The 288358-nt window shown below is 37.7% G+C and overlaps 7 protein-coding genes across 18 annotated transcripts; 4 read left to right on the forward strand and 3 right to left on the reverse strand.

The window, feature by feature from the left end:
- Positions 1-2921: 2921 nt before the first annotated feature.
- On the reverse strand, positions 2922-28756 carry LOC147227896 (C-terminal-binding protein 1). 4 transcript variants are annotated; one of them, XM_086158040.1, is made up of 12 exons: positions 25947-25964; positions 20685-20767; positions 11420-11574; positions 9937-10081; positions 8549-8652; positions 8143-8245; positions 6995-7119; positions 6459-6548; positions 5864-5994; positions 5094-5221; positions 4721-4835; positions 2922-3470 (listed from the first exon to the last, which is right to left on the reverse strand). In XM_086158040.1, the coding sequence occupies exons 2-12, from the start codon at positions 20722-20724 to the stop codon at positions 3275-3277; spliced, it is 1332 nt and encodes a 443-aa protein (XP_086014166.1). In that variant the 5' UTR covers positions 20725-20767; positions 25947-25964; the 3' UTR covers positions 2922-3274. The 4 variants fall into 4 exon arrangements, with proteins under 4 accessions (XP_086014166.1, XP_086014164.1, XP_086014167.1 ...); XM_086158038.1 differs by lacking the exons at positions 20685-20767; positions 25947-25964 and adding an exon at positions 28651-28756; XM_086158041.1 differs by lacking the exon at positions 20685-20767 and having other exon boundaries at positions 25947-26033.
- Positions 28757-31421: 2665 nt separating this feature from the next.
- Positions 31422-40966, forward strand: maea (macrophage erythroblast attacher, E3 ubiquitin ligase). Of its 3 annotated transcripts, none has more exons than XM_086157968.1 (9): positions 31422-31513; positions 34317-34499; positions 35442-35645; positions 35817-35939; positions 36686-36762; positions 36980-37088; positions 38625-38758; positions 39095-39290; positions 39403-40966. In XM_086157968.1, exons 1-9 carry the CDS (start codon positions 31445-31447, stop codon positions 39496-39498), a joined length of 1191 nt encoding a protein of 396 aa, XP_086014094.1. In that variant the 5' UTR covers positions 31422-31444; the 3' UTR covers positions 39499-40966. The 3 variants fall into 3 exon arrangements, with proteins under 3 accessions (XP_086014094.1, XP_086014096.1, XP_086014095.1); XM_086157970.1 differs by lacking the exon at positions 31422-31513 and adding an exon at positions 32440-32533; XM_086157969.1 differs by lacking the exon at positions 31422-31513 and adding an exon at positions 33028-33047.
- A 1371-nt stretch (positions 40967-42337) lies between these two features.
- Positions 42338-46351, forward strand: LOC147227898 (heterogeneous nuclear ribonucleoprotein A0-like). 4 transcript variants are annotated; one of them, XM_086157973.1, is made up of 4 exons: positions 42338-43464; positions 44381-44531; positions 44809-44911; positions 46244-46351. In XM_086157973.1, exon 1 carries the CDS (start codon positions 42409-42411, stop codon positions 43294-43296), a length of 888 nt encoding a protein of 295 aa, XP_086014099.1. In that variant the 5' UTR covers positions 42338-42408; the 3' UTR covers positions 43297-43464; positions 44381-44531; positions 44809-44911; positions 46244-46351. The 4 variants fall into 4 exon arrangements, with proteins under 4 accessions (XP_086014099.1, XP_086014100.1, XP_086014097.1 ...); XM_086157974.1 differs by lacking the exon at positions 46244-46351 and adding an exon at positions 45596-45652; XM_086157971.1 differs by lacking the exon at positions 44381-44531.
- Positions 46352-47573: 1222 nt separating this feature from the next.
- LOC147227899 (heterogeneous nuclear ribonucleoprotein A0-like) lies at positions 47574-49202 on the forward strand. Its single transcript, XM_086158014.1, has one exon. It carries the CDS (start codon positions 47643-47645, stop codon positions 48570-48572), a length of 930 nt encoding a protein of 309 aa, XP_086014140.1. The 5' UTR covers positions 47574-47642; the 3' UTR covers positions 48573-49202.
- A 1568-nt stretch (positions 49203-50770) lies between these two features.
- Positions 50771-66847, forward strand: klhl3 (kelch-like family member 3). The gene is made up of 15 exons (XM_086158015.1): positions 50771-50822; positions 52195-52320; positions 53467-53573; positions 53685-53806; positions 57310-57472; positions 57784-57893; positions 59646-59762; positions 59840-59989; positions 60113-60230; positions 61197-61394; positions 61825-61926; positions 62032-62160; positions 62948-63088; positions 63236-63379; positions 63533-66847. Exons 1-15 carry the CDS (start codon positions 50773-50775, stop codon positions 63559-63561), a joined length of 1806 nt encoding a protein of 601 aa, XP_086014141.1. The 5' UTR covers positions 50771-50772; the 3' UTR covers positions 63562-66847.
- An 11758-nt stretch (positions 66848-78605) lies between these two features.
- On the reverse strand, positions 78606-123329 carry fam13b (family with sequence similarity 13 member B). Of its 4 annotated transcripts, XM_086157964.1 has the most exons (23): positions 123189-123329; positions 121967-122173; positions 118854-119066; positions 117580-117757; positions 116074-116218; positions 108458-108585; positions 97845-97889; positions 92515-92610; positions 91846-91978; positions 90711-90808; positions 89809-89860; positions 89465-89594; positions 88828-88899; positions 87968-88241; positions 87739-87880; positions 87392-87473; positions 86526-86696; positions 85000-85214; positions 84837-84920; positions 84263-84358; positions 82828-83228; positions 81966-82067; positions 78606-81417 (listed from the first exon to the last, which is right to left on the reverse strand). In XM_086157964.1, exons 2-23 carry the CDS (start codon positions 122130-122132, stop codon positions 81294-81296), a joined length of 3147 nt encoding a protein of 1048 aa, XP_086014090.1. In that variant the 5' UTR covers positions 122133-122173; positions 123189-123329; the 3' UTR covers positions 78606-81293. The 4 variants fall into 4 exon arrangements, with proteins under 4 accessions (XP_086014090.1, XP_086014091.1, XP_086014092.1 ...); XM_086157965.1 differs by lacking the exon at positions 88828-88899; XM_086157966.1 differs by lacking the exon at positions 86526-86696.
- Positions 123330-135961: 12632 nt separating this feature from the next.
- Positions 135962-145072, reverse strand: cxcl14 (chemokine (C-X-C motif) ligand 14). The gene is made up of 4 exons (XM_086157975.1): positions 144733-145072; positions 142710-142815; positions 139260-139373; positions 135962-138538 (listed from the first exon to the last, which is right to left on the reverse strand). Exons 1-4 carry the CDS (start codon positions 144794-144796, stop codon positions 138523-138525), a joined length of 300 nt encoding a protein of 99 aa, XP_086014101.1. The 5' UTR covers positions 144797-145072; the 3' UTR covers positions 135962-138522.
- Between the last annotated feature and the right edge of the window lie 143286 nt (positions 145073-288358).

The following is a 288358-nucleotide window of genomic DNA, read 5'->3' on the forward strand; positions in this document are numbered from 1 at the left end:
CTACTCTGCTGCTGGTAGAAGGGGATCCATAAAGCAACTTCACTTAGAAGGCCTTCGAAGATCAGTAATGACTGAACTGTATTCAATATTAAGTATTCTTGTGAAAAAAAAACTTATGTTGGTAAATACATTATTATTCACCAACAGAATATATCTGCATTGTGTGTAAGCACTGTATGTTTTGGGATTGTGACTGGCAAATTGCTTTTATTTTCTACTTTTTGTTTATTCAACCGGCTTAAATATATGGTCTGTAGTTCCATACATTTTTTTGTACATACTGTTTCATTCAGATGGCACTCTTAGTAATGATGCCTTATGGACAGTGCTAGCCACTACCCCTCCACCCAGTGCTGTATTTTCCCATTTTTTCTTCTTTTTTAAGACACAGATACAACCAAGTCACATTGACACAGGCAAGCAGAACACCATATGTACACATAGATAAAGAGGCCACAGCAAGTGGGTAAATGGTATACTTAGGACTTGTCATGAAATGCTAGTGTTGCTAGACTGCACAAATCAGAATCTACCAAAAGTTAACAACAATGACTTATGAAACACTGTAAGATTTCCTTTCCACATCTAAACTCAATCTTCTCGATTATTTGTTGAAGAGCAGAATAGAACAGTCTTTTAAAGTTGTGTGCCAAGTTGTATATAACAAATGTTAAAAACTAGAGGATGGAACAATGATCTGAAATAAGTGCGTTCACGTGCTTCCCAGATTTTTGGAGACAGGAATATTTTTTTTTCGACTTCACTGTTTATATGGATGTCACGTTATACCATAGAAATACCATCAACAATACCAAGATGTGCTGAATTTGCTCCTGAGAGCTTTGCACCTGCAAATTAAGAGCTATTTTTGCAAGTGACATGAAAAAAAAAAAAATGCAACACATGAAATAATGAAAAAAAGGCATCAAAAAATCTTCAACTTCCTCCCACTTGCATGGGTCTCATGAGAAATATCCCCAATTGGGAAAAATATTTTATGAATATTTCCTGACATAAATACACTTTAAGACAGCTGTTTTGTCTGATTTAAAATAAAAGTCTAGTCCAAGACCAAAAAGCTTTCTTGTGAGGATTCAGTTTTGCACAAGAATATGTTAATAGCGTACTACTGAGTCATTTCTTGATAAGCGAGGACGCTGTAACAACTGAGGTGGAAATCCCCTCTGAATTAGCATTTGCTGACACATTTTATTCTTAAATGTTCATCACAAAGAAAAACAACTAATTGCTTGAAATCCCTGGCCCATTTTACAGCCCATCTTGAATATCTTTCTGCAGCACTGTTGCCGAGTTCACATTTTTACGATGCCACACATCAGGTAACCGTTTTTTTGAATAATCTAAGTCGACTGGGACAAAGTGAGGTTTTGGTCTTGGCCTTTAGGAAGGCTCCATGGAAATTCTAAATGGAATGATAACCCTTTCAGACCTGCAGGGAACTGTTTCAATGCTTGTTTTGTGAACATGAACAATAAAGTCTTTTGTTTGCCTTGCAAACTGAAATATTAACAGGATACAGAAGATAAAAGGGGAAACTAGACAAAAGGAAAGCGCTACAGTCGGTTGAGGAAATGCCATTTTTGGTGGTGATTTTATCAACCATTTAATACATGAAGACATTTGAGTACAGGGATATCCCTTACTTCCTTTGTGCAATGGTTATCTCTAAACTGGTACAAACATGGACAGAAGATTGAACCAAGGTCCCAAGAACCCTCAACCAGCAACAAATTGATGGAAAACATGAGTCAGACCAGACAGTCTGGAGATGTTGGACAAGTACGGTACTATCCAACTTCAATCTTAAATTGTTGACTGGACATGGATCAGTGCAAATCAACAATAATCAAGACGGCTCTGACAGAAAGTGGAGAGGTAATTAAAATAAACTTTCAAGGGAGTCTGCAGCCTATTTTAGAAAATCCACAGCTGTAGCTCTGGCACAGCTGCACACACATATTCATCAGTGCTGTGTGTCATTTGTAAACGTTGTTGTGCGGAATTGTTAGTGCTCTGAAACGGTTATTATTATTTGTAACAATGGAGGCACTGGATGAGATATTAAGAGACATTATTAAGATTTTGTAAGACTGTTTTCTTGTCTTTAAGCTGCTACAGTACAGATCCTCAGTGCATTGCATTGTGAAAAACCTTCTTTGTCACTCAGAGCGATTATCCTCACGTTTCTAAATGAACACTGTTGCCCAAGGATGAGCTTGTCCAAGCCAAGCATACCATTTTACCACTTCCCTGTGGCCTTTCCTCCCATAGCCCCCATAATTTGGGTCAAACATTTATACAAGTCCCAAGAGCAAAATTGCATGCCCCTTAAACATAAAAACAAAAGCAAACATTAGACCAACTTAAGCTCTTGCTTAAGTTCTCTCCCTAATGTGGCAGGACAGGAAAAGGCAAGCAGGTAGAAAAACAAAAGCACTGAGTGGCATAAAAAAGGAATCTCCAAAATAAACATAAAAAAAATTATATACCAACTGCGGAAACTTAATTTCCTGAGATGGTGTGCAAAAAGCTGCCTCTTTTTTAAGGGGACTTCTTAATTTGAGAACACAGAATAAAACAGATATTGGATTTTTCAAACCAGTTCGGCTACATACGAGAAAGATCACATAACCCTTGTTTTTGTTGAGAGTGGAATACAATTATCAGAATCTTCTTCCTGCAAATCTAAAAACTGTACAGACAGGTTACATTCATTTCATAACCTACTACATTTGTTTTTATATCAAACTCAGGAGAGGACAACATAAAAGGAGAAAGACATGAAACTTGCCTTTTCAAGTTTGGACACACTAAGGCCTATGACAGGAAATTCGAATGGAGTATTATTTTCTTCCCAATTCAAAAGATACAATTGTTTTGTTTGTTTCTTTCTTTCTTTCTTTTTTCATCTTCTTTTTATTTATTTTTTGTTTCTTTTTCTGGGGAACACTGACTTGACTTCATATGATGGTCAGTCTGGGGATTGTGAGCTCGAAACAGAGGAAACCGTCCTGCTCTCGATTTGAGGATCCAACCGCTTTTCCAAACCTCTTTACCTTCCTCTTCCCCATTTTCTTTCTTGGTGGAGTGTGAATTAGGTTCTGAGGGCCAATTTCCTGTGTTTTTTGCACCAATTGTGTGGGATCTCAACCTACGGATTCGACACTGTGAACCTCTCTGATAGGTTTCACCAGGGAACTTGTAGCCATGACACAACCTCTGGACACCAGACAACACAGTCAAGCCTGCGTGGCTACAGTTGATCATTTGGGTGCTGTTCTCTGTCACTCTCTGGGGGCTTCATTGTGTTCTGTCCTGGCGATGGGGCATGCGGCGGGTGCGTTACAGCGGGTGGGAGGGTGTGTGTGATTGGCACAGCGCTGGGCACGATGCCTTCAACGGGAGGTGGAAGGCCACCGGCTGGCAAGTTGACCACTCCTGGTGGGTACCTGGTAGGGGGGCAGATAGAAGAATAGCCAATAAAGCTGCTAGTAGAAAGTTGCATAAACGTTATTATTCTGAGTCATAAAAAAAATCATTTATGTGTATTCGTCACCAGGATGGCATATTTTGACCTACAAAGCAAATTGTGATATTGAAAACAAGGAACAAATTGCAGTAATAATAGGATAATCAATTAAATAGAGCTTCTGAATTCATGAGAGTCAAGAGATGTATTGTAAGAATGGGATAAGAATGAACATAGCACACCAGTATTCTGGTTTGAAGATGAATTTTATAGGTTTGAACGGTCTTGTATTGTTTTGCCTCATTGTATTTGTGGAATTTTTTATAGCTCTCGGGCATTTGTTACCATTATCTTTGGTTGTTGGGCCCTGATGTTGGAACTCGGCAGCAGAGAGTCTGAGGTTGAGGGCCTCCATGAGAGCTTCCTAACTTCAGTCAATAACATTCACCGTAACGAATACTGCAGTATTAGAATGTTATGCAAGTTGTGTCTTGAATGCATAAACTTAATATATCTTCACCATCACCTCTAACTTTTTATAGTTTAATTTCTGTTATACCTGAGATTGTATTCCTCCAAATAATCTAGATTAGAAATCTAAGTCAGAGATAAGGTTCGTTATTCAGTTTTATTCCCAAACACAGAGATGACATGGCAGTCAGGAGTCAATGGAGTTGTGAGCCTTTTATGCTTGTGTGTCTTTTTGGCCAGGAAATTTTGGCCGCTTTCACCTATAAATTATTCTTTTGGAGTTCTTTTCTATCAAAAGCTTATCACCAGAGATCAGAGTCAAAATCTACCACTCCAATTAGCCCATCAATACACCTTTCAAAAAAAGGTTTAATCTTTGAACCTTCCTGTCAAGTTGACCTCAACATCTTATACAGTGAAGGACTGATGGCTTTCTGTTACAGTATAACAATATATATGGATATATGGATATATATGGATTGCTGCCAATTTAAAAGCAAGTGCTATCTATTATTAGTTTGTGATACAGCTCTACAGTACAAACAGTATGCCTGACACGTCTGACTGAGGACATTTCAGTACTTACTCAAATGTATCACTATGTGTCTTATCATCCTGTGTTGTCTCAATATTATATCTGTAACTAGACATACAGTACTCATCTTACAACTAGGCAGCAGCAATATTCTTAGTATAAGAAAGGATCGTCATTCATATAATAGGAACCTTGGCGGTTTAAGTGTTTCTGTCACTTATTACCTATAAGCCCCATTGAGCTCTGGGTGAACAGTAGCTGAGTCTATTCCTGCCCAGTGGTTGTTCTGAGTGAGAAATTCCTTATTTACACAGTTCTTCAAACTGTCCGGAATACGACCTAAAAAAGAAAAAAATTCAAAAAGTCATACACACACACACACACACAACTAGAGCAACGATAATCGATATTAGCTCTTATTAGTCTGTAATTTAGACTTGAGTTTTACGTCATACATTTCATGAGATGTATTACAGGAATCGGGTAAAGAATGGGAGAATAGTTGATGATCCGTGGCAGCATATCCCCTGGATCATTTTTGCACTAACATCATTTAGTAATGTCTGCTTAGCTCTGTGTGACGAATGTACACGCTACCTGTGACTGCTCTTCGGATCTCCCTTGCTGCCTCCTCTCTCATCTCAAGCGAGGCCTGTTCACTGTACCAGGCAGCGTGTGGGGTGCAGATTAGATTTGGCGCATCCTTCAGCGGACCCTGGCTGAAACTGACACGGGTACATGCATTACAGTCAGACATAACAGCAACAAAACATGAACATGTGAAATCATCTCCAGTATTTATGGATTAATTAATTAATTTATTTATTTATTAATTGTTTCGTTAATTAATTCTTCTACTTTTAATTTCATTTCAGTTTTTATTCTCCCGGTTGTTTTGTAGAAAGTAATCATTGAAATATATTCCAATGTGATTTTAAAAATTCCATAGAAAATGTACATTATGGACTTAGGGTGGGTAAATATCATCCGGTAAAGATACCAAATAATGAAAGGTCGCATAGGTGATGGCATTTCAGATTTCCATTCAGATTAACATTTATTTAATGTACATTAACACTAAGAAATAATTAATACTTTATTAATCCCTTGTGAGGATATTCCTTCTATGCATTTAACCCATTATAGATGAACCCTGAACCCTTAGCTGACTGCCATCTATCAGTGCCAGAGGAGCAGTCAGGGGTTCAGTGTCTTGCTCAACAACACTTCGACACAATACGAGGAGCCGGGAATTAAACCGGGAATGTTCGGTTCTGTGGATGATCGCTCTACCTCCCTAAATTAGAATCCAGTGTACATTGATATGCGATGTCAAAACATGCGTAACAAAGCAGGGAGTGTTTCACCTGAAAGGCTCCGTTTCATGAACGTCCAGAGCAGCTCCCCGTATCCTCCCATCCTTCAGGGCCTGAGCAAGGGCTTTCTCATCCACCAGACCCCCCCTGGCAGTGTTCACCAGAAATGCCCCTTGACGCATCTGGAACACAGATATATGTAGCAAGTGATTCACTTTGATGTACGGCTTTAAGGCTTACTACAGATGCGTGTGTCTGTATGACATACTACTTATGAATAATAAAAAAAAAAAAAAACACATACATTCTTTTGAGGCACAATCTCCCTTTCCTTTCCTTTCCTTTCCTTTGCCAGAAATTTCAGGTGAAAACCAAGCCAAAATAATGAATGCTGTTTGTGAGATATCTCTTTCACATGCTCTCACCAAGCAAGATTAGACATTACTGAGAGCAATGTACTGTAGCGATGACTCACACATACTGCAGAGAACCTCATTCATCTGTACGTCACCAGGCTTCTCAGGGCATTTGCCTTGTTTAATATTGATAGTTGTGTAATGTAGAACAACATAGTTGATGTAGGGGTAAATAAATAATTCAAGTGTGCAAAAGGATGCCTGTGTGTGTATGTGTTTGTGCTTTCCACCTGTTTGATAGTGAAGTCGTTGATCAGATGATGGTTGTGTTCATTCAGACTGCAGTGCAGAGAGACACAGTCAGAGTGGAAGAGCAGATCCTGCAGTTAAACAAAGGCAAATCTTGATAAGATAAATCCCAGTTTTACTTTTTGTTTTAGAGTATACATTCACTCCGACAATAAAACTGTTTTGAAACGCATTCGTACCCAAATCTCAATTTAAATAACTGGAAAATACACCATCACAATCTGATTTTAAGAAAGGCTTGTCATTGATTGGCATCAATGTATTTATTTTCACATTTTTTTTCACTATCACTTGTATTGTTTATGAGTTGTCTTTTAACAAACTGTGAATACAAAGCGAAGCAAAACTCATTTATTGTGGTTTATGGATGACAATATTGCATTTGTGTGTGTGTGTGTGTGTGTGTGTGTGTGTGTGTGTGTGTGTGTGTGTGTGTGTGTGTGTGTGTGTGTGTGTGTGTGTGTGTGTGTGTGTGTGTGCGCGCGCGTGCATGTGCATTTACATGCATGCATACTACCTGTAGTGTGGTGACTCTTTGTAGTCCCAGGGATCTTTCAACGCCATCAGCCAAATATGGATCGTAGAAAATCACATTGAAGCCAAAAGCTTTAGCTCGGAGGGCTACAGCCTGGCCCACCCGCCCTGCGGACAAACAGTCACACATCAACTGACAAGTATCAGAAAATACTGCACATAATTACATACAGTTGACACATAAATACCACAATTTTGAGCATCCTCTTCCCTTTTATGACTGCACTTCTTAATGTCATACTATAGTCACAAGGCTGCAGTCCAGTCCAGTGATTATGACTAAGAGTGTTTCCATTCCGGGCAGAAAGTTTTGCATTCTGCTGCTAGCTAATCTACTTGTATTTGAACTGCAGCATTGCCCTAGGAGGCAAATTGAAATGACCTTAGAACAAAAATATCCAAAATTAAAATAGAAAAGAGAGGGTGGAAAAAGCTGGAGTAAAAATTCCAATGATATGCTTCTGTAGACAACTCAATGAACGATAATAACCACCGCTAATATGCATGTAATAATGAAATGCAATATAAAAATGATTCATGTTACACTCCTCTGCATCCTAACTGCCGACATCTGATAAACCGGACTATAAATGTAAGAGTTACTGTGATTCACATCACTCTTGCAACTGGAGGTTGCCCGGCTCTCATATTTTTTTTTTAACTTAATGGCTGCATTGTGTAACAATCAATTAAGTGCTGTTTTAAAAGAATTAAGCTCAAATTAACTATCAAAATTTTAGTAACCTAACATTATAAGTGACTTCACTAGTTTACATTTTCAAAAATAGTGCAAGTTTGGAGTTTTATAATGGCCATTGCAATGTGTGATCATATTAATTTACTTGTCATGCTGTTCATTGGATGCTCACACAAGTGGTGTTTTTTTTAGCAAATTCAAAAATATCTGAATATCAGAAATTACCACTAAAGGCAAATCAACACATTTTTAACTGATCAGTTTCTATTTTCTTATTTAATCAAGTAAAACAGAACCGGCCAACAAGACTGTAGATGATTTTGTTTTCTATAATATATAATAGAAGACTCAAGATTGGGCTTGGATTTAGGCCACCCCTAGTTAGTACATGACTTCCACACTGACTAAAATTACTATCATATGTTTTTACTCACCAAGCCCTATGAGTCCCAATGTCTCCCCTCGGATCCTCGCAGCTCCAGATGCCACCTCTCTAATCTGTTCTACACTCTGAACCCGCGTGCCTTCCCGGAGAGCCTGACATGAATGAGAATGCCACAAAAATATCCTGAAAACAGATGTTTCTGCACAGTCTTCTCGCTGCTATGTACAAGAGTCACAAATCAAAATCCTTTCAATTGTCAGTATTAATACTAAGAACTGACTTTAAAAATAGAGCAGCAACAATCCCGATCCTAATCAAAAATTATTCAATTCTGCTGGTGCCCTTAGTCCTTTATCAGTGCTATAAGGAATTTTGATAGCTGTGCACCTTATGGAAATGTAATTTAAACCCAGTTTTGTTGAAGTCACTTTTATCTGCCATGCAGGATTACAGACCTGGTGCAACCACGTTGTGCGTCGGTACAAGGTGAGGATGTGACAAAGAGTAGAGTCAGCTGTCTCCTCCACTGAAGCAGCCGGCATATTACATACAGCTATACCTGGTTGACAAGTGCAGATAAGAATTATAAATAGGTTTTTGGCCAAGCGATGAAGGTTGCTTAGGGGGTGACATAGTAGCAAAAAAGAAAAGGTGTCAGCGGTTTGTAATAGGGATGCCAAGTTTTCAATCTCAGAGTGTCTTCAGGGGAAGACGATAAAGGATGGAGCAGCTTTACTGAGTTCATATTTTTAGCAGCTGTTGCAAATTTCGAAAGGGTCAATGCTATCTCCAGAAACATTTTGGAAACAATGGCTGTTTAAATGGAGAATAATCACATTCAAGTTTGAGTTTTATAGATTAGCATGTTAAACTTTTATAATTAGGGGCAGTATAACATTTCACATATTTACATTTAATATGAGAACTTTAGTCACGCAGCTGAATTTGGAATTAACATTTGAAGCACAGAAGCAATTTTCATGGCCTTAACATGCACGTGAAAAACCTGTGCTACTTTCTAGCTTACAACTGAGATCACTGGTATTTTTTGGTTTCAATTTAATTATCAAAATGCCTGTAGGATTTTTGAGAACATTATTTAAACATTGAGGGACCTGAAATTGTACACAAATTAATTAAAATTGTTTTGCGCATAATGTCCACTTTGGATAACAAATTGACATGTACATGGCAGCAAAAACTGTGATATTATACTTTATCTTTCACTGGTGAAAAAAACAGACACATAATATGTGTGAAAAATGCAGTCAGTAATTTCTGATTTGATGTAAAAAAAAAAAAAGCCATGTAAAGTAAGCCAAAAGTATCAAAGGAGGATGGTTCAAATAGGAACTTTTCTGTGATATAAGAATATTTTGCCTTTTTACTATGGTGTGAAAAGGAAGAACTGCGGAGATGTAGACGAGTTCCAATTTAAATTCAGTCCGATTCTTCATCAAAGACTTGGAAAGACTAGCTGAAGCAAAACAAGTCTTTGTCATTTCTAGATCCTTCTGTTCATAAGACAAAAAGAAGAGCAATCAAGGATGTACAGGTGACTTATTCTGGATAATACTGGTACTGATTTTTAAAATAAAAAAAAAATAATATAATATAAATATAATATAATATAAATAATTTAGCTAAAAGCAGACACAAAAACAACTGTGTTCAACTTATTTTTGTTGTGATATATATATATATATCTTTTTGGCATGACGAGACAATGCAACTCCTTTGAGCCCTGTTTGACAACAAGTCAAAATCTGTATTTCTCAACAATGTGGAGGTGTTCTTCACATTTAGAGATAAATAGTAGCTAGGTTCTTTCTTACAGACTCACCTAATTCGCCAGCTGATTTTATGTCAATATTGTCATAGCCACTTCCAATACGGACGATGATGCGCAGAGCTTTAAACTTCTCCAGGTCTTCTCTCATCAAAGTGATGGTGTGGTACATCAGCGCACCTACAGCTTCGTTCAGGACCTAGACACACAATTATTAAAGATGAGGATAAGATACAAATGTCTCTGTGGAGAAATACACAGCGGTTTGACAGAAGTGTGACAGTAAAGACAGTGAGTGTATACTATGTATTTCTGAGTGTATACTGTGTATTTTGAGCTCCATAACCCTCTTTCTATTTGTGCCGTTCAAATGATCTCCATACCCTGATTCGGTATCCAACATCCCTACCTGTATTGAAAAACTGTTTTTTCCTGAACATTACCATGGAACCCAATGTATTATATATTATATATCATTATAACCACTGGAAGCAGGATTGGGTGTCTTTACTAACAAAGCAATTTAATCCACTCAGGATGAATCTTTAGTGCTCAAAATGAAAATAAAGCATTATAACAGAAAACCAGGTGAGGATCCTATAGACCGGGATCAGATGAGCATGTGACAAACAGTTGCCTCTGCTTCACCTTTTTAATTGGCTCTCGGTTAACCATGCGGTCTTTCTCTAACATTGCCAGCCCTCCTGTTCAGGGTTTAAAAAATGACATGCATTTTAATTATAATAAAAAAGGCCCTTTAATTACACAATGAGGTGGCTACTTACTAGAGAGAGAACACAAGCCATAGATAGTGAGCGGGAGAGAGCCATCTGCTTCTCCCACGCTGTTGCCTACTGAGCAAGATCGCAGTGTGTCTGGCAATGTTCCAGAGCCAGACATCTCTCTGCCAGACATACAAACCCATTTAGGGTCTGACCCAAATTTTAATTTCATTGTATGCTTTGCATCTTTTTTCATTACTTTTCCACTTTCAACGTCTTCATTTAAGTTTATTTTTCTTTGTTGCATGAATAACATTAAAGATTTCACAGCTTTAAATCAGCTGTGTTTTGATCTAGTTGATCTTAGCTACTGTCATCCTTTTCAGATTAACTCATTCTTCCGCACCCACAGCCACGTTGGTATTTATAGTAACATTTTAAGGCAGTGTTGGTTAAAAAAAGACAGTATTACCATATTATCATAAGCACCCAGGCATTGAAGAAATACTGCATAAGATGGAATCATTTTCCTATTTTTTTCCTCATCATTAATTAATCTAAATTTTAAAATTTGTCAGATTTTGGCAACCCCTTCAAGATTGTTTGTGTAATACCAACAAAGGTTAAAATGGATACGAAAGGTATTTTCTAAATCACTGTATGGTCCCAGACATTTTGCGCTATTGCGCAGTAAACACCTCCCTTTAAACATTAGAATTGATATTTTTACATCAAGTCTCAAAAATCTGAATGCAAACTAATTCCAATGACCAATACTGTATATATATTTGAGGAAGGCTGTGTTGTTTATTTACCTTCTCATGGATCTCCTGTGTTGACTGAGCATCGCAAAAGGCCACCGTTGCAACATCTTTCAGGATGGGCATCTCCACAGTGCAATCGCGCCCATCCAGCAATGCCACCAGGGGGCGTGGGTGCATGGGCCCATTCATGATAGGTGGTCTGATGCCTGGAAACAAATGCATACAAGTATTAATTGTGATCAGGTTGAAAAAAACGACAATAAGACACAAGCATGGAATGGTTCTGAGAGTCCCTTTCAATCTGTAAATAATCTGCAGGTAAAAGTGTGTTTTTTATTGTTCTTGTTCCTTGTTTGCACACCCTGGTTGACTGCCCATAATTTAAAAAAAAATCTTTTGATATCAGTTGATTTGTCATCTGTAAAATCTTTAAGCAAAGGTATCAACTTGTTCCTGGGCAGAGATTAGATCTGCTTGGGTTCAAAATCCCATCATTTTCCTGTTCCAGAAGGATGCAGTTTCCATGGCAACTGTAATGTTTTCTGTCATAAGAGACAATGTTTCACAAAAGATATTGACTTTATTACTTTGGTTTCTACTGTTCAATTCAACTATTAGAGAAGATGAATGTAAAATAGTGTGGGGGCTAGCCTGTTTGTGATTGTGAAGATCACCTAATCATTGAAAAACAAAACAAAACAGCACAAAATGTTAACCTCATTTGTATTTTATCTGTTTCATTGCTGTCGTCTCAGTTTCCCAATGCAAAAAAATACTGCCTTAAATTAAGCTAGTATGGAGTGTTAGTCTTCAATAACACACTCCTATCTTGGTCTGGAGCCTCTTTACTGACAGTTCATGACAACCTGTATATGATTGCAATTCTATTTCTTACAAGTCAAATGGGATGATGTGATGACATAAATGTTTCATCGCACAAGTGTGGGTTATCATTTTCCTCTATAACACAAATGTGTGGATGCAATTTATTGCTAAGAATATGTACCCATAGGACATTGAACTATATGAAATAATATCATAAATTCCAATCTGAAATGGTGCAAGGTTTGCTATAAATCTGCCATAATTTCGCCTGCCCCAAGGGAAACTGCAATCAACAGCCATGAAACAGTTTTTTTCACATGAAGAAAAATTGCAATTTTGAAGGGTTGAGACCTGAAAATGTAAGAACTTCCACCTTTTCTGTGACAACTAAATGTCCTTTTTTTCTCATAATGTTTTTTTTAATAATAGAGGTACACAATGTATGTTTCATAGATCGAATGAAGAGGATTATGTGCAATGACAAAATGCAGCTGATGTACAGCATAGGGTACTTTGTCAATATTTGAATAGAGTGAGCCTACCCTTCCACCTCTCCACAGAACAAATTATTATTTCAAGTTATGTTGCAAAGCAGATACATGGGACACATTATGTTCAAGTTTAACAAGACACTTTTACAAAATGTTTCTTTCCCGTTGTGATCAGGGTGGAATGCTTAGATTTTTTGGGATTGCCAGGGCATTGCAGGATTGATAATTAAAAACCTCTGACAAACATATTGATAGAGGCCTTAGACATCCAATGGGCAGGATGGAGATTCAAAGAAAAGTCTGAGACACTGGACATATATTGGTCTGTTTGACATTGTGAAGATATGACAGCTGTCTAAATCACTGTGGAGGAAATCAGTGCCAAGTTCTGCCTCTTTCTGCTGAGGCTGACTGTGCCCATCAGTCATTTTGGTCACTTTTGCATTTAAGACCTTCAGCCTGACAAACCAAATAAGCCCATGCCTCTGTCATTTGTCCTAAAATATTTCAAGACCTTCTAAAATTTCCAGACAGATACACAACTGGCACTTTACTTGATAATGTGGCCATTTTTGAAAATAATTCATTGCGTGAAATATAATCAGTCACGGATAAACCATGTGCAGAGGGTAACCGCTGAGCAGCAACCGAGGAATAGTTAGAAGTTCAGTGTCTTGCTCAGTAACAATTTGACAAGATCGAAGGAGCTTTGTAATTGAGCCGCAAACTTTGTTTCCATGACACCTGCTCTTACTACCTGAGCCTCGTCAACCACCACAATAAAAAAAAACAAAACAAAGGAAATTACTCATTTTAACATCCATGTGCTACAGTCTTCATTTTTTTTTTGTACAAAAGCAGATATTGACAAACTTTTTTTTTCAATTCAGTGCATAGATTAAGACAATTTGGAGAGAATATTGTTCAATTGCAATAGCCAGTCACATAAAACATGCTATCATTAAGCTCCCAGCTGAAGACATGACTAGGTGATGTTTGAGCATTCAGGTCATACTTTTTCTATTTTTGATTTGTTTTTGGTACACTTAGCTTAGAGTGTTGTGAGACTTCTGTCAGTGACAAACCTATCTGACATTACATAAAAAAAAATGCGTCCTGCTTTTGCAAGTAATTTCTGCGCTTGAATGGTTCCCAGCCTGGTGCAGGTCTACAGTTTTGTTTCTAGTGTCCTTTGACAGCTCATTGGTCTTGGCTATGGTGGAGTTTGGAGTGTAACCGTTTGAGGTTGTGGACAGGTGTCTTTTATACTGATAACCTGTTCAAACATGAACCATTAATACAGGTAATGTGTGGAGGACTAAGGAGCCTCTTAAAAAATAATTTACAGGTCTGTGAGAGCCAGAAATGTTGCTTGTTTGTAGGTGACCAAATACTTATTTGCAATCATCATTTGCAAATACATGTTTTTAAAATCAGACAATGTGATTTTCTGGATTTTCTTTTTTCTCCCACTCTAATTCCTCTCTTTAAAGGACATGCAGTATTAGAGCACGAAACATGACATTCATAGTGACTTTTTACTTCAATTAATTTATTTGAATTTTCGCTCTTTCAAGGTGTGGGCATGAATTAAACTGAACCATGAAACTGACTGATTTTGAGCCTCTCAACCACCACTTTGTCTTGCCCCTCTTCTATTAATATATGTCTGTATTCTGAACTCTAATGTCAATGCCTGTATCAAATTACTCAGTAAGCTCTCTTACAGTGTTGTAACATTTCCTCATTGTTCTTACAGTAAGCTGCCATACTTTGCTGAAAATACAGCTTGCACTGTGTCTGGACAAAATTGACAAACAATAAACTACCAAATTATCGCACTCAGAAGCAAAGATAGCCCTCTACCTCAATCCTTGTTTGTACTTTCTTCATGTCTGCCTCTTTACATTATAGCATGAAACTTAATCTGGAAGAAGCTGCCCCACCTTGCAGTCATGCCAGGAAGAAGAAATACAAATCCTCCCAGCAGTCTGTTATGTAGCCTTGTAAAACATTAGATTTTGTAATGGGATTTGCCTGGAGGCATTTGAACTCAATACAAAATCAATGATGCATAGCTGAGTAAAAGGTATCCAACACTAGCAAAAGGTGCTCAGGCTTTGTAATAATACTTTAGATGTAATCATGAGGATAACACTTCCATTTAGATGCTCCACCTTGGAACATAAAGGTCTTTGGACAACAGGGTATTTTTTCAACTGGGTAGAGCAGAGATGCCTGAGAACAAAAGGTGATTCAGATATGCAGAGTGCAACCTAAAAGCACATGATTTCTAGCACAAAAAACTGGTCAATCTAGCAGTTTTCCAATAGAGTAATGGTTTAAGCAAGTCAAAGATTCCAGGCATTTCTACAGCTCACGCTTGGTCAGAGTGAGGGAGGAAATAGCTCTCATTCCAGCACCAAGAGTGACCTTGGGAGGACTAGCGCCACTGACTGCTGAGTAGTACTATGACGATAAAATCCTCTTTCATTCTCTCTCCCATACCCCTAAACATAAACACACACATACACACTCTTCTGAACAGCACAAATATAAATCCTCTGTTTGTCTATAAATCCCTGAATTGAACAAAATCAAATAGCCATTATCCCCGTAGCCATAGCCCCTTCAAAGCCTTCACTCTCCTTGACATTGCATTAAGAACTCATTAAAACCTTTATCATCTTAAATACTTGCAGAGTTATATTCATTTTCCAAAGTCTTTAACCTCATCCACTTTGTTCTCATAATATTCACTACACACACTCTTAACCCTCTATAGCCCAGGGGTTGAGACACTGGCGGGAGCTTTCACAGCGCAACCAGGCATCTTGATGGCTGCTCCTTCCTCCTATTAATGGACTTTTCTTTGATTGATCATACAATATAGTAACATCAATAAAATAAGATTAGAGAAGTTTTCTGGCGATATTGATCATTGCAATAATAGCCGTCTTTGTTTTAGTAATTCTGCCTAAGGCAACCATGCAAAATTATATCCATGCAAAATTATATTCTGCAATATGAAAATTACTCGGGTATATTTGTAATCAAAGCAGACCATTTGACTGACACTGATGGGTCTGGAAGAATGAGCCAATGGGAAAGCCCTGCTTCCAAATCCAGCTGTCTTTGACCTGATATTGAGAAACAGCTGGATTTCTGTCTCAGGGGAACTTCACTGTCAATCATGCAAAGATTAGCTACTTTTATTTTTGAATCAAGCATATCCTAAGGAAATATTTGTTTTATAATTGGTAGAAGAAAACAGACAGAATTACAAAGCTTACATTCCACCTATAATTAGTCATTTCATCATTTGCAAGCACATAGCCATCCTGTGACGAAAGAAATGTTCAAGAGCCTGGTATTCAAAAGTCAAAACTAACAAACTACAACATAAATTTAAAAAATGCCGGGGAAAACTTGGAAATAATATTATATTATTATGTTAAAAATAATATAATAATATATTATATTAGAGTCATAGCTTTGAGGGAGATACATGTTCTCCCCATGTCTGTGTTGGTTTCTTCCGGGTGCTCCTGTTTACTCCCACAGTCCAAAATCAAGCAGCATGTTAATTGAAAAAGTTGGGAAAATTGCCCAGATGTGTGAATGAGAGAGTGAATGGTTGTCTCTCTCTAAATGTGGCCATGCAATTGTGCCTTTTGTCCGATGGCAGCATCTCCAGCATCTCCCGTGACCCTAAGTAGAATAAGCGGTCGACAATGGATGGACGGATACAAGAGTAAAGTCAGTTTTGTAAGTTATTCAAACAACAGTAACAAAAAAAAAAACGACAGAAAAGACTATGTCTTTTTCAAGTGGATTTGCCGAGTAACTACATGAGTATACATAGATGTACCCCCACAATATACAAATATACATGTAGTATATACTGTAAATAGATTGATAGATAATCATCATAAACTTATGATTAGATAGATATTATTACCATTGTTGATATAATGTACATATTAGTAATTTAAAGTTATTTTTTCCTCTAGCACATTTCTTTAACAAAATAATAATAGAATAATGTGTGGCATGTAGAATCTTATCATTATTTTATAAAACAAACTGCCAAAAATGCTTCTTACATTCCCCTCGTAGTATTAATAGCCCCTCATGCCATTCACACTTCTGTTCCCTCACATGAAGCAGTGCTCATCTTCTACACACTCTGCTGCTGTTTCATTTTGCCTTTGCCTTTTCATTTCATAAATGAAATACCCTGCCTCTCTTCCTGATTTTATCACACTTCCTCCCCTATTGAGCAGAACTGAAAGCAAACCCCTGGCAGATTGTGGATGCCTTTTTTTACACAGAACAGAGGAGAAGAAAATAGGCAAGCCCTGTCAGCACCTGTAAACATTTTGGCAACCAACAACTAAGGTCTAGCACCAATGATTGATAAGGGTGCTGGCTCTTATGGCATGCAGGAATACAATGGGGTTCAAAAGCCCCTGCATCACTTATTTCCTATGTGCTGATCTCACCATCCCTTCATCTCTTTTTGCCTCATTTTCTTTCTCAATTTCTCATTTCAGTCCCTTCCTCCTGAGGCTTTCCTGAGGTCCCTTGCCATTACTCTTTTTTCTGCTCTGCAATTCCTCATCCAAGCGAAGACACAAGCCATACCTTTACCTTTATATTTAGTCAATAAAGGGAAGTACAAAGTGTTCAGACAGCTTTATGTTGTCTGCAGTCTTTCACTATTTATTATCATCTTTCAGAGCCCCATGTGCTAAATGGAAATAAAACAAGACAGACATGTTCTTTGCCAAAAAGTCAAGCCTTCCTTTGCGAATTTGACAGAAAAATAGGCTCAGATTCAGCTACTTGCATACAGAAATGACCACCTCACAGACACCATTCTCCATCTAACACACAAAAACTGGTTTATACATACACAAACATGGGAGCTAGTTGCAGGTACTGTATCAGCAGGCAGGTTCAGGCTTGTCAGCTTTTTGTTCCCTATGACGCCAGCAGCAGCAAACCCGACAAGGAAACACAACAACTTAGCAGCAGCTTTGGTATATACCAGCAAAAAAGTCAAATACTTCATCTTGGGTTTTAGTTGCATCGTGCCTCCATGAGACACAGATCATGTCTGTTTGTAAATACTGAGTTCTGGTGGATTTTTCTTGCTGACACAATGTAATTTGAGAGCTGATATAATATGAAAGCACTGCTCTCAGCCTTGCTGTGTACTACGGGATAGATCAATAGATCAATGAAGCCATACAATTTTCGGTCAAATTAACATTGACTCAAAGATCAGCAGATCAAAAAAAAAATGTTCACAGCATTGCGTGTAAATATGCAACCTTTTCTTTGATGGGATTATGAAATTATTTCATTTAGATTCAATCATACAGAAAAAATAATTTTTCTCCATAATCATCTATAATCAGTTTATGACTATTTCAAAATGCTAACAAAATACTGGCGTAATCAGTGAATGAAACATGATAAATGCAGTACATTAGAAAAAACATATTTCAGTGAATTATACAATCTCTAAATATCTATTTACTCTTTTTAGACCTTCTAATTGAAACAGAGGCCCTATGTTTATCAAACAATCAAAGCTGTTGATCTTCTGATCTGTAGGTTACATACATACTAGCAATAGCAGCTGTTTCAACTGCAGTGAATACAGATTCGGCACACACTACTGACGTGTAAAACAGAAACAATAATTGTATTGTTTGTAATGTTCTCGTCCAGGCATTGTTCATCTCCCCGTCAGTACAAGGTTCCAATGTCAACCAAACCAAATTCTTTGTTTGAAAATACTCGGTCAATAAAGCTGATTCAGATTCTGAATAATAGGCGCAAGATAGTCCAGAGGCTTTTCCTTGTTGTACATTTATTTCTCTCACTGCCTCCTTGTCTAAATTATTATATATCTTAATTTTATTTATTTTTATTTTACTTCATGTATTTATGTTTATGCACATATATATATACACACACACAAATATTCTTTGAAAAATAGCTAAAAATAGACAAGTTGATAGCAAGATGGATAACCTTTGTGGTTTGTTTTTTGGTGGATGGGTTCGATTTCGACAAGGGGATCTTTTTGTGTGGAGTTTGCTTGCTCTGCATGTGTGTTTTCTCTGGGTTCTCCAATTTTCTACACAGTCCAAAAACATGCAGCAGGTTAATTGGAAGAAAATTGGGAAAATTGCCCCGAATATGTGAGTGAATGATTGTTTGTCTGTTTATGTGGCCCTGTGATTGACAGGTGACCAGTCCATGGTGTACCCCACCTCTCGCCCAATGACAGCTGGGAAGGGCTCCAACATCCCCCACAACCCTGAGTGCAGGATGAGTGGCAGACAATGGATGGATGGTTTTTACCGTTTCAGCTACAACTTCATCTTTTGTGACTCAAGCTTTTTCAGTTTATTATTTGACTCATTGACCAAACTTGATAGAAATCAGCGAATTGCCACATGATTCCCTTGACTTTGTCACTGGCCTCATAAGGGAGCAATACAATGCCACTTGGAGACTTTAACAAGTTCCAAACTAACGCAATTTGATTTTATATTCTCCTTAAAACCTCACTGGAAAAGGCATTAAGGCGTCTTCTACTGAACTTATTTCTTACTGCATCCAATTTTATTTTACAATGTTGTTGGGGTGAGTAGCAAGAGTATCTGAGCAAGTGCTAATCTGAGGATGTGATAAAGGCCTTACATCATATATATATTACATACATACATACATACATACATACACTTACACACACACACACACACACACACATATATATATATATATATATATATATATATGTATATATGCACACATGAATACAAACACACACACAAACATACACACACACACAAACCAATTTCGAAAGACACCCTAAAAATGTTGCACAATCAAAAATGTGTGCTCCAACAGATCTAAAGACCTGATCATAGTGTTGGATTTTAACACCAATAACCCCTCCCCTGAAAAAATAATAATAGCCTTTGTTGCAGTGACCTTGGACAATCAAGCCATAGCACATATATGGAATCTATATTTAAAAGACTCTAAAACTCATGGCTATAACTTTAATCTTTGATGTCATCAAGAACACAGCCCGCAGCGTGTTGATGACATCATAGATTACAATCTCCACACCATTACTGAGTTGTTCTGGTGGAAACAGGTCCACAAATTCACATTCAAACGATGGCAGAGACAGTAATTCAGGTTTTGATCAAATGAGCATTTATTGTTCTTCTCTCTGCTTCTTTCTTCCACCCACCCCTCCCTTATTTCATAGCAGTCCTACCTTCATACCAATATTCTAGAACCGTCTTTTCCAGCCTCTATCATAAGATACATCCATCACCTGTCTGTGAGTGCAGTTCCGATTGCACTGATGTGTGCACTTGTGTGCAAGTTGACCTATGTGTGCATGTTGGTAAGCACATTTATGTGTATAATGTGTGTTTGTGTGCATGTGCATAAGCTCTTCAGCGAAGAGCAAAAGAGGCACAATGAAAGGGAAATATGTGTCATGTCCTTGCTAAACCTCGGAGGAGACAGAGCTATTTTTGCCGTTGCAAATGAGGTGTTCAAGCAGCCTTCAATAACCGATATTTGGTTCCACACACAGACACAGACACAGACATAGACACAGACACAGACACAGACACAGGCATAGAGACACACAAACACACCAAAAAAGAAAAAATGAGCTAAAGAAAATGCAAAGCATTCTTATGAGCTGAGGGACCCTGAGTAAAATGTAAAGAAGGAAAAGATAATATACGTAGAGAATTAAGAAAAGGAGAGCATGAGAGACAGAGAAGGCTGAAGAGAGAGAGCGAGAGAGGGAGGGAGAGAAAAAGATAGAAAGAGAGAGAGAGAGAGAGAGAGGGAGAGAAGGGGGAGGGGGAGAAGGTAAGCAGAATAATGTACATTGAGTTCACATATAAACACAGCTACCACATGAAAGCATAGTCCTAGTAGTTTACCCAGAGGCATGCCTTTGTTGAGGAGATGTGAGCTTCCCATGGTGTTTTCCCCAGCCAGCCAGGACAGAACAGAAACCTAAAATCTTCACACAGCAGACATGAACAGCAATCCAGTCAGCATATGGCGGCTGTGGCCAGCTACCTCGCTTCCCTTAGTCCTTCTCCCAACCCCTTAGTGACAAGCATACACATGTGCTCCCCCTCTTTTCTCTCTCTGTCTCTCCCCTCCCTTCCGTCCCCTTTACTCCCCCGCTCTCTCGTTCACTATCAGTCTTACTCCTCCCTCCTGTTTCTAGCTACCTCCCCCTCTTTCTCACTTTCAGTTAGAGCAAATCTCTCTGTCTTTCTGTCTCTTGCTCTGTCTCTTTTTCACCCACTAAACACACACACACACACACACACAACTATAGAAAATGCAAGTACTGCTTCATTTATGGGAGCAGGAGGGCAAGTGAGTGTGAAAGGGAAGGCGGGAGAGCAGAAGAAAAAGTGTACGTGTGAGAGAGAGGGAGAGAGACAGAGAAACAGAGCAAGCGGGCATTGGGAGGAGTCAACCGCAGTCAAAATTCATCTTTTGTTTCCTGAAAGACGACATGGAGGGTAAGAGAAGAAAAAAACTGTGGCGTTTACAGCAAGAAATGTCAGTCCTTTAATATTTAATAGACTGTGAATAACCCCAAAAGAGTCACTCTGCCAAAATGTCATGATTTTTTTTCTATCAGTGCTCTTTATAAATGTGAAGTACTTTTACAATTATAATGCAGAACTATAAAGAATTTATTTATTTACTGGGAGGGTGGTCTTTATCATTGAAAAATTAAAAATAAGTAAGTGTAATTATAAATGTACAGAATTGCAATTATACTTTGACAAACCAAAATAAAATATTCATCTTAAATTCTTCAGAGTAAACATGCTACATTTGCTTATCAACAATCAAACCACACACACACAGACAAACATGCAGGCACAACCACAAACAAGCACATGCGTAATTCGAAAAACTTCTGTGTTTTCTGTCTAAAATTAGACAACATGACTTAAGTCAGCAAGAAATAATCAGGTAAAACAAACATTACAATGCTGAGAGGAGTAGAATTTCATCTCAAACCTTCCTTGACCTGCTTTATTTCAATCTCAAGTTTCCATATCCACAGATGGTCACTGCAGTAATTAAGCAATTTTAAAAGGGAAAAGGAGTTCATGTGGTCGAACAAGCACTGAATAATTACACATTGAAATAGCATGACAACACTCAAAAGGCTACTTCAAATAGTTCATTTTCAGTTTACAATTCAGATTCCACTACTGCTCACAACTGAGGTCCAGATAAAGAGTCTGGTAAAGATTGATGATGAACTATCGCTATTTCATCTGAATGCTACATTTACTTCTGTGAATCATGAATTATTATTATTATAATTTCAGCTTAATTTTTGACGTAGCATAATAAAGCAAAGAGGCACTTGCATTTTCTTTCGTCCCCTGACTTGAGTGAAGGACAACCTGTTTGGCAGGTTTCAATGACGAAACGGCAGAAATGAAACACAAAAAAATATTTTTCATCCTGGATCAGCAAACACTTGAGCATCTACATCAGGTCGCTCGAAAATACTATATGTTGGAATCATCAGAGAACTCAAGTCAAAACATGATTTGGAGAACCAAGCCTGTGCTTTCATCTCAGATGTGATGCTGTCTTAGATTTGTGAAACTTGATGCTCTGCGTATAAATGCAACTCATAAAATACAAAATGTTCCTCCTTGCTTCTATGGGTCTGTTCTGGTAAATGCATGTAGCATCAGCAGAACCAGACCTTTCTTCAAATGTCACATAATACCAGATTATCAAAGTTTAAATGTTAACCAAATTATGTTTCTAACACCACAGGAATGTCTCATAAAGCATTTCATGAATCAAAAGCTCCTCCTAGCCAGTTGAAGTGTTGTTGAGCAAGACACTAAACCCTTCACTGCTCCCTGGGCACTGCTTAAATGGCTGCCCACTGCTCATGGTTCATCCAGGATGGTTATGCAGAGGATCTTTGTCCACGAGGGATTAATAAAATATTCAAACTTCAAATTCAAAATTACGTTAAAATTAGTCAAATAATCATGTTGCACCATGATAATAAAATTGATGTATATTAACATCAACCACAACTATACTCAGCTATAACCTCTAGTGCTTCACTGAGTTTAACATCAAAGATGATTAGATCACATGCCATTGGTTAAATGTCATATTCAGCTGGTGGGTGTAAAATCAGCGAGTGTCCGAAGCTAAGGAGAACAAGTCTTTGAGTCTGCTGGTCAACTTTGCAATGTCATTATTTTCGCTCTCCTCTACTCCAAACACTTCATTGGCTTTTTTTTAAACTGAATGACAACACAGCCATTATAATCTTCACCGAGAGCCAAAAAAAACTTTAAAATTGTATTTTAATCTTCAGAAATTATCATATTTCTTAGACTATGAGGATTATTTGTACCGACAGCACAGATTGCAATTATGCCTGTTCAAAATAAAAAAAACGTATTAACTCCACAGTGCCAGAAGATATAACAGCTGCTGTGACTGTAGGTGTGTTGATTTGATCTCACATTGTTTACCATAGATAAAGCCACTAAGGGGAAGAAGACATGCCTCAGTAGTTTCCCCGTTTCCCTTAACTACCTTTGAAATACTTTCAATCTCGAGATAGAGCAAGGGAGAAAATCTGATGTTGTTGCATTACCTTTTTGAACATACAGTACTTGACATCTTCACAACCTTTGAGTGTTTTTTACCATAAACTCTGTTTCATTTCCCTCCCAAACATCTAAAGTAAACTTAATGCTTTTCAGCTATCATTGAATAATCAAGAGATGTAATTTTAGGTTATCTTAGGTCAAAGGTTAAGACAAATCATTTAAACTATTCAGCTACTTCCTTCAGAAGTTGCCACAGCAAATCAACCTCTTTCATCTAACCCTAATATCTGTATCCTCTTCTCTCACATCAACTAAGTTTATGTCCGATTTCACCACGTCAATAAATCTTCCTTTGGTCTTCCTCGAGGCCTCCAGCCCAGTAGGTCCAACCTCAGTATCCTTCTGCAAATATGTTGTCTATCCCTCCTCCGTACATGACCGAACCATCTCAGTCTGACTTCTCTGACCTTATCTCACACCTTATCTTATCTCTATAACAGCTAACATGTGCTGTCCCTCTGTCGGACTCATTCCCGATTCTATCCATCCATATCACTCCCAAAGAGAACCTCAACATTTCCATCTCTGCTACCTCCAGATCTGCTTCCTATCCTTTCCCCAATGCCACTGTCTGTAAACCATACAGCATCGCACAAGTCACTTTTCATTCTGGCTGATACTCTTTGATCACCAGCACCCTGATGCTGTTCCAGCCTGCACACTTTTCTCCGCTTGTTCCAAACCTGCCATGTATCTAACGGAAATGTCCACGGCAACTCCGAGTGTAAGTTGTCAAAAGATCCAAAAATATTCATTGTGAGAACTGAAATTAATTTTTCTTTGAAAACACAAAATGCCCAAGCTATTGAGGTATAGCACTTTTTTTTTCTAATAAAAGGTGGTGTAAATTAGCTCCTTCTCTATGATGGGCTTCCAGGAACTTGAATAATGCTAGATGAGCCTTTTTTTTCTTTTAATTCTTTTTTGTTTGTTTATGTTTTTTTTCTTTTTAAATGTTTTTTTTTTTTGGGGGGGGGGGGCTAATTTATTGTTCTTGAAAACAGTGTTTCCATTTACTTCACTCAGAAAGGTGGAAATTGCTGCGTGACTTTCCGGTTAAACTATTATTGTTTGTTGTGGACCAAAAAAATCATAGGCCTCTAAGTGTAGAGTTGAGAGTAATAAGTTGATTTAAAATTTTGGGAGACTTATTCTTTAAAAAATAACATTAGGAATGCAAAAATTAAACACAGTTGGAAACTGTTGCAGCTGCCAACAGGGGGCAACATTACTGCAAATGTGCTGATAGTTTCACTCTTGCCCATGACCTTTGGTAAACTTAACACATCATTTGATTGACCCATTTTCTGAAGGGCAACCCATGTTTGAGCTCTAGTATGTAGAATACAGTCCTGTTTACCAAAGTTTACCACATATCAGGTACACTGCCTGTCTGCTGACTAGCTAAATGGTCCTGGAAAAGTCTTAGATAAATTATATGTCAATCATTCCTTTTTTGACTGATCCTAACATAGTAAAGAGATATTGAATATGGAAAAAATACATTACAATACTTGTTTATCCTTATTCAACTTTGATGTACAGTATGTCATGACATTTGTTTAGGTGTAAGTAATTGATTGTTTCTAAGTAATTGTTAATTTTAAGGATTTTCTGAGGACTACTCAATAATTGGTGCTCAATGAATTTCCCCTCACATTGGTGTCTCAGAGACAAAAATTCTAAAAGAATTTGCCATCCAAACTCAAGAAAAATTGATCAACGATGACTGTCAATGTAGACAATGAAATTGTCTTCCGCGTATTATCACAAGACAAATTTTGATATCTGTAAATTCCCTTGCATCATGTTGGAATCTAATAAATGTTCAAGTAATGACATGCACCTCAGCGGTAATTAAAGGGCTTAATTTGATTTATTGGGAAGATAACAAGCTGCTTTAATTGTGCTTACAAACTACAAACTATTGTGCTTACGAACTACAAAAAATCCAGAAGCATTGGAGATTTCTTTTGTCACTCCATAATCATTGTATTTCTAAGACAAATCTATATTTTTTTTATCTATCATACAAAGCATTGAAAAATTACACTGCAGGCATGGACATGCTGTATTGCTGTATGATAGGGTGCTTGGATCCAGCGTTGGTGCTCCCACTAAACTCACACTGACACCTCGGTGTCAAAGACGTGAGGAAATACAGGCACATTTATCATGATGACAAGGATGACAGAAATTTCATGCCAAACATTTCTCACTTCCTAGTCTCCCAGGGGATGAAAGACATATGAATAAAGAAACATCTATTTAAATAAGGATGGTGAAAGAGAAAGATATTCAGAAAACTCTTAGACACAAAGGAAAAAAACAAGATCAAATACACAACACAATGAATGCCAACTTAGGAATTGTTAGAATATTTGATCTTGCACATTTGGGAAAAAAAAGATGCAGATAGGATTTGTAAGGCAATTTCACTGCTATGCATTGTTGTTATTTAAAGACTACTCGGCTTTTCATTTGTGGAAAATAAACAGTGATACTCACAAAAATTGTATGATCACCAGTTAGAGTCCTTTTTTGTCTTTACCACCCAACACCCTCTGTTCTCCCCTCCTCCATCTCTCCAATCTCCTCCACCCTGTCTCTTTACCTCCTGCTCTTTCATCTTGCTTTCTGTCATCTGCACCCCCACACAAACTCCTAGTTCCTACTTCTTTCACTCCATTTTCCATCCGTATATCCATCCCCCACCCCCTCTAGTCACTGCAGCATGTCTAATGGTTAAACTCCTTTGCAGCAGTTCCATCAAGTGGCAGCAAGGCAAGCAATGGCCCTGTAGGCCTCCCAAACATTTGCCTTATCAAGACTGACAGCCAGCTAGACCTTGGGCTATCACTAGCAAACACAAGCATTCCTTTCATACTGCTATATTTGACTAAACATACCTACACATACTGCCTCACACACAAGAGCAAATTTATATTCACATAACCCCTGGACAACTAAACACATATATGCTATGCTGCAGGTGCAAAGGATGTTAAAATAGCACTACTTTTGATATGTGGAGTTGCATTGCAATGTCATTGACATGCATACTTTGCACAAGCCCTAAATATTCGGAAAAACACGGCATTTAATTTTTGATGGCGGCACATAATGAAGCAAGTAGGAGGAGAAAGGTACTGCAGGCAGGTGGGGTGGAGCACAAAAGTGAAGGACCAGCAAAGGAGATGAACATGTATTTATAAAAGAGGAATTATTCAAGGTTTGAGGGAGAAAGGGATGATAGAAATGGTCTGTAGTGAAAGATCAGATTAGAAAGGAAACCGATGAAGGTGGGAGATTGAAAATGGATCAAAAGTACATTTAGAATTATGTTCAAGCACAACATTTTTCAGTGAAAATAAACTGTAACAGCGCAATTTCAGGAGAAATGTTCTCATGTCTGTATTATATTCCTCCATAGAAAAATTGAGAGACGCTTTTCCTTTTTAATTACCTAATTTTGTAAATATATTATAAGACTGCATCAGGGTGGCACGGTGGCGCAGTGGTTAGTGTGGAGTTTGCATGTTCTATCTGTGTCTGCATGGGTTTCCTCCAGGTTCTCCGGTTTCCCCCCACCGTCCAAAACATCCAGCAGGTTAATTGGAAAAAATTGGGAAAATTGCCCCGAATGACTGAGCGAATGGTTGTCTGTCTCTATATGTGGCCCGGCAATTGACTAGCGACCAGTCCAGGGTGTAACCCGCCTCTTACCCAATGTCAGCTGGGATCGGCTCCAGCATCCCCCGCGTCCTTGAGAGCAGGATAAGCGGTAGATGATGAATGGATGGATGTTTTTTGTTTTCTTTTTTCTTAACAGGTGGCCTGGGGGACCCAGTTTCAATTCTGACAGGGGACCTTTCTCTGTGGAGTTTGCATGTTCTCCTGTGTCTGTGTGGGTTTTTCCCCCAGTACAAAAACATGCAATTTTTATTTGGAAATAAAATTGGGAAAATTGCATTTATGTGTGAATGAGACAATGAATGGGTATGTATCTCTATATGTGTCCCTGTGATTGACACTTAGAGTCTACCCCAGCTATTGTTGTCAGCTGGGATAGGCTCCAGCACCCCCCCCCCTGTGACCATAACTGACAGATCGATGGATGGATGGAGACTTGCTCTTTTTGCTGGATGACCATGTGCTTCTCACATGAGTGTGCGAGACCATTAAATTGGGGCTGAGTAATGTATAAAAAATAGGTATGTATGCATGCATACACTGAATATTGTCTCACTGTGGTATTAAGATTGTTTTTTTTCTGTTTCAAACATTCTTTGTAAATGTCCACATTTTTCACTTTCAAATCAGTGATGCTGTGACTGAGTTAAGAGTCATTAAAAGTATAAAAATAAAAAAAGGCATTACGTTATTCCAAATGACACACGAGACAAATTCTGCTTACTTCTTCAAGTTGGCACAATTTCAGTTTTCATGCCTTCCTCTCTCTCTATCCCCCTCTTGCACTCACGCACAAATACATACATACATTTGAACCAACTTTTCGCCATGTTGTGATTGAACCACTTATTATCCTGACATTACCCTTTCATAAAGCTGCAAAGTTTAAAAAAAAATAGGCAAATTATCCAATTCCGTAATTTCAATTCTGGTACATTCACTGATGGATATTATTAAATCTTTAAATAATAAACTACTTTTAACTGGTCAATGTTCAAATGAGGATTTAAATGTGTGTGTACGTGTGTGTTTGAGCGTGTGTGTGTGTGTGTGTGTGTGTGTGTGTGTGTGTGCATACATATATAATTTTTCTATCAACAAAATATTAGCTGTATCCCCGTTACTGTGTCAATTGTTTAAGGGGAATTATAAAATTAAATTAAACAGCCATTAAAAAGAAAATTGTTGTTCACGGGATTCTTCTCCTGTCACACTATGCACGCACGCAAACAAGTACGAACATTTTTAAGTATGATAACATTCAGACGGTTACGTTGATCAAACTCTCGTAAGTCACACAAGCGTAGTCATTTCAGTCTGACTTGGCATAGAGTTATCTCACTCCTGATTATATGCACAAGCAAGAAACACAGACGCTCTCACATAAACACAACAAACCTCATAGACAAACGCGCGCGCGCGCGCGTATGCACACACGCACACATAGACACACATACACATCTGCACACGCATTACACACAGGAAACACTCGATATGAAGCCAAAAATACACCACAAACCTTGCATCACCTTCCTCTCTGTGTCCAGTGTTCCACTTTGTTCCAAAGCTTGGTGGGGTGGGACATGCATCAAATAATGGTCCAATTGTAAGCGGTTACAGCGTTTGTCAGCCAGTCAGCGCTCGGCAGTGTTGGACAGCAGCCAATGGCAATATGTTCAGCACAGCTGGGGGGAGGTTGTTTTCACAGAGATGAAGATACGGGCTGGGTGTAGCAGGGAGATCGGTTGTGCTTGACTAGTGCGTGGAAATCTTGTGAGGAAAAATCTTGAAAAATCATCTTAAATATCCCCCTTTATTCTGTTTTGAAAATGGATGATGGCTTTTCAAGAAATGATCATGTGTGAAATAAAATATTGTTTTTCCAGGTTTCATGAGAAGTTAATTTTATTTTTAGTATTATTTTTAGCTGTTCTGAATTGTTCCAAGTCATATTAACTCTATTTTCTTCTTGCATATAAATGTAAACTGCTCATAGGGCAAAACCACTTTGCTACTACTACTATTGGAAAACAAGACAGGAATGAAAACTGATCTATTGCAAAGACAAGAGTATGAGAAAATTGATACGGCACAGAAAAGCTTTTACTTTCTCTATTGAAGTCAGAAAGAGGGAGTGGTAATGTAACAGTGCCTCCCATTAGGAAGAGAATATAGATACATACTTAAAAACTGCTTGGAAAAAAATAGAAAAAAGTAAATGATTTAAGAATATTGGCACTAGAGCATGTATAATACACTCATTGTGTGGAATACATAACAAGTTAAATGAGCTTGACTTTACTTGACCTGTTTATTAGTAGAACAAAATGCTGCATAAACACACACAAATATCAAGTGTTCATCAACATGGTTATGACTCATTTTTGTCAAATGAATAGACCACATGTCTGTACAACGAAAAAATTTTTTTTTTTGCGATTGTACCTTACTGCTATTGACAAATCTAGATTGAATGACTAAAAACTAGATAGACTCAGTCAAGTTTGGAGATTTCTTGGTGTTGCTTTTACATGATAATTTAATCGTAACTTGTAAGGTCTATATTGGTCTAATAAGTATTATACAGTGAAAGACATCCACTGATTTAGCCACTGATTTAGTGTTAAACAAAGCTACTTGATTAAATATTTTCGTAACCATAACATCTTATACGAAATGTGAGCGTCGCTATTAATAACAAAACTAATGTTCAAATAGAATTGTATTGTGCTGAACCCAGTTTTTTGTGAATAATCCGCAAAGTGGCCCCCAACAAATCTGAAGTCTGAAACATGCTTACCAATACGGGTTAATGATCTGCTCATCCTGGTAATGTTATAAGATCACACGCATAAGCACAGGTCCAGAGAGATGTTGTGGTTAAAAATTTTGGATGCCAAGACAACATGCTGTCACTGTCTGGTCTTCATGTCCATATTTTTAAGCAAGGTAGGTTACACTGATGAACGCAGAACTCACATTCTATACCAATATACATGTAGAAATACTATAGTCTGGAAAATGTTAAGGATATGATACCGTTCTGTTGTCCATTTTTAACCTTGTTGTTGCCTTTGTCCTTTTAATTGTCTCTTTTATTAAGATTTTTTATTTTAATATACTGTTACTATTGCACTGCTGTGACAAAAGAATTTCTCCTATGGGGATCATTAAGTATTATTGTATCTAAAAAATGAAATTGCAATTAAAAGGTTTGAAACAAAAGATAACTTTAGAGAAAAGAGAATTATTACAATAAACCATTTTTTGGCATGAAATAAAACATCTTTATGCAGATTTTTTTCAACTTTTTTAGTAAGATGAAAGCTGATTTTGTAATGATTAACACTATTGCTTACTTGGACATGTCTCATGGTTTCAGTATTTTTGGTGTGTAAGCAATTAATAAATGTTGAGTACAATAATAGAAATACACCTGCATCACTTCATGATGGATATCTACAACATGATTGTATAAAAACATTTTTACAGTACCACTTACTCAAAGTTAATATCACCATCATGAAAATTAAAGGGAAACAGTTGTCGTTAAACAACAGAATTCCTGCAAAACCCCCTCACCTCAAAAATAGTGTCTGTTTTCAAATTAGTTTAGTTGTCGTTTAAAGTAGTATCAAATGGAAATGTGTAAGTGAGAGTATCCCATTTTTTTTTTTATTTTACAATTTTTATTGGACATATATAGTTTAAACAGACAAAACACATGAACAAGCAAACATGGCTAAATAGAATTGAATGTCAATGATATAAACAGGCATGAGGAAACAAGAACATAAGGACATTCATTTTGTATGCAATCAATTAACTGTAAGAGTAAACATTATTCAAGGCTGGTGAGAAATGTTTAGTTCTAGAAATAAGGGGGGGTTGATAAATTTAAAAAATAAAATGAATAACAAAGAAAAATGGCAAGGGGAATTTAACTCGGTAGATCTAAAGGAATGTCATATGAAGGTAGCTGGTGTGAGAGAGGAAGATACAGAGAATAGGGTTAGATGGAGAAAGTTGACTCGCTGTGGCGACCCCTAACGGGAAGAGCCGAAAGAAGAAGAAGAAGATCTAAAGGAATGTCAGTGATAAAACTGTTTATGTTTTTGGTTTTTGGATTTAAGAGTATCCCAAATTGCTGCTTAGGAAATATATACTGTGCATCACTCCCGAAGAAGGGAATCAAGTGGAGCGCCGTAGAGTCAATTCTGACACCATCCCAGCAGATGGCGGTAGTGAACAGTGAGGCCATTCTGACTCGATAGAAAAAACACAAACAACTACAAGAAAACCACAAAACCAAGATGGCGGTACAAGAGACAGCATCACAACTATCCATGGCTCTCAAAGTCCAAGAATATCCTACACTTAAGGTAAACAGTAATATTAACTCACACAGATCGATAGGGCACCGCTTTCGGTGTTTCCGAAAAAGTACAATATTTTTAAAGTCTTTTGTAAAATGTGAATTGTTGCCCCATTAAATTCGAGAGTCGCGAGCTTGTCAGAGAGGCTAACGTTAGCTTAGCCAGGTAGCTAGTGTCCGACAACTACCTCTCAATCTAAAACACGAGCACACATACACACACACCATGCTGTCCGTGCAAATAGCATCGCTAGTCTTGTTAGCTGTCGGTTGTGTTTTTGCTTTTTTTAAAGTAATTGCATCTTTAAGATTAAACTGTAGTCAAGGGATACAGTTGACAACTGATGTTTAAACCTGTGGTTTTAATGTCACTTCAGTGGTACGGTCATATCTGTCTTACGTAGAAAGTAACGTGACACATATAGCTAACCACACATGTATTTAATGTGGTCATTGGTTTCACAGTCGACAGTATGTGGACGTCAGCGAATTTATCTAGTAACGTCACGCTAGCCCATGCACTTACCCGTTTGGTAACATATTTTGGGAATACAAAGATATTACTGGCTTCTAATAATACATTTATCAATAAACAACTAACTGTTCATCCGACACCATGGCCAGTCGGTTATGATCATCCGCACATGTTGTAGGCCACATCGGTGTGTTAGCTTGCAGTGATTAATAAATAACGATGGAAGTCATGTCGTTCGTCGCAACTGACAAATAGCTGACCAAACACGAACCGTAGAGCATGCTAATCCGAGCTGGTATGAAGGAAGAATCGGTCGAAATCAGTGGTGGGGGGGCGTGCTCTACGATGTCTGACACAGAGGCAGTCTTCACCAAATAGCTGCTGCCTCTACACTTCAAAATGGCCAGCGAGAGAAATCACAGACTGCTGCCGCACACACGCACCCGTTCCTCCATTGTACATAACGTACTGCGACACCACTGCTAAAAGACAGGCTGAAACAAGTCCTGGCTGCTCCCTGGGTTGAGCCATCTCGTCATATAAAACGCGGCCGTGAGTAGTCATATATTGACAGCTTTTCAGTGCTAACTAATGGCATGATGTTACCATGGTTAATATAGCGTAGCGTTAAATGGTACTGGCAACGTGAAAATATCTGTGTTGCTTACTGTGGTATAGGGATGTGTCTATGCCTGAATACTGCAGTAAGGTTGATGGTACGTGATGGGCACCATTTTAAGACTGTAATTGGCATCAAATGGGAATCTACAGCTGGGGCAACGCAGCGTTGATTTCATTGTGAGATGCATAGAATATAATAAAAATGTCAGAGCCACTGAACAGGATCCTAATATGCATATCATAAATAAAAATACAGTATCAGATATTTGTCATTTCTCAGTCAGTATATGCCCTGACAAAGGCAATGCTGCTGTGATTTTTATGTGCACTTTTTATGAGTATAAAATGAAAGGGAATGGCTTTGAGGGCATGGCTGACATCACATTTTTTTGATAGCTATTTACCTGTGTACTGAGAATGCAGACCCATAAGAGACAAATGGCAAGTAAGTATCATCAAGTAAAAGTGGCATTTTCAAATGATTGTTTAAATGAAGTCCATTAGACCCACTCATTATTTGATCAATGTTGCATATTAATACTAATTGGTGAATAAATGATGAGTTGTTTGCAGTTTTTGTTTATGGAAGTCCAAGTAACGTTGTTACCATAAATACATTGATTTTCTTGACTCTGGTTCATTTTATCATTTTGAAAGATAATAGGTCTTTGCATTACCAATTATGACTAAATCACATATTCACGGTACTAAATTAAGGTCACAGGGGTATTGTCTTATGATGAATAATGATGTTATTTCAATGCACATTTTAGTCATCAGGCTGAAGCTTTTTAATGTATTTGACACATCTTCAGAACACTTTGGCATCATCCATCACAGCTGTGCTTCATAATTAAATGGGATTGAATGTATTTGAATATAAGTGGTGGGCCTTTCTAAATTGGAAAAAAAAAGCAAGGAACCATAATCCAAAAATATCAGAGATTAAAATATCTTGCTCATTGATGTACTAATGTTGTCTACAACATTATACTGTTCTTTCTAAACTGAAATATAAATGAGTGGTCTGAAGAGTCCTCTTTCTTCCTGTCTCAATGTAATCCTCACCATCTGGCTGTCATCTGGCCTTTATTACATGAACCTTGTAATTTGTTAGACAAAATTACACAAGAGATGCTTATAAATCTTTGTAACCAGTAACCTAACTGTCATCTTTCTGAACCCCTAAAAGGTGCACTGCGAGGGAGAGGGAGGGAGGGAGAGGGAGAGAGAGGGAGGGAGAGAGAGCGAGAGAGAGCGAGAGAGAGCGAGAGAACGAGAGAGCGAGAGAGAGAGAGAGAGAGAGAGTTTTCAGGGTGCTGTCTCCAGCCATTATCACAGCACTAAAGTATACCCCAAAAGGTTTTGCATTTACCTTTATACTATACAACTCACGTTAAGGGATTCATTTTATTATTATCACCCAGTAAATAACTCTTTTAAGTTATATTAGGAATGATTTAATTAGGGAAACAGCACTCTGTACAAAGTGCTTGATTGGTCTTTTAAAGATTCACAAACTACATATTTAATGCTTTTGAAAACCATAAAATTGTATTCGTAAAAAGTTGCAGATTGTTTTGAAAAGAAATCAATCAGATGTATGACTGAGCAGCCACCATAGAAATATTGGCAATGATTTTGCTGTTTGTAACTGATAGCCCTCCCAGATGTCTCAGAGACAAGTAATTATGTTACATTACTGTCTTTGCAGGTGCCCTATGAGACTCTGAACAAACGGTTCAGAGCAGCTCAGAAGAACATTGACAGGGAGACGAGTCACGTGACAATGGTGGTTGCAGAGCTGGAAAAGACACTTAGCAGTTTTCCAGTAGTCGACTCTGTGGTGTCTCTGCTGGATGGAGTAGTGGAGAAACTCAGCGCCCTGAAGAGAAAGGTTAGAGAGACCATTAGATACACACAGACACATAATTGTTCATGTTTCCTTACAGGTTCACAAAGGGATTTTGCACAAATTTTTGGACAATGACTATTTACATGTTAAAACTCTGAAATCAGCATGTTTTTTTTTAAATGTATTATTTGTGGTATTATTACATCAAAGTTTGCTCTTATCCACACAGCTTTTTTATCATGTTTATTTTTTGAGGATTTCTTTCATATAAGATTTTTAATCCAGTATTTAGTGTCAAATAAATTCAGCTTCATATCAACAACTATATCCATGCCAAAAGAAAAACAATATATATATCAACATGTTTTGCCCCTGTTCACCCAAGGATCTTCAGGTTTCGGGACCTGTGCAACATCATTATTGTTTCCTTAATTAATTATATTTGTTGGTGGTAGTGGTCCGGTCCAAAAAAAGACAGCAATTTTCTTAAATGGCAGGTGAGCGTTTTACCTGTCCAGCAGTTTACCGCAAGTTTTGCTAACATAAAAACCCTGTGAAAATTAGTCACTGAGACTGGACCCATTTGTTAAATAACCTTCAACAAGTATAATTACCTGTGCAGAATGCCTTGGTTGTTATGTGGTTGTCAGGTGTTGGGGTAAATCGGCATGACATACCCACTAGTAGAAGTGGACTACACCATAAAATTGGTGTTTTGTGCCTGACAAATTCAGACATGTTCAAAGATAAATACTTTGAGTTTATTTCCTCAAGATTTACGGCATACTTTTGCATTTAAACATGTTGCTTTTCTTCTCTGATATACAAATAATTTTTACAGCTTTAATTTCACACACTGAAGATCCTGGGTTATAGCATGTATGCATATTTAATGCTAATCATTTAAACTTGTATTTTTGTTACATTTGTAAGTATAATGATTGTGTGCACATATGCGTGTGTGCTTTTGGACGTGTGGTGCAGGCTGCTGAGTCTATACAGGCAGAAGATGAAAGCGCAAAGCTGTGCAAGCGTCGCATTGAGCATTTGAAGGAGCACAGCAGTGATCAGCCAGCCTCAGTCAACCTTTGGAAGAAGAAGCGCATGGATCGCATGATGGTGGAGCATCTTCTGCGTTGTGGATATTACAATACAGCTGTTAAACTGGCCAGACAGAGTGGCATTGAGGTAGCTATACATGTTTCTTATTATATATATATAGATGTATATCAGTTGGTTGGCTTGGATTTTAAATCAAAAAAGGACAAGTTAACCCTTAAGGTACCCTTAAATTAGGCTTCCTTAATGGTGTGTCTATACTTTTCTCTGTTAACACAATTCACACTCTTCTGTTTTTAGGATCTTGTAAATATTGAGATGTTTCTCACAGCCAAGGAGGTGGAAGAATCTCTGGAGAGGCAGGAGACGGCCACTTGTTTAGCCTGGTGCCATGACAATAAGTCCCGTCTCCGCAAGATGAAGGTGATTATGTCAAAGAATCCAATATTGGCCTTATCATTATAAAAACGTTCATTTTGTCTGGTTTGTTTGATTATCTAAAATGTTAATAAGAATAACCTTGTGTGTGAGATGACCCCTTTAAGAATAGACAAATTATTGTGTTTGGGTGCTGTTCTACAATAAGATTCAATTTGATGTGAATGTTGCCAACAGGTTTTTTTCTGATTATGGGATTTCTGTACAATGTCTGTTTTTGGTCACAATACAGTATCACACAGTATATGATTTGTCCATCAATCGTTGAATTTCTTTATTATTTACCATTCAGAAAACCCACAATTCAAATCCAATAATTTTACATGATTATTTTTGTTCTTGAGGTGAGTAATATACATAAAATCAAAAAGAAAACAGTCTGTAAAGTGAATAGCTACACTTTTTCCTCAGCATTTTTGTAGACCTTGAATGGATTATATAACCAATACAGCATGATGTATACAACACTTGTTGGAATGATGTTTGTATCTGGCAGTTGCACTTTCTTAAAACAGTTTATTTTTTTCAGTTATTAAAAAAACAAACAAAACAAAAAATATGCTCAATTGGGTTCAGGTCAGGTGAATGAATGATTGCCAAAGAACAATATCCCAATTTTCTATTTTTTACATTCATTCTTACAACATTCATCAGCTTTTACTGTGGAATTAGAAATACAATTTTGTGACATTGGTGAACAAATAAAATAGCAATTGATGTTTATGTTTCAGAGTTGTCTGGAGTTCAGTCTGCGAATTCAAGAGTTCATTGAGCTTATTCGACAAAATAAACGAATGGATGCAGTCAGGTAATCTTACACATACTAAACAGTACACAAGCAAACAGAAAGAAAGCACTGGACTTCCAGCCTTTCAACATCTCTACAAAGCTGCTATTTAAACAGAGTAACTTGTAGCTTGTTGTAGGAAAACCCTGCACCTTTTTTGATTATTGAGCTGTTTCCCTTAAAGTACAATTCACATCAAGATCACATACTCACCAGTGATTATATGGTCATGTCCTAGACATGCAAGGAAACACTTCAGCCAAGCAGAGGGTGGGCAGTTGGATGAAGTTCGACAGGTGATGGGCATGCTGGCCTTCCCATCAGATACACATATCTCCCCATACAAGGTAATACCTTTTACAAAAAAAAAGACAAAATATCTCATTACAACATGTCTCAAACACCTGTAAACTGTTCTCATGTTATCCATGTAAAAGAAACCTGTCTATTGATGTGCTACTGTTTGACTTTGACAACACTTTTTGGGTTAACTGCTAAACATCTACGCCTCTATTTTTTGGAGGTGTTCAGAACAATTTTACGCGGTAAAGACTGTTCAGATACTACTGTATATCTGAAATCTTGATAATACATTTCAGAATGACATACTCATTTTCTGAACACTAGTATAGCAATATGTGCCTGTAAATGTATATGTATAACATATGCATGTTGCTGGTAAAAATTAATTGAATCAGAGAGAAGTGGTTTCAATATTGTTTCATAAATGTACACCCCCAACTTTCTATATTCCTCCAAAATCGCTCATAAATACTTTGTCTTTCCCAAAATTTTGTTCTCACATTTTATACCATTAGTACAAGCCATAAAGTAATTTGCAAAGACATTCTTTTGTTTATTACAACAACTTTTTAAAATGAACACCTCTTCGTGAAATGTAAAAATGTCTGTTTGCCTCTCTTATAGTTAAAAGTTGTCCCAGGAGTATGTTATCTTTCAGTCATATATTCCAAATAACCTCTTCCTGAAAGCGAAAAACCCCCGTGTTTAGTTAAGTGCAGGTTTTTATCAACACATTCCAAAAAAAAAAAAAAAACTCAATGAATTTGTAAAGTTAGTCTTTGAAAAGTTAATTAATTTCAGTAATTCTTTAAAAAAGTTAAACTTGTTTATTATATAGATTCATTTTACAGGTGGTGATCCAGTATGTGCTTAGTTTTTACTTTTTGCAATTTTGTTGAGTTTGGCCACAGCATATGAACTCCAAATTCAGTACCTCAAAGAATTAGAATATTGGGAAAAATGTCAGAATTGCAAATTCATGATGTCAAACTTTAGACTAGTAAAAAAAGATTTTCGAGTTATGTAGCTTTAAAAAAATGCGACACCGTGATTCTACAATTTTGTATTCTAAAAGTATTTCTGATTCAGATTTTTCACAATACTCTAACTCTATGAGATACAAAATTTGGTTTTCTTTTGATTTAAACCATAATGAAAATATTAACATTCGAATAAATACACGCTTTAAATATATCACTGTAGGTAGTGATCAATATCTGTTTCACTTTTTTAATTTAATCATTGGATAGATTTTCAATTACCTTTGTCAGTTTGATGCACGTGTATGCTTAAACGTCTAATGATGTAACCAATATATCCATGTGTGTAATAAAGTAAATAGAAACTGTTGTGTGTAAATAGGAATGTTAATAACAATAGGCCTGTATTTAAAAAAAATATTTTATGCTGATTTATTTTCCAACAAAGTTAGGGAGTGAGATTCAATCAGTGGTTGCCATAGGAGATGCATTTTTACTTGTGATTACATAATTTAGGACAGCATTACAATTCCAAACACTTTCATGACTAAAAATGAGAGTTTGTCTTTGCTCCCTTTTCTCAATCTCTCATTTTGTCAGGACCTCCTGGATCCTGCCCGCTGGAAGATGCTGATCCAGCAGTTCCGATATGACAACTACAGACTGCACCAGTTGGGAAACAACTCTGTCTTCACTATCACTCTGCAGGCTGGTCTGTCTGCTATCAAGACACCGTATCCTTTCATTTTCTGTTTCTTATTAAGTCCTTTTCCTTGGGGTTTACCTCCTTATGATTCTAGCTATATATCTGTTACGGTATGTGTATTATATTGTGGGCATATATTTAAATCTAGGTCTTTAGCAAGTGACACTTCAACAAGTGTTTTACCTTTCCCTAATAAAAAGAAGAACGCTTATATATAAACTTGAAAGTCTTATAAAGGAGGTGTTTTTTATCATGAAGAAATTCCATGGCTTCAGAAAGGTTTGTAATAATACATTTTATTCAAGGCGCCTTACTTGACACTCAAGGACACATTGCTAAATCCTTAACCTCCATCACCTTCCAGTCAGTGCTACAAGGAAGACGGCACCTCTAAGAACCCAGATTGCCCAGTGTGCAGTAAATCCCTAAACAAGTTGGCCCAGCCACTTCCAATGGCCCACTGTGCCAACTCTAGACTAGTCTGTAAGATCTCTGGTGAGGTCATGAATGAAAACAACCCTCCAATGATGCTGCCTAATGGATATGTGTATGGCTACAATGTAAGTACAACACAAGATAAAAGATAGAAAAGCGGTCTTTGTTCATGTCCGTGACTTAAACAGTGCATGCAGGAAACACTAATAGTCAACTATGATCTTTTATATCTTCCAGTCCCTTCTGTCAATTCGCCAAGATGACAAAGTGGTATGCCCCAGAACCAAAGAAGTTTTCAACTTCTCTCAGGCTGAGAAGGTCTACATCATGTGATCGCTCATTTGACACATTGGTGTTAAGTGATGGAATATGGCCTGTTGTTCATCAGGCCTGCTCAAGAGACCCAGCTGTGGAGCTGTAATTCAGTGCCCTTCCAACCCCCCTCACGATATATCATCAGCTCAAGTTTGCCAGTTTCTCTACATCATTCAAGCACATGAACGTTTGACATTTTCAATATCTTACTTGCCTTCACTTTGAAGAATATAAACAAAGAAAACAACTGGTGGCTTCTAGGTAGATGTTTGATTTTACTACACAAAAAGTAATAATAATAAACTTGTTGAGGTTACCCTGACTATTTCCATTCAGTAGTCGTGTCCCTTTTATTACTAAAATGATGTTGCAGAAGTGTGGTCTCTAATTATTGTTCTATTAACCTTTTTTTTTTTTGTTTTTTGTTTTGTTTTTTTCTCACAAATTTGGCCGTCAGCATTTTTTTCTGGTGAGGTGTGTGGTGGCGACATGAAAGGCTTCTCTTTGTAGTTGACCCTTAATGCGTTCGCGTTTCCTTCCCCCATGACGAGACCCCGATTTGGACTGCAACTGGCTGTGTTTGAACTGTAAATATTAGCTAGGATTTGTTCATCCTTATGTATCTGTCAAGGGGTTTTGGGGGAATGACAAGGAACGTATACCCTCTGAAAATACTGAATGGACTGAGCAAGTATTTTAATGGGTATTAAACGGTAGTTCAGCATAGTTTCTAATTTCTGAGAAATCCATTTTCTCATGATCTTAGTTGCATTACTTTGATGTACTAGCTACCATAATATTTGCACCATATTCAAATATTACACCTATCTCTGATGATGCTTTTTCATTGAACAAACTGTCTTCCTATGTTGCGTATGAGAGCCAGCATTTTCACATCCCTTGTCATTTTCTGAAAGAAATTGGTAACTTACATTAAACGTGGCCTTTTTTGGTTGAAACTTAAATCTAATCATAACTGAAGTTATTAAATATTGCAAATGTTCTTCATTTCATTTTTCCAACATTATCGAGAAAGGCTGCTCCTTTTCAGAATCAGAATACTTTATTGATCCCCAAGGTGGAAATTGCTTTCTGTAGTCCGAAGAACCAATTTGCTGCTAATTTCAAATACCTGAGTGATTTATGTAGTATACATAATACACTAAATAAACATTTAGTGTGGATTCACACTCAAACACAAAAGCATATGCGAATGCACACAAAGCTTCTTTTAGGGAATATGTCCTGATGCAGGGCCACAGCCTTTACTGACTTTCTAGTTGAATATCCTGGCTTTCTTGTACATTGGGCAACAACAAACAACTTATTCTTACACATAAATTAGATGATGTTCTGTCGGTGACGGAACAATGTGTACAAATCAAGGGGCAATGTGAATTAAGCAGAACATTTGCCATCTACAGCTGGTTGTAAAACAAATTCCCTTACAAATGCAGTTCAACAATAAAGATTAGTCTTGTGAAAAGTCATTCCCTTTATTTGTTGTTGAGTGACAAACCAAAAAAATCCCTCATCTGTGCCCATAACTGAGTTTGGACTGTCTTGTGTGTTTGTGTTGGTAGACTAGATGACAGGATTGTTTCATGAGCAATATGCTGCATAAAGATTTTAGTGAACTTTGATATCAGTGTTTCTTTTTGCTGCGTCTCTTGTGCTGTGTGGACTGTAAATCATCATCATTGTTTCCATAAGTGTTTGAAATCGCTGGTTACTCTGCTGACAGTGAAATGGAAGTCCTGTTTTCTGTCACCCCAAACCCTTTTTCTGAGAAGGTGAACAATCAGTAAGGTGTGTTTTAAAATGAGATTGAAAAACATCTATATAATAAGCAGTGATGTTGAGACAGAGGGTTGATGAAAGGAATTGAAACTTTCTATGATATTATATTATGTTATTCACAACATGAAAAAACAAACAAAAAACAATCTTACAACTAAAATGTAAAAGTATTTTTCCTTGTACAAAACCTTAAATGCTTCAATTATGATGATTAATCTTTTGGGGAAAAATCTTCAACGTCAATCCACTTTTATTTCACTCAGTTTTACCTGCTACCAAAAGGTTTTCTAAGTAGTGTGACTGTTCAGAGACACCAACCATGATATATATACGCTTTTAGCACGCTGTTACAGTTACCATTAATAGATATTTCGAATACTAGCTGCTTTTACTCTGACCCATAATTCAAATATATTTCCATTAATATTTGAATGGAAACATTTCAGGTGGAATCACCTGAAAACTATGATTTGTTCTGCTTCAAACTTCTATGTACGCATTGTACAATACATAAAATATTATAAAGTGAATTAACACCTTGTCCCTTTAAGTGGGGCGTACGGACCATCTTTAATATAGAAATTTAGAATCTATATATTTATAAACTCTGACTGAGGTACTTCTTGTTTCAAATGCTTTCTTTTTATTTGGGTCAACGAGTAGCTTCTCCATTAAATGAAAGTGTCATGTCAGTTGGTAAAAATGTTTCCTACGGCGGTTGATGCCTGCGTTGTTGACATGACTCATAAGTCCAAAGGACAACTCAAAGTCTGAAGATCATTTTACGGACAATTACGTCAAAAAGAATTTGATGTCACAAAGGACCAACAAACTTTGAAGGAACACAGTCACCTGTAGAATAATTCAAAAACGGTCAATAGATAGTAAACATAAAAGCGTCAATTTGCAAACTCGTCATTGTGATTTTCATAACATTGAAGGATTGACGCTTTGCTTTCGATATTGTCGAATCAAACTAAATAGCCAACCGGAAGAGGTGTGGCCAAAGTAGAACTTGTCGTCACACGCACGTAGTATAAATACAAGAGCGTCCAATAACGTCCGCCATTTTAAGATTAGTACTCCGCTGGGTTCGTGAGAGTCCAGATAACAAGTAGTTCTTCAAAAATGTCTGACCAGCTTTGTAAACTTTTCGTTGGTGGACTGAATGTGGACACCGACGACGATGGCCTGCGCAAGCATTTCGAGCAATACGGGACGCTGACTGACTGTGTCGTCGTTGTGAACAAGCAGTTGCAGAGATCCCGCTGTTTCGGCTTTGTAACCTACTCTTCACCGCAAGAGGCCGACGCAGCAATGGCGGCCAGGCCGCACACAGTCGACGGCAACTCCGTCGAGGTGAAGTGGGCCGTTGCCCGAGAGGACGCCAACAAGCCCGAAGCCCTCGCAAAGGTGAAGAAAATTTTCGTCGGTGGTCTGAAAGACGACATCGAAGAGGAACACCTGAACAATCATTTCACTCAGTATGGTCAAATAGAGAAGGTGGAGGTCATCTCTGAGAAGGAGACCGGGAAGAAAAGGGGATTCGGCTTTGTTTACTTCACCGAGCACGACGCCGCCGACAAGGCGGTCGTTGTGAAATTCCACACCATCAATGGACACAAAGTGGAGGTGAAGAAAGCTCTCACCAAGCAGGAGATGCAGGCCAGCAGAGCCGGCATCGCGCCGAGAGGCAGGCCGCTTAGAGGCATGAGGGGAAATCAAAATGGCTACGGTGGCAGAGACTACGGCGGAAACTACAACTACGGAAATGGCGGAGGATACAACTGTGGCGGCTACGGAGGGTACGGCGGGCCTTATGGGGGTGGCTATGGAGACCAAGGAAGTGGCTATGGAGGTGGTAATGGCTACAACGAGTTCGGCAGCGGCTATGGCCAGCATTCTTCTGGTTACGGCCCCATGAAAGGGCCCTTCGGAGGTCAGAGAAGCACCGCTCCCTATGCCAGAGGGGGCGGTGGAGGCTACCCCAGGGGGGGCTATGGTGGCGGTTACTAAACGAGACTGCGCCATGCAAAATCTAACTGCCCCACCACAAATCTCCGGCCAAGAATTGGACGACAAATTTCAAATTCGCTTACGGGGCGTCTGCCTTCGGGCCAACCCTGGCAAACATAGACACTGAGACCCCCGTAATCATAATGAAGACCTCAAAAACCCAAACAGGTAGGAAGGCCACTTCCCAGAAAACCTGATTTACACGAGCAGCCGTTGTTGCCGTTCAACTAGGACATTTTCAATACAGAATAAACTTACACTGACCCTTTTTTTATTATACAACGTTACCCGCGCCCGCGACGTGTAGTTGTCGTTTAGAGATGGAATATTTTTTATTTGCGTTCACTCGCTGTTTCAAAAGATCGATGTAGGATTGTTTTGCTATTAATATTTGCATTTTAAGCGATTCCATTAGTTGTTTTTTTGTGTTTGGAGTAAAGTTAGTGTGATTTCATTGTACGAGGGTGAGAAAGCATGTTTTGTGGTCTCCGAATTCATAGCTCTGTCATACTCATCACCACTTTGTATGATTATTTACTTGGGTCATTTCTGAAAGGCGGGGGGAAGATTTTTCCAGGATTCCAGTTTCCTTGTTGCCTCCCCATTACTGTATTCCATACTCCCCTCACGCATAGTTATAGTTTTAAGTTTAAATATTGTTCATTTTCAATTTACTTGTAGCAGTATATATAATGTATATTGTATACTTTCATGTCTGGAGATCAAAATTTACTGTTAAAAAACACCTTGGTATGCATATGTATGTTCATTTTAAATAAAACGTTACACCACTTAGCTTAGTTATTTTATTTAACCAGGATTCCTCAAGTTTATTCACAGGTGTTAGAAGTGATCATCTTGATCTTTAGTTACAACACATCTTATTTCCTTATTATCAGGTGGGTGAAATGCTTACAGAAGTCTACCCACAGCCAATGCATGTAGGCTTTGTAGGGTTTGACCTTGTCTTAAAATGCCTTTTTAGACATTGCTGATAATTTCTTTGCGACTGAATTATTTTTATATATATATCTATGTGGACATGAGGGCTCTGATATTTATCTTTGATTATTCCTACATTTAGGTGCTCTTACTCTTATTCCAGTAGGCTATCCCAGCCAAAATAGCCGTAGCAGTTTGTTTGTAGGCTACATCAGGACCCTGTTGATTACCTGGGGTCGATTGTGATAGGACTCTGAAATATCTCTTTAGGATATCCACATCCAGCAAACTAGGTATGTAAATCAACCTGTCTTTACTCTGTGTTGGTCAACCATGTATCCAATATCTGGTGACATTATTTTAACTTATGCAACCTAAGTTGCGTCTCACATTACATAGCTACTCTTAAACTAAGGGGTGGGGGTTGCTCAATTTGGTATTTAATGGGTGGAAGGGGACCCATATGTTGCTCCACCATTAAATAAATTATTGGATTGAGTGGATTGGTGTCTCCTCTGAGGAATGTAATCTATTCAGACTTTCACCCTTTGTTTCTCCCCTTCCCCTCAGGTTTCTACTGTAAACGTGGGCATGAGGACATAACCCTGAACGTGATGGGGTGTGTGTCTGCACGCCATGCGGGGGACCAGAGATTGTGCATTCTCCTCCTCAGGTGAAGTCAGTTTTCACACAGAACCTACAGTGTGGGTGGCTAAAGACTCCTGATGTGGTTTGACAATAATCCTAGGATTTGTAGGGTTTTGATAACACAGTGCCCCAGTGCGTTGCTAACCCTCCCCTTCTTGACAAAACTAGCAGGTATTATTGTGCATGCTTGTTTACGGTTTCTTATAGATTCCGACAACAGTAGGTGAGCGTAAAGCACTTTGGGCACTGTGGATTTCAAAATACAATAAAGGTTTTTTATTATCATGTGTGGTAATTTTTTGGGGAACCTCTGGGTGTGAATTGACGTAGGTAAGTATTTTTTTCCCCCCCTTGGCTTTTATAGAGGGGTAATTTAATTTCACAAGTGATGTACTATACTGAGAAGTTACTGAAAATATTCCACTGAAGGCTGAAATGGTAACAATCATCAATGCTTGGTTTGGGTTCTATAGACAAAGCTCTTAAGAATCTGTCCAGTGGCAAGTTGAAGTTAAAACAAGTTTCAGACTTTCATCGATTCCCCAGTTAGCAAAAATTAAAAAGGTGTCTGCAAAACAGGAAACCAAATGGGGAGTAATTTATATTTTTCGGACTATGCCATTCAATTAAAGCAATTGTCCAACGTCGAAAATTTGTCATTCACCTACACACATACTAAATCAAATGTATCTGTATATATTTTTTTCAGTCAATGGACCCTCAGAATAATATCCACCCTTCAGTTTGATTAAAAATAATGTCAAAATATGGCCCCTGTTTTCTTCCAATCGAAGTGGGTTTTCAATCACACTGTATGACAGATGGCACCATCAAGTAGACCCATGTGGGAACTAAAATGCAAGCTGCAATGAGGACCATGGCTAGGTAATAAGAATTTTTGTGAAACTGCCCATAATTTCCAGTTGACGTTTACTTAGAACACGAAGATATTTACGCGCAATCATTGATCTATTTCTTTTAGACGGATATATTACTGTGGCTGGTACTTCTCCATTTGTTTTGTAAGGATTTATTTTTCAGGTAACCGCTGGTTGAGGGACCAATATTAATGAAAGAAGTTGTTGCAATAATGCATTTTGAGGAATACCATCATATGTTTTTGTAGCAGGACCAACCCCATATTAAATTTTTCAAAATAGAACTGGTATTGTATGCTATTTGGTATGCGAATGAAGGACCATGAAACTTTAATCAGTGACAAAAAGGTAAGGTAGTACTGTGGTGGGACAGCCAAATCAAAAAAAACAAACAAATGTATTAATATATGGAGACTGAATTATGTCCTCATGGATGAGTTGGTTGTGGGAGAGATAACTCTTTTCTTACCTTTTTGTAGGACTGGTGCTTGAGGATTTCTGATCATCATATAGGAACTCAAACCTGTTAACGATGGCCATGTCTTTTTTATGAACCTACAATAAATCTATATTTTTACTACAATGTACTCGTTGTCGCTTATTTATATTACGGATGATTCATGTCCCCTTGGTGGTATCTGTCAAAAGTTAAATCTACAAAGAAGTTTTTCATTTGTAAGCTGTGGGGGGGAGGGGGTATGCACATGGACAAACAAACCCTGCATGTGTTCCTTTCCTCAAATATTTGATGGAACATGTCAGATCGGATGTGCTGAAGCATTGTCTCCAATTTTTGGAGAATGAAAACCTAGGTGCTAGATGTCTGCATTTTCTTGCATCATTGTGCCCTCAGACACAGATTGTATTGCACTCAGTGCGTTTTAATTTTGAATCTTCTGTCCTTCTAAGGTGCTGGTTTACGTGCTTGTTGATCACTTTGAATATGTCCATGTATTCATCCAGTCTTGAACATCATAACATGGCTTTTTGTATCCATACCGAATTGGAATTCAAATGCTTTTAAGAGATTTGTGAAACTGTCATAAGTATGACCGTGCGGTCAAACAGTTGGGACGGGAATCCAAATTTCTGTGCCCCACTGGCTTCTAAAATCCATCAGCGGCAGTGCTGTGGGCAAAACGAGGCCCGCTGCTTCCTAGATTCCTGGGTCACTTTTTCTTTTTGAATTACGAGAATCCTATTGAGACTGCCAAGGGGGCAAGACAAGAACGAGGTTGAGCCGTTAAAGGGACCGTCCCCACCAACGAATAAAGCGATCGAATTATGGAATTTCAAAACCATACGATTCTCCAGGCGCCGCGACCGTTTACACGCGTAGCAAACACGCACCACAGCAGTTTCTGATGCCTGCTCAAAAGCACCGCTTCCATTAATCTCGGCCAGCGGAAGTCGAATCGACGGACATTTTCTAAGGCTTGATTTGTACAGCCCCTTCAAATTAAACGGAAATAGCATGTCTGCGCCAGCTATTCCTAACGTCAGACCATGCGGGGCGCGTTCCAAGCACAAAGACACCCCACGATTACAACTGCGTTAAGATTAAAAAGTGAAACGAACAGTGAATGGTGCGCAAAGTTAAAGCGTGGTGAAATGAAAGTACAACGATCTTCCCTGAACTAGGGCCGCGAACGTTTCAAATCCCCCCTTTTCGATGGTTGAATTGGAGATCTCCTACCCGCTTTGAAGGCAGCACAAACGTGAATGGCTCACCATCAAATGTGGGTGGTGTTTTTTTCAATTTGACGAATAAGAGACCGCGACGTCTAGGAAAGCAAGCGAGACAAACGGCCCGCCCAGACTCTCTCCATTGAAGAAGAGGTACGGTCACGGCACACCATCCAAGGAAGACATTTCATCATGTCGGCCAAACTTTGCAAGCTTTTTGTGGGAGGACTGAACGTGGAGACGACAAACGATGGCCTCCGCAGTTATTTTGAGCAGTACGGCACGCTCAGCGACTGCGTGGTGGTCATGAACCAGCAGCTGGGACGGTCCCGCTGTTTCGGCTTCATAACCTATTCAACGCCGGAGGAGGCCGACGCAGCAATGGCGGCTAAGCCACATGTCGTTGAAGGCAACAACGTGGAACTGAAAAGGGCCATTGCGAGGGAGGACGCCAACAACCCCGACATAAACGCTAATGTTAAGAAGATTTTCGTCGGCGGTGTGAAAGACCACATCGAAGCGGAAAACTTGACCAATTACTTCTCCCAGTTCGGCGTGGTGGAGAAAGCCGAGATTATATCTGACAAACAGACCGGCAAGAAGAGAGGCTTCGGCTTTGTCTTCTTCGAGGACACGGACTCTGCCACCAAAGCGGTGCTGACTAAATTCCACACCATCGAAGGAAACAAGGTGGAGGTGAAGAAGGCTCTGACCAAGCAGGAGATGTCCAACAGTGTCAGGGGAGGAAGAGGTCGAGGAAGAGGGATGCCAGTCTATGGTGGCGGAAGAGGAGGTGGCGGATACGGGGGTGGTGGCTACGGGGGCGGCGGTTACGGCGGTGGCTACGGCGGCGGCAATTACGGAGGTGGCTATGGATATGGCGGCGGATACAACAACGGGGGAGGTGGAGGATACGGAGGTTACGGAGGATACGACGACTACGACAACCAGGCTGGGGGTGGATACGTTAATGGAGACTTCGGGGAGGGGTATGGACAGCAACACTCCAGCTATGGGCCGATGAAAGGGGGCAACTATTCCTTCAGGAGCGGCGGTCCTTACAGCAGAGGAGGCGGCGGTGGCGGCTACAGCCGGGGTGGCGGATTTGGCGGTGGTTATTAGTTGTAACCCTCGACATTTGAAATAGTACGGGGGACGGAGCCAAACGTGGCCCCGGCGAACTTGAATCTACACGTATAAATCACAAGCCCTGGTGGGGGTGAGGGGTCGGGAGAAGCGCCCATCACCCACGCCGTATGGCCGAATGAATGAAACTGTCCACAAGACCCCAGCTGTTCCGACCCGGACCCCCACCTGTCCTCTTATTCCACACATGGACTTTACTACTAAGATTTGTGAATTATTGAACTATTGTATTTTTTTTTAATGTTGGAAAGACATGTTATGAACCATTTCTAAAACCGATATTACATTAGTCACTGCTTAATTTGTCTTGCAAACCAGTCAAGTGTGTTATTTTTTTGCATCATAAACTCAGGGTTTTAAGTGAAGTTGGTGGCAGTGTCGGGGAGCATGGGACTCGATTGCTTGAGTTTCTTGATCCTGAATACTTTCTTTCCTGAAAAGGTATTTCCCTTGACCACCGTCAAGGATGTTTTGTTAACTGTAAAACTGCTTTTTCCACTTTTTTTCTGTCCCAACACAGGATTTTGTTTAGATTAAAACTATTTGAAATCAATGTTCAGTTCACCCCTATGTTTTATTAAAGTTTTTAATGTTTCTAAAATCAACCGATTTCCGTCTCTCTGCCCATTACTGCATTGCGTTCTAAACATTTCCACAAGGAGTCAGTATCGCCTCACTGCTGCCCTTCCGCCATTTTATCAAGGAAGGGATTTATAGGAAGTCGAAGGATCTGATTGGAGCTAGCATTGGCAGCTAGACCCAAAGTGTGAACCCCTGCTTTAAGTTACTACAAAAATGCACGGATCTTAGTAAGGGAAGGAATTAAATATCGACTCCTGGTATAGCAGGAGAAGTCAAAACAGTGAAACCCAGCTGCTTGATATATCCACATGGTTCAGAAATTTCAATGTAAACCATTTGGCACGCAGGTTTCCCTAACCACGCTGGCTTAATAATGGACAGTCAAGGAATCAGTGAGCCAACTGTTTTATTTTTTTTAATGCTTGTCAAATCTTATGGTGGCAATTGGACAGTTTCTCTCCTTGAAGCTATTTCGCCACATCTGAGCAGCTTCTTAAGTCTGTCTGTGGGGAGTGCTGGGTTTGATCCAAGTTGAAAGGGTTTGTCATGCTAATGAGCGAGTAGTTGTGTCGCCCTTGTTCATTCTCAGTCATTAACATAACAAACCCTTTCAGCTTTGACCAAAACTCCACCCTGAGCCCAAGAGAAACTCCCCAAAGCCTGTCAGCGCTGAAGAAGCCTCTATGATGAGAGGGAAAACATATTCAAGGAGAGGAACTAAGCCCAGTTGCCATGATAACAGTTGACAATGATTGACCGTGACCTGGATGACTGAGTGCCTTCACAGATACTACCATTATTTTATTTTTCCAGAGATTGAAGACAGGCTGATAAATTGGGATAGTTAAACTGTGAATCATGCAATAGATTCTTTGTTGTCACCTTAGATTGAGACTGCAGTTAAAATGAGTCCTCAGCATATACATGTCTTTCTAGACAAAAAGACAACCAAAAACATTCATTTATTCAATATCTATACTGTTTATCTTGCCGTTTATCAGGGTCACAGTGGGACTGGGGCTTATCCCAGCTGTCATTGGTCTCAACCTGTCAAGGTACTCATCCATCATATTTATTTCAGTGCCAGAGATGGTAAGCCTTACAAACAAATCTCACTATTATTTGTCAGTGCTACAAAGTTGAATCTGAAATGAAAATGAATCAAGTTCACCAAGTGATGCATCCGGGGTTTTTAGGTGCCAGCAACCTTCCTGCTGTGCTTTACCCTCCTCTTCCTACAATCCCTCTATTTACTTTTTGTTTTGGAGATCAAATGTATCGATCTCTTATGTCTGCCATGTTTTACTTTGTCAGTTCTGATATTAGGGACAGTACGGAATAATTTCTGATGATATGTTTGCTGTATGTTGGATCCCAGATTAAAGCTGTGGTGTTTATGTCTTTACTGCCATTCCTAAAAAAATAAAAATAAAAAAAGCGATGGGGAGAAGGCGCAAGAGCATCTTTTGCCGCTCTTCAGATCTCTGCTAGGATTTCGAACATGACTGGCTACTTATGTAGTTTTCTGTAATTTAGAGGCAGAGTGACTCGTCTTGGTTATAAACGATCTGTGTGGCCGCTCAGCCCCGCACTCATGCCTGCTGTGGTGCCTGACTTCGTGAGGATGGACGATGTGTCGCTGGGGTAAGTTAACTCAGCGGTAGGGATAATTACTAAGACTGCATTCACGTTGATTCTACGTCTGTTGGACAGTTTCTATCCCAAGTTGATCCCAAAGCCGTAGACATCACCGCTTACGCTCAGAAAGCTTTCTCCCAGCCCACGACTTCAAGCTAGCTTTGTTGATTAGCTTTGGTAAGTTAGCTAGCATCGTTGGGTTCCCAGCTGATTTACTTACGTTGCTGACTTCCCTCAAGTTAACCTGTCGACATCTAGAACATATTGTCGACCGCATACTTTTGAACAGAGAGCTTAATATCGGTGTAGCCCTGAAATTGCTTCTTTTTTTTAAGCAACGAGATAATCTATGATATACGCGAATACTCGATAGCGTCCACAAACGTACATTAGCATCAAAGTGAAATCTCGAGCTGAAGTAGAGCTAAACTTAAAGCACGGGTAAATGCAAAGAACTTTTCATCATTTATTTTTTTTTAATCGACGTGCCGCAAGGATCTGTGCTCTTCCACGTAAAAGCATTTGACTTGTCCTTACGTTATAACTTTATTGTTTCTAAATATTTGACCAATATTGCAGTAATCCCTTGAAACAAATGTATTTTATTATCATTCACTACTTAAGTCTCTATTGACCCCTCACAGGATTTCAGTACAATCTCTGAAATACGGCCGGGATCTACAAAAAGTGTTTTGACACCAATAATACCAAATCAACAGGTTCAGATGTATAAAGATGATGAGCCAAAGGGTTGTTGATATTTGAAAATTAGAATGCACGGAGTTGGTTTTCCAAATGTAAATTATCCATATTTAAATGCTTGACAACTGCTGTCAGAACTGTGGTGGCAGTGACGCTGTATGAAGGTAAATCTAAGGGGGAAATGGTAATGCATAAAAAAAACAAAACAACACCAACAAAATTTTAAATAAATGTCTTAACTGACTCTAGGGGTTTGAATGCACTGTTATGCATCACATTTAAAATGTATAAAACATATTCTAAGATATAGGTAGAATTAACCATTTATTTTTTTGTTATTTTGGAGGTCATAACTGCCAAGCCTAAATTTTAAGCTGAAGTTCATCAGATATTTTTTTTGTTAATTATTCTCCTACTGTTTTTTTATTATTTACACATCTTTGTATTTTTTTTATGAATCTTTTATGTAAGTGTGATCCGCTTTAATCATATTGGTTGATTTAAAAAATAGATAAATAAAAAGCAGGATAAATGCGAATGGAATTAGTTCTTAGTTGTCACAGCCAAAATTTCAAAACAAAATTCAATGACTTTCACTTTTGCAGAATGGTTACTCTCTTATGGTGTCCCATAGAGGTCAACCATAACATCTAACATGCTCATTATGTCTAACCAGTCCGGTGACTCCACCACATCCAAACGACACCACTGAGTCAGCAGAGGACATGGTGAATGGAGGGATGCACACCTACACCAAGACACACATAAGGAAAGCTTTCCAGCTGATGAATGACCTGAGGAGGTGTGCTGCACGTTCTCGTCTTCATGCTGACATGTCACGGAAAACATGGATTTAGTAAACTGGAGTCATCTTTTCAAGAACAATTTGAATTTTCATAACATTAATCATTCTTGGTTGTTTTGGCTTATCCATAATTTCTGCCTGAATTTCAATAATGAACAAATCTGTCAGAGAGTACTGGTAATCAGCTCAATCAGATAAAATGGTAGCAAAACCCTTGTGCTTTCATTGCATGCCCACAGTTTCTTGAGAATCTACAAAAGGAAACCTTTGTGGGAGAAGTATGAGATTTTAGTGTTTGCTGTATGGAGGCTTCTCCGAACCAGAGGTCAGTGTAGCCAGCAGACGTGTTGCATTTCAAGTCTTTTCTGACAGTGCTTCCTCGGTCACACTGCTTTATATGATACCGTACATGCTAGAGCCGGCTGGTATCTCAATATTCCCACGCCCCATTTTTAACTTCAGGTCAAGAAGTTTTCTTATTAGTGCCACAAAGGGTAAAATATGCTATTCGAGCACCATGGAGAGAACAAGCCAATCAAAAAACAAAAAAGTTATATTACAGTAATTATGGGTTATTACAAGCTATTTCTTTAAAGCATTTCCCACTATTATTTTTTTTGAAGTTCTTTGTGATTCTCTGTAGTTCATAATGTCTGCCATAGTATAGATACTACTTTGATATAGACCACAAACTTGATATAATAAAAGTAAATTGTTTGTAAAAATAATCATGAAACATTATCACAAAGAGCAAATAGCAATAGACAATAGCAAATGTACTGTCTGTAACAGATATCAAATATCTGTGTTCTCATACAGCGATGTGTATATATATATAACCTTACGGATGCATTTAGGACATCACATTTTTGATTGACCACCTAGATGCCGGGAGGTCAATGATCAGAGCTCCACACAATGACAGAACTTAAGAGTCATGAACCTCCCCGTTATATTAAAGCTAAGAAGTCAATATGAATATCAAGCAGGTATTTGCAGTAATCGCATAAAATGGCATTAAGGATTTGGATTTTTTTTCCAGTGTCCCCATGCACTTTTTTTTCAGACAATTTATCTAAAATTATGAAGGCAACATGTTATATTAGCTTTATAATACTTTTTCTGTCTCCCATCATCATTCAGTAAAAAAATGCTGTGTGATGTCCAGCTCGTGGCAGGAAGTGTCGAGGTACCAGCTCACAGGGTGGTCTTGGCCTCCTGCAGCCCTTACTTCTGGGCCATGTTCACAGGTGAACTCATGTTGTCCTTTGCTTGTTACATACAAGTTATTCACATATAGTGTGTATGTGCTTTGGGATTTTGATGGTGTGTGTGTTTTTTTTATTTTTTTTATTTTGCAGGTGAAATGAGTGAAAGCAAGGCTCATCAGGTGGTAATCAGAGAGGTGGACGGACACACGCTAAGAAAACTTGTCGATTACATCTATACAGCCGAGATAGAGGTCACAGAGGACAACGTACAGGTGAGGTTGTCTTTAGTACTTAAGAAAGTAGAAGTCGGAGTGGAAAAAGTACTTTATGTTGTCATTTTGTTTTGTTTGTTTATAGTGGCCTTTGTGGTACTTTACTGATGTCTTAGAAGGATTTCAGCAGGCTCATCTTATCTCACATTCCCTTGTATTCAGATTTTTTCTATACTCTATAGTTCTTTTAACTCTTTTTACCTGTTGTTCATTTTAAGGATTTATGTTTTTATAAAGAAAACTGGGAGTTTACTTGAGTGTAGCATTTCAAATCAGTAAATTAGATTTCTGTCAAATGTTTCTGTTCCCACTGTTTAATCCAAAATAGCGTTTTCCTCTGAATAATATATGTAGGTTTGCAGGTCACAAAACCACTAATTAAAATTATTTAGTCCTGTTTGAGCCTTTTTTAAAACAAATCTTAGTGAAGTTTAGTTAACAATCATAATAATAATAAAAAATCAATTATTAAAAGTTAATGTCCAAAAAATATGATTGACAAAGAGCCAACAATATTTAAAATTTACATGAATTTTGTAAGTACAGGCTACATGAAATGTTCATGCAGCAGCTCCAATGTAAAATGAGCTTGTTAAAAGATTGTCAATGTGGCATGGACTGTAAAAAAAAAAAAAAAAAAAAAAAAAAAAGAGAAGAAAACAACATATAATATTTAAATTCTACGTCCTAGGCAGAATTAGAAATAAAGGGACGGCATGATTACTCAATTTACTGTCTGATGATTTTAAAGATGCCATTCTTTTTACCCAAGTTTTTTTTTTTTTTTTTAAACGCATTCACTTGTCATTCATCCTGACTTAATTTTCAGACTGGTCAGAACAAACCCACTTAAGAACCAAATATTTGCCACAAGAAATAGAGGGCCTGGAAATGCTTGGGAGTGCAGCTATGCCATGAAAGGACAGGTTAGGGGTCTTGTTTATAATCATGGCATTGACTCCTGGTAGCTGCATGGCTTCGAGACATGGTTGAATAAACGGTTGATGTTGCAGCCTGGATGCTTCCTCTGATTATTAGGAGAGGAAGTGTACATGGAGAGAGACAGGAAATCCTCCCACTGTTAGCAGTGTGCCTATCTGATTGGCCAGCTTATGAATGTGTAATGTGTTTTTAAACTAGTATCTTGTGTGGTTACTTACTCATTTTTGGTTTCATGCTCTGATAATGAAATTTAAACCCCATGTGCTGCGTTAAGTGTTTTTATTGACTCTTGGATGCAAGTGATTTGTGGTTTAAGAATTGTTTGGATGTTATGCTTTGCTGCTTGCATAAAATTAAGAAGGGCCTGACACTGAGTTGGCAGGAAAGGTGGTCATGGTGCCAAGCTATAGTCTGTTAACAGGACAACCAAAAACAGAAAAGAAGCTCATTTAAAACACTGATGCTGTTGATGTTACAAGTCGTATGTCTGCTGCAGTGTAAATTTACAGGCCGGTTCTTGTTTGTTTCATTGTTAAGACAGATTATTTGGGAGATGAAGTGATTTAAACTGATTTCAGCTTATGTTCATTTCAACCTTTTCAGCGTCTGTAATTGTGGCATAAAGTTGATAACATCTGAGGAAAACCACACTAAACTACTACTAGTACTGCTTTCAAAATCCAATTCCTCGAGTTGCAGGAATGTTTTCAGATTCATGTTTGTGGTGGTGAATGACATTTTTCTGTAAACACAGAAATCAAGTGTCAGTGGTGTTACAGAACACGGGCATTATAAATATTGAATACTTGTAAAAGCGTTCTAATGGTTTTAGATGCTTTTGTAAGTATTTAGATATGTATACAGATTTTCGTTAACTATCAAATACTGTTGTGCTTTATTGATGATAATGGCTATTGCATTTTAGTCATGAATGAGAAGCTCAAGGTGTCTGATTCCGAAACCATAAGGTCACACACACTATAGTACCCATTGCAAATGTTCTTCAACCGGGGGCCACATTACAAAGTCGTTCAGGAAAAGCTGTAGTATAATTGTGTCAGGCCAGAATTTGAACCATGCACTAGTCAAGTTGTTTGTTACAGAAATACACCGTAATACAGAGAGAATGGATAATGTAATGCGTCCACATGCAAGCCTGTGTCAGCCAGTCTTCGCCTAAATTCATTCCTCTGCTTACTACGGTATGTATCTTGGCCTGAGGGGTTTGAAATGCTTTTGTTCTTTGTTTGTTGCATTATTGGCATTCATATCTCACAGACAATGGGTGAGAGAAAAGAATAGAGACAGGGTGAAGACAGTCAGTGGAAGATTACATTAAAAATACTTTGGATTGTTTACATTGGGTATAACGTTTTTTTTTTTTTTTTAAGCTCTAAGGGCTTAAGGAAGTATCCAAAATACAAACAAAAAATTCTGTCATCCATATTTCAAGGAATGCTCTTGAATATTATTACTGTATTGGTAAAAGCAACACTTCTGTCATCTATCTTTCAAAGAAATTAGATTAAATCTTGGGAAGTTTGATAAAATTGTAAATCTAGATAAGACAAGCATTACTATAAGAGAATACAAACTGTGCCTGTTCTAAATCTTAATTAAAAAAAAAAAAAAAACTACAACTTAATTCTGAGCCAAACAAGTAAGTCTCCCAGGTGGACTGATAATGCTTATCTACAACCAACAATGAGGGTTGAATGAAATCATGTGGTATTAACTCACACATTCATAGATACTGATGTGTTTTGCCCAGAATTTCATTTTGTAAATCATGCATCTTGGTTGTTTTGCATACAGTGTCTGTGTGTGTACAAGTTTACATTATGATGATGATATGAGCTCCCTGCTCAATATAATCTGGAACTGCCTCGCCCATCTCCAGCGAGAGTTAATTTTTATGCTTGTCTCCTGGGTTGTGATCCTGGACAAATCCTGTCTATTTTAACTGGTATTAGTAGACAGAAGGTGAATGGGGTACTGTGCAAAGGGGCGACGGTCACACCACACAATTTTGAGGATGAGTAAATGCAGAGTTCAAGAGGCAGACAGAGACTGTCAAATTGATCCGAATTAGTGAAAGTGGTGTGACCTCTCAAAGAGCAACATTGTCATCATTGTTAGCATCACCCAGTCAACATTGCACTTGCCAAATTCACAGTTTCCTGTTGTTCTGATGGCTTCCAACTTAGTTTGGGGTTTAAAAGAATCACAATCCCGCCTTTGATTTAACTGATTTAACCCCTTAAAGATCTAGCAGGGTGCAACAGGGAAGGATTATTAACCACGGGTTTAGAAACCAATGAAATTATACAGTTCCTTTTTTGGAATTTCTCCTTTGAGGAGGATCATCGATTCTTTCACAGTTATAGTTTACCCCAAAATATTAATTCCCTCACTGATAACCTACCATCATTCCAGGAGAAGCTCATTTGATTTTAATTCAACAAAACTCTCGATATTTTCACACCTAATGTCTCTGAAGGTCATGGCATATGATGTTGATGTGGGGGGAAAAAAGGATAAGACAAACCTACTCTTTGCAGGTTCTGCTGCCAGCAGCAAGTCTCCTCCAACTTATGGATGTTCGCCAGGTTTGTTGTGAGTTCCTGCAGTCTCAGCTTCATCCCACCAACTGTCTGGGCATCAGAGCCTTCGCTGACTTGCATACATGTACACAACTTCTCAATCAGGCCCACACATATGCCGGTAAGCTATCTGCCACTCTCAACCATATACTTTTGAGTCACCTGCCCCTCAGTTAATGCTCCAGGATAAGTGGTGGTACTTTTCTGTAATATATTTCTACCTGTTGTGGAAAAAATGATTAAACAAGTAAAAGTTCAGAAACTTTGAAAAGATCATGAATCAGGAATATTGATATATTAGGCCAAATACTTCTTATTATAGCACTGTAAAAACAGTTGCACATGAAAAAATTTCAGCCTGGACTATGTTGCAGGACTTTAAAACCATATATGTGTGCATTGTTAATATTGCAATTCGTCTTGTTCTCTCAGAGCAGCATTTTGCTGATGTGGTACAGGGAGAGGAGTTTCTGGGACTGTCTCTGCAGCAGGTGTGCAACCTAATCTCCAGCGACAAACTCACTGTGTCCACAGAGGAGAAGGTGAGACACAGCTCTTACATAAATATTTTGCTTTTGGGTCAAAATCTGTGGGAGACTTATTTTCATACTGTTATTTCCATCTTCCTCAGCTTAGTACTGCTGTCGTTTTTAAACCAAATCAAAATAAATTGCACCTTAACCATAACTTACTCAGCATAACTTGTTTTCTGTGACAAATTATTTATGATTTTTTGTACTTTTGCACCGTGGGGCTTAGAGTAACACTATTTCAATGCTCAGTACGTGTGAATGTATGGCAGTATTGACAATAAAGTTGACTTTGACTATGACTTTGACATCATCAGCTGATGATACCTAGGGATGCTGAATTTTGGCTAATAACCAGGTCCAACAAGAATCAGTGCATTGTTCCTTTTTAATTAGGATAAAGACTTTTTCATCAATCACTTTTGTCTGCCACCACTTTGAATATATTTGAAATACTGACATCTAAAGCTTGTTAAGGATTCTAATCCCTACCTGCTGGTGGTCCACAGATTGCTGGCCAGTTGATCCTAATAATTCCTCTGCATAACCTTGAAATTAAAAATAACTCCTGTGTGGAATGAGAAACCTATTTTCATAATCCATCTACAACATTCACCACTGTTTAACCGTTTCCTTTGAGATCTTCATTAAATGAAAAGCTCTATCTCAAAAACAAAAACAATGTTACATCGTTGTAACAGCCTATACTAGTTCAAATTCCCAACTAATTGGTGTGTTTCACAATTTCACACCTTGAGAATGTGCCAAGAGTTTTTCCAAATACAAAAATTAAACACAAGTAACCCCTGTTATTAGTGGTCCTAGTTTTACTGTACATTTTCACTAAATCCTAAGATAAATTAAGCTTGTGTTTTTTTTTTTTGTTTTTTTTTTAATCGAGATTAGAAACCCGCATCTCTTGAAGCTTGAATAGGTTTCTTAAGTGGTCTTTCTTCATGGATTATGCTTTTGTCTTTAAGAGAGACTCTTTATTTGCAAGTGAGGGCACGTGTAAACTGATGAATTTGTAGCAGCAGGTTTTAGAGAAGCCTCGACATCACTACCAAACCCTGTTTTTGGTTAGAACAGGGTGTTGGTCAAAGGTATCTCCTTTCTCTCATGCAGATGTCCTCCTTCAAGCGCAGTATCAACAATCTGTGCAGTGTTTTAATGCGTAAGGATACTATTTGACAGCTTAGGCTCTGCCGTTGTCTGAGAGGAAGAAGGTCGTATATTAGGGAGGAGCTTAATCCAGCTCTGATTAATTCACTGTTTCCCTTATCAAGTAAGTGATGCTAATAACTTTCTCATTCCAAATGAGAGTGCGTGAATAGATAAAAATTGTTTAATTTGTTTTCATAAAGCAGATTCTATCCGCAAAAATTATCTGAGCGATTTTTATTCTATTACTTTATTTATTTCCATTGACCAATCATTTAAAATGGGGCAGGGGGAACAGAACAACTCTCTGTAATGTAGTTGCAGGAGTAATGGATTTTTAGCGCCCCCCGTTTATACACCTGACGGAGGCTCTAATGTGTTTGTCTCTACATTCTGTGAGATTAATATTATTTAATCCCACATCAGATTGACACCAAACATTGTTTCAAACAAAGTAATTAATGAGAACAGTTTGAAAAGTTTGTGAAACTGTGAAAATTAGATTATTTTACTGGTCTTTCTTCTCATAGATTGTGAGTTCCTTCATCTGTTGTAGCTTGTTATGTCACAGCTGCCTTACAACGTTCTCCATTCCCTCTCCAGGTGTTTGAGGCCATGATAGCTTGGATAAAGTATGACAAGCCAACTCGTCTGGAGCACATGCCCAAATTGATGGAGCATGTAAGACTCCCACTACTATCCAGAGACTACCTGGTACAGGTAAAAAAATATAAAAAAAAAAAAAATACAATATTACATAAAAAATGAACCCTGTCTGAAAAGTGTTTTTGTTTCAGATCGTGGAGGAAGAAGCCTTGATAAAGAACAACAACACCTGCAAAGACTTTCTTATAGAAGCTATGAAGTATCACCTAATGCCTGCTGACCAGCGGCACCTTATCAAGACAGACAGAACCCGGCCACGAACGCCAATCAGCATCCCAAAGGTCCATAAACACATACACGTTCTTTTACGTACACTTTTCCCAGACTTTTCAAATAAATCCTCTGCACGAACTCTTTTGTCAATCAAAACTGCTTTGATTCATTGGCAAACCCGTGTGTCACAGGTGATGCTAGTGGTGGGAGGTCAGGCTCCTAAAGCCATCCGTAGTGTGGAGTGTTATGACTTCCAGGAAGATCGATGGTACCAAGTGGCTGACCTTCCTTCAAGACGTTGTCGGGCAGGTTAGTTTGATCTGTTAGTTAATCTGTTCCATTTTAGACTGGTTGGTCAATGAGCATGGATGTGAATGAGTCAAGATTCCAGAAGTTAATATTAGTTATATTAAATTATTAACTGAAATAAGGAAAGGGTGCAGGAGCTGCAAAGAGGAGTTTACTTATAGATAGGAGAAGCAATGTGAATCAGAGAGTGAATGGTTGTTTGTCTCTATATATGGCCCTGGGAATCGTCTGGCGACCGGTCCAGGGCCTTCCTCTCGCCCAATGACAGCTGGAATAGGCTCCATTGTCCCGTTGATCCTAAGTGCAGGATAAGCAGAAGATAATAGATGTCTGTTATCTACTGGAGAAGAGACATTTCCGAATAGTTACATACCCAGTGTTTTTTCAAAAACACATTTCAAATAGCATCACTCTGAATTAATTTTTAAGGGACTACATTTCGGTATGTTGAAAACCAGTAGTGCTCTGATCCCTCAAAAGTACCCCAATATCTTGAGCTATGCTGTTACTGTGTATAGTGGCAAAAATTTCATGTCTGGATGAAGACAGTAAGGTCACGTCAAAATGTGTCATCGATCATTTCTGAAAAAAATCATTAGAACCTCCTCCAGCCCCCTTTGCAATGTTGTACAGTTATTTTTCCTCCACAAGCCCATATTAAAACAGCTGTTTCAGTTTTTCATTTGCTGATAACCTTCATCATACATTGCCCTGTTTTGTCAGCAGTTTCAGCATTATAGTTTTGATTCTCAACCCTCACGTATGCATTCAGAGAATGCTGCATAGTTTCCTGTCTTGGATATCTTTGGATTTTTTTATTTTTAAATCCAATAGTCCCCCTTTTACCTTAAAAGCAGATGTCATCTCCTGACAACCTCACCCCTATGAATGACCTAGTCAGTAGTACACAGAGTAGATATCTCTGCAGTAAAGCTGTTTCTTCTTTCCTCCTGCACATTCCTGTAGGTGTTGTTTCCATGGCGGGCCGAGTATTTGCAGTTGGAGGTTTCAACAGTTCATTGCGGGAGAGAACGGTGGATGTGTACGAAGGCGCCCGGGATCAGTGGTGCGCAGTGGCGAGTATGCAGGAAAGACGCAGCACACTGGGAGCTGCTGTGCTAGGCGATTTGTTGTACGCTGTGGGAGGCTTTAATGGAAGCATAGGTATATGTGAACACACACTTAACTATTTCTTAAACACCTGTTGTCAGTGAAGTATAGCGGTCATTTGTTGATGATAAGCATTTTCTATATTTATAACAAGGATTTTTTTTTGTCTCATTGAAGCTCAGGGTTATTATTTTTAAAATTCATTTTAACTTTGATGGATTTTGAGATATGAGAACACTTTGTGGTAACCAGGGATCGAGGTTCTTGGCTAAAGGAGGAAAGCCTTTGGTAAATTTGTGAGCCGAATATCATCTGTTGATGTAGTAGTTCAGAGTATTTTTTTCTGAGGGAACAATTTGTCAGAGCTCCTGACTGTTATTTTTCTTTTCTCTTCCTTCACCTCTAAATATACATTTTCTGTGATGGTCCAGCCCTGTATTTGTTTATTGCTTGTGTCCTCCTCTGCACTGTGTCACTCCTGCAGGTCTATCTACAGTGGAAGCCTACAATCACAAAAACAACGAATGGATCTATGTAGCTTCCATGAACACCCGCCGCAGCAGTGTGGGTGTAGGGGTAGTTGATGGTTGGTCCTCAGAGTTTTATCAAATATTTATTTCCTTTTTTTTAAAGTTTTTAAAGCTCTGTTATGATAATCACACTGACGTATGCTTTTGTGACAACTTTGCAGGGAAGCTTTATGCAGTAGGAGGTTATGATGGAGCGTCTCGTCAGTGTCTCAGCACAGTCGAAGAATATGACCCTGTCACAGATCAGTGGTGTTATGTAGCAGACATGAGCACACGGCGTAGTGGTGCAGGTACACACACATACACACACACGTACATACCGTACATAAGTGTGTGTCTGTATGTATATGTATAGACATAAAACCCACATACTGCATTTTTTTTTACTGTCTTATTTGTTTAAGAGAAACACCATTCGAAATTTGGTAAAACATTACTTTGAGTTCGCAAAAATTTGAAAAAAAATTCCTGAAACAAAATTTCAGGTCATTTGTAAAATTAAAAAAAGAACATGATGAAAAAGGGCCTATTGTGGTGATGGTTTTATGCTTTTTATACCTTCAGAAAATAATCTCAACTGTGTGAGTGTAATATTTGTATTATTCAATTCAGATTGGGGATTTACATAACCATTTGATCAAAAAATGTCTTAGCAAAAATAGTGCAGGCACATTTTGTTTTCATCTCAATTCTGCTCTTTATGCCACTTATGCTTTTCCCAATTCTATTTTGTAATTACCCTTCGGGTAATTGATGTACTACATAATTTAATTTTAGGAAACCACACAGTACATGCTTTCAATTGTTGCAAATGCATGTTATTTCCCTGTGGAAAACCATTACCACCTGGTGGTGCAAGTCTTAACTGCACAGAACTACAGATCTGAACCAGGCTCTCAGTTAGTCTGTATATCATCAGTACTGATCCTATCCTTTATTAAATGTAGAAATCATTAAAACCCTTCATACAACCTTAAGCCACCATTCTGCTGAACAGTGCAAGTGATTTAAATGTACAAATTCAGCAATTAATGTTACAACACTACAATACAATGCTTTTTGTATTTGTGTTTGAAGGTGTGGGGGTCCTAGGAGGTCAACTGTATGCAGCAGGAGGACATGATGGGCCCCTTGTGAGGAAGAGTGTCGAGGTGTATGACCCACAGAACAACACATGGAGACTGGTCTGTGACATGAATATGTGTCGGCGAAATGCAGGTTAGAAAACACATACTGACTTACACTTAAAAGAGCAGTTCCTGTCACCTGACTTCTTATGCATGTTCTTATGAACACAAACATTGGCAAATGCAAGAAATGTATTAACCCAGTCATTTTTTCAATTTGTATTGTTCTCTTGTTAAGGTGTGTGCGCAATAAATGGCCTGCTCTACGTGATTGGAGGAGACGATGGTTCTTGCAATTTGTCCTCTGTAGAATTCTACAACCCAGCCGCTGACATGTGGAGCCTCATTCCCACCAACATGAGCAACGGACGCAGCTACGCAGGTAAGAACAAAACATGGTGTCACACCAAGAAAGTAACTTTGCATTTTACTGAACACAAATTCCTGCATTGAACCTCCTAATGAAGCGGCCGCTCCCTCTCTGTCAATGCCCTTTTGTCTGTTTTGTCTGTCTCACAATGTTTTTTCCCTCCAGGAGTGGCGGTGATTGACAGGCCTGTATGACCACAGGGCTCCAGCAGCGTCAGCATGGATATCTGGATGTTGATGACCAAATGTAGAAAAGTCTTTGGTCCAAACAGTCCCAATGGAAAAGGTGACACAATCAAGGGTGTTTTCGACTATACCCACTGCCTGATATATATGCACTCTAGGTTTCAATAAGAGGTCGGAAAGACCTTGACCTTTAAGGAAATTATTTGCACTGGATGAAAGGGCAGTAGTTACAGGAGAGATATCTTGTAAGAATTGTACCATGAAGAGACTGCTTAAATGCCAAGCACCTAGCAGGCACTCAGTCTGCAAATTTCTCAATCCGGGATATGTCAGCTTGGAGGGAGATGTAACTGCTTCAAAAGATGAGGTTCACTTTCCTTCCTCCTCTGGCGATCTGACTGAGTACTAAAACACCAGCTTACAAAAATAATTCATCCTATTAACCTTTCAAATCAACCAGCTGCAGAAAAGTTACCAACCTAGCTAGGAAATTCACCGAACCATAGCCCTGCCATGTGATCGGCTGTTGCAGACCTGGAGAAGCGCAGTGCAATTTTTAAAATCATCACACTTCCCTGAGTATCTTGTTTGTATGAACATTAGAAAATCAACGGTGTTGTGGGAAACTGAATCAGACTGTGATCCCGACATTCAGCAGCTGCCAAAACAAAGATCATTTTGGTCCAAGAGAGGCTTGGACCCAGAGTGGTGCCTGTAGAAATTTGCTAATCAAGGATCTTATAAGAGATGTCTGTAAACTGTCTTCAGAGGTTCAGAACCACTGCCTCGATGCAATGCAACATGGCAGGACTGGGTTTATTTGTTGTCTCACTACTGATGCCCCGAATGTGCACTGATGGCCCGATGGCCGGCGCGCCACCACTTAGAAACTGGATCATTGATCAGTTCAGCCGAGGTTTCTCACCAGAACATTTAACATCCCTGCAGAATTGCCAATAATTTCAGCGTTAATTAAAACAAAATGTGGCAATGATTAGCATTATGCTAAAGCAAAATGTTTTTATATGCCAGTGAAAAAATGAGTGGATTATTTGGTCAAATGTGTATAAAATGTGTCAAAATGCACTGTAGAAATTCAACTGTATATAGTGTGAGGAACGATGATACAGGTTGGAGATTTTTTGGACCATGGTTCTATAGTCTGTTAATCAATTCACAGTGTCCTCAACCAAATACAATGTTTTGTATGTTTAGCTGATAAATGAAAGGCTCAACCAACATAGAGATCTGTTGGCATTTAAGTCACCTGATAAAAGCAGGATGTCAGAGACTGCAGGTTCTGATGCTGTATTGATATGTATCTAATATTATCATCTTGTTAGACTTTAAAAATGTTGAAATTCAACCATTTTCAACCATTTTTTTACAATTGCGGTTTTTGTCTCAGATTGTAGACCATGATTGTTTATTGCCAAGAGTAACATGGGAGTCACATTTCCAATTTTAAAAAATAAGATGGTAAGAGAATTTGGCCAAGACAAGTGTTATAAAATGAAGTGTAGAACATTTTTTAATAACTTCCAATTATTAAAATGATGCTGCATTTAAAAGAAAAATTCATCTTTATTTTTGGCACAAAAAAGTAGTTTATTATTTCTTATTGATTTAACTGGAATTGTAGATTTTGCTTGTTTTATTGTAATAAAGACCACATTTTTAACAAGCAAGAATGTGTAGATCCAAACGTTCTATATCACAATTCTCACAGGAGGATAAAAACTCCTTACTAGAGTTAGGATATTTAGTCATAGATACTGTTGGATATCTATCAGCAGACTGCATTAGCCAGCCCTGATATGCAAGCAAGACCTATCTTTGCTCATTTAAAAGGACTTCTGAGGTTCTTACATGTAAATCCTCCACTGGGAATGTGACTCTTGATAACATGTATTATACTTTTAACTTAGCGATAAGCATTATATGCACATACATACATGTATGATTTACATATATGCATATATATATGTGTAGATAATACAGATAATATGTATATTCTACATCAGCAATATACATATCTATATGATATACATAATAATGTATATATATATATATATATATGTGTGTGTGTGTACATACAAGCATACACACATATACATGTGTAAATATATATGTATATTACACATACAAGTATATATATATATATATGTATATACACATATGTATGTATGTACTGTATGTGTGATATATACATATATGTACATATGTGTGTGAAATATATGATATATAGATATGTATTTATATACACATGTATGTATATGTGTATATATATTGCTACATATATAGGTATATATGTATGTGTGTCTATATATACATACATGTGTATATAAAAACATACTTATGTATGTAAGTTTATATGTGTGATATATACATATATATATATTTACGTATCTATATATACACACATATATGTATTTATGCATATATATGTGTGGTTTTATATATATATATATATATATATATATATGTGTGTGTGTGTGTGTGTGTATATATAAATATATGCATCTATATGTGTGTATATATGTATACAAATATACATATGTGTGTGTGATATACATATATGATATATATACATATATATATACGTGTATATATATATAGTTATATATAGTTATATATGTATGTATATATTTATATTTTTAAAGACAGTCTCAGTCTTGCAAAAGAGAAAGACCAGTTTTGTACAGGCAGTTGATGTAGATGATTGAATTTTTTTTCCCAATAGCTGCCAAGTTTTATTTGATTTACAAAGGAGAAGGAAAAAATATCATTTCAAGCTTCAAGCACAATCTGCAACTTTGAACAGCACTGTGATGCATATGTGTGTGTGTGTGTGCGCGCGCGTGTGTGTGTGTTTGTATATTTTGGTATCACAATGAAAACCATTACCCTATTGAATGGGGCAATGATTTTCTTGAAAAAAAAAATCAGGAGAAATCGAAGAGTATCCAATAAGATATACAAGGGCTGAAATGTCTTAACTGGCCGAAGTGGGAGGTCATTCCTGGCTTCTGACCACCTCTTCATGGAGATAGTCAACAGATGCAACTGATGGCTCCAGACCTCGCTGGACATCCCAGTGAGATAATCTCTACATTCCCTAATTTCCTTGTCTTCATATTGTTTGGTATTATTTTTCCAGACTCCATAAAGAGCAGATACTGTAAACTTAATGCTTCTTGATGTTGATATATTGCGGGTCACACTTAATGTTAGAATCCATTTCCACGAAAATCTGCAATGTGAAATTAAAAACCAAATGCCACCTAAATGCATCAATATCATGTGTTTGTTTTTCCATTTTTTAACCATTTAACTGGAGGATGACAGCAGGAGTGAAGATAAGTAGTAGCACAGAGAGGACCTTTGATCTTAACTAGATGCAAAAAGGAATTTCCAGCTATCTAATCTATCTAATTAAAATTGAGAACCATTTAATAATTCATTACAGTAACATCTTTAGAGAGTTCTTGTTGATTAAAAGTGTAATATAAAAGAAATATAATACAATCAATTTATAAGTGGCCCCGAAGTTAACTGAAGTCCGAGTGAGAACCAGCATCCTGGTGAGTAGGATAAACATATGTACACAAATCTACATATATATATATACATACATATTTTACACATACATATATATATATATATACATACATACAGGTACAAATCTATAAACATTTAGATACATTCATATTTATATACATTCACATATACATACATATACATACCTTCAAATATTTATACATACATACCTTAATATGTATAGTTATATGTATATATTTTTATCATATATATTTATACATATACGTCTACAAATACATATGTACATAGATATGTATTCATATACACATTCATATATACATATGTATATACATATATAGAAACATACATATATGAATATATATGTACATATATATGTACATGTATATGTGCATATAATACATAAATGTAAAAAATACATTTATAATACATATGTACATATACATACATTAACATATATATGTATATGTACATACATAAATATGTATATACATACATACACATATATACATTTACATGCGTGCATATACACATATATACACATAAATAAATACATACATATTAATGTATGTATATGTGTGTTTATATGTATTATTTATATTTATATGTGTACATATATACATACAAACATACTTATATACATATATATGCATACATATATACAGACTCAGGTGTATATATATATATATGTATTTATGTATATATATATGTATGTATGCATATATATATGTATATAACAATACATATACACATATACATACATGCATTTAAATACCAAACACATAAAAATACAAATAAACACGTATGTATACATTCACATATGCATCTATGTACATGTGTATATGTGTATGTATTTATGTATTTACATATATATGTATATACATATATGCATATATGTATGTATGTATATTAATAATGTATATTATTAATATTTATGTATATGTGGATATGTGTTTGTTTATATATGTAAATGTTTGTATGTATGTTTTTATATAGGTATATATGTATGTGTAAATACAGATATATATGCATGTATATATGTATGTATGTGAGTATGTAAATATGAATGTGTATGTATGTATTTATGTATGTATGTTAATATGTCTGTGTATATATGTATATATATGTATGTATATGGATGTATATATGTTTGTATGGATGGATATGTATGTATGTATATCTGTATGCATCTACCTGTATATAAATGTATATATAAAAACATTCTCATATATATACATACATTCATACGTACATTCCTACATACATGCACTTGCATATGTGCACATGTATATGTGTATGTATATATTTGTGTATGTTTGCATACACCTATATTTATATATATTTATGTATATATGCATTTGTATGTGTATAACTATGAATGTATGCATATATGTATGTATATATGTGTATATATACTTAGGTATGTACAAATAAGTGTGTATATATATATATGTATGTATGTATGCATGTATATAATTAAAATGAATATGTATATATGTATATGTATATATTTATGTATATATTTTATATGTTTATACATGTAAGTATATATGTATGTATATATATTATGTCTGTACATGCATGCATGTATATACGTGTGTATGTGTTTATATGTTTATGTATGTATGAATGTATATATGTATGTAATGTGTTTGTATGCATGTATGTAAATATGCATGTAAATATATATGAATGAATTAAAGTATTTCTATATGTATGTGTTTACATATATGTATTTATGTAATTGTATATGTATGTGAATGTGAGTAAATATATATGTCTATATGTATACTTTTTATTTGTGTTATTTATGTATTTATTTCATAAATAAGTTTATGCAGGTTTATGCAGGTTTATGCAGGAATACAAGTATGAATGTATTATGTATATATTTTTGAGTATGTATGTTTTTGTATGTATCAATGTGTATACATATGTACATGTATATGTATACACTCGTATGTAAAGTTTGTATACGTGTACATATGTATGTGTGTATGTAGGTATGTATATCTGTATATCTATGTTGTAGTATTTATGTTTGTTTGTATGAACGTAGGTGGATATGTATATATATGTGTAAACATGTATGTATGTATATATGTATGCATGTATGTATATATATGTATGTATGTATGTATTTGTATGTATTTATATATGTATTTGTACCTATATATAGGTTTTCATGTATGACTATATATGTGTATGTATACATGTTAATATGAAACATACATAAACATATATGATATGATTTTGCATATATATATATGTATGTCTGTATGAATTTGCATGCATTTTATGTATTTATACATTTTTATTTGTATATGTATGTATCTATTTATGTACACATATGTATCTACATTGTATAAATATGTATGTATATGTAGGTAGTTATATGTATACTTAGGTATTTATATAGAAGTATGTATATGAATGTTTATCTATATGTATGAATGTATGCATGTATCTATGTACATATGTATATTTATGTATTAAAATATATATTTGTAAGAAGGTACATATGTATGTAGGTATGTATAGTTAAGTATGCTTATAAATGTAATGTATATGTATATGTATGTGTAAAATTATAAATGTATGTGTATATATGGTATTGTATGGATGGATGTGTATGTATGTATGTACGTGAGTATGTATGTATGTATGTGAGTGTGTAAATATGTATGTATGGTAAGTAAGTTTATATGTATATGTATATATATGTAATATATGCTTGTATGTATAGAAGTTGTGTCTATATATGTATGTATATATATGTCATTTTTATTTGTATGTATGTATTTTGTATATGTGTATGTATATGCATGTATATATATGCCTGTGTATATGTGGACATGTATGTATAAATTTTTACATATGTATACATAAATATATGAATATGTGTTTATACATGAAGTTTTTATATACGCATACGTATATATTTATGTATGCATGTATGCATGTATGTGTATATATGTATATACATATATGTATATATATATGTATTTGTATGAGTGTTTGTATTTATGTATGTTTTATACATATACTTAAGTATATGAGTATTTTTGTATGTATGGGTATATGTATGTGTTAGTATATGTATGTATGTATTCTTGTATGTATGCATGTAAATACATTTTATATATGCATGTATTTATGCATTATATAAGTGTGTTTGTATATGCATGTTTATGTATATTTATGTTTGTGTATGTACGTATTATTATGTATGTATTTGTTTTTATACGTGTTTATGTTTGTATGTATGGATATATGTATGTGATACTATATGTATATATGTATACATATGTATATATTTACATATGTATGTATGTGTTTGTATATGCCTGTTTATGTATATTTATATGGTTGTGTATGTACATATTATTATGTATTTATTTGTTTTTGTATATGTATGTGTGTATGTATGTATGTATGTATGTTTGTACAAATGTATAAATATGCATATATATGTATATATATGTGTATGTATGTATGTTACATCTGTATGTTTGTATGTGTACATGTGTATATATTTAAATATGTATGTATGTATGTGTCTATGTATTTACATATTTTGTATTTTATACGAAGGTAAGAATAAAAATTTACATGTATGTTTGTATGTGAGCATTTATATGATTATGCAGGTATCTGTATATATGTATATTTATATATGAATGTATATGTATGTATGTATACATGTATGTGTAAATATGTATTTGTATATATGAATGTATATGTATGAGTGTTGAATGAATTTTTTATGTTCATACATATATTTAAGTATATGAGTATGTTTGTATGTATATATGTAGGTTAGTATATGTATGTATGTATGTATCTATGTATATATATAAATGCAATTCATATATGCATGTATTTATACACTATATATGTGTTTATATATTTGTACATATATGTGTATATACATGTAGGTATTTATGTATGCATACGTATATATGTACGCATGTAAGTATGCATGTATGTAAATATATGTATATGTATATATGAATATAAATGTATGAGTGTTTATATTTTATGTTTATACGTGAATTTCAGTATATGAGTATGTTTGTATGTATATATATATGTGTTAGTATAGGTATGTATGTATCAATGTATCTGCAAATACAATATATATGTGCATATATACATATATATATACATATTTAAATATATATGTATATTTATATGTTTGTGTATGTATGTATTATTATGTATCTATTTGTTTTTATATTCGTGTATGTTTGTATGTATGTATATATGTTTGTGTTAGTATATGTATGTTTGTATCTAATTATGTATGCAAATACATTTTATATGTCCATGTATGTATAATTTTATAAGGGTGTTTGTATATGCATGTTTATGTATATTTATATGGTTGTGTATGTACGTATTATTGTGTATGTATTTGTTTTTGTATGTGTCTATGCATGTATGTATTCATGTATGTTTGTACATATGTATGAATATGCATATATATATGTATATGTATGTATGTTACATCTGTATGTTTGTATATATACATGTGTATATATTTCAATATGTATGTATGTATCAATGTCGTCACATATTTTGTATATTATACGGAGTGTGTATGAAAATGTATATGTATGTTTGTATGTAAATATATGATTATGCATATATCTGTATATATGTATATTCATATATGAATGTATATGTATGTATGTATGTATACATGAATTTGTAAATGTAGGTATGTATACATACATTTCTGAATAAATAAGTCTGTACATAAATGTATATGTATATATATGTGTATAGTATGTGTTTATTTATCAAAATAAGTCATCCATACACATGTATAAAGTTACAAACATATGTGTATATTATGTATGTATGTGCATATATATTTACATACATCCATACATACATATAATATATAACCTTCCATATTTACAATATATACATACATACATACATATGTACATAAATCTAAACATTTATACATACATATATACATACTAACACACACATATATAATATATATGTATATATATATATACATACGGATATCTACATACGATATAAGCAAACATATATACATATGTACATAAATATAAATATTCAAACATACATATACATATCTACAAACACACATACATTTTTTCATATATTACATATTTATATACATGTATACAAATATATGCATACATACATATATAGATAGTGACATACTTACATACATACATATTTAACTTTATATATGTATAAAAAATACATATAAATATGTATATTCTTACACACGTACATACATACAAACATATTTACATGTATGAAAATATAGATATACCCATACATTTTACATTGATATACATTCACATATACTGCTCAAAAAAAATAAAGGGAACACTTGAACAATACAATGTAACTCCAAGTCAATCACACTTCTGTGAAATCATAGTGTCCACTCAGGAAGCAACACAGATTCATTTTGATTTGTTTTAGGGACATTACATCAAAGTTGGATCAGCCTGGAGTTTGTTTTTGCACTTTAATTTTGAGTGTGATTCCTAATCCAGACCTCCATGGGTTGATACAATTGATTTCCATTGATCATTTTTGTGTGATTTTGTTGTCAGAATATTCAACTGTGTAAAGAGCAAAGTATTTCATAAGAATATTTCATTCATTTAGATCTCGGATGTGTTTTTTAAGTGTTCCCTTTATTTTTTTGAGCAGTGTATATAGTGACACCTACATATATACATACATTTATACATACTTACAAACATAGAAATATATATACATTCATACACGTATATAAATATAGAAATATTTACCACTACATATATACATACTTACATATATTCATACATATATAAATATAATATGAATAAAATATATAAATAGCTATACTAAATATTTATATACGTGCATACTTATATACATACATATTTAACCTTCGATATGTCATATATACAGACAAACATACATTTGTAAACATACATTACATATAAAAACAAACATAAATACTTATATATTCATACATTACATATTCATATATATACATATAAGCTTACAAACATGTATACATACATGCATAAATATATAAATATATACACATGTATACATAGTTAGATGGAGAAAGTTGACTGGCTGTGGCGACCCCTGACGGGGGTCCAAGGAAGAGGAAGAAGAAGATACATAGTTACATATGCATTAATATATACATACAATGTAAAAACACATATATTATATATTCACATACATACATACATATATAACTTGAAATATATAAATATACAAAATACATATATAAAATAAATAAATAAATACATATACTTACATTTACACATATACATACATACATATATTGATATATATATATATATATATATATACATACATGTCTATATACAAACACAAATATATACATATATACATATGCGTAAACATATATACATAAATACTTACATACAAGCACATAAACACATATTTATACCTTGACATAATTAAATAAAAATATATATACATGCAGAAATACATGTATAAAAAATTACATACAAATGTACTGTAAATCCTTACATACATACATAAATGCATACATATTTATATGTATGAATATATAAAGATATACCCATATATTTTTACGTTGATATACATACACATATATATACATGCATTTATACATACTTACAAAAATAAAAATATATACACTTACATACATACATATATGTATAGACATACATATATAGATACATATGCATAAAATCATATAAATATGTATATACATACATACCTGCATTCTCACATACATACATACATACATATGTCTATATATTAAATAATATATACATGTTTGTATGTATCTATCTATGTATATGTTTGTATTTATTTATGTATATTTTTATTATATATTTATATATATATTTATTCATTGGCATCTATATAAGTATGTGTATATGTTTGTAAATTTTTGTATATGTATGTATAGATATGTACGTATGTATGTATTTACATACATACATATGTATATATATGTGTATGTTTGTAGATATGTATGTATATAAGTATGTATGTGTACGTAAACATGTGTGTATATGTATATTTATATGTTTTCTATATGTATATTTATGTAAATTTATTTGTGCATTCTTGTATGCATATAACTATATATGTATGTATATTGTATGTAGGTAATTGTAATTGTATGTTGATATGTAAGTGTATACATGGATGTATATATGAATAATATGTGTGTATATAATGTGTATGTGTACATATGTAAATATGTACGTAAGTACAAATAAGTATATATGTATAATTTTGTATTTTATGTATATATGTATGTATGTATGTATGTATGTATATATTTTTATGTATGTAAAAATGTATTTAAAAATATATGTATGACTGTATTTACGTTTATATCTATGTTTAAATAGATCTGTAAGTTAGTATAAATATAGACATATAATTGTATGCGCGCAGATGTAAATATATTACAGTACGTTTGTGTATACATATATGTATGTTTGTACATACATGTGTATGTATATATGTCTGTATGTCTGTAAATATATGTTAACATATGGATGTATGCATGTATGTATGTACATGTATGTATGCATGTGTATATAAGTATATTAGAAAATATAAAAATGAATTTCTATATATATTTTAGGTGTATATACATGTGTTTATCGATGTTTTTTCATGTATGTACACAAATATGTATTCATATATGTATCTGTGTATATATGTATGTATGTATGTCTATATGTATGTATATGCATGTGTATATGTTGGAATAAATGTATCTATGTATGTATTTCTCTTGGTATACTTGTATATGCAAGGATTGTATGTATGGATTCATATTTTTGTATATTTATGTATGTTTGTCTGTAGTTATGTATATACAAATGCATGTGTATGTATGATTGTATGTATGTATGTATGTATGTATGTTTGTATGTATGTATGCATGTATGTATGTATGTATGTATGTATGTTTTTAGTGAATATAATATGTATATATATGTATTTATTTGTATGGATGTATGTATGTACATATGTATTTATTAATGTTTATATATATGTATATATATTTATATCTGTGTGTATGTATATCAGTAAGTTGGTATATATATGTGTTTAAATATGTACTGTTTGTATATAGGTATGTATGTATATATATATGTATGTTAATTTATAATATTTATGAAAAATTATGTATGTCACTCTATAAAGGTGTATGTATGCCTATGTGTATTTATATACATGTATATATATGCATATACATGTATTTGTGTATATGAATATGTATGTATGTATGTATGTATATATGTACAATATTTTATGTATGCACATATATATTTATATAAGTGTATTTGTGTAAGTATTTATGTCTAAATAAATATCTGTATGTATATATGTATGTATGAAAGTATGTATGTATGTATGTGTATATGAATGTATTAAATGAAAGCACATTTTACATGGTATATATGTATTTATGTCTATATGTTTTGCATTTATGTATACATATATGTATTTATATATTTGTATCTATGTATATATGTATGAATAAAAGTATGTATGTGAATGCATATGTGTACACATATATGTATTTATGTATGTTAATCTCTATGTATGTACGTATACATGTATGTTTATATATTGACATGTATATGTATGTATGTATGTATGTAAATCTGTACATATAGATATTTGTTCTTTTGTATATTTATGTTTATATGTACATGTGTATTTCAAATTTAAAGTTTGCATATATCTATGCATGTATATATCTATTATGGTATGTTAATACACATATGTGTTGAAATGTATTGTACATGTATATATAAAAGTGTGTATATATTTATATAAGGATTTCATATGAATGTACATAAATGTTTTATAGATGTATATTATTTGTATATGTACGAGTAAATGAATGTGTGGATTTGTATATATATGTATGAATGAATCTGTATGTATACACATGATATGTTTGTTTATATATAAACATGGTTGTATTATGTAAGTATGTATATATGTATTTGTATATATGTACGCATGTATGTATGTTTGTATGCAAATTTAAATCTATATGTATGTTAGTATGTATGTCTATATATAAGTGTATGCCTGTATATATATGTATATATATACATGCATGTATTTATGTCTATATGTATGCAAATCTTTGTATGTTTATTTATGTATGTAGTTATGCTTATAAACATACATATGTGAATATATATATATATATATATATATATATATATATATATAGCTGTATGTCTGTATATTACATTACATTACATTACATTGCATTTGGCAGACGCTTTTATCCAAAGCGACTTACAGTTGAGGACATAGGGACTGCAAATACATTTGCAAATACACGATGCACAGGAAATATAAAGAACAGTAAGCTTGGGTTAGTGAGTTTTTTTTTTTTTTTTGGACAAATATATATATGTTTAGATGTATATACATGTACATATGTATATATGTACGATATATTTGTATTTTATTTAAGTATTTAAATAGGTACCTATACATGTGTGTATATGTATTTGTATGTATGCCTGTACATACACATATGTGTATATATTTGTATTAAATGAATATGTTTATGTATATATGTATAATTTTGTATGTATGTACATATGTATTTATTAATATTTGTATGTATATACGTATGTATGTATATATCCCTTTTAGTATGCATATGTATTTAAATATATCTGTATATATGTATTTATATACGTTTATATAGTATGTATTTATAATTATATAGGTATGTATGTCTGTATATATATGTGAATGTATGTATATAAATGTATGTATATGAAATTATATATATATATATGTATATGTTTTTATATTTATGTATACATATATGTATACGATATAAAAATCCACATAACAATTTTTTTGTAAATGGCACACTATAAATCATCTTGATTTTTCTGTTGTATTTGAATAAATGTAATTTTATATATATGTATGTATGTGTATAAACATGTCTTTGTATATATACATGTATATATATAAAGTTGTAAATGTATGAATTTACGTGAATGTATGTATGTATATACGTGCATATATGTATATATGTTAGTATATATTTATATATTTGTATATACAAAATGTATGTATATATATATATATACATATATATATATATATACATACATTTTTGTATGTATGCTTGTATACCTACACTGACATGTTTATATATAAACATATCTACATACTTACATACAAAATATACATTGATATGCACACATACATAAATATTTACCTAAATATAGATACATACCTGCATGCATTTTTATATATATAATTTATACCATACATTTATATACACATATATATACAATGCATATATATATGTACATATATATGTATGTAATCGTATATAGGAATGTATAAAAAATGTATTTTTATACATGTATATATTTATTTCTGCATGTAAATATTGCATGCAAGTATATATGTATGTATAGACATATATATATATATATACACGTGTAATTGTTAAAAGTATATATTTACATAAATATATTAGATACACATATATACATACATATATATACATATATATATACATATATATATATACATGCATACATCCCTAAACACATATATACACATAAACATACATAACATACACACACACATTTATATATATATATATACCCATACATACATACATATATGTGCATATTCAGATATATGTATATATATTCATACATCCATGTATAAAAAAGTGTATATAAATATATTATACATATATATACACACATGTATATATATATGTATATATATGTGTGTATGTGTGTATATATATATATATATATATATATATATATACACATACATACATACATATATATATATACATACATTTATACATATGATTTTAAGTGACTGGATGAACCCATTGGTCCACTCGATCGATGAACATGATTTTCTATTTTAACAATGTCTTGATTTTTGTGCTCTTCTGTGATGTGAAAGAGGATTCAACACAATGAAATGAACATGGAAGAGAGATAATTTCCTCATCCATCACTTTCGCTTGTTTTTGAATAACCTAGTTTAAAATTTCCGAACTCAAAAACAACAGTCACTGTTTGGGTTTAAATGCCTTAATAATCTGCAATGTGAGATTTTTTGATTTACAAACAAATGACAAAGAAATCGCTACATCAAAGTAATTGTAGCTCGTTATTTGATTTTCAGAATGCCTCAACATTCAAAAACATTCACACAATCAAATCCATAATGATGAGCTGAATTTGCAGGTTCTCCACACAAACTTTTATTATTGCTGCTTCTTGATGGCACAAATAATAGAAACAATACATTGTGTAATTCGTACTATTATGTTCTCTTTGCCATGCAAACTCACTACAGTACTGCCTCTGGATTAGCTTATATTACACAGAGCAACAAAATAAAAACAAGTTGGATTACAAACAGTGCCAGACTAACTTCTACAGCTGTTTCTTTTTTCTTTCTTCCTTTTTTTTAACAATTTGTGAGTAGATACAAAATGATTATTAGGGTCATTATCACACACAAATTAATGGTTCTGATAATAAGAGCACTATTAATTAAAAAAAAAAAACACATTCTCATGGCATCACAAATATAATGAACCAAAGAGGGCGAAACATGAAGTTTAAAATAATTTAGACATTTCTGACATTCATTCCTTCGGGTGTTTTTATATACAGTATATATTTATATTTGTATAGAAGTAGTGCTTGATTTTAGAAATACAAATGAAGATAAAACACAACAGGGCTGCATTCTGTGAATGCTGTGCAAATAAAATCCTCTTATGTTGAAACCTGAAAATGTTTCTGTTGCAACACACACATGCATGCACACTCACACGCACACTGCACCTTTGATCAGTCTCCTCGAGCAGACATCAAACCCCCTGACTTTTACTGTATGCAGCTTCAATTTTGAGCCAGACAACTAGTGATATCGTGTCTGGTGGGAACCAATGGATTCAGTGACTATCTGCCTCTTCTTGAACATTTAACCACTGACCTGCTGCTTTTATCGATTGGAATTGCTCTTAACATAGAACTTCACCCAACAGCACATCGAGTTATCCGAAGCAAACTTTGCTGCAACCTCCTAATACCTGTCTGATATGAGACAGAGGAAGGTAAACCAATCAACTGAACATTCTCTCTTACTTTGTTCTCATTTGACCTGCCAGCAGGAAATGAAGGTGATTCAACCATAGCTGACATGTATCCCAGCTTTACTAAAAGTCCCACATGCCCACATGACATACTGTAGATGCACTGACTGGACCTTCAGCACAGCATATAACCTCAATTTTGTAGAAAATGACAAAAAGGCTCCTCTTCATTTCAAATCAGTGCTAACCGTCTGGATTACCAACCACAGATCAACAGGCTTTCGAAAACTAAAGTCTTGCTGTCGTTCTGGAAACCACCTCATGATGCTGAGAAAATCTCAACTTGTTGTCAACATTCTGAGAAGCAGCAGCTCCCAGGTGGTGTCAGAAGCTCTTATCAAGGGGACATTGTTTGTAATCCCTCAGAATCTTTCACGAAAAAGAGTGAAAAAACAGGAAATGGTCACTTCTAATCTAGCCAAACTGAATCCTGACAGGCACAGTTAAATTCTACCACAATGAAACGTCAGAAATATATATGGGTGGCAAACAAACACTGATTGGTGCCAGAGGCTCATGGGAACAAGGGAGACCCTCACGTGTTGACTGTCTCACTGACAAATATTGCCAAAATAGAACAGGGATTTAAGGAAATGTTGAAAAATAAAAAAAAGGATTATCAGTCCTAAGATGAAGTGATCACACATCTTCAAGGTCACACTAAAGTTAATACATGTTGATTTTTTCCCCCAAAATTTTCCCTTATGATATACAACAAAATATTACTTTTCAGTGGATGAGAGCATGAACAGCAGTGTCTCACAAACATGTATATACTTTTTTCCAAGCCAGAACAGAGAAACTTGATTTTAAACTGGTAAATTCATTTTAAAATCATCACAGGCTTTCACATTTAGGATGTGATGATATAAAATGACACCCTATTGACAATTAGACAATTAACTTGAGCCAATAAGGAGAGGGGGAGATTATGTCTCCTCAAAGTGAGAGAAGGAGTGGCTCTGGGTTACAGCTGAAATGGAGGGATGGCAAAAAGTCTTTAAAAGATCAGTTCTCAAGAGTCCAGATGGAAGGAAGAAAAACACATATGAAGAACAAAGGCCATTAAAAGGAAAGAGTCAGTGTTTATCCTTGGAGACAAAGAAACACGAGAAGTGCTAAAGCCTTTGATAAAGTCTGTAGATGAAGAATTACAGGGTCTTTATGGCTGTTGTGTAAATAAGGATGGGCTGAACCATATGGAGGAAGAGGTGCTGAATTCATGTCAGGGGAGACAAACTGGGAATGTCACTGGATGATATTTGGCTACTTAGTTCTTTTCTGGATCATATCTAACATCTTGTCTGACAAGCCACAAAAATACATACTCTGAAAAACAAATGAATTTGTGATATAACAGCCTGCAGACAGACACATTCAGACAAACACACAGATTACTCAGCATCACAAATGCTGCTGTAGCAAAAAGCTGTTATCATTCCAATGCTTTCATTGTTTTCGTAAAACTTGTTTCCCCTAAAGTTGAGGTTTCACCTCAAGTTTTAACACACATTTCTCTCTTATTGTATTTTTGTGGACCAATATAAATGACTTGGCAGCTAAAAGATCTTTTAACGTATTTGTTGTTTTTACGACTGTTTAGCAAATTTAAAGGACGGGCCTGTTGAGACTTTTTTTTACACACTCAATTTTAGTTGCTAACATGATCCTTGCTCTGTATTTGAAAACTATGTCTATGAGAATGATAGATTTTCTGTCTTGTAAATAAGACTGAGCTTTTCATTAGATTGCCAGTTTTGTTTATTTTAAAAGAACCCTATGGTCCCCTAAAGCAACATTGTGCACCCACAAATGTCTCCCAGGACATGAATGCAGTTTTTTTTTGGGGGGGTCATTCCTAATCCAGATCCTTGACCTCACATTGGGTCTGGTCATGAGATGTGATTGCGTATTATGATATGATCTTTCTTGATGTTGATGGGGGGATGGGTTGGTCGACCAGGGCTGTCTAGATGGATTTAGAGGAATCCTGTTTGCTGATAAGGACTTCCAGGAGGCGGAGTTTAGCCTTGACCCTTTTGTACTCCCTGTACTCCTCCAGCATCGGTACACGATCTTCCTTCTGAACGTTTCTGCAGCCAAGAAGGGAGAGAGAGTTTTTAGTCCAGTGTCCTGACAACATTCCATCCAACGCCGTAAAACATAGGATGTCAGAGAGCAAAGTACTAGGCTGAGATCTTTTCCAGGATCTTGAGTTTGTATTGGCCCAGTTCTATCATTAAAACATCAAAATAAAGTATAAATCTCGAAATTTTAGTGAGTGTGAATAAAATTTCAGAGAAATTAGAAAAAAGTGAGGAAATCTTATAGTACTGGATTAATGTTTTCAAGATAATTAATAATATATAAATATATAAATAAATAATAATTTCAACGTTTAAATATATGATGAAAATTAAAATGCATTATATATTTTCAACTCTTTAAAATTTAAATATGGCCCTTTTAAAAATGGCGCATAGTTGTAAGATAAATACATCATTGAAGTTCCATTAATTGTTGGATTTCTTGGAGATCTGATGAACTATCAGGGGAGTTGGGAAACTCCACACAAATACGAAGAGCCAAAAGGCTCTTAGATGAATTGCTGTCTCTGGTTCTCTGGTTTAAGTCCACCCACCTGCCGTTTTGCTGATAGAACTCTTCCTCGAAGTCTCGAATGGTCTTCCTCAGTTTCTTTTTCTCTGCGCGAGCTTTCCACAGCTGTTCCAGCAGCTCTGGCCTGAAGGATGACAGAGGACAACACGAGACAGACAGTCATACTTCTGGACAAGCACTGAAAGAGGACTCACTTTTTGGCTACTTAGTTGTGCAATATATTTGTACATTTTTGCCTGAAAACAGAGAGATTTTAGTCTAACATTCGTATGATATCAATAATAGGTAAAAATAAATAACTCCTTAATTAAACACTAACAATGCCATTAATAATTTTCTCTGTCAAATGGCCCCATCTAATGGCTGTACCCCATAACGGCGAGAAAAAGGTGGAACGACATCCTGAAATGAGATTGTGACTGAGTTTGCAAATTATCTTTGTTTATCCAGTGACTATGGGACATTAGTTCAATTCTGCCACCTTTTTTTGAAAAGGAAATTGTTTGAAGGTGTTTGAATTAGTTTCAGTTTAATGCATATTTGCCAATCAGCAATGAATATAAAGTTGCTGATGTCTGGCTTACTAGTTCTATTAATTTATTTAATCTTAATTCAGACTCATCAAGGATCAGGACCTGAGAGGAAGAATATTTCAAACTTATTCAGATTAACTCCTCAACAAGATGAGTGTGGATACACAATGTCAGACTTAGAAAAGCGCATAACTCAAAAATGACAAATGTTTTGTCACTGCAATACCTGCTCCACTGCAGCCTGACAACACTTGGAGTAACTGTCTGGCTAAAGTTTTTATTTGCCACTTGTCTGAGGCAACTGCAATTACAATTAAAAAAAAGTGTACGTGTGTGTTTGTGTGTACTAACATGGACGAGGCATTTGAACTGGACAACCGAAGATCCAATGCCAGTCTCCCCGATCCCTCCTCCACTTTGCCCCTCATGGACCCTCCGGTCAGGCTCCTGTTGCCCTGCCTGTCCGTTTGGTTCTGGCTCCTCATCGTCCCGTTGGTCGAGGTCACGAGATCAATGTTCATGATGACCTCCGAGTTCTGCATTTCCCCACCACTGCTTTCACCCTCTTCTTCTTCTTCCTCCTCCTCCTCCTCCTCTTCTTCTTCCTCCTCCTCCTCCTCTTCCCTGTCATCATCTCCTCCTGCTTGCCGCTCCTCCTCCTCCTCCTCTTTGATCTCCTCCCAGAAATGGGCAGTTTCTCCTTCGATGATAGGCTGGAGGGTCTGACTTCGCCTTTTACTGGATGGAGACACCTTGAATAAAAGTGGTAAATTTTAATAGAATTTTTAACAGTCTTTGATAATTTAAAGTGATGTCTGTGCTCATTGACGAGTCAATGTTTTGTATTATTCTGCAGTACTTTTCTAGTGAAATACCATGAGAGTGAAAGATGGCTGGTTCGACATCAAAGATCAACAGATCTATTTAAATTTCTATTTTGCTGAGATAATTTATTTTTATTTTTATTTTTTTTGCTGAGATAATTTTGCTGTGTGCAATAAGCTGCTTGTTGCAACGCAGAGGATGATTGAATTTTCAATGATGGATATAAGTCAGGGAAAGTACTGCCTATTCTTGTATTTCCCACTCGACTCTGCTGGTCAGTTGAACTTCTCAGTCTTAAAACAAATAAAGCCTTGCCACTAATTAACTGAGGCTTTTAGGAGAAGACAAGTGCTTGTACAAGTACTTGTACTTTGTGCTTGCTGATGCTGCAATAATAAGATGGATCCTCCAATTTGATAGGGGGGGAATAAAGGGGGACATGAAGGGAGGTGAGAGTTGTTGGTGGTATCACCCTGTCAGCAACTGATATGGAAAGAGAAGGCTATGAATCTGGAGACATTCCGGAGATAGAAGGCTGTTTTAATTAAATTTCTTATGTGTCAAAACAGAGAGTGGATTCCAGATCTCAGGTTATAAGGACGATAGAACAGAACTAGGGATAAGTTAATTTTCTTTATCTTTAAAACATTCTGATTAGCTTGGTGGTTAAAGCCAATCTAAGGATTCGATGTAGAGTTGTGTGTCTGCATGTCAACCATGGAGATCGAGGCAGTGATTAAATGTCCAAAAACTTGTAGTAGGTTAATCTGAAACCTATAGCCACGCTATGCCCCTGACTACATGATTGATTAATGAATAAATTATTCTAAATTCATTGGGCCCTACTCTGAGTTCTTCATGTTTATACAGCATTGTGATGGAAAGCACTTTATAAATATCTATTATCATTATTATTGTTATGACCTATCTTATGGTGTGTGCGCCTGTGTTGTGTACTCACTGTAACTGGTGTGATGCTAACTCTTGTGAGCATTTGCTTAACCAATCTATAGCGGTCATAGAGGGGCTTCACCACCAGTCGTTCTTCTCTGGTCACCTGGGAACATGAGACCAAAGTTAGAAAACTTTTTGGGAAGTACACCAACAGTTACAAACGTGTGAATTATTTCCTCAAGTAGGAATGTATTCAGATCCAAAAATGAAACCTGAAATCCATTTCACAAGTCAACTGCAAGACTGAAATGACACAGGCTTTAACTAGACGGGATATACATGGAAAACCAGATAGCTTATAAGTGTCAAGTATATGCTACTGTAGTGACACACAACTAAAGATGCCGCATACAAGAGAAGACACAAAGAGGATGACAATAATATGATGGAGAAACAGATACTGGAACACTGTACATTGTAGCATAAACATGCTACAACATGCTTCAATCTCAGCTGGTAAGTGGGTCACATTTGAGCATCCGAAACACCCTGTCTGGCCCACCTGATACAAAAAAAAAACTTTTGCCATGGCCAGATTTCTCAGAAAAACATTCAGCATTAATAAGTAAAATTTGATTTACTGGTCGACCATGCAGGCCTTCATAGTGCAGTAGGTTCTTCTGAAGGACCGTCTTCTCACAGGACAACTGCTCCTTTGTCATTTTCTACAGAAAGTAGGACACGTTATTGACATAAATCTTTCTTGCCTTTTTTTATCACGTCTTCAAGCCAGCAATATCTCACCTTAATGTCATCGGGCCAACCGTCTTCCTGTCTCTTCCCTTTAACCCTGCGCTGGATGAGCTCCAGTGTTTCCTCCCTGGTTGGATGCTGACCCTTGACTTCGCCCGAGGCATCGTGGGCGCCTTGGTCCAGAGTGGAACCAAAGCTCTTGGGAAGTGTGTTGCTCCGAGGACGAGTCTGGGGCCCGAGCTCACTCTCAGCACGGTGTTTAGCATCTGAGGGGCAGGGATAAAGCGAGTAGAGATAAAGTCATGATTGGGTACAAACGAAAGCACAGAGGTAAGAAATGCCTCATTAGAATTATAGAAAGAGATAAAAAGACACATTTGAATGTGAGCCCCCTTTTACACAGCCTTCAAGTCAGGAATTCGGGGCTGGTGTAACACCTCAACATCACAAGAGGCAGTTACAGCACAAGACTGAGGCCTGTGAAAAAGGGATAGCTGGTACAGATCATCTGATTCTGTTATGTCTCATCACACCAACTGTACCGATAAGTTGGAAAGGTGTTTAAAGTCACACTGAGGGGCACTGCCATTATTTATTTTTGAGGAAACAAGCAAAGTGTCATAAATTTGGGCTCCATTTTAGGGGTTGTTTTATAAAGTCTCAGTGTAAAAGTGGCTTCAGGCAAAGTTGGACATGTTTCACAGGTCTGTCATCATGCACAAGTTGAATAGTCACCGTGACGAATGAAAGTCCATCACCATAATAGGAGAAAAAGAGCAAGTATAGACAATACACAGTCCTTATATGGTAACACAACACCTATCAAAAAAAAACAAACAAAAAAAAACAAAAACAGCCTCAAACAATGCAAGCAAAAACCTTTTCCCCCTACCATTTAAAAAAAAACAAATTTTAAAAATAAGGACATTTAAAACCCTGTAAGGAGACAGATGAGAGCATCCCTCTGCCTTTAGGCTGACAGCTTGCAAAAAATATGACAGAAGTAATTGCATTCTGTTGAATCTGTGTAGATTCTCAATCATTCAGGTAATGGACAATCTTCAAATCTGTCAAATCTTATTGTGACAACTGGACTTAGTTTTTCTCCTTGAAGATGTTTCACCTCTTATCCTGGTGGCTTCTTCAGCTCAGAGGCTTCTTCAGTTCTGAACTAAAGAAGCCTCTCAAATAAGAGATGAAACATCTTCGAGGGTAAAAAAAAGTCCATCGTATGCTGTTGTTTCCTAAAAAGCACAAAGGATTTCAGCGTATATATAGAGGATGATATATGATTAAAATAATTTCATCTCAGATATGTGATGAAAATAAAGACACTAAAACTTGGTTTTATGAAATCTTAAACAACTCAAAGCCATGACAAGTCTTTTCATACAGAATGGATGCATTTCCTAAACAGACACCTTAACATTTCTAATCTGACAGTGACTTCTCTGTGCAAACATGCGGTTCCAACAGAAATTTACTAAAATAAGGATGCAAGATGCTCTCACAGTGCCACTAGATTTTGACTTTCAGTAGGGTATGTATTGTCTACTTACTGAGTTTTTAGTACTTACTGAGGTGATACGGTCTAGAGTTCAGGCCTGAGTAGGGGTGGAGTGGGGGGGTAAGTGTGTAATGCGGAGGGGAGCAGATAGAGGAGGAGGAAGGGACATGGTGGCGTCTGTGTGAATGGAGCAAAGCCTGGTGCCTCAGCGTGCTTCTGGGTAAAAGGTGATGCTGGCGTCCTGGTTGGCCGATCGGTCAATCAATCAATCAATCGGTCGTTGGGCGATAAAGGGAGGGAGGAAAGCGGAGAGTGGTTTCTCATGTTATTGCTGCTTTCAATTTTGATTTGAAACAGAGAAATGTTTCGGCCACTGAGTTCTCCAGAAAGGAGAGCTATCACCTCACATGGAGGAGGTAGACTGATATTGTGGGTATTGTTCAGTATGATGAAACAATGCACAGATCGAGGCGGCGCCTCAAAATGTGAAAACCAAGATTTCTCAATACCATCTTTGTTTGTGTTACATTCTGATGGAAATAGGTTTGCATTCTGAAACTATAAGCAGTACAAGAGGTCAAGCTATTGCATAATATTTTCAGGGATTAATCATGAAAAAGTCGTTTGCAGCGTTTAACCATACCGAACTATCCCACAGGTAATGAATGTGGTTCACAAGGACGAGCCAGCACACGGTTGGGTGGGAGCCACGCATGTGAGAGCCATATCAACCCCGGGTATGTGTTTGACTGCTTGTGTGATACAGCAGCGTACATGCAATGTTGTTACAAAGGTCAAAAGGTTAGGGGTGGGGAGGGTCAATGTTACCAGCATGGAATATGATGGCACATACATTCTGACCCCAACACAAACACTCAGACGCAAAAACACATTTAGAGGGAAGACACTTAGAAGGAAAAGAACATGTAATTCTACCTTTGATCTGCCTGCGGATCTTTGTGAGGTCGGTCATCCACTTGAGGACTTTGGGGTTAGCTGCCTTGTCTCCATGAGAGGGCTATAAAGCAGGAGAACAGCGAATATCAATACAAGCTACAATACAAATTGGGCAAATCACAAAAAAAATTTAACATTTAGGACATAAATCTGTGTACAATTTAACTCTTAAATTGTTTTGTTTTTTAAGAACACAAGTTAAGAAACTACCAAGGAAAAAAACACTTCGCTATGAGATTCATGTGCATCTGAGATATACAATGGGACAAAATGTCACTTTGTAATGGAAAAATCTGTCATATATAACTTCGCAATGTCATTCTTACCTTGTAGTTCCTCTCCTTCTCAAACTGCTCTTCAAACTGTTTGATTTTCTTCTTAAGGTGCTGAAGCTTCTTGGTGAGTTGATGGGTCACTGAATCTCCTCCTCTCATTGATTCTTTGGAGCCAAATGATGCTCGTCGTGGTCTGATGTTGCAGAAAATACAAATGTGGTATTAAAATATTAATATTAGGCAATTGTTTACCATACCTTGCAGCAATGCGAGACTTTACCGCTGTGCTTTAGTGGGGGATGTGGCATCTGGGTCCTGTTGGAGAAATCGTTGGGCGCTATGTGCACCAAAGTCAAGGAAACGTCGCGCAAGGAGGTGAGGGTGAGAACGGGAAGAAGACGGGGAGCTGCCCTGTCCTTCCTCCCCGCCTTCCTCCTCCGCATCTTCCTCTAGGGGCAGCAGAGGAAGAGGGACCATGCGACCAGCCAGCGGGGAGAGTTGAGCCTCTCCGCTCTCATTATCATCCTGCCAGGATTTGTAGGCAGGGACGGGATCTGAGAGCGAAAAGAGAGAAAGGGGAGAAATTTAAGAGGGGGGAGTCAGAGAAAGCTGAGGGACGGCTGGGGAGGAAGGAAGAAATGTAATCAATGGCTAATAAGAGCATTGCACAAGTAGTGTTTATTAGGCAGACAGACACTGCCATGGAGGAAACTGTTGAGTCGATAATATTCTTCTTTGGCGCCCTGCTGACTCATGCTAAACCTGATTAATCATATCTTGCCTGTCAGCGCTTTTTATATGAGATGAGTAATGGAAGGAAGGGCAAGAATGAGGAAGAGTCAGAAGGACAGCAAGACAGGAGGGGAAAATCAAGAATCTGACAATTCTCCAATTCAATTCTCCAATTAAAGCTGTGGCAAAAGGGAAGTACTAAGAGGAGTCAAAGAAACAGATTTGCTGTGTCATAAAGGAAAGAAGAGTGTTTTTACATGCAAGAAAACACATCGAATAAGCAGATTTAGATTAAAGCTTTCTTCACAAAACCAGCAAGCGACCAAAAGAAATGACCTAAGAAAAAGAACCAATCAAAGAAAGGATGGCTGGACCGGTGGATGGATGGGTAGATGTCAAACTACTTACCTTGGCCTTCCTTTTGCAGGTGCATACATGAGAAGTCTATGGGAGGGAGGTGGAGATGGGAAGGAGGTGAAGCTGTTTGAATGGAAGGATGAGACGGGAAAGAAGAGCAAGAGAAGGAGGGACAGAAACAGCAGAGAAGATGAGCTGTGAGGTCCATGTGTCAGAATCTCACTCGCAACATTCATTCAGTGGAAGTTCAATCGACTTTTGGGTTTTATCAGCGTTTCCCAACTTGAATGAAAACATTTCTAGGAATGTTTTTGTGGATCTCGACTGTGGAAAACATGTAAAGACATACAAATATGAAGATTGGAAAGATTTCCCTAAACTAAATAAACTGAAATCAGTTCTCTTTTTCTTCCTTCTTTATCCCTCTCTCACAGCATGTATAGAGTGGACAAAAAATAAACAGGCCATATGTCTGGGGGGAAAAACAATAGGAACAAAATGCAGGAAAGCATAGTCTTCACAAATTTTCTCTTGGTCACCATTTGTTGTTGATCCAAAAATAAATCAAATTTAAGTTTATATCAAACAAATCCATGTGATGCTTCTCCTGTAACATAATAACTTAATGTCAAATACAATTCACTTTTGTCAGATATTTATCTGATGCGAGATACAAGGGTTTGAGTACCTTCCCATTGGTTGTCAGGAAAGAGCTGAAGGTGGGAGGCATTGTCACTATTTGATTGGTGTGGTGAAACGAGGTTCCAGTTGGTTTCGCTGGTGTTGGCATTCTGGTCACATCTCAATGAACCCGAGTCCTGGGGGAAACACAAAGACAGACGAGTCAGAGTAAGAAAAACAAGGATGGAGAAACCACATCGTCAGATAAAGAGCTTTTTCAATCGCATGGAGCAGAGAAAAGAACTTGAGATGAGAAAAGGAATAAAAGTGGAAGAGGTAGGCAGAATGTACTTCTAAAAACAACATAAGATACTACTACATTACTATGATATATTATTTTGTAATAATTACACAGCTTATGGTATCAAGTTCCTCCATGGTGTCACAGGGTTGACTGTCCTGCCTGAAGAAACAAGAAATGACAAAATTCAGTTGTGTTACAGTTACAGTTAACAAACAAAACAACATAAACACATCCTTAAATTGCCCAGGTAGAGTTTAAACTCAACTTAAAAGTGTATCCTTTTATTTTCTTTTTTACTAATAATCTATTCAAAAGTACTTAACACCTGCCAGGTCATCTAGCTTTTAACTCCGCTTCAACGCCTCTATTTACAATAACAACTTATTTTATCTATGGACAGTGATTGAACTGATGATTTTTTTTTCCTCCAGATTTTATAAAATGTTTGGAATCCTTAAACATATGTGTGGAAACGCTGAACAGAAGCTGAGAGTAAGTGCTTCTGCTTCCCAAGGCACAAAATCTCTCATTTGTTGCAAACTCTATTTGACGATTGATTGCACAAATATGAGGATTTTATAGGTGTGAAATGCCATACTGACGACAACGCATTAACCATTAACCCGGGGCTGAGGAGGGGTGACAATACGACATGGGTGTAAAACTTTACGAGCATGGACAGTACGTCTCCAGGTGTGTGTGTGTGTGTGGCTCTACTTTAGATGCAGCATAATAATGAATAATGAACTATGACCATGACAGCATGTCAAAGTGATTTGAGAGGTATCAGGTGATTGCAAGGAAACCAACACTAATTTTGTTTTACATGAGACACAAATACTGTTCCACCGTGGGAAGGGAAGGCCAACAGCGGGCTGCAACAATGTTCCCCCATTGCTCAACCTTTGATTCAAATCTAATAACTTGACTCGTCACCTCTCTTGAATGTGTTTTATTCAAGATTACATATGACACTGACACTGGCCTGAAAGCCAGTCAGTTGTCCTACCCGGCAGTGTTGATATTATTCTCAACGTCCCTGACAGCGTCTGCATCTAGGTCCATTCCTGAAGTCGGTTCCGCAGCTGCACCAGAGTCCAACGAATGCTGGAAGAAACCAATACATGAACATGGGATTACGCTGGAGCAGGAAGGAATGAAAGACCAGTGCAAAGGACATATGTAGAAGAAAAAGGTGTGGTATGACCAGGGGAGGCAGGAGATTAACAAGTGGAGGTAGAGTTTCCACCAAAAAGTAAGAAAAGCAAAAGCCAAAAAAAAAAAAAAAAAAAAAAAAAAAAAAAGAAATTGGATTAACAATTTCCTCCAAGTGTCACAAATTTAACTAATAAGTGTAAAAGCTTTTGCTAGACCCTGTAAATAAATACTTCTAAAACAAGCTAACTGACTCACTACTTTCAGTGTCATTACCTCATGATTTGAAGGCAATAATACCAAAACACTGAATGTTTCTGATCCATTTTATCACAGCGTTATTTGTGAAATGTGACCACTGTTGTCTCTATTTGCCACCCCAGTAAAATCCCAGCACTTGTGGGAGTCAGAATAGAACAAAGATGAACTGTTCTGGTAATATCAAACATTCCCTTTAGGAATGAACCAATGCTCTGTGACAGGAAACAGGTCAAGTATGGGAAGTATTCTGTTGTCCTGTCCCACACACACACTGCAGAGACCCAGACCAGTGTATGTGTGTGTTTGTGCGTGTCTCCACTGTGACCAGATTTCAATTTCAAATTCTGTACGAGGGGAAGTGCTGTGTCTTTCCCATTCTAAAGTCAAACTGGAAATGCAACAATGATATCAATGATAATAATAATAGTAATAATAGTAATCATCATCATCCTCCTCACAGCTGTCTCTATCAAGCCTGGGTATGGTTTCCTGAAAGTTTCTTCCAGTCAAAATATAGTGGTTATTCCTGTCAACTCATAAATGAGAAAGAGAAGTTCATAATCTGGATATGACTATTACATAAACATTGCTCTGCAATAACACATTCCATTATGGATCAATAGAAATAAAAGTGCAATACATTTTGTATATCTAGACGGATATTTGAAGCTCAATCATCCATTTGCAGAATGACATTTGAGTTACATGTGTTGGAATGTACCACATACCTGTCTGCCTTTCAGGGTTTGCTGTATGTGCTGCTCTGTAGGTGTGAGCGGGGTCTCCCCATCAACATAGCAGGGGCCGTCCTTCTGGTCGACTTTTTGCTCCTGGTCACCGCTGCAGCCTTGGTCTGGTTCACTACAGAAAAACAAACATATCTTTTTTTTAACTGAAACGAATCATGAAGTAAACTTTGAATCCAATGTATGATTTTACAGATTTTACAACACTATACATCAATAGCCAAAGAGTAGCCTGAAATAAACCTGCCAAATTTAGGATGTTGTTGAAGACGTTTCCTCAGTTTTGAGCGCCCACATATATCTGTAACCTTTGGAGATCTTGTTTCACCTTGGAGGAGACAAACCTACTGACAGCTGCTCAGCTGAACATACACTGTTTGTGTCCTGACATCTCTGTTAAGAAAATGTTTGCTGGTAACCCAACCCACATGACTGCTTATTGCATTTGTGCAATGTTCACTATTGCAAATATGTTTTGAGTAAGTCTACTAATATCACTGTTAACAACTAAGGAATCTCTGTTTCTGTCAGCAATTGCACCAAGGAGCACTTGATTGATGGCAAGGACAATTAAATATGATTTATCCCATGTGAAGTTGAATCTCTTTTTTGCATTTTCAGTTTTAAATATTTTCATATATTAATTCTCACCTTGGGCTGTCATAACTACCGAGGTCTTGTTCGATAGTTGTCTTCAGTTCAAAGAAATGCTGCTCCACTGCAGCCCTAATGGTTTGCTCAATTATCCTGGAAAACAAACAGATAAAAGAAAAAAACAATCATAGACGGTAATCACTGACAGGACGTCCGAACAAAAAACAAAATCCATGAAACAACATTCCCTCATAGGTAACTTCACAAACAGCAATGAAAGGAGCTCACAGACTTTACATCAGCTGTCTTGAATTGGTTTTGCCCATGCTTATTCTGTATTGATGGAACTCCACACAGTAACATGTCCATCACTGGCAATTATAAAATCATTTTTGAATCAAAATGTGTTTGTGGTAACTGAATGCATTAGAATAATTATCAGTTCCGTTCTCAGTTCCAAAGTGACGCAGGAAAACTGAGCCTATTCAAACTGCAGCCAATTTGGTAAATAAATAAGAACATTTGAGTCTATACATTTTGCATGGTTATTGCTAGCACCTTATGTAATGAATCCTTGCCAAATAAAAAATAAATGAGAAAACAGATCTTATTAAACTTTACATGAAATATTACAACATGTTTTTTACAGTGTGTCTGTATTCATACATGCACTATCTAATACCTAAAAAACAATCTAAAGATGCTACTGTATTACCACAACAAGCCAACCTCTAAATTATCTTGTATTTATACAATGCAAATATGCCTTTCTAACCTTTCCCAAAAAACATCTTTATATTTCCCTGTTAAAAAGCTATTGGGTAATCTGTCAAGTGTAGCCACTATCTTCTCTTTATAAGCACAGTACATGTGGCATATTTACATAGTCCCAGAAGCTTGATTAATTGTCTGACCACCATGTAAGGCAGATTTTTATTTCTTAGTCAAGGTTTGGCAGCTCCATGCAATAAGCATTTCATATTTGTAATGAATCAGGTGTTTTGTGGAACGAATTATAATTCAAATTGGTTTTCTTTCCATATTAGGTAATTTAACATGGGGTGATAAACTGTCAACCTGCTCCTGGTATTAAAGGATTAATATTATTCAAGGTGAACCTAAGGACAAGAGAAACAAGGAAAGGAAAGCCTATAAAAGGTAACCACAGCCACCACACTCTGACCATGTGACCATTGATATGTAACCATGGATCTACTAAGATTATAGGTTTAACCATGTTCTTGTCTTCTTGCTTATTCTTGCTATGTTTAGACGGAGGCTGTAGAAAAGTGAGATTAGATCACCAAAAACCCCAGATCAACAGCACTCCTGAGTGGTTATACTGAATTAAGTTTCAAGTACCTATACATCACTCACATTTTTATTATCCATATTTTTTTCTATATAGATAAGGCATCTATCTACCTATAGCATTCTTCAAATCCCCAGTATAAAGGGTTTTCCAAAGGCATATCTGGTCTTTGCCACATGGAAGGAGAAAAAAATCTGAACCATCCGAATTGGGTCAAATGGACTGTGCAGTGTCAAGAGACTCAACGAATTTGGAACTGATTGTAATGAGTAAACATTTTAAATACCTCGTAATACAAGTTGGAGCAAGTGGAGGGAAGTTTTAACTAAGGTGATATGAGTCAAAAATCTGGTTGTTCTCAGAAACCTGGAATTCATCTGCCTTAAGTCAGGTTAACAAGGTTTTACAGTAGGCCCGAAGAGAAAAAAAAAAAAAAAACAACATTGAATTTTCTCTTTGTGTATACAAAATGAGACATATTCTTGATCATAGAAATATGTATGAGGTGATAAGATCATAACTGGACACTTTTAGTTTATTTAGTTTATTTTAGTTTTATATTCTTGGGGGAAAAAAAAATTGATGGTGGATCCCTAAATATTAGTTGTAGGAGGACAAAGAAAAGACTTAACATGATTACAAAGGTTCTTGAGACAAATAATAAGAACCTATGTTTTTGTGGAATAAACTGTACAAGTCCGATAACCACCAGTTTCTTATATTTGCTGAGCGGCGTAAGAGAAAACACAACCGACCCAATATTTTTTCTTTTCGGTGGTTCATGGGGAAGAGCAGAATGAGTTTGTGGAAACATACTAGACTGTTTGATACATATCAGCCGACCCCACACACAGCCATAACTAGCCTATTCATTATTGAAGAATAATCAATAGTGTCTCAACTTCGCTGTGAGGTCAAGGAGTAAAAGCCTAGAGCAATGTCCAAAGTCTGCTTTGTTATTCATGGAAGAGTTGCGATGGTGCTATGAAACCTATAAAAGTCAAATAGGAACTTTCTAGGTTAACACATCCTTAATTATTCCAAAAAATATAGTTCCAACATCTTCTGTTGGAATGAAACCAGGAACCTTCTTGCTATGAGTCTTGAAACACGAACCAACATTTTGAAGAATGTGAAAGAATGTCATCAGTTCATGTATGAGTCCATCAGAGGGACAGAACAGGTTGGGTGTTTTGGAGAAAAGGTCAGAGACGCCAGACTGAGATGGTTTGGTCATGTACAGAGGAGGGATAGTGAATATATTACTAGACGGATGCTGGAATTAGGGCTGCCAGGCAGGAGGTCTAGAGGAAGACCAAAGAGAAGATTTATGAATGTAATGAGAGAGGATATGAAGTTGGTTGGTGTGAGAAAGGAGGATACAGAGACTAGGATTATATGGAGAAGATTCATTTACTGTGCTGACCCCTGAAGGGAAAAGCTGAAGTGAAAAGAAGAAGGAGTAGTCAAAGAATGTTATCAGTGACTAAAATGTCTCAAATTGCCCTGCTTGAAAGTGATCAACTCATAGAAATATCATGTGGATTCACACAACTAAGGATGACAATGGAACATCCCTTTAATGTGGCTACAACTGTTGTGGCCATTTTATCCAAGTGGTATATGTTTGTTACTGCCCGATAATTTTAATCTAAAAAAGGAGAAGCATTCGTAGCACATCCTGGTAACCAAAGTGTGGAAATGATTCACATTGTTGTATGCTGCTAGTTGCAACTTTTTGTACACGTTTATACTGATTTTATATAATTTTTATTGTCTTTATCTTTCTTTCTTTTTTATTATATTGCATATTTTTAGATTTCTTGTGATATTATATATCATACTGCTGCACATTCTTATAAACTACCACTATCTACCTCTTTGCTGCGTGCGAAACGGAAATTTCCCCACTGTGAAATGATTAATATTCTATTCTATAAAATTATACAATCACGCACAAGGTCAGCTATATAACCAATTAATTTATAGTGACTGAATGAGGTGCTAAAGCATGCTTGTGTACAGTACAAGTATAGCTGATTGATGTTTGCTGACTTTTAATTTAGGTTAGCTGTATTTTGCTGGAAGCAGAAATAGCCTCAAATCCAGAATTCTTTTTTCTTTGTAGATTGCTAATGATATGTTGTGTTATAGAGGAAAAAAACAACTGTAATCATCAACAGTCCTCCAATAACTGACACATTTTAAATAATCTAGCACTAAGCGCCCCTGTCAATCACACAGGCAAAACATTTAACCAATGAATGGTTTAACAAGAAACTAAACAAAGAAAAAACTTCTGAGGTAATCATCACCAGACAATGTATATCTTGCCCAATATACAGTATGCCACAGATTGACGGACAATAGCTTTTATTTTTTAATGATTTTCTGTTGCCATTGATTAAAATTATGTTGACCACCGGGGCAACCCTGCTATGTTGTTTCATCTCCTTGTGCTATTGATACAATAAACTGGAGGGGAATACTACTGAATTTAAGTTTTCATGATGTTCTCTGAGGCCCCGGGGTTGTTTTCAGCTGCACGTCTTCAGGTTGCAAACTCAAATTGAGATAAAACATCACAGACAATTTTTGTTTCTGCGGCACGCAGTGAGAAGCCTGACAGTCATGTGATTGCCGACATCCTACCCGTGAAGCCCAAAAAGCACAAAGGCATGCACAGGACTTCACTGCTCGGTTCTCTTTGTTCAACACTTCCAAACTTCTTTTTTCCTGTTAACCCTCCACTGCCTGCCCTTCTAAATATTTATTTTATTTTTGTCTCTTGAGAAAATAGTCTTACGCACCTCATATTTTGGGTTAATTTAGTCATTTGTACTTTCCTCCCTATGAGCATTTCATCATTTGCTAAAAAAAGGACCAATATCTCTGCCTCATGCTGATGGTTTTAAAAGATAAGGTTACCCTGCATTTGCCCAAAAAGCTCATCTTGAGTGCAGGGGGAACAAGTCCTGCATTTCAATTTAGGACAGACTTTATTTAAAAATTCTTATATATGTATATTTAATCAGAAAGTTATATTTAACAGTCATGTATTTGGATCCAGTCCATTCAGACTGTTAAGCAAATGTAGCATTTCTTTTTCAATTCCAAAAGTGAATTTCTATTATTAATTTCTTGTAAATTTGTCAATTGTGAAACATTTCCAGGAGTGTTTTGTGAAGAATCTCAATCCAGTAGGTTTCATTGTTACACTTCTAGTGGAGCAAAAAGCCAAAACTCCATGTGCACAGTTTTCCCAATATGAAAAAAATCAGACAAGTGTCACGGTATGTTGGTTTCAAACAAGAAAAAAAAATAAAAATAAATAAAATTCAATCAAACTAAGCTCTGACTGTGGGACTGCATTTATGCACAGAAAGCCAGAAAAGTGTGACCCAATTTCACAGTGGTGGGTGTTTTCTCTGCATGCTGGTAACATACATACTTACATGCCTTATCAGATACTAAATGATCATTCTATCAAGAAGCACAAGTGTGTGAATCAACACTTTACTGCGTTTCTTGGAAATTGTATGATTGTTTTCTCGTCTGGTTGTTCTGACAATGCATATTAATAACAGTTGGTGGCTTACTCAGTATGTTTATTTCTAAATTTAAGATTTAAAAAATGTAAAGACTTTTCAATTTGTTTCTTAGATAGTCTACTAATTCTAATTCCCATGTCTTTCCTCCCATAGTGCAAAAATAAGCAGCAGGTTAACTGGAAAAATTATGAAAATTGCCCTGCAAATGTGCAAATGAGTGCAAATGAGAGTGACTGGTTGTTTGTCTCTATGTGGCCCAGGGATTGACTGGCAACCATTCAAGGGTGTACCCCACCTCTCGCCCAATGGCAGGTGGTATAGGCTACAACATCCCTCACGACCCTGAGTAGGATAAGGAGTAGACAATGGATAGTTTATCTTTCCTCCAGGTCCAATATTTTAAGGAAGCTTGTCCATGTCCACAGTCATGATTAGGTTCTGCTTTGAACAGTATGCTTTTCAGTGTGGTTTTCTGAAATAATTCCTCTACTGATGATTTGGAGAAAGTGTGTGTCTGGACTTACTCAGCAGAGTCAGCAGGCAGCATGGATATAGGAGAGAGGTGGGAGCTACAGAGAAGAAGAGAAAAGGAAGGCATAATTAGAACATCACATGGGCTAAGACTCCCTTCCTGGACGGACAAAAACTGACCTTGGAAGGAGTATGTGTGGGTGTCTGCCAGCAGGAGTAAAAACACCAAGAACAATGACAATTATGGTAAAATGATGCTCAATACATAAAATACATGCATGATTACACAACGTCTCAGTCAGTGGCACCACTGGAGTTGGGTGAAATGTTATTTTGGCTACAAAGTACAAAACTGGCTGAGCAGATCGAAGATTGTGTTTATGTGAGCAGATATTTCGTATTTGATGTTTCTCTCTAAGTAACAATATGTGCACTTGTGTGCCAATGAAACAGGAAGGAGTCTAATATTTGTCTGTTGATTCAGCAGCCTGTCCTAAAAACATTCACACTGACAGGAATGCCAAGACTCCAGATTTATGTAACACCCGACAGACACAAAGCAAGGTCGTTTAAATTATAGCCAAGTGCAGAGGCCCACTAAATATATATATACATATATATTGTGATATATATATATATATATTGTGATAGTGTGTTGAGTGTGTGTAACTGACTTGGATAGTCAACAAAGAACAGCTGACTGACACACACACACACACACACACACACACACACACACACACACACACACACACACACACACACACACACACACACACACACACACACACACACACACACACACACACACACACACACACACACACACACAAGTAGGATCTCATCGGATATATCTATTCATCCTGAATAATTGATGGCTGACCACAAATGTTTAAGCCTCCATACTTCATATCTTGCCCTCCGATTCTAGTACGCTACTTTCATCACCCTGCCCTATCTGCTGTTGTTCCTCTTTATCATGGCATTTTTCATGCTATATATATAGTCTCCAAGTCCTTTGCAGTGAACTGACCTTAAAAAAATTTAAAGTTTTATGAAAGTATAACCCTGACACTAAATGTGAAGGAAGACCTAGACAAACACAGGTATTGCAGAATGATCAAAAAGCTTTCTAAGTATACAAGTGAAAAATAATGTGATAATGAATTGTGAATACTATCGATTAAAATTCAGGACGGCTTGCTTTTCTCATCTGGTCTTTTCTAGATGATCGACCATACATACTTTGATGTTATTCATTAAATCTCTCCACAAACTCCTTCATTTTACAAATATTTTTGGTTCTGATAATCCATATAAGATTGTAATCTGAACATGTTCTTTATATTGTGTCCACAAACTGCAAACTGCCCTTTCGACAGGGACGGCCTATTTGTAGGCCACTTGCAGCCGTAAGTGCTCCTTCAAACCACTGATAAAATCTGACAGGGGGGTTTTTGGCTGTGCTGCACCCTAAGGGACTAACCCTAACCACTGGGTGGCTACAGTTTGAATAACACATGCTGATAGGGTCTTTGAGGATGTTATACAAGCTTCATGTGCCCAAAGTAGAGATAATGTATGACCTTACATCATTATGCAACCGAGAACCTGTACTAAAAAATAACTGTGGGGGTCTAGGGGTTGCTAATGCACTCCTTGAGCTCCCAAAGCATCCAAGTGGAGCTTTAGATAACCTTTCTGACAACAGAAGGTGCCCAAGGGTTTATAAATGACAATCTTCATAGGGATCTTCTGAAAATATAGCTCCTGTCAAGAGCACAATGAAATAAAGAGAGAATCAAAACCTAACCCCTTGGCCTTAAATCACAATCACTACAATAATCAAGGATGGACGTCAGACGACTGAACTGGCAAATACATCAAATCTTAGAATATCTCTATTTGATAAAGCACAAATATGGAAAGTAGAAAAAACAATCACGAGTCCAGCTTCAGCTTGTACTTAACATAATGAGTTAAAAAAAACTGTGTGACTTTTCTATAGCAATTAAGTCTCATATTTGTGTGTTTATTATATGGGTCAGAATATTGACATTTGTTAATGGGTCTCCATTATTTAACCCGATTGGTAACAAACTGTATAAGTAAGTATCTATTTCTGTTGTAACCTTCAGAAAAGTTGCTTCATGTGCAAAGATGCCAAGAAACCATAGACAGATCAAGGCTCAACTTTCAAAAGTACTCCAAGTAAGTCGGATGAGATCGGCTCCAGTCTCTAGGTTCTGCTGCGGCTGCTGCTGCTTTGGCCAAAGACAGATAAGGCCATAACGACAAATCACAGTCACACTATGTCCTAAATGTCATTTACATGGAGAAATATTTCAAAGTGACAATTTAATGTATACAAATTCTGATTAGATAATACAGTGAATAATTTTCGCTTGAATTGTTTTTAGTTAAAGGACAAAACTAGAAGCTATTGATGTTGTTACACTGTTAACCACTGATAGTAAACTTGATAATAGCTTTGTTTTAATTTATCAGCTCGAAGCTAGGGTCATCTGGTGTGACAACTGGTTGCTGTTCTCGTGCCAGATTCACGCAAATCACATTTTAGATAATCTGCAGTCTGCTAACCAGATCCATCAACATAAGGACAGTGGGTTTATCTCTCAAGGTGGACCAGTACAACCAGAGTTACTGATGCACTTGTGTCTTCATTTTAATTGTAACTTGACCCTGGGTTATGTGAGTACTCATGAGATAACAAATGCCATGACACTAATCCATCTATTTAACAACTTGTGTATTTGCTCAATTTATTTTTTTGGTTTCAGTTAACATTGTCCTATGGTTTCATGCTATTTTAATGGTCCTTCAATCATGGAAATGACGATGGGTTTATAGTGGAGGTTGAAAAGAAAAATATAGAGTTGTAAATATAAATGTTATAATATAGCACCTACAGAGCTGACACAACCTTCTTATATAATCAATCAAATAACAATAGAGTCTACTGTGTGAGTACCTATACTATATATATATATATATATAGAATTGGCTAAATTTGCCGTATTATCGTCTGACTCATTCCCACTGACCTCAGTTTTTAAATGGCACAAATATCTCAGAACTATATCTGATAGTCTGTGGCTAAGAAACTAAATTCAATTTGCAACAGAGAAATTCAGTCCTGTTGGTGAAAATACAGGTCAATGATAGATTTACTTTACTTATGAAAAAGCTTTTGAGTTTGATTAGACAAAAGTGTGAGAATGTGTAAAGTGAGTCTGAGGTTACTTGTAATTCCATCAATGTTTCTTACTCTGCTGTGTCCAAGCTGGAATCTACTGCTGCAGTCAACACACTCACACAAACACACACACACAAAGCAAGCACATACAAACACACGCATGCACACACATAAACCCATCACATAAAAAAGCACCCTTCCCTTCAGTCACTAACCTGATCAGACATACTAACACTGTCCCTTTAATAACTTCTGTCCACATTAAACAACCCTGAAACATTTCATAAATTCACCCTCCCCCAAAAAAAAACACTCAGGGAATCAAAGTATTTATCTTAAATTGCCTCAACACCCCTTCCCACTGCCACTGAAACTGGGTTAAAACAAACCGCAGTTTCAACATAGAGTTGGTCAGAGAAGAGTGTTTGTATACAGAATTTCTGCACAGAAATGACTTGTGTATTTGCTTTCATCAGCTGCTACCTAATGCATGTTCTTTTAATTAATCTCCAGCAACATAGCCTGTGAATAATGAAATATCCTGTCTTGATGACTCAACATACAGACCCTTGTATAGCTTCTCATCCCACCTTCAGTTATTCATATTTGCAAGGTCACAAGGGGCTTGGTACCATATAAGTAGATTCCTATGAAGGATAGACATTGTGAGACAAGAAAGCCTAAAAATGTTTCAATTGACAAAATGTGAGAATTCTGAAAAAAATTAAGAATACCTATCTAAATTTTCTCAAGGAGCAATTATCATTTGTGAATGTAATATTATCATTACCATAACATATTACTACCCTTCAAGCTATTTTTAGGGTGCTAATATAGCCCAATGATATTTGAAACTGTATATTACTGTTGCCATAAATCTGAGAAGGGAAATGTTGAATAGGATTCACAAGAAAATAAATTTGTTTGGATTAACATGCTGAGTGATCTTTTTTTTTTTTTTTAACAACACAGGCAGACTTTTACAACTGAGAAAAAAACCAATCATTAATATTCATTTTGACTGTTTAATTAAAAGCTAATAGATTTCTTGCTATCACAAGATTTCATTTATTTTCTTAAAAATAAAAAATGACAATAAATTTTGACCTACCTCAATAGAGATATTAAAAGCATATTCGAGACAGCTCAAGTTGGCAAAAATGATCAAACACCCATTTGCTTATCCTATCCGTAGTAAATTGCTGACACATTCTCTACCATCCCCCACTTTAGATTGCATAACATAATATCTGCTGTAAAGTAAAACCATATCCCATTTCTCCTCATCTTTTTCTGCTCAGACAGACTTCTTCTTCACTCTATTGTTTTATCTATCCTTGAGAACAAAAGTATGAGGAAAAAACAACAATCCAACTTCATTTCCTGTCATTTGCCCATACATAATTAAAAAAGTGTGAGTGTGCGGTTTAGTTCAATCACTCGACGCTACTCATTTAATGTGCCATTTACATGGTCATGCATTATTGCGTGTGTCCAGTTGTCATTTTTCAGCCATTATCACCCCCATTCAATGCTAAGTCATTCATTTTTCAAGTTACACCACATTTTATAATATATCAAATCATTCACCCATCAGATCACGCATTCCAGCAAGAGAAATGTTACATTACCCCGATGTTTACCTCTGCAGCAGAATGTCACAGGCCATTCTCATTTTTCCAGCTGTACTTAGTCTTTAAAGATGTCTGCCTCTTTCGAAAATGTTTTTTTATTTGGGCAAGAGCTGTTCCAGTGTGAGACTATTATGTAAATAAGGTTGGCTCTGACCGATAGTTTCTTTGTTTTCTCTGCCAGTAGGTGCATGCAGCAGCCTCACATTTAGGTTAAGTCCAGTTTAGTCTTTGTAATTTTCCCTCCTGAATTTCCAGCAGTGAGACAAACTTGACTTGTGACCAATGTCAACACAAATTCTATCTTTTTCTTCTTCTGGCCTGTTAAACACCTGGCACATTTCCGACAGGAGCAGTATCCAGCTGTGAAGCTTGATTCTTTTCTTGTCTTTTCAGCTCTTGTAATTCCACCTTGCGTCTAGTGGCTAGGATATCCCAGTTGAGCACTCTGAGGTGTCATTGTCCGTGCCAATTCCAGCAAGCCTAGAGTCAGGGCACTGCCAGCGTGCATTCTGCAGAGTCCTCTGGGCTACTGTGTGCGTCTGTACTTATTGAATAGTGAGCGAGCCAGTCTTATGGTGCGCACTGTCTGTAAAAGTGCTGCAGTAAACATCCAGTGCTCCGCTCAAATATAAGAGTTTCTGATGTAACCAGGCAACAACCCTGAGAGGACCAACAAGAAGGGAGGGGTGGACGGTAGGAACCAATTAGACAGAGGGAAAGAGTTCTGTGAACCAATCATCGGGCAGAAACTGGGAGGGGATTTAATTTTCTGGTACCTCCTTTGTGAATATAAACTCAGCAGTTCTTAAATCTGGTTCAGTGGCCTTCGAAAAACACGCACATAAGAGCGCGCACACACATTTTACAAATAAACATGAGCACACGCACACACGTACACATACACACACACACACACACACACACACACACACACACACACACACACACACACACACACACACACACACACACACACACACACACACACACACACACACACACACACACACACACACACACACACACAAAATCCTTATCACTTGAAAGGACATCACATACATGTACACACAATATCATGGACCATTATGTAATCATCTTTAAGCTTCTATAATGTTAGTCCTTCATTCAGCCGACTTTTGAACAGATTACAGCACAAATGCATTATTGTCCATAAAGGGATGAAGCAATAATACAGAGTTAGGGTGGGATCAGAGTACAAGCACCTGACTGGTATAATTGTGTTAGGAAATGGGAAAAAAGGAGAGCATAAAAATGCGAGAATGATGATGACATTCTATCTAGATGCAATATCATAGTTCCTCTCTAATATTTGTGGCCATCTTTATCAAGAACTCAAAGTTCACATTAAATGAAAGTAGGTTAGTTCACTTTCGCCTAATAAAATCTGAGTTTATCAACCAGAGCACTTATAATTGGATAGTGTCTTTAGAATCAGACTGGCACAGAGCTTATACCAGCCTTTGCTAAGCACTAGAAAAGAAGGTCAAATGGAAATGAACTTGATCTCATGAAATCTGTACTGAACATTTGACAATGAAGCACAAACCTAACAACAACATAATTTTCTGAAATTATTCCTTGAGAACTGATACAAAGAATATTTACAGTGTGTGATCACGCTAACCTTGGATGATAAGACATTTTAAATGTACACTGCCTTATCTGTTCAAAAAACCATTTCAGCCCATTAAACTGAATTTAAGCATTTCTGGTTCTGCTTCTGCTGACTCCTGTTCCTATCAGTTCCCTGTTTGAATCACAAATGTTTCAGAACTAAAAAGTGAAAAAGAATTGATTCTTAAAAAAACATTCAAACATTTGCTGACAAGTCAGCTACTGATCCAGTGGGCTTCAAAGGTTTGGTTATGGATGGTTTTATGTAGAGTGTGATTAATATAAAGGAATGCAAGGGGTTTAGCAGAGGTATGTGTTCTACCAACAGTCCTTCTGGTTGGATTTGGCAACAGTTCAATGCTGATTTGTCCTTCTTGATCCTGCGACTGGATTTGCCAAACTATTATCTGTTGTGACTTACACAAAGTACAGACATGCTGTAAGCTGTACAGCAACATTTACAAGCGCAATGCAAACAATTATTCTGGTTCTTCTTCTGTGACGGTTTTAGAAACATGAGTGAAGGACCTGATGTGGAGGCTTTTGCTGTACTGTGGGTCAGAGCAAAGCAGTTGAGAATGTGCTATCTAGGTCAGTGAGTATATCAAATTACATATAGTACCCAAAACTGTGCCAAGCTCTGGATGTAAAGTGAGGTGATGGTTACGGTTGGAAATTTAAACAAGTATGTAAAATAATGCAAGAAAGAGGGTCATGTTTAGTTTTTTCTGCTTCGGCTAATCAAAACGTGTTTGTCTGATTCTCTTGACTAACAAAATTATGAAAAAAAAAACCAGACCAAAAAACTAAAACAACAGGAGCTTTGATTTGACAAATAACTACCATCCAACCACTGTATTATACTTCGAAAGAGGAAAGTAACTGACTAACAAGTTGCTCATGACACAATTTATTAAGCTTTGCTCCAGTTAAATAATCATCTGCGGGTGCGCCTAAGCCTCTCTCCGTCAGTTTGCAGGTGTTTTACCAAAAGTGATATGGGTAACACTTCTGTTAATAAAAATGCATAGATGTTCAGATGCAAAGAAATTCAAAACATTTGATGTGTAACATGCAGATGACTGTTTTGCTAAATACCAAGAGGTATGCTTACCTTTGACCTTTTCTAAATAGAACAAATATGACATACAGCACCATTCAAACAAAAATTCCTTAATAGAGTAGGCAGAAAATCAACTGAGCTGCTGCTTTTTCTGTAGAAATCAAGACTTAGTTTTGGAGGCAGTTTGTCTTTATTTTGATACCTGTGAAAAGGTATTTATTCTTTCATAATCTATACTGGTTGTAACAGGAGGTTCATAGGGAGCTTGAGCCAATCTAAGCAAATTGTGGGCAAGAGTTGGGGCTCACACTGGACATGCAAAATAGTCAATCATTTGCACATGTAACAGGAATGGCCGGTTTCACCTCTATCAGACATGGATAGAGGACGTAAAGAAATATTTGAGGTATTAACACGAAGGCAGATTAAAACCTAGACTATGCTGTAAGGTAACGGGGATATCCAATAAATCACTATGCCACCTTGTGACCTGTTAACGGCAAAATACACCTTCTGCACATAGTCATTACTGATGTTCTTAATCTACTTTTACAATCCAGCATTACAAAATGTGCACATTCGAAAAGCAGGAAAATTCTTTAACAGGTACAATATAATCAACTGTGAGCGTGATGGAGAAGAAAGATCATAAGAGAAATACAAGGATTATATATAGATTTTAAATGAGCAAAGGCTGTCAATAACTTCAGGTATAAGAGTTACAGTGCATGTTAGAGAATATTTAATACATAAATGAACTAGTGACACTTAAAAAAATACCTGGTTAAATTGGCATACTTTGCCATACTTTGAACACTATTATCTTTCATACATTCAAGAAGGTTATTATTGTTTCATAAAACTATAGTGTTCCTAAAGCATTGAAATATGAGTATTTCAATTTTTTCTATTTCTTTGATTTATAAGTGGAAAATTAGGAAAATTCAAGCTGTTGCTTTCAAATAGCAGTAGTAAGTTCTTTTTTTTCAATCATTTTTTTATATGGCTCCTTAGAGCAATTTTAAAAGAAAATCTCTGACCTCTTAAATTTATCTAGTCACAATGCCAAAGGCAATGCAGCAGAATACCACCAAAACAACCGGCAATCGAAGCATCACCAAGTTGGTATTCATGTTGAAAAACTCACTGTGGTGCTGCTCTATGGTAGTGGCAAAGATCTTGTTGTCATAGGCACAACAGCATCATTTATTTTCCTGGCTTGTTTTTCACCATAACATCTCAGCCCTTTCCAACACCCTGCCAACGCTTTTCTGCTTGAACAAGTGTCTGTGTCTTAATGGAAAAAAAATCAGCCACAGCAATCTATTTCTTTCAGTGAATAATTAAAATCTGTGGCTATCAGTTAATGTTGGAATGCAATAACATGACATTCAACTCCCAGTGGTGCTAAAGATAACAGCAGTCGGTACATCAACTCCCTGGTAACAAGATGGTCCCATAAATGACTTGGAGTATGAAAAATTAACAATGTGTAGAAGTCAGTGTATCTGAGGTAAAAAAGTAGTTTTGCACAATAAATCTCTGAATTGGTATGCCATTCTTTCCTACCAAGATCTTCTTTTACATAGTGAAAAGCAGCAGTTGCAGAAAATTTGATAAACACATCTTAAAAACTTCTAGTATGAGTTTTAATAACATAATGAAGACAAACTATGTGACTGGGTCAAAAAAACAAAAGTAATTGTCATGTTCGGGGCTTAGTTCCATACATTTAAGAGCTCAGGGTCAGCAAATGGTTTGGTGATATCAACTGTGGACTTCAGGGGCTATAAATACTACAATAATCCTCCAGAACTGACACATAGCTTAGACAAAGCTTAGAGAATGATGGCAGCAGATCAGCCTGATTAATACCAACTGAAACGATCACATGAGACTTAAAGATCAAAACAGTCTAGCCAGGATCGTTTTAAATAAGTTGCGCGCACACGCACACACACACGCACACACACACACACACACCTTTGATCATCATTGCAAACGTGGCAACTATTAAATCTCTAAGACATCAAAGATGTGGATAATCATACAACGATTTTAAATGGATATTGCACACCTATGCACACACGCACAAGCGCACGCAAATCACAGGTTAAATGCTGCGCATTCATTTATATCATGTCATTAATATCATCTTTTATTTTAAATGTACTAAATTGTTTTGTGTTTATCTATGAAGTACATCTTGAAAATTGCCTCTATAAACCTCAATGTTTATTGTACCCGAACCACCTTTGACTGTCAACTCTTATACAGAGTCACTGCACTGAGAGCGACTAAAATGATATTGGGTTTATTTTATCTGCTACGTGAACTGTGAAGGTGTGGAGGCACAGAGTGTGTTTTTTTATGTCAAATTAACTTTAATGAGATCATCAGATCATAAGAATCTGAAGAGAGATCTCAGTGTTTGGGGATTGACCTCTGTTCCCTCAGCATAGAGGGACACTCCTTATCCTGTGTACATGAAGTCACTTATCTGACAGATCTTTCGCTTCTTGTTACAACAACAGAATAACAACAAATTGCACCTATGAATCAAATTAACAGTGGAAAAACAAACTTGCTATGATTTTAAAGGACATGCAGACAACAGGTATGTTCACTCTTGTGATAGCAAGGAAATGCAAAGAGCTGAACATTTATGAAAATGAAAATACAAATGTGTTACTGCATCATCCATAAGCTGCTATAATTGCCTTATGATAAAACAAGTTCCCCGGGTCAATAATGCCACTTCATCTCTTGAAGCCAAGTATCAGTCACAAGTCGTGCTTCGAGGAGCACCTGAGCGAGTATTATGATACAGTGTAATCGAAAATCTTTCTGGCATTCCTGCCAAAGAAAAATGAGTACTTCAATGCACGTTAGACAACATGCCTTCAATTTTGGTATTTTCAATTGCTGATTAGGTTTTGATAAAAGCCACATTTTAGCAGTGATCCCTCCCATGGTATGTGAAATCTTCATGTTGATCTAAGACAAACTGACAGCACACATTTGTCACAGTTCAAACTCTTCATTGAAAATCTTCCCTCAGCTTAACTGATAACCTCTCATGCTGTAAGTGATAGTTATGATAAAATGATGTCTCACCTGGCTGTAGAAATGTCATCAGGATGTTTGTCATGTGTTGAGTCAGATGAGGGAAGGCCCTCCTCCTCGTCCTGGGGCAACTCTTCACATTCGGCTTCACACTTTTCATCATCCAATAGCTCTGTGATCTGTGAACAGAAATAAAAAGGAAATTAATAGGGTCCCTTAACAGCCTCATCCCATTGTCCCCTTCTGAGACACATTGTGTCAGTCATGTTTTCTGGAAATCGCCCTATTTGAGACATTGTTCCATCATTGTGATTTCTTAGCAATGCAACCATTGAGAGCAATCCTGAAAAGCATGCGTTTGAGTCTCAAGCAGAAGATGAAGCTTTGTGGAAGATTGGAGAAAAACAGATAGAAGCTATTTAATTAAATGGCCCTAAGTAAGATAAATGGATGGGTTTTGGGCCCTTACATACTGTAAGGACCACTGGCAATGGAATGAAGCAAATTTCCTTCACTATGTTACAGCGTGTTGCTAAACAAACCAGTTCACTTGTTTCTTTGAACAAGGTCACTGTAAATTTGGTAATATTCAACACTTTCGCTCTTTTACTTATAATATTTTTACTATTTTTTTCTTTTCTCAGCATAACAACATTAGATAATTATAAAACCTCAAGTTTCTTGGAATATCGTGGCCAGGTCAGGAGTTGGTCAATCTTTGAGCCTCTAAAAATGAAGGATAAAAGGTAAAAATGTCTGAATGGGTAATACAATGGGTTCATTTCCCACAGATGGCTTTTCTGTGTGGAGTTTGCATGCTCTCCCATTGTCTGCTTGGGAGGGTTACCAAGTTTCCTCTCACAGTCCAAAAATGTGTGAATGGTTATTCGTCTTTATATGTGGCCCTGCGATTGACTGGTGACTGGACCAGGGTGTTCCCTGCCTCTTGCCCAAGGATGGACAGGATAGGCTCTGACAACTCTAAATGCAGGATAAGTAGTATATTATGAATGGATTGTAATATAATGTTTTTATGAACCCATTGAATATAAGGGGAAATTCAAACTTCTTCCTTGTATACAAAAAATTATTATGGAAATCAAAATGCAATACATTATACAGCTGGCCTTAAACATACAGGCTGTTAAGTTGAAATGGTAATATGATCATGCTAAAATAAATACATTATAAGTACCTACTAAATTCATTACACTATACAGTTATTGGTGGGTCAGCGAAAAGTCATTTACTTATAAGGAAGGGCAGGACATCAGATAATATTTAAGAATATGGAACACTGACATTCATTTCAGAATATTAATTGGTCAATATTAGTGATGTCTTTGAATGATTGTCATTCAGGTCAATGGTATCATGGAGGGGTTTAATTGGTTCAGTACGTATACATTCACAAAAGAAACAGGGTACCAATGAGGCATCTGCATTGTGGAAAAAAAACATTTGACAAAGACAAGATGACCATCTAAATGTGAAGGGATTATGTGACGTGGCTTCTTGGTAAAACCACGCAATTTTAATGCCAAATTAAAAATGATCTTTGCTCATTATTTTTATAGTTTTGTTATGACCTCTAATGTCTTGAGATTCCCAGCTCATTAAAAGGAAGCAGAGGAAAAAGCAATCCTTGAAAGAAATATGTTGATCATGAGTATTCATGTTTGTTTCACAAGATCTAAAGATAGACAGATCAAATGGGTAACACAGTATCACACACATGGAAAGATGAGGATACTCAGTAAGCTAGTCAATGATGACTGACAAACACATGGCAAATAAGGAATATAGACCATTTTTCAATAAATTCCCAGTGAGTCTCTGTCACAGTGACCAGTAAACAAGTAACTCGGAAAGGGCACAAACTCTCTCACATCAAGCATTAAACACCACTACACTTGACTAAATATATATTTATTATATATATGGTGATATTAGCAATTTCTTTAAAAATGAGAACAGCAAGACACAATGATGTCCTATATATCTTCAACATCAACACCGTCTCCCCTGTCAGTTAAATGTCTCTATGGTGTCTCTGTCTCTGCTGTGTCTCTGTGTCTCTGCTCCAAGAGCTCTTATTGGCAGACATAGGAGGATGACTCAGAGGACTCATGTGTGCCTCTTTGTGCGTGTGTGTGTGCGCGCGCATATTAGACTACTTTTGAACTGATTTTATAATTCCACATCATAAATAATTATGACCACAAAGTCGAAACGGTTAGTTAGAGTTCTAGAAAGCCATTGTGATAAGAAAGCAATTGTGTGTTATTTTATGTGTAGCTGAGCAACACATGTGCGTGGTGCAAAATACTAAATTATTAACAAAGTGCTGGAAAAGGGCAAGAAATGATGACTAACAAGGTTGACCTTGAACTCAACTCTCAATGCCCATTTGAACATTAACTACACATTACAGACTGCCTAAATACACTTTCTATATGTCACTTGATATAGGTACTAGTCAAGCAACTTGCAACTTAAGCTGAGTGACATTTGGGGGATTTAATTTATAATCCATAGAAGGACTTCCAGAAAATGTTGTTGCCATTCAAAGAAGACTAGTTACAGTTTACTTCTTACATCAAACATGAATAGAATATCTAATCAGTATTTACTGTTTACTAAAAATAAAGAAATGCCCTGATATGACGCACGCACACACGCATGCGCACGCACGCACGTGCACACGCACGCACGCACACACACGCACACGCACACACACACACACACACACACACACACACACACACACACACACACACACACACACACAGCAATAAGACCTCACCAGAGGTCTTATTGCAGGATAATCTACTGCTTATCCTACACTTAGGGTTTGCAGGGGATTTTGGAGCCGATCCCAAATGCACCAAAAGGCGGGGTACCCCCTATACTGGTCGCCAGTCAATCACAGGGCAAAATATAGAGACAGCCATTCAGTCTCTTATTGGCAATGTATTCCAATTAACCTTAACCGTGCAAAAAACCCCAGGCAAACTCAGTGTGCCTGCAGCCACTTATTTCAAGTATCACCTTCATTTTTTTTTTTAAAATCACCATCTGTTATCTTTGTGTGTGTTGTTATTCAGTTTGCAAACATAAAAACCTATTTGTTTTGTCCCACAATTTAGCATCTGTTGAGAACAGAGAAGAACTCATGGCTTCCTACATATTCAGCGACACACAGGCAGAAAATGTAAGTCATTCCTGGGTACCCACATACAAAGGGCAACCTCTGTATTTCAAATGGTTGTGACCTTGTTACTTTTTTTTACAAATATAATATTTTGATATGTTTCTTCATTAAACATTATTATTACATTTTTGATGTGTTTCTTCATTAAATATTATTATTACATTTTTAAGGATAATTCCCCACATTCAAACAGGTGCTTCAAAAAAAGGAGTCAATTACAATTATGTAACACAGAAGTCAGAGAGGGGCTCACTAAATAAAAAATTCAGGGACCATATCTAGCCAAGCCTTAAAGTGGGTTCTTTTTTTCTGTAGACAGAAACTATTCATGAACGGTTCCATATTCACATGTTACTTCCCCATTGGCTCAGTTTCCAATAGCTACGAGTCAAAACAATTTGGCTCATCTAATACGCAAGATGTATTGTGATTCAGTAGAATAAGGCAACACCATGTTCTTTCTGATGTACTTTCTATGAAAGAAGGGTGAGTCCCATCAGTGAAGTCTTTGTGCCAAGTTAAATTAACACTATGGGCTATCACTGTACTGACTACAGATGACCTTCTCAGTCAAAAACAACCAAAAAAAACTGATATATGTCATCATCTTCCTTATTCATATATCGATATATACTGGAGCTTGGTATGTTGAAATGGGATTACTTACAATCTCTATAATTTCAATAATCTAAGATAAGAATATAGACATAAACAACGACTAAATGATTTGATGATTAAGCTTTTCAGGCACTTATTTGATTAATAGCAAATATTATTACTGACCTATATTACTGTCACGTTTGATTTTTTCCAAGTATACCATAAACTGAACTTGGGTGCCTTGACTATAACATTTTTCACACCATGTACTGAAGGAGGACATGAACTTTGTTAGTAGATGAGGAGGATACAGAGAAAAGAATTAGATGGAAGGGAGCAGCCAAAAGAAAAAGAGGAAAAGGACATGACAATATTGCTAAATATTTGATTGATAAACAAAACTTCAACAATCTTTTTGTGTATTGAAGGAGAAGAAGAAGCAGATATCATAATATATATATATATATATATATATAGAGAGAGAGAGAGAGAGAGAGAGAGAGAGATAGATAGATAATTAATGAAAAAAGAAACAAACCAAACAATATATGGAAAAATAATTATATGTGAAAAGGAAAATTCAAAGAAAACAAGGATTTGATATTTAAAACGAGACCGTTTAGCTTTTCATCACAGTCGGCTTATGTTTACTCCACGCCTAATTTGTTTGTTTTTTTGGTTTTCTTTGTTTTTTTTTCTTTTCCTGTATGTCTGTTTGTTTGATTGATTGATTGATTGATTGATTGATAGATTGAAACGGCCATTTCAAAACAGACACTCAAAATCCTACATATGTAAACTTGAAAATGGTTGCATTGTGAAACTTGCCACTTCCCACTGCTCTAAGTAGAGGTGCCGTAACATCCGACGTAACATCCTTGGCTGGCTTGAGTATGGGTCTTGTGAATGTTTGTCCTCATTCAGATCATGCAAAACCTGCAGTACTTATTTACCCCAACCTAGTGGCAGGGTTGGGAAAAGGCTAAAGAACAGTTCATGACATTTTGGGGAATATTTGAATTTTGTGTTGAAAAGGAGACTTTCGTTTCCTCAATAGTTAGAAGCTATGCGGAGGGATTCACACTCTTTCTACTTCCCACGTACACTATTTTGCTCTGTTTCTTATATAAGACAAATGTTTCTATGCACAGATATTTTGATACCTGTCCCTGTATTTACTTGCCCTTCCAGCATATTTGTGTCCTGGACATATTTTCTTTTCCATGCATCCAATTTCCATCCATCCACCAAGTTTTTGTTTCTCAAATGATATCCACCCATCCATCGTCTGCTGCTTATCCTGCACTCATGGTCGCAGGGGATGCTGGCGTGTGTGTGTGTGTGTGTGTGTGTGTGTGTGTGTGTGTGTGTGTCAACAGGCGGGGCTCCTCTTCATTCTTCTCTTAATGACTAAAGTGTTTTCAATTAACGTAAACTATGTACAACACCAATTTCAGTGAGGAGGTGATCAGACAGCATGGTGCAACGAGCATAGCACATAAGGTTGTTTGACTGCTAAATGTATCTTAGTTGAAAGTAAAAGATGGCTGCCTTACAAAATTCCAAGTCACCAATTAAAAAGGTAGGGCTAAACAAACATCAAAACATAACTGTTCCTGGCTTTTTTTTCCCCCCTTTTACAAGCTTCAATTATTTCAAGAATCATATTCCAGCATGAAAATTCACTGAAAAATCAGAGGCGTATTGTATCTGCCCATATTTATGGCTGCCATCATAATATCATTAAATGTGATGACATGTACTACCGGCCAGACGACATTTAACTGTTCATAAAGATTGCTGTTAAAAAAAAAAAGGAAGAGATTGTTTGGTCAGTTTATCAAGAATTTGTTGTTAAAGATGGTATAACACAAGGTTTAGACTTTAATTGGGTATTTTTATAATTAGAATTTATTATTTTCTCTCTTTTCTAAAATACAGAATAAGTCAAAAAAAGTTATACAAATAAAAAAAAGCCATGGGTATCGCATGAATTATCAATATTTTCAATTTAAAATTAGTATCAACACTAGTTCAGAGTTGCTCAGTGTGTGTAATATTTCTTTAAAATTGCATTTTGTGGTCAACTAAGTTTTGAAAAATTATGAAGAAACCAGTCAGAACGAAACCAAGCTCCACCCAACAAACAGGACATATGGGATCTTATTACTGTCAGTGGTGTGCAATCAGTGACTTTGCATTCTTGACAACGACAACAGAGACAGAGACAATATACAGTTAGGCCCAGAAATATTTGGACAGTGATACAATCTTCATGATTTGGGCTCTGTTTGCCACCACAATGGAATTGAAGTGCAGATTTGGAAGTTTAATTCAGGATATGATAAAACATGTAGGAATTGTAGCACGTAGGGGCTCAAAGTAATTGGACAAATAAACATAACCCTAATTAAAATGTTACTTTTCAATATTTTATTGAGAATCATTTGCAGGCAGGTCTGCCTGAAGTCTGGAACCCGTGGACATCACCAAATACTGGGTTTCCTCATTCATGATGTTTTCCCAGGCATTTACTGCAGTGGTCTTCAGTTGTTGCTTGTTTATGGGTCTTTTTACCTTAAGTTTTGTCTTGAGCAAGTGAAATGCAAGCTGCATTGGATTGAGATCTGGGGATCGACTCGGCAATTGCAGATTATTACATTTCTTTGCTTTAAAAAACTCCTCGATTGCTTTTGCATTATGTTTTGGATCATTGTCTATCTGTACTGTGAAGCTCTGTCCAATCAACTTTGCTGCATTTGGCTGAATCTGAGCAAAAAGTATATCCCTATACACTTTAGAATTCATCTGACTGCTTCTGTCTTTTGTCACATCATCAATCAACACAAGTGACCCAGTGTCATTGGAAGCCATTCATGCCCGTGCCATCACACTGCCTCCACCATATGGGGATGTGGTGTGCTTTGGATCATGAGCTGTTCCAGTTCTTCTCCAAACTTTCTTCTTCCCATCATTCTGGTACAGGTTGATCTGAGTCTCATCTCTCCAAAGGATGCTGCTCCAGAACTGGGCTGGCTTCTTCAGGTGTTTTTTGGCAAAGTGAATTCTGACTTTCTATTTTGAGGCTGATTAATGGTTTGCACATTTTAGTGAATCCTTTGTATTTACTCTCATGAAGTCTTCTCCTCTTCGTAGACTTAGATACTGATACACCTGCTTCCTATAGAGTGTTGTTCACTTGGTGGATATTGGAAAGAGGTTTTTCTTGACCATTGAAAGGATTCTGCGATCATCCAACACTGTTGTATTCAGTGGACGTCCAGGCTTTTTTGAATTCCAAAGCTCACCAGTAAACTCTTTTTTTCTGAGAATGTACCACACTATTGATTTGGGCACTCCTAACATTTCTGCTATCTATCTGAAAGGTTTCTTCTTTTTTTCCAGCTTCAGGATGGTCTGTTTCACCTCCAGTGACAGCTCCCTCAACCGCATATTGTGTGTTCATAGTAACAGCTTCCAAATGCAAACGCCACCCCTGGAATCAACTCCAGACCTTTTAACTGTTTAATTGATGACAGGTTACCGAGGAAAGAGCCCGTGCAGTCTTGTTATTTTTTTTTGCAGCCTTCTGTGTCAATTGTCCAATTACTTTTGGTCCCTTGAAAAAGAGGCGGCTATGTATTAAAAGAGCTGTACTTCCTAAAGCCTTGCTCCAATTTGGATGTGAATACTCTATAAATTACAGCTGAGAGTCTGCACTTTAAGCCATATTGATAATACAATTGTATCCTGAATATGTTTTCGTAAACAGCAAAAATAAGAAAACGTGTGTCACTGTCCAAATATTTCTGGGGCTAACTTATATGTTACATACTAAGAGGATTAGCAGTACCTGATCATTGATGGAGCTATAGTCATTTGTGGTCGAAACATCATCTTCCTCCGAGTCAAAAAGGCCCTCCTGGTTGTCCAACAGTTCTGCCAGGACTCTGCTGACAGACTCTTGGTCCCAAAGGTCCTCCCCGTCTGTTGACAGACTGCAGATGGCAAGTTAGGAGAGTGTGAGACTGGATGTGCAATGATAGTAATAGGTTGTTAAGTGATTACCAACAACTTAATAACTAATTTCAGAATGAGTGCCTGTGTAAAGTTTAGTTTATTTGTGCGTACAAAAGTATACAGACAAAACAACAATGGAAAACTGTGTTTTTCTTTATGGAGAGACTGGTAGACCTTTTCTATTCAGTACAAATGTACTTAAAAATACAAAACAAAAAAAAACAAGGTAACATTTAAGCTTGGCAGAAAAACTGACTGTATGTAATGCATATTTGAATACTGCTTACTCTAAAAGAAATTAGAAGAAGACATTTTGCATTTACCATAACGTTTTTTGTTTTTTTTTAACTGAGCTGCTCTTTGTTGTATAGGCTGTCTGGGGGTGGAGGGGCATCGTATTAATCACATTCAGGGAGGTTCATTGCACCTGTCACTCATGAGCCTTCCATATGAAAAAAAATTGTCTTCAAATGTCAGGCTGGCTGGTATCAATACACACTTAATTCAAAATCATAAATATTCTTTCCTTGTTCACCTACGCATTGTTTATTGATATTTATGTTCTTTCTTTTGTGCTCATTCCTGCTGCTGAGTAACTGCAGTTTCAGTCATGAGATTAATAATGGCTAATATAACTACATTTTTACTAACTTTTTGACCCATTTGACCCAAATACTGTTCCAATGTCTTAGTATAGTACCCCTGTATAGTACCATTTTTTGGGGGGGGGTTACGCACTGTCACACCATTGTTTTACAAGAATATAAAGGGAAAATATTTTTATCCTTCTGAATGGACTAATCTCTGTTCTGTCAATGAAATTTAGGCCAAAGTGTAAATGCTCCATCACTTTTTGTAGCTAAAATGTATCTAAAATCTCACCTATCATTGGCTAATAATGAGATAGCTTATGGACGTTGCTTAAATCATTCCTGAGTTATTAATGATTTATTCTGAGAACATTTGTGTCTGGTCCTGTCAGGGTTGTAGTGATACATGGCAACTCATAAACTTTTTCCCCAACACTGGATCTTGGACTTTGACTTTTAATTGCAAACTAGATGATTTGTTACCTGTTAGTACTGAAGCTTATTAATGAAAGAGTGGAATGGAAGTTTTCTAAGACTCATACACACCCTGTAGATGTAGAGGGAAGTGCAATACAAACAAGGACAGTAATGGTCACAAAATTTGTGGCATTTTACTTCAGGTCATAATCTTAGACCTGACTTTGGTCACACAAATTCTAATTTTTCAAACATCAAAAAAGTCAACACCACCAAACACCTCAGATTGTTCTATAACTGGACCATGCAGTCATGTTATACAAGCATCTTACTGGAAGATATCTGGTCCAAAGACTGCGGCTAGTGCCCCAATACTCCAATTCTCTCGCTGGAGTGAAGCCACGCTGGCAAGGAAGCGGCACAGGAAACGAAGCAGTCCATAGTTCAACAGAGGAAGCTGCTGCAGCAGGTATTTCAAGTTTCTGCAAAGCTCCTCCTCACTGCTGTATTCTGGGTGTGTAAAAAGAGCACAAAAACATAATGATTCACTGAGCAATCTTGATAGGGCATGACTTAATTATTTTAATAACCATCACTGTAATCACAAGAAAAAAAATGTGCTGGTTTAGAATGAGCTATCAATCACCATGAAAAGTGGTTCACTGTCATGTTGCAACGAAGCTCCTTTGGTATCAGGAAATAGAGTCAGTATGTTTGTGGATTACGAAGGCTCTACTGTAAACTAGTCCATCAAACTACTGACCTAATGTACTTTTAATCCTGTTGATCCTTTTTTAAGTTGATGGTGGTGGTTGGGTAGACAAGAAATGGAATTCTGCTATTTATAGCCATTATAAAAGAAGAAACCTAACGGATAATGACCTAGACATATATCCCCACTGTTGACATGAGGATGATAAAAACATGCACCATCGTGATGAAGGGATTAAAGCAGATCAGCTGTGATCATAATGGCAAGAGGAATAAATAGTGGCACTGACTAGTTGTGGTAACAAGACAACATGACAAATATTATTTCAAGTATTAATTTCTTTGCTGGATGTGGTCTGACTTTTAAGGGTGCTGAATAATCTAAATGCTTGAAAAAGCTCTTAATGAGAATTAAGACTGCATCATAATACAACAACACAAGCACCGCTTTGGAGTTTGTAAGCAAAAGAGCATGGACATGCACTTTAGTGACTAATATTACAGTACAACATGCAGTAGGAACACATACATAGTAAAAATTAAATGCATTTGAAACACATTTTTACCGAATATAAAATTTTTCTGCTACCAAATGCTTCAATGAATGTCTCTTCAGATCTTATCCCTATACATTCACTATTTGGAGTACCATATTCTGTAGTGAAACAGTTGAAATATGCCATTCAAAAGTGATCAGGTAAATACACCTATGATCAATTATTACATATTGCACACTTCTTGAGTGCGGATTTTCATTTCGTATTGCTCTTTGATTTCAACTGAACCTGAGCATAAGCAATGCATTTGCAAGATCGGCGAGGTTACAGGTACAGAATAAGTAAAAGCAGAGGAAAAAACAATGATGCTTATTTGTGATTACGTCAAAATCACGCACCTTGGTGTAGTTGTAGCATGTGCCTCTGAATTGCTGCTGGGATAACAGGCTCAGGGAGCTCCTGCAAGAAGAGTCGGAGCAAACTGACCGCAGATGCCAGATCTGCCTCCTTCACAAGCTCAACCTCCTCACCACTGTCATAGCGCTGGCGCAGCCAATCCACACGCTCTGCATTGCCATTGACCAGGAAGAGCCCCTCTAGGTCCAAATGCCCTAATCAAATAAATACAGTCAACAAAAGATGACCATTTAGTTGATGATGCCAAATACAACACTCACATTTTAAGCTTTATGTTTAGAATATGACAATTTAATAGTAAATTTAGTTTGAAAAGCTACTAACCATTTATGGTGATTCTATTAAAAAAAAAAAAAAAATCTCCCTCAATTATCTGTATTTTACAACTGTTAAAATCCATTAGAGAAATAGAAACTTTGACCTGGATCTGTGTTAATGAGTGTGCAGTTGTGGACTCTTCCCTTAGCAGTATGGTAACTAGACACATGATTTGTTTGTCATGCCTGACCCAGTGCACTGTGACTTAAGATATGAAATGATAACATCAGACAATTCCCATCATGCTTAGGCCGGTTTTCTTCATTTGTTGTTTTGTATCAATACTGATATATCTGTTCATCTAGTATGTTAAGTTTATAGATTTGTGTTATATAATGAATTGTGACATCTGCTGTGAAGGAATTGTTTTTGTCCAAAACTAACATGTTTTCTTGAGCTATAAATAAATATGTTAGTATCCACTTCTCTTCTTGTCAGGTTTAATCCAGTCAATTATTCTGAAAGTTTCCAAGATATTCCGAATGGTGCACTTGCTTATCAAAAAAGTAATTGTTAATTAATTAAAGATCTGTAACATAACTTCTTAATATGCAGGATGTTAGGATTGATACACTTGGATCAGAACCTGAATTACTTACTTTCTCTAATTCCAGCAAGTTCTGTAATTTACTGCTAATCCTGCTGCATCCTGTTTTCTAATCATATAAGCCCCAAACTCCTTCAAGTACTGTTTATTTTTCAATGTTTTCTTACTTTAAATGGTGTTTTTCAACACATCTTTTCAATATACTTCTGGTTTAAACCTCAAACATCACACACACTTAAAGAAGAGATTAGGGCCTTTTCACATGCTGAGTAACTTCTGGGCTGTCATCGATGACCTAATTAATGCACCAGAGGGCCAGGAGGATTAGAGACGTTACATAACCTCTTACAGTCAAGTAGGCCTAGGGTCACAAAAATGGCTAGCCTGCTTCACTGACTAATTGAGGGGAAGCTTAGTTCCAGCAGATGAGATAACCCTCACTGACAGAATAGGTTTGTCATGTCAATCTATTTTGTGGCAAAAGAACAGACATAAAAGGGAAGCACTTTCTATCAGTACAATTATTACATACTGAAAATAGGGACCATAGATGTACTGATTAGAAGAATTGCTCCAACTTTTGAATTTGTACATGTGAGCTATAGGACTGGAAAGCTGCAACCAAATTTTGCAGTGGACTAATGACTGAATGTCTCACTTGTAAAAAGTCGCATGGTAACACCAAATTTCAAACAAATCAGTGACATATATCATTGTGACATATATCAGTGACATTACATCACTGAGAATATAACAGGGTAATTACAACTTTCCATCCCTGTTTTCAAGGTTCAAAGCATCATGCCCTTATTGCTAAGCGCTCCTTGTTATAGATATTAACTGTTTCTTGTCTGCTTGGTTCAAGTTGAAATACACTACAGAATTTGTGTCAAAAATATAATGAATCTCAAAAGATAAACACAGGAAAGGACTGTTTGGAAAAAAAACATTATATGAACTTGTTAAATGTTCATAGGTAATCTACTTCAGTCATATTTTATACCCTTAATTTTTAAGAGGAATTGTCTGCATAGCCTGAGGGACCAAGCTGATCTTTCAAGAAAAATGACAAATCATTTTGGTTCTTGCTCCATGGGACATGTTCTGCAGGGGGTAATGGAAAAGACTGAGAGCCAGGTCCCCAAGTAGGCTATTCTACTCTGTTAGGTTCCTCTGTTCTCACAAGCACATTTAGAGTTCATCTTGCTTCATAGACCTGATCTCTGGCTACATACTTTTTCAAATATTTAAGTGCCCGACATTCACAGGGTGTATTTCTATAAGTTGTGCCAATGCAATCAGAATTCACTCAAAGCTCAGAGAAGTGTGAACACTTCTGAGCGGTCCTTTAAGAGCCACAGTTATAAGTCAAAAGCATGTGTTAGTATCCTTTTTAAGGTCACATACCTACATTTTCTCTGAATCTACTCACAATGGGTAGTGACCTATATAAAATGCTAGAATATAAGATCCGAAAGAAGCTTTTCTTTTTGATATTTTAATTCCTCAACTCTCATAACATTCCGTTTTGACAATAAAAATGCCAATAAAACCACAAATTCCTGGTCGGTCAAGGTATCTTTTAATGTTAAATGCCACCATCATAAGGCAAATATTAATGGGTGAGTACCTTTTTCATACCTGGGAGTTAGAGGAGGTTAAATATAGATTACATAGACTGTTAATTTTTCTATATATTTCTCTGAATATTTTCTTTGTTGGTGCAATAAAAGAGGGGAACTGCAACCAGGGATGAACCAGTTAACCAAGAATTAAACATAGAGCAGGAGAGAATGGAACTCAATAATATTGTTTCTGTTTCAGACAGAGTTGAGCAACCAGTGTTGTAAGTGGATATGGATTTGCATGCAATGACTTAAGACTAAATATTGTTTTCACTGTTTATTCAATAAGATTGAGATGGTGTTTCCCCTCAAAGGTGAATGAAAATTCAGCAAGAGTCAGGCCCTTTATATACATTATAAAGTGAAACCCTTCAACCTTGACAGCAGCACTGTAATAACAGATCAAATTGTGTGTGTGTGTGTGTGTAAATATCATTGTCATAAATATCATTGTCAAGAAATATATTTGAGTGAATACTGAATTTGATTTCAATAGAAAAGGATAGTCATGTCTGGTTTAGTAACATATGGATAACATTTTCCAATCATACATGTAGTCATATTTTCAGATGCTTCGATTTCACGTGTTCTGCATATCACTCACCATGTTCCTCAATGTAGTCGACAATGTGTTTCACCAAAGCAGGAACCTCATGGCCACTGATAATGTGTGTTCGTGTTACTTCCTCCAAAGGGACGCCAAAAACCCTTGTGGTGCTGGCTGAACCCCCTCCCTCGTTGCCTGGCAACAGAGACACGCTCTTCCTCATGGCCTCCTCCTCCTCACAACAACCACGCCAAGACCTCACGTCTTCAGAACAAAAAAGTTAAATACAAACAATATGAGAAATTAAGTGAGAAATGAAACTGAACATTTTTTGAATAAAAGCACAAAACATGCCACTAGGTATATGTTCATGTATACCAAGAGAAAAAGACACAATTGACAAGTGAACTCATATATACACAGCAAATTAGATGTGGATGTCAGTGAATTTATGTGTTTGCTATTTAACAACAGGTCTTGCTGACAAACAGCCCAAAACACATTAAAAAGTGACAGTAAAACAAAAATACTAGTACTAGTATTTAAGTTACCAGTACTAGTAACTTGAACAAAGCCATGAACATGACAATGTTCTGCGAGTATGAAATATGTTTATTAATTCCGTAATCCTTAGGCTGTCACAACTAGGTTGCACAAAAGTATACATTGCCATCAATGAGTGCCAAAATCACACAGCATGATTGTTCAATGGGAGAAATAAAGGGCTAGATTTTGACGTCTCCACTTTTATTGCACATCTATTTTTAGCTTGCAAAAACCGAAATTAAAACTGGATTCCACTTTTACTATGGTTTTAATATGGTTTCAAAAGTCACTTAATAGGGGTCAAAATTTCTAGTTCTCATATGAAAATTCTAGTTAATACTTTCCTCTTTATTCTGATGAAGTGCAACCCCAAAACAGACCTCAATCTCTTTTTTGTCTGCATGTTTTGTCACTTCATTCTAAAGTCTACAGTAGAAAAGTTAGGCCATAGCACTAAGTGGTGAAGACAAACATGTCTAATGCTAGAAGGTTGTGGTTAATTTAGCCACACCGTTCTGCCTGCAGACATTGGAAATACAGAGCAGTTTCAATATAGCTTTCAAAGTGTAAAGTCTTGACAAAGCAATAGTGCTACTTTAAAATCAGTATTTGTGACCAGCCATCTCAAAAAGTAAAGCAAAGTTAGAGTATTATGAATCTTCTGTATGTCCATACACAGCATTTTCAGTGCCTTCAGTGGTTAGTCAATGATTGGATCTGGGTGTGGGCTTACCGTGTAGCAGTGAAAGTTTGTCCTGTCCTCTCCTCCCCTAGCCAGTGAACCACTGAACCATCTATGGTTGCTTCAGGTTGTGGCAGAAGATGAGCCGGTAGTTCCTCATTGACGGACCGCTAATCCCTCTTGCAGGATTCCCTTCTAGCTACACTGAAAACAGACAAGGAAGAAATGGAATGAATGAAGATTGGAGACATTTAACCAACAAGACAAAATTGGTGTGAAAGGACATATAGGGAAAGGGTGGAGATAAATGAGGGGGGATAAGAGACTGATTGGTAACATTGGTAAACAGATTTGTAACATGCCACAAATCAACAAACAATTGTGCCAGTTGAGTTACTTTATTTTGCATCAGGTATTTCTAAAATCCTGGTCTATAGTACAATAGTAAATCTTGGATATGCCATGAATGTCAGCTGTCAGCATATAAATATGAATGAAAACAGTAATAACAGCCCTCTAAACATATAGATCACAAGAAAGCAAAACAACAAAGCATTGAAATGTACTGGTGTAACATTCATCACATCAAGACTGCCCAGCAAGGGCACTCTAAAGAGTTTGTTAGTTGTTTGAAATCAAGTTATTACTGTTCATTTGACAGAATTATTTTCAACCCATAAAACAAAACAAAAAAAGGACTGTGATTTTGATCTTTTAATACTTTTCTCAAGTTTGTGAAAACATGAGTATTAGGTAGAACGTATTTTCAGAAACATATTTTGTTAAAATTGTCTTTTGAAATAAATTCCAACTTTAACAAAATAAACTTTTTTCACCAAGTTTCAGTACACCAGGTGTCGAATCTTGATCATTTTTAAGTATTTATTGTACCAGTAGTTTTTTTTAAAACTCAGGTATTGAGATGTGTGCATACATTAGTAGAGAAAACCTGATTTTTTGAAAACTGGACTGGGATGTATCAAAGCTATTATGACATGACTGAAATTACACTTTTCTTGATTAAACTGACATCATAATCAAAATAGATTCAACTTACAAGTGGCTCTGCATTTCTGTTTATAAAGCAGCTAAAATCTATACTGCTGAAACAAATAAATAAAATCAGATGTAAGGAGATGCTGCTGCTGCTCTCTTGTTTGCACATTTTGTGTGCAAATAGGTAATGAAAAGGTTAATTTTCCCTGTTACTATTGTCTGTTTTCATTCTCGTCATTGCATCCAAATTCACCAAAGCCTCCAAACTGAAAAATTGATAGAGAAGATCTCTTGAAACTGTTTCTGTATGACACACAGATGGTCTATGAGGAAAAAGGCAATGTGGTAAAAACAAACATCTATGAATAATTGTATTCTAGAGACAGAAAGATCTAATATAAAAATAAAACAAGAGATTATTAAAGACATAGCAAAATGAGGAGGAGTAGACTACAACGCCATACAGCAATGTTGTTATTTCCAGAAAGTACATGAGTGTGCTCAACACGGTTGACTTTGTATTAGCATATGCATTTTGTGTGGATTAAAAAAAAAAACAACAACCTGTCATTCTAATTACCTACAAAAAAAAAAAAATTATCATAGGAAGGAGGACCCGAAAATAATCTATGGTCATCAGTATTCTTACACAAACCCTGCCAGGCATTTTACTCTGTTCTCAGACAAAGTCTGCTTGGCCTTATAACTCCTCTATTTACCGTACTTATTTCTCCTATCCGCTCATCTTGCATTCTTCAGTTCATTTGTTGCTCGTTACACAGGCAATCTGACAAACTTGAACAGTTGGCATCACCACTTTCTTAAATCCTGATGAGGCAGGAGGATATAATGCTTTTTTTTTTTTAAATTCACTCTGACATGCGGTACCATTTTAAACAACAAAAGAAACACAGATCCTAAATAAGATAAACAAATGAATAAATAAATAAAACTGACACATTCACAGTAGGAACCAAGGTTTCTGTGAAGGTTCTCAGTCATCCAGGTTATGTTGGCAACTGGGCTTAGTTTTTCTTCTTAAAGATGTTTCACCTTCTCATCTAAGAGGCTTCTTCAGTTCTAATAGACTGTTAGTTTCCAGTATATAACTGCAAGGGTTAGTGTTGGAATACTGCAAAATCTAAAAGTGTCTAAAAAATCTTAAGAGTACGTAAGCATTTTACATGTATCAAAATCGGACACAACGTGTTATCATATTGAGCAGAAGAGGATGCAGAATTAAATAATTGCTGCATAATCTAGCCACCCCACCAATGGTAAGTTAAATGAGCCAAAGTGCCTGATGAACAATTGTTGAATGGCTTCAACTGCAACTCCAGCAACAAGACTGGCAGTGATACAGGTAACAGTTTTGATCAAGTAATGGGCTCTGAGCTCTGTTTTTTGTAATAAATTTTTTGCATGACCCTTGGACTATGATTTATTTTCTTAAAGTCTTAACAGCAAAATTTAGGGAAGGATCAGTATGAATAGTATGTATACTATTTCTTGCATAAAACCAAAGATTCCCCGATGGGAATCAATAAAATTTATCTTATCTTATCATTCTTTGAAGGTTTTACCTTAACAAATTAAACAGGGGATTAGGAAGCTTTTCTTGCTGGAATATTGCTGGATTCTAATGGAATTTTTCAGCATCTATGCTTTCCAAAATCAACTGCACTGGCAGCCCAAGTGTCTAAGCCTATTTAAAAGCTAGAGAAAATCCCATTAATAGAGGTGAAATTCTTGTGTTGGGCCAGGGCTTTTACAACTGAAGCAGGAAAATGCCGCTTGCACAGTAACTCTAGCAGGAAGAATTATATCATTGGGTTATTTGATGGCAAACTCTTGCAGGTGAATCCTAGTAAATTCAGGCATGTCAAAAGTCTTTTTTTGTTTTGCCAGTCGTAATTCAGAAATCTGGATCACTACAGTCAAAATACCTAATCCGCACACCATCTTGCAGAAACAAATCTGTGGAAACATGAAACTTGGGAAAATTCATGATTGAAATGACACAATTCAACAAATTAAGTTGGATTGACTTGTACGGGACATAAATTACTGACCTTGAAGTCAACACCTAAATGACAAAACAATATCAATGGGCAATATATTTGATGAAATAATAAAAAAAAGACTAAATACAATGCAGGCCTCCAAAGTTATTTAATCTATTCCGATCATTAAAATGCTTTTTAGTAAAGACTGGGATAGTTAAGTGTTTAATAAATGGCAGGTTACATCATGAAAGTATAAATACAGATCAGTTAAGAATACAGTGCAAACAGTTGATGAGCAACCTTGGAAAACTTGATCTCTGCCAGTTGGTTGAAGGTGACACAAGAGATTAAGGAACTCAATGTTCCCAAACCTGACATGAAAATTGACCTGAAAAAGGCCTCTTGAGAGAGAACTTACTCATTAAAACACAGTGTCAAATGGCACTGTTGGTCTCTTTCTGTCTGGTTATGTGTCTTAATCCCAGATATCAGTCTTAACAAAAATGAGGGACGCTGCTTGAGGGGAATCTACTGAACACTAAAGTAAAAGAGAGACAATGGAAGATAATAACAGTAACTGTTCATGAACATGAGAAAACCAAACCAAACAACAATATCCATTGATTCCATGAAAAAAAACAGTTAATTTTGATGGATTGCTCTTTAAAGGTCTATGCCTGTTTGATACTAAAGTATAATGGTTTTAATTTTGTGATGTTTCATAATTTCTTAAGCATTGTCTTCTGTGGTATGTACATGATAAACATTTGATAATGACACATAAGGCGGATGGTCGTTAAGGTTTTAGGTATCACTACAGTATACACAATCCCTGGGTTTACTTAGTGTGTTTACAGCTGAGGAACTTTGGTTTCTTGTAAGCGCACATCTGCTGTTGAAATCAACATAGTTTTGAGAAAGGCTGAAGGAGAAACTGCAAAAGTATCAAACAATTGTAGAAAAACGTTACAAAAGAATGAGAGGTGAGGTGAGACAGTAAATCTATTTTTTGCCATGGAATCAGCAGCAGCTGCTCAGTATCCTAGCCTAGTTTCACAGCTCCTCCCAGGCTAGCCCTGTCAGTGATGAATTAATAAGCACATCTTGGGGGTGGGGAGCTCTTTAGACCTAGTTGTCTCTTTCTGTGAAAGGAACTCACAGTAATCCTTTTATTTGTTTTGAAAATATGGAGTGCATCAAGAAAAGATACATTCATCATAAAAGCAGACATTGTTCTGAATTAAAAAAAATTCAATCAATAAAGAGGGAGTGCAAAACACAGATAAAATAATTCAGGAGTCTGCAGCCCATGATAAAAGATGCACATCAAATAGCATTTAATTCTAACTCAAAACTCAACTAAAGTGAGGATCTGATTTTTTTCTGAGGAATATTCTAATAAGAATTATGTTTGAAACGATAACGTTTGACAAACACAATCGCATCAATTATGGTAGATTATTGACAATAAATTTGATCATTGTCAAATCTTACTGTGGCAACTGGAGTTTTTCTCCTTGAAGTTATTTCACACTCACCAGAGGCTTCCCTAATTCTGTAATGGGTATACCCATTGAGATCAATGACTTGTTACATTCCAACCTAGAAGAAGGTTGGGATGTAATTTCAAAGAGGGCAGAAGGCTAAAATAAGAAGGTTAATCATATAGTGTCAAGTCTTGTTGAATACAATGTAATGTTCTAAGGTATAGAAAAAAGGTAACAACCTTACATTGGACAAGAGAAAAATGCATGGACCAACTTGCCACTTTAACATTTTCTTGCTGCTTACATTGAAATAAATCATGAGTGCATTGTTCTCCTGACACATGTAAATATATGCAATATTCTGGTGTTACACAACGTGGGCTTGACTTGATAACGCTTCAACAGCTGTTCAGCTTTTCCGTCGTAGCAATCTAAGATAGAAGTCACCTAGCCTTGTTAAAAGACAGCCTCTGCCACTAGCTCAGAGGCTAAAAATTTGACCTGACCATTCTATCTGCATTTCTTTGTTGTATGCCATTTCTGCAATATTTCAATCTGGAATAAGCTCTGAAATAAGTAACATGCAAAAGAATATCCATCACTTGCCTCTCTCGACAACCAATGTCTCAACCAGATAAATTCAGTGAAAGGTGTTAAATGCCTTGACAGTTCCTGCCAAAATGTCAAATTTGAAGATACAAATCATAAGTCAACAAAACATGTGGTAGCTCCACAATACATAACTTCCTATAAAAGTCTATGAATAACTGAAACATTGTTTCATCCTGGGTTTTATTTAAGGGCTTGCTATCTAACTGCCGCTTCCAGAGGAAAGAGGTTCAATTTGGGTCATGTACATCACCCTTCTCTGCCTGCTTTATACAAGGCTGACCTCACTTAATTTGAAATACATTTGTTCAGCAAAAAACACACTTTGGGTGTATATATAGCTGGCAGTTCATTGCTACTAGAAACTTAAGGTGAGTGGGATAGATTTAAATTTTAAATTTCCCAATATATAAGACAGGTGTTAATCAATTATGAATTGATCAATTTCAGCCTACAGCATGCATACCAGTCAAACCATGGTAAGAATTTTGATATTGTGCAGCAGACAATTTTAAACCATCTCAAATCAATCTATTTTAGGTATGGCTTTATAACAAATGACATATGGTGTATGTTGTGAAATATAGGTCTGTGGTATATAAAAAGCACATTATATTATTGTTGCTTGGGTGTGAGCAAAGGCTCAGCACAACTTGCCAGTCACTAGGCCATGCCCTCTTTTGACTCAGAGACATTTAGCTTTATTGATTTAATATCGATCTATATCACCTCTCTCTGTCGTTCTCACATCAATGGAAATTTCCAGAACCACCCCACACTGGAACACCAAGTATGATACAGCCTTTCCTGTTCACAACCAAAATAATTTGCCCTTCTGTTATTGTCAAATAACAGACATGCAAGTGAAAAGACACAAATTCTGGAAGTTATTAAGAAGATTACAAATTAATTTCTATGCCCGTTAACATTATAAATGACTGATGTCATGGTCTTTAGAAATTATTTCTTGAAATGTCTCTTGACATTCAGGCTTCTTCAAATGTCAAGACCACAGTGTAATTATTCAAAGTCAGTATTTGTGGATATATTGATACACGATTTACAATATTTGAAATAAAATATGAAAAGCTTTAGATTTTTTGTTAATTACCAGGAATAGCCCCTATTTATTCCCTAAAGATATCAGAAAGGGCACTGATGGTATAATGTGGAAATCAAGAGAACCAGTCAGTGATGTTAGTGACTGTCAAAACAGAAGAAAGAGCTGATGCAGGATAGTATGAGTCTTGTCATTTCCATCTGTGTGTATGCCTGGGTGTAAACAGTACATCCCAGCACCAGCTGTGATGGTAGGCTCTCAAATGAGCAGAAAAGGAGCGTACAGTAGCAAAGCAAGCTTACAGTGCACTCTGTTACAGGAAGTAACAAGTTAAAGAGAATTTGATGGCATTGCTTAAATAAACAAGTGTTTAAAGGAAAAAATAAACTGAATGTGATAAATCATAAATCTTTCTGTTGCTCATACAAACACACCAAGCAAGGCAAAAGAGAGCCTTGATTTATGGTCAGTAAGGCGTTGGCATGTTCTTGACTTGTTTCTGTTTCAAACTGCTGGTACAATATGAACTGAATATCTATCTACTTCCCTATAAGTGAAAATACAATTTCTATTTATGTTTGCTCTAGTCTTGCTCCCTTTGTATGTGACAACCTTATTGCTGAAAAGTATTAGGGGTTAATCAGAAACACAAGAACAGAAGATGATCCAAGTTATGGCATTGCAGGGGCTATCCTTACTGTGAATTCTGTCAACTTATGCCAAAATTTAAATATCTAAAAAACAGCAACAAATAAGACGGATATGATATTAAAAAGTTGTTAAATTATTATTTCTAAGACACACAAGGAATGGATTTTACCACAACCTGTATGATTGGCGAGATCCAAGATATGTCTATTTTTAAGCATTTATTAAAAGCACAGAACTTAGACAACTTAACTGATTATCCATATCAAATTATAAGTAAACTGTTAAAGGTTTTTAATTACTTCTCTTTCTTAAAACACAATATGCAACGTAAGAACTCACAGATAATTACATCTGTATTTTGCTAGAAATAAATCTTTTATTATGCAAGGAAGGTTTACATGATTCTCAAAAGTTCACTGGAGTTCACTATGGCAGCAAGTTACAAGAACTAACACAATGCCTGTATGAGTATTTGTTCTCTTAGTCCATTATGACTTGGAGATAAATAGTTGAATACTTTATTGTTAAATCTAAATGAAGCTTGAACAGATCAAACTGACATTATGAGACAATTTTTTTATACAGGTATGAACAAGAAAAGGCTGGGATTAATTCTGGTGAATTTCTGGAAATGTGGATTAAGCTTTAAAAGACATTTGGAACACATTTAGTTTAGTTTGGCCCCTGTCCACAGAGTTTAAAACAACCGCTCACTGGCCTGGTAACAACAATCCCACACTGTAGGCAGCTGGTTGAGACTGCAATGACTGTTGTGTTTGTATGTGTTTTCTTCCCATAAAAAAGTATGGGTCATCTTATGTAAATGGTCTTATCTCACACCACAGGAGGTTTGGTAATGAGACATTATTGTTTTTTGCATTAATGAGACAACCCATATATAGAGGTACAGCTTTTTTTCCCCAAAGCATTTACTAGGGAAATACATGGATGTACTTGTATGCATTGCCATCTGCAAAAAATACAAAAAGACGGATAACCAAACTATTTAAGTTTACTTGCTTGACAGGACATACACTGACATGGTTTAGTTCTGAGTGGAAAAAAAACATTTTCTGCAGCTGTGTCTTGCATCTGTAAAACATAGTATGATGTTCACCACAAGGATATGTGTTTCCAAACATTTCAATCCAAATGCTACTTGAAGCCATAGATATACAGTACTGCCACAACAATCCACTTGTGTGGAATGTGTCTTGACACTAAAGGTAAGCTAGATATATGAAGTAGACAACTAGTTTGCACTTGCTGGTGTATTTATACAGTATAGCACAAAAATTATTTTTTTGTGCTTAAGGCAAACAAAGATGTGAAAATAGATTGCTTTATTCCATCGCTTTATAAGCCTCATTGCCATGAACATTTGCTGCATGTAAAGCCTTAAAAAAATCTCTGTTACAGAGGCAACTGAATGCTAATCAATGCAACACTTGACAGAGACCGATAGGTCAACCAGTTTCACAACTCAAGACTTGAAGCAAGGCATTAAAAACCAATCAGATATACCAAAAATGCTAGCTTCTTAAAATATTTTACTTTTGACTTGAAATATGTCCACCGCAACAATAGAAATAGGTCTAAAGTATTTAAAGCTTTGACTACATCCCACATGCTAATGACTGCAGTTTGTGTGTTAATGGGTGTGATAATATCTTTTGAACAAACTCTCATGGCCTGGAAGGACTGTTGGTGATACTTTAATGAGTGAAGTTTGTTCAGCAGAAAAGTGTTTTATTTTGTAATGTTAGTTGTCTCAATATCTGTAACAGTCTTGAAGAGGTATGGATTTTACAATAGAATAGACAATCCCACAATGGGGACATTTCAATACATTTTGAATTTGTTGTTGGAAATGTTGGTTGGAGTCCAGTGAGTAGCAAAATAGAGCCAGTCAAGAGCTGACATCTGTCAGTGGTTAATCAGCCATTAATGCTGTATGTGAAAGCTTTACTGGTACAAGGTAAAATGTGGACTTTCAAAGAGACCAACCTGAGAATTGCCCAATCCAGACAGCACACTGATTGGGATGAAAATCACAGAATTCTCTTTGTGATACTTTCTAAAGTATTCATATGTTACATCATATCATGAATTGCAAAAAACAGCACGGTACTTTTTTAGATTGGTGTAAACAACCTTTTTTTTTGTAAAACAAGTTAAAGGAAACTGAATAGGATAATGTAATCACACTTTAATTCAAGTAAAATTCTCACATCAGCACCGCTGTTATGTTGATCTTTACTCCTGACTGTCTACAGACATATCTGCTTTTACTCTGCTACCTGGTTAAAACGTTCATGACCTATATAGAGAAGAAAAAAAAACAAAAAACAGTGCAAGACTTTGCAGAATAATGTTTATTCTACTACTGCTGCTGAAAGTCACTACCTAAAGGCATATGAATTAAAGGGATACAGACCACGAAACAGAAGGTACTTCACCTGGAATTCTCTCCAAAACATATTTTTGTAGCTGTAAAAATGTATTAAATACCAAATCAAAACAATGTACAGGTATAGTAGACCGTTGTCATTGTCACAAGAATTCCCAGGTGCTAAGGCATTATGTAGTGCATATAGGAGTGCTGTGAGACACATACCTCAGGACTTTTCTGTTAATAAGAATAAAATAATACTATTAAAACCACAAAAGAGAGGTAATTTAGCTTGATGACGTAAAATATTTGTGTTCGGCACAGTTAGGCCTTTCTGCAAAAAAGTTAAGGCTTGCTACTGGTTTTATTTAAATGACCAGGAACCATTTCGTAGATTAAATGTTAATGTCAAACTAATATTAACACTAAATATTGAGCCAATACTGTGCTCGGTAAGTGCTGAAAGCATTTCTTTTCTGACAATCATAGCTAAACTATTAGTGACACAACATGGGATTTGACAATGTAACAGAGACAGAGTATGTTAATTGTTAACATTTTTAAACCAGAGTGTACTGTATATCGGGGTTTGTTTATATTTAGTAAGTAATTATACCTGCAAAAGTGACTGACCTGCTAATGATAACGTTTGCTTGACTATCTTGTCTTTCTATTTCAACCCTGAATGTTCCAGGCTACCTTGCATTTTTTAACTATATTCTGGCACTTCCATCTGTTTCAGAGCCTCTACATTTTGTTGACTGCAGGTTCAGTTCACTTGGCAGCGAAAACTGGCTTATGTAGAAAATAAGATGGGACTTTAGTGTTTAGTACTTTATTACCAGGCAAGCAACCCATGTGTTTTCAGTGTCTGCAAAGGGATGTTACCAGCAATAAAGCAATCATTTGTGTGACAAACTACCATGCATAAATAGGGTGCAAGTATCAATCTTGTAGTATACTATAAACATTAACTTTGTGATGTGAAGTGCATGTTACATTGATGACAGTATTATGATTATATTGTCTGTTACAGAGTTCTATTTAACAGCAGAAAAACTGGCACTGAACAGAGGATTAGCTGTAATAAGAGTTAACCGATTTTGAAAAAGTTGGTCTTAAAAGCAGTAATTTGTTGTTGAGCCAGGTTATAAATGACAATAAATAAAACAATTGCGAAAATTAAACTGATGTCACATAATTACTTCAAGATCATGGGGGTATTATGCACAGCGTCGAGTGATTCCCACACCAGATGGCATCCTTGTCATACAGAACATTCCATACGGGGCCATTCATTATGGTGAGGGAGAAAAAAAGGACTAAGTAGAGGGTGGCATTCGAAATTGAATCACTAAAAAAGTCAGAGAATGAAAACATTATAATAAAACCAGGCAAGGGGATTTTCATTCGCAATAATTAACTATATGATATAAGAAAATAGAGTGCCTGGAATGTAAAGTATATAGAAAAATTTCAATATGTAGGAATTTATGGTATTGTAGCAATACAATAGCAGCAGTACAATAGTTCAATTGCATTTTGCAACTACACTAATGCACTTCAGTTTAGCTTTGTGTACTAGGACTCCTTGTACTGACATATAGACATCTAATTTAGGGCACAGGCACATGCAATTGTGCAATATGCAGATGTTTTACCCTGACAGCTGACATAAATAAAAAGCCATCACATCCAAACTATCAGCTCGGTGAAGTGAGATCAAACACACACACACACACACACACACACACACACACACACACACACACACACACACACACACACACACACACACACACACATCCATAAGGTTGGCTGGCTGGTGATTTAATGACAACCCCTGTGCCAGAACATACCAGAACATTCCAGTATATCTAGATACAATAATCGGGCAAAAGGACATGGAGCAATTGTGCACACTTCCAGCAGTAGCCAGTATGAGAAACGAAACTGTCCACACAAAACCTCGAATCAACAAGCGAACCGAAGGAGCCTCAAAGCTGCGGTGCACAATAACCGTCAAAACCAGGTGATTTTGAATCGCCCATATGATCCCTCACTGTTGTACAGCAAACAGCGGAGAGCAACTAGTATTTCGGCCAACTAACAAGAATTCCAAACGAATGCCATGAGGTCATAGTCAAAAAAGGCTAAGAAGCATTTAGCATGAAAACCTTAAGACAAAAACGCATTTTAATCACAGTTTTACCCCTACTGTGTCTGATAAAACGAACCTTCCTTGGCTGCTAAATGTTAGCCGTTCGCTCCAGACACCCCAAAAAATATTCAAAATGATCAAAATCTTGTCTGATTATAACTATATGCCTTGGAATTAAATATATAGAACATAGCAGAAGCGTGAATAAACTACTCCGATACAGATAAAATTAAACATAGGCACAATACGATAGACAGTTCGCCTAGCTGATTAGCATTAGCCTCTAAGATGCTGAGTGAACCAGAAGAAGAGCTGTTAGCAAGGGAAGCTAATCAGCGGCTCAGAGGTACCTTACCAGGTCAAAACAAACAGGAACGCGGAGCCAGAAGCATTAAATGGTTCGCCGATTTCTGGAGCCGATGTCCGGAGAGAGAGCAAACTGGACGAGCTCAAATTAGACAGTGTAGAAAGAACGTTGGGGTCATCGCAGGAGATAGTCTAGAGATTAATGTGGTCGTTTCTCTCAGATGCCCGTTTGCAGGTCGTTGTTGCTTAGTGAGTCTCTATCTGTAGCTCCCTCCCTCGCTCGCTCACTGCGCGCACACGTACAGACGCACACACGCAAACACACGTACACACACGCACACGCGCACACGCACAGTCAAGGGACGAACCTGCCAAACACTGACCCCGCCTCCTTCACGCAACACAGCGGGAGACGGCAGGGAAATACTGACACCGCCATGCTATACCCTTAAACTACAAAACTAGATATATAGTTATTAGTTACAGTATATTGAAATTCGTGAGAAATAAAACAACGAAACTTACAACCGTTTAAAAATCAAACCTTATGAACTAAAACATATCAACATTACACAATTATACCACTCAGAATATTCGCAGTCATAAAAGACTGAATGGTTTTGAGAGGGTTTTAACTAATCATTTTATAGAATATAATCAATCTTGCACACGAAACTTTAAACTCATATTCTGCCATTGGCCTCGAAAATATCCGAAAGTCATTTTGCTTCAAGTAAAACAAGTGCAATGCATCGGGAGGGATAACTTTCGATTTTGGTACATGTTGGGCTACACGCTGCACAAACATTCAGTAAACCGATACTTCCATCTAGTGGTCATTTTGTATAAAAATTGCTATTCATTATCATAAGCTCTTACAGCCAAAGTAACCGAACGTGAAAATGATCAGTGATTTGTTATCTTCCATGTATACTGTTTGCAATCCTTCAAAAGTCTGCTTAATTTCAATTAGAACAAATTGGGATCTGTTTAACTGTGTAAGTGTGGATCAACAATAGGTGCAACTCCGGTACAGATCTGGATCAAGGTTTGCAAATGGAAACAAGTTTTTGTTTCTTTTGTGAGCTTTTTTTCAGGTTTATGGCATTCACAGTCATCATATGTTAAACTGAAAGATGGAAAGACAAACCCACCATGATCTTTCAACACTTTATTGCTTTATTCGCTGTTTACCCCCAATGGAATGTTTATTGGTGTGTTTTGTTGGACAATCAAAACACCTTCTCCCCCATGTATCTGTAACCACACTATCGGTTACAGATTGCAGAAGAGCTACATTGTGATCATACAATATACATGAAACTATAACGTCTGCAGGTGATATCATTATTACTAACATATAGGCTTTACTGCTTCATTTACAAAATGCTCTTCATATATATTTATTTATAAGATATAAAAAAAAGAGTAATGCACATTCTTCAAAAGATAACGAAAATGTGGAGTTTCGTGTCTTTGTAGAAATAAGTTTGAATTCTGAGTGGCGGCGACAATAAGATACCCCATAGTCAAATTAAAACGTGTATCTAAAGCATAAAAAATAATAACGCATTTGACTATTGGTCCTGTAGGTATGATAGTATTTTTGGGTCATGTGGACTTCGGGACTAGATTGAAATTACTGCTATTAATTTTCTTATGTACATCAATATCTTAATGTTGTTCTTCATGTGGAAAAGGATTAAGCATATTTAGATTATTTAGCCATGACCTCAAAAAGTATAATGTAGTGAGCCTGTACTGTTCATCCTTGTAACAAGAAGACATGTCTTGTGGTATCTTGTGTGATTTACTGTCAATAAATCCTATCAAAAGAGCAAAACACTTATACAATTACGACATATATATCCTATTACTCTGTTTCAAATCTCAAATTTAATCCAGAAATGGAACATTTCAGTTGCTATGGAGGACATGTAAGTTTTCCTATATTCAACACGCACATTGTAGTGTCCAGTTAAATCATTTCAGTGCTGCAACTACTCAAAAAAGCGCTTGATTTGTATTAATCTAAAGCTAAAACATCTCAAGTAACTTGGGGTTTTAAATAAAAGAAGCCTTTATTAGTCACATGGCAGGGAAATTATAAAGCCATTCCTGCTTTAGTCACGTTCCTAAAAGTTTCAACTGTTGAATGCAAAGGTACAGTTTGAACAATAAGAGTATGGGGATTTTCCCCAAAATCTTAAGGAGAAATTTGTTGAAGTAATCAAAGTCCGAGTCAGCTTTGTGGTCAATTTCTCCTCATGTACTAGACATGCATACAGACGAATTGAGAAGATGTTTCTCACTATCCCACGGTGACATGGAATTAACAAAATAATAATAATGTTCCCTCCCCAGCATGATGACGAAGATTACTTCAATTTCTAATTTAAATGCATGCGAAAAAATCTCAAATTCTCTTCGAATACTAATATGTTTGTTTTCAATAAATTATTCAGCTTTTTAAAAAGGATGGTTGATAAGCAATTGTAAAATATGCCGAACACGCAGTTGTTTATTTAATTTTCATGGTCTTCTCCCAAACTTTTGAAGGTTATTGTTTTTGCGATTTTCAAGATTATGTCATCTTATTTTTATGCAACTTTCTTTTCCAATTATTGTAGATATGTAAGATATGTTGTTCTCCTGCAAGCAACTACAGGATCCAATAAGCCCTCTTACCAATGCAATCTGTGCCCATGACTTTAGAGGTTTTATAAAAACACAAAAGAAAAGAAAAAAAAAAGTCAAAAAATAGGGTTGACTGCCATAGAGTATTGTTTTGAACTTTGACATGAGAACCAACGGTTGGTTGTGTTATTTTCAAGGGATTTAAAAAATATAGGCTTTGTGCATCGGTCATACAAATAAACTATTCCATACTTTTAAAGTTTTAAGTCTCTATAGTAACTATACTCATTGTTAAATGGGACGCTTTATACTAAAATGAATGTGCTTGTTTAACACGTGCTTAGCATGATCTTGGTAAATACACACACGCATGAAAACCCACGCATGCACGTATGCATGCACACGCACGCACGCACACACACACACACACACACACACAAACACAGAGAGAGGCAGAAATACTACTTTCCCTATTAAATGTCATCACCCCCTGACTGACTCCCCTCAATGGAGAGAGCAGAAAATTTACTGGGTAACTTTATCATGGTGTTTTGGCTGCAACTTTTTAAACACAGGGGGATAAGATTGTGGTGTTGTACATATACCATACCTGTTATGTTGAATACAGACCTAAGATGATATTAAAAATGTTAAAAACTGTTTTTTTCTTTTTTATCTGAGTTTTCCTATGTCTTCAAAGTCATACATACTCTCTTCTTCCAACAGAGCCCAACAACCAAAAGCAACTGTCCCCTTGTGAATTGACTGAAATCTACATGTGTCTGAACACAGAATGTGGTCTCGTCCACTGTTTATAACTATAGTTGTAATGGAGTAGTGAGTGATTAGGCTGATGGACAACTAAAACAAGCCCACCAGTTCTGATACAATCTATACAGTAGATATTTCATTATGTGCTTGACAGAGCTCAGGCACAGAGGATAGAAGTACAGTTTGAATGCAGATTACATCTTATTCTCCACAAAAAAGTCCTGGTGGTGTTGCAGGGTTGTTTTTTTTTTTCTTTTGTTGCTGTTGTTTTCTTTTCACGTGTCATCCTTATGGTAGGTAGCTGGGGTTTTAGGCTTCATACACCCTGTAGAAAGAAAAAGTAGGAATAGGTTCTGAATAAATGAGAACATAGTTTCAAGATTCACTTCTAAGCAATATTGACTAATTTGATCTACAAACCCCTTCAATCACTTGCAGGCTTTTGTCTATTAATTTAATGATAAAAAATGCCTAACCTTGCATCTGCACATTAGCACATTAGGTAATATTATGTGACATGACTTATACCAGTGGAAATCCTTTTCAGCAATAGATTGACATTTTCTATCTCAACTGGATGTTCTATGGGGTAATCCCATGAACTCTATTCTTCTCAGAGTGGAGAAAAGCCGATAGCCGGAATTTCAACTTCACCGACATATCCAAAAACGACAAGGAAACCATGTAAGACGTTGTTAGGTTGGGTGGGTCATTATTATCGGCTATTAAACGTGTCAATTGTGCTAACAGCCAATACATACACAATGCCAAAATAATGTGACATGATGAGCGGTTGTCCCTGTGTTGTGTCCAAACAGATGAAATTCATATTAAAGTTGGATGATTAATATCCCATATATCAGGTATTAAATATATTGTATGAGATTTGATGTGACACAACAATTAGACGGACAAAAAGTATGAAAGACTGAAAAAAATAACAGTCTACAAAAAAAGACTGTGGTCAAACAAAACAGCACAAAAACCTCGACATCCATACTCCCTCTAAAACAGAATAATGCAAGAATGAGTTGTCAAATTAGTACCTGTGCTTGTCCTTCCAGATGCGGAACCATTTGACCAAATTCTTGGTGCTCTGAAGCTTGGGATGAAGACAGTACTCCTGTCCTTTGAACCGGGATACATTCTCCATCGTGACGCTGGGAAATAGGAGGGAAAAATGTTACAAACAAGGAGTATGTCTTTCATTCTTCAAAAAAAAAACATGAACAAAATCATGGAAATTTGGCACTATCAATGTTTAATTTTAAACATCATAATTTGATTTATCATTAATCCTTTTCGATACTTCTTTGACATGTTGTCAAAATTCCTGTTTGAAGTGTGGAGTTATTTCTTCATAATAGTGACCTTGACCCTTAACCCCAAAATTCAAACTAAATGTGCTCTAATAGACATCTGTTATCAGATTTGAAGAATCGACACAAGGAGCTTCCTGATGTATCCAATTCGCAACATATATACACAGGCAAAGAAGAATCAGTTGGGATTACTTAATATTCTTTTGAAACCAATATCTGGGTTTCAAATCCAAATCCCAATAATTTGAAAACGAAGTTTAATTTGGCTTCACAGTGAATAAAGCAAGAAAGTAGCAAAGCAGCGAGCATACTCAGAGTAAAAGCTATGATAAACTGCATGAGAAGGTCTTGCTTGTGTGGTGTTTTTGGTTGAAAAAGAGAAAATAATAGTAAAGAAAGTATAGAAATTCTGATTGAGAGCTGTGTTATCTGACACAATCCCAGAGCTTGTGTGAATTAAGTCGCAGCATCTCTGATATGAACGTGCTATATATGAATGTTATTCGACCCTGTCCTCGATAACATTTCGGCTGTGAAATGTCCTCTTTCAAACAGCTTACAAAGATTTCCTTGCTTCTTGGCTGCAGAGAAATATTATGCAGCTGCTACTAAAATGTGCCATCTAAGCTCACTGCATCAATTGGCTTGTCTGTAACCCTCTGCTGAGGGCAATGGTGGAGACAGACTGTGTGCATGTGGCACATTCAAGCCAAATGAGAGAAATGTGGGAAAAACACTACCCAAGCCATTGTGCCTGTCCAACCAATGACACACTCAAAGGGGCAGCAAATACTGAATATCAAATGAGTTGAATTGAGGATAAAATATTCACTACTCACTCACTACCTTGCATTAATTAGTAATAAGAATAATGAAGATTTGTGTTTATTTGCAAAACCCCTTTGTAGTTTTTTAATGCTATTGACAACTTGAAATGCACTTTGCGTGCTCTATTTGTCTGACTGTGAGAGCACGAAAAGGCTTTTCATTTCTCCTGGTAGCAATAGTCTCATATCTGCGATAGATGCACCCTGGGTGTTTAGCCATGGCTGTGGAGGGGAATAATTGGGAGCATATAAGCAAAAAAAAACAAGAATGTTTTAGGCCACCCTAGCCTGTGTGTGGTTAGTAGTGGCAGTCCAGAATGCCAAATTGAGTGCTGTAAGCCAAACAGCCACAACAAAGGCCAGAGGGAGCTCTCTCACTCATTTCTCTCCCACTCTTTATTTCTCTAGCTTTCTGGGCCCTGTTAAGGCTCATTTTTCACAGAGCACCAGTGGGTGGTGGTCTACCTCTCCTGCAAATAGAGCAGCCTTTAATAATGGCGGCATGGCTGCACTCTCGAAGAGAAACAAACCCAGGAAAAAGTGGCTTTAGCTGACCCGGAGTAAAAGTAGAAACCCCTATATGTCATGAATTAATCTACCCAAGGTTCTCTGTTGTTGAAAAGTTCTAAAAGGAAAAGCATCAAATATATCTTCAATTCAATGTCTCCAGCTGTGGTTTAGTGTTTTTTGAAGAATAAAGGCAGGGGAAATTTGTTTTGGAGAATTATATGTTTGGAGGTTTGTGATGGGATGTGACAACCAAGTCAGTCCAAGGCTTTCTTCATCCATCATCTGCATCACTGCTGGACACTCAATCAGGTACTGGCCTCACAGCAGTGAAAGCACTCAGCAAATAACAAAGACTCATAAAACCAAGACATAGGGGCTTATCTCTGGATTCATATCCATGGGTGACTGCCCTCATTTAAACCAAATAGACCTCTAATCTTGATTATAAAGACACCATCAAGCTCATGCAAACTAAATCTTATGCCCCAGAGTGCTTTTGTAAGAACAGTTGTTTTCCAAAAACAACGTCTGACAACGGTAGATGAAGAGACAGCAAAGCATCTTCTTATTCAGCATTCCATACATTTGGAGCATGGATTGATTTCTGCTCCATCATCCTGTATTGGTATTATTGTAAGAAATGAATTAGAAATAAACATCACAAACACCACTGCTTTTATCATTTCATCAATCAATTCACATAATTAAATAGATTCATCCTTACTTATTTCAGTAACTTCTGTATCTTTACCTCAAACTCAATCCGTCTCAATAAACTAAGACTAAATACTAACTACTGGTCAGGCTCATTGGTCAACATTTTTTCCGTTTCCATCCATGGTGAATTCTATGTGAATGGGCAACTAACCTGCAGGTGGCAGCAGAGTTTTGTCTTTACATAATGGAACGATGACATAATGTTCAGATTTTTTTTTTTTTTTTGTCCCTTTCACTGTAAGTTTGACATGAAAAGTCCTCACAAAATAGGACATGATCCTCAAGCGATGGAGCAAAAAAGCACAACTCCAAAAAGATCCACTTGATTGCTAATTCATTCATTTCATTGAAGATATATGTGCAGTGTAATGAAATCTATTTCAACAGCCCTAGGTTTTTACTTTTACAAATGTTTTCATATTCACTTTTGTTATCACTGACACCACACAGGAGACTTGAGCAATGTGACACCGAACTTTTGAGTGCAGAGGCCCAATAAAAAGACACAGCTTGTCTACTGAATTCATTGTTAACATTGAAAGCTTGGAGACAATTATATGTTTTCCCGTGTGTGTGGGAAGTAAATTCTGTCAGGTGATACATATTTTCCCTTTAAATTATTACTTTCCTTGGAATAGGTACAACTGTTTGCGATATTTTCTGGATACGGATTTGACAGTACTGGAGGTTTGCTCTTTCTTATCTTATTGACCTTACAATAATAACTCAGGGAGGCCTGAGTTATTATTGTAAGGTCTTTAAATCATCAAGTCATGGCAATTAATTCTTGAAAGACCTTAAGCAAACATGAAAAGATGACTCGCCGGTTATTTTATTACTTTTCCCTCAATTTATTGTAGGATTAGACTTACATAACAAGCAGGTAGTGTCTCGTTATGTCTGGCTTGGAAAGGTTGAGGTGGAATTGTAAAAACAGGCAAGCATGAATACGAGCAGATAGAAGAATCACACCGAGCAACCATCAACTGACACTTTGCAAAAAATGAAGCAAAGGATGAGAGGGATATTGAAGGAAAGGGGAAGAAGTAGTAAGAGAAACGTTTAAGGAGAACAGTCTGTGAGATTGGGACAAAAAAGAGGAAATAAATGTAAGACTCACAATATCATCTTTTCTTGGCAGTAGGGGTGTTTGGGTTTGATCTCCAACTTCTGCACATCCTTGTATCTGATCTTTGGTCCTTTTCTGGTACAGCGGCACTTGTATGCTGTTGGAAAGTCATGAAAGTGTAAAACTTCATATGTCTGTTTCAAAAAGTGCAAGTTTTCCTTCACATTGATGAAATTAAACATAAAGTAGTGGCAAAAGTTACACTAGCCTTGGTAAAGTGGGGAAAGCGTGGTCGAGTGAGAAGCCATTAGTATACTTTGGTTAGTCAAATTTATTTTTACATTTGGCTTTTCCCTCATACATTTATTTAGGCCTATCCCCAGGTCTACAATCTCTGATGTTATCAGGATTTAAAAAAATGTCATGAGCACTGGCTAAATACTTAGTTGAGCAGTTTTAATGTAAATCATCACTTACATTAATTTGTTATGGCCTTCTCTACATGCGCTCTAACAATTTAAATGATAATTGAATAGTCATGATTTCCGTGAGCATTTTGTCAGTTATAGAATAAATGGAGGTAATAGAAAGAAATTGAGGTAATATTAAAACAATAAATTGTCTCCTAACTATGATTAAATGTCAAGTTATACTAATATTCATATTCATAAGGGAAATTATCAGGGTCAGTTTTCAAGCGTATACTCTATAATTTACAGGGCACCTTCACTATGCTCTTTGTTTCCTTTCCCGAATGCCATAAAAATATTATGAGGCAAATATATTTGTGACAAAAATATTTAAAATTTTTGCACATTTTGGGTTAAATAAAATCTTGATTTTGTTACATTGTTCACATCAACTGAAATATTCTCTTATCGGATAATTTGACTTAATGAATAAATGAATTAATAAAAACAACTTAAGTTTACAAAATATGCACATTCTGCTTTCATATCCAAAAAACCCTCTACACATGCACTAGCCTTCGCTAAATGATCTCCTGTTCATGCATTCACCCTTCAAAACTTAACTCAAAAAAAGTGCAATTTAGCACCTGTAATGACAATAAAGTCAAAACACATATTTTAGCTTGATTATACATACAGATGATTGTGAGCAAGTGTAGATAGTCCCAGGGTTTCCTCATCTGTCTACACCTGCCTTACTATTAAATCTGTCACAAGACTTATAGCTGTGCAAACACCACCGTGCACCTACACACCAGACAACAAAGACCAATAAAAATGGGGGAGGTTTTTAGGCTACATATATATATATGCCAGGTACACATAATGTGAGTTTTGGTTGAGGCAAAGGTATCGTTGCTTTATCTTATGACATATCCTGATTTCTTGCTAAGACGCCAATAAAACCAAATGAAAAGAAACAGAAAAACAGTCTGTATTTGTGTAAATACATACTTTCTAACCAAAATAATAGTAGAACTGTCACATACAAACTAATACCAAAATACAACATAATAGCAATTAGTCTTTTCACAAATATGTTCCTCTTCTGGTCATCTCACTGTACTCCTTTCCATCACTGTTTCCCAAATCCCCGTTTTCCTCTAAATGTCCCTCTTAACACAGGCTTTAAAATGTTTCGACCACATATGGTGAGCTTTATTTCTCTTGCCAGACACGCACAGTGAGTGTTGTTAAGGACGGAGAGAGGGGTTTTAATGCCAATTTAAGGCCAGGGTGGAAGAACACATTGCAATGCCAATTGAAGTTGGTGTTCATTTTTATTTTTTATTTTTTTGTTTGTTTTAATATATAATTGGGAAATAGGTTGTGAAATGATCAGAAGATTAACAACAAATTGCATTTTTTTTACCATGTTTTATTTCAAGTGAACAATTGCTGAATAATATATTGTGTGACATATTCAACACCACTTATAGATCTTTGATGAACTATTTTCTTATAACTCTTGTTGAAAAGTAACACATAAAATCAGGGTTCAATTACGACTTTCATGACAGCACTATAACTTCAGAAAAATACAGCACAATGGCTACGAGACAATGTTAAACCACTATCAAAGAATCATAAGGTATTTTGTTTACCTTCTGCACTCAGGAAGTATATGGCCACCAACAACAAAAGCACAACTGCCTTACACCGATGCATGTCTTCAGAAACGATTAAATGAAAAAATCTATTGGTGTAACTCTAAAAATTGATACTTCCAAGCTCCAAAAAAAAAAAAAAAAAAAACAAGAAAAAAAAAAAGAAAAGAAAAACAGCAACAACAACAGCAAAGCAATAAAACAAAACCAAAGTATTTCGAGGATGTGAATAGTATCCACTTGCAGGCAGAAGAGAGGGGACGCGGACTGATCTGCTGTTTGGAGTCCTTTCAGAGCGCTGGTTGTGTAACTTTGGTTCTGAGCGTCCTGGGCGCCCAATGTGAACTTCCAGCCACTCGCTTAGGTCGATCTCTCCCTCGCTTGCTGAGAAGAGGCGGGCAGCAGCTCTTTTAAAAAGATGCCCGCTGCCCCCTTCTCATCAATATGCACGGCCAGGCAGCGAATCAAAACCCTTGTGGTTTGCGACAGTGAGGGGGAAGAACGCAGACAGGGAAGGAGACCAGAGAGGCGCATAACGATCCCACCACAGTCAGCGTGGAGTGACGTCTACTCACTCACATTGCTATCAGGATCTTGTTTATAAATGCCTTAATAAAAATGTAAAAACACATGATGATCACAATAATGACCCAAGAGAAAGTCCAACTCATTCAAGTAATAAATAATCCTATATTATTCCGATGACGCTTTTTTTCTTAGTTCAAAAACTGTTTCTCTCCAAATGTTTGACGGGGCCTCAAGTTCACTTTTCTTACACAACTTTGTTGTCCAAAGAAAAAAAAAAACTGGAAAGAAATTCTAAGAGTGCTACATTCTAAAAGTGTTACTGGACTCCCCTGAAAAAGGTTTTTTGATCTCAATGGGACTTTCCTGATTAAATAAAGGAGGAATAAGAAATAAAAAAATTCTCAAGTAAGTCGTAAAAGCGGTTGTGTTGCAAATATTAAAAGACACTTTTAAACAAAAAAATACAAAAATAGATAAACGTATGAGAAAAAAATACTGAGCAAAATAAAACTATGGGGAGCTGGCACATGTTACCGATAGAGTAATTGCCATAAGCCTTAACTTTTAATATTTTATCGCTGTCTCAGTGTTACAGTTTTTGAATACCATGTGGTGCCTCTGTGTGTGGGGAGTTGGTTCTTGTATGTTGGACCTCAGCCCTGATGTTTGCTGGTATGACAAGGACTAATTAAGTGCTTCCAACAAGCAGAATCCAGACATTGTAAGTGTTTTGAATCATATTTAATTGAATGCCAATTATAGGACTGATATTAATGGCAAAATTCCAAGATCTTAATTACAAGAAATTCTCTGAACAGCAAGGGTGCCAAGTAAAACATGGAGTGTGATTTAAGAGTGTGCAGGAATGTAGTTTAGTGAATTGGCTAGTTAGAAATGCAGTGCATAAGATCATCTTTTTTTCCAACTGGTGAACTTTGTTTCTCCAGAAATGCAGGATGCAACAAACATTTTAATAAAGTTTTTACACCTATCACCCGTGCTGTGATTTTACCAATCATATTACAATATACTTTAGACCAATCCAACCTTCGCTTCCTCTGTGTCTCATTTGAAAGACATACATTTGCAAACATGTCTGTCAGCATTCTCTCTGCATCGATATTGAAAATTAGGGTTAGAGGACCAATGCCAGCAAATATGTGGGAAGACTCCCTCACTCAGAAGGCATTTGAAAATGTTTCAGTTTCCCTACTTCCTGTGCTGCTCTTCCCTATTTTCAAGCCTTGGTGGGTCATAAAAGTGCAGGCTGCACCTGTGAGATGGGAGCTTTTTGAGAGAACCAACTCTTTAATCCCTCTCCCTTTTTTCCTCATTTGTACTTCTTCGATGGTTCAATATCATCTTGATTTGCTCAGCACTATATACAACTCCACTTTATACCAATACATTATGATGCAGTATATGCCATGCATTTTGATTGTTAGTCAACCTGAGTTGATTTTGAAACCTTTCATGTTAAGAAAACAGTCAAATGTGTATCATCTTGCCAAACCTGACTGCTTGAAAACAAACACTCATGAAAAGAAAATGTCATCGGCATCAATGTCTGAGTAAAGTCACTATTTAGTTAATCGTTCTTAAAGGCTTGTCTATGTAATATTACTGCAGTGGCAATGTTAGAATCATCAGACTTGGCATGAATGAATTTCGCACAAATTAGAAAGTATGTAAGTTGCATGCGGTTTGATTTACAATGTGATTATGTTTTTTTAACCATTCTGTTATCAACAATGAGGAGCATGGAGCCACTGAACAAGATCTGCTTGATGTGCTTGAGTACCGAGTGAAAAAATCTTATTGCATTTGAGTTATCACTGGTCTTTGATGCAGTTATTCTCCAAGTCAGTCTTTGTTTTCTGTAACACCCTTTTCCAGTCATTAAGTATTTTTATATTCAGTTCAATTCAAATAATTTGCATTTGTTTGAGGGATATATTTGAAAAAACAGTAAGTTTCACTTGTGCATATGAATAAATGAAGGTATTGTGTCTTGGATGTCATCAGGGCAAACCACTGACTTGTAAAGGATAGCCCTGAGAAGAAGGTCTGACTCCTCCTACCCTGGGGACCTCCGACCACAGAATGAAACAGCATTTATCACCAGCTTGCATCACTGGGGAGTTGTAGATATGTGTCCACAATACCCTAACTTAATATGTCTACTCGCACACATGTGCCAAGAATCTAGTCTATTTACTTAATGGTAAATGGTCTCAAGCACTTTATACCCAATTATATTCAACCATTAACACACACACACTTGCACACGTTGACTGCAGAGCTGCCATGCAATAAGCAAACCAAGCCATCAGGAGCAATGTGGACATGCAGACAGTAGGACCCAGGAATCAGATTGGAAAGACAGCCACTCTGCTAACAAAGCCACAGCCACCCCTCTTTAATGTTATTAAAGTAAGTTACTAATGTCAGTAAAATAACATAACAATCTTGAAATAATATAAAAAGCTTGAAAAACAAATAATCAAAAATATATTTGAAGGATTGGAACCACATGCACAATACAGGTGTGACAAGGACTGATTCAGCTTCTAAGACATGGATCAAGATGTCAAATTGCTAAAAATTAAAGAAATGTTTTTGGTGTATAATAATTGATTAATTCAAATGCTGTCTTTGAAATATCAAACAGCAAGAGGACTCAATCACAATCATGTAAGAATAAGGTTTCTAGAATCAGGTGGCATTTGGAAAAAGATGATCACCCAGACAAGTTGTCCAAAAATATCAAGCACAAGGCGTATAGACAAAGGCTTCCATTGAGAGATAAAGGGAGAGTAAAAGGGAAAGAGAGTAGACGCTGAATAATGGGGAAATTGCAGATAATCGCATGGGGAAATTGCAGATAATTGCAATTGCTCATAACAGTGATATGATTAAAAAGCCTTCACCCTGAAGGAGCTGCAATGAGGTGAACACAACCAGTGTCAGTTGCAAAAGCAGCATACATTTGGATGGTGTACAAAGGGTGTATTTTAGATTTAAATAAATTACTTACATAGAACATAACAAGCAACATTACAGTGTTCCCGCCGACATTTTCTTGTGATTCTTTGCAGCATTGTTTTTGGTTTTCCTTCTCTTGCTTCAGGCAGCTGTTTCACAGAGCGTTTTCGAGGCATCTCTGCCAAGCATTCTGATCATGTCCACCCTCTCAGAAGGGCTGAATCCATCAAATGGAGGACTATGTCCGGTTACACAAACCTGGAATGTTTAGTAAATTACACTCAATTTGTCTTGGAGCTAACCTGTACTCTGTTGGATTTTTGTGAACTTGGCTGCAGCATTTATGCAGCCAGGATCCTCAGTAAAAGCTCTGTCTTTCTCCCAAGGAACCATAACAGAAAATGTATTGCGAATGTTAGTATGTAACCATGTAATTAAAATGTGATAAGGGATAAAAATATAACAGGACAGCAGGTTTGGGAGTAGTGACTGTTGGCAGAAAGTCTGTTTCTCCCAACATTCAGTAACTAAAACACCAAACGGTTGATTCTTCTGTTTAGTGTATAAACTGCTGCTTCAGAAAACGAAGGCTGTTTAAAAACATGTCAGATTGATCTCCACATCCAGACAGGTTGTTTATAAACAATGGTAGAGATAATTTGTACAAGAGATGAACATTTGTAAAGTGATTTTAAGCCATTACTCTGATTTTTACTTGCAAAACCTTGACCTCCTTCTCTGTTTCATAACCAGAAGCACACTCCTTCTGTTTTGTCTTACCTAGTAATTCACAGGAACTCCCATAAAATCATTCTCACGCTTTAGAAATACTTTTATTCCGGAGTAAGTCGAGGTTTGCACAGGAAGGCTGACACATCTTCAATATATACTGCCTTTACAAATCTGACACAAACACAAACACAATGATTTTGTGGCTGGAAATTTTTCAGGCATGAGAACATCAATGATACTGAAACAAACAAGTAGTCGGTTTACCTTTGTCTCATTGATCTGTGTTACTTCACTGATGTGAATATGCTGGGTATGGGGTAATATCCTCTATTGGATACATGCCACTATCTGATTGTGCGAAATCCAATGAACAAACTGCAATTGAAAATCCCAAAGAATAACTGCATGCATTTACGTAGTTAATTCTATCAACTGATGGCCCTTCCATGGTCCATATTGCCCCTGTTTTACAAAGTAAACATTGCACTATTTTTTTTACTGGAACAAAACAAGTTGACTTTATCTGACTGACTCTGGTTGCTTGACCTTTAGGCTCCGCTACAAATGGTCGGAAATATTCCAGTTTTAATTCCATGCTAATTTATTCATGCAATCTTTGGCTTCCCGCCACACTGACCCTGTCTGAAACATGGCATGACTGGTTTGGAAGTGATCCCGATAATTTCTTCTGCCCCAATTTTCTCACTGTAGTCACTGAAAATCCAAAAATATTGAAGTGAAAATGGCATGAGTCTTGTAATTGAGTTCCCCACGTAGTCAAAATGGTGAGTCATCTCAATATTGTTATATTTTTGTTATTTTTCACAGCCCTTGGAAAATATTCCCTTCCGCTCATCATAAAACACTCTAACATCCCACATCTGACAATTCATAGTGTAACTGTCCTTTTTTTTTTAAATGCATGTTTCTTAATGGTTTACCCTTCATGCCTTTCTACTATGTACTTCCTGTCTTTTAGTCGGCTTTGTGTTTGGCTGTGTGGAGAAGATGTAGCCACGCATTGGATTACATCTGATTTACTGCACCTGCTCCAGTCCCCACACCTGCCGTTTATCCGCTCAAGAGTTAATCTAGACAGGTATCATGCCAGGGCACATATATACGTGATGGGAATTGGATTCCCTGAAGGGGGGCGTGCAAATGGATCTCTGCCATACCCTTGTTGAAACAACTATTTTATCTTGGGCATTTTGTCTTTTCCACACAATTCAACAGTGTTAAATCATGAATTTTCTTCATTAATGACGCACAAACATGACGCAGTATTGGCCTGATGTCAGGCAACGCAAATTATTAGGGATTTGTGGATATCCCATTTGTAAAGCTCAACAAATAATTGACACATCTACACGTGGTCTCCCTCTTCTTTGACAGTCGAAAAGCAGTTACAGAGGTACACTTCTTCCAGCAGTCAGCCAGGGTCATGTGGGCTGTGCCATCAAAACATTTGCAATATGCATACTACCAAACTATACACTAAATATCACATAAGTAAGTCAAGAAAAACAGAAAGGAACGACTGAAAATGATTTTCATAATCAAATAAAATTGAGAAAATGAAATCACCCCATTTAGTTTATTGAACAAACTGAATATGTCTTATTACCTCTAAAATTTAAATGGTAATGAATCAGATATTTTACCTATAAGTAGTTCAGTAGAATATATACATGGATGTATATAGGAGCTAGTTGAATTCAATGTGTTGATAATGACTGCGTTTGGTCTTAGCCAGACCTTCTGTAGTTGTATAGGCTGACTCACTACAGTAGCCTTGAGGGAAAATATAATGGCATGGAAATATGATAAATGTAAACGCTTATACCTGTGCCTTCCTTGTTTTAATAAGTCATCTAAAACTCATCTATATGAAGGGCCTTATTTGACACTGAATATGTAAAAACAAAGGCTAGATAGAGGGATAGGGATTCAATCTAGTGCAGCAATTAATGCATTGAATCCAAGAGTGTAAGTTTTAAAGACCAAAGATTAAATTCCATAGGCATCTAGATCCTTTTCTAAGAACTGTAGTTACACATAAACAACATATGTGTACATATACAGTGAATAACAGGAAATGCAAGCAGTGATAAGTCTTTTTATGACGGGATGACCACTTCGAATAATATAAAAGACACTGCTGGGCCACACAGAAATGAATGTCCAGAAATGCTCCTGCACAAAATTCTGACAGCAAAAATTTGCTTTGTATCTGCAATGAAAATCAGTCTGTGCCTCCCTGACCATCCAATTTTAACAAAGAGGCAAACAATATGCAAAGATGTGTGCAGGCCGAAGCAGGTGCAGAAAGATAATCCCTCTCAGGTGACTGGGAAGGGTGGAGGTGAGATTCCATGCCCTGGGCTGTGATATAATTGTTTTACTTTCATGTTCATATAATGCTCTTTTTTGCATTTCGAGCTGTCAGTCTAACCAACTTTGTAATTAGATGACTCAACTTTGATGGCTGTAACTTGTATTATTGAGTCAAATAAAAGGGGTGAAGCAACAGTGCTATCTATGGCATAAGATGCAAGCAGATGCTTGTTGATATATACACACAGTCATGATCAAGGCTGCTCCGTGTACCACGTGCGTCTTCTAAATGACTTCCTGCACCTGACTTTGTGCAACTGCCCACCAACTTTCTTAGATAGATATAGGTAGATGGGTGCTTTCTTAGATGGGTAACATTTGTTTCCCATGCATACATTGTATTTACTGTTTTTAGCGGTAGTTTTTACAAAACGCAGCCTCAGGGAGGCACCGACCAGTGTCTCCCTGAGCCGGTCCTAAGCCCAGATAAATGGTGTGCTTTAGGGGTCACAGAGAAGTTCAAAAAGGAGGTGGGACTCCATCAGGGATCAGCTCTGAGCCCCTTCTTGTTTGGGGTGGTGATGGACAGGCTGACAGATGAGGTTAGACAGGAATCTCCATGGACCATGATATTTGCAGATGACATTGTGATCTGTACTGAGAGCGGAGAACAGGTTGAGGAAAATTTAGAGAGATGGAGGTATGCTCTGGAAAGGAGAAGAATGAAGGTTAGTAGCAGCAAGACAGAGTATATGTGTGTGAATGAGAGGAACCTGGGTGGAACTACAGGGGTTGGAGATCAGGTTCAAGCATGTTGGAATGGGTGGGGAAAAGTGTCTGGCGTACTATGCAATAGAACACTATCAGCCAGAATGAAAGGAAAGGTGTAAAAGACTATGGTGAGACCAGCGATGCTGTACAATCTAGAAACAGTAACGATGGCAAAAAGACAGGAGGCGGCGTTGGAGGTCGCAGGGATGAAGATGCTAAGGTTCTCTTTGGGGGTGACCAGGATGCATAGGATCAGGAATGAGTCTATCAGAGGACCAGCATATATTAGATGTTTTGGAGAGAAGGTCGGAGAAGCCAGACTGAGATGGTTTGGTCATTTACAAAGGAGGGATAGTGAATATAGTAGTAGACGGATGCTGTAATTGGAGCTGCCAGGCAGGTGGTCCAGAGGAAGACCAAAGAGAAGATTTGTGGATGTAGTGAGGGAAGATATGAAGGTAGCTGGTGTGGGAGAGGAGGATAGGGTTAGATGGAGAAGGTTGATTCGCTGTGGTGACCCCTGAAGGCAAAAGCGAAAAGATGTGAAGAAACACGCCCAAGAACATTGGAATGGTGAGAGAAAAACTGTCAAACATGATGTGTGCTATAAGAGTATCAGCAAGATTCAAAGGAAAACTGTACTATATGGTGGTGAGACCAGCAATCTTGTATGGTTTAGTGATAGCGGCATACAGAAAGAGACAGGATGCAGAGCTGGATGTAGCACGGATGAAAATTTTGAGGTTCTCTTTGGGAGTGATAAAGATGGCTAGGACCAGGAATAAGCCCATCTAACATCACATGTTAGAAATTTTGGAGATGAATTCAGAGAGGCCAGATTGAGATCGTTTAGACATGTACAGAGGCGGGATTGTGATTATATAGGTAGAAGAAAGTGGTTGGAAATGCTGGGGAGGGGCCTGGAAGAAGACCAAAGGGGAGATATACGAATATAATGAAAGAGGACATGGAAATAGTTGGTGTGAGAGAAGAGCATGGAGAGGAAAGCGTTAGATGGGGAGAGGATGGGGGGAAAAATTTGCTATGGCAACCCATGGGGGTGTAGCTGAAAGGAAAGAAGATTGATTAATATGAAAATAGTCAGAGACTTCAATCAATCATTTAATAAAAACAAACAAACCAAAAAAACAAAAACTAATACTACCCATTCATATCTAGTAAAGGTTCAAAGGTTTTGGACTCTTACACGTTAACTCATGGTTCACTGACTTATCACATGAAGCAGAAAAAAGTCCTGATCCACCCAATGAGAATGTGTCTATTGAAAGCCCAATCTTGAAATATCTACTATCCAAGTCATTGAACACACAGTCAGGCAATAAGTGCTTTCTCAGATGATGCACTATCATTCTGTTTTGACATATGTTTGTGTAAAGGAGCATGTGTGTACAGTGTTGACAGAGTATTTCACTGGTTGATAAAGGGTTACTTTTTGTTTCCTAAAAAACTTATAAAAAAAAATCTGTAAAAAAAACTTAAAGGTCACAGGGCAAGACAAACACCAAAAACAATTAGAAAATCTATGTGATACATAGGAGGTCATGTTTGTTTTTGTAGCCATTCTTTTTAAATTGTTATTGTTTTCTTTGTTCAACAGTAGGATGCTGAAAAAGTTACAAGGCCCAAAAGGATAGAAGATCTGAATGGCCAAGTCACAATTTAAATGCAATGGCCCATACATATTTTTTGCAAATCCTCAGTGTCAATTGGTAACACATTAATGGGGAACTTAAATTTTTATTTGGTCTCACTGCATTTTCAGGCTGTTCATTTCTGCGAAATAATTATTTGTGGTCATCCAATTTGTTAAGTGGTCTTTGAAATACGATGTTTGTCTCACTGCGCTTTTGAGTTTGGAAGATATCATGACAATATTGATGAAATAACCATTAAGTATTGTTGATTGGACCTTGCCAAAGTTTTTTGTTACCGATATCTAAATAAGTAACAACTATGTGTAAAATATTCAGTCACAGACCATGGTCCTGATATGACTGTATCTTGGGTTTTCAGAGGAGACTCCTATAACCTGAGAAACACCTCTCTGTTTTTTTGCTGCTGATGTGTTCCTGTTGATTTCATGATGTCATGACTTCCAACAGGCCCTTATGAGTTTGACAGGCAGATCAGTGCAGTGCCCACACTGATGTTCGTGCTGCATGATGTCTTGCAGTGGAAAAGGAACTCATGTAGAAGCTAAGTGCTTTAGTTTATATCCTAATTATGTTCAGACCCTAGCTGTGGTCATGAACCCTTGATAGAAACTAAAAAAAGAGTTGTAGATACAAGGAGCAGTAACGGGTGTCGTCCACAGCATTGCTGGGCTAAGACACCCAGATACTGTCATGAGATTAGACATCTGCATGAACCTGTGAGTCGAGCTGCAACTCCCGTGTGTTGAAAGAAGTCAGCCATGGTAATTCGGGCATTTGGCAAGATACCATCTGGACTGGCAAGAAGCCCAGTGTCTGACTCAGAACATGCTGGAAGGATTATATACCTCATCTGGTACCACCTCAGGGTCCCCAAGGAACTGGAGTTTGTTGTTTAAGAGAAAGACACCAGGGTTGACTAACCTCGTGTGCTGCCACTGATCTGCAGGAACATTGTAAAGAATGTTGTGTTTATACACCAGGAGCCCAACCTCCTCATTCCAGTAAATGAATGTTATATGATTTGAAATGTTAAAATGAAATACCTGCTCTAGATTGAGTATAAACATTTCCTTTTGACAGGACACTTATAGAGGTGGGAGAGCTGTCTTTCCACAGAAGATATGTCAATTGGCATTCTATAGATACAATTCTTCATTTGAAAAAGATTTACTTAACAAAATATTAATTTAAAGCTTAATATATCTTTGAATGGCAGGAATTAAAAATGGTAAAAAGTGATAACTGCCTCACACACAAAGCAAAGGGCTCAAATTGTATTCTATAATGACGCTGACAGAATAAACACAGTTAGACAGAAGAGCAACTGAATCGAGTACATTATTGAGTGGAACACTATTCTTGTGACAAAAATTGATGTCTCTGTCAAAACTCAGCAATTAGAGCATTCGGGCTCCCTATCAATAAATCAAAACTGAGTTATGCTGCAATTTACATTTTGGACATAACCGAACACGGAGAGGTTTCTCTTAGTGTTGAAATTCCCAACATTAAAACCAACCATTATGTAATGTTCTGGCTGGGACTGAAATTAAATTCACCATGAATGCAGCATATGTTCCATCCTGAATGTGTCCTATTTTGAGTTATTTTACAACACTGATCCTGGCTAACATTGATGTTATGTAATTTATTCACACCATTCTCAATACTGACTGTAAATTTCTCTCATAAGTTGTTTTACACAAATGATGGAGTAGGGAAATGCATGAAATGCATACAGCAAAGTTCCCATGTGAAATAGACTGTAACAAAGACCAATTCTTTAGAACCAGAATGAATGAAGCAAGCAAAGAGATACTTGAGGAACAAATTATTTGCTCTGATTATTCCTCTTCAAGTCCAATCATGCAGGACATTTCAAAACATGAGTATAAGTATTAATTTCCCAACAACATCAATTATAACTTTTCCACTGAGATGCCAACAGGTTGACAAGTAACATATTGATGATTCGACCCATGAGTTCTCATCACAGTGCCGGTTGTAATCTGTCTCCCTAATGTGTGTAATGTAATTACATTTTAAAATGTAGATTCTGTTAATTGCGATTGCATTGATATGCTAACCATGAGTATGTGTTAAGCAGAGGCAACACTTGAGCAGTATAGTGGAACAAGATTTGCAGGCTGTTAAAGGCTTTTGGATGAATTGGGACAAGCATTGTATATGCCTTTCCATTGTAAAGGTTTCAGGGTTTTTATTTGTTTATTTAGAGCAAGGTATACTATGGAACATTACAGAGGATACAAGCAAGTCCCAAGCCTGAATAAATGCAGAGGGTTGCATCAGGAGGATCATCTGGTGTATAACCTATACCAGAATCAAATATGCTAATTGAAACTATGAATTCATATCGGATTGGTTGCAGCTTGGGTTAACAACAGGCTCCATTGGTGCTGATAACCTACAGCGTATCAGTGGAAATTGTGTATCTACACAATTTTGGAAGCAGAGAGATAAGAGGAAAAACAAGATTCTGTGACTGAGTAGGGACTGTGAAAATTGGCAACGGGAAAAGCTAGAGACTTGGTTGATGTGATGCAGAGAAAGAAGGTGGATATACCTCAAAGGACGGCCACGGTATGTCAGGGTGGATGGCTGTGTTTCTGGGGCCGTGGTGTGCAGCACAGGAGTGCCCCAAGGCATGACTTCCGGCACAACTCCAGTGACTGCCACCCTCAGAGGTTGGAGGTGGCAGGGAGGCGGCGTTGCACAGGCGGTAGAGCAATCGTCCTTGAAACCGAACATTTCTGGTTCCATTCCGGGCTCCTCCTAGTGTGTCGAAGTGTTGTTGAGCAAGACATTGAACCCCTAACTGCTCCCTGGCGCTGGCTTACTGCTCATGGTTCATCCATGATGGGTTAATTGCGCAGAGCGAATATCCTCACGGGGATAAATAAAGGATAACCAATTATATTGATAAGTTCTCCGATGACTCGTCCATCATTCGATGCATCTACGATGACGAGGAGGAGTACAGAGGTCTGATTGTGGGTTTTGTTGAGTGGAGCAGCCAGAACCACCTCCTACTCTTCATATCCAAGACCAAGGAGGCGGTTGTGGAAGAATCGGAGGAGACATATACCAATCACCATCCAAGGTGAAGGGGTGGAGAGAGTGGACTCCTAAAAGTACCCTGGGATCCACATTAACAATAAACTAGACTGGTCACACATCACAGATGCCCTCTATGGGAAGGGTAAGAGCAGGATGTTCTTCCTGAGGTCATTTGGTGTCTGTAGTGGGCACCTCAAGACCTTCTACCACTCTATAGTAGCCAGCACGCTCTTCTTCATTATAGTGTGCTGGTGGAGGCAGTGCCAGGTGAGGAAAGGCTGCTCAGCCGTGGGACTGAACTTGGAAAATCTTGAATTGGTGGCAGTGGGGAGGTTGAAGAAATTGGGAGAAGATATTGAGAAGTTTTCTTGAAAGAAGGAGGAGTCTGTTCAGAATGTTCTGGAGGTGAAAAGGGTGTCAGATGGACTCATGAGTCTGAAACTAGAAACTGAAGCTGTGATGCTCAATGTTATTAGTGGCTATGCATCACTTTGGGATGTGAGTCAGATGAGAGGGAGAATTTCTGGGTTAGGGAGGAAAGGCAAGAGCCTGGGACTGAGAGTAGGGACTTTGAATATCTGGACTATGACAGGAAAAGGTAGAGAGTTGGACATGATGCAGAGAAGGAAGGTGGATATACTGTGTGTCCAGGAGACCAGGTGGATAGGTGGTAGTAAGGTGGTAATAAGGCTAGAAGCTTAGGTGCAGGCTTTAAGTGGTACTATCATGGTACTGACAGGAAGAGAAATTGAGTAGGAGTTATCTTGAAGGAGGAGTTTGTTAGGAATGTTCTGGAGGTGAAAAGAATGTCAGATAGACTTATGAGCCTGAAACTGGAAATTGAAGGTGTGATGCTCAATGTTGTTGGTGGCTATGCCCCGCAGGTGGGATCTAAGTTAGAGGAGTAGGAGAAGTTCTGGAATGATTTAGATGAAGCGATGCAGAATATTCCCAGAAATGAGAGAGTGGTAATTGGTGCAGACTTCAATGGGCATGTTGGTGCAGGCAATGGAGATGATGAAGAAGTGATGGGCAGATTTGGTATCCAGGAACAAAAAGGGACAGATGGAGGTAGACTTTGCAAAAACTATGTAAATTGCGATAGTGAATATCTTACTCAGTCTATATCTTGATATATATCTGAGAATATCTCAGTATCAACAGTCTAGAGCAGGGTCTGCAACCTGCGGCTCCGGAGCTGCATGCGGCTCTTTGATCCCTCTAATGCAGCTCCCTGTGGCCTTTGAAAATAATTAACAAGTACTTAATCAAATTGCTCTTTATTTTAGTTAATTCATTTTGAAAATGGAATTTTGAATTTGAAGATTATGCTGATTTTGTAACGTCTAAATAAAACATGTTAAAATATTTTTGTCGCTCTTAATAAGCGATTGCACATGCCAGTAAAAGGATGACATCACACAGCTGGTTAGCAGCTGGTGGATAATTTAATTTTTTCTTTTTACACAAATACAAGGACTCAAATCGACATTGAGTAATTTGCTTAAAAGTAACCTTCATCCCAAAGTTTCTTTTTCAGAGTTCAAAATGTTTTGTTGCATGCATCAATGTAATTTTGTTTTCTCGATTTGTTTTTCGATTTTAAAAAATGCAATACATATTTTGTTTACACATAGCATAAAGGCAAAAAGGCTGTGTTAATTCATTTTAAATTTCAAAAGGGTTGTATGGCTCCCAGTATTTTCTTTACTGGTGGGAAATGGGTCCAAATGTCTCTATGAGTGGTAAAGGTTTCCGACCCCTGGTCTAGAACAACAGAGAATGTAGAAAAGAGGTGAATAAATGGGTTCAAGCGGGTTGGAACTGGTGGAGAAAAATGTCAGGGTTACTATGTGATAGAAGAATCAACCAGAATGAAAGGAAAGGTGTATAAAACAGTTGTGAGACCAGTGATGAGACAGTGACATTGAAGAAAAGACAGGAAGCAGAGCTGGAGGTGGCAGAGATGAAGATGTTGAGGTTCTCTTTGGGAATGACGAAGATGGATCGGACAAGGGATGAGTTTATCAGAGGGACAGCACATGTTTTTATTTTTTTTTGGAGGTAAGGTCAGATAAGCCAGACTGAGACAATCCGGGCATGGACAGAGGAGGGATAGTGAAAATATTTGTAGAAGGATTCTCGGGTTGGAACTGGCAAGCAGGAGGTCTCGAGGAAAACCAAAGAGATTTATTTATCGAAAGAGGACATGAGGATTTCAAGCCAACTTACTATATTTTACTTTGACGATAAACGAAAAGTGAAAGAGGTCATGAAGTTTGATGGTGTGAGAAAAGAGGAAACAAGGCATAGGATTAGATGGAGTAGTTTGATTCCCGGTGGCGACCCCTGAAGGGGAAAAGACGAAAGGAGAGGAAGAAGAGAGGGTATACTATGGAGCGGTTATGAGCAACAAGACAATAATTGGTTTAGGAAACAAAGATCCATCATAATCTCTAGTTTAGGTCATAAAAAATACCACTTACCGGTAAATGAAATTAAAGATTTAATGGGATTAGTTGATTTGAAAGCTTTTGACCTCAGTGGTGAGGGAGTGCAGCTCCTTTCAAAAAGGAAACAACTTCATTGCATGGATTGAAGCCATATGTGGAAATGTAATCAGTGTTAATGAGAGAGAGCAGCTCATATCAACTCGAATAACTTGTTCTGGGGTTTATATTAACATGGTGGACCATAATTAATATTCTTGAGGTAAATTTTCATAATTTTGGCAAACAGTTTTGTATTGGACAGTTCAGTGAGCAACAGTTGCAGAATTTGCAGGTCCTTGGATTGGCCGTTTCAGGATATTTCATGGAAACACATTAAAAATTCCTTTTTATTCCTTCAATAATTATTTGCAATACCAAAAGTCTTTCGTAATTATCATCTTCAATATTGAACATTTGAGAAACACATATTAAATACATGAATTGTCGAAACAAGCCCTCTTTTTTTTATCTTGCAACGTGTTCCAAAATCTGCTGTAAATCACTTTATCTTTCCTCCTCTTTGCCAAGACAGATGGATTAAGTCACAAAACAGATGCACACAGATGCATGGGACATGTTCCATTTGTTCCCTGTGCAATAATAATTTCATGAAAAACATGTGGAAATGAGATTTCATTTTGAAAAATCAAAGTTTGTTTTGTGCTCGATGTATTTTGTAATGTTTTGCACCAGATGTTTCATAAACTGTTATTATTTGGCTCTGACGACAGGTATTGAGAGATCCACCTATTGCGGTTAAAGCTGTTCACACATATTAAGACATAAGTCTTAATATGATGACAGTTTTGAGACTTGTGTTTTACAATACAAATTATACAAAATCCAACCAGAGAAACCATAGGCAAACATTGAATACAAATTTCAAACCTTTACAAAATAACACAATAACCGATTTGGTGTGTTTAGATTACAGTTCCAAAATAAACACTCTATACTTATTGATACAATTATGGCTCAGATTTGCGTATTAACTTTTGGTGTGCCCTGCAGACTAAAGTATATCATATGAATTTAAATCTGCTTTTATATACTCTTAACAAGGGTCAGCCAAAGTAAATTTGTTACTTCTTGACAAAGTAGTGCTAATGTGCCTTATCAAGCTGTGAAAACAGGGTAAACCAACCATGTTTCCAGACTCTGTGAATCTCAGCTTGGCACTATTCTGAGGGTAAAGATAATACTTTGCATAAATGTCGTTGAGACAGTGAACTTATTTGTTTCCTCACTCTTAACGCAAAGATATAGAGAAGATTATGCACTGCAGAATCTTGCATCATCAGACAGAAAACCTCTTGAATTATACCTCAGTATCACGATGGAAGTGATCATAGTATTTTAATTTTCTTTTATCATCAGAGTCAAATGTGTTAAGTTGACTTGAATCAGTTATTTTCAATTTTCATCAATGTTGCTCCCCTATATCACAGTTTCAGTTTTCTGATCGTCATCATAATTACAAGACAACCAGCTGTCATTTATTTTCTTCTCAGTAACATTTGCCGATCCATCTCAGATGGGCTGACAAATGTCTTGGAGTGATGAAAACACATATTGTTTCTGATTTGGTTTTACTGAGGTCCAAATAAATAAAAAAAAAAGATTGTCTCATATTTTCTCAGCAAGTTTTCAATAATTCAATATTCAATAATTCAAGGAGCAATTGTCACTGCATGGAGGACTTCTGTGTTTTCCCAGGACAAAGCATTTGTCCTTTTGAAGTTCTGAAGGGAAATAGTTTGTTCCTCATCAGTGTTGAATCGATATAAAAACCACCATCCTGAGATTAATGTATAGAGTGAGACTGCATGGTCTGAAAAATTGTTTATGATATCTTATGAGATGTTTACCTTTCTGGGAAATTGTGCGTATGCATCCTAGCTATGCAAAATTCTGTGCTGAGTTTAGGTCACATTTGTATGTCCGGCAAAACTTTACAAAGGTCAGAATATCAGTCAGCGTTAAGCTTCGTATACTTCCTACCTATACTAGCTAGCTATCGATATTGTACTAAGCACTTTTGCATCTGTGTTAGAGGTAAAGTATCATATGGTTGTTCAAAGTCAATCATCTTTGAGGCAAAAGATATATATGTGCTCCAAATCAAGCTGTTGTTTCCAACTGCTACATGCACAAAGAAAGTTCAGATGAAAAATCAGGCTGCCTTGTTATATTAATGCAGTCTTGGTTTCTTCGCATAAGCAATGCAGATTTGTTTGGGGGTTCCGGAGCAGTAACGAAAAAGCGAATGAACACCGCGTGATGAAACAAAGGCCAAATATTGTACTGTTCTGCAGCAAAGCTTTGCAGGAAGTCGAATTTAATTGGGATTCTTTTGAAAACAGTTTTCAATTAAATGGATTCCATAGCTGGACTTTAAGGATTCGTTACACATATTGTTGCAGCCACCATCCATTCATTATCTACCACTTATCCTACATTTAGGGTCGCTGGGGATGGTGGAGCCTATCTAAGCCATAAGCCTATCCAAGCTGTCATTGGCGAGGGGCGGGTTACACCCTGGACTGGTTACGTCAGTCACACGGCCTCATATAGAGACAAACAACCATTCATTCTCATTCAAACATCTGGGCAATTTTTACAACTAACTTCTGCCTTTTTTTGGATTGTGGGAGGAAAACCGGAGAACACAGAGGAAACCCACGTAGACACAGGGAGAACATGCAAACGCCAAACAGATAGGTCACCTGTCAGAATTGAATCACAGTCTTTAGAGCTATGAGATAGAAGAGTTAAATGCTGTGCCACTATGCCACCCCATATTATTATGTGAGGGTCGAAATTAAAAAGAAAAGAAAAACAAAAAAACAATCCTGCTTCTGAGAAACGAGGCGCTCGTTTGCATCATTTTTCAGGAGAAAATTTTGAAATTATAAATTTTGATTTTTTTTTTTCAGGGTGAAATAAAATGAATGTTTTTGATTTCATCACAAAACTAGACTTTATACAGCAGCAAAAACAACATACTTCTTAAAGTTAATTATTGAGATTGTCGGTGCATTATGTACTGTCACCAATCACTCGGTGTGTCATCCTCAGGTTAAACAGGTTGACTGACTATTGTGATGTAAGGAGAACTGTAAGATGGTTATTCAGCTCATCCACATGGATCACCTGGTATAACCATCAATTTTCAAGTTTCAATGTTTTTCTGGTGGGGTTTTTTATCTTGACACAGAGCTAGTTCACTGCTATCCAAAATCATTCCAGTGAACTGAACATAGGAAACCTGGTGGTACACAAGTGCAAAGAAGTTGGGTTAAGTTAAGCTCATTTTTGAGCCCAAACATAATTAATGCAAAACAGAATCAGAATATAGGAAATTGGTGTCAAGTGCAGCTGCCAGTTGCACTGACTTGGTGTATGTTAGAGAAATAAGACAGCAGATAGCAGAAAAAAATGTTGTCTATGGATTTGTTTAGTTAGAATGGCAAATCTATGATGTGGATAAAAGCTGAAAGGCACTTTATGTTATCAGTGTAAGCTGTGTGCTCGGAAAACTCAAACGCTTTAACCAATATATAGGTCAGAAAGCTGGCACAAGATAGGTTGCACACCCATGGAAACGTGACCAGACTTCTTAATTATTCACTTACCATGTAAAGGGATAGCTGGGTTCTCACACACAGAAAGGCCACCCATTCAGAAGCCAGAGGATATACATTAACAAAACATAACTGATGCACACAAAGACACAAAAGACACAAAGGTTTTCTTTAAGTCATAGTTCATGATCTTCCCTGAAGACCTACAGTGTATCAATGTCCAAATGTTCACATCAAAGGGCCAATATAACAATTTGTTTTTATATTGTGTCAGCATGGCCTGCAGTTGTAGGCTGTGGTTGCCAGACTTGTGGTTTAACCATCTATCAGTAATTCAGTCAGCAAAAATGCATAGCATACAAAACTTTTCAGTAAGGGTTGGGGAAAGTTTTTGATTTGAACTAAAACACTGCCAATGAAAACAACAGAGTCATAGTTTTACAAAATATGACATTGTTCAATATATATGTTCAACAAAATAATTGATTGGCCAGAAAAGAAGATGTTTTTTTAAAGTATAGGCATTTGAAATTGCTGGAACGAGGTCCTGAAACTGATGTCACCGGGTTTGCTGCAAACTCCTAGTTGTGTATACAGAGAGAAGGTATGATAACAAAGGGATTAGTTCTTGATTAAAGTATTGTAACCTAAACCTTTGCAGGTTTTTAAAGGTCTTGAAATTGACGCTCAAAGTCAGAAGGTCTTTAATACTGGTCCCGTATGCTATTTCATTATGTGACCTTTTCACCCTATTGCAATAATGCTACTATAGCAAAGCCTGCCTTGGAAAGGTTTGGAGGAAACTGCCCTTGCCATTAAACCGGTGTTAATTTGGTAAAAGTTCCATTATGCTGTTATAATGACGGGGGCGAAGGTCACTTATTTAGAATATACTTTGCATATTTTGTTGCATTTGCACCATATTTTGTTGCACCATAATGGTAAATGGTGCTGAGATGGGAGATACAGCCCCATATGGTTTTAATACCTTGTCTATTGGGGAAAATCATGCAGACCCATGCTTGTTTACATAATTGTCAAACCGAAAATATACTAAACTCTCTTAGTTGCACTTCTCCTTCTGCCGATAAAGAAGTCTTCCCACACTATAGCACCTCGAGGGTCCTTCACAAAGGGTTTTATCTGTCCTGAACCTCATCACACACTGGGCATACCTAAAAATGGTCTCAAATCAAGTCAGCCTTAAAATCAGGCACTATGACCACATCACCAAAGACAGCCAGTAAGACATTGCCGTCAGAGCCCATGTGCAAAATATTGTAATGGTATTTCATCACAGCTATGTTGACTGCTTGCCCATTGTGAATACAGAATGGTTTATGCTATTTGATGTCACTGTTGCTAATCTGCTGCATCTGTTTTCAAAGATGATGAAAGCTGCGACAAAGCCGTCTAACAACAAAAATGTGTGGATCCTCTTGAGTAACAGCATGATGATTTCTTAAAGGAAACATTCAGTTCTTAAAAGGTCATTTTAATGTATTGCAATGACTCAATCCAACTCGGATCCACTCAACTTGGATATAGATGCAAACATATCAATAGAAGCTGAAGGAAAAATATTATTTTTTTACGTTTCAATTTCTGTTTTTCACAGAAGTTTCTCTTTAAGTTTGCTTGGTGGATCACAAGAAAAAATTGTCCAGTTTTAATGTCTCCCAGAGATCCCCAATAGTTGTCTTTGCAGAGACACTAGGGAAGTCATCAAAATATTTATGTTTACTCACATTGTCGTCATTGGTTCCAATAGAGGTCGGTTAATTATTTACTTGTTTCTCCTGACTAATGAGTGGTGGTGATTGACATCTATGGCCTTTAGGCATGAGTCACATTTCAGATTGATGGCTTTTCAGGCCAGTAGAACGTGTAGGACACTCGGTTGTTTCTGCACACACAGATACACGAGACTTCCTGCAATAAATCCAGGCCACAATGTCTTGAATTTCATAGTAGCAAGTGGGTAACTCATGTAATCCGACAAAACTTTTACAATGAATTCAGGCTGTCCAATGGAAATGGAGGTTAAGGAGAAACTTGTGCTGTGAATTCAAATAATACAATCTTTAAAGAACTACACAAGGACTGCCACAAACATATCAAGTTTCACCCACTCAATGGTTGTCAGTCACTCAGTCACTCTGGCTTCCTATCACACAAAACCATACATGCATGCATGAATGGCCTTTAGACCCACTAATTTGACTCTGGTATCAGTTGAAATAGCTCTGTGATCTCCTAATGTTTCATCCTCAGACCACGGTCAAATTTCCCTCTCTTCAAAATGTCCGCGATGAGTACACGTCCGGTAAGAAATGTAATGAAAATGTAAGTGTATAGTTCACAAAGTTGAAAAGCCAAATGTCACTGCACTGAAATGTGCATTTACAAGTAAATAAATACATAAATAAATGCATATCTGAATGCACAGACATGCATAAAAAGAGGTGTGGCTGAGCAGTGAGTATGTTCAACAGTAATGGTGGTGAATATTTCCATTTTTTTTTTCTACAGGAATATTTCATTTAATGTCAAGATGCAGTGAGTATTGTCCAGAATTAAGTAAGTATTGCAGTTCTAATGACATACTAACACACACATTTTTTACTTTAAAAGATAGCACAGATTCATCAGTTTTCTAACTGTTGAAAAGCAAAGTATTTCTAGTCTAGACTGGTCTCTCTAAAAGAGGAGGAAAATGCAGGAGTAAAAAATGGTACTATGGCCTTGTCACATTGTCTGACTTCTGAAAGATGGAAACGGCATAACAAGCCAGGATTTTCAGCTAGGCCTTGAATTTAAACTTATCATTTTTTTTTTGTGAATATTTCCATGCTGGAGATATTTAACATTGGCCCTTAATTTTCAGTGCTCAGAGTACAGATTGAGGATTTAGCTACCTGGAAAATCATGAGCTTACAAGTATTGGGTTTTAAAATAGTTAAAGCTTAGCGTCTCTCTAAGCTTCAGATTTAAGGAATACTACTCTTTTGTCTTTTATTTTCTTGTAGAGCCTTTTCTTTTTTTGGTAAAAGAAGAAGAATGTAGTGGCATTACCATCTTTTTTACAAACAACTCACAGACTCCCACAGGGCCTTAGATGTAATCCTCTAGTCTGTGTTTGATAACATATCTGTAGGGAATTGATATCCTGCCTCCTGAATTACTTTTGTGCTCAGTGTGGACTTGCTTTTCATGAAGCAAAGGACCCACGCACAGACAACAAAATGAGACCAAACCAAACAGAAATGGATCATGGCTCAATACCGGGAAAAATGCCACTGATGGCATCAATTCGATATGGGGAAGGTTAGTTCTGCTGCTGTATTAAGCACAGCAGGGTTCGGAAAAGAACAAGACAAAAACACACAGACACTGAAAAAAGAACTTCATCCAAACTCTCTGTAGGTAACAACCTGAAATCATTACGAAAGCAAGCAATCAGCCTGTAAGATGCAACAATGTTTGTGCAACAATAAAATATTCCGTTTGGTGACTGCATTAATTGAGGAGAGCTCAATTCCTACAGTGATGACATTTTCTGGAGCCGAACAAGCATGTGATCCTTGAGAAAAAACTATATGACTCACCATACAATTATACAATGCTTAGCCCACTGCATTGGTTACAACCCACTCCTTTCGATCTAAATGTATTATCATATAATTTGGCCCTGTGTGTGGATACAATACACACAAGTACTGGATATTATAAATCGTGCAGTTGCTATGTAGCCGTATGTTAATGCCGCAAGACAGAAATACACTACATGACTGATTCAAATACATGTGAAATACGCCAATAAGGATTTTTTTTGAGAAGTGATTTTTTTCAATCTTGTTTTGCTAAAGCATACCTCCATTGATGTGATGGATTTATGAATTTTCCTCTTCTCTTTTTGGCTTTTCCCTTCAGGGGTCGCCACAGCGCATCAACCTTCTCCATCTAATCCTATTCTCTGTATCCTCCTCTTTCACACCAACTATCTTCATATCTGAATTACCTGATATTATTTATCCAGTGAACTCAAATGAGCTGGGGTATGAGTCATATTAAATGTCAAAGAATGTCAGGAGCTTTTTGGGTGGAAAAGCTCCATCAAACAAATCAATGAGGGTCTTATAATTTTCTCCACTTTGACGTTCATAAACACGTTTGCTCATGCATCACCAGAGGGCAAAGAAGAAAGTGAAAAGGTCCGCCGAATGGAAAAGACGTACAATTGATTCCGTTTCTGTCAGCCCTCTGTTGTTTTCTGTTCAGCAAGACTATGATCGCTGAATACAAATCCATTGAATCTGACTCAGTTTTAAGCTTTAATCCAGTTTGTGGTGATTCTTCAACTCATGCTTGACAGGAAATATTCTGTTGCCAACAAATGATCTTTTCTTTTCTGCTGTGTAAAAACGATTGATGCACTCCAGAACCATCGCCTACTCAGAACGCATAGATGTTTATGACACACTTTTTACTGCACATTGCATCTGAGTGTGATTCATAGCAATAAGGCCATTCAACATCTTATCCTTGACTTGATCTCCATGCCATATTTGCATGTAGACAGTCACAGAATTCATTCAAGAGGGGAAGTTGAAGAAGTCACTCAACCCACATCAGCATCTGGTTGTAATTAAACAATACAAGATTCTTCTTGCGTGGCCATTTTCTTGGAAAGAAGGATGAAAACACCACATACAGTGCACCTAGGTCATGGAATCAAGACAGTTACTCTGGAAGCTGAAATGGGAGTATTACCACATTGACATCATGCCATGATAAGAAAGATTCAAATTTTTCAGTTTCATTATGTAGTGTTTTTTTCAGTGTTTCGATGTATTCAAGTAGTAGTTGCAATCCTGTTACTGAGAACAAAAATGGATGAAGAAATGCAGTTTTATGAGACTAAGGATTTTTAGCTATCATTCTGTCAAACTAAGAAAAAAAGTCGTCAAAAATTGTAAAGGGGACATGTAAAATTGTGAAAACCAAAAAAATCTTCAACCAATAAAACCAACCCAAAAACTCAGCAGCAAAAAACAGAGGCCCAAGTATCTGGCATAATCTTTTTTTTAAGGTCAAAGCCTGAAAACTCCGAGAACTGATATTTTAAACATTAACATTCAGGATATGTAATGGGTTCATGCTTCCACCGCATGGAAAGTTCACACATAAGGTACACGAGATGCAAAACTTCCTACTTTCCCCAAACTCATGCTTGCCTCAGGGGGAGACAAAACAAGGGGGGTGGAGATGGCCGGTAGGAGAGACCAACTCAATATATCCAGGACTACTGTCCCGTGGAAGGGCACCAACAGGCTGCTGCTGAAGCCAGATGGTACCTGATGTGCTTTTCTAAGATGCCTCGGGCAGCTACAGCACGTGCACACTCTGTGATGAAAATATGACTACCTTTCTGAAAATAAAATTCATATCACCTCCTGAAGTAGACTTTTTCACGCATACATGCAGATGATAACTATGGCTTATGTGTTTTGTTGCAGTATGTTTACTGCATTCGCTTAATAATAATGATAATATGGCATTTGTGAACATCTAACTCAATTCAGCGTAACCTGCGAGCTTACGCTGTTCTTTGTGGTAGCAGTCTGTCTCATCAATTTTTTTTTTTCAAATAACGTATTTGCAATTTACCAATGAAATATCACATCTGGGAAATTTACATCTTGAAATCATCTTATAACTTTGATAATGATCGATGGGGGATTTCCCCACAGTCACAGAGATGTCAGAACCCTGTCCAGAATAATGTGATATGCATCATTTAAAGCTTCTTTTCCAGAGGAAAAGTTGATCAAAAAATTAAATAAACACTGCACATGTAATGAATCCGATACCCTTTCCGGACAAAAAAACAGGTAGCTAAATCCACACACACGGACACGCACACCCACACACACACACAAGGAAAGCAATGGATTCAAGCAATTCCCTTTTAAGTTGAAACAGTTAATGTTCACTAGTGAAAAATATCAAATACAATTTCTCAAGGTGAATAAAATGAGGAAATACGAGAATCAAAGGGAAAGAGGTTATAATTAATTAGTTAGAATATATGAGAAGACTAAATCATACTGAAATGCATTAACAACAGAAACATTTAGCAAAATGCAAAATCGCTTTTGCTGTCTCAACAAAGAGCAGCCTCTGTCTTTGCAATGGAAAAAAAAAAAAGTCAAAGGATTTGCGCGGAAAAGGGAAACTATGTTAATGATAGTGAACAGCCGTTTTTGTCAGTCCATATCCATGCTCGGACAGGTATTCCAAGACGTGCAAAACATTGTAGAATGATCGTAAAGGAAACATTTCTAACTTGTGCTAAGGTACTGTCCATGTAAAGGAATCACTGTTGAAGGCTTCAATGCTGGACCACATGAAGTTCACAGAATTCAGTTCATTCATTATCTACTACTTATCCTCAGTATCCTCATACTTAGGGTCGCAGTGACGCCCCTTTCATCTCTGGGGAAAAATTTCTGAACATATACTACCCCCTATTGACTTGGAGTCCAATATCTGAAACCATCGGAGTAAAACTGAGCTCTCGTATTTTTTTGTCAGTTTCTTTTGACGTGCATCTGCTTCACTGCATGAGATAGAGGAGTCTCACCTGATCTCATGGTCAGGTGAGACTTGCGATATCTGCGTATCTGATTGTGTGTGACGAATCTTTGGGATGTTTTCCAGATGACTGACTGTATTATTTGAAAAGAAAAAGTCAAAATTCCTTTGACTGCCAGTTTGAATTGTCATAACATGTACATTACATTACAGTCATATTTAAAATGGTCTGATAGTTGTATTTTTCTCCATTTCTAATTTCGAATTGATTAAAGAAAGGATATTTAAAGAGATTAAACATCATCATTGGCTCAAACTTGCTGGGCAACTTCTATCTTAAGTGACTAAAGCTTGTCTTTGTGCATGTTCTGAAACAATTTTACCCTCCTGAAATTATCAAAACAATGGTACTTTCTTTGTTTTTCATACACTAAGTCAAGGTCACATATGTCCACATTTGTCCATTTCCCTCAGGAGAACTGTGTGCACAACCATCAGGCTCACATGCGCTCGCCTTCCCCCTTCCCTCCTTGCACACACAGCTCAGGGACAGTCACCAGCAGACATGCTCATCATCTCTTAACACACCCCATGCAGTCTCACGTGCACTTTGCTGACCATGTCTTCCCCTGCACCCCGTCTCCCCTCCTTCTACTCACTCAGGAAATCTTGATATAACAGAAGTATTCTTCTTTTGGTCCCCATTTCTTTAATTAGCTAAACTCTTTTATTACAATTCATAACCTCTTTTACTTTTCTGGAGTTATCTTCCAAAAATTACATGCATAATGCAAATGACAACAATCCCTTAATTGCGTCTGACTTTCATTGAATATTATGTATATACTGCTTTTATGCTGTTATTGATTAAAAAAGACAGAAGTTGAGAGAACACAGAAGAGAGAGAATGCTGAATATCAATTAGATCACTTACTGTCAGCCAGTAATCCATTACTGAGGGCAGAATTTCTGAACATTGTAATGCATCTTCAATGAGATGGTAAGTAAATTAAAGAAGTTATTTCAGTTTCTGAGTTTTTTTAAGGACTGGAGGGCTCAACTTGAGAACAGTTACATCTCAAATGAATATATTGTCATTTGCTGTGCTGCGCTATCTGATAGTAAGAGAGCAGAGAGCAGCATTATTGCAACAAGATATGAAATGAGCGTACTAATTTAGACCACTAGTGTGACAAATGTGTTTTATCTTGACTATTTGTCCCCTTAATATTCTTGTCTCGATTGTCATTGTCATACTGATAAAAGCTTGCTTGCTAATTTGGAAAAATAAGGTCTCATTGGTTTGGTTAAAGAACATCCATCAGTGCACAACAAAGATAACATGACTAGAGATTTTCCAGCAGCTGGGAAATGCCAATGTGACTGATATCCACCTTGTAACCATCATGAATTCAGGCGAAAGGAATTTTCACTCCCTGGAGTAAACACTGCCAGGGAGTAGTATCAGAAAAAGAATATTTTTTATTCCTTCTTTTTGGGGATGAGACATAGCAGATAATTTACACTTGACTTGAGGTCATCACATAGCCAGTTGCCATATTGATGGGCAGATAACCTGCACTTCAGTCATGCATAACAACAGTGGGAAATCGCTTTTCGATATAACTGTTGTTGCCAAGCATATCAGTTTTCTCATTTGCTCCTCTCGTTTTGTATCTCTTCCACCAAAACAACTACTGTATTGATCTTTAATGCATGTTTGCCTGCATGAATGTATAAATTGTTGAATAAACTTAAAAGTGATATCCGTACAAACAATCCTTGTGTTGAGGAACTGTATTAGAATAACTGAGTGAGGGGCCTTTGTGTTTGCTCAGCTCAGGTTCCATAGGAACCAGGCATGCAGGGGGAGACCTCAAGAATTCAGAGGAGGAATTAAACAGACTCCAGGCTGCTTATTACAAGTTTGCATACAGTCATGAGGATGTTTAAAGTCTCAGTCCTACCTAAAAAATGGTCCATAATTTCACTGTATTTTGAGGTGGACAGATGGCATATTCGATTTGGTGGAGAAAAGTCAACCATTCATTATGATTTGGTTTTGCAAACAGAGCTATATAAAAACAGTCAAACAAATAAATAAAGATAACATAACATAACAAAAACTAGGCCAATAGGGAGAATCATAGCGTGAGCCATGAAGCAAGGAAATTGTGAGTCAAATTGGGATAAACAGAGAAAAATGCAGAAAAAAAGGACAAAAAAATAAATTAGTGACAAATGACGTTGAGCAACTATAGTTATGTAACATGTTGTGCAAACCAATCATTTGTGTAAACATTTCAGGTTTAGATTTGTTCCGGGAAGGAGTTTTTGCTATAAGCCCTAACTTGTTGTGCCAGATGGTTTGATGATTTATTATTTCTCTGCATTTTTTATTTCTTTTTTTTCCACTAATATTTCATTTAATGCAGCATGGTGAGTTGTTTAGGTGTGTGTTTCTATTACCATTCACATAAATGACAACAAGGGTAATGCAGCCTCAGGGGGGGCCAGGGTATCCTGAAAAAACAGCGATGCTGTACGGTCTAGAAAGAGTGACAGGAGACAGAGGTAGAGGTCACACAGATGAAGATGCTAAGGTTCTCTGTGCGTAACAAGGATGGATATGATCAGGAACAAGTCCATCATAGACAGTTAGAGTTTTGGAGAGAAGGTCAGAGAAGCCAGAAAGAGATGGTTGGGTCATGTACAGAGGAGGGATGGTGAATATATTGGTAGATGGATGCAGGAATTGGAGCTGCCAGGCAGGAGGTCTAGAGGAAGACCAAAGAGAAGATTTATGGATGTAGTGAGAGAGGATATGAAGGTAGTTGGTGTGGGAGAGGAGGATACAGAGAATAGGGTTCGATGAAGAGGGTTGATTTGCTGTGGCGACCCCCGAAAGGAAAAGATGTATTCGATAGGGGTCTCATTTTGCTCTCCAACTCATTCTGGGATTGACAATAAGTTAAGTCGCTGGAACTTCAATGATCAAAATTCAAATCCTCTGATGTGCATCTTTGGGGTTAGTTTAAGAATAATGCTGAATCATTAGAACTGTGAGTAAACCTGTGAAATAACTGAATATATTTTCAACCACAATTTATGATCTAGGAGAGTATAACGGTGGTTTCTAACTTTATTTAACCTCTAGAAGAGAAGGAATCTGTTTATCTAAGGCCTCTCCCATCATGTTGGCAGTAATCTGTAATGTGCTGTATCCCAAAAGAAAAGAAAATGTGCTGTAAAATCAGTCTGTGAGAGGGTAATCCAGCTTTGACAAACTGACTTCAAATTACTGATAAGAAGGAGAAGGAGGGAGGTTTTGGGATGGCAAATATCTGAGATTTATTATTCTTTGTGGTGGGATTTTGTTATAAACTTTACAAGTCTTTTTAGATGACAAATAAGTAACTCTGACACATAGTATTTTATTTTCCTTCGCATCACATTTAGTGACTCATGGTGAGATTTAGTTGGTCCAATGTGAGCACATGGACATACTTTCAAAGTTATAACAGTATTGCAAATAAAACTTATTACCTGAGCTTTTGAGTTCTCAGAGGAGAATCTACTGAAGGGGTTTTTCCAATCGCAAGGTTATTCATCAGCAAACCTCATTATTGAGTCCATTTTACTTTCTCTACCAAGGAGAAAGTGCTGGAAGTCCTTTCTCACCAGATGCAAACAAGTTGGGGGACTGAAGCCGAAACAGGGACTCGGTTGCACATTTCCATGTCTCAGTTTTCTTTCCCATTTGCATGTGTTTGTTCTGGGATCACTCAAGACAAGATGCGGAAACACTATTAAGACAAAAGATGAAAGCAGGCCAGAACAGGAATGAACAATGTTTAGCAATACTGTTATAAACAGTGCAGTTGAAAACAGGGAAATTTTCCATCATTTGGACGCAAATATCTTTCTTGATAGTGACAACAGCACCTGTTAATGGAATAAAAATTGGTTGTTGCAGCTGATGCAGTAGTTACATCATATATTATCTACCTTCAAAGGCTACGGTGACACTAACTCTCCTGCTGATTAAATGTTATAAGACCTACCCTTTGTGGATGTCAAAGAAAAACATTCGTGGAAGAGGAAATTAGAGTCATCCTGAAAGATTTGTTGGCGAAACTTTATGGAGAAAAAAATATATTGTGGGTTTTATGGGCATGGGAACATCAGAAGGCAAATAATTCATTTTGGGTTAGAGAGTTGAAGTCTGCTTTTATGATGATCTTTAAGAATACCCTCTGCCATTTAATGATAAAGCTTCTGCTCTAAAATGGTCAGTAGTGTGCAATGGAAAAAAACATATTTACAAAACTTTAGGCAGACTCCGCCGCTCTGTTACAACCAACTGAATGTTTACTTTATACACTGAACAACAAACTCATTTAATTTGATGACAAATGTCCAACAGACTTGTTTTTGTTGAAAAATATCATGCAGATGACCCCAGATCAGAAGCTATACACTGATTTACATTCCAACAACATGAGAAATACCTGCTTTGCTCACACCGTAGTCTTCTGTCACGAACAGAGCAGCTGACAAACACAAAAATATTATATGCTCTGGTTTGACAAACCACACACACACACACACTACACAATGAATACAATGCATGTTGTCTGAGCTGTAGGAACCACATCCCCATATTTAGGTCTGTTTTTGTGCCGATAGAGAACCCGTAATGTGCTACACACATACTTCTTTGATTAAAAACAGAGCCAAAGGCAAATGGGAGAAACAGACCGGCATAAGACAAGCAAAACCATGAGACAACAGGAGATCAAAGTCTTCACTAAATGCCGTAGCTGATCTGACGCGGATGCAGAAGAGAAAAAAAAAAAAAATCTATCGGAGAAAATGTGATATTGTTCATTACATTGAAAATGTAATAAATCGCAGCTAAAGCGACATGGAAAGCACCACTGACATGTTTCATTTCATAAAACATAAAAGTTTTATGTCATAAAATATGATTAGGCACACAATTGCAAGATGGCCATACATAGAGTTTTTCACCGTGCTTATGTGTGTGTGTGAGTGTGTGTGTCGCGAGGCCAGATGGCAGTGCCCTGGGGTGATGAGAAAGAGAGCGAGAGACAGAGTCGGGTGTAGAAAGGTTTGAGGAGATATCGGGGGAGAGATAGAGGAAGAGAATACTGTCATTTCAAGTCATGCTGTTACTTCTGTTATCACTTCTCAGATTGCATCCTCTTCACATTCCCTGTGTAACTGACACCAGGCAAATGAGGATGAATGATTACATCGTTTGAAAAAGCATTTTGATATATAAAGGGGAAGCCAGAAGCTTAACTTTGATGCCGAGTGGGATTGTAAATCTTGTAGATCTTTCTATCCCGGAACTTTGGTGGGGACAAATGTTGAAGAGACAGAACACACATTTTCATTGAGACATTAGCATGTACACATGGGGGAAACTGAATTAAAACATCTGCGATAACTTTCTTTCTATTTTCTTTTTGTCTCTTGTCCATGACATTGCTGATTATAACCATCATTCTCCAGAAACATACCGAACTAGTTTACACTGAACTAGCCTGTCTTTTTTCTTTTTTTGTTGTCTCCTTATTGCATTTTACAGAAATATCAGGGGAGCCTTGATTTGGATTTAATTCAATCATTTTTGGTTGGACATACTACCTATATTGTTCCTCAGGCTACTGGTATTAGCCCTCTTTCATTATTTGCAGCATGTGAATGGCAGCCAGCATTAAAATTGCCCTATAAGTCACTTTTGATTTACACTGAATTATAATATATTACATTACAAAGTAGCAAGCTGGATGAAAATAGTCACTGATGTGAGCAAAACAGTCAAACTATGCTCAGCCTATTCAATGCTGGATGATATACACATTAATGAAATGGTATCAAATGAACATTTGCTCTAGACCTTGACTTTTCACGTTAGTGCAGTGATATGGGCGACTCCGCAGGATTGAATGGCTGAAAATGAAAAGACCTTTGGATGAAATATTTAAAACCCAAGCATGGAAACAAGAGGCCGCATTAATGAGACAGTTGATAAAATGCAGTTTGCTGAGGAATACATTTTGCATGGTATTTTGTTTTGACATTGATTTCTTATTGGATTTTGGAGAGTTTCCATCTAGTCCCCTTAAGTGCTCAATCAAATTCCTCATTCTGGCCATTTCCCCACTCAAACTCTAAACCCATAAATGGATGTCAAAGTCTTTTCATATACTGTAATATCTTGTCTTATACAGCAAATGGGTAAAATTGCACAATATGCTGTGTGCGGTTTGTGTTTTTCGTGCAAAAGCGAAGCAAAGACACACCTTTTTATCTGTCTGGCTCTGTCAGTTATTAGTACTCAGCAGGGTAAAAACAGAATTGCTATTCCACATCTCACATAATAATACACCCTGAGGTTCCTTGGTAAATGAAAGGCACTTAACACAAGTGAAAAGCTTTACAAACTGCTGTAAACAGGTGGAGGAGAGGTTATCTGAGTTGCTGAGGGAGTTTTGACTAAAGTTTAATAATGATCCATATTTATGGAGGCTTTTTTAATTTTTTATCTATGATTTATTTGAATTTTCAAAGTCATTGTTTTTAGTAATATAATGATTTTGTTGGCTGTTGAAATAGTTTTTACTGCATCTACTACATCACAAACTTTTGCAATTTAGAGTGGTTAATTACCTTCATATTTGACCATTTTTTGTATCTATGTGTTTTGGACATGATAGTTTGACGTTTGAAAACAGTTTTCAGAAACTATGTAGTATGGCATTGCTCGATTTGATATTGTATGTGACTAACATCCTTTCTCTATGTAAGTTTTAAAATGCGGCGTTTGTTTACTTTTTTAGCATGTTGTGTTTATTTATCTTGTGATATTTTCAAAATTTACATGAGCCTCTTAAACACCTTTGAATATTACCAGACAGGCAACACCTGATGACACGAGGATTTCACTGCTTAGAAGAAGATAATGTTGAGTGGCTGTAAATTATTTTCCAAAATTTAAAAGTTCCTTTTTCATATTGGTGTGTGGTTTAACAACCACTTGCATGAAAATATGTATAGTGTTATTAAACATTGTCGGGGTGTACCTGAGACTGTGTCCCATTTTTGAATCAAGGTTGAATCCACATTTTTCATAAGATATAATTAGACAAAGTTCCTTTTCCCTACATTCAGGTGATGATGGGTTGTGTGATTACAAACATTGTCATACCAACGGATAGATCCCTGATAGTCATATTGTTTTTGTATCAGCGGTTACTTTTGTTTTTCAAAACTGTCCTTGAAGAATTTATGGATTTTGTAACGACTGCAGCCCTGTGAAATTGAAATTTCCAGTGATAAATGAGAGCCACACCTTATTTCAAAGGATGTCAAACTATAGTTTAAAGACAAGCTCTTGACAAGAATTTATTCAATAATGATCGCACTTATCAGAAACATTTAGATACGGCATATATGTCTTTTTTTTTTATCAAGCAACACACTTTCTACTGGCATGAAAAACTCCCAAGAGTTTAATTCCAGTACCCCAAACAGTTAACACAAGATCTTTCTCAACTGCTATTTTATAATGCGGATTTCTATAAATATTGTCTCTGAAATCATATGGCTAAAAAATAATTATTCAACTTTTACATACAGGAATTTGATGCTATCTTAAGATTAGGGAAGGAAAATGGATGCCCACCTGTTCCCAGTGAGACGAATCAAGGCAGGGAATTAGCCACGGTGTCACGATAGCCCCAAGTCACCAAGAGAACGGTTGGCAGCTGACAGCAGTTAATTGGAAAACTAATGAGGTCCGGAAATCCAACCTGGACCCTAATGGACTTCAATATGTGTGAATGTGAGAGTGTGTGTGTGTGTGTGACAGAGGGAGTGATGATGTCCGGTGAGAAGTCAGGCTCGTCAAGAGCAGATGCTCACAAAACAAACAGACAAAAAACTGTCAAAGAAAACCTCAAGTTTTTTTGTTTATCTCCTCGGCTAGGTGGATTTTTCTGCACAGATGTTGATGATTCATTACAATGCAGTTAGTCTATCAGTTATTCTCAATTCTGGCCAAGGTCTTAGAAATATCTGGACATTTTTGGTTAATGCCTTACATAATTAAAATATACTGAAAGCATGCCGAGGGTACGTGCATGATTTCTGCGCCAAACCAGCCTTCAGAATTCTAGCAGATTTAATTTGACAAAGTAGATGCTCTGACAGTAATGCTGCAAAAGTTGCAGAGGATTCAAAACACACACACACACACACACACACACACACACACACACACACACACACACACACACACACACACAATTTAAACTTTGAGACTTTTTAAATTAGATATTCCTTTTAGCGGAGCACAGAAGATGAGATGAATGGAGAGAGAGAAAGAGAGAGAGAAAGAATGGACAAGGAAAAATGGAGGCAGAAAATACTGGAGAAAAAATAGGAGGATACAAGACATATGACCCTGACCATGACACTGAAATGCCAGCAGGCAGGTTGTATCTCTGATTTAATGTTCAAGGCAACACAGACATGAAGCTAAAAGAGTAATAAAAAACTGAACATCATGCTCAACACAACGCTTATACCAGCTACCACACACACACACACACACACACACACACAAGCACACACATGCACGAGCGCAGGCACACAATTACCTGAAGGCCATCAAAAGGCCTATCGCAACTTGCCTCTTGAAAGCAGAGAGACCACAAAAAACAGATTATAGAAAAAGCAAACACAAAGAGGGGAGTTGAAAGGGATACAGAGTAAGAGAAAGACAAAGAGCAGTAACAAACAAATGGCAGAGAGGGGAATAGAGGAAATGGATTAAGATATTTAATGGAGAAAAGAAAAAAGAAATGAAAAGAAGATGTTTGCGGAGAAATAAGCCATTGTGTGAAAGATATGAAAAAAGACAAGGACAATAATATGAAGCTCACAGGGGATTTACTTTAGATGACTGGAGTTCATTATGTCTATTACAATGGTAATGGTTTAAAAAAAAGGTATAGGTATAAAGGTATGCATGAACAGCATTTTATAAGTGTTCAGAGTTTCATTTCAACTTGTGGAAATGTCATTTTGGGAAAATAGGGGTATTGGGATGTTGTTGCTATCTATACATACATATCCCTTCATTTTTTAACACAATGTTCATATTGGTCATTGCTTTCATTTTTTTTTTTTTTAATTTTTAACACATTCATTATATCATTTTATACCCTCAAAAACCAGGCTTGATACAGCCGATATTGCAGGGATTCTTAAAAAGGGTTGTGTACCCCATAGCGTACATTGCGGTATGTTGGATATTTAGAAAGACAGTTTAATTGAATTTAAAAAAAGAATGACATTTTCCATAATTCCTAAGCTTTAGATTTGCCTGCTGTAAAGACCGAAAAATAGCACTCCATCATTTGATCTGTAGGTTGGCTGTACAAGTTTCAATTTCAGTGACTTATATGATGTTCTAGTATTGTTCAAGTTAGGTGCTAATGTTCATGACATTGGGTGATACTTGGCACTGTTGGCACTCCTGATATTGGTGTACATAATGGTTATGTTGCTTGCACTGCGTTATATAATTTAGTGAAACACTGGAAATTCTGTAACTGCATGAATTTCACTGGACTAATTGGTATTTCCCAATTATTAAATGTATTGACTTTTAGTAAATTTCCTCCTGTTTTCTGAGAGCGTCATAATCTCTTATCTAAGTGTAAAATTCTCAGGGGTACAATTGACAATTAGTCAACCACTAGCCAAGGATATTTGCCTTAAGCCTGGGGTAGTATGTCAAAGGCATGGCAGGAAAGTGAGGATATTTAAAGAGACGTTACATCAGGGTTGGATAAAATTTAGATTTAACTCTTATTTCTATGCTGTTGTGTTCGTGTTCTCATTTAAATAACATCATGACCTTGTGCCCGACATTGTCTCATTTTGTCTTGTCACCAGAATATCCCTGACTAGCTCTGCCACATAGTCTGATAGACTTCTAAAGCTGTGCTGTGGGATCTGACACAGAGAGATTGGCAGCAGAGCCTTTAATTCCAGTAATGTTTGAGATAGGGCCTTTAGCCATCACTCAAAGGCTGGATTGGTTTGAAATCTGGAAATATGAGAGGCTCTGTCAAACTTTTTTTTTTTTCCAAACTCCACCACTCATTTGAACCATGTCATTCCAGAACAATATTTACGGGGTAGCAAGGAAACTTGTCCTGCAGGGAAAGTCGACTGCCATTCCGAAATTCTGTTGTCACAAAGTGCCTGCTCTGTAACAGCATTTAGTTTGGTAGTTCATGTCATTCCCACAAATAGCAGGACCCACTGTTCTGCAGCACAGCATTGTCCAACTTAATAGGAAGAGCCACAACATTTCGGTTCACCAGGAGGAAAAGGATGACTACAGCCCATGAGTGGACGTAGTCTTGGTTACAGGTTAAGACCTGCAGTGTTTGCATTGACACCAGTGATGCTCGGTCTCAATTTAACTGCTAACAATCAAAAAAGAACAACCTGAAATATCAGACATTTTTGTCAATGTGTCATTTCTACGTCTAGCTGACAGCTTTAGTGTTCAGTATGAAACAAACGCACCACTTCTTGTGGGCTAATGAAATACAGTGAATGATAGCCTTCAGTACATGGGGAGCCTACTTCAGTCAGATGTTATTAATTACAGTTTAACTCTCCCATGTACACGTTGTACCTTGCAAAGTGTAAGAATATTAAGGGAACATAAGACATTTCGAATGGTAATTAAAGCAGTAGGTTATTAAACTGTGTAAAACTTCAGTTCAAAAAAAGATGGCAAACAACAGATTTATAATTGTAGGAGTTATGACATGATGATGCTGATTAGACGCAATTGCTGAGTGCGCATGCATTACGAAGACGTGTCCATGATTCAACTTTGTTTACAGCATTGACGATATTTTTCTAAATAAATGGATATCAAAAAATTGTGTTCAGTTGCCCAATGTGCATTCATCTGCGCTTTGATACAATTGGGTTGAAATCAAATAAATCACAAAATTAAGCCATATTTGTGGAATAGTCCACTTGTAAACCACAAACAGAATGCAGTGTCCATACACAAATGACTAATAACCTCAACAGCTACTTTTTCCATATCCCATCTATTGCACAATCTTGTTTGAGCATACTCAATACTTTATATAAAACTGGCAATTGCATTGGATTTCCTTTAGCTTTACAAAGAAAAAAACATTCTTGCTAGAGTTCTCAACATCTACTCTTTTGTAGAGCTTACAATATTGACAAAAGTTCAATTTAAAAAAAAAATGTATGATACTCAATTATAAAGAAAAAAATCTGCATAAAAAACATTTTCTGAGGACATTTATCCCCCACCCACCTAATCCATCATGTATGTCACTACATCCTTTTCAAGAATAAAGAAACACCCTTCAAAACAGTCTGTTGGCAGTAAAGCTCAGTGTGCAGCTGGCACGAAACCTATGTTTGAGATGGTTGCATGAGTGTGGGCTAAACCTTGGGTTCAAGCAGAGTGTCATAGAGAGCGTGGGACTCCTGCGTTACGACATTGACATAAAAAAAAGCCACAGCCTTTGATTTCATGTGCACACGCACGCACGCACGCACACACACTTCACTTTCTTTCCTCCCTGCTTTTATTACGAGTAGACATGAGTTAGAGCCTTCCTGTGTATTTAAAAATCTGTCTTGTACTTGTTCACTAAATGATGAATGTTACCCAGCCCCTTTTTTGTCTGTACTGTGTGTATGTGGCAAAACACAACATGGAGCTCTGACAACTCGAATTATATCATCATACATTACCACCAAAGCACAGTGATGTGCTTTATCTCTTTTTCTAATCGGTAGATGTTGTCATCTCTATTATTAAAAGTCAGCCGTTCTGTGTTTGCGATAGCTTTGCCTCAGATGACCAAAGGTTTTCTATGTCAGGCTGTAATTTTTATTTATCGTGCTGCTGAATCATATAGCGTCAAGTTTTGTGATACATAATGACAATTTACTTTTTCCGTACGGACAAATATGGGCATTTAATCCGATTGCCTTCTGCCTTGTCAGTGCCTCAGGGAAGACCAGTCCAATCATTAACACAGTCATAACACCTCAGTCTTCATCTCCAGCAATCCAAACAGTTTGCAGAATAATGTCTAGTTTAGTGCTTTTCGATGTCTGAGCAAATAGAGGAATTGGAATCCCCACCCCGACCCCTACAGTACAAACCTTGACATGAATTTAGCCTTGACACAAAATAAACTGAGAAGGAAGTCCCCTCTAGCCAGTGATTCTCCAGAAAAATACCTGAACAAATATGTGGTTGTGTGGATGACCCCATGTGTCATCACGCTTTTGGTACACTGCTGCCCCTCTGGGATTGAAGCAGCTGTTAGAATTTTACAAATTGGCAGGAAAACACAGTCCTCACACTTGGAATCTAAAAGCTAATGCTACAAAAATGTCAAAGACTAGCTATTAGGTGGAGTTTGTCGAGCCAAACATAGGGAGGCAAAATATTAATGGAAATTAAATTTTGTAACTTGTCATGGACATTTTGAAAATATTTGTTTGAGTTGGGTGAAATATTAAATAAACAAGATATAATCCATTATTAGCCACCCTTGCGTGACACATTGCACTTGCAGAATAACTGCATTATTGCTTAATAAAAGTATCTCTTCATAAAACTGTCCACAAGCCCCAACAGCGTGAAAGTACAATCATAAAATTTCAGCCTGTTATAAGTTTACTGTACAGGCCTATTTGTTTGGACCGGACTACATTGTTCCACTGAAAAGTTTCAAGTAATGTTATAAATTATACCAGTCTGCACAAATGACTACACATGGACACAAATGAGCATGTGACAGAAAAGATTTCAGTTAACTGAAACAGTAAAATGTGTGAGTTCTGTGCTTGCTTTTTTTTTTGCACATGTTGCTGAGAACATTAAGGAAGTTTATGTCATAAGTTTGGTGCAATCTTTCCCCAGAGAAGTTAAAGAATCTTTGGTTTGCTTTACAATCAATACAGAGAACATAATATTACTGCTTCATATTCCAATTACTTCATTGGGAGATAGAAACATTTTTATCATATGTGATTATCATTAATCATCATAATACTTTACACTCGATGAGAAATGCACAAAGGATTAGTTAGGCCAAGTGTGAGGACTGATAATCTCCTGTGCTAGATATACCGTATATTTGAGCTTTTGAATCAATCTTTACAAACATATTATCCCCTGATTTACTGAAATGGTTTCCGACCGATGAAATCCGGCCATCTGTTTGACTCACAGTTTCAGTAAGTTGATCAGAGGGAGGAAAAAATTGTACTTTAAAAAATTTAAGACGGATACATTTTCTATTTTAAAGTGTAGATTTATCAAGGATTATAGCAGTGAGTTTGCTCGCTCACTGCCAGCGATTACAAACTCTCTGGACATGTGGACATGGTTTTGTGAGTGTGTGAGAGTGAGAGTCATTGAGAGAGTCCTGGGTCCCAGTCACTGCCAAGACAGCTTGAATAGTGAGAACAGATGGCTGCCCGCTGGGTTTTAGGGTATGCACGCATGTGTATGTGTGTTTGTGTGTTATAGAGAAATTCTCTAGATTAGTGGCGAGCATGTGTGAAAAGTGAAAGTGGATGGTAGTTGATGTCTTTGCAGGCGTTTTGATGAAAATTCCTGGTTGGCAGCACAAATTTGACCTCCCACTGAAACACATGACAGATCTGTGCTTCACACTCGACAAAGCCTGAAATCACTATGGTCCTCAAAGCTTCAGAAATCTCTCTCTCTCACACACACACACACACACACACACGTGCGCACGCTCACGCACACACACAAGCACAGAAGTGGGGAAGACAAACTGGGCTACACGGTTGAAAAATAAATCTTGAGTGGGTGTATCAATGTTTTCCTGAACCTATTGCACACATTTTTGAGGGGAAACAAAATCAATCTTTCATTCTAGTGATGAAATACATCAAGGTGTGGTAAATGATCCATAAATATTTGTATGGGATCATGGTTCTTGAGGGGATCACATATCAATCTCCACACCATTCAAGTTTAATCTGCCTCATTAAGACTAAAAAAATTACTTTTTATGACGCCTCTATTTGAAGGAAGGTTAGAGGTCAATAACACTCTTGAAACCCCCACCTGCGATGTTAATCAGATATCTCTAAAACTCCAAGGTAGAAAATTAGAGCCAGTCTCCAAAAGGCCTTCTCATGACCTACTAATGCTCTAAATATCTACAGAAATAGAGGTGTGATAAAGTGTCCTCAAAAATACAAGCAATAGAGCTGAAGGGATAAAAATATAATTAACTACTCATATCTTCTCCTGAGTCCTTCGGCTCCCTCATTACGCACATTCTCATGAGACGTTACTTGATCTACTGCAATGGTCTAGCCAGGTATCCACTATTTTGATTTGTTTTTGAATATTAAAGTTATGTTATGTCTCATTTCAGCTATTACCATGCAACTGTCAGCGCTACAGGAATTCGTAGCAATACATCATTTGCTCCTATTCCTCTCAACTCTCATATCCTCCCTCGCTCTTGTCTACTGTCTCTGTGACCTTCTGTCTCTCGAAACAACCTTGTTGTGATTTGGCCTTATGTAAACAAAACTTGACATGACTTAACCTTTTTTCCTCTTGTTTTTAGAAAAAAAACCCAAAAACTAGTCAAATTAGAAACACACTGAAAGACGAATGTCATTTACCTTTCTTTCGATTACCATTTTGGTTGTTAATCCAATGATTCTCTACTTGCCTCTGCCAACCTTATTGTGCTTTTTCTTAATAATGTATCTTTTTTTTTTTTTTTTTTTAATAATTTTATTATGTCACTCGCCTGATCTTGATTCACAAAACTGTCATTTGCTAACCGCAAAACAACCAACATATAAACGATATGCCTAATTGTTTATGGAAGAAAGATTTAATCTTTCAATTCTAATTCTAACTTCACCAATGCATCCTTGCAAATCAGCTTCAGAGCCATAAATTGATATTAATTACATTTAACTTGGCAACAACTTACATCTTCATATTCTGATGCAGATGCAACTTCATTCATATTATCAGAAGTCATGCAATGTAAGATTCATTGAAAGGTGATCAACAAGGCAATAAGAAATGTGTCATATTAAACTGATACCATTCATTTTATCTCTCTGTGTAACCATGATGTTTTACGGAAAAATGTTATGCAATACCCCACGTTTAATTAATTAAATTGTCCACGCCCTTATGCCTCACTAATTGTGTCAGTGCCGATCGCTGCAAAACAGCAATGTTTGGAATAGATTTAGCCATCAAACACATTAGCAGTGCATATGACATATACTTTTAGATTATATTCTGGCCACTTATACTTCTCACTATTTATCTATTTGCCACCCTGCCTTTCTGTGTGTTGGCAATTCAAAAGTTTGACCTTGTACATGCGGCCAAATCAATTGCTACACATCTGGAGCCAAAGCCCAGAGGCTCAGCTGTGGGTCTCTCATACATCAAAAGCGCAGGCACAGAATTATGCAATGGCCTTATAGGCAGAGGTTTGGAGTTACTTGTATAAATATTTTACCAGAAGTCATTTCCAATTATGCTTGAGATGGCTACTGCTCTCACATACAGACGGATGCACACACTGTGAAAGAGGGAAAGAAATTGGTTTGATGGGACACAGCGAAACTTAAAGGAGGGAAAAAAAGGATAAGTCAGTTCTGTGAGATAAATGCCATCTCTGTCTAAAAAAAAATGTTGATCAATGACTTCAAAAATAATAAATAAATGGTTATTTTGAAGCAATGGTCAACCTCCCAGAAGAAATAAACAAAAAAATGAAAAAAAAAAAAAAAAACATTCATCCAGGTGATTTTTAGGTTCTTTTTCTTCCAGTATGTATATCTGCAGATATTACAAAAAATTAAACAATAATCTTATCATAAGATAAATTGCTCTGTTAATTTCCTTAAAGTGTGTAAACCGTATATTCAAGGACCTATTTTTTTTTCTTCTTCTGAGCAATTCAGTAAAAGTAAACCATTTAATAAAACATTTGACCTTTCCATATTCATTCACCCCATTTTGAGAGTCAGTCATCCCGGTTATGGTAATTTCTTGTCGAAATCTTCTTGTCATGGCAACTGGACTTGAATTTCTGCACTCTGAAGTTGAGAACCGAAGTAGGCTCTTGGATGAGGGGTGAAACATCTTCAAGTGAAGAAATCCAAGTCCAGTTGCCACGACAAGGAGGTCTCACCTCGAACGGGAACAAATCTTATTTTATAAATCCCAATTATTTGTGTATATTGTGCCTACCATACCAGCCCGTTAAACAATTAACATATGATATGTTGTTGTTTAATTTTTCGACAAGTGTACACAAATAAAAAATATTTATTTAATCACAGTCATTACACAACATTAAAATAAGATTTGTTCCCATTCATATTGAAATCGCCTTGTCGTTGCAACTGGACTTGAATTTCTTCACTTGAAGACGTTTCAACCTCATCCAAGAGGTTCTTCTGTTTAAATGACCTGTGGGGAGTTTCTGAATATGACTGCCAGGGTTTTGGGTGGGTCTAGGTTATGGTGGTTTGTTATGCAAATTGGGGAATTGATCAGCAAAAACTAAAACTAAGGGGGTTGTTATGCTAATATGTGTCATTCGTTGGGGACAAAGGAGCAACTTTTAGGGATTAGCTGGACTGGGATGTAGAAAGGTAGAGCTAAACAAAGGAGTGAAACCTGTTGTCACATGAACTGAGGCTCAAGTGTAAGTTACCGGGGGCTGGTTTTGGTGGTGACTCGAGGTCAGAAAAATAGTTTCTGGTAGACTGAGTGCGATTTTGTGATTGCCTCCATCACTGTCCGCATCATCAGCATGGACTTTCTGTGCACGAATGGTCTCCTCGTGGACGTGGCAAACTGCCATTTAATTGATACAGTCTTTTGCTATTTTTCTTTTTGTAACAGGGTGAGAGCTGGGCTGCTAGCAGATGCTAACTTTTTAGCAATTTGGGATGTTTACCAACGTTTGCTGGTGGATTTTCCATTGCTACGGTGTCCATAGCATCGACAACTGATTCATCTGACATTGCTGTGTAAGTCTAATGTTTTTGACAGGGAGTTGTCGACCCTGCATCGGGCGAAGTGTCATTTCCGGTTCCTGCTGGAAGGCTCCTCCTTCACTGTCTATGTGGATCACAAGCCACAGACTTTTTGCATATCCAAAGTGACTTAGCCGTGGCACCACCTAGCATCCATTTTGGAGTACTCAACGGGCATTCAGCATGTGGCTGGGAAGTCCAACCCTGTTGCTGATTGCCTGTCACATGTGCTTGTGTGCCCCTTGCATGTTGGGATGGAGTTCTCGGCTGTTGCCGCCAACCAGCCCGGCGACCCAGACATCCTCACCCTGAAATCGATGCACACTGGCCTCACACTGGAGGATGTGAAGGTGCAGGTAGGTAGTCCTGCTCTCCTTCGTGACGTATCCGCTAGCCCAGTGGCTCCAGTGGCCTGGAGTTGTCGTGTTTCGGTTAACTTCTTCTCACACTCAGGAGGTCAGGTATCGGTGAATTTGGGGAGTTCAAAGTTTGTCTGGCCTTGCATCCGTAAGGACATCAAGGAGTGGGTGGCTGGCATGCCAGTATGCTAAGATTTACCAGCACGATAGGGTACCCCTCGAACTGCTTCAGATTCTATACAGGCGCTTTGACCATATCCGTTTGCCTGAGAGATCTGCTCCGCCACCCCATCCGGCGGTGGATCCTTTCTTGCCCAGCAGATCTCGGGTTCCGGGCCCCATTCATCACTGATTTACACGGTCTTTTGTGACTGCAGAGCTCATTTTGTGTTTGTGCGACATGACGCTCACCGCTCGCCTCTTCAACCCCCGTGCGATGAGCCATTCCGGGTTTTCGAGACAGGCGTTGAAAGTTTTGTGCGGGATATGGCTGGACATAGGGAGCAGGTCACGCTGGATCATCAGAAGCTGGTGCAAAGGATGGCCGGGGAAGTTGTGTTTCCTTTCCAGGTTCCCCGTTGAGGTCGCCCTCCTTCCAGGACCCCAGCATTGCCTCCACAGGTCCTTCGTCCTGCTGCTTCTACCGAGGGATGACACAGTCGAAATGGCAAGCTGCTCAGGCTGCCTGGGTGGTCAGGGGGAGGGGGAGTTGTGTGGTGGACACTAAGGGGCATGTCCCCTCACCCCACAGGATTGGGGGCTGGGGCGTGGTTTAGGATGGGGGCATTACGGTCTAAGGAAGATCACTGTCGTTAAAGGAGTAAAGTTGGAACTCCCCTCATCTCCGCAATCCTTCCTTTTCACACCGCAGTCTATACTATAACTATAATCGCCTCTCCCATCTAAACCTTTATGAATACTATATGGATCCCTAACAGGCATCGAAATCTCACAGTCCATTAAACCCTCCCGGCAATGTTTGCTTGGCATTCACTGGAGGTACGTTAGGAAAAAAGTTCAAGTTGAAGCAAACTTTATTCCACTGTGCCTTCAAACTCTATAGTACTACATATGCAAACACTGTGGCATCTAACCATGACCAGGCCCCCATGTGGGACATTGGTACTGACCCTGCCTTAATTCAGCCTGCATAAAGTTACACCTGAATAAACGTACAATATTGCCCTCTCTTTCCTCCTCATTGTGCACATGCGCATGCACCCACAGACCACAAATATTCATGAATGATAATTTTCAATTTGCTTCATATTAACACAGAGATGTCACTGTTTTTTTGTGGATTCTGTGGACACACACCATTCGGGGACCATCTACCCCATGTTCCCGGGGGAAGAACAAGAAGATGTATCTCACTATCCCATGGCGACATGAAATTAACAAAAATAATAACAAAGTGCACATTAAACGGTCTTCTTCCTCTTCTCCCTTTGGCTTTTTCCTTCAGGGGTTGCCACAGTGAATCAACCTTCTCCATCTAGCCCTATTCTCTGTATACTCCTGTCTCCAACCAAGTACCTTCATATCCTCTCTCATTACATCCATAAATCTTCTCTTTGGTCTTCCTCTACAACTCCTGCCTGGCAGCTCCAATTCGATTATCCTTCTACCAATATATTCACTTTCCGCCTCTGTACATGACTGAACGATCTCAGTCTGGCTTCTCTGACCACTTCTCCAAAACATCTAACATGTCCTCTGATAGATACATTCCTGATCCTATCCATTCTTGTTACGCACAAAGAGAACCTCAGCCTCTTCATCTCTGCAACCTCTAGCTCTGCCTCCTGTCTTTTTGTCATTGTTACTGTTTCTTGGGCATACAGCATCCCTGCTCTCACCAGTCTTGTACACCTTTCCATTCAATCTGGCTGATAGTCTTCTATCACATAGTACCCCTGACACTTTTCTCCATCCAACCTGCTTGAACCTGTCTCTTTACCACTTTTACAAGCTCTCCATTGCTCTAAACTGTTGACCCGAGGTACCTGAAATCCTCCAACTTCTTGATCTCCACTCCCTGTAGCCTCACCGTTCCACCTGAGTTCCTCTCATTCACACACATATATTCTGTCTTGCTGCAATTAACTTTCCTTCCTCTCCTTTGCAGCGCATACCTCTACCTCTCTGGATTTTCCTCAACCCGTTCATTGATATTGATGGAGTCCTTGATGTGGGTCATGACCAGCCTCTCGAAGCACTTCATGACTATTGGGGTTAAAGCAACTGGTCAGCAGTCATTCAGGTATGTCACTGTGGAGCACTTGGGGACTGGCACCATGGTGGCAGTCTTTAGACATGTGGGGAGAGATGCCAGTGACAGTAAGGTGTTCAGAATGTCTGCCAGCACCTCAGATGGCTGCTGTGCACAATCCTCCAGTACCTGCCTGGAATGTTGTTCCCTGAAGGGTCTGCTGTGGTCACACTGATGGGCGTGTCAGCTGGTGTTTGAATAAATCTGGTGGTGGGGGTGATGTCAGGATCCTCAAAGCTGGTGCAGAACCTGTTGAGAGCATATGGCAGTGATGGGTCCCCTGGGCATTGTGCATCTCTGGTGTTATAGTCTGTAATGCACTTAATGCCCTTCCACATGCGCCGGGGGTCTTTGGTGGCGAAGTGGCCTTGAATTTTCCCACCGTATGTGGCTTTGGCCTTCGCGATGCCTGCAGTCAGTTTCTTCCTTGCCCCCCTGAGCACAGAGGCCTCCCCTGCCCTGAACGCAGCATCCTTAGCTTTTAGCCGAGCTCTCATGTCACCATTCAGCCAAGGTTTCTGGTTCGGATGGCAGGCTGGTGTTCTGGTGGCGGTGACATCAGCAGTACATTCGGAGATGAAGCCAAGGACTGAGGGGGTGGATTCCTCCAGGTCCAACTCTCCCTCACACGTGGCTGCTTCTTTGAAGACCTGCCAGTCTGTGCACTGAAATCAGTCCTGGAGCTCAGAGGCTGCATCTCTGAGGCAACACAGTGACTTCTTCCTTCTTTCTTTGACCTGACCCTTCTCAGCAGGAGGCGGTATGCTGGTGCCAGCAGGGCGGAAATGTGGTCGGCGAGGTCAAGATGAGATCGAGAAAGAGCTCTGTACGTGCTGCGAATGTTTCTGTACACACAGTCCAGAGTTTTGCCTCCTCATGTGGGAAAGTTGACTTGCTAGTAAAAACTGTGCACTGTATCTGCCAATTTCACATGATTAAAATCCCCTGCAAATATGTAAAAAGCCTCCGGGTGCCTCGTCTGCAACGAGCTAATGATGTTATGTAGCTCCTGGCGGGATGTAAACAATGATGACGAACACTGCGGAAAGCTCTCGCAGCAGATAGTATGGCTGACACTCCGCAGTCATAAGCGCTATCACCTCAGAGCAATGGGTTTTTACTAGTCCAAGGTTTCTTTACCAGTTTACATTCATGTACATACAGAGACCTCCTTCTTATATCTTATACGACCGGTGGTTGTGATCCACTCGGAAAAGCTTTAGGCCATTGATCTGGCACTGACATGAAAAGATGATAGAGATTTAACAGCATAAAAACTGAAATGAATAAATACATGTATTTTGAACATTGAGAGTTGTAGTAGAAGAAATAAGATAAACCATTAACATATTTATTCATTGTGTAATCCTCCTGGCCTGCTGGGGCTTGGGGTCATGCTTTCTAGAACACTAACACACACACACACACACACACACACACACACACACACACACACACACACACACACACACACACACACACACACACACACACACACACACTTTGTGGGGTATTCTAGTTAATCAATGAGGAGACACATTGTGATTCACCTTTTTTGATCTTCAAGGTTGAGGAATTTGTGGTCAAATTGCAGCAGGTCATTGTATGTGCCTGGTTTATCTTGTGATTAGATAGAGATTAGACAGGCTTAGATAGATTTGTTTGCAAATTTAAGTTACTGTGACACAATCACTGCTTTGTCTTCACCAATAAAGGGTTTAGTCTCTGCTTCCACTGCAGCACTTGAAAAGAATCTTGCATTTGTACCTTGAAAAGAGGCCAAAGCACTTGGTATTAAACTGTGGCAGTGAATTCAGGCTGCCTTATTACGACCATGAAATATATTCAAATGGCCCATTATTTGGAGCACTGGTCTTAACTCTAATTTGGATGTTGTGAATTTATGGTGAATTAATATCAATCAGCCTCACTTTCTATTTGATTTATTTATTAATTTATTTATTTATGGATTGTGTACATATTATGTATTTATTTATTTATTTATTTATTCTAAATAGGGATATTTTCTGAGCCCAACAGTGTACTGAAATATAAATGCCACCTTGACAACAAAATCAGCTATCTTTTCCCAATATACTGCTAACTAAGTCTTTCAATTTGAAAATGAATAAAATCTCTGAAGGAGAAAAAAAGATGCTATCACCATCCAAACAATATTTCTATTTTTCTTTCGGAGAAAAGACGATATGGTTGGAGGAGGTGCTTATATGTAATAATATCTTTTTTTCTTAAATAGAGATATAACTTCCATTTTCTCTTGACAGCTTATCACATCAGATAAAATTGCAATCAATAATTCAAATGTCAATGGTGACCTCTGTAGGTTGGAGTAAGCACATGCACAGCACGAATTGAAAACAGGAATTTCAGGGTCCTTCTTTTTAATGAAGCTGAAGTACACTTTATTTAATCTGTTGAATCTAGTTGGTGTGAGAGAAGAAGAGGCATAGGATCAGGTTAAGTGGGGGCAGATGATTGGCTTTGGTGAGCACTGAAGGGAACAGCCCAAAAGAAAAGAAGATATATCACTTTAAGGTCATAAAGTTCACAGAGGTAGCCAGCTAATATTTCCTTTTTCTGAGCTCACACATAAATAGGTCATGTGGCAGGCAAAAAACCCGAAAAAGAAAAAGAGAATTTAAAAGTGAAAATAATCTTGTTGGATTCCAAACTTTAGTCATATTAAAATGTGGCAGAGCAGGAAACATAAATTTCATGCCTGCTGAGTGAAGCAGTTCCATATGAATGACTGTCAAAATGAATCCCATCTGGCAGTACTCTCTAGTCTATATGTTTTTATATTTGATGTGAAAGAAAACAGACACTTTTGAATCAGATGTATTTGCCAGAGCAGAAACTTTCGAAGGGTAGTGGTGTGTATCTTAACTACATATTCTGCTGTGGCAAAGCTTTCTTCCCTACACACAACAGAAATGACAGAAAACATATTGTAGACTTATATCCATTAGGGTTCCTGACTTTTACGTCTTTTATTGTCTTTTTGATTGTTTGTTGTAGAATGTTCATTTTTGGCTATACTATAAGAATAAAGTTTGATATATACTGATTATGAACCAAAGTAGATTTTGTTCAATGACATTACATGCCGGAAATGAGGTACAGGCAGAAAAGAGGCTTAAAGGATGGCAGGCAGACTGGATAAAGACATACGACTAACCCTGAAGGACATTACCAACTAAAATAAATGAATTTCATCTTGAAAAAATGTGTCACCGTATGTAAAAGTCAGGTTCAGTCCATGTTAATAATTGAATTGCTTAACTTCTTCAGTTGGAAAATACTGCTTTCATGAAAAGGAGATGCTTTGCATTAGTTGCCTCATGTCACAAATTACATTTAGAATAAGAAACATGCATTCAGAATTTCTGCTTAAAACAGGAATTTTAACACTTCCACCCATTCACACTCAACACCAGCCTGGAAGAAATGGGACTCTTCAGTTTTTAGCTGTAACATGACATATTTCCCATAGAAGCAGGTACAGCTTTGGGAAGACTGTGTTTGATGTTTAAACATGACCATCATCTAATACACTCTGATGATTAAATTTACATGAATGCACTTTAACTGCCAAGTCAAACTGGACAGCTCCTTTGGGTTCCAAAACGCTTCCAACTTCAGCATTAAACTTTCCTTTTTCATCAAGAGGTGGACCTGAAATGGTATTAACGTATTACTACTTTTCTATCTATCTATCTATCTATCTATCTATCTATCTATCTATCTATCTATATGTTTGGGTAATTGTTAATGATCAAAACCATTCTTTATTTCTTGTGATCTCCACAGTAAAGAAAAATCTCCTTATCCTGCAGCGGCAGTGAAAACTCAGCTCTTCGCTCAATAAAGGATTGTACATACAACCAAAATATTTGTGAGTACAAACAACAATAAAATAATTGTAGAATAGATTCTTCATTTATTCCACAGAAATCAATGTGAATCACCAATATGAATTTTAAATATTTCCTTTTTTTGCTGGATATACTTTGTCTGTAATTTTGTAATATACTTCTTTGATGTTACTGTTTAGACAACATTAATTACCATATTTGATTCCAGTCTAAATCATTATGGAAAGAAGACCAAAAAAGCTATAGCTGTAGGAGCAGTTATACCAAAACACTTCTAATGTATTTACTTGAATTCTTGTCCTTTGTAATAGAATATAATAGAAGAGAATAGAAATGTATTAATCCGAAAGGAAATTCTTTTGCTGGACTGCAAAACATTACATCCATTCACTTGAAACATGATATTGATTTTATTGCTGTCAGGTCTCCTTCTTGCATAGAGCGGAGGTGTTATAAAATTTGATGGCCACAGGTAAGAAAGACCCACTGTGGTGTTTTGCGGTGCTCCTCCCTGGTCTCAGTCTATGGCCGAAGGTGCTCTGGTAGGACCCCAGTACAGCATGCAAGGGGTGAGAGGCATTGCCCTTGATACCGAGCAGCTTCTTCAGCATCCTCCCCTCGGACACCTCAACTAAGGAGTCCAATTCCCAGGATGGAGTCAGTTATGTTGGCTGCCTTCAGCCTACTGCCCCAGCACACTACAGCTTGACACCACTGTGTGATATAACATGTGCAGCATGGCTCTGCAGACGTTGAAAGACCTTAGTTTCCTTAGAAAGAACCAGTGGCTCTGACCTTTCTTGTAAATGGCGTCTGTGTTTCTAGTCCAGTCTAGTTTATTCGCTATGTGGACGCCCAGGTACTTGTACTCGTCCACAATTTCCACATCTTTCCCGTTGATGGAGATGGAACATGGACCGGTCCTCCGTTTCCTTAAGTCCACCACCAACTCTTTCGTCTTCTTACGTTGAGTAGCAGGTGGTTTAGTCTACATCACTCCACAAACCAGTCCACCACACTTCTGTACTGTCTCCTGGCTTCCACTGATACAACCCATGATAGCAGAGTTGTCCGAGAACTTCTGCAGATGGCAGGACCGTGAGCAGAAGCTGGATTTAGAGGTGTAGAGTGTGAACAGGAAGGGAGCCAGGACGGTCCCCTGTGGTGCCCCCGTGCTGCTCATGATCGTGTCAGACACGGTCTTCTGCAGCCTGTGAGGTATTCAGTAATCCAAGCCATTAGTGGAGCATCCACCCGCATGTCCAATAGCTTGCTCCCCATGCAAGTCAGGTCGAATGGCGTTGAGAGCAAAGTAAAAAAACATGACACATCTGGCCACCCCCACCTCAACTCGTCCCCCCTCCCACACCTGCAAGTCTTAACTGTTGTAATGTCTTATTATGTTGCTTATGTGCTGAGGATTTTTTTTTTCTAATCCCACACTGCGCCCCCCTACGGGAGCCAGGTTTGTGAGTGGCTTTTTTCTCCTCGTCTTCCCCCTTTCCCCTCTTTTCTTACACAACATGGCGCCCTTCGTGGCAGAGGTATTTGCTCACTCCGCAGTTGCATCCCAGCCAAATGCGCTGTAGACAGCCAAGTAAGAATTTCATTGTACAGGAAAACGCGTTTTCACACTGTACAAATGATAATAAACGCTTTGAATCTTGACTCTTTATTTCTCCATATGAAACTGAATAAAATCTTTCAGTTTTTTGTAAACTGTATTAGACGTTCCTGAAGTCAAAGACACATGAACAGCTCACGATACTCCTTTCGCTTTGGACAGTAGAGCTTGACCATTCAAGAGATATCCCAGAAATATTCAAAAAAAATTGTAATTTGTTCAATTATAGGCTCAGAGTTTAAGTTGTTATAGGATATTTCATTTCCATAAATGTCGAAACCCAGTATTCTTGACAGGATTACCAATATCTCAAATAGGTTGCATCTTTAAGTCAGTGGGAATAGTACCTACTTATATAAATTCATTTTTAGTGCTTAAATGTTTGAAACTGCAGGCTCTATTAGGACTGATTCTACTCTATGTCAAACCGAGATTGCTGAGATCTGTCCTTCTTTGACCAGGTATATATTTTTTGGTATGGGTTTTTATGTATCCAGATATCAATGAGGTCCATTCTACTACAGAAATTTAATTAATTCACTACTTTGTTTTTTGGAGGCCACCTGTCCATGGAGCCATATAATACTGTATTAAAATCACCTCCCCATAATACCGAGGCGGAAGGAAATTTCAGTAATAGCTGAATCACTTCACCGTCAATAGTTGAAAATAGAGTTTTGTTGTTTTGTTTATTGTTAGAGGCATATATGTTATAAATTACAAACTAAGAATGATCCGTTTCCACAAGACAAATTGTCCATTTACCATTCTTGTCTGAGACGTTTAATTATTTTACCTTTAAATTTTCCTTGCAATATAGCTACTCCTGCTGAACTGTCACTTCCATGTGACCACAAATGTTCCCCCCATTGTCTCCTCCAAAATGCCTCTGATTCATGGGTTTCCTGAATAAAATAAAAGTCATAACCTTTGTTTTGACAATACAGAAATAAACACTTTCCCTTTAACAAGTTTCTGACACCCCTGGCATTTACAGAAATAATAGAAATTGGCATCAAGCACACAAACAACCCAAAAATAATAACTTTGAATAGTCTTAAAATTCCCTGCTTGACAGTTAACTTAAATTGCAGGAAATACTGCAGGAATATTTTGCCATATCAATGTATTGCATACTGCATAAATCTACATAACTTTGGGACATAAAAGATCCATAACCTAGCAGTACACTACTCTTATCTTTATTTACTTCATCTTTTGCCTGTCACATTATTTAATTTGTTTTCCATTCATGAATGCCCAGTTTCCCACAGGCAGGCTTTGTCACCCTTCTTTCTCGCTGCTTCCACGACACGCCACAGGCGCGGCCAGGTGAGGTCAGATCCTTCTTGAAGCGCAGATGGTTATTCTTCAGATATTTGTTCGTCTTTCCACAAAACATTTCTGGTCATTCTAGATTTGAAACTGAAGATCACTGGATGTCGCGGCTGATCTTGTCCTCATTCTGTGGGTCTTCCAATTCTGTGAGAAATATCCACCGCATCTGAACCTGTTCGGCCTCCACGACAGGAAGTTACAGCTCGACAGATACTCCGGACTTGTGCTTAGATGCTGGAATCTTTTCCAGGAAGGCAGTGAAAATGAAGATTGTGTCGGCATCGTGATCAATTTCCTTCACTGTCTGCTCCATCTCGCTCATTTTCTTCTGGAGCACTTTGCATGTGTTTGTCAGAGCTATGATTTGAGTTTTTAAGTTGAAAACTTCTTGATGATAGAAGTTTAGTGACTCTTTTAAACCATCAATCTGAATTGTGTTGTATTGAACAGGTTTATCTGTTTTGTCAGCCCTTTCATTTATCTTTTTGGTGACATTTGAGATTATTGTGTTTTGTAGCCCATATAGAGTTGGTTGTTCTTGAGGTCATAACAGTTACATTTGCTTTTTTAGCGGTATCGGTAGGTGTGTTTAGAGAAGAAACACATTCATCCTCGTCGTCACTCCGGACGACTTAAGAAAACCCTTTTTTTGATGTTTCATTTATCTTTGAAAGTAACACCATCTATATCTTCCATGTGGGACATTTCAAAGTTCTCAGACTCCTCTGTACATGTCCTAAACAACCTCACACTGTTTCTGTAACTGTTCCTCTGATGGACTCATTCCTGTTTCTGTCCATCCTCCCAAAGACAACCTCAGCAATTTCATTTTTGCTCTCTCCAGCTCTGCTTCCTGTCTTTTCTTTAATGCCTCGGTAGCTAAACCGAAAATGATCTCTGGTCTCACCACCAATATACACCTTTGCTTTCGTTCTTGCTGGTTTTCCCCGATCACATTTTCAAAAATTCGGTTACAAAATCTCTAACTGCTACAACTACATACTCTACAACTTCCACTTTGCATTTACCATTGAACGACTACCTAAAGTCCACCTTTCTAATGTCTGATGGGAAGTTGCTCCGGAAGGTTATGGTGTTTACAAGTGATAATTGTGGAGAGGAGGTTGGTCTTATTTTATCTGAGGTGTGAAAGAAGAGGTTGGAGAAGGATTGCTATATATGAGGGGAATAACAATATTGATCTTTGTATGTGATGAACAGGGGTGTTGAAAGATACGTTTCATCAACATATATCACAGTATTATCTGTATTATATAGCAAAAAATAAGCTTGTTGGTTTACCTATGAAAATTAGACATTTTGTAACTGGAGCCATGATAAGTAAATGTTGAAAGAACCCTCTAGAGTTAAATTTATCCTTGAAGAAAAAATCTTTATCGACATTTTTGACTGGAAGGTGACTTTCATCATAACTGCACAGATGGCTTTCAATCTGGCTGCGATAAAATTTGTCACATCATTCGTCATGTCATTGTTGTTTTCATCTCTTAATCAGAAGTAACTGTAAGGTATGAGCTAGAAACATTTATTCTTCAACTCTGATATGCATCCAAGGGGAGAGGATATACACTGTTTATACAGTTAACTGACACTAGGGCTTCTTTATTTAATATTAGTGATTAATACTTTGATGAGCAATACCTTGATCTCTCTTGATTTGTCCCAATATGGCCAGCTTTGATAACTCAATTTGTTGAAACAACACAGTTTGGGTGACAACTACCTTCATTAAACTTCTAATTATCTAATTAAACATGAGAACTTTGACTGACACATTAGTTATAATTTCATGTGTTGGTTACTTATGATAGATGAAAGAAATATTTTGCCCAAGAAGAGGCAAAAGTGGTTTTTGTATCCTTAAGTGAAATTTTGATCAGCCAAAAAGGGAAAGCAACATCCATCCATCCATCCATCCATCCATCCATCCATCCATCCATCCATCCACCTGTCAAAGGTAGAGAAGCTAGAAAGAATGCTGAACTCAGTTATTAGGAAATGGCTTGGAGGCACTGAGCATGGCCTACTCAGACTCAATGTCGCCCCAAATCAGGGGGGCTGTTCCTTCCAGTCACGCCTTTCCAGGTATTGCTGTCACTGGCCAAGTGAGCATTGAAGTCCCCCAGTAAGATGAGGGAGTACCTGACTCCCGCATGCACTCTAGCAGCCCCTCTCGGGACCCCAAAAAGGGTGAGAAGTCTGAACTGCTGTTGGGTACATAGGCAAACACAACAGTCAGAACCCGTCCCCCAACCCAAAGGCTGAGGGAGCTTACCCAACCGGGTCGGACCACAACATGCAGTTGAAGGGCAGTCAAAATGTCCACACATGCCTGGGAGCGCTCGCAGGGGGCAACTCCAGAGTGGAAAAGAGTCCAATCCCTCTCAGAGGCCTGATTCCAGAGCCCAAACCATGGGGGGTTGTGACTATATCTAGCCGGAATCTCTCAGCCTCTTGCACTTGCTCAGGCTCCTTCTCCGCCAGAGAAGTAGCATTCCATGTTGCCAGAGCCAGCTTCTGCAGCTGCGGCTTGGAGCCCCATGCCCCCTGCTCCGACAACATCCAGCTCACATTGCACCCGACCCCCATGGCCCCATCTATGGTTGGTGACCCCAAGGGAAGGGGGACCCATGTTGCCCTTTTGGGTTGAGCGCAGCCGGTCAGGCCCGGCCACCAGGTGATCACTATTGAGCCCCATCCCTGGGCCTGGCACCAAGGAGAGGACTCCAGTGGCCATGTCCCAGGTCTAGTTGTCTTTTTCATCATTTGGTGGACTTCTTAAGCCATGTTTTGTCTGGTCCCTCAACCAGGAACTGTTTGCTTTGGGTGGCCATACCAGGGGCATAAACCCCTGCAACATAGCTCCCGGGGATCTCTGGGACACAAACCCCTCCTTACATTTTCCTTTATTCCTATGCAAATAACTATTTGATGAAGTTTGAATGCCAGATGGGAGCCACTGAGAATATAATTTTAATCACCTTGTTGTTCCCAGTAAAGTAGCCAAGTTGTTATCTTCATCGCTCTGAAATCAAGAATACTAATGTTGTCTCATTAACTAACTGAACCTGCTGTTGAATATTTGAATTAAAAACAAAAAACAAACAAAAAAATGCTTATACTAACTTAACTGCCAAAAAATTGTAATGAATTAGCTGCTGCTTGTCACTGAATTGCTTTCTCTCATCGTTAACTAAAATCTGAAAACAGTTTCTTTGACTTCTTTCTGCATCAGAATATCTTACTGGATTACTTAACAATTTTAAAGAAATCACTATGGTCATATTCCATCTACAAAATTTATTTTGATGATAAACTGACTTAAGACGAGGGAAATAATACTCTTTCAATTTTCTCCACAGAGCTGAGAAAGTTTCTTTCTGCACTTAGGAGTTTTGAGCTGACAAGGAGGGACGATTGGAAATTCAAGCACCAATTTTGAATTCTTAGATCACAAATTATGACCAAGGGAAAAAAGAAGCAACTGCAGAGGAAGTGTAAGGAAACCAAGATTATAAAAAAAGACAGGGGGCAAAAAAGATTATTCAGCACATCACTAACTATTGTTATTTATAATCGTGGGACTGGCATTAGTGATGAGCACAAATGCGTCGAAGTAATATCAAATCTTTTTGCTTGAAATGTCCTCTGCTACTTTCTTAAATAGACAGAACAGACAGGACTGGAAGCATCAGAATACTGTAATTATTAACATCAGTTCTTTAAAATATGTATGATAGAACTGTGGAATTATTAAAACAGCGATTGTTATTACTGTATATTTTTGTGCTTCATTGCAAAATTTGGACGCCTGCTATGTATCTTCGGCTATTAGCTGCAGGCTATTCCCTGTTAAAAGATATATTTCCTGTTGTCAGATTTTCGTCTTCTTCCTCTTCTTTCTTCTTCATAAATGTATCTATCTAATGACGATAATACACCACCAATTTAAGCCACTGTGAGAATTACATGTGTGCTAACTAAACTTACTTTGAGACTGACTGCAGAAGAGAGGAAAAGAGGAAGCGGCCATCAAAGGATACAGTATAAAAGCCAAAGAAGAAAAGAAGACAGTTCTGCAGCAGGAATACTGATGTAAATTAAAATTACATTGTACGTCAGCAGCCAGCAGCACGGATGGGGGAATGGGAACAAATAGCTGGATGAGAGTTAGACTACCAAATACATCCTTGATGAAGGAAAAAAAATGCAAGATGAAAAATCTAAAACCTAACTTTGGAAAATGAGGACAGACTCAACAGAATGAGGAATGGGGGAATTACTGGCAGAGAATTCTAATTGAGGTGCAGGAGAGACCGAACAGATGTTTGAGGATGGAAGTGAAGAAGAGCTGAAGAAGTTTTTTTGATGACCTCAACACTTCAAAAATCTTTGCCAGTGAACAAGTGAACTAAACAGGCAGATTAAAGAGCGGAATGAAAAGAATATTAAAACAGAGCAGAAATGGATGCTAAGGGAAGCATCCGAGCAATTGTAGGACAAGGAGGGGGAGACAGGCATGGTAATGAAAGATGACTTTGGTTTTGGGCTTGTAGACAGGAAGTGAAGTAAATGGGAGAGATCTGTAGACGAGAGGCCAGAGATGATTTTCTACATCATGGTCTCCTTGGCAGACAAATAAGCAATTTGAAAGACAGCTGGAGGAAAGAGACAGAAATGAATCAAAAGAAAGTTTAGGAAGATCTATGTCCTGTATGAGAGCTAATGGAGGTGTAAAAAACTGCTGACAAGAACATCAGAAACAACAAGGGCACACAGAGAAGGACAACGATTAAAGATGTATAAATGGCTACAATTTCCACACAGAAAACTATTCCTGCAAAACATGAACTTGTTTTGCTGGATTCTTTGCAATAATCTCATGAAAAGCATGACCGGTTGTCAAATTTGATCAGGGTGTCAGCCAGTGATTTTAACAAACACAGAGGGAAAGAATTTTCCATTAAATTTTATTCCCTCTGATGATTGTTTACACTCCCGGACCACTGCATTTATATGGTGTGTGCTTGAAAGTTAAAGTCAATATCTTTCTTTTTTGTTCATTTGACATGTTTACAAAGGCAGAGGAAGATGTTGTTTGAAAAAGACGGGAGACCATTATGTTTTACCCTGGGCAGCGGAAGATAATATTTTGATGGCTTTGTCAGGATTATAAATCCTGCAGATTAGTTTGTAGACACAGGGAATACTGTTTTTTTGTATTGTTGCCAAGGTTGTTAGCATTACAGAAACTGGGGGGGGGGTTCTGAAAAAAAAATATTTGGGTGCAAAGTTTAGAGGATATGCAGCTTATTTTCATTAAACATTAACAGGAATGCTAAAGGAACAAACCAACTTTAAAAGGACTTTTGTCTGTTCGCCTTTGTAGATTAAGATGAGGGAGCCTGGAAATTCAATCTGCATCACACTGCATGCTCTAAAGCGGTAGATAATGCACTTTGCTCAAAGTTACTTTGACCGAGATTGTAGAGGTGAGAGAAGGCTGTTTCTTTACCTCATCCATCCACAATTTTGCTAGACAGGAAAACTGGATGCGTCTGCAGCATTGAGTTTAATATGGGTATGAAAGAGGTAATATTTTCCAGCTACTGAAAATTTGGTAGATCCTAAGGGTCATAGCATAAGAAGATTTCTCTGCAGAAAAAAAGACTGCAGGAAATCAGCATCGGTTAGACACGACAAGAATACAAAGGAAAGAGTGATACTGAAGTAAATGAGACACCTCTATAAAAAAAAAATGTATTTTGTTAGTATTTAATTAAAAAAATATCACTTCAATATGTTGCAGCAGTGGAATTACAAAAGAAAACTTATTTGCATTAGTATTAGATTCAATAAGATCTCTGTTTCAACAGAAAACGAAGTCTCATCGAACTACATGTTTTGTTCATGAGCATGTACACCCCCAGTTTCAAGGTGCTCTTTCTTCAAATTGATACATTTCTGTGTGTTGATAAACTAACCAAACAAACGAAATGACAAAATATCTCCCTGCTTGTTGTGGTATTAATCAATGACATACAACATCACAGATTGATGGTGATAAAGAAACCGAAATTACATAAAAACGGTATTTATTTGTTTGATACTTGGGCTACTAAAAATGATTTACAGACTTTCCGATGAGTTGCTTCATACTGTATATTTGATGAGGGCTGTAATTCTGCATGGAACAAGTAGTTCTTTATAGGATACAGAGCAGTCTATGTATGTTCCTAGGTAACTAGACATGATTTTTATCCTACCTTCTCTTTGGCAATCAGTAATGAGAGAGACACAAGCCAAGCTAAGCCAACCTGGCTTTTTGAGAACAAAGAAGTGATATTTGCATCATGATTTGTGTTAGTTTGTCTATTGTTCTGACAATTGTGGTACATTTACAAATGTTGTGCTAAGTTGGGGTCCCGTGACAATATGAACTGTCCAAAATGTGACCGATTTCTCAACAGGGAATAAACAAATCATCTATTTATAAGACTAATATGATGCTAAGTATACAATTATGTGTTAGAAAAGTAAAAAATACTGGAAGTCATATTTTAATTTGGTATTAGGATAAAGTTTGGTTTTATTTCACTGGAAACTATTGATACTTTAGAATACCAATAAACATTGACGCTACACACCATGCAGCGTTTTTGTCTTGATTGCCAGCACTAGATGGCAGCAATGCATCGGAGGAGCTTACAATATTTAACAAGATCATTTGCATGAGGCCACTTTAATGAGACTGAAATTTTGTGTGATCAGTCATTATCAAATGCACAATTTCATAGATTTCACTGGAAAATATATCGGTAGTATAGTCAATGTTCCGAAGTCAACAGAGGGAGACAGCAAAGAAAAAAAGGGGGGAGAGATAGAGACAAAGATTGTATTTGATGCTATATTGATTGCTGATTGGCTTCTGCAATCAATAAGCCTAATATTTCCTTACTGACCAGGGAGCAGTATGGAAGGTTACTGCGGGCATGAACACTGATCCTCCTGCTGATGTGGAACAGATTGAATTAGAAACCCCATCAGTTTGAAACTCAACTGCTTCCTGAGAACCATGCTGTGACATCGGATTGGATCTCCCTCAAAGGAAATCAGCTCCCAAAGTCTGAATTAACACTGTCTTGTCCTCCTGCAAAGTTAGGCCAACCTATTCCACTTGTCTCTTTCCAGGGTTGCAACTGGCACAGATGGCAGCAGGTACCTTTAAATGCGAGGCCATGGCACATTTCTCCTAAGGTGGGCTTCTGATTTATTGAGCCCGAGTATATGTGTCCCATCTACTGACAGATACTAAGTGCTGTTGCCATGATGGGGGAAAGAGCTCTCCATCTTGCCCCAGAGACTCATTCTGTGCTGAGGAATAGAGTAGGAACTCCCTTGGAGCTCCATCTCAAATAGATACACTGACTAGATTGCACAACATTTGAACATTACCAGTGTACAGGGGGGGTTGTCTCCTGATGATCAATATCTTGTCTAAAAAGTTGACACCTTTTTGAAGATTCAATTTCACTGAAAAATGATTCTCATTGGCTGATCATTGTCCATATACTCAATTAAACATCACTTTCCCAGTTCAGTGAGGATCAGTGAGAAATGAAAAAGATTACTACCATTGCAATGGTCTACTAGCCCTTGCAGTCAATTTCAATCTAGCCAGCTATTGCATTCTAGAAACAAGTCATGCTTTTGCTCTTTGTTCCATGTTGCTTACAACTACCAATGTTTGATGGCAAAGTCAGAGAGACTGGTAGCCATGCACTGTGACTGCTTGAGGGATAGCCTAATTAGGGAAATCTGTACCCATAACATGGCCAAAAATTAAAGATTCTCCCAAAATGCATGCACACAGAGACATGTAGAGTAAAGTCACAATGTTACTGATAAAGAGTCCTGTTTGTGATGTCACAGAAATGATCTCGGTCTCCCGTCGTAAATAAGCTCATCTTGATTGTGTTTCGACAACAACTTGCATTCCAAATGGAGTGCGGACATGTGCATCTCTGTGTGTGTGTGAGCGTGTGTGTGTGTGCTTGAGCACCTCATGTGGATTGCCAGCATTTACAGCTGTGCATGATAATACATCAGTCTACGAAGCTCAGGGTGCCCCAGAAGCTGAACAAGTCACTTATGATTACTCTTATTACCCTCTTCAGAGAACACAGGAAGCTGCAGAGAGAGAATATTAGGAAGAGAGAGAAAAAGGAAACCATTGGAGAGGTGAAAATAGGGTAAGGGGGGAAGGACAGTCTGTGGTTTAAAATCAGTTTATGTTGTATGGCTCAATTTGAACCTGCAGGTTGCACATAGATTGCCAGTCAGTCTTTGAGAAGTAATTATAGCTAGAGATTCTAGACCACTGCATTTGAAGGCACGTTTCCCTCGGAAAAATGCTGTGCAGAAGCATAGAGAGATTATTGTTGTTTCTTTAGTTAAACCTACATCTGTACTTTTTTGAGATGTTAAGGTCTCTGCACTCCCTTGGGCATTTTCTATGCAGCTGCTTGCCATTATTAAACAATGCTAAAGCTTCAGTCATTATGTAGTGATATCTTGACAGCAGACAACACTCCTCTATGCGGTCTTTATTATTCATAGATCAAGATAACATGGAAGAAATTAATATGCAGGTGATAAAAACCAGGAATTTAAAAACATCAGAGATAAACATGCTGTTACAATTTATTGTCTGATCCATCCTGTCATCTTCAACCTTTTGACTGATGTCCAATTTTAATCGCACAGTATCAATCATTATTATAGTTCTGTCTTTCTTTCTTTTACATTTTGAATATAGGTGGCATGTGCATTGTTGTAGTGATTCACACTTTTCAAGCCTTTCTGTAAATACAATGCAGTATATTAGCTTTAAGTTTATATAAGAGAGGGGTTGGAAATACGTCTTTTTCTTGTTTGTGACCTATTGACTAGCCAAGGTAAACTCCACCTATTGCCCAATACCACATTACTTTGGCCTACAAGGAATTAATGAGTGATTAATGAGTGATGAACAGATGAATATTTTCTTCTCCAAACATAGTTTTATACAACTGTTAAAAGTAAATAGACCCTGTAATCAATGTGCAAAACATTTAAGTTAAAATGGAGAAAACTTTGTGACAAAAAAAATCCCAAATTTTATTTGTAAACACTATAGACACCATTTTCAGGGTCACAGTCGTGTTCTTTTTAAGTTCTTCTCTACACCAACACTCTGATCGGTAGTTAGATAGTTTTAGACTGAGGGTGGTGGACCTTCCTTCAAGTTATTCTGGGAAATACCATTTGATCTGTGTCATGACAACCATTGCATGAAAATCAATAATCAATCAAGACATCTTATTCCCTGTGTTAAAAAGGGATCAGTCACTTGACTTCAGGTTAAATTATATGAACACCTGCAGAACATGCGAGCATTTGGTGCCTTCCAGTTGAGGGACATACTGTCGCATAGTGTTACATTCAAAAGATAAAGGTTTGATGTTCCAGTATGTGTCAATTATTTCTTTGCCAAATTAAAGACAATCCAGTGTTATTAGACAATAACTTAAAAAGACCATTTCAAGCTTCATCATAATATGGATAATTGCTCGCTTATTGCAAGCCACACTTGAGACCGTTATCCTACAGACTGTAACAATCTCCGAAAAAGCTGAAATTCAATCTGTAGCTGATAGTTTTAATGTGTTTGGTTGCTTACTGGTATATACACACCCAGCATCTATAGAGTAATAACATTCATTTATTTTAGTTGACAAGTTGAAGATTTCCTTTAGTTTTTGTCTCTATCAGCTCCTGAGGGAAATATCTGGCTCCACAGTGTCTGAAAGCTCCATTCTTTTATCCAGCTAGTCATTAACTCTGTCTGGTTTTGCCATTTTTGGAGTTGGGCAGCCAGTGTACAATGGGAGTTTTGTTTTTCCCTTTTTATCTTTCTCTTTTTGGCTGCTTTAAAAGGCAAGGCGAAAACACCTTTACAGGTGGTAATCCCCCCAAAAACATTACAAGGTAATCTATCTACCTAACAAGCTTATTCATCTGAATATTAACTATGATTATAATGTCAACAATGTCACATCACATATTTTTGTCAGTTTAATTATGTTCCAGGATCAGTGAAGTTCATCACTCTTATAATGCTGTTGTGTTCAGAAAGTGACTCATACTTCATGTCAACAAACACTGTTAGTGTTTCTAGACTCCAACAAAATGCTAATGACATTGTTATCTTCTCTGGAGCTCGCGCTGCAGCTTGTTTGCTGAGTGCTCAGATGAATTGTTGCTCCCAATTCATGAGCTGTTCACAAGTCAGTGGATTAGATCAAATGAAGCAAGTATCAGCCGTAAACATTTAATTTTCTACAAAATAAATGAAGAGATGATTATTCTTAAATGGAAATCATTAAGTGGAAGGAAATGGAGGGGAAATGAATCCAACATTATCAGCAACTGTATTTAAAAATAAAAGATGAATAGTTAATGAAAACCAGGAATATCCCAATTTAAACTCAATATGCAAGATGCAAAGATGAACTCTATTTAGACATTATCAGATATTGTTGAATGTTGAAAGGGAAGTGAGCTTGCTTTGACGGATGCAAATGGTTATGGTGCGGGGAGCCATACATCCAGTTTAAAGAAATTATACATTTATAGACAGTCAGTGTTATTTTTATTTGAGTCCATTAGGCATATGAAACTATCATACAGAATGCATCACTCTTTTCTTGTTTTCTCTGGTCTATTGCATCAGTGTGTCCATGCACGTTTGTTGGACAGCCAAACAATTATCATTACTCCATTACATATCATATCTCAACTTTTTCCTACAAATCACCAAGAATCAAGGAGCTCTATATAAGATCTGCACAGTTTCCCATCTAATTATATCATGGTTGTCGTCAGATTCAGTCGATTTCGAATGCAGGCATGTTGAGTTCACACAGAAGAACAAGTGAGGCTTTAGATCGTAACATCTGAAGAGAGGGAGAGGCAGGAAAGTGTGTTTTTGTATCTCTTCAGGAAACAATTGAACACAAGATGCTTAAAGAAGAACTAATAGGTCTGTGAGAAGCGCAATTCTTACTGGTTAGTAGGTGATCAAGTATTTATGCAATAAAATGCAAATTAAGTACTTATAAATCATACAATTTGATTTTCTGGATTTTTGTTATAGATTCCATCACAGTTGAAGAGTACCTATCAAGTTACAGACCTCTACATTCTTTGTAAGTGGGAAAAGCTGAAAAATCAGCAGTGTACCAAATACCTGTTCTCCCTATTGTATATATATATATATATATATATTCAACACCAAAATCAGGCTTGAGCTAAAGACCTAGAACCAACAAAACGGGGAAATCAAGTAGAGTTGAAGATTTGAAAATGTTCTTTTTTCTTATCTTGTTTAATGACACAACATGAAAACAACATAATATTCGCAAAAGCTGTTTTGCCAGTAGATTACTGTAAATCTGTGTACACTTTATACGTCATTGTTAATATGCACTGTATTGTTATTATTTTGTTAGTTTCATGTCTCTGGGGAAGGTGAGAAACTTCTTATTGATTCCTCTGCATGTCTAGTACATGTGGAGAAATTGACAATGAAACTGACTTTGACTTCTGCTTATGATTTCATTAAATAGTTTGATCTCTGAAGTCATTATACATTCAACTGAAAAACACTGGCATCAAAATTGTTACCATCCCATACCAGACTTGTCATTATCTTCAGTATGGAGATACAAGTTACAAAATGAAAAACGAATAGAAGCCAGTAAAATTTACTGGCCATTACAGTGACGGAGCTCTATTTTTAATCGAGAGGAGAAAAGAAGTTCTTGTCCTCCCTCTCTTTGAATTCCCATGTACTGACACAGCTATGAGCTATTTTGGCATCGATTTTTGAAAACTGCTTAGTGAACTAATCTTTGATCATCTCAAACGCAACCATGAAATACGGTCATAAACAACTGTAAAAGAACACAGTGTAGAGGAGGTCCTGTGCACTGTAACTCACTGGGTAAAAGGCTTAAACATTGTGGCCAAATTACATTAATGGCAGGTAAACGTGCATTGAGCAATCAAATAACTACTGTGCCTTTAATATAATAAATATTACTATTTAAATGTTTTTAAATATGAAAAAAGAAGAAAGGAAGATCTAAATGATGACCCTGTCTTTAGCTTCACTGATCAAAGCACGAGCGCAACATAAAATATGTACAGCTGCTAATAACCATTTGAATTACAATGACATGTTTTTAGTTTATATCTCCACCCAAGGCAATAAGCAAAACTGACAACAGTTACTGACAAAAGTACTTTCATTCAGTCATCTGATAAAGTCACTGTGAGAAGTTATCTAACTGACTGCAGGGTAAGGAACTAATCAGTTAGTACATTATTCATCACTTTATAGAAACAGTCGTTTGCATCAACTCTCAGACAATGCAGCACTAAACATAAATGTAAACTTAAAAACTGTTTATAAGGAGAAAAGTTGGCCGATATAATTCGTAAATGGGTGGTAAATAATGGTCACATGTTAAGAAATTCACGGCATAGACATTTAGTTAACTGACATAAACAAACAAGAAAAATAGCTATAACAAACTACATGTACAGGTTTATTTGACTGTTGTAAATCATGAAGTATTGTTTATTCAAAAGTATTATAATTTGGACCTTGCTCATTGATGTGAACCCTTCATAGATATCAAACCCAGATAGTAAGGCAGTTACAGGTAGTAACACGTAACTATCACATTATATGACCTGATCAATGCTAATACATAATGAAGAAGACAAATAATATTACGTACAAATTAATATCTCTTTGAGATGCAAACATGAATGATCCATTAATTGTTTTTTTTCCTGAGTGAATGAATATTATGCAGTGCTTATTTTTAATCAATAAAAAATATTTTTCTTCAAAAATCAAATTCAAAATATGCCTGAAAATTAAGCACCACTGCATTTCTTTCGTAATAAGATGCTGAAAGGTGTACAAAGATATGGTTCTATGTTGACAACCCACCATCTACCCCGACAAGCTTCAGATTCCTTGGAGCATAGCACTTACATAGCACAAACAGCATGTTGTGGGCTGGATCACATTGTCTATTCACAAAATGCATTCATGTTTATATGAAACAACTCCTTTGCATTTTAATTTATTTTTTAAGAAATGTTAAATAATAATAATAATAATAATAATGATATATTTTATTTAAGACACCTCATTCAACAATCAAGGACCCTGTACAGATTTCTACACAAAATATGGATCCAAAAGAAACAATGAAAATAAAAACAGTAAAAGTGCAAAGTGGTTTAAAAAAACAACCACATATAAACCAACAAAAATTAATTCATGACTATGTTAACATAGCTCAGCTTTACCAAATATACAGACGATTGATAAGTATTAATAAAAAAAATCCTGTGCTGTTGCCCAATACTACAAAATGATTTTTAGAATAAATTTCTTGTGGCCTCATTGTCCTGCTTTTGCTGGTAGGACACCGTTACTTTTTTGTTGCTGTTAATTTCCTAAGCTAATGATTTGTTAATCACCGGAGAGCTACTGCTGTTCCTCGTTCTCTTTCATGTTGCACAGCATTGCTGTTACAATATTTAGTTGCCAAGTCTATAAAGGAACAGTGATTTCAGTGCAAAGATGTTTCGTTTGCGATAAGTCGGTTTAGAACAATCAGCATGCTTAATGTTGAAGGGAAGATTTTCTTTAGTGTGGTGGCACAGACGCTGTCAAGTGACCTAGGAAAGAATAGGCTAATTGATACTTTGGAATTCCCAGCTTCTGCGGGTGCTGAGAGCACACCAGCATGATTTGGCACCAAATCCAGTCAACTAGGCGTGAGAAGAGGGATTTACATGTAATGTTTTTAGACTTGGCCAATGCTTTCGGGTTAGTGCCACATAGGCTGCTATGGGAGGCTTTTGATTTTTTCATTGTGCCAGGCAGTGCAAAGAGTTTACTGAAAGCGTATTTTACTGATATTCAGCTCTACTCTATTACAGTCAAGTATACTACAGCATGGCAGCAGCTGGAGATAGGTATTATGGCGGGGTGCACAATTTCTCCATTAAGTTTTATTATAGCAATGGAGGTAATTATTAGGGCTTCAAATGGGTGTTAGGTGAAGAAAGGCCTCAAGGAGGGCTGCGTCTCCCTCCAATTAGGGCCTATATGGATGACATAACTATGGCGACATCAACCATAGCATGAACAAGCAGGTTGTTGGAGAAGTTAGGTCGTAATCTGCAGTGGGCTGGACGGAAAGTTAAGCCATATAAGTCTAGGAGTATTTCAGTTATTAAAGGGAAGGTGGTAGACAAGAGGTTTGTGACAAATAGTGAGGTGGTGCCTATGGTGTTAGAGAAACCGGGAAAGCGTTTGAGTAGCTGGTTTGGTGCAATACTCAATGATAAGGGACAATTTGAGCAGTTGAAGTAGGAAATTATTCAAGGCATTTGAAGTATCGATAGGTCAGGACTCCCAGGGAAGCGGATGTTGTGGTGGTTGCAATTTGGACTTCTGATTATCTAATTAAACATAAGCACTTTGATTGACACATTAGTAGTAATTTCATATGTTGGTTACTTAGGATAGATGAGAGAAATATTTTGCCCAAGAAGAGGCAAGAGTGGTTTTTGCATCCTTAAGTGAACTTTTGATTAGCCAAAAAGGGAAAACATCCATCCATCCATCCATCCATCCATCCATCCATCCAAGGTAGAGAAGCTAGAAAGGATGTTGAACTCAGTTATTAGGAAACGGCTCAGTCCCACGCTGCTTCTGTAGCACAGCCTTGTATGGAAAAGGCATATTGGAGTTGCCAGTTTCTAGTCTGTCAGAAGAGTACAAGTGTGCTGAGGTTAGATTTGAAAAGACTCTCGCCCAATCAAAGGACTTCGTGGTTTGGAGGGTGGCATCTATAGAACAGGGAGGAAGTGGAACCCAAAAGAGGCAGTGCAGCAAGCTCAGGCAGCCCTTGGTCATAGGGATATTAGAGGCCGGATGCAGCATGGGCATGGAGGCTTAGGGCCAGGTGTAAGAAAACTGGTGTGGACAAAGGCATCAGTTGGGAGATTGTGCAAAGGAGAACACCACAGTGGAGAGGGTTGTGGAGCATGAAGGCCAATAGAATTAGATTTCTCACAGGGGCTACGGGTGATGTGCTACCATCTCCCCAGAACTTGAAGCAATGGTTAGGCAAGGACGCTTACTGGCCATTGTGTTCTGAGGTGGCATACTGAGACCAATTATCAGGGTGAAGGGTGTCTTTCCCAAGGGCGATACACAGGGGCGTCACAAACAGGTGTTAAATTTTTGGCAGCAGTTGTGGAAGTCTGATTGGCAGGGTGTTTGCCTGTTGGTAGCTTGCTTGTTGTTTGTCATAGATAGCTTCTGTACAGCCTGAAATGGGCTTCTAGATGTGTTTTACCAAGGCTCTTGGCACAAGGGACAGTAACACCTTGTCCTGTGTATTAATGTATGTTATCTGGACACATTTTTTACCAGGTTGTCTGGTTTTAAATGATTTTAGATGCAAGTTGGACGCCTTGTTTGTACATGTGATACAAAAGCCCACAAAGCCACGTGTAATTATGCACGCAAATGCCTTCCAACTTATCTGCTTATTATTATTTTAATACACGTGTGAAGACTTGTGGGTTGAGTCCCCACCTTCCTAGGAAACATGATTAATAGTGTCCCCCCAAACTTTACCAATTAACCACGGCTTTCTAGTATTTGTCTTTTTGAGATTGTATCGACTTTTGTGAGATCATGCAGAAAATGAACTGTCATGCGTGCAAGAGTTTGCTGAATGAAGGTGGTAATACCTTAGCCGAACAGATACAAGCCCCAGCACAGATAGAGATAGCGGTGACTGTAGATAATGGTGATCGGACATCTCTCTGGTCTCCTTCCAAGAGAAAAAGTCTCTCTCGGCCTTATTGAGTTTGACTGCCCAGTACTTAGGACTTCTTTGAATTGAAATGGGCTTTAATAGAGGTCTCAGGGAAGATATTACAACATATCAAGCTGTTTTGTTACACTACATAATGGCACCATTATTTCTTCGTCTGTATTCAGATAGAAAACGTACCATACAACGAGCGACGTTGTTCTTTGTTCTCTTTTAATGGCTTTTATTGTCAAATTCATCTTGAAGCAAACTTCCGGAGAAACTTTCGTTTCAAAGAGGATTTTTTCACTGCGGCCCTGCACATTTGCACAAACATCAGAAAGGCATAACTTATTACATGATTTACTGTGTTTGTTGTTTGTATGCGTTTCACTTCAAAGACATTGTAATGAGTCTTACAACTGTCACATTTTTTGTATTCGACACAGAGGGAAACTTTGATCTTCCAAATCCAATATAACAATGATTTACATGGAAATCACAAATGAAAATTAAAGCAATACATTAGTTTTTACTCTGCAAAACATGGGCATGCTGAATTTATTATTTAGTTCATGGTGCAAGAACTTGAAAGCTTTATTAAATGAATTGGAGCACAACATATTCATGTTGAAAATATGAGCAAATCAACTGCTTTTTTATTCATCTAATACATTTGGTGACGCTTTTCAAGTCCTCTCCCGACATATAATGTGTTAATAGGTTGTGTTTTTTCCTGAATCCTGTTAGTTCTGAGTCAAGTTTCCAAATCTAGAATTGTTACCAAGTCCAAGAAGTCATGCATCAGCCATTTTGGAGCAATGTGGAAGAAAGAGATTGCATCAACCAGGCAAATAATACAAGTTAAGCCTTGAGGTAAATTTCTGACAGACCGGAGCTTGGAAGGCCAGAGGGGAGCTGAGGAGCAGACAACCAGTGGTGAAGCTCAAAAAGGAAGCCATCCCCCATACTGAGGCAATTCACACAAACCCACCAGAAAGATGACTGCATTGTGAAGATAAGTGTGCCTGGGGAAAATCCAGCTACAGGAACACTAGAAATTTTATCAGTAAACCACCTTCCTCTTTGGCCTATTGAATGGAATATGAAAACTGGCAAGATGCAGGTGGGGAGGTAGGGAGTGTCATTAAGGAGGGTGACTGCACATGCGATAACCTTACACGCACTTTGATTCCTTTCATTTTGTTCATATTTTCCTTCGCGCTGCATGCTTCACGAGGTAAACGTATTGCCCCCTTGGCTTTTAAAATCAATTGGATTCTGGATTTGTCTCCACGGTCATCTGATGGACCCTGTGGTGCAGCTTCGTTATGGGGCCAAGCAAAGTACTCTGTTTGCCATCCTCCCTTTAAACACTGAAAAAGGAGCTGGTGATTAACTGTGACACTACAGCGCTCCTAAGTAACTCACAGGCACAGGAGAATGCATCGCCACATTCTCTTTTGCCCTGCTTCTCTCTGCTTCCCAACTATTTTGTACTTTTGGGTACATGCCAGAAATGTGCATTTTTTTTGGATGTGTCTGGTTCCTGTGCGAGACTGTAAAGAAGAATGAGAGGATATCCATAACCATGGTCTCCTCTCAAACTTAAGACCATACGAGTGAATAATTAGTGAGAAACTGCTGCCAAATGTGTATTTGACCTTGATAATTTTCATCTCCTGCATGAAAGAACATCTCATCCTTGCCCAATGATTATGTATCTTTTTAAGATACACAAACTTTATTCTTGAAACAAATCAATTTCTTGTAAATGCTTGCAATCGCAGCAAACAGTGTGATTGCTCCAAGAAACACTGACCGGGTTACTGCACAGAGACATGGGGGAAATACACTTGTTTATACTAAAGCTGTATTGATTTTCTTATAAAGACATGATCAGTTTTTATGCACTACGTGGTAGAAGTATGTAGATGTACTAATGAAAAGTGCAGTTAAAGCTCCTTTCCATGAAATGTCAAATACATACATATTTATCTTTTTATACATTTTGTTTTGTGTAGAGGGAGTACCTCAGTGCTTTGCGCATGAAAAAGAGAGAATCTAAAAATGATATAATCACAAACACAATGGCACCTTGGTGTATGAATTTAATTTATTCTTTGACCCTGTTTATGAACTGAAATGTTTGAAAGGCAAAATAATTTTTTCCATTGCAATTAACCCCTTCACTTATAACAATCAATCCAATTGATCTAGTCTCCAGCCACCCAAAAAGCACTTTTTAAAAACTTCATTAAAATAGTCATATCAACCACATCAGCCACCTTTAGCACATTTTTGTTCTTTAATAGTACAGATGGTCAACATAACCATGTTCTGGTGCTTGGCAAGATCAGAAACATTAACTCCACTCTCACATTTAGCTATCATATCCTTCTTCAGATCAAGTGTAATACACTTCTTTGCTTCTTAATGCCACTATCACAAGCACTTTTTGCTTTCTTGGGAGCCATAATGAGGGCTAATTAATAGTTCCACTGTGTCGCCAAAAAAAGACAAGTGCATAAATAATAAACAAACAAAAGCTGTGACATAGCAAAAAAAGGAATGTGTACAGAATAAAAAGAGTTTAATAGCAAAAGACTGAACTCAGTAAAATTATGATGATACGGAGTGACAAGTTATAAGCAATGCTGAATAAATTATTTTACACTGTAAAATAACAGCTTTTGCCTCTTACAGCCTTTGAAGGGATTTTTTCCCTTTTGGTACAGTTATTAATCACTGTGCTGCAATTTATTACTTTTGTTTTTAAAACTGGCAGTGGTGGCTCTTCAAATGAACTGTATCGTGATTTGATCAAGATACATGAGGAAACAATATATTCCAATTTTAGTTATCAAAATTGTGATGATGTGGTTATATAGCTGACCATCCATTAATATCTGCAATTATGTCCTTGAGGAAAAACAGAGCTATGACTACCTTCCAGTTATTTCCTGTATGAATCTAAGTGTAAATGTATTGAGTCATAGACCTACTGTACAGTGTATTGATACTTTTTATGTAGAACAGAGCCATATAAATGCAGTCCATTTGCTGCAAATGATAAAAATTAAATACATAAATAAAAAAATCCTATAAAAAATCCTGTGCTGTGATGTTCTAGAAAATTGGAATAAGAGACAGTATACGCAAGATGAATCAATTCTCCAAGCAATATGTTCCCATTATATATATATATATATATATATATATATATATATGTGTGTGTGTGTGTGTGTGTGTGTACATATATACCAGGGGTGGGCAAACCTTTTGTCTCAGGGGGTCGCATTGACTTTTAAAAATTGACAGATGGGCTGGGTCAGCACAAGACACGATACATATATATATATAAAAAAATGCATTCGTTAACACTATATATCAGACTCGTCTAACATTTGCTGTGAAAATAAAACCAGCTTGGTTTTGAAGGCTCTGACGTTTGCATGCATTTCATGCACAGACTGGTTTTTCCCTTGTAGCTTCACATCCAGCTCATTCATGTGTCAGTATGTCCACACTAAGGGCTAAATCACAAAGCCAATCCGTGTCATTCAGCCCAGGAAAATTCTCAAGTGCTCTCAAGCAGCTCCAAAAATGAAATAATCTCCTGTTTGAGCTCCCACATTCAGTTATCAAATCATTCACATCAAGTATAAATTCTATACCCATCTTTGGCGGGCCAGATTAAAAAGACCAAAAGGCCGGATGTGGCCCGCAAGCTGTTGTTTGCCCACCCCTGATATATACAGAACACAAAGAAAGCTGCTTCGATCCGACAGATTCTGTGTGGAGTTTCCTCTGGGTACTCCAGTTAATTGGAATGCATTAGAAAAATTGCCCATATGTGTGAATATATATTATATCCACATCTCTCTGGCTTATCCATCACTTTGAGTGCATCTGAAAATGGCCCAAGTGATTTTAAATTGTACTGCATGATGAAAGTTTATCTTGGAATCTTTGGTGTGTCTCACCATTATATTCTACAAAGAATATGCTTGAAAAAATGGTATTACATTTTTGAGTTAAGGCAAACTCCTTAAAAACATAACCTTAAGTGAATGAAATTTCTTTTAAGCCATTCTGATATTTCAAGTTTAGGAGAATGAGATGGAGGTGACAATCAAACTCTTAATGAAGGTGGACACTTAAAATCAAATTTGTTCATCATTAAATCTGAGTGGACATGCATTTGTTAAATTTTAAGTAGATATTTGGAATATTTATGAGAAAATATTTTTCAGAAATGGAATAGACATATTGATGGACAGCTCCGTAACTTAATCGGGGTTACATCCTTAACTAAATCCTGATTAAGGAATTCATTAAGACATTCAATTAGTAACAACGCATATTTAGGGATAAATGTTAATTGCAAGAAATAAAAAACAAACAAAAACACAAATAAAAAAAGAAACATAGTGGTGATAGAAAACAATGATGGTGAAAACATGAAGTTTGAATACCCAATTTAGGGGGAAGAAAAAATCAGAAAAGGCTATAAAAAAGATGAATAACAAAAAAACAAAAAAAAGGAAGTATGGAAGCTATTGAGTTAGAGAACATATTAAAAATGATCCTTGTTTTCAACGCCCCTGCAACAGTATTAAGCCTTGTCATACAGAAAAAGTATATTCTATTACAAGCTAATGTATTACTCTTTTATCTTTGAATTTAAACAGGTATGGACGCACCAGAAAGACTTTCCTACCAACACGATCTATAAAAACAATTACTGACTTTGCAGTTGTTTCACTACCGTAGAAAAACACGCCTGCAATAATAAAAATTCTCAGTGATAAACTTGTAGGAGATTATTTGAGATTATTTTGCGATGCACACCAGCTGATCTTGGCAGGGAGATTCTCTGAGGGCAGTTTTATCCTGCTGTTGTTGTGCAACAAAAAGAATAGTCAATGATTTATACCAAGGAGGATGAGACGCAACAGCTGATTAATACTGATGCTATAGACCACAAGAGGTCTGGCATATTTTCAAGTCATGTGGTGTGAATATTCACTTGAATATATTATTATCAGTACTAATACTATTACTATCATTATTACTTTTATAATTCCTATAATTTATCAAAGTTGTAGTAGTATTTTAACACATTAATAAGAGGGTGTCTTTTGATTTCAGAAGGAGAAAATGTCCCATGGTGAATCAGTAAAGATTCTGTGGTCAAACAGATCCTGCTATACCTTGAAAGAGTAATTCATGAAAACCTACAGCACACACGCCATGTGGGTCTCAGACCAGCAACTGGCCGGTGAGATGTTTTAGGAAGAGACAATTTTGTACGGGCGACACTATTGTATAGTTGTTTTCTTGTGGTGTACAATTATAGTATTAAAGTTTCATTTAGCTGATATTTTTGACAGAAGCAACATACATCTAAGAGCTCGTACAACATGGGAAAAAATCTTCTTGGTAGATGACATTTAAATAAGTGTTATAAAGTAATATTTGAATCTGGTAGAACAAATCCAGTAATATATCAGTTTCAGTACCTGGAAGCAGAGCATTGAATGTATTGATACATCAAGTCCATATGAATACTTAACACATCAAATGGCAGTAATACAGATAATCCTGGGAGGAACCTGTAGAAACTGGCCGAATAATATTTGGCAAAGATGAAACCAGTCCAGATATGAGCCAAAGGATAAAAGTCCTGTAATCCTTTCAGCAGCAGAATCACCTTCAGTAGTATTCACTGGTCCTTCCTAATGAAGAGATTCTCAACAGTTCAGGTATAACTGATGAATAGAATACAATACAATACAATAGAATACAATAGTCCTCATTTTCATTGCAGAGCACATGTTGCACTCCCTGGTGCAACGTGATGTGGTTTTTAAAACGGTGCAATGAGTCCACCCGAAGTGTCCATAGAAACCCATTAACAAGGTCTTGTGACATTACTTTTACTTTTATTGTTAACTGTTATTATGGTTTAAGTAGCCTTCATGAGAAGGTTAGCGTCCAAGGTGATTGGCAAGGAATCAATTATCGTTGTCTCCTTGCTTATTAAAAAAATTAAAGTCAAAGTTCATAAATGAACTCATGTAAAGTAAGTTGCAAACACAAATAAGATAAAAGATTTGATCCAATATATTCTCAGAGGTGCCTTTTTCTGAAAACAAAGATTTACTTGCAAACTCTGACCCAGGCTTGTGGTCTCTTGAAAAATACTTGTTTAATGTTCCTGTTTTGTCTTCCAGTTTCTTTGGTAGATGTCCAAAACTAGCTGGGTATTTGAATCAGCCAAGTACAAACCCTGATTAGTAAAGACTTACACTCAAAAGTATAACTGCGATCTGACGTGAACCACTTTTTTTTAACATCAGATGAATAACTCAAGGACAGATCAATAGCAAAACCATTTCTACATGAGACCGGTTTCCTGCAAATAGCCTCACAAGAGCAAGGATTTAGCACTGGCTGATGCAGCGACAAGTACGGGCCCATTAATGTGTAATTAGGGCAAACATTTAATGACTCAAGAGCTTCTGCTCATTAGATCAGTTTCAATAGGGGTTATTAATGATTTCCACGTTTATGTTGAAATGAGATGTAGTTAAAATGATAAATTATTGTCTACAGATATACTGGGAAAACCATAATTTTAATTATATATTAATTCATTTGTATTTTGTCGCAGAACTAAATCGTCACAGAGCTCTTACTTGAGCCTTCCCCAACGGTTATCTGAATGAGTAGAGAAAGTACAGTGGGGCAAAAAAGTATTTAGTCAATCACCAATTGTGCAAGTTGTCCCGCTTAAAGACAGAGGTCTGTAATTTCCATCATAGATACAGTTCAACTATAAGAGACAGAATGGGGTGAAAGAATCCAGGAAATCACGTTGTAGGAATTTTTATAAATTAATTGTGGTGACCTACAAAAAGCAAGATTTCTGGCTCTCACAGACCTTTAACTTCTTCATGAAGAGGCTCCTCTGCCCTCCACACGTTACCTGTATTAACGGCACCTGTTTGAACTGGTTATCAGTATAAAAGACAGTCTAAAACTTGAAACAGTCACACTTCAAAATCCACTATGGCCAAGATCAAAGAGCTGTGAAAGGACACCAGAAACAAGATTGTAGATCTGCACCAGGCTGGGAAGGCTGAATCTGCAATAGGTAAACAACTTGGTGTGAAGAAATCAACTGTAGGAGCAATCATTAGAAAATGGATGACATACAAGACCACTGATAATCTCCCTCGTTATGGGGCTCCATGCAAAATCTCACCCCGTGGGGTAAAAATTATCTCAAGAACGCTGAGCAAAAATCTCCAATGATGTAGTGGATGGCCTGGGAGAGCTGGGACCAAAGTAGCAAAGGCTACCATCAGTAACACACTACGCCGCCAGGTACTCAAATCCTCCGGTTCCAGACGTGTCCCACTGCTTAAGCCGGTATGTGTCCAGGCCTGTCTGAAGTTTGCTAGAGAGCATTTGAATGATCCAGAAGAAGATTGGGAGAATGTCAAATGGTCAGATGAAACCAAAATAGAACTTTTTGGGAAAAACTCAACCTGTCGTGTTTGGAGGAGAAAGAATGCTGAGTTGCATCCAAATAACCCCATTCCTACGGTGAGCATGGGTGTGGAAACATCATGCTGTGAGGCTGTTTCTCTGCAAAGGGACCAGGACGACTGATCTGTGTAAAGGAAAGAATGCATGGGCCCGTGCATCGTGAGATTTTGAGTGAAAACCTCCTTCCATCAGCAAGGGGATTGAAGATGAAACGTGGCTTGGTCTTTCAGCATGACAATGATCCCAAACACACCGCCTGGACAACGAAGGAGTCCAGACGGTCAATTCAACTTCCTAAGAAGCATTTCAAGGTCCTGGAGTGGCCTAGCCAGTCTCCAGAGTTCAACTCCACAGAAAATCTTTGGAGGGAGTTGAAAGTCCGTGTTGCCCAGCGACAGCCCCAAAACATCACTGCTCGAGAGGAGATCTGCGTGGAGGAATGGGCCAAAATACCAGCAATAGTGTGTGAAAAACTGTGTGAAGACTGACAGAAACATTTTTACCTCTGTCATTGACAACAAAGGGTATATAACAAAGTATTGAAATGAACTTTTGTTATTAACCAAATAATAATTTTCATTTTTTCAATAATTTTTTCAATCATTTTCAATCATTTTTTAAATAAATTCTTGAAGAATTAAAATGTGATTTTCTGGATTTTTTTTTTCCTCATTCTGTCTCTCATAGTTGAAGTGTATCAATGATGAAAATTACAGGCCTCGATCATCTTTTTAAGTGGGAAAACTTGCACAATTGGTGGCTGTCTAAATACTTTTTTGCATATTGTACCTTCAACGTTATTCAGGCCTTACTTCACTAAACACAGAAAGTTCAGTTTACATAGACTTTTGATATGTGAAATAAGAAAACTGGGTTTCACAGGGACTGTATTAAGGGAGATGATACCTTGCATCCTCCTGGATTTAGCAGAGGGTTGTTGAGATTGAACTGATTTAGGCACAGACACATCCTGTTGGGACCGCTTGCAGTGGGAACTTTAACGTTCTAGTGTTAGTCTGATTAAAATTAATCCAATGGTCTTGTTGGTTTTGACAGCAGGGAACTTTCCCATGTCATGTAATGGTTAATTCATACATTGGTTGTATTTTTTTCACCCAATTCAACTCAACAGCATTTTTGGGGTTTGCTTCCTCTTAGGATTCCTTCCCTCCATTCTCAGTTGCAGTTGCTCCTCATGCTCTACAGCATTCTCCATAATCCCTTGCTGTGCTTCCATTTCATGTCATCTTTCCCTTTGGATTAACACAGCTGCCCTGAGGGCTTGTGATAAGCACGTTTTCTTAGAACAGCTCAGTCAATGGAAACTAGAAACAAGATACTCAAAAGCTTCATACAGAGATATAGGTAAGCAAAGAAAGACAGAGATACATTCGGCACTTTACTGAGGAAACTCAAAAAAATAAGAGAGGGAGATAAAGTTATTTATTTATAGCTTTGATAAATCCAGGGTGGCTATCTGATAAGAAATGTATATTTGATATACCGAAAAAAAAAAGTTGATTGAATGAAAGCTCTTTTTTGTCCACTGTCGCTGCATCTGTCAGGTGCATTACAGTGAGCCCAGAGGCTAGATGCTGATAGTTCTGTGTGCGGCAGTGTTTGGATAAGAACAATATTCAGTCAATTACACACTGTGGGCTTCTGCCTAGGTCCCTGTGGATGGTGGATTTTTAGCAATTGCCAGCTTGTCCTGAAAAAAGTGTTTATTTCAGTATTTCAGAGGCCTGCTGCACCATGGCTTTTAGGTATTGGGATAGTATTTGGCTTACAGCTGTTTTTTTTTAACCCCCAGAAATGGGGATTAAGCATGTAAGCCTCAGACAAATATATCTTTGCCTGGTTTAGAAGTTTATCTATTCACACAAAGAAATTATGAAAACCCATAGAGAGTAATGCTAAACCCATTTTTTTTCAGACGAGATACCTTATAAGAGCCCAAAAATAATTATCTTATTTTCCCCTCAGACAGATAATAAAAGCAACAAAACAAAACAAAATACATGATTAGGTTTTGGGAAGCTAATGTTTCCTCTAATCAACAACAAATGCAATGAGTGTCCTTTAAGTGGCAGGTTACAGTAAAACCAGCTCCATGATAGTCACACAGTAAGAAACAGAGCTGCAAATAAACTACAGTAGCTCAGCAAAATTATTAGATCACATTGCCAAAACCACAATAAAAATAAACAGCACTCTTCCTCAAAGTTTAACTGGGCATAATTTTTTAGTCAATACCCAGCCATCAATACTGCATACTGTGCTGAAAGCAACATTTTTCAAATGATGCAGCACATAAACCATTCATGTCATGGCTCCATTATTGACATAAAGATGAGGAAAACAAATACAACACAAACATATAAAATATGCAAACAAATGCATTTGTTTGGAATCATATATGTATTTAATGCAGCTGTGAAGAATACAAAATGCCCCTGCCATTTTTTTCTGTCTACATCTCATTGTTTCATCATTTACAGACAGGTAAAGGATAATTTGCATTGTCTGGGGAATCTCTCTGTTGGGGATTGTGTGGGTTACATGTGTTCTAAACATTTTCTTCATTGCACTTGTAATCATTCAACAGATAAGGGTGGGCTATTCTCAGAGGAAAAAAAAATAATGAGGGATTCACACACACACACAAAAAAAAAAGTTAATGAGGTTTTTCCTATTCTACACCTCGAGAGGAAGGGGTCCCCTCAGCAGCAATGTCATTAGGAAGAAATTAGACTGGGACTGTTTTTTTGCTGTGCTATCAATTTGCATGCTTTAATTGTATAACCGCGGAGTTCTGCCAAAACAAGGCAAGCAGAAGATGGAGCAGCTCCAATATGATCAGTTATGTTCTCTATCAGTGAGTACACGCGTTCTTTCGCTTTGCTTTAACACGTCTACAGACACTACAGTCTTACTTTGGTATGAGCTTTGTTGGAAACCTAGAAAGTAGACCTGACATCAACTCAGTCCCTTGGGGGAGCAAAACATTAGAGAACACCATTCATTGGTCCAGTACAGAGTATGTCCGAATAGTATTTTAATCTCCTGCTCTTCTCTCTTCGTTTTTAAATGTTTTGTATCTTAATCTTTTTGTTTTGGTTTACTTAAAACAGTTAGGGACTGGGTCTGGTTTAGAAACCTGTATGCATGACATATTTTTTTCTATTTTCTGTAAAATGATTTGGGGGCATTTGTCCCTGATCAATAACTGTCTAAATAAATAAGTATCTGCACTTAGTCATCAGTCATGGAGATACCAGTCATCTTGTCCCCCTACACTTCAATGCATTCATATGTATGTACAAAGTATTCAGAACAGCTATGAAATGCAGCATGACACAACAAAACAGTGTGCAATATGTTCGGTCTCAAATTGATTAAAAGTCACAATAAAAATTTCATCAACACACTACAGAATTGCAGAGGTGTGTGCCCTGCAGCCAACGTAGACATAACTGACTCTTCCTGAGATAATATCATTCAAAAGGAAGTGGACTAGTCTCAGCTTATGACCTCAAAAAGGGATCTAGTATATGAGACCATAAGGTTCGTGCGAGTTGCAGTCTAAGAAAGGACACACAAATATTTCTACATGCTATGTCAATCACATGACATGGAATAAAAAGTAAGAAAAAAGGAAATGTGAAATATAAGGTTGACATGGGTTTGGATAGCTTCTGCCTCTACTATCTATATAATAAAACTGAAGGAGTAAACATAAATATGTTCATGTATTGAACTGTTTCTGCATGTAGGAGTGTAATCTTGTCACTGATGCAAAGCCCACTGGGCTGAGGTAATCTAATTGCAGCAGAAGAGGAATATACAAGTTTCGGGAAAAAAAATCACCACCGTATGCTGCCAGACAGTGCATGGAAATAAAAATCTGACAGAGGAAAGCAAAAAGAAAAATAGAACAATTTTGTTTTCATCTGTGTTTTTTTTTCCTTTCTCCTTCTGTTGTGTGGGCAAGTGGCAATGTTCTTTTCTGAAATTCATCTCTTTTGATAGAGAGGCTGATGACGCCATGTTTTATTCTAACACTGCTGCCTAGACTGAGTGATGTTTTGCTCCAAAGAGTGTTAATATTTTCATTTTCTTGATTACTTTCCAGGGAAATTCTTTCAACTTAAGGGAGGAAAAAGTTAGTATGAATAGTCTCATGTACTTGCATCCACAAGTACACATGCATCCCTTGCACTTGGTCTGTTATTTGCCATTGCTGGTGCTGCTCCATCAAACCTTTGTAATTTAACTTGAGGTATCAGAGTGAGCGGCACTGATGCCAGGTGCATACTAAAAATAGTACACTCTCATTGGACCCTCTACTAGGAATGCCATTTTGTCATGCATTATGCATGTATGCAAATATGGGACACAAATGGATTACTTGAAAGGGCATCTGTGGTTACCAGCTTAAGGATATAGGCGGCAGGGGACATGAAACAAACTCAGCTATCATCAAACAGACACAACTGTATGGAGGAAACACACTCTCGGACAGTTCCCTGATTCTGAAATGGGTGATGACGGATAAATGTGGATGAATAAAAAGTAGACATTAGGGTTTATGGAGGCTGCTTTATCCATATCCTGAACAAAACTATTTACCAAGTTATCTTCCACTTTTAAATGAATGTGGGCACTGAATAAAGCAGCTATAGCACCCACCTTCACTTTGTTACAGCAAATGTATCAAATTACCTGTAAATGTGATTGAGGGTCATCAAAATGGCTGAATATACTCCCTGACTGCCATATAGATGAATCTGCCTCAGAGGAGGCAATACCTACATCAAATACAGCAGCTCGGGCTTTGGGCATCAATGTAAATTAATATTCACACTTTTTTTAATACATGTATTATTTTGATACATGTATTACAGTTTAATCTTAAAATCTGTTACATCATGGTTAGGATTAAAGTTGCATTCACAGTTGCTTAGAAACAAGTCTATCCCATCTGTAAATCTTGATACAAAACCGAAGCTTACATCCTAATGCAGATTTTTTGAATTTTAACAAGGGCGGTGGGGGTTATATGTGGGAAGATGACCCAGATTATTATACATGCCAGTTTATCATGGGTAGTGTATGCATATTTTAACACATTACTTGGCACATCATAATTATATAGTATCAACAGGCTAAATTGTTGTCAAATCGGAGGGATATATTGCTTATAGCAAGTGATATTATCGATATTCCTCCAGACCTGTACTGTTGCTTGAGCACTCAAAGTGTGTCAGTCTTGCCTGTGTCATGTGCATTTCACATTAAATCACCCAACTTTATGCACTCCACGAGTTATAATTCATGTTAGTAATCCAAGTTGCACTGCTTTTCAGAAATTCTGCAAATGCATGTACTTGGAAGCTTTGATAAGTATTGGTGAAGGTAAATAAGGCTAGGCTACCATGTGTGAAGTAATCCCTCTGCTTCCTAACAAGGATTCATCCTACACAAAGCAACCTGAGGAGTACTTTCTTCAATCCTTTTATGTAGGCACAAGAGAGACCCACACTGTCTCCTATAGAGTGCAAAAAGCTGCCAGACGAACTGCTGGTTCTGAATAAAGGTGACAGCTCTGAGTCATCCGCTCACCTCAGGTGAAATTGGGGTCTCAGTCATGACTCAAAGGGGGAACCTTGGTACTGTAGCTCAAGTTTAAAAAGGCTAACTGGTAGCCACTAATGTGCAGTGCAATGACAGGGAAGTAAATGACCATGAAGCTAAAGGGGTTGGCTTGTTATCCCTTACTGACATGATTGTGGATACAAGTGCAGATATAAGGAAATAATGATGTCAGGAAGAAATGTGGATTGCAATGTTTCTAAACAATCACAGCACAATCACAATCGCAGAATGCGCTACTGTTTACCATTTTGAAAAGGGTATATTACCCATAAGCCACAGTTCATGCCAGGGAGGGTGACTGACATGCAGTCCTTCATTGTCCTAATCGGTTGAATGTGAATCTGTGTAAGGACACTTTATTTCTAGTTACACTGCTAATTGATACGTCACTGAATGCAGATATTTTACGCCGTTGAGGTTCCATGTAATTCATCACAACTTTCTGCAACAACGATGACTAGAATTATATCAATCCATAAACTTTTCAGTATGACAAGTAACTTACATTACCAAGTACTTAAACAATCATCTAAATTATGAATTAATGAAAGAAGATGCTGGCATGAGTAGATAAATAGCTACAAATAATGGTCATACAAGCAGATTCATATACTGTATGGAAGTATTTAGTATTCCTATCACCTACATGTATAAATCCTGTATAGGAATAGGCTGAAGACTATTATATCATTGTTTGATTAGTATAATCTATAATGTGATAAATGATGTGTACAATACGGAATTGAATGAGAGAGCATTGTTTTATTGTAACTTAAGTACTTTATCTTGTCAAGTCTTCCACTCAAGCAGGGGGTCAGTTGTTCCATGATTAACTGGCATTTTAAGCTTTAACCAACTTATCTATGTTGCCAAAAAGTTTAAAATCCAGATCATTCGGCACCTAAATTTACTCTAAAAATCCCTGTGAATGCACAATTTGGAGTTTTGCGGTGTATGATTTAAAACAAATTAGCATCATTTATAGTTGGAAGTTGTTAAAAGTATAATTAAATTGTTCTGTTCACAGAAACAGTGCAATTTGACTTTCTGTTATATTCTGTTCTTTTTTCAAACTCTTGTCTTTGAGGCAGAAGTGGTTGCTGAGCTCCAACATATTGTTCCTACGTTAAGCTAAATCCTCCGAAGCTACCTTTTTGGAACAAAACATTTAAGTGCCAGAGAATGTTTCAATAATTTACTCTCCTTAAGTAAAGTCTCAATTGTTTCATGACTATGTGACTTTTTAAGCATTTAAAATGTCAGGCAATATAGAATTTTCAGGATTAGTTAAACTACTTATTGAAATAATTATTTCTTGTTGAACACAACATAATAATGGCATTGTTTTTTTCTTTATTTAGCAGCTATATCATTGTAATAACTTTAATGTATGTATATTTAATGGTGTGTTCTTTGTATATATAATTGAGCATATATTTATTTGTGTGTATGAACATCTTCAGTCAGTTGATGAGCATTGGCGAGAGGCCAAGCTTGTTCTTACATGCTGTTCAAAGTTCGATCTAATCTGGCTGATCTGTATCTGGTCTCTGCTGCAAACAGAGTGACCGGTCCCTGCCAGTTGCAGAAATTGCAGATATTATAGAATCACTGAGTAGGGTGTAAAGCGTGGAAAGGCAGAAATTAGCACATGAATAATTGCTGTCTTCATGACAGCCAACAGAAAAGCATCTAATGGGAGGAGGTTGACGATTACCCTTTGTGAAACAAGAAACATTTCCTGTTGCCCACTGAAGTACAGTTAGGCTTGAAAATGGTTCATCATTCACCCTCGATGTCTAAATTAGCCTCCTCTGGTGTTTTGTCTTAAAAAGGTATCGCAACTTGGCTATTGATCGTCCCTTGAAATTTTTATTCACTGATGTTTTTTGTAGGCTTTGAACTGATGAGAGGACTGTTAGGCTAAAGGACCTTCTCCTCTAAGTGAGAAGGATGACAGTTCCAATTACTGTATGATGCATTGCAGAGGCTTGCAAGCCTAATGATTGTGTGCCTTTGGTAACTTAATCTGTGTAGGCTACTTCATCTATCTAGTATTGAAATTCCTGAAATCATGCAATTTATAAGAAAAACATGGTACCAAACATGTTCATTGCATGTTTGGAGCAAGTTTTATCATTCTGCAATTATGCATGTTGTCAAATTAAATATGCTGTGATTTGTCTGTGGATGTTCTCAGTCATCCAGGTTACAGTTAATACTTGTCAAAATCTTCATGTAGCAATTGGACTTGACTTCTTTCAATTGAAGGTGTTTCACCCCTCATCTGAGAGGCTTTTTCAGCTAAAAAGGACCGTGGGGAGCTTCCAAATATAGCCACCAGGGTTGGAGGCCGGATCTAAGTTACAATGGGTTGTTATGTAAATGGGAGAGTTGTTTGTTGTGGAGAAACTAGTTTGAAGGGGGTCATTCTGCTAATGGAGTTTTGTCAAGTGGGAACAAAGGAACATATCTGGATTAAAATTTAAAAGGTGTAGCCAGATATTCTCAGAATGTGAAACAATGGGGAGAAATCCATTGGATGAGATGAACTAAGGCTCAGGTGGTAGTTATCGGGGTCTGGTACTAGTGTTGGATCTTTCTGGGTGGTTTGGAGGGCGCAGAGAGGACAGCTAATCTGTCTTGGGATGGATCCCAATATGGCTTTATATGTTGGCGAAAGGTTGTGCTTGAGGCCTGTTCCTCTGGTCCGAGACCTTTTTTTTGGTTTTGACAAAGAAGGCTTCTTAGACTCCTCATTTGACTCATTTGTCTTCTCTTGCCAGAATGTGGGCATTGCTGTCTTTAAAGAAGTGACCATTGTCCTTCAGGTATAGATGGACTGCAGAGTGCTGTCCTGAAAAGGTGGCTCTCCTGTGTTGGGCCATTGGCTTGTGCAGAGGTTATTTTGTTTCCTCAATGTAGATGTCATCACTATCCTCAGTGCAGGTGACAGCATACACACATTTTCGGAAAGGAGGTCTGTCATCCATGATATCCTCTCTATTGAACTCGATGTGGATGTTGATCATGTGGCAAGGGATTTTGGGACCTTTGCTTGCAAAACTAAAACTTTTGTGTGGAAAAATATAGTATTTCATGAATATGCTCACATGGGATCGAACAGAATTATGGTTAAGAGAAAAACAGACTGATAAAGATAAAAATGAAATTAAAAAAAAAAAAAAAAAAAAAAAATGATATGAACCTCTTATCACGGCCCTAACCACAAGCAAGCGGTTTTAACTGGTTTTAACATGTTTTAACTTGTTTTCCGGTTTTAACCTGTTTTAACCTGTCTTCAACCTGTTTTAGCTACTTCTAATTGTTTTTATTCCCCACTGGAGTACATTTACTCCACCCACGGACAGCCGGGTGCAATATAGCAACTCTGCTAAGCCTGTCTGGTACATCCATCTTCTCATATCGCATTTTATGCTGAAATGTTTAATGGCACTGTACTGTCTGTCCTTAAATAAAATTCATTCATTCATTCATTCATTCATTCATTCATTCAAATAGAAAATCACTGAAGCCATATCGGATTGATAGCACTGTTACTTCAAAATTTCCATTTGCAGAAACTACAACAGTCTCCAATCCTCATCAATAATGCTCTGGTCCACCACCGACACTGTCCCAACCCCGATAATGCTCTACCTTGCACTGCTTTGCACAGCTTGCCATTTTGCACAAACAACCACGATCGCCCAGATCTCACTTTATTTTTCACTTATTTAATGCCTGTTGCATGTTGTCCGTTTAGCACCATCAACAAAAGCAAATTCCTTGTAGTTGGATATTTACTTGGTGAATAAAGCAATTACGATTCTGATTCAACTGCCACACAACAACACACTCATTAATATATCGAGCCTGATTCAACTTCGACTAGTGCTCGACCTCAACCCCAACTTTTCACAATCTTTCAAAATTAAAGAAGCGTCTTGGTGAAACGTCTTTAGGGACAAAAACACCAGCTCAGTTGCCATAATTAGCCTTGACAATTACTGCAACAGTCTCATTTGCTTTGTTTACATATAAAAATCTTAAATGTCCCTGTCAAGAAAACTGATGAAATAAATGTTCAGCATACTTGGTTCTTACAAGTTATGTGTTTTCATTTCGTTAATTTTGTTTGCATATTTGTAATTGTTTCTCCTGTGAACTGTATTCCCAAAATTCAAATCAGAACTCTTGCTGATTAATCTTGTTTGCCAAAAGTTTATGATCTGAATCAGTCAGCATTTAAATATGCTCTAAAAATCCCAGTGGATGCACAATTTGGAGTTTTCAGTTGTATGGTTTAAATGTAATAGGCATATTTTAGAGTTAAAAGACTATTGTCCTGTTCACAAAAGTGGTGCAATTTGTGCTGTAAATTTCTGTTCCATTCTGTTCTTTTTTCTTTTGGTCTTTGCGGTACTACCGTAGCGGTTGCTGAGCTCCAAAGCTACCAAAGATATCTTTGAGAATCAAAACACTTAAAGACCAGAGGAATTTTTAAATAATTTACTCCCAGTTTTCTCATATCAATACATCAATCATTTGTATTACTTTATGTTTACGCTCAGTCGCCATGTTTGATCCTAAGCTGAAACTGGAAGAACTACTTCATCTCACACGGCACAATCTGTCATAAACAAAGGTACAAGTGGATAACAGAACTCTTGAGTGCTATCTTAAAAGCATATCATGCGTTGGGTATTGCTAACTTCTTGGACAGCTCATATATTACTCTTATCATGTATTTATATTAACTGACACATCGAGGTGAGCTTGTAGAAAATTAAAAACAAACACAAAGGCAATTTTCCACCAACACTGTTTAATGTTGTTGTCTCAGCAAGGAAATGAACTCTTCAGAGATGGGCACGCTAAGGCTGGTAAAACTAAGTTATGCAGACACTTTTCTGAATAATATATGAAAAGAGTTGATTTGGAGGTGGGGTTGGTGTTTAGCACTGACAAACAAACAAGCCAAAAAAGAAGAAGAAAGGTAGATGATGGATTCAAGTGTCCTTCATAAACATTAATGTATGCAAGAATTTTAGTGAAACCTCAATCACCTTTTTGACAAAATTAGCAAATTATTACTCCGATGAAATAGCATTGGAGTAATATTACTTACTGTTACGGTTTAGAAACATAATAAAGAATATTTATAATTGGACTATGATTATAAAATGACAACACATTAAAATCCACCCATTGCACTTTCTTATGTTCAACCAGGTATTTTGTGTGTCCACCAGAACCAAAGCAACAAAGTTTTCATCTGGAGAGGATCTAAATTACATTTTATCTGTCGTCTTTCGCTGTTGTGACTCATAGAATGACCTGGCTCTGTGGCACCATATTGTAATACTGTGTTGAGCGGACCAACTACAGAGACGATTATACCATCATTGCATTACTGTAGCTTTAAGTTTGCTTGCATCAGTCAGTGTAATTTCCTCCACAATTTGAGATGGAGGTTCTTCATCATGCATACGAACAACGCAATCAGTCAGTCATTCAACCAGTTAGGAAGCAGTTGGATTAGTAGTCATCAGCCACAGCCAGAGGCCAAACAGAGACAAGAAAAACATGGTGAAAGATTAAGAGAGCAGAGGGTTGTGTATCTAAAAGGTTGGTAAGCATATCAAACACCAACACAAGATGAGGGATGGTTCCAAATGAGTGGACTTTTTTTGTGGCTGAAAGATTGAAAGAAACTCAGTTGAAGACATAAGGTGCAGAGAATAAACTCACCTCTGTGGCTTTCAATCACATTTGAGTTGCTTGCCAGTGATTAGGTGTGTGTATGTGTGTGTGTCTGTGTGCTCATGATGTGTGTGAGGGATCGAGTGGGACAATGAGCATGCGAGTAACTTCAAGTGCCCGTCTCTAGACATGTATTTGCACAACAGGGGATACACAAAGGAAAATTCTCCTGGGGGGCTGTTGTATGTTTACTTTCTGTCACATCTTATTCATGAAATATTCAAAACATTTTCTGACAGACACTTAGTTGATGATGATGAACTCTAGGGTCACATAAGCTTCAGGGGAAATTGTGTTTACTGTGCCAAAGAAGTTATGCTAAGCAGTTTTTTTTATTTAAGGTTATATTTTGAAATAGCAAATGTTTCAGCTAATTGATCCCCCTCATTTCTTTATTATTCATTTATTTCTTTAGTAAAGGAGGAGAAGGAAGACATGCAAAGACATCTGCAAGACTACATTACAGGTTTGAGCAGCAGACACTGCAGTATATGTCCATCTACCGACTTTACATGTAAAGGCACATTACGGACACATATGGATCTGCAGTTGCTTTGTTGAGAAGCTCTGTAGACATCCACTGAATATAAATTAGTGAATAACATTTTATTAACTGCTACTCTGCGTGAATGAGAATCAGGTTCAGTATTCTCTTTGAAGAACCAATTCCATATGGTTCGGGCATATTAGCAAAAACCCAAATAGCATTACTGACAAAACTGTTGCTGTTGCTGTCATTTTCAACAAGGAAAAGATTGATTTGGAAGTCTCAGGAAAAAAAAAATGACGCATCAGTGTATTTATGAGGCACAAAAATTAATTTTTACTACTTAAATAAAAAAAAAAGTTTCAAAAATGACCATCATCACAATTCAAATGTGACCATATACTATCAAAAATTATACCATCAGCTCAATTAAAGGCAGGTAATATTTCTCCAAAAAATGTGCCCTTTATCATAATTGTGAAAAATGATATTTTTCCCCCTCTTCCCGTCAGAGCCTACATGAATGACATCATCACACGGACTGAATTTACCACCCATGATTCAAATTTTCTCTCGTCAATTGTTGCTGCCCCGCAACCAACAATGGCAAAAGATGCTGAGCGGATGGGGAAAAAGCCCCAGCAACCACCAAACAGCTATATGTCTGGTCGATGTGGATTTAATACCATTAATTAAAAACAAATACATTTAATATTGGATTTTCATCAAAATATTTCAATGGAGAAAAACTGTATAGAGGGTATCATTTTCATTTTGCTATCAATGTCATCTAGAACATCTCCAAGAAAAATAGTCCCTGTATAATACCTAAGAATACCTTTCAGACCTCTCTCTATGGTGGTAAATTGATGGTATGGAATGGATCTCTCCAGGAATGATGAAGGTTTGAGCATAGTTTAAATTATTATAGGTAATACACCCAAATGCATTAACTTATAAATGCATTTGGGTGAAATGCTTTCTAAGTAGAGTGTCCTGTAAAGCCCCCAGCATCACTGCACAAGTGCCATTTACAAGCACGTTCTAAAATAGTTTTATTGAAGCAAATAACAGAAGGAGGTGTTTACATTTACATGCTACAACAGCTTTAACAACAACAACAAAAGAAAAACTTCCCACTCCCCACACATGTCCCCTGAAAGAGTTAGTCCCCCCTGGATCAAAGCTTTTGTCAGAGCTTCCCACTGATCTATCCTCTTACTGGTAGTGAATGCATTTAAAAACATTAAAGTGGGCAGCTGGCCCCCTTCATGAAAAGCTAAAGACATTTCCTGGAATATGTTACATTTTAACTGCCAACCTGGCTGTTTATCCTGTAAGCTGAAGTGTTATCCCAGTTTTCCAATCATCTGTTTGATATTGCCAACTCACTTAGCAAAATGAAGGGATATTTTAAGAAGCGGATTCAAGAAGAAAAGTGTGACAAATCAGCCTCCCATTTTAGAGTCTCAGATAAGGCATGTGTGGAAGCTATAATTATTCAAATGTCCCTTGCTTGCAGAAGTAATCGATTGCCTAAACATAAATTTCGCAGATGAGTCAAATGGTTGGAGAGGTCTTTACAGTTAAAGCAGCTTTGCCATTAAGTCATTTCTAAAATGTCACACAAGGAGCAACAGAAGCTTAAGCGTGGCCAATGAACACGAGAGCGATAAATAGATAATCATCATGACTATTGTAAAAATGTATTAACATGATAAAGGGGCTGTGACATCAACTCTCCTCTCAAATATACCCTGCTTGCAAGTATTATACATCTGATCTGCTCATTCTCCAGTATGTCCTTGTGCTCACATTATTTGCTGCATGAACTGACTGTCTAGTTTCAGCGTCAGATTTCTCTGATTTCTGTATTTTCTTTACCAAACGCCTGTCGAAACTTCTCTATCAGTGGATTTCATGGATTTCTGTTTATAAAGAAATGGTCACCTTGATTTTAGCAATATGCTGTCAATGAACACTGTTGTGTGATGGAAAATACAATTTTTTTAATTTTTTTTTTTATGTTAAATGTTGAAAAAAAAACCAACCACATAAATGTGCTTTTTACTGCTCTATTTCTCGGGCAGCATGGTAGTTAGCCCTGCGGCCACACAGCATGGAGGGCTAACCACTTGGTTCAATTCCAACAAATAAACCTGTCTGTGTGTAATTTGCATGTTCTTTCTGTGTCTGTGTGGGTTTTCTCCCATGTTCCAAAAACATGCAGCAGGTAAATTGGACAAGAATTGAGGTAAATTGCCCACAAATGAGTGAGTGAATAGTGTCTGTCTTTGCATGTGGCCCTGGGATTGCTGGTATAGGCTCCTGCGACCCTCAGGATAACCAGAAGAAGATGGATGGATGGATGGATGTTCTATTTCTAACAGCCATTGTTGACGCAACGTGTTGTCTTGTCAGTCTCTCTTGGGCTTAACCCACGCAAGAGACAAAAACTTCCCCTTGATCGGAAGGTAGTCTTTCTTTGTTTAGCATGTACATGAATTCTATCGTTCTATTGGTTGGAGAATTCTAGCAGGACTGTTGCGAGAAAAAAAACAAAAAAAAAACTGAAGCAAAACCCAAGAGTAGAGTGGAAATCAGAGAGCAGCTGTTCCACAAGAGTGCTGAGGCAGCCTGATGTGAGGAGAGCTGAAGCTTGAGCACCGGAAATCTGAGGAGGCAGTGATTAATCTGAGTGCAGGAACAGAGTTTAAGGATGAGAATATCTAATCTGTGTGCAAGCTGGGTGTGTAAGGGTGGAAGGGCAAGGACTTCACAATGACTATCTTACAATTTACAACTTCAAGTTCAGCCTTCAATTTGAAATGCTAAATTATTAAATAGTGGGGAAAAAAAGACAAATCTGAAAAATATACACACACTATCACTGTACCATGATAATGAGGATCAAAAGGACAGCACAACTGTGTAATTCCTGCAGCACCATCACCATACACACTAGCCACAGGTATTTCAAGATGGAATTAATTTCTACTATGTCAGCACACATAGGCTACCTCGGGGATAGGCGTATTTCCTGAGTCCTCCCTCATGCCTTGTTATCCAGAAAGCTGAGACGATCTGCAAACCTTGCAACACTGTCAACTTCTTTACAGGTGTCTAAAAATCCCAACAAATCACCTAATTTCCTGCCACTTTGCTCCTACATTCAACGTCTGACAAATTCCCATCCCATTTTCCTTCGTCAGCCGTCAAGAAAATGACCGTTGTTGACGTGATTCCACAGTTCACCAAATGAGGGCACTGCTGGATTGCAAAGTCTTTTTTACCCCTTAGCAGAATCCTCAGGTGCTGCTGTTTCTTATGTATATATATTTATATATCCTGTGCTATTCATGTTTAAAGGCAGAGCCACATTTTAGGAAAAGATTGGTCAAAAGGTTTCGTGCCTTGGGCACAATTCTGATCACACAGTTCTCAAAGACTTTTACAGTGGAAGTCAGCCAGATGCCACCAATCACTAACAATAGATAAAACTAGCAGAAGATGAGAGACGCATACTTGAAATCTCAAGCTGTAGATGCGTGACGGTTTTGTTTGTGAAGAAAATGTATATGAAAACGAACCGCTGTGTCAGTTTGCAGATAAACAACGTTCTATTTGTTATTGAGCCGGGACTATGTTGGAGGTGGACCCCCCCCACCGCCAAAAACACCTACAAACAAGTAGCCATCATTCCCTTTTTCTCAAGGCATCTGGTATCGTGAAAAACACACCAAGATCTTATTCTTGGTCTCTTCTCACCATCTGTATATGAATAAAATTAATTGTCTCAGACTTTACCCTCTCAGATGGCTTGAACATGTTCATTTAATTGTTTTGTATTCATTAAATACAACACTCAAAGATTAAGGACTGTAACTTAGACTTGTTTAGAGTGGAAATGCAGCATTTGTATTTTCCACTTGTCACAGATTGATAGGCCTCAGATAATCTAATCTCCTGATTTCCAAATCTGCATATTTTTTACTCACGTTCATGTTTGTGTAGCGCAATAGTGACCTAAAACTCATGTGTCATGGCAGAGAGAAAAGTAGTGTGGCTGTTTTTCCACAAAGGAAGATGACAATCCAAAATGAACATTACCAAAAAGGCTGGAAAAACTGGGGATATTCCTGAAAATGTACTGCACAACAATTTGAAATCCAAGAATACCACTGACATGAAACAGAGTACGGACGGCACCAGTGTCTATAGTGACTCTCAGAATATTCAATAACATCAGCAATGCGAGTCAGGTTTGCAGAGAGATCTTTCCCCCTTGAAAAGCTTTTTTGAAATAGTGCTATTCAAATGAAAAAATCTCTTGTTTCTTCTGTTATTTGGCAAACAAAGGAACATGTTGTTACAACCTTTGGTCAACTCACCCCTCACTGCAGCCTCATATATTTAGTACGAGGAAATGCCATAAATCATATATATTCAAAATGTACTAGTTTGGCATCTCTTTTTTGAGAGTAATAAATTGCTTTCACAAGTAAACAATTGAGCTTTCACTTACCTGAGTAAAATGTTTGAGCTTCTTCTTTTGTGTTAATTGGCAGAGAAAACTGGATAATAACTTGCCAGGCCCTGCTTGTTCCCACACCCCTATTAAATCTAAGAATGCTGCCCCAACATTCACACTAAATTAACAATACATTATATACAAAGTGAGTCTTAACTGCAGTCAGTCATGCACTATAGCTCAATGGGTTATTATTAAATGAAATTGCAAGCTAAAGCTAACATAGCAGGACTCTGACATCAGGTGTTAATCCAACTGGCAACCATCTTGTTTTCCAAAATGTGCAACACCCACATGGAAGTGACGTCACTTCCATGTGGGTGTCTGACCTAAATATTTTGTCAAACCTGGCAATAACTTTTTTGAATCTCTTCACGGTCAATTTCAATGAAGCAAGTATTTTATGAATTGATTTTTCTATCCATCGTCTATTTATTAGCAGCTGTATATTGCCTTGAGTTGTTTCCTCTTTAGAAATCTAAATCAGAAATAAGATGTAGCAGAGTTTTTGAATTTTTTTTTCCTTCAATTTTTTTTTTTGTCACAAGCATTACATTGTATATCATATTTTAACTTTTAATATTAGATGTCTTTGCAGTCTCATCTGTGTTTTCATCTTTTTCCTCTTCAATGGTTCTTCATATACATTTTCTCTGCAATGTTAAGCAAATGTTGATTACTCTTGATTTGTTGACCAACCCCCACCACTTTATTCAAAAGATAAAAACAAGAATGACACTTATCCACAATGTTCTCATAACACTTAGTGGTCTAAGATGTATGTAAATGAAGGTTTGTCAAACTGCCAACTGCGTGCTGAATTTGTGTGACAAATCTCATGTTAAAGCCCAACAGTATGCTCAGCCAAGTACTGATGGATAGCTAGTGCTGTCAATCAGAAAATCCCATGATAGTAATTTCCTTTTCATCTGATCAAACCATCATACTTGAAACTCTCTGAGGGATGTAGTTGGTAAGGTGATGACTAGATATGAGTGACAGTTAGAGAAAGAAAGACTGAGGGAAAAGGGGGAAATGACAGGCACAATAACAGATTTAAACATTGAAAACTATCCATCCATCCATCGTCTGCCGCTTATCTTGCACTCAGGGTCGCGGGGGGGATGCTGGAGCCTATCTCAGCCGTCATCGGGCGAGAGGCAAGGTACACCCTGGACTGGTCGCCAGTCAATTGCAGGCCACTCTGAAAACTAAAACCAGGTTATTTTCTTTTTGGACAGTGATATTGACAATAGCATAGACCACTACTGCACCCAACAATTTCAACCTTGTGAACTTTGACCTGAATGCTGGCATTAAGATACTTATCATTGCTAATAACCCGCACTTATCTGGACCCGACCCCAAGGCATTCCCAGGGCAACCTGGAGATGTAGTCTCTGCAGCGTGTCCTGGATCTTCCCCGTGGTCTCCTCCCAGATGGACATGCCTGGAATACCTCCCCTTGGAGGCGTCCTGGATGCATCCTGACCAGATGCCCAAGCCATCTCATCTGACTCCTCTCTATGCTGAGGAGCATCGGCTCTACGCCGAGCTCCCCCTTCTCACCAACTTCTCACAGTATCTCGAAGGGAGAGTCCGACCACCCAGCGGACGAACCTCATTTTGGCCGCTTGTATTTGCAATCCTGTTCTTTCAGTCACTACCCACAGCTCGTGACCATAGGTAAGGGTAGGAACATAGATTGACCAGTAAATCGAGAGCTTTGCCTTTTGGCTCAGCTCCCTCTTCACAACAACGGACTGGTTCAGAGTCTGCATCGCTGCAGACGCCATCCGGATCTGCCTGTTGTTCTCCAACTCCATCCTTCCCTCAGTCCTGAACAAGACCCGGAGATACTTGAACTCCTACACTTCAGGCAGGACCTCTTCCCCTGAGCCGGAGTGGGCATTCCACCCATTTCCGGTTGAGCACCATGGTTTTGGATTTGGAGGTGTTGATCCTCATCCCGGCCGCTGCACACCTGCTGCGAACCGTTGCAGTGAGAGCTGGAGATCATGGCCAGATGAATAAGAATAAGAATAAGAATAAGAATAAGAATAAGAATAAGAACAACTTTATTAATCCCGAAGGAAATTGCTGTGCTAGAGTTACAGAAAATACAACAGTAATAAATAATAATAGAAAAAGCAGAATTAGAAATAAAAATAAACTATAAACTATAAAGTATAAAGTATAAAGTGTCTGCCTAGAAGCCAAGAGAACTCCATCGTCTGCAAAAAGCAGGGACTCGATCCCGCAGCCATCAAACCGGGTCCCCTCAACCCCCCTGGCTGTGCCTAGAAATTCTTTCCATATAACCGTCGTGAACCACTGTCTTATCGATGCAGTGTCTTTTGACACCTGTCTGTGCGAGATGAAGGAGTTTTGGTTTTAGGGGATGTTTTAGGGGATGTTGTGAGGGGCTAGTTGTTTTCCCAGGGCCCCTTCTGGGTGTTCAGGGCGAGGGGTTGGGGGTGGGGGTGGGGGTGGGGGGTTGCGTGGTGGACACATATATATATATATATACCGAGAATATACTTATATATTCATATATATGCCACTCGTTTCAGTTTAAAAGCCCACTACTTCCTTCCATTCAGCTCTAACATTCGAGCACGTATCCTCATCATTAAAAAGAAATTGAAACTGATTAAGTCATAATGAGGTGGAAGAATTCAGAATGAGCTAGCCAGTGAATGCCAACATCGATGAGTGGAACATTATCTTAAAACAGTATTTTTGTTGATCATGTGGTTAAGATTTCAATGAACAGTACATGGATGGAGTCTTGTCTAAGGCTTCTGGTTTGGGGAAAATATCTTGCAATGCCGCTTATTTCTTCTTTCATCACAGCACATTTTCATTTCTTGCCCCTTTCTCTATGGGCTTTAAATTTACTGAGCATGGAAATATGAATAAGGCAGTGTGGAACAGAATCACTGTTTATCCTCTCCAGCTCTGCTGACAGTGTGTCTTGATAGAGCGCCCTCAACTTTGTGACTAGAATGGCTGCTACTTTATAAGGAGTCATATTGGGTCATATTTCGCTTTGGCCTGTCCTTAGGCATAGTAAAGCAATAGTAAAGCATAGTAAAGTAAGCTCATTCACACCAAGTTGGAAAGGTTACCTTGTGTTGCTCCTTGTACTGGAAAGGGGTGTAGAACCATTTATCTTGTCAGCCTTGAAGGAGAGCTAACATGCCTGCCGAGAGTACGGGCCAGAAGACAATGAAGAAAGGGATATATCCATAATTTTAAACTGCAAACAGCTTCATTACAATATCAATTATCACCCCCTCTGTTTTGTAGTTCTTTTTTTTTTGTGGTCTTTTCTTCAATGTCTCTATTGGTATAAAATTGTTTATCCATGCACAGCCAGGACAAATAATGACCAAGACTTGTGACATGAACAACTCAAATGATTTTGAAGCATGAGCATTGCCATGTCCCTCGGGTCACTGGGGTGCCGTCGGTACATTTTGTCCTAGTGTATACTCTGAAAATGCTGATGTGACCACCTTTTCCGTGAATCTTGATGATCATCTACTCATGGCATGTAGACATCCATGCCTTTTCCAATTTTACGGCTAATGCAGATACTTTTGTATTGAAAACTGCAATTGATTTTATAATAACTGAGTGGAAGCTTGGCTGTTGGGCTGTGCTTGATATTGCACAGATTGTGCAGTTCTGGTTCATGCTTCTTTAGCTTTACAGGTCTGTTTCATAAATCCTACCACATGAAATACCACATTTTCTATCTTGCAGCCACTGTCTGTCTATTCCACCTTACTGTGTTCTGCTGCAGCTGAGGGGTTGTAGCAGAGACTTGAAGAGAAGAGAATATGAAAATGACATGCTCCAAAAGAAGCATACACATCACATTTGGAGAAAGATTAGCATAATGGGCGAGATTTTGCCTGAATGAGTGATTACAACATATAACACCTTTCTATTCGAATGGCCTTTGCCTTCACCTGAAGAAGTGCAATCTCTTCCGCTGAGATATCCTGCTTTGGCCATGTTGTGTGCGCAGCCGGAGTAACCACCGACCCAGCCAAGATAACAGCTGTGAGGTTCCTCGAAATACTGGTGAACCGTGGAGCTTCCTAGCCTTCTTCCCAGTGCTTTTTAAATGAGGGACTTTTTTGCAACCATTGTCAACCCTCTGTACGTGCAGATCCAGAAGGGGAGGGTGTTCCACTGGGATGAGGACTTTGCCCAGGCTTTTTCCCAATTTCCGTCTACACTCATCAAGGCCCCTGTTCAGGCTTATCGTGACCTTCCACGTCCCTTCATTGTGGACACAAATGCAAGTAACGTAGGTCTCCGTGCACTGATGTCCCAGGAAGCGTAGCAAGGAGAGCAGGTCATTACGTACTAAAGTCATGCCCTCAGTTGCCCATAGAGGAACTACTGCGTCACCTGGCTGGAGCTTCTGACTGTTGTCATGGCCCTCCACTGCTTCTGCTCATATCTTTATGGACAAAATTTCCTCCTACGCAGTGACTGCTTCCCTCATCCAACTCTTTAGTGACTAGTGACTTACTTGTCTTCAGACTTTACTTCCCCTCACTAACAAGGGTGCGCTGTCCTGGCAGACCTATGAGGAACAGCAGTGGTGACAGCATGGAAAACAGTGGAAAGAGGGAACTCTAGTAGTAGCAGTCCTGCACTACACCCTGGCCGATGATGGCCCCCCGGGCAGCAGTGCAGGTGATTCACAGTCCCTTCCCCGATTACCAACTTCCCCAACCGGCTACAGAAAGACTAGAACGACGACCCTTCTCTCTTCCATGTTCGGAGATGGGTGGAAGCTCTCCAGCGACCAGCATGGCCAGTAGTCTCAATGCTTGCAACAGAGACTGAGGCCCTCTATTCACAGTAGACTGGCACCGTAACCTGTGACAGCCTTCTCCACCACTGCTGGAAGACTTCTACGGGCAACCATGAAAGGGGTCTTTTAAATTTGCTGTTGTGGAGAGGATCTCCCTCCCCAAACTGAGGTGTAGGTCCACAGTCTTGAGAGGAAAAAGTGCCTAAGTGCCTTTCCAAACTGATGAGCCACTGGGTCGGGCCTAATACCGTCCAAGCAAAACTCCAAGACATTGTGTACAGAGTCAGGCTGGTTAAAAGGAAACGCAAAGTGGTCCTGCTCCGAGACACACTGGCCAAATCAACCATTAATTCAAACAGAAGGTGCGACTGGATACTGGCCCTACGAATCCATCTCACCTACCGAGCCCACTCGGGAAGCACCCAACCAACCTCACCAACAATGTAGGCCACCACACCACTAAGTATTTTGTTACTAATGCTAAGATTGCTGATGACAGCTAACCTGCTTGGTGGAAAGTATGTGACCTGTTGTGGGAAGACTGGCCAGAGTAACCTTTCAAGCATCCTTTGCTGTAAAAGTTAGAACTTTGTGAGCATCCTATAGCTTAATGCTAAAAAGCCTACTTTTTGATTAGGTCTCCCATGTTAGTACTTATGTGATATACTAATCTGTGCTGTATTTTGATATAAATGAGGGCGGAATGTGGAGAAACCATAAGCATAATTGTTCGTATTGTGAATTACTCCCTAAGTTTTCCCTGCTTGTTGCATTCAAGTAACCCTCTAATAGAGTGCTATCCTTGAACTCAAATTCTTGACTCTATTTACCTTTTGAAAACCTGAGCTTTGCTACAATATAACCAACCTCTATTATTCCTATCCTGACAAAAGTTATACAGCATAATGCAAAATGTTGTTGGGGTAGACTCAATGTTTCCTTTTCCCTTGAATGCTTTTTCACAAAAAACTGGCTCCACTAATTTGCTTCACATGCAGAATGTCCACAACTCAAAGGAAATTATGGGGCTAGCAGATGGGAGACTAAACTTTCAAGTCAGACTTTTGTTTTTCTTCATTTTGGAGGACCTTGAGCACCAGACAGTTCTAGAAACAGCTGTCCTCACAGTTATCGAATAAATGTTCTTAAATTACAACTGTAACCACACAATATTTGTTATACAGTATATGTTATACAGTACATACTACCCCCTAACTCACACAACAAACTAACAAATTATCAAAAACATTAAAATAGAAATACAGTATACAGTAGAAATACAGTATATATATATATATAAATGTGTGTGTGTATATTAACTCTAAAAAGAGTATATATATATATATATATATATATATATATATATATATATATATATATATATATATATACTATATATAAATGTGTGTATATATGTGTGTGTGTTTGTGTGTATGTGTGTGTGTATGTGCGGAAGAATAAAGGCTGGCTGTAGAAAAGGCAATATGTTGTTTTTTCTAGTTCTACAAAGGCTGATCCCCCAGACCTCTTTTTTACTTCTCTATCAACATTCTTAAAGCAAATGCTGCATCTATAGTACTCTGTCTTGGTATTAAATGATAATGCTTCTCACAAGTGCTTACTTTTGCCCTCAGTTCAACTTCCACAACTTTGAGTCAGCCTCTCACTCTCCAAGATATTGTAGAATGATCTTGTCAAAAACTCCACATTCACCTGTCATAGACACTTTCATACTTCTACAGTTATATGGTCAGAACCAACAGGCTTTCTACTCTTCATCCTCAAGGCCCTCCTTGCTTCACCTTTATTAATCTCTGCTACTTCACTTTTCCACAATGGTCTTATCTTCCCTTCTCTCTCTCATCTTCCTCATTTATCAACTCTTTGAAGTACTCTCTTCATCTTCCAATCATCTCTTCTGCCACTTTGTTCACTGTTCTGCCTTTGTAATTTTTATCTTTTTATTAATTCTACACAGCATCCTATATTGTTTGGCTAAATCTTCCACTACTCTGTAACCACTGATATCTTTTAGATTTTATTGTCTTTCCAATATGCAGTCCAAGTGTGTGCTCCTACCTCCCCTCTAATAAGTTATCCTGTGTCTCCATCTCTTCTGGAAGAAAGTATTCACAACAGCCATTTTCATCCTTTTTCTCAAAGTCTACCACCATCTGTCCCCTCTGCTTTCCTATTCTTGGTATCAAATCTGCCCATCACTTTTTCATCACCTCTGTTGCCTGCACTAACATAACCACTGAAGTCTGCACAAATTACCTGTCTCTCACTTCTGGGGATATTCTGCAACTTCATCAAACTCACTCTAAAATTTGTCCTGCTTTGTCCTCTAACTCACATCCCACCTGTGCGGCATAACCACTGACAACCCTGAACATCTCATATTCCAATTCTAGCCTCAGACTCATTACACTATCTGATACTCTTAATACCACTAGAACATTCCCAACAGACTCCTGCTTCAAGATAACGCCTACTCCACTTCTTTTACAACACCATGATAGAACAGCTTAAATTCTGCTCTTGTACTTTTAGCTTCGCTACCTTTCCATCTGGTATCCTGGGCACACAGGATATCCACCTATCTCTACTGCATTTCTAGACATTTCTGTCATCGTTAACCGAGGCCTCAGCAGATCTCGTATGAAAATCATTGTTTTAATTTGCATATTTTGTTTGGCATAGGTGTGACAATAACTGCCCCAACTGGGAATCCTCTGCATTTAACAGGGCTTGAGACCAGCTTGAGCAGAACAATCCTCGTTGGGGCTGCATTGATTTTAATAACAACAAAAACAACAAAAGTAATAATAATGATAAAGAAGAGTTTGAGTTTAAAAATTCCCTTTATTCAAATGCAGGGATTTGACAGGAATACATTCAACAAGAACATGTAAAGATATTCAGCATAGCTCAGTGGCAGGGAGTCTACTTAGAATAACAACATCAACTCGCTACGGTTGTTTACGGAATACAAAAAACTCCTGTTGCCCACGTACAAATAAAGTCCCGTGAGTTGCCGCTTAAAGAATCATAGAAACACAGGACGAGATTGTGCCAGTAGATGGTATGCACTTACATGAGAGGTATGTATTGAGAGCAAAAAGAGAAACTATCAGAAAAGATATAAATTTTGGGACACATCATCAGTATCTTGCATTTGATTTATAGGGCGTTTCGGCCATTTAACACTTTCCACCCTCTCCAAAGGTAGCCAGTTACAGGTTGATCAGGTCTAAGTTTGTGTCCCATGCCCAATTATTACAATGTTAGTTACTGAGTGGGTCAGCTCTGCGAGCCAAGGAGCGGTCCTTCCGTTTTATCCATATCAACTTGCTACTTCTTTCAGCTGCTTCACAGATGAATCTAACTGTCAGCTGAAGAACATGTCCTTGAATATTAAGGTTTTTGAGCAGCCTGATGTTGGAGGGAGCCACAAATCCTTTACATCCCACCTCAACAGAAAAGACTTTTGCGTCCCACCCTCGCTGTTGAGTGTCCATTTCCAGCCTGGAGTATCGCAGTTTCTTGCACTCATAGGCCTCTTCAACCGCGTTCTCCCAGGAAATAGTAAGTTCTATGACGTACACAGACGTCAGTGATGGGGATCAAAGTACCAAATCTGGCATTAGGGTAGTAGATGCAATTTCTAGTGGAAAGATTAGTTGCTCACCAATGTCAACTAACATTTTCCAATCTCGAGCCATGGCTAGCCGCCCAGGCTTGAGTATGGTGGGAGGATGGTTAGGCTTCTTCTGGCCCTCTTGGATGAATGCCATGGTGGAATTGGTTGCTCTCAGTGGTAAGGAGTTAACTACATTCCTCTTGTTCTCCAGTACTCCTGCCAGACACTTCAACACCTGGTTGTACCCCCAGGTGTAACGTCCTTGTGCGTGGCTGGTCTTGCAACCGGTCAGAATGTATTTGAGAGTTTCATGGGATGGGCAAAGGGCACAGATCGGGTATTGCCATACCACTGGTTGAGATTTCGGCGGTGGAAGTTCATCATAGGTAGCTCGGATGATGAAGCGTAGGTTATTTGCCTCCATCTCCCAGAGCTTCCAGAGCTCCCGCCAGCTGTATCCTCCACTGGAGGTCACCTGCCCACTTTTCCGGTGGTGGGTTGTACAGGGCTCACCAGCTCCTCTTTGGAGAGGTGTCCGGTCCACAGAAATTATCTGTAGTCTGAAACCATTTCAAGCTTGGGGTTCCAAAGGTCATCAGCAGGCTGTCTTTCTCATCCCACTCCGCAACACGTGGCAGGATGGTCAGCAACGGGAATCTAGAGTCTCTGTTCTCAGTCCATAGCTCTTGGTGGGAGTTATCTGACACAAAGATCTTCAGGTAGGGAGGGACAACATCACCAATTTTCTTAGTGACCTTTGTGATCAGCCTAATAGAGCCGGTGCGTCCCGAGGGTTAGCTGCAAAAGGTGACCCAGCTTTGTAAGACCCGCCTTGCTGTGGCTGAGACTCAGGCCTTTGGAACTCAAGGACTGGGACCTCACGAAATAGTTTAAGATCAGACGCTCCTCCATCAGCCACCAACCCGGGCATCGTCCCCCCACATGACAGTGGGAAGAGAGAGTGCGAGAGACTAGACATGATATACAACAGTCAATGGAAAGAGAAAGTGATACAAGTGGTCTTTTACTTCCTCTTCCTTGGAGTTCTGCCATTCACCTTCCTCAGAAGTGTAAGTTGTTTCTCCAGCCAGTACCATTTCCTGTCATACAAAGGGTGCAGATCTTGCAGTTTGCTAATAGTGCTGACCGATTTGATAAACTTAGTAGTGTCACTATAGTAGTTAGAGACGTAAACTTTCTTAGAGAAGGTATTATCCAACAAAACATTAATGTCCTCTAGGGACCAAAGATCAGTCTGTACTTTATCGCATCCGCTAACTTAAACAGTGACTCTGAACCGCATTCCATGCCTTCACCCTCACCTGACTAACTTCTCTCCCCCTTTGTACCCGCAGTAGTTTCATCATGTATGCCACATGTAAAGCTTGGGAGCTCACCTGCCCCCGCTGTCACCATACAGGAAGCAGCGTCATTTCCAGCAGCGACCCGCTCCGAAATGAAAACCGAGGTCTGCAGTGTGAGCACTGCCTGCACTGGGTCCTCATTGATGGGCACAGGGGTCGAGTTCACCAGACTCGCAGCACCGCTGGATGCAGCCGCACCAAGTGTTGATACATAGGCAAGCGCAGTGGCTGAAACCACAGGTGCCGCTGCTGCAGCTGCAGCCCCAGCGGGCGCCAAAGAAGAGTAAGAAGAAGATGGATATTAGAAGCAAAATGATTGGAAACACCTGTTTGGTAGGATTAGCTTAGCTAGCAAACTACAACATTTATCCTTGTCCGGTTTAAGCCAGACAGACACTCTGCCCTAACGGTGTTAAATTTAACAACTAAGTCGTTATATTTAGCTAAAAGTCCACTACACAATCATGGCTGAGTGTTCCTCAACATTATGGATTCAAGTGACTGCTGCTGCTCATGTTTATTTTATAGGCAAGGATACATGAAATGTAGGGGATGAAGAAGGGAGGATTTGATTCCTGCTTGTTATGTATCACAACTTTGACCTCACCTAGACTGTTTTTCCAACTAACTGAACTAAACTAAAACAATTCTGAGGTCAGTCACATTCAAAGTGCTTGCCAGTGGTTAGGTGTGTGTGTGTGTGTTTGTGTGTGTTTGATCAGCTTATTTTACAGCCGTACCACCTATGTAGGCTGTTGTCGCCTTTTTGTGATTTACTATTTCTAACAGAGGAGGGAGAACTTATATATTTTACTTAGATAACTGTGAATAAAGTTGTAGAAGCACAGGAAATCCTATTGTTTACAAATTCATATCTGAGATGGCGTTACCCATGTTTTCACCATCATATTGCAGTCTGTTTGTGTTGCAGTGATCATGAAGGAGTAAAAACAGGTCATCCTAACAGTAAGAGCTCTTTTGGTTAGCGTGTTGTTGGATCAAACCTCATTGCATGGGATGCTCCCTCCTATACAGGACATGGATACTCAGCAGCTGAGGAGCAGAGAGCTTATGCAGTGCAGCGGATTTCAAAGTCTGGAATAGCACACCATATTGTACTAGCTAAATTGTGGGTGATGATGTTTCTCACACTCACTTTACACCTGGTCTTCTATATATGGGTTTAAATGAAAGACATCTGTACAGGGTTACCAAAGTAGACTGCGTGCTCACAGTGCTCAAGGGGAGTTTGTGACCAACTTATTTTCAATTAAAGCTTCTCCTCACAATTTCTCAGGTGAAAGGCAGACACCTGTGTTTTAGATTGATTTGGACTTTGGGGGTTCTCTTCATAATAGTGTATTTGCTTTTTGATAGCATTGTCGAGTCTCGTCCACTGTTTTGAAGTCAGTATCTTGTGCATCCATTGCAAGATTGTCTGCATGAATGCAGCAAAAGGTGTCTGCACTTTTTGTTTGCTTGTTGGTGTAGATGTTAAAGAGGAGGGATGTCTTGCTTGTGGTAGTGATAAGATGTGTAGTATCTTTTGATCTTGGTGATACTCCCAGGGCTAAGACACAGATGCTCCTATCATGTCCCCAGTATTAGTATTAGCTGACATTGGAAAAAACAAAAATACTTTCGGGAAATGATTCACGGAGAATGAATGCTATGGGCAAATGAAAATATACAAGTTGGACAAAAAATAGAATACAATGAAAAAATATTTCTCAGAGACCATTAAGCTGGATTTATCCTTGTCAGAGTCTTTTTGTGACGAGAATATCTCCCCTTTCAAAGGAAGAAATTCAAGTCCGGTTGCGACAAAAAGACAAGGATTTAACCATGTCCTGGATGACTGCAAACCTCCATAGACATTTAGCAGTGTGTTAGTTTTTTTAAGCCTCTAGTTTTGATTGCTACGTTACTTCTTCATAGATAATTCTGATACATCAGTACGAATTTTAAAGGCAAAACATTAGGATCAGATTAGACAGACGTTTATATGCTAATCTGTAGTCAATATTAAACACAGGCAGGTAAATAAAGACAACCTTTTTTCATGTGACATTGTCTCTATATTTAGATAAACAAGTTATTCTGCAGTACTGTGATATTTGTTCTTTGAGTGTCACTGTATCTCAAGGAACAGTAAATTCAATCATGATGTGTTACATATAAATCAGTGGTTCCCAACCATTTTTGTACCAGGGACCGTTTTTATGCATGAAAATGTTTCTGCGGACATGTTAGAGGGACAGCGAACAGTCTTTTTTGAAAATAAGATCTGGAAGGCCTCATGAAAAAAATATAATTTGTACCAAGAAAGATTTTCTCCGCGGACTGATACCAAATAATCCCTGGACCAGTTCCAGTCCGGGAACTGGTCAAGGACCAATGATTTAAATGACTTCTCATCCATTTTCCTGCCCTTTCTGATATTAAAAATGTAGTGGATATTATGTTCTTTGTCTTGTTGCGACCACAAAGTGGGAGAAAAAGTGAGAGAGCAGGTTGGTTGCAGCTGAAAGACAAAAATGGTAGGAAAAGGAGAGACCAGAGACAGGCTGTCTAGAGCACATTTTCATGAGTGACATTTTTTTTTTTTCACTGTGCCGCCACAATATCACACGTATAACCAGAACACCGAGTAAAGAATGGTAGAGCATCTTCTGTAAAACAATTTAAAAAACTAAACTTAGCATGTACCTGTATTCATATTTAATTTCATAAAGAGAAAAAAAAAATAACTAGAACAGGCTTTGCAGTGGGAAAGTGAGAGGACAGAAAACATGTATTTTGAATTTTGCCGTGTTTTAGTTGCAGTTTAATTGTAGTTCAATTGAGTAAATAAGAGAGTCATTCTGTTTTGAAATCCTATTAACACTGTACTGAATGAAAGACAAACAAGTCCCTCACAGAAATAATGGTTCTGGCCATTGAGGTTGTCAGAAAAGGAGTGATGACAAGAACAACCACAAACTGTAATCTAAGGTGCAATTGAAGCAGAATCTGTTGTTCTATTATGAAGAGAACATTCTTTTATGTGCTTCAATGAGCTGAAGAAAGATTTTGTGAATCATACAATATAGAGCTGAGCGCACATACTTGTAAATGGCAAATTGTTTAGGGTGACATTGGGGTCATTATACTAACATTAGATTTAGCTTGGTTAATGCCCTTCATAGTGCCGTAGCACTTGCACAAATAATAATATCAACAGGCCATTTATGTTGACTGCATTTTTTAACAACTGCATGCACTACACATTTAAGAACTAAGGCAGTTGCAGATTCATAATTTGTATCTTATCTAGGACAAAAGGGGATTATGCAAACCAATCTATGTCAGAAAGTTGACTTATTAAAAAACACACACTGCTGTTACATTTGGTCATTTGAGAGGAACAAGTCAAAATAATCCATTATACTGGAATTACAGTCATGAATTGGGATTGCGAATATAAGTATTAATATGTTCATGACAGTACATCAACCAAAAGCTTTTAGTGACCCTTGAGGTTATATATCCACAAATATTTATTCTATGAAAGTCATATCTCCAAAATTAAAATTTAAAGATGCATTATACATCAGGCCTTCACTCCCAGACTGGGTGGTACTGATAGCTTTTTCAGACGTTGAAACTATTCATCAAAAACATATAAGTTCTTCTGTAGCTGTATCTCGCTAGAAATAGTTTCAGTGAATTGATTGAACAGAACATGAAAGTTTCAAATAAACCAGTAATTCAAGAAAGATTCACAGTAAATTCACAGACGGGATTGTAAATGCTGACAAATTGCTAACATAGTTCCATACATTCTCTCTCAGTGAAACTCATGTGAAACTCAATTCAAACATCTGAAACACACACACACACACACACACACACACACACACACACACACACACACACACACACACACACACACACACACACACACACACACACACACACATACATACAATAATGCAACAAAACACTTAGATTAGAAAATTAAGAAGTATGTTAAGGTATTTTGACATAATTACATCACATTGAGGGAATGAGGATAGCTTCACTTAGCATACTTATTTGATAAATATGTTTGTGACTTATGTGTACAACTCTTAAAAGCATGATGATCAAATTCGCAATGCCACCTAAAATTGGCATTAATCAAAAATATTCCAAAAGTAAAATTATAGTTAAACTTTCCATTCAGTTACAATTGAAGAAATCAAATGGATGAAAGGGTTTAAAAACCAAAAACAAAGGTTAAAGGGCGGAGATAGTTGCCATGACGACCTCTGAACAAACAGTACTGGTTCACAAAAGATAAAGACTAACAAGATGTAGAGTGACAGTATTTGGTTGATTATTTGCAAGACTGTAAAGGAAGACACTCAGTCTCCCAATACCTCATGTCTTCCTTTTCCCATGATCTCCTCTCATATCTTAGTCCATCCAACTTTCATTTTGCTCAGGGTAAAAGTTTGAATTGTTCAAAGATACAAACAGAAAAAGGAAAAAACAAACACACTTCCTGATTGGCAATAAGATAAGACTTCGCCAAGAATTGAAATCACATTAATGATTAATCTAATATATATGAAATGCACAGGGACTTGCTAATTTAAAATTACAGCCCTAAAAGTTATTTAAGGTAAAGTCACTAGTCCACAGGCAGTCCATCATGCATTTTACTCTGTGCAGTAGTCCTGTGCTGCAGTGGTCTAGTCTGGTTTCAGAGCTCATTGCACCAGCTGATGAAGAATAAAGAGAGGGGAACAGCTACATCATCCTCAGACTTTAGACTCTTGGGTGAAATGTAACTATAACCACAGTAAAAGGGACTGAGTGCAAAAGCAGAACAAGACAATAGGTTGTAGGCTCATTCATTAGCGATTACATATTTTCTCCAAATAGATATACGCAGTCCTGATCAACCCCTATGTTATACATTTCTGTAGATGCAGTGTGTGTCCATCTTCTGTACCAAATGTATTGCATTCAAAGTTCTTGCTCCAGATCTCGGGTGATCGGATGATTTCGGAATCACTCAGCTACGATAAATGCCCCAAACAGGCGAGTCATGCATTAAAGCTTTGATCACTCTTTAAGAGAGAACGCTGACAGCATCTCAAAATATAGGCCAAACTGTGCCGAAAATGTCTGACGGTTGTTATCTCTAGGGAAATGCTCTAAAAGTTCAAGGGGTGGGGAAAAAAAAGACAGTCATCTCTGGAAGAGATCTGTAGGAAATTCATCTTACATGGCCAGAAAGGAGGCTAATCATGGTGGTTGCTCAGCTTTTCCATCCCTTGACGCACAATGGAATTATGTACTTCACATTAGGCTTACGGTTATTCTTCAGAATGCATGGCTGCTTGCAGGGTCACTCTACCTGGCGGGTCCATTTGTAGCCAGTTTGCACCATAGCGATTAGACATACAAGGTGGAAACTTTAATGCAAGGCTTGAAAACATGTTAGCTTAAAAAACTAAACTAAAATAAATTAAATCAATGTCTTTATTCATGGGGTTAGGCTAGGGCTTAGGCAAAGAGAAGAAAAGTCAAGTCAATGAATGTGAACAAAAAAAATCCCTAAAATTCTGATTAGGAGTCATATCATTAGAGAATCTAGTGAGCTAGAAAAACAAATGATAGAATACATAGTTAGAGAAAAAAAAATGGTAAGGGGAGCGGAGAGTAAAAAACACACAATGAATGAAGCAACATTAGTGCAGAAGGACAATAGCAGGTGCAGGTTGAGTGGAAAATGTAGGAAAAGGATCCGGTATGAGGGAAACCAAAATAAAACAGGTTGCTCAAACAAGGTGCAAGAACAAAAAAAGCAACGTTGGAACTAAAGATAAGACAAGGTTAAAGGGAAACACCAACATTGAAGCCATTTTGAAAGTTTTTAAAGTTGTTATCCAGTGACCCACTCTAGCCCAGCCTGCTGTAATCCCATTTTTTTCTCAGATAGGTGTGGAAAAGGACCAGGTAAACGTCAACGCCATAGGTATTTCACAAATTAGACATCTACGTTCCTGAGCCATTACTCCAAATGACTCCAAAAGTGGTACAAAAGCATAATTTGTTCATTGTACAGGGATATACCAGAGGTGTTTACATTTAAATTTACATTTGAGACACTGTTACAAGGCTGAATGATCATAGCATACTTCATTTTTATTTAAAACTGCCTTATGGGTCATCTAACAAAGATATTAAACAATTTTAGTTATCTGTTGTTTTTCCGTATGAACATCATGTTATAATTACAGATCTTTAATTAGTCATTGTCTCCTCAGTATTCATCAGTAAAAAAGTCCAACAAATGGCCTGAGATATTTTATGTCTTTAAGATTGCATTTAAGTTGTAATGGTGTGACAGGCAAATGGTGAAAGACAGGGATCTCGATCAAAAAATATGACTTATAAATAAGAATTTGAAAAAAAAAAGTAGGCAGTACAAATCACATCATCTATTGGATGCTTTTTTTTTTTTTTCTATAGGACCGTGTACAGTGTTCTTTACAACTATTCAGCTCAATTTCTTCAATATGTGTTCAAATCTAGATGCATAGTGGTGGTTATGTTGTTTCTGTCTCATCAGCTTTGCTGATATTGTTTTCAGCTGTCAAAGTTGCATCTATATTATTTCTGTTAATATATAACAGAAATAATATAGTAGCTATATTATTATTTCTAGGTACATAAATATGTTTGTATCACAGGTTAAACACTTCAACAGCATCAAAGTCATCCACAAACGACATCTTGGTAGAAAAAGCTACAATTTAAAAAACACAAAAGAATGTTGGACCATGAATTAACTGGTGTTTAGGCAATTGTTCTTCAGAGTAAAGTACTTTGGTGTAAGATTTGTAATCCCTTTTTACTGTTTCCATCTTGGTGCTAAATGTCACTGGAAAAGCTTTTCACTTGTGGCAGCATCCTGACTTTTTTCATCTTTGTAACAAGTACATCTGCCAAAATTATAACATGTTCCTGTCTCAGTCTTTTCAACTGGTGAAGATTTGGCAATGTGTTGAACATTATTTGGTTCTTTCACTTGGCAAAGTGTATACATGATAAACAGTTTCCAGCTAAGTTGAGAGACATCAGAGTGAAGTTCAATGACATGCACACACATATCATTGGCAAGCTTTTCATACCCAGTCGATGCTAAAAAAGATCTTCGATTGGACTAACTTCACAGAATTCACAGTCTCTGACATTACATGGGTGGATATCCACAACACTGTACAAAAGATTATATATATGTGTGTGTATATATAATCTTTATGTCGCCTAATGCCTTGTGACATGACGTGACATTGGTAGCTCACAGCACAGGATTCCTCTACGTTCTTTTAAACTGCATTCACACGACAAGCGGCAAATAGGCGAGCACCTGTACAATGTAGCTGTGACGGCGGTGAGAAAACAGTGCGCCGAGACAGAGTTATCTTCTTGGACTTTAGTGACTCAAATTCAGTTGAACGTGAAACTGAGGGGAAACGGCACCTTAGAACAACATTCCTGAGGGACTGAACTTTACAAAGGTTACAAACCATTTCCTTGCGCTGACCTGGACAAAGCGAAGGCAAACTATAGAAGTCAAGACAGTTCGTGTAACCACTGTTTTTTTCCCATCATTATTTCGACGTTACAACTCTCAAAACCCTCAACCTTGTGATGTGTAGTATGTTTTAATCTGTAGGCCATCAGGCGCTCGCTATTCTGTCCTCTAGCTCCAGCTATATTGTGAAAACACCCCCACTTCATATTTGTGTTAATTTCTCTATTATTTTGGTCTATGCTGTGGCCGGGGAACTAATACAGGGAAGTAGACTGAGTATTTGCACGCCTCGTGTGCTGTGGTGTAAGGGAGTGTGGTACCTGCTTTTGTGACTAGGCTCCTGCTTGATTTGTAGTGAATTAAACTTGCCATTGTTATCTGGCTACATTTTGTGTGGAGTGAATTCCCAAATAGGTTTCTTATTTATTGTTGGGGTGTAGTTGTAATACTTAATATTTCCTCTGGAGTGTCGCAGCCACAGCTGACCGGTCACACTTTTTTCGCTTTCTTGTTAGATTGTCCATCCTTGTCATCCCCATTGTTTTTATCAGAAATCAACATATGAACTCACAACTTTACCTGAATTTTAACTTAATGAAACTGACTCTCTCAGCTGTTCTGCCTTGTCTGTTAAAGGTTTATTAATAAACAAACAAACAAACAAAATTGAAAAAAAAAAAACTTATTCAAAACTATTGCTTGGAACTAACAGTCGCATTTCTTGGCATATTTGAGGTGTGTGCAAATATTAAAAGACTGAGAAGTACAATTGTCATGGACTGTTGACTGGTGAAGTACCATTAAAAACAGGCAAAGTTTTAATTTCAAAAATATCCAAAGCAATTATTTTCATTGCCAACAAAACATGTAGGGAAAGTGACACTTCCTTAATATACTCGAGAAGTAGAAGAAGTCATTTTTGTCTTCTGACAAGAGCAATCATTGCCTTTCAATTGAGGCTACAATTACAGCAACATTTGACTCCCTCCTCATGCAATCCTGCAAACTTACAGCCACTGTAATTACCATGCATATTAAATGTCTTTTTGGCATTTCTGATATTCTGACAGCTTGGATACTGATGGGATACACACAGCTTACAGTGACTCACATCGTCGAAATGAACAAAGAAAATCAAAGACACCGTTAACCATATGTTCTGAAATATGAACACACAGCAAGACCAGTTGTCGGCAAACAAACTGAAAACTATTATTCCTCGCAATTTTTCCTTTATTCCTTTTCTACGGCAAGGCCATATGTATAATGCAGACAGATGTCATTTCATTTCTAGAAATAAATTCACAGTGATGGACTTTGAATGGAAAATTCACTTTGAACTGTGCAACATGCTCATGGTGTCCTACATAGAACTAGGCACAACATTTGAATGTTAAACAGACAAGAGTGATGTGCTTTGCTACAGCACACATGACTCATTGTCTGAATACTGTCAACACTACAAGATCCGGTGAATGCAGTTCAGCAGGCTGCATATTGTACTGACACTGAGAGATATGTGAACACTTGACCTCAATAGTGGCAACTATTTTCAAAGCCCAATAAAATAAATATTTTTCTGAGATTGCCATATATGTTTTGTATTCATGTACTGAGAAATTAGAGCTTATTTTGAATTCAAAAATAAATGCTGCCAATGGACAATGTTCTTAAAATAACTATGGTACTAATTATTTGAGGATTACTATACACACACACACACACACACACATATATATATATATATATATATATATATATCCAAAACAATACACACACATTTAAAACTGCCTTTCTACAAAAGAAATTGTAGATTGAATTCTTTGAGTAAATTCACATAGATTCTGCTTGGCAAACTTTCCTCATTTTCCATCCACCCACACATCATTGTGCAAATGCCTATTTCAGCCAGTTGAAGGATCATCACAGGCCGGGGTGGATAATCCCCATTGTGTTAATCTGAGAGCATCGCCTCTGGAATCCTACAAAATTACCTTGCTGCAAAAGTGAACTCCATTCCTAATCATTTGACTCTCTGATCACAAAACATAAATAAACTGTCTTGTTTCTAGTCATTCTGAGGACTCCCATCTCACCAGGGCAGGAATGATCCAGATTAAAAGGGACAACCTTGGGCTTAGAAAGGGGTTAGTCATTTACGTTTTGTCCCTACTATTCCCTGAAGATATCAACATGACATATTACATCTAGTAAAACCCTAACTTCAGATATAGCACGAAGCATTAGGAAAAAAAAAGAAAAAAAGTAGAGTGTAAAGTAATTTATTGCAGCCCGTTAGTGACTTGATTTCATTTAGGTGTATGAAGCTAATTTGCAGATGAAAACATCAAGATTAAGTCTTGCACAAAAATATATTCATATTTAGCAACCTTACATAACCACAGCAAAAATGTGCACAGAATAATAGTCATCTCCAGACAGCTATGTTTCTTAATGTAATTGAATATCAGCCCTGGGCTGGAAAGTACAGACATTCTCCCTTGTGATTATGTTCTCCATAACGTTCTTTTTAATTCAATAGCATGCTGTGCAAAGACCATCACAACTTGAGCATGACCTAAAAAATAATGAGAGATTAGATGAGTTGAGAGATTTTTTCTTTGGCAGAACACAGCATAGTTGGATGTGCTTAGCTTTTGACAAGGCTTAAACACATAACTGTAAGCACTTGGTAATCCTTCATTATCACTTTGGTCTGTAAGACAGTCAATTAATGAGGAGGGATTTTATTTTACATTTCAGGGGCCTGTGCATGAGACTGGCAAAGATTCATAACATCACTAGATATCGTCATCAATGTCACCAATCAGCAAAATCCAAATCACACACACACACATATATATATATATACACTATATGGCCAAAAGTATTCGCTCAACCATCCAAATAATTGGAATAATGTGTTCCAATCACCCGCTGAACAGCGGCCACAGGTCACATGGCCACAGGTGTTAAAAATCAAGCATGTAGGCAGCAGCCTGATTTTACAAACCTATGTGAAAGAATGGGTTAATCAGTGAATTCCAGCGTGGAACTGATAGGATGCCACCAGTTGTTAAATTTCCTCGCTCCTAAATATTCAACCATCAACTGTCAGCTGTATTGTAAGAATATGGAAGAGGTTGGGTATGAAAGCAACTCAGCCACGTAAACTGAGAGCGCAAGGTCTGCGGTGCTGAGACGCATTGTGCGAAGGAGTCTCCAACTTTCTACAGTCAATTGCTACAGACCTCCAAACTTCATGTGGCCTTCAGATTAGTTCAAGAAAAGTGCACAGAGAGCTACAAAGAATGAATTCTCATGGCCAAGCAGCTGCATCCAAGCCACACATCACCAAGTGCAATGCAAAGCGTTGGATACAGTGCTGTAAAGCACGACACCACTGGACTCTTGAACAGTGGAGATGCATTCTTTGTTGTGACGAATTGCGATTCTCCATCTGGTAATCTGATGGACGAGTTTGGGTTTGGCAGTTGCCAGGTGAACGGTACTTGTCTGACTGCACTGTGCCAGGTGTGAAGTTTGGTGGAGGGGGGATTATAGAGTGGGGTTGCTTTTCTGGACCAAAACAGACCTCTACATGTTTTGCACATGGGAAAAGCAGAAACATCTCCCCATTGTACCTGTGGAGGTATGGAACTTTCTAGGAGAGGCAGCTGTAGAGTTTCGGGCTGGATTATTCAACAGGATCTTGGAGAGTGAGAAGATGCTTGAGGAATGGAGAAGAAGTGTGATGGTGCCCATTTTTAAGAATAAGGGGTATGTGCAGAATTGTGGTAATAGATTGAGTTGATGAGCAATACAATTAAGTTATGGTAAAGAGTAGGGGGAACTAGACTGAGAGCATAATTCAGCATTTATGAGCAGCAGTATGGCTTCATGCCTAGAAAGAGTTGCTACAGATGCAGCATTTGCTTTGAGAATTCTAATAGAGGAGTACAGAGAATTTTAGAGGTAGAGCATGTTAAACTGGTGCAGGACATGTATGCTAGCTGTGAGACAGTTGGGAGAGGAGTACAGAGAATTTTAGAGGTAGAGTATTTTAGACTGGTGCAGGACATGTTTGCTAGCTGTGAGACAGTGGGGAGTTGTGCTGTAAGGGTAACAGAGAATTTCAAGATGGAGATGGGACTTCATCAGGGATCAGCTCTGGGCCCCTGCTTGTTTGCAGTGGTGATGGACAGGCTGACAGATAAGGTTAGACAGGAATCTCCATGGACCATGATGTTTGCAGAGGACATTTTGATCTACAGTGAGAGCAGGGAAAAGTTTGAGGAAAATCTTGAAAGGTGGCAGTATGCTCTGGAAAGGAGAGGAATGAAGGTTTGTCACAGCAAGACAGAATATGTGTGAATGAGAGGAGCTCAGGTGGAATGGTGAGGTTACAGGGAGTGGAAATCAAGAAGTTGGAGGATTTCAAGTAAAAACTAACAGGTCAACAGTCCAGAGCAACAGTGAGTGTGGAAAAAAGGTAAAGAAACAGATTCAAGCAGGTTGGAATGGGTGGAGAAAAGTATCAGCGTTACTATACGATAGAAGACAATCAGCCAGAATGAAAGCAAAGGTGCACTAGACAGTGGTGAGACCAGCAATGCTTAATGGTCTAGAAACAGTGACAATGATGAAAAGACAGGAGGCAGAGCAGGAGGTCACAGAGATGAAGATGTTGAGGTTCTCTTTGGGAGTGATGAGGATGAATAGGATCAGGAATGAGTACATCAGAGGGACAGCACATGTTACATGCATTGGAGAGAAGGTCAGAGCAGCCAGACTGAGATGGTTGGGTCATGCACAGAGGAGGGATAGTGAATATATTGGTAGACGGATGCTGGAATTGGAGCTGCCAGGCAGGAGGTCTAGAGGAAGGCCAAAGAGAAGATTTATGGACGTAGTGAGAGAGGATATGAAGGTAGTTGTTGTAAGAGAAGAGGATACAGGAGGATATAGGGTTAGATGGAGAAGGTTAAGTTGCTGTTGCGATCCCTGAAGGGAAAAGCCAAAGGGAGAAGATGAAGGGATGGTTCGGTCATGTACGGAGGAGAGAACGTGAATATATTAGTAGATGGTTTCGGGAAAAATCAGGTCGTCTTTGTTGTCTTAACAGCTGTGCAACACGCAACAGGCCTCATTTATTCCTGAGCGACTTGTTATGTCAGCAGCTGTGCTGTATGTATTTTACCTGTCTTATCATTCTGTCTGTTCTCATGTATAGAGCCAATATGTGTATGTGAAGGACAGTCCCAAGAAAGACCTAAGTGCTTATCTAAGAGAGAATCATTAACTAACCGATGAAATGTGTATGTGTTCTTTCTCTGCTTGTCTCTCTATAAAAGCATGCCTATATCATCATTTTGTTTCCAGTCTCTAAGAAGGCTGCACCCTGTTCGGCTGAATAGAGAGACCTGAGCTCTGGTTCTATTTGCAGACGACTCCCGGTCTGCTGATCATTGTTGTCAGTTGTTGGCTATTACTGGTTGTTCATGTTAATTCGATGCATCACTCTTGTAATGAATTCTTGTAATCTCAGAAGACTTATTGTTGTCTTGCCTCCTCACCATAGAGACTTTTGCCTATGCTGGAATTGGAATTGCTAGGCAGGGGGTCTACAGGAAAAACTAAATGTAGTGAGGGAGAATATAATGTCAGTCTGAGAGAGAAAGATACAGAGAATGGGGTTAAATGGAGATGGTTGATTCGCTGTGGTGACCCCTGAAGGGAAAATACGAAAGGAAACCAAAAAGGTGAGGTGGCGGTATACCCTATAAAGCTCTGTTATTATTCCACCTCTGAGATGACCTCTGAAGATAAGCACTTCTTGAGACATATCAATCAAATTTAGGCCTAAACAGTGATCCTCAAAGTTATTAAATGGCTCACTTTGGATAATATAAGTGCAAAAATGCAGACGCATGGTTCTGAAACCAGCCCATTTTCCCTCTGAGATTGGAAATATTGCATTCTGTCAAAGACTCGACTTGACATACTTTCCAAAAAAGAGTAAGTGTAATTATGGTGTTGACCCTTAAGGGCATTTTTTACACTGAATCCTTTTAGCAGCATTCAAAAGTGATAAAAAGGTTGTGACTGGTCATATTTATACATTTCATAAGCTACACGTGTATTTCATGAGGTTAATTCATCTTGTGATGGTGGGCAAACGCATATGAATATATTTTCTTATTTCATCAGGAAAAAAATGAACATGGTTTTTAGAGGGAGCAAGAGAGAGAGAGGGAGAACATATTCCACTATATACTGGCTTGTCCTTTTGATTTAGCTAATATTGATAATTTAGTTCACCATATTGTTTTTCTTCATTATGGTATTGAGCATCTCTAAGTCCTATTATGTGTTTTATTAACTTATATTTACTAAACTGATTTTGCATTAGAGATTGAGCAGTGGAACCACAGTTGACTGAATAATTTTGGATGCTCTTCTAGAATTGATTGTTTTGTTATCTCACATAAAAACCCTTAAAATGTACAAAATATATACAAAGTATATTGTATATATTTTGAAAATGGAAATAAAAAAATTAAACAAACAAACAAACCAATATGGTCATTTAAAAAAATCATCTGTTTCAGGATCTGTTGGCCTTGCACAGCCTGTCACTTCCTTCCACACTGTCTTATGAACTGGATGAGACGCATCATGTGTATTTCATACTGTGATAGTCTTGCATGTAGCGAAAGGTATTGATTAATAAATCAAATGCTTACAGCTATTGATTTTAAAACGAGTTGTCTCATGGTGACTTTATTAACACTATCTTTTCCCATTAGTCAAAGAAGCAAAGTTCATTCAAGGAATCATGTGAGATTATTTTAAGATAACTTAATAATGCCTATGCTTCATACAGTCTCCCTCGCATCATGAGACAATTTGTCTTCTTTAACAAATTGTTAAATTACTCGATTCTCATACAGAGGTAAACCCAGTAACTGGCATTGTGAAGCTGTTACTCCTGGAAAAAACTAATCTCTCACACCTCCTGTCTTGCCCCGGGGTTTGATAAAACCACTCCTTCTTTCCTGATGCTCATATCGTCTTTAACACTAGTTGAAAATATTTCCCTGAATACCCCCACAAAAAACGACAGGCACTTCCAATGTTCTCCAGCCTTTTGAAAAGATAAAAAAATAATTTAGAGTCTTTTGTTGACACATTCCAGCTAACACCAAGTTTGGCATGATCTTTACAAACATTTTTGGTTTAAAAAAAACAAAACAAAAAAAAAACCAAACAACCGCAATAATTTTGGTTTAAAAAAAACATACCTGTTCATAAAAAAAAAAAAAAAAAATCAAAAGTTTTGGGGTGTGCATAATGTAAGTACCAGTTTCAGTCAAGAAAATACTCCTGATTGTTTGATCCATCAGAATCATTTGCTTTCACACAAAACTGTTTTTCCAAAATTTGACACTAAAAAAATCACATCAAACTAATGTCAGTTGTTTAGTATGAAAAATGATGACTGAATGAGAGTGAAAATATTTTTCTACCAAAATTGTCAGTGTCTCCATGAAAACTGTTTTTCCATGCACTCAATGTTCTCAATTCATCCATTTAAAAAGATGGCAGACCACTGAAAGTCTCAGACATTGATCAACTGAACTGGGGTTTCTTTAGTTCAGAAAATTGAATATCATCTTCTGGAAAATGTTATATGGTGGATGAATATTCATCTTATATGCATTTAAAATTTTCAGTTTTTTGGGGATTTTCAAACAGGGTTGGTTTGTACACAGACTAAGCAATTTGTTCTGCTAGGTAACTTTGGCTGGATTTTTTTTTTTCCCTTTTTGACAGGATGTTGATACATCTTCAGGCTCCACCGTCAAATCCCAACTATGGGTTATTAGACTTTAGAATCCATTAAATTACAGCTCAATTCATGGTTTGATTGTTTCCCGAAAAGCCTTTGTTATCACTGTGTTGTTTCATACTGGTTTACAAAGCTTTTGTAAAAAATCAGTACCTCACAGAGTAGACGGATCAGAAACAATTGACAGTTTTGGAGAACGACATTTTACTATTTCCTTTTCAAATATGGTGTGTTCTATTGCAAAAGTTGGAGCTAATATTAAGAAAAAACATAAAAATAATTAATGCAGTATTTTGAGAATGCACAGAAACAAACAAACATGTTCTTAGGTTGCACAGCTACTTCTGGCATTTAGATAACAAAATAATTGAAAACATGAATTTCCAGTTCATTGGAGAAAATTGAAATGCCATGCTTGTTTGCAGAGAAAGCCTGACTCAAACGCTCTCAGACATCACTTGTGCAATGTGTCTCTTTCAGCCTCTTTTCTAGTTGGCAGGGGTCATCGTTTTCTACGTTCACAACACTGGCCGCATGACTGATTCTGAGCTGTTGGTCCGCCCGAACATATTTTGGATGACTGTTAGCGCTCCCTCTCACTCATTGCCATCAAACATCTGTCATTTTTTTCCCCACATCTCCATTGATCCTTTCAAGTTGTCTCTCTCTGAAATTTAGAAGGATGGCTTGTCCCCCTCCCACCGGCCTGTTATGAGTGACTGATTTATGAGTGACAGTCAATCCAAGGTTTCTACTCCATTTGTGTATTATGTATGTCTGTAAGAGCAACAAGTCCAAGCAGAGTCTAACCCTCTGGCTTATGCATCCCGGCAGATACTGTCATATCTGTTGATGTGAAAACAAATACAGCTAAATGCCACTATATTCTGAGTAAGGAACATATTAACCCTCTTATTATGTTAAGGGTCAATTTGAACCATTGGGTCAATGGGTGAAATGGGTCAAATTGACCCTTAACATAATAAGAGGGTTAAAGCTGTAAAAGCCAACACACTGGCACCCAAGATCTTGTCACGTCAAGTATTGCTGCAGGTTCCTCTCCTGAAGTAGCTACCATTTGTTATATCTGGGTATTCCAGTACAGGTTCGCGGATAATTTGGTTCTGGTCCACAAATAAAATCTTTCTTCGTACAAATTATAGTTTTTTTATATTAGACCTTACGGATCTTATAATGAAAAACAACTGATTCAGCCTCACTACCACACTTAATATTGTAATATCCTAATAAAGTGTAATTGTTGTATACAGATTAAATATTGTGAACTGACAAAAGTTTGTATTATTTGAACCCCCACGCCTATAACCACTCCACGGAAACATATTCATGTATAAAACCGGTCCATGATACAAAAAAAGGTTAGGGGCCACTGATGTAGCTCTGCTCTCGCTTGATCTACCTGATGTTGTAAGTGACAGATTTCTGCATTTCTAACAGGTGTCCTGGATGGATCAATGGTATGTGGACATATCAGGTGTCCAAACAAATGGGAGGATGAGACCCTGTCAAATATACTGCCCTATTGGCCACAGAAATTTTATTTAAATCATCTTAAATCACTATCAAGCAAACTCTTGTGTGTATCCTCCCTTTTTCTAAGGATCACATACATACTGGTTATATGATTTGTTTTTAAATATTCATTGGCACATTTGCTGTTGCCAGTGGTATAAACAGTATATACTGTTTATCTTTATCCTTCCAGAAAGCTAAACCTAAGGTGTTCCAAATTTGGCTTTGCTGCTCAGACTCACATGGCCACTCTCTATGTATGAGGTAAGTTTGTTCCACGCCAAGAGACAGAAATGGGTTAGGAACACATGTGATGAACTGTCTTGGGATACTAAGAAGTCTCAGAAGCATTGGGCTTTATGGTAATGGAGCCCTGTCATTACCCATTTCTCTTCTGGCAGAAGAGTACTGAAACAAGACTGGAGATGACACTCACTGAATCTTTGGGACCCTGTGGTAAGAGTTGTTGCCCCAGGCATTGTCAAAGGGAGAAAATGGACCCTGCAGTATTGGATGCCCTTCAGCACTGAGACATCCAGCAAGGCAGAGAGGGATTTGTCCAAGGGGGAACCCAAGCTACTTGGGGAAAAGTAAATGCTGCAGAATGCCACTACCTGTCAGTGCACATGTGCCACCATGCATGCAGCCTGTTGTGGTCACTTCTACTTGTTTTCTCTCTCTTTGATATATATTTTTTTCTAAATTCCTAAATTTGTGTTTCTAAATCTTCTGTTCAGTAACTTGTTTAAGCTGTTCCCTCTCCATAATGCTGATGGAGATTTCTTGATTATCACAAATTCACATTTTTCACTCTGCTGGGCACTACAACCACATGGCTGCTTTGTTTACTGTACACGGGGGATCAGCTGATCGCTTTAGAGCCATCTGACATTGTGACCAGATCCACCAACATCCCCAAAGAGATCTGGAGTAGGACACACTGAGGTTGCGGGGGAAAGAAAAGCCAGCAGACTTCATTGTCCCAGGTGAGATGATTCATTGTGACCCAAACAACAAGCTCTGGGTGACAAAGGACATAAAAGCCCCACTGGCAGATCAGCCAGGCAATGCGTTTTGTGGCGTGTGCCCTCTATCAATTTTCTGTATTGATTTGTCCAATTTTGGTAGCTCGAAGACAATTGAAAAATATGAAGAGGGGGAAGGCAGATGATTCTAATGTCTGATGATCCTAATGACACACCTTTAGAGGTATAGAAGAGTCCAGGAGAGATGGTAGTACACATTTTGACTAGATCTTTAAACAGAATCTAAGAGAGTGAGGGGATGCCTGAAGAATGGAATTGTGCTGGTGCTGATTTTTAAGAACAAACGTGACTTGCAGAGCTGTAGTAACTTCAGAAGAATAAATCTGACAAGTGATACATTGTAGCTATGGGAACGAGTAGTAGAAACTATACTGAAGGCAGAAGTAAATAAAAAAAAAGAATATTCATGATGAAGTAATTACTTTAAGAATGTTGATATAGAGAAGTAAAGAGAATGTCAGAGGGAGCTGCGCTTTGCCTTTGCAGACCTAGTGAGGAACTATAGTACGGTATAAGGAAGTCTAGAGTGGCAGAGAATTACATTAGAGTGATGCATGATATGTATGAGAGCTGTGAGGCTGTGGTGAGCTCTGCTGTAGATGTGACAGAGGAATTCAAGGTGCAGGTGGGATTGCATCAAGGATCAGATACATTGTGTGCACAATTGTTGGCAAATGCTTAGTGTGACCATATCATCATTTTATCCGTAATTTCCAACTCCAAGCTGTATAAACTTGAATGCTTATTGAAATCAATGCAGATCAGGTGATGTGTATTTGTGTAGCGAGGGAGGGTGTGGCCTAAGGAGATCAACACCCTATATCAAGTTGTGCATAATTATTAGATCGATTCTTCTCAGGAAAAATGGGCCGAAAAAGGGATTTAACCGACTCTGAAACGTCAAAAATTGTTAAAAGTCCTTAAGAGAGATGTAGTACTCTTGAAATATGCAAGATATTCGGGTGTGATCACAGAACCATTAAACGTTTTGTTGCAGGTAGTCAACAGGGTCACAAAAAACATGTTGAGAAGAAAAGACGCAAATTAACTGCCAAAGATTTGAGAAGAATCAAACATGAAGCTACCAGGAACCCATTGTTCTCCAGTGCTGCCGTATTCCACAACTGCAAGCTAACTGGAGTGTCAAGAAGTACAAGGTGTTCAGTTCTTAGAGACATGTGTAACCCAAGTGAAGATAGCAATAAGTTAATAAATAAGAATACATATTAAGTACTTAATAATTTCATCATTTTTTTTAAAGTCATATTAGTGATATAAAAAGGTCTGAAAATATAATTTCATATTGTTGGTGAATTATTTTGTCATTTAGTTTAATAGTTCTGTTGCATTAGAAATGCAATGTATATTCACTTTATATTTAATTTTATGTGGCATATCTTGAATATGTTGACCTGTGAATTTGAAGTGTTATTGTAATTGATGGTGTTCATTTTCTATTGGGTTAACTGAGATGCTTAATGTAAATCAATGGTTACTATAGTTAATATAACCTGCTATTAGGACGGTAACACCAATACTGGATTTCTTTAGACTAAATTAGGCCTATGGTGATTTAAAAGAAAGATAACTGGTTAAAGCAAAATAAGTTACTGCTCAAACATTTAAAAGTCGGAACTGAATACGATCCTATAATGGACAAAGAATGAACACAGAATTTAAACAGCTCAAATACTAGGTACTGAAACTAAATAGGTTTAAATCTAAGTTAGAATAAGAAATTCACATATGTTTCTTTACATAAAGGGAAACAAGGGAAGCTGAAAATCATATTTGTATGTCTATGCAAATGCTTCTGTGGACTTAATGTTGTGTCTGTGTAAATGTCTATATGGTATCGATTTGTAATTACTAGTATTTCTAACAACTTCTTTTTGATAAACAAGCCGGAATTTAAACTATTGGTCTGTGGTGTCTCTCTATCTGCTCTTCCTCCGAATCTAGTCCTGGTCCAAACCCTGTTTTATTTGTAGTAATTCTTACTCATGGCCAAGGTAAGAAGGGGTGAAACCTGACCCCCTCTGAACAAGGCACATAAGTTGAAATGTCAAGAATGGCCCGAGAAATATCTAAGGACAGATTTTTCAAAGGTTCTGTGGACTAACGAGATGAGAGGGAATCTCGACAGACCAGATGGATGGGCCCGTGGTTGGATCAGTAACAGACACAGAGCTCCACTTCAACTCAGCAAGGTGGAGGTGGGGTACTGGTATGGGCAGGTATTATTAAAGATGAGCTATTTGGATCTTTTAGGGTTGAAAATTGACTCAATATCAACTATCAGACCAACTGCCAATTTTTAGAAGACACTTTCTTCAAGCAGTGATTCAGGAAAAAGTCTGCATCTTTCAAAAAGGTTTTGATTTTTATGCAAGACAATGCTTCATCACATGCATCAACGTACTCAACTGCTGGCTGGCCAGTACAGACCATAAAGATAGAAAAACTAATGACATGGCCCCCTTTTCACCTTACATAAACCCTATTGAGAACTTTTGGGGCTGTTAAAAAGGAAATTTACCATGAAGGTAAACAGTACTCCTCTCTGAACAGTGTATCGGAGTCTGTGGTTGTGGCTTCACAAAAAGTTGATTCTGACCAGATCAAGAAATTGCCTCTGTGGATGGAAGGCTTGTGATTGTTATCGAAAAGAAGGGTGGCTACATTGGTCACTGAGGGTTTTTTTTTTTTTTAATTTCAGAAATGTTTATTTGTAAATTTTGAGTTTATTCTCACTTTATCAGGTAAAAATAAACAGGTGAGATGGGAAAATCTGTTTAATTTAGTTGCCCGATAATTCTGCACACCAATAGTTGCCTGATAATGAACATATAATCTATTAAAAAAGCTAAAACTTTCATTTTACTAATTATATGTTCAGGTCTGAGTGTTGTTTGAGAGCACTGTAGTTGTACAATAGAAAAATTAATCCTCAAAAATAGTGCTTGCCTGATTGCGCACATATTGTATAAGTCCCTCCTTGTTTGCTGTAATAATAGGCAGGCTGACAGATGACATGAGATTGGATTGGATAATGATGTTTGCAGTTGAGATTATGATATGCAGTGAGAGCAGGGAACATGGAGATGAAAATCTAGAGAGGTGAAGGTATGTAGTGAAAAGAAGAGGAATGAAGGTTAGTCGCAGCAAGGTAGAATTTGTGTGTGAATGAGAAGGATCCTAGAGGAACACTGGGGTTACAGAGCAATGATAAAGAAGGTGGAGGGTCAACAGTCCAGTGCAAAAGAGTATTGAAAAGATGTGAAGAAACATATGTAGTCAGGGTAGAATGGATGGAGAAAAGTGTGAGGGGTAATGTGCAGTAAAACAGTATATGGTTGAATGAAAGGAAAGGTGGCGAGACCAGCAGTTGTGTATGACTGAGGCAGTGGCACTGAGGAAAAGACAGGAAGCAGAACTGGAGGTGGCAGAGATGAAAATGTCGAGGCCACATCGCAAGCTGCATCCTAGCACTCGCACAAAGAAGTCCATCTCTGTGGCCACCATCACAGCTATGGCTTGGCTGTCTGGTCTGAGTTCATCGACTCCATACAAACTTCATCACTGATGGCAACCAATGTACCAACCAATTCTGGTTGGCCAAGATACAACATCCCCAGCCTTCATCCACCAGGACCAAGCAAGCAATCGGTGACCTGAACCACCTAAGCTGTGAGGACTTGGATATGGAGCATAAATACCAGCTACAGAATTGCTGGACTTGCTCTCCAACACCTTTGCCATCAGAAATTAGCACTGCACAAACATCAGCCTGGTTTTGCACAAAATTGACAGTGTCAGGGCCGGCAATATCTGCCTCACCAAGCACACCGCAACTAAAAAGATCATAGAAATGTAAGCGGCAGAGCCCTTGACTATCGAGGCTGGTCATTACATTGAGCTCATTATTAGCCAGCAGGTATCGCAAGTGGTCCTGGTCAGGAAAATAGATGAAACCTGGAACTTATGTGCTGATGACTGACAAGCTACACTTGTAGCCACTGCTACTCCATAGGCCAGCTTTGGCAGATTAAGATGATGCTCTCTGGGCGTTGCAATGCCCCTGCCACCTCCTGGCTGACATCTCATGGAGCCGCTGCATAGTCTACCTAGATGACCTCCCTGTCCATGTTGCAGAATTCCACCATGTACTTGACAACCTTACAGATGTCTTTCTTGCCATTTGCTAAGCTGGTCTTCAACCCCACCTGAAGAAGTGACATCTGTTTTGACATGTTATGCTGTCAGTGCAACTGGAGTAACCACTAACCCAACAAAGAAAGGAAGCTGTGAGGGACTGCTGTGGAGCTTGGCAGCTCTGGCGTTTTCATCAGAGAATTTTTCCACTTTGAATTCGTCACTTTGTGAGCCATGGCAGCATGTCTTGCCCCAGAGAGACCAAGCATATATATATATAAATATATATACATATATATATAAATATACAGAGAGAGCGAGAGAGAGAGAGAGAGAGAGAGAGAATGAGTAACGCACATTGGCAATCCATACATCTCTGACTGTTGTACTGTTTTATAAGTCACAAGTGAGCAGAAAAGAGAATAGTACCTGTGTTTGAGCTGAAAAGCATTGTTGTCAAGCAAAATTTTTTTTCTTGCAACTCCAGGGAATGCAAAGTTGTGACAAGTGTAAGCCCTTGAAATTGAAGTTGCCACAAAAGGCTCCACTTTCATTTAACCTGAGGCCTTTGGCAAATGCTGCATATATTGTCAAGAATTTGATTGGCAAATCACAGTAACTACAGTAGAGCTGTTACATTTGTATGTTTTGGGTAGTCTCTTAGGGCTAGACATAAAACCAAGTTCAAAATATTGGCAAACTGAAACTGGAACACTTGAACAATTTTGGCAGTAACTGTGTGAAAATGAAGTATGAGTATTTCATAAAAATAAGTATTTCTTTACTTAGAAGAATTGTCATCATCTGATTGAATAACTTCTCTCAACAACTCCAAACTGAATTGGATGGCCTATTTTACAGCACGCAACACTTACACTGCTCCCCACTACTGCATGTGATACGATCACATTGCCTGAAGCATGTTTTAATGAGTTGCAGAACAAAAATAACTGCACTTTATCTCTCTGTGGTGTGTATAGATCTATTAACTAAAAAATAAATAGTGTTGACTGGGCTGAGCTCAGCTCCACAAAAAGGAGACCTAGACTAAAATGGATTTATATCAGACTCTCAAGTTTTAAATCCCCTCGGGTGACCCAAGAGGGGAATCACCTTGTCTGCTATCCTTCCCCTAACTAAGGAGCAGAGGTTGCTCTTCAACAAGGTTGTCTATTGCTTTTGATCAAATTCCCAATCACATTATATCTGATCTACTCTCTGTCATGTGCTGTCTCCACACTCACACCACTTGATCCAGCAGTTTATACCTCCTTACAGGTTGGTAAACTGAATCTTCAAAACAGTACTCCAGTAGTTATTGTCCAAAGAAAAAAAAAGGGGGGTGGACAGATTTAGCAGTATGTTCAAAATAATTTGACCATCATACCTGGGCATGGCAAAGTATGATGTAACACAGAAGTTCGAGGTGGAGGTGGGACTCCATGGGGGATCAGCTCTGAGCCCCTTCTTGTTTGCAGTGGTGATGGACAGGCTGAAAGATGAAGTTAGACAGGAATCTCCATGGACCATGATGTTTGCGGATGATGTTTGGATTCTGATCTGTAGTGAGAGCAGAGAACAGATTGAGGAAAATCTAGAGAGGTGAAGGTATGCTCTGGAAAGGAGAGGAATGAAGGTTAGTCGCAAGACAGAATATATGTGTGTGAGTGAGAGGAACCCGGATGAAACGGTGAGGCTACAGGGAATGGAGATAAAGAAGGTGGAGGATTTCAATTACTTAGGGTCAACTGTCCAGAGAAATGGGGAGTGTGGAAATGAGATAAAGGAACAGGTTCAAGCAGGTAGGAATGGGTGGGTAAAAGTGTCAGGGGTCATGTCAGCCAGAGTGAAAGCAAAGGTGTTCAAGACAGTGGTTAGACCAGCAATGTTGTATGGTCTAGAAACAGTGACAATGACAAAAGCACATGGGCAGACCTGGAGGTTGCAGGGACAATGAGGTTCTCTTTGGGAGTGATGAGGATGGATAGGATCAGGAATGAGTACATCAGGGGAAGAGCACATGTTAGATGTTTATGTTTTGAAGAGAAGGTCAGAGAAGCCAATCATGTACAGAAGAGGGATAGTGAATATATTGGTAGACGGATGTTGGAGCTGCCAGGCAGGAGGTCTAGAGGAAGGCCAAAGAGAAGATTTATGGACGTAGTGAGAGAGGATATGAAGCTAGCTGGGTTTCGCAAGGAGAATACCGAGAATAGGGTTAGATGGAGATGGTTGATAAACTGGGGCAACCCTTGAAGGGAAAAGCCGAAAGGGAAAGAAGATTTGACATATGGAGTTGTCTTTTATTTTAATTTTATTTTACCATCTGGGTATTCTCAGACATTACACTGCAGCTAGTGGTTTTAAATGCAGCAAAAATACAGTTTGCTGCATTTATACAAATTGTGTGAGTTTATCATCCATCTTTCACCACTTATCCTGCACTCAAGGTTGCAGGGGATGCTGAAGTACACCTTGGACTGGTCGCCAGTCAATCTCAGGGCCACATAGAAAGAGTCACACGCTCATTCGGGGCAATTTTCCCATTTTCTTCCAATTAATCTGTTTTCGTAAAGTGAGAGGAAACTCGAGAACGCGAAGGAAACTCATGCAGACACAGGGAGAACATGCTAACTCCACACAGAAAGGTCCTCTTTTCAGAATCGAACCAGAGTCCATTGTGCTGTGAGGCTGAAACACTAACCACAGTGCCACTGTGCCGCCCATGAGTTTGTTTTTTCAACCTATTTACAAAACTGCTGTTTAGCAGACAAATGCAACTGTTGGATTAAAATCATCATTTGAGCTTCACTTTACTGCAAGTTCTTGCCCAATGTCAGCAGTTCTGTCCTTGTTGAACTTTGGTGTCTTGCTGAGAGAAGTTGTTTTTGAGGGAATACACTATTTTTGGATATTGTGTGAAGTATGAAAAACATGTTAGAAACCAAAAGAAGACATAATCCTTTTGATCACTTCAAACTGTGAACATTTGATGCTGTGGTTGACCACATACTAGGATGATATTAAAATTGCAGATGTAGACACACGACACATCAACCTCTCCTACCTCTACACTTCTAAAGACTAAACTTTAAAGTAAACAATATGGTAGACCTATTCTTAATGTCCATTCATATACTGAATTAAAAAACAAGGCTTTTACCAGATACAAGACTACATACCCTGTAATACTAAAGAATACTCATGAAAGCAAATTACTCCTAATACGCCACATCAGCTAACAAACAAGGCTGAGACACTCTTATCAAAAAATAAATACAAAAAAATCAAATTACTGAGCAGAATAAGCAGTATCATGCTTTCTCAGATAAAAACAATAAGTTGAATAAGTGACCAGACGATTAACAAATGCAAATTTTGAAACTGCATATTTTCAAAGTGCAATGTGCTCACTAGATAAGGTTTCAAATCCATGCAAACATGCACAACAGGTAAACCCAATCCGTAATTAGGTGGGGGTATAAAAACTTGTATCAAGACTGAAAATTTTCACCCATTTCTTCTTCCCCTTGTTCATCTTTTCCTTTTGGCAGCTCCCTTCAGTAGTCGCCAAAGTGAATCTGCTCCCATTTCGTTATATGCTTTGCGTTAGAGTCTACTCTTCAGTTAGAGAGACAGCAGCAGCTGCACTTAACTTGATGTCGATGCTCCCACAGCTTCGCAGGAACATTACTTCGTTCACTTCCATTACTTCCATTACTTCCTACTTCCCTACCAACCACATGTCAGTGAATTGACCAGTCAGAAGTAGAAGGGGTCACACTAATGGAACTTAGTCTGAAAATCAGAAAGGCAGATTCACCAAATGATTTCGACAGTTTCCTAACCTTGCAGTAAATATTTCAACATGAAAACATAGATAATTAACACAATATAATTATTAACACAAGCGTGGAAATAGTAAACTACTAACATTGTAAGTTGCTTTCCAACCAGAATAAATAAAATACATGAAAACATCGAGAGAATCTTTGTCATCCAGGTGATGGTTAACTGTTGTCAGATCTTGTCATGGAAACTGGCTTTGGTTTATTCTCTTGAAAAATGTTTCATCTCCCATCCAAGAGGCTTCTTTAGTTCAATTAAAATACATGTATAATTTCCCTCTTCAGTCTTCCCTAGACCTCCTGCCTGATGGTTCTAATCTCAGCATTCTTCTACTCTTAGTCACTATTCCCCCTCTGTATATGTCCATACCATCTCAGTCTTGCTTGTCTGACTACCTCCCAAAAATATCTAACATGTGTTGTTCCTCTGATGGACTCTTTACTCTATTTATCCTCATCACTCCCAAAGAGAAAATTGACATCTTCATCTCCGCTACCTCCAGCTCTGCCTCTTGTCTTTTCCTCACTACTACTGTTTTCTAAATCATATGATTTCTTTTTAAATTCTTCTTGTCTTGGCAACTGGAACTTGAAGACATTTCACCCCTCATCCAAGAGACTTCTTCAGTTTCAATGACCTATGGGGAGTTTCCAAATATAGTCCAGTTGCCAATTCCAGTTGCCAAGACAAGAAGATTTCGACAAGAATTCACCATGACCTCAATGACTGAGAACCTCCAAAGACATAAACCATATGACATCGCTGGTCACACCACAGTTCCTTTCAATTTTTACCACATATCCCACCCTATACTTTCTTCACCTGTTCCAGCGTGCTAGCTATCCATCTAAGATGGAAAAACAGTGCATCATTTTGGTTATCAATATCACCTCTGCTGTATAAAGAGTCAACATCATGCCAGATGCATGTAGTTAAAAAATCAGAACTAATAAGGATAGCCTTTGTTAAATTGCTGTTTTGGGGAATGAAACCTGATCACATGACCATTAACCTTATAATCAACTCATAGGGGAACATCTTTGTGAACACTTTTGTTGGTTGCAGGGAGAGATGTGCAGCTCTAACATCTACGCAGTGTTAGGAACCTCCTCTTTTGCAAAACATTGTGTTTATATTTTTGTCTTAAATGGGTTGAGGATTTAAGGAGACTAGTCATAAGGCAGAGAGTGATATGGTAAGGTAAATGGACTCTGCTTATTAACGTAAAATTTTCACTATAAGGTATTCCATTGAGTTAGGGGATATTTCTCTGATTCATTCTTGCCAGCATTGTTGTCAACTATTTCATGACAATTACACAAGGCATACCACCAAACTACCATTCCTCAGCCTAAAATAACTGATAATATCAATTATACATAAAGGCTACTTTGCAAGCCTAAAACAAGACTGCCTCAGAGAAAAATAGATAAATAAAATAAAATAAACAAGCAATCAATCTGTCAATTCTTTATCCAAAATGGGCATCATCATCTTATTTAAGAGTGTTTGGTAGGAAGCATGTTGATGTATCTTTTGTGGTATATTTGAAGTGGGAAGAGTGCGTTTCAAAGGGGATTGTGGTAACCAGGCAACAAGCAGCAGAACCAATTGAGGTCTAAAGTGAGAAAAAAAATAGTTTCCTCTCTCTCTCTCTCTCTTGCTCTCCCTCTTACACACATGTGTGGGTCAGTGCTTTCCCTGGAACCAAAATCCATTTGAAATCAGGTTTGACCATAGATATAGGATTTAACCCATTTCTTATGCTCACATGTACAATTTACATCCAAAGGAAAAGCTTAGAAAGCAGAGAGGGTGATCAATTGTTAATGAAATCTGTTTTGATTTCGGGACTAAGGGCTGGGGGGCCTGGTTAAGCTGGGTATGTATGGGCGATCCTGGATATTCAAGTCTCTGCAAAACACCACAAAAGTACACTTTGTATATATGGTGTCGTATGTGTGTGTGTGTGTGTCTATATGTGTGTGTGTGTGTGGGGGGGTAATTCTATACAGCGCCTATTACTTCTCAGGAATAGATGTAACAAAATATGACAGATGTGACAAAATGGACAAATAAATAAATAAATATGCAGGAAAAAATTGGGAAATTATTCATGCAAGCAACTAGATGAGAGCCACTTTAACAAGACCAATGGGTCTGTGGCTGGTCTTTAAGGGTATCAAAGATTTAGTGTCCAGTGTTGCTAAGCCAGAATCTCAAAACCGTTCGCTTTACTTGTTGCAAAAACCAACTTGATGTACACTTCCTACTCACCTGTATTGAAGAGGATTTGTTGCCAAGGCCTCAAATCTTGATTTTTAGTGGAACTAAATATCTCATTGCCATGGCAACCTGTAATGTAGAGATGTTTAGATAAGAGATGTGAAAGTGTGTCACTGTTTCTAGAAGCTGCAGACCTTGTGTGCAAATACTCCTCTGTCGTATCCCCCGGAGTCTTCCTGGACTTATTCTTCTTTTCCTGTTTGCTAATTAATTTCAAAGGTATTTTGTTCGCATACATGCAATTCTACAGTGAATTAAGACAAACACAGCCCCACTTTATTTGTTGAATTAAATAATATGTAATACTTGATGATATTATTGTTTATATCTAATGAAGTATGTCAGTAGATAAGAAATGTAGCCTCTGACACTGTTAACCTTTGATTTCATACTTGGTTTCTTTTTTTAATACGTGAGCTTTTCAGACACTTTCAGTTCCAGAGGTTACAATTTCATTCAGTGCTCACATTTTCCATGCTTTCCCATAAATCTATACATGGTTAAAACCATGAAAATACTCCTGAGTACCGATCCATGCTGTCTGTTGTCATTTGCAAAAATATATTTTGTTGATTACCATCAAAGAATATAAAGCCACAATTTGGTGGCGCTAATAATGTACACAAACAAAGAGTTTTTTTCTGATAATGTGGAAGAAGAAATAGAAGTACAAACTCTAAAAATTTTAAGATTTAACTGCATCCATCCATCATCTGCCGCTTATCCTGCACTCAGGGCCGTAGGGCATGCTGTGGAATCTATCCCAGCTGTCATCTGGTGAGAGGCGTGTACACCCTGGACTGATCGCCAGTCAATTGCAAAGCCACATATCAAGACAACAAACCATTCAATCACACACTCATTTGGGACGATTTTCCCAATTTTTTCTAATTATCCTGCTGCATGTGTCTAGACTGTGGGAATAAACAGGAGATGTCACTACTGTATATGTTTATATACAGCAAATGATTACACCCTTTAGAGTCAGCCACACAGCCTCCCCCCCGAAAATCCAGTAAGGACACTGGGAGCACAACTAGTCACTTACGGGAATCCTGAAATGGCTCACAGGAAGCAGAAATGGCTGCAGAGTCCCTCGGTCCCAACGGCAGGAGGCACCTACAGAGGTGCTGCTGAAGGCCTGGATGGAGGGCGACCCCGGCGGGGGACCTGGAAAGGAGAAACAACTTCCCCCGCCACCCTGTGTGCCGGCTTCAACCGATCCAATGTCACATGCTCCCTACGCCCATCCATGCTCAACAAGAAACTCTAAGATCCTGCCTCTAGCACCCGGAACGGCCCATCATACGAGGGGCTGCAGAGGCGAGCGGTGAGCATCATGCCTAATGGACACAAAGCGAGCAGACATAAGCTCCGCCGGCACAAAAGACCACAGGAAACAGTTTGTGGGTGGGACATGGAAAACACAAGCCTAGGGTCGCAGTCAGATCTGCGCTGGATGGGGAGTTGGAGCGGATCTCTTAGGCAAAAATTCCCCTGGAACTTGTAGCAGTTGGCCGGGCACCAGCTCAGTGGGTGAGGTGTCGAAGTCATCCTCAGGGGTGAAACGCAGCCCCAGCGTGACCCACAAAAAACGGTCTACCCAGATGTCACCTGAGTGCACAGCCTGAAACGCCGCCTTGAGGGACCGGTGAAACCACCAGTACTGTGCCACCATGTTCTTGATGCAGGTGGGATGGGAATGTGGAAGAAGTCCATGGCATACATGATCAGCTGGTGTGGGACTGATCCATACGTGTTGGCAAGGTCAAGCCACATGATGTGCAGGTCAGTCTTCTTCCGCTTAGCCTTCTAGATCTGTTCCCAGATCATTTAGGAGTGCTCTACACATCCTGGGACACCTGGGACTCCTGCCTTCTGGCAATTGGTGTTGATGTAGACATTCTCAAGCAGGGAGTTGGTCATCCTTCTAGCTAGCACTGAGAAGAAGATCTTTCCTCATACGTTCAGTAGGGTGATGTCACGGAATTGGCCAATGTCTTTGGAGTTTGTTTCCTTGGGAATGAAAACTGGTACCACTCTTTGCTTTTTCCAGGCAGTTCTCATTTGGTACCATAGGAGCTCTAGTACCTTGGGGCAGTTCTTAAAGAGCTTGTAGGGGACTCCATTTGGGCCTAACACAGAGGAGGACCTTGCCTTCTCCGTGACTTGCCTGACTTCAACGAGCTTGGGGGGCATGATGTTGGACTCAGCTGTCAGCTGTGCAGGCCAGTCCTGATGTTCCTAAGGGGATGGTCCTTTGCGGATCACTGTACTGCTCTTTGACATGCTGGTCCAATTGCTCCCTGTTGGTTTTGAGCTTGCCGCTCTTCTTATCTTCCAGCGGCTGTCTAGCTTGAAGGGATTCTTGAAGAAGCTGATTTGCTTCCGTTTGCTTCGCTTCTGCTTGCTGCGCTTGCAAATACATTTGGTTCTGTGAAGTCCGGCTGGTCTTTTCCTGACCTCCTCCCCCACAGGGCTTTAAGGGCCTCGTTCTCTGCGTGGGTTGCCTACTTCTAGTTCTTACGGAGTTGCCGATGCCTTTGCACCAGCTGGAGGATTTCCTTTTCTCCCCTTCCCTCTTCTCTCAGGACAGCCCTCTGTTTGGGGACAATTTCGCCAAACCTTTCCTTACAGGTCTGGTATATGATGTCCCCAATAAAGACAATCAAGTTTCACCAATTAAACAATTAAATGAATGACAGCCGTCCAGTAGCACAGTCGTCATTGCCTCTACCTTACAGCAATAAGGTTCCAAGTTCAATTCTGACAGGACGGTTTCTGTGTGTATTATGAATGTTCTCCCTATGTATGCATGGGATTCCTCCAAGTTTTCCAGTTCTTCTCATGAACCAGAAAAAATGCAGCAGGTTCAATGGAGACCAACATTTTCCAGATGTGGTTCAAGTGGAATTGAATGGTTAAATATCTCTCTCTATATATATATATCTACATCTATATTATTTATCTTTATATGTCTATATTATATATCTCTACATTTTTCATCCACTGGCACCCCCCCCCCCCAAAAAAAAAAAAAAACAATAGCAGCAATGAAGAAAAGGCATCATTTCTGGGTAGAACTGGGTGACACTGGGAGATCTGAGATGAATTACCGTGTTTTATCAAATGCTTTTTCTTAGACATGAAAAGCCTATCTCTAAAGCCATGTACTGTATGTTACAGCTGTGTTCAAAAAGAGAAGAACTCTAATTAGGCCTGCTTTTTGCCAAAAGCAAGTATATTTACCTGTAACTCATGTTAAAGAGTATGATGAGATGATGAGATGAGATGTACTTTAATGATCCCATGCTTTGGGAAAATGTATGCATTCTGATTTAGGTCTTTGTTGACATAGCTTTACTCTCCATCATCTAAACCTCTGAATATAACCATGGAGAATAACGTGTTTTAAATCAAACCATACAATTATGATTATAAGATCAGACCTTTAAGTATGATTCATGTCAGGCCCAGGGTTGAGTGACTGAGTCATAATTTCAGGGACAATCTTTTAAATGTCAGTAATTCACTGTGGCTTTGAAAAACACCCTTTTCTGTGCTTTTCTTTAACTGCTTTGATTATCAGTATTTTTGCGGGAAACTTATCATGAGAAATTTCTGGTATATCAGAAGCTTCTCTGGTGCTTTATGTTACCCTTACATATCATTTGCTTCTTTTTTGGCTTTCTGTTCAGTGTTTAAAGGTTTTGCCCATATTTTGTTTGTGTGTGGATCTGTATTTTCATGCCGCTATCCTATTCACTATGTTATTAAACAGTTAATATGAAGGAAGGAAGGAAAACTTAAGTTAAATCTGGTTTGTTAAAGACTGACATGTGGCTTAAAGAACATGCAAATACGGTGATAATTTTTCTGAGCACTTTTGGAGAAAACAGAAAAACTGAGACATATTTTCCAACTGACCCCACTCACACTTATAATTCACATCCAAGACGAACTGCTGACATCCTGCCTCTTGGCAGTTTCACATTTGAAGTTGAAATGTGAGTCTCTTGCTTAAAGGCACCACGATGAATGTTTGTAAAAGGATTATTGTTAATGAATGGACTTGATAGAAATGAATAAAAAAAAAAAGCCCCCTACTTTCTCGTCTTATGTCTTAGGCAGGAGTGTCAAACTAAGATATACAGTGGGCAAAAATTTTAAAACCGGTACAAGTCGAGGGCCAGAGTTGTTCAATGTTTATTGAAAAACGTATTGAAATGAACTTATTGCTCATATTGACCCTGAAACTCACAAAGCTTTTAAATTATTGCCCCCAAAAAAACCCTTATCAAACATTAAATAAATTAAAAATCAGTTGCAACAATTTCTCATAGCTCTATCTAATAATTCCAGGGTAATTTCAGGGCATAATTTCCAGGGTAATTTCTAACACTTTTCCACAGCCAAAAAATAATTTCCTTAAAAGAAAAATACTACATGCCTTTGTGGTAGCCAGAAAAAAGTACTAAAAGGAAACGTTACAGCTCAGTTTCCTACTCTTTGATACTCTCTAGTCTAAGCCAGAACCTTGAACTGACAAAGCGTACACGCTCTTTCATATAAATAGCAACATTAAATACAGGAAAAATCTGTTACATGTATTTCCTATGGCTCCATAAGCAACTCAGCGTCCCTCGGCATCACACACCAATGCATTAGGCGACCCCTATACACCATTTATCAACAAACCTGGGAAAGAGTTTAATTTTTTCCTAAATTTTTAGTGGCGCATTCCCGTCCATCACAAAGCCAAAAGAAGAAGAAGAAGAAGAAGACGAAGGAGGGAGAAGAAGAAGTTGAGTAATTCTCCTTATGAGTTCTTGCATATAAACAACAACATTAAATTCAACAAAATCTGTTGTATTTCTTATGGCTCCATGAGAAACACATTCTCATCCCAATGTGTCAATTGCCTGATGAATGGGGAAGCTTCCATCAGCGTCACAGACCAACGGATGTGGCTCCCCTTTTTCGTCATTTTCAACAAACCTGGAGGAGCGTCTTATTTTTCCCCTAACTTTTCAATGACACATTCCCATGCGTCACATACCGGCGCATTAGGCAACCCTTTCTCATCGGTTGTGGGGTCACTAGAGGAAGGCAATTTCGCCTTTAGAACACAAACATGAACAAAATACTAACTCCGCTCGTTTTTTCGTTAGATTTAGAGAGAATTACAAGCGTTGATTTAAACATGTTGCTTCAGGTCTGTCGAAAAATTACGAGAAAGGTGTTCCTAATCCTAATGTATGTGACGAGGCATTGGGATAAGAATGGGCTGCTCCAGGCAGCTTTTCCGAAGAAATTTCCTGAGTAATTCTTTTTCTCCCTGATCCTGCCCACCGTTCCACTCGATCCAGATCCGCGGGCACTCCATCTGTTGTCAGTGACACAAGTTTATCCCAAGACAGGCTAATTTCATCCACGTATCTGCCTATTGCTTAAAAAATATCCTTTCCCGTAGTTGTGTCATGTATTGATCTTGATCCCAAAAGTTCCTCTGTTACACCCATATCTGAGTCCACTCCATGGATAAAAATTGACAGCTGCGCAATATCAGAAGTGTTGCTACTCTCTCCGAGAGCATATACTCTGCATCCCACTTGACTTTAAACGCCCTGGTTTCAAAGTTCAACTTTCATTTAACCATTTTTGGGGGAGGGGGGTAGTTACATACATTAGGATTAGGAACACCTTTCTCGTAATTTTTCGACAGACCTGAAGCAACATGTCTAAATCAACGCTTGTATTTCTCTCTTAATCGTGTCGTAACACATTTCACACTGTATATTTCACACTGTACCTCTCGCCCAAGTAGTCCATGTTGGGGGTGGGCCTGGTCCTTGATGATAGAGGCAGCTCACCGGTGGTAGATACTCTGCAGAGAAGGCAGTGGGGTTCTGGTAATCCTCTCTGCAGTCTTTACCACTTGCTGCAGGCGTCTGCAGGCCAGAGCAGTAGTGCTACCATACCACACAGTGATGCAGCTGGTCAGAATGCCCTCAACAATCCAGGAGTTGCTGAGGATCTTAGATGACATGCCAAACCTCCTCAGCTTCCTCAGGAAGTACAGCTGCTGTTGAGCCCTCCTACGCATCTGCGTGCTGTTGAGGGTCCGGGTGAGGTCCTCGCTTGCAGACACCCAGGCATTTGAAGCTGCTCACACTCTCAACCTCAAGACCTTGGAAGAACAGTGGCTGATGAGGTCTCCTCTCCTTCCTCATGTCCACTATCATCTCCTTGGTCTTGTCCATGTTGAGGGTGAGGTTGTTTTCCTCACACCACTTCACCAGACTGGCCAATTCCATCCCGCAGACCGTTTCATCTCTGCGGGTTATCCGTCCTATCACTGCGGTATCTCTGCGAACTTCAGGGTGACGTTGTCCACAAGGGAGGCGACACAGCTGTGGGTGAACAGGGTGTAGAGGATGGGGCTGAGGACACATCCCTGAGGAGTGCCCGTGTTCAGGTCCTGTTATCTATCCTGACAGACTGGGGTCTGCCAGTCAGAAAGTCCAGGAGCCAATCACAGAGGGTGCAGTGCAGGCCAAGATTCGACATTTTGTGTGTGAGTTTGCGGGGATGACTGTGTTGAATGCAGAGCTGAAAAAGTGTCCAAAAGTGCCTCCCTGCTGTAGAATAGCGGAGTCATTCGCGTGTTGTAGAAAAAAGTTGTCCTTAGAGCGGAGGAGTCCGCTCTAATTGGAAAAAAAGCTGGCATGCAGCTGCGGAGCGAGCGAACACGTCTGCCACGGAGGTTGCTATGTTGAATATAGCATTTGAAATGTATTTATTTAGGTTAATTTGTTTATTTATCTTAATGTGAAAAAGAGAAAGCTTCAAAAATTTTTGATTGATATGAAAAAAGACATTTGCAGGTAAATTCCCATCCATCCCATTAATCCATTAACAATTAATAGTTTAAAGCCTCCATCTACATGCAACCATTAATAAACTTAAATTATATATCAAGTACAAACTGGAAAGCTTCTACAGTAAAATGACATATTTTATTTAAAACAATGTCTACTCATCAGTGGGTGACACATTAAATGCATTCAGGGAGACTGAAGGGTCAGGCATGGCTCTGTTGCCTGCAGCTTTATCTGCTTCTGGCTACAGCCTGTATGAGTTGGCGTTTCCTCATCATTGATTCCATAGCAGTACTGAAATTGGGGCAGAAACAAGACAGTTTTCCATACTGGCTTCTGAATTAGATTTTGTAAACATCTGCCTACTTGGATAGCTCAATATGTCTCCAAGCTGTGGTGCAGTGTATGGAAGGCTACCCTCCACCATGCCACAGCAGCCTGTGGCTGTTCACGGGGAAAAGTTGATCCATGATTATGGTAATCAATCAGGTTGATAAAAGAAAATAAAAACAGCTCTTCAGAGGAACAGAGACAAAAAAGCAGAAATTCTGATGATGTACAAGGGCAAGCACGTGGTAGTTGCATGTGTTGCAGTCTGGTTTGATGAATATCTGGCTGTCACAGCAACAGCCCTATGGTAAAACATAATTACAAAAATTTAATTTGTCCTATTTTGAGTGGACGGCTGTGTTGCAGAAAAATAGCTTCATGCTATCTGCTGGTGCCACATCTCCTTCTATGTTCCTCCCCTTCCATACCTTTTACACTATCTGTTTTGATGATTGCAGTATTTCAGTATCATTATGTTATCTTGCTCATCATATGAGCACCTGTAGTATATTGAAGAACCTTTAGAACCAAATTAAGAGGAACAGCAGAAAACCAAATACATTTTCTGTGAAAGAAAATTTGACACACATTATACAGGACGCTGATTTGCATATTTTATGTAAGATATATATAAAAAAAAAAGAAAAAAAATATATCTATATATATCTGTCATGCAAAATTAAAATGTAGTGAATTTTGTTAAATGGGAATGAGATTCATACTGATTTATCTGTCGAGTGTTTTACCCATTGTTACAAAATTTTGTTGGAGAAGGCTGGAAAATGTTTCCATGTCAAAATTAACATCCTCAATTATGAAAAAAAATGATTTCCTTTTTTTCAAGAGATGTCTGAAGATCTGAGAAACATTGACATTTTGTCAATCAGTCTCTTCATCATTTAAATAATTTGAGATATACTGTATGTTTGAGCCCAACACCAAGTTTTACATCAATATCTTAAGAATTATGCTTACTTCAAATTTTATTCTATTGACATTTCTTTTTTTCAGTTTCAGAATTTTATGCAGTATCCTAATTCAATAATCAAAAGACTTCTGTATTTTATTTTTTCAATTCTTTCTTTCTCTAGCTGTGAGGGCGTAGTTGCAATGACTTGCACTTGACTGTTACCTCTTGTGCCATATTTCAGTTAACTTTTTTCATGTTTAGATTATGTACCTTTTTCTGACTTATAACAAAAAACAAAAAAATTACAGGGATGTTATTTCATTATATCTGTTTGCCACGTTTTCCAAATCCCACATAACAATGTGTAACACTTGTTGCCAGCTTTAGTTGTTACAGCTTATGTCTCTTGGCCTATTTTATTTTGCTAAGCAACAAGTTGACTTAAAAGCCTGGATTCAGAATTTGATGTTAGCAAGTGAACACAAATAAAGAAATGTAAATATGCTCATTAAACAGTGATTTGACTTAAATACTTGCACTATGAAAATGTTTGTGTGTCAGTGATAGTAAACAAGGGTGTTTGCAAGCTCGGGCAAACACACTGTTTTAATAGATGCACTGAATCCCCAGATAGGAATTTGTAAGTAAGACCCAGACCATCTGTTTCAACAGCAGTTTATCAAACATGCTAAATGGCACATGAATATTGTTCGTAAATATGATTCAATTAAATATGATTCAATTTTTTTTAATTTTTTTAGGATGAAAGGCCTTTTAAGTGTACTCATTACTTTGACTGCATGTGAAAGAGGTATAGGTAAATCATTGGTATATGCGTTAAAACTAGGTCTTATTTTTAAAGAAAATTTGACTTCTATGATCACAGCACACGACCTCTTCACAATAAAATAAAAGTGTTTTTTATTTGTTTGCTTCATAAAGAGGACATAGTAAATGGAGTATGTATGTCAACTATTAAAACCATTCAATAAAATATTCCTGCAAGAAATAATACGTACTTTGGCATAATGAAACTGTACAGCAGTCAGTGGTGCCAGGGTTAACGAAGAAATAACTTGTAATCTTTGTTTGCTTTGCACTTTCAGTTTGGTGTTAATTCCTGTTCAGTCAAGACAAATAAGTGTAAATGTCATTTAATTTAACGAATTACTGTATTATTTACTACAAAGGTCCCCTTGTTTGTTACCTTGTGTAATACTATATCCAAAATTAATTGGCGTGCCATTAATCATAATCATTACATATATAATAATCATCTGCTTCAGATTTAAGATTGGTAAAACGTGACGTTCTGTCTTGAAGCCTGTGTTTCTCAGTGAAATGCCAACCTTTCATATATTTAATTAACTTGCAAATCAATTCAAAATTTTCAGGGATATTGGAAATAAAATGACCTTGGATAAGCCCAGACACAGAACAAAATGTGATTGGTGTGAAAAGTGAGACACTAGAAAACATGTCTCAACATACAATATAATACTTGTCAACACAATCAAATTTTTAAGTTTCAAAAATGGATAAAAAAAAATCTCATATTCTAAGTGTGTTGGAGTCATGTAAAATCATGAGTGATTCTGTCTTTTGTTAAGTGTAATGATTTTATAAGAGTAAACTATGGTCAGATTGTTATGAAAAGAGACAGCAGGGAATTAAAAAAAGTTTCATCACAATTGCAGTTGCTATGGTAACTTGTTGCTAGGCATATTCAAAGAAATGATTGCACTGAAATCTAATTCACTCTGTACTCTTCCATGAGGAGTGCAGCTATGTATATATATATATACACACGTGTGTATATATGTATATATATATGTGTGTGTGTGTGTGTATATCCATCCATCCATCCATTGTCAGCTGTTTATCCTGCACTCGGGGCCGTGGGGGATGTTGGAACCTATGTATATATATATATATGTATATATATATATATATATATATATATATACACACACACACACACACACACACACACACACACACACACACACACACACACACATATATATATATATATATATATATGTATATATACAGTATATGTATATTTCCCCACTCTTGGATTATAAAAGTAAGAATTAAAGTAAGTATTAAAGTATTCTATTCTAGTTGATGAATATGTATAGATCCATCCATCCAGCTTGTGCCGCTTATCCTGCACTCAAGGTCATGTGGGATGCTGAGCCTATCGGAGCTGTCACCGGGTGAAAGGCAGGGTACGCCCTGGACTGGCTGCCAGTCAATCGCAGGGCCACATATAGAGACAAACAACCACACTCCTTCATCCGGGGTAATTGTCCCAATTTTTTCCAATTAACCTGCATGTTTTTGGACTGTGGGAGGAAACAACATATATGGGAGACTAAGACCGGATGATATAAATCTGAAAAATTAAGCAGCAGCAGGTGGTAAATTATTTTCATCCAACACTGTAATTTCATCACACACCTGCACACTGGTAATAATGCTGCTCTCTAGCAGCGCCAGCTTTCCCTGTAATTTTTTTGGGACATATTTACAGATCATTTGATAAAAAAAACAAAAAAACATCTCTCCCAAACAAGAAAAATGCTCACTTAGATGGATTAGAAGGAGCAAGTGAACAAGAGAAGCTGAAGATTTTTGTTTTTACTATGAATCTGAAAGGATTTCCTATCTATCTATCTATCTATCTATCTATCTATCTATCTATCTATCTATCTATCTATCTATCTATCTATCTATCTATCTATCTATCTGTGGGTGTGTGTGTGCGTGCGTGTGTGTGTGTGTTTGTGTGTGTGTGTGTGTGTAACACACAGAAATAGGAAAATAAAAGCTACGAGTATATTAAAAACAGAAATTTCACATCCTTATTATACAATTGAAGTTTGGTAAATATATAGAAGTTTAAAAGTATTTTTTCTCAATTCTATTAATCCTCTTGACATTCCCTTCTTGTTCCTCTTGGACATCTCAAAGTTCATTTGATTCGTATGCACACATGGAACAGTATCTGGACCTAATTGAAATTACCTAGTGATTCTCATAAGGATTGCAGATGAGCAGATTAGGGAGTTCAGATCAGTGTCTTTGCTGGATGAAAGGAACACTTCATATCAGTTGCTGATGACATATTGCAGGGTCAATGGGAGAGAAGGGCCTCCCTGGAAAAGTTGACTGTCTTAATCAATCATTACATGCTGCAGACGGTTGATGTGAGGACAGTTCACCTTGGAGTTTGTCTTTTGAGGGGTGAATACACTCTTGACGTAACTTAATTGAATATCTCTGAGGGGACATCCTGGGCAGATTATTTCAGATGGCTGTGGTAAGATCAAATCATCTTACGCAGATTCTTAATCTCTTTTCCCACTTGATATGTCACAGTCATGCTACACATACATTTGAGCTGATAAAATAATGACAGATATGTTATACCTTTCTAAACCCAAACTTAATCTCTGTTATATTCTTAATATCGATAAAGATGTGGATTTGTGTATCAAGACCAAAAATGCGTCTGCCTTTACCAAACACATTTAATTGATTTTTTTTTTCTTCCCCTTTTTTTTGTTCATTATTATATAGGCATGCCCATTTAAAAAACTGGATTTATTTCTTATTCAAATATCATTGTGAAAGGAAAGGATCTATTTGGTGAACTGAACAAAGGATACAAAAAATGGTTTTCTGAGTCTAAAAGCAGCCAAACAGTGCATGACTAAGGTTGTGGGAGTTGGCTAGCATGCAGCAGAAATGAGTCAGCCAAAGGTTACAAGATCAAGGATGTTGACACCGATGGTCCATTTGCAAGATTAAAACTGCAGCATGTGCATTTATTAAGCAAGAGGTAACTAAAAGGGTTTTAGAGGAAATGTAAACTAAAGGACTAAACTTCCTGATTTTATACATGACTAATGCAATGTCTGATACTTTTGAATACAATCTGAAAAATGTGTTAATATTCACTACACACAGGTGTGTTTTTTGTGTCCTGAAAATAAAATGGAATAACTTGTTTATTTATTATTTATTCTGTCTTAATGTGTGTGTATGTGTGTGCATGTTTTTTTGTTTCAATTACTTTTTGTAAAAGTACTTCTAAATTACATCATGTCTGGGTTCAGTTCTGTTTATCTGCAACATGAACAATTATGACTGATCTGCCTGGATCAAGCCTGGAAACCCACAGTAGGCTTTTTCTTTCACCGATCACCTTGGGTCAGGCTCAACGTTTTTTCCAAAATAATCAAGGCATATTCAAAAATTATATTTCATGTATTAGGAGGGGAACATGGAGTAATATTTCTTTTGTTTTGGTCTAGTATATGTTTACTCTTGCCCAGTCATAAACTTAGTTTATTCCTTTAGCCTGTGTAAAGAATTATCCCTGGTTCCATTAAGTGAGATGCTCAACTTTTATAGTACAGTATGTGTTTTGTTACATTTTGTTGGGCAATTTTGATGCCGACTCTTTTTACTTTCCATAAGGGCTTCGTGACTTAACTGATCTTTGATATTCAGAGCCGCACTGCCTGTTATGCACCTTTCCTCAAGGCTTCATAAATAGATAGATTCATAAATAAACATTCTCAAGAAGGATCCAAGATCTTGATCAGGATGCACCAGCTTAGATTTCATGTCTTAATGATTACGGTAGAGACAAGAAATGAGAGGGATTCATTAATATCAAAAATTAAAGAAAGTCGGTCAGATATCCGTGACACAGAACAGACAGTAAAAACAAGTCACAAAGCAAAGGGATAGTATGGTGGTCACATAAAGTTATCTGTTCACTAATCATTCTCAAGCCTGGTGTTTTCTATCCCATCTGCCTGAGGCAAAATGATGATGGAATTCACAATGATGTGAAGCCTGGTATTGCAAATTACCTGGCAGGGCTGGTCTCACTGCTTGCTAAAGGGTACCAGGACTCTTCACTCATATGATAGGACTCCTCAATTGAAAGCCTATCCCTCAATTACATTGGCAGTAGAGTGAGAATATGACTAGGATTATGAATATACTTTTAGCAGAACTTCAAAGTAATAAGGCATGGCAGTAACAAGGTACTGGGATGGCTACCTTATTTTTTTAGATTTTACTCATAAGAATGGTTCATATTTTTAAGGTGGGCTAGACAAAAACAATGGTTCTTCCCAGTAAACGTCCTTAGTATGACAGCAGTGATCATTTTTGTAATAATAATGTTAAGATATAATAATGGGAATAAACATTCATTTACAAAACATCTATAAATGTTAGAAAATATGTTTTTCATTAGAAGTGTGGCGCTCACTCTTTGTATTATTACTAAAATGATCACTTAAGCATCAAATGTATTAATTTTGCAGTCAAAAGTTCCTTTAACACATGACATGTAATCCTGAAATCCTAAGCTTGTGTGGAAATTAAATTAAACAGTTAGTTGTAGTGTGTGATATTGCCATTATCACAATTTGAGCCATAACAGCACTTTCTCCATTGAATTCAAATTGAATATTTGCATTAGCGATGCTTATCAGGCAACCAGAGTGAAAATAAAACATCCATGGCCGGGAACAAAAACAAAGCAAAAAAAGAAAAAAACATAATTCATACAAAAGATATCCAGACAGCATAATGAACTGTCAAACTAATATCAAACAAAACAACTGACTGGAGAAACAAAAGCACTGGAGAAACACAATGATTTTTTGAGTGTGGTGCTTGGGTCACATCTTGAATCCTGCTTCTCTTCTGATCCAACCACTTGCATCTGATACAGAAACTTTCCTACTTAGTACGACATATGTAATCACATATCATTCAATATGAATTGTTAAAAGGTGCACTAGTTTTAAAAATGCTGAATATGTGATTCCTTTAAATTATGGTTACTGCTTGAGTAATGTGGTAGGCTAAT

The sequence above is a fragment of the Fistularia commersonii genome, chromosome 13, assembly GCF_037954325.1.
Source record: "Fistularia commersonii isolate RoL2024-O1a breed Wild chromosome 13, RoL_Fcom_v1.0, whole genome shotgun sequence".
NCBI classification, from domain to species: Eukaryota; Metazoa; Chordata; class Actinopteri; order Syngnathiformes; family Fistulariidae; genus Fistularia; species Fistularia commersonii.

Coding starts and splice junctions, on each gene's coding strand:
- LOC147227899 (XM_086158014.1), top strand. CDS start 47,643: ATGTCGGCCAAACTTTGCAAGCTTTTTGTGGGAGGACTGAACGTGGAG.
- maea (XM_086157968.1), top strand. CDS start 31,445: ATGGCGGTACAAGAGACAGCATCACAACTATCCATGGCTCTCAAAGTC. Junction 31,514..34,316: donor AAGAATATCCTACACTTAAG/GTAAACAGTAAT, acceptor CTGTCTTTGCAG/GTGCCCTATGAGACTCTGAA. Junction 37,089..38,624: donor CACATATCTCCCCATACAAG/GTAATACCTTTT, acceptor TCATTTTGTCAG/GACCTCCTGGATCCTGCCCG.
- LOC147227898 (XM_086157973.1), top strand. CDS start 42,409: ATGTCTGACCAGCTTTGTAAACTTTTCGTTGGTGGACTGAATGTGGAC.
- klhl3 (XM_086158015.1), top strand. CDS start 50,773: ATGCCTGCTGTGGTGCCTGACTTCGTGAGGATGGACGATGTGTCGCTG. Junction 50,823..52,194: donor ATGGACGATGTGTCGCTGGG/GTAAGTTAACTC, acceptor ATGTCTAACCAG/TCCGGTGACTCCACCACATC. Junction 63,380..63,532: donor CAACGGACGCAGCTACGCAG/GTAAGAACAAAA, acceptor TTTTCCCTCCAG/GAGTGGCGGTGATTGACAGG.
- fam13b (XM_086157964.1), bottom strand. CDS start 122,132: ATGAGGAAGAGCGTGTCTCTGTTGCCAGGCAACGAGGGAGGGGGTTCA. Junction 89,595..89,808: donor AACTTGATACCATAAGCTGT/GTAATTATTACA, acceptor TGTTTCCCCCAG/GACTCGGGTTCATTGAGATG. Junction 85,215..86,525: donor CTCTAGACCGTATCACCTCA/GTAAGTACTAAA, acceptor CCTGCCCCTCAG/ATGCTAAACACCGTGCTGAG.
- cxcl14 (XM_086157975.1), bottom strand. CDS start 144,796: ATGCATCGGTGTAAGGCAGTTGTGCTTTTGTTGTTGGTGGCCATATAC. Junction 142,816..144,732: donor ATACTTCCTGAGTGCAGAAG/GTAAACAAAATA, acceptor ACTTTCCAACAG/CATACAAGTGCCGCTGTACC. Junction 139,374..142,709: donor TGCCAAGAAAAGATGATATT/GTGAGTCTTACA, acceptor CCTATTTCCCAG/CGTCACGATGGAGAATGTAT.
- LOC147227896 (XM_086158038.1), bottom strand. CDS start 28,720: ATGCATGTCCCACCCCACCAAGCTTTGGAACAAAGTGGAACACTGGAC. Junction 7,120..8,142: donor ATTGGGACTCATAGGGCTTG/GTGAGTAAAAAC, acceptor GTTTGTCCGCAG/GGCGGGTGGGCCAGGCTGTA. Junction 3,471..4,720: donor GAGCTCAATGGGGCTTATAG/GTAATAAGTGAC, acceptor CCCCCCTACCAG/GTACCCACCAGGAGTGGTCA.